Here is a 288,358-nt window from a genome sequence, read left to right as displayed (position 1 = left end):
TTAAACCCAAATGGACTCAACATAGATTTTGAACTGAAACCTTTTCTCAAGGACTGAGACAATCCTCTAAAGATATAAAACGTCATCTAACAAAAACAAGAATAAATTGTAATCACCACCAACATATTAATTTTACATATATATCTATCACTTTTATATATGTATTTATTATTCATTATATTTTAAATAATTAATTTTTTATTCAAAAAAAATTTTTTATTCATAATTTTTTCATCACAATTTTCCATTCAAAAAAATTTATTCATACTTTTTTGTTTATCCATAAAAAATAAATAAAATATATTGTATTCATAAATTTTTGTGGTTATAATAAATAACTATACAAATGCACAGGTCACTTTAGTATATTTTTAAAACATATATCAAGTAATTAATAAAGAACAAGATCGATATCGGCGGTATACTTATGTTATTTGTAAGTCTAAATGTTATCATGTCTTTGTCAAATTAAATTCATTGAGGTAACTGCACTAGTAGATTATTATCATAATTGATTGAATCACTCACATTGAATTGATATAATTCTAACGAAATAACTACTCATGGAATACTTGGCTACACTGCTAAATATCAAAGACATTGATTAGAACGAATTAACTATTCCTGGAATACCTTGCTGAACTGTTAAACAGCAAAGGCAATGATGAAATTAAGCAGGAGATTCATTCCATCAAGGAATAATTTATTCAATGGACAACAAACGCACATTGAGGAAATAAAGCAATTATCCAAGACGGCAATGTCAATTAAGGACGGACCGCATCTAAGATAAAAAGCAGCCCGCAATACAATCGACCATCTCGACTATCCTGACGAAGCCTGGACAGGCGAAACGCGTAGATCGTAGAGAGCACGGACCATCGCTGAGCCCGCAAGTCCTCACCGAACACCGGACACCGTAAACGGGGAGCCCAGGACCAAGGAGGAGGACGACGCGGTAAGCGAACGTCTAAGTCTGCCGGCAGACTAAAATCATTTGTATTTGCGGAGCAGCAAGTAAAACTTTGATCTGTCATTTGACTAATGCGGGACACATCATCTGAACCCGCACATCAATAGACTGCTACTTTGTATGATATAAAACCAAACCAACAAAAAGTGACATTTGAAAAGAGGAAACATTCCACAATACAGGGGAGTAGAGTAAACCGCTACAAAGTGTATCAACTCCCTCTGAATTAGAAACAGTTTCCACAAATATATGTGTCTTAATGTTTGTTTGTGTATGTGTATTGTCCATATCTGTGAAAATTTGCACTTTTATAAGTAAATACATTCTTGTGATCACAAGTGGAAAAAACATTTTTTAATACTATCTTTTATCTGCCAAAGTGCTTATAATTTGTGTTAACAATAAAAAGAATATATTTATAAAAATCTGTCTATAACAAAAGTCCTTATTGGGTTTATACAAAGTGAAGCGCTGGAAACTTTTTCTCGTTCTCATAGTGCATATATCGTTTTGGGGAAGGAGTACCCCTGACAATCCCATATTTCCAATAGCAGCTACTTTGTATCCAATATATAGAAAGAGTTGAGCGCAGCTTGCCACCATCCAAACTTTGAAGTTCACAGAGTAGCAAAAGAACCCCAGCAGGTTAAACGACTGACTCCAGTCTTACTGCTAGGTCTGGATTGGCAGAGTGTAGTACCAAATCCCCAGGCCTATTTGCAGTAAGCAACAACAAATACAAAGCTACACAGTACTGGCTAACTTTCAGGAACTGACTAACCAACAAAGATTCTGCAGCATCTGCTTAACCTGAGAAGAGGCCTTATAAAGCAGGTGCTGTCCACGCCCCACTCAGACCTCACAGACTGTGAGCACAAAAACCAGCACCGGATCCCCTGCCGTGTACAGAGCCTGTAACCACTGCACAGCAAAAGACCCGAACCGGAGTATCAGCTGCGCTCAGGTTACACCGCTAGTACTTGTCTCCCGGTTGCCATGACGACGTGGCAGCACAGGGCAGGAGACCCTAACAGTACCCCCCCTCTGACGAGGGGTCAAAGAACCCCTACCACCAGGTTTATCGGGGAACTGCGAGAAGAAAGAGCGTATCAGTCTGGGGGCATGAAGTTCACAACTGCGCACCCACGACCGCTCCTCCGGGCCATACCCCTTCCAGTGCACCAAAAATGACAGCCAACCCCGAACCATCTTGGAGTCAAGAATCCTTTCAACAACAAACTCCTTCTGGCCACGTATCAGAAGAGGAGAAGGTCTTCCACTGGAAGAAGGATTACTAATCGCCCGTTTTAAAAGGGAACAATGAAATGTTTTATTGATACCTAAAGAACGGGGCAGGTCTAACTGAAATGCCACCGGATTGATTACCCTGGTGATCTTATAAGGGCCGATGAACCGGGGGCCTAACTTATGAGATGGCTGTCTCAACTTCAAATTCTTGGTAGACAACCAGACGAAGTCTCCTAATTTGAAGCTGCAGGGTCTTTTCCGCTTATCAAAAACCCTTTTGGTCACTAATGACACAGACACAAGGGCTTTCTTCACTTTCCTCCAAATACCTCTAAGGACAGAAACCACAGAGGAACCACCAGGCGTGGAGTCCAGGGGGTCAAAAGAATTGGCCTTAGGATGATGCCCATACACACAAAGGAAGGGAGAGATCCCTGTAGCAGAGCGAGCCGCGTTGTTATAGGCAAACTCCGCCATGGACAGATGAGCAACCCAGTCAGTCTGACACTTGGAGACATAACACCTGAGGAACTGCTCCAAGGACTGGTTCACCCTTTCAGTCTGCCCATTAGACTGCGGATGGTAGCCTGACGACAAGCTGACAGAAATCTGGAGATCGGAACAAAATGCCCTCCAGAATTTGGCCACAAACTGGGATCCGCGGTCAGAGACCACATCAAGTGGCAACCCGTGGAGACGCACAACATGCAGCATAAATAATTCAGACAGGCGTCTGGCCGATGGCAGCCCAACCAGTGGAACGAAGTGCGCCATCTTCGAAAACCTGTCAACGACAACCCAGATGGCTGTCATCCCCGAGGATTTGGGCAAGTCCACCACAAAATCCATTGAAATGTGGGTCCATGGCTTAGATGGGATAGAGAGTGGATGTAATGGGCCAACAGGAACCCCTCTAGGAGTCTTATTTCGGGCACAGATGTCACATGCCCGAACCCACTGATCCACATCCTTAGCCACTGAGGGCCACCACACCGCCCTAGATAGCAACTCCCGAGTTCTGGCAATACCCGGGTGACCTGCCGACTTCTTGGCATGGAATTCCAGGAACACTCGCTGTCTTAACCTAGGAGGCACAAACAAAAGACCTACCGGGAGGTCTGGAGGAGCCTGCTCCTGTGCTCTAAGGACTAATGACAAGAGGTCCTGGGTAATGCCCACTTTAATACATGATGGGGACACAATGGGCAACGGCTCCTTGGTGGTCTCCTGGATTGGAGCAAAACTCTGCGAGAGCGCATCAGCCTTGATGTTTTTTGACTCAGGGCGATATGTTATCAAAAAATTAAAGCGAGCAAAAAACAAAGCCCATCGTGCCTGCCTGGCATTGAGACGCTTCGCTGACTCTAAATATGCCAGATTCTTATGGTCGGTGAGAATTGAGACCACAAACTTAGCCCCCTCAAGCCAGTGTCTCCACTCCTCGAGTGCATCCTTAATAGCCAACAATTCCCGGTTACCCACGTCATAATTCATCTCGGCAGGCGAAAATTTACGGGAAAAGTAAGCACAGGGATGAAGGCGATTATCAGACACTCCCATCTGAGAGAGCACTGCCCCAATACCCATCTCAGAGGCATCCACCTCCACCACAAAAGGACGCTCTGGATCTGGGTGTCGCAGCACCTTGGCTGAGACAAATGCCCTTTTGAGACGGGCAAAAGCCGCTTTAGCCTCACAAGACCAGTGAGCAACATCTGCCCCTTTCTTAGTGAGTGCCACCAAGGGCGCCACTATAGACGAAAATCCAGCGATAAATCGTCTATAAAAATTCGCAAAGCCCAGGAAACGCTGAAGCGCCTTCAAACTAGTGGGCTGCACCCAATCCAGGACTGCCTGTACCTTGGAACCCTCCATTTGGAAACCTTCTGGGGAGATAATATATCCTAGAAATGCGATTTGCTGAACTTAATTTTCGCACTTCTCAAGCTTTGCCCCAAGCCGGTGGTCTCTGAGTTTCTGGAGGACTAAGCGTACATGCTTCCGATGTTCCTCCAGGGAATTGGAGAAGATTAGAATGTCATCTAAGTATACAACTAAGAATCTATCCAAATATTCCCTGAGCACATCGTTCATGAAATCCTGGAAGACTGCCGGGGCATTACAGAGCCCAAAAGGCATCACCAAATATTCATAATGCCCTGAGTGGGTATTAAAGGCAGTCTTCCATTCATCCCCCTCTCTTATTCGGATTAGATTGTACGCCCGCGTAGGTCAATCTTAGAAAAAATGGTGGCAGTACGAAGCTGGTCAAACAAGACCGAAATGAGAGGCAGTGGGCATGAGTTTTTAATCGTGATACGGTTCAATTCCCTGAAGTCGATGCAGGGTCGCAACGAACCGTCCTTTTTACCCACGAAGAAGAACCCCGACCCAACTGGAGACTGTAAAGGTCTGATAAATCCCTTAGCCAAGTTCTCCTGAATGTACTCTGCCATAGCCTGAGTCTCAGGACGTGACAGGGAGTACAACCTGCTCTTGGGAAGCTTAGCATTTGGCAACAAATCAATGGCACAGTCATAGGGGCGATGGGGAGGTAGTACCTCTGCAACTTTTTTGTAGAACACGTCCGCAAAATCTGCATAACACCCTGGCAATCCTGGCAAACTTAGCTGCGAGAGCCTGACTGGAAGGCTCAAGCAACTCCTGAAACAATCAGTACCCCAACTAAGAATCTCCCCAGAGACCCAGTCAAATTGAGGATTGTGGGCCCTTAACCAGGGTAACCCCAACACCAATGGGGCAAAAGTACAGACAGTCACATAAAAGGACAATTTTTCAGAGTGTGTGGCTCCAATAAACAAAGAAATATGGCTAGTGCAAGAGGTAATTTTACCTTGGGATAATGGTTCCCCGTTTAACCCACAAATCTCAATTTACGATGCCAAGGGTACTAAGGGAACAGAGTGTTTCAGGGCGAATTGGCGGTCCATAAAAACCCCGTCGGCCCCACTGTCCACAAAGGCCTCAGTCTTGACAGTTTGACCGAGGATCTTCAAGGTCACCGGAATGATAAGAGTCTTCTTGGGAAATTCTGACTTCTGGCCTGACAGGATATTTCCCATCACCCTCAGGCCCTGAAGTTTTCCGACTTTTCTGGGCATGATACTACCACATGACCTTTATTCCCACAGTACAAACACAACCCCTGCTGTCTCCTCCGCGTCTTCTCACGCGAGGAGAGGCGGGTAGCCCCAATCTGCATAGGCTCCTCGGAAAATTCCTCAGAGTCTGAGGTTCCCTTGGGAAAGAAGGAAACCTCGGTCTCCCTTTCAAGCCTACGCTCTCTCAGCCGCCTATCCACCCGGATGGATAACTGCATGAGCTGATCCAAACTATCAGGCAAGGGATATTGTACCAGTTGGTCTTTTATCTGGTTAGAAAGACCTCTTCGGTACTGGTGTCTCAGGGCTGGGTCATTCCACTGGGTTTCATGGGCCAACCTCCGAAACTCCGTACAGTAAACCTCAACTGGCCTTCGCCCTTGCTTAAGGATAGAAATCTGAGCCTCGGCTGAGGCCGTATTGTCAGGGTCATCATACAACATGCCCAGTGCCGTAAAAAAAGCATCAACACTTTTAAGCGACGGACAGTCAGGCTGCAACCCATATGCCCAGACCTGTGGGTCTCCTTGTAGCAAGGAAATCACTATGCCCACCCGCTGAATCTCCGACCCTGAAGACTGAGGCCTAAGCCGGAAGTACAGCTTGCAGCTCTCCTTGAAACAAAAGAACTGCGAGCGATCTCCAGAAAAACGATTTACTTTCGGCTCCTTAACCCCTGAAGGTGCTGCTGCTGCGGGAGTTCCGCCAGTGGCCTGGGAGGTGTGCATTTTAATGGACAAATCATTAAATTGTCGAGTCAGGACCTGCACCTGATCGACCACCTGTTGCAACGTATTTTGAGGGGTATGCTCCATATTCCCACAAAATTTCAACAGGAGTATTAGGCTGCTGAATATGTTATGCACACCAGTGCCTGCAGGAATGTACTGGTGTCTGAACTGTTATGCACACCAGTGCCTGCAGGAATGTACTGGTGTCTGAACGGATAGGGATGCAAAACAAATGAACTCACAGACAGACTGGGGAATATGACATTACGTACACAGAAGGTGATAGGGTAACAAAATAAACACAAAGTGAACAGAGAAGCCCAGAGGCTAAGAAACTGGGTGTCTCCCTATTATTAGGAATGCTCAGATGAAAAAAGCAAGATGTTGTGTTTTAATACGTAGAGAACCCGAAATGCTGTTGCTAAGGGCAACAGCAAAACCCTAAAGGGTTACCAACGGGTGTGGCAGTAAACTCCTTGGTCAGAGATGGAATGATAGACACAAGGAGAGTCTCCACAATCCTAATCTTCACTTGCAGTGCACAGGTTCAGCTTACTGCCACTAAACTGAATACCTGAACACCTTGCACAGTGAGACAGGATTTAGGCAGGCAGTCTGAGAATACAGCCGCAAACCTGCTAAGTTCACAGAGTAGCAAAAGAACCCCAGCAGGTTAAACGACTGACTCCAGTCTTACTGCTAGGTCTGGATTGGCAGAGTGTAGTACCAAATCCCCAGGCCTATTTGCAGTAAGCAACAACAAATACAAAGCTACACAGTACTGGCTAACTTTCAGGAACTGACTAACCAACAAAGATTCTGCAGCATCTGCTTAACCTGAGAAGAGGCCTTATAAAGCAGGTGCTGTCCACGCCCCACTCAGACCTCACAGACTGTGAGCACAAAAACCAGCACCGGATCTCCTGCCGTGCACAGAGCCTGTAACCACTGCACAGCAAAAGACCCGAACCGGAGTATCAGCTGCGCTCAGGTTACTCCGCTAGCACTTGTCTCCCGGTTGCCATGACGACGTGGCAGCACAGGGCAGGAGACCCTAACAGTCGTCAAGTATACTATCCATCCATACCTGCGCTGCATTTTACATGTGCGCAGTATATATAGTTGGAGGACAGTGCAGAATTTTGCTGACCACCAGTAAATATATATAGCAGTACGGTACAGTAGTCCACCGCTCTACCTCTGTCGTCAAGTATACTATCCATCCATACCTGTGCTGCATTTTAGTTGTGTGCAGTATATATAGTAGGAGGACAGTGCAGAATTTTGCAGACCACCAGTATATATATAGCAGTACGGTACAGTAGTCCACTGCTCTACCTACCTCTGTGTCGTCAAGTATACTATCCATCCATACCTGTGCTGCATTTTAGTTGTGCGCAGTATATATAGTAGGAGGACAGTGCAGAATTTTTATGACCACCAGTACATATATATAGCAGTACGGTACAGTAGTCCACTGCTCTACCTCTGTGTCGTCAAGTTTACTATCCATCCATTCCTGTGCTGCATTTTAGTTGTGTGCAGTATATATAGTAGGAGCACAGTGCAGAATTTTGCTAACCACCAGTATATATATAGCAGTACGGTACAGTAGGCCATTGCTATTGATATATTACTGGCATATAATTCCACACAATAAAAAAATGGAGAACAAAAATGTGGAGGGTTAAATAGGGAAAGATCAAGATCCACTTCCACCTCGTGCTGAAGCTGCTGCCACTAGTCATGGCCGAGACGATGAAATGCCATCAACGTCGTCTGTAAAGGCCGATGCCCAATGTCATAGTAGAGAGCATGTAAAATCAAAAAACAAAAGTTCAGTAAAATGACCCAAAAATCAAAATTAAAAGCTTCTGATGAGAAGCGTAAACTTGCCAATATGCCATTTACGACACGGAGTGGCAAGGAACAGCTGAGGTCCAGGCCTATGTTCATGGCTAGTGGTTCAGATTCACATGAGGATGGAAGCACTCATCCTCTCACTAGAAAAATGAAAAGACTTAAGCTGGCAAAAGCACAACAAAGAACTGTGCGTTCTTCTAAATCACAAATCCCCAAGGAGAGTCCAATTGTGTCGGTTGCGATGCCTGACCTTCCCAACACTGGACGGGAAGAGGTGGCACTTTCCACCATTTGCACGTACCCTGCAAGTGCTGAAAGGATCACCCGCAGTCCAGTTCCTGATAGTCAAATTGAAGATGTCACTGTTGAAGTACACCAGGATGAGGATATGGGTGTTGCTAGTGCTGAGGAGGAAATTGACAAGGAAGATTCTGATGGTGAGGTGGTTTGTTTAAGTCAGGCACCTGGGGAGACACCTGTTCTCCGTGGGACGAATATGGCCATTGACATGCCTGTTCAAACTACAAAAAAAATCACCTCGTCGGTGTGGAATTATTTTAACAGAAATGCGGACAACATTTTTCAAGCCGTATGTTGCCTTTGTCAAGCTGTAATAAGTAGGCATAAGGACGTTAACCACCTAGGAACATCCTCCTTATACGTCACCTGGAGCGCATTCATCAGAAGTCATTGACAAGTTCAAAAACTTTGGGTGACAGCGGAAGCAGTCCACTGACAACTAAATCCCTTCCTCTTGTAACCAAGCTCCTGCAAACCACACCACCAACTCCCTCAGTGTCAATTTCCTCCTTAGACAGGTAAGCCAATAGTCCTGCAGGCCATGTCACTGGCAAGTCTGACGAGTCCTCTCCTGCCTGGGATTCCTCCGATGCATCCTTGAGTGTAACGCCTACTGCTGCTGGCGCTGCTGTTGTTGCTGCTGGGAGTCGATCGTCATCCCAGAGGGGAAGTCGGAAGACCACTTGTACTACTTCCAGTAAGCAATTGACTGTCCAACAGTCCTTTGCGAGGAAGATGAAATATCACAGCAGTCATCCTGCTGCAAAGCAGATAACTCAGGCCTTTGCAGCCTGGGTGGTGTTAAACGTGTGTCCGGTATCCACCGTTAATTCACAGGGAATTAGACAATTTATTGAGTTTGTGTGTCCCCGGTACCAAATCCCATTTAGGTTCCACTTCTCTAGGCAGGCGATACTGATAATGTACACAGACCTCAGAAAAAGAGTCACCAGTATCCAAAAAAATACAGTTGTACCCAATGTCCACTTAACCACGGACATATGGACAAGTGGAGCAGGGCAGACTCAGGACTATATGACTGTGACAGCCCACTGGGTAGATGTATTGCCTCCCGCAGCAAGAACAGCAGCGGCAGCACCAGTAGCAGCATCTTGAAAACGCCAACTCGTTCCAAGGCAGGCTACGCTTTGTATCACCGCTTTCCATAAGAGGCACACCGCTGACAACCTCTTACGGAAACTGAGGAACATCATCGCAGAATGGCTTACCCCAATTGGACTCTCCTGGGGATTTGTGACATCGGACAACGCCACCAATATTGTGCGTGCATAACATGTGGGCAAATTCCAGCACGTCCCATTTTTTGCACATACATTGAATTTGGTGGTGCAGAATTATTTAAAAAATGACATGGACGTGCAAAAGATGCTGTCGGTGGCCCGAAGAATTGCGGGCCACTTCCGGCATTCAGCCACCGCGTGCCGAAGACTGGAGCACCAGCAAACACTCCTGAACCTGCCCCGCCATCATCTGAAGCAAGAGGTGGTAACGAGGTGGAATTCAACCCTCTATATGCTTCAGAGGATGGAGGAGCAGCAAAAGGCCATTCAAGCCTATACAGCTACCTACGTCATAGGCAAAGGAGGGGAAATGCACCTGACTCAAGCGCAGTGGAGAATGATTTCAACGTTGTGCAAGGTTCTGCAACCCTTCAAACTTGCCACACGTGAAGTCAGTTCAGACACTGCCAGCCTGAGTCAGGTCATTCCCCTCATCAGGCTTTTGCAGAAGAAGCTGGAGAGATTGAAGGAGGAGCTAAAACGAAGCGATTCCGCTAGGCATGTGGGACTTGTGGATGGAGCCCTTAATTAGCTTAACCAGGATTCACGGGTGGTCAATCTGTTGAAATCAGAGCACTACATTTTGACCACCGTGCTCGATCCTAGATTTAAAACCTACGTTGTATCTCTCTTTCCGGCAGACACACGTCTGCAGAGGTTCAAAGACCTGCTGGTGAGACACTTTTCAAGTCAAGCGGAACATGACCCGTCAACAGCTCCTCCTTCACATTCTCCCGCAACTGGGGCTGCGATGAAAAGGCTAAGATTTCCGAGCCCACCCGCTGGCGGTGATGCAGGGCAGTCTGGAGCGAGTGCTGACATCTGGTCCGGACTGAAGGACCTGCCAACGATTACTGACATGTCGTCTACTGTCACTGCATATGATTCTGTCACCATTGAAAGAATGGTGGAGGATTATATGAGTGACCGCATACAAGTAGGCACGTCAGACAGTCCGTACGTATATTGGCATGAAAAAGAGGCAATTTGGAGGCCCTTGCATAAATTGGCTTTATTTTACCTAAGTTGCCCCCCCCTCTAGTGTGTACTCCGAAAGAGTGTTTAGTGCAGCCGCTCACCTTGTCAGCAATCAGCATACAAGGTTACTTCCAGAAAATGTGGACAAGATGATGTTCATCAAAATGAATTATAATCAATTCCTCCGTGGAGACATTTACCAGCAATTGCCTCCAGAAAGTACACAGGGACCTGAGATGGTGGATTCCAGTGCGGACAAATTAATAATCTGTGAGGAGGGGGATGTACACAGTGAAAGGGATGAGGAATCGGACGATGAGGAGAAGGTGGACATCTTGCCTCTGTAGAGCCAGTTTGTGCAAGGAGAGATTGATTGCTTCTTTTTTGGTGGGGGCCCAAACCAAAAAGTCATTTCAGTCACAGTCGTGTGGCAGACCCTGTCGCTGAAATGATGGGTTTGTTAAAGTGTGCATGTCCTGTTTATACAACATAAGGGTGGTTGGGAGGGCCCAAGGACAATTCCATCTTGCACCACTTTTTTCTTTCATTTATCTTTGCATCATGTGCTGTTTGGGGACTATTTTTTGAAGTGCCATCCTGTCTGACACTGCAGTGCCACTCCTAGATGGGCCAGTTGTTTGTTTCGGCCACTTGGGTCGCTTAGTGACCTAGGTGCACCTCTTTTTTTCTTTGCATCATGTGCTGTTTGGGGACTATTTTTTAAATTTGCCATCCTGTCTGACACTGCAGTGCCACTCCTAGATGGGCCAGGTGTTTGTGTCTGCCACTTGGGTTGCTTAGCTTAGTCATCCAGCGACCTCGGTGCAAATTTTAGGACTAAATATAATAATGTGAGGTGTTCAGAATAGACTGGAAATGAGTGGAAATTATGGTTATTGAGGTTAATAATACTATGGGATCAAAATGACCCCCAAAGTCTATGATTTAAGCTGTTTTTGAGGGGTTTTTGCAAAAAAAACACCCGAATCTGACAAAAAATGTTTAGGGAGGTTTTGCCAAAACGCGTCCGAATCCAAAACATGGCCGCGGAAGCGAATCCAAAACCAAAACACAAAACCCGAAAAATTTCCGGTGCACATCACTAGTTAAGATGCTTATAAATAAACACCAATATGCTTGGCAGGATGTTCATTTTACTTGGATCCACCAAGAAGAGCATAAGAATGTTCTTTAATACTTCCATCTTGTCCACAGTATGTTTGGTGTCCAAGGGGTTTATGTGAAGGGCCTATGATGAGGCGTTTCAACAGAAATTGTTGGAACTCCTCGTCATAGGCTCTATTGTTGCCTTCAGTTGCAGGGAATTGGAGGTCTGGTTGGATGTCATGCAGCCAACCAGGCCTTCAACTCATAGTTGGAATGTTCATCATGGACAGAGACCGTTTCATCCTTCCTGTGCGGTGCCTGTTGTTGGGGATTATTATGTCTTTATCAACAATCGTCGTAATTTCTCTAACGTCCTAAAGGATGCTGGGGTCTATTTAGTACCATGGGCTATAGACACTTAAGGCACTTTAAGACTTTTTTACAGTGTGAACTGGCTCCTCCCTCTATGCCCCTCCTCCAGACCTCAGTTTAGAAAATGTGCCCTGTGAGACTGGACGCACGCTAGTGGAGCTCTACAGAGTTCTACTGGAAAAGACTTTATTAGGTTTTTTAACAGCTTCCCTGCTTTGTGGGACTTAGGGGAGGAAGTAGGAACCAATTTCTCATTAAGTTTCATGGCTCTGCTTCTGCTGACAGGACACCATTAGCTCCTGAGGGGTACTGAACATAGCCCAAGCCTGGCTAGCGCTCACTCCCACAGCACTGCCGCCACCCCCTAACACAGCCAGAAATCAGAAGAGTGGTGAGTATATCACCGGAGACCTACAAGAGAGGGGCCCACCAGTCATCGTTGGCGGCAAAAAGGTACAGCGCAGCGGCGGGACGCTGCACGAGCATGCATCTCAAAGCACACAGCCCTTCACAACACAGGGTGTAGGGCGCGGAGGGGGGCGCCCTGAGCTGCATGGAAAATCCTTACTCACTGGCAAAACGGTAAATACATGTATAGCCTCTGATTTACAAACCCCAGCCAGTATAAAAATAATTGTTGCTGAGGCAGGAGGGCGGGGCTTCTCCTCAGACTTGCCAGACACTTACTCAGCGCCATTTTCTCCTGCAGATCACAGAGAGAAGCTGACAGACACTGTTTCCTCCTCATAACAACGCTGAAACAAGTACCAGGGTGTTATAGGGGGGGGGGGGGTTTATTACATTAGGTGAGCGTGCCTAATATTGAAATAAAGCGCTGAAGGTTTTGTATAATAAATACATACACAATTCTCTTCATATAGGAAGCAGTGTGTGAGCTGGCAAATCTCTCTGCGTTTCTCTGACAGATTTTAGTGTGGGTCTGTCACCGATAGCTCCCCTGTATGATTGTGGTGTGAAAGTGTATGTTTGAAATTGTGACATGTCAGACAATGGAGAGAGCTCTTCCCCTGAGGAAGCCATTTTAGATACGCAGGAGTGTAATGTGGTGGCCCTTCCCTCACAGAAGGAGGCCAGAGTGGGTGAGAAAATTACAAAGTAATATGTCAAAGCTTTCTAGAAAATTCTCTAAATCTGAACAACAGACAAAATACTGGAGAAAGTCAGTGGAGGATGTACTATTTGCTGATCCCTCCACGTCATCCACACGGGACCCCTCAAGTTTTCAAAAAAGGTCACTTGCGCAGATTATGCAAGGTGACACAGACACAGATTCCGACACGGGTGTCGACACTGGGGATTTGAGAGGGGTGGACCCCAAGTTAGCAAACAGCATTCAATGTATGATAATTGCTATTAGGGAGGTGTTAGAGATTACAGAAACAATACCTGAACCTGAGGAAAAGGCTTATTTTAATTTAAATAAGCAACCGGTGATAACTTTTCCTCCTTCAAAGGAAATGAATACATAAACATCCTAGTGATATTTGGTGGACACCTTTCATTCAAAGTAACCCTTTGTTAACTCTAAAACCAGGAAATAAAGACACGGAGACTTGATTTTGGCAGAAAAATTGCTAGCTATTTATTTGACCCTAACCATAGCAAACCTGTAATTGAAAACTTTGTTAATATGCCGAATCAGCTGGCATAATGGTGGCAGAAAAAAGAACGGCTCTATTAAACTATCGCTAACCGAAAAATGGTAAAATCACCAAACATCCTACACACTATCACGATCGGTAATAGGTGTCAACTCAACCCCCACAGTGACTTCCCACCGCTGACGGGTGCCCTGCCGCTGCCTCCCGGATGGGTGGTCGAGCGGCCAATAAGTCGATGGAGGTGAGTGCACCTAAACCATATAACTCTGAAAATTACTACCTCTAAACAATACAACTACAAACTGCCGTTCTTTTCCGCCAAAAGCGAAAGACTCCATCCCAGAGTCCTCGCACCGCCACCATAACCTACCCTAACTCCTGCAACACAAGGAACAGATCCTCCAGGAAAAACATCATCCCCTCATTGGATAGATGTACCCCATCAGGCCGAAAAAGGTGACTGTCTCGGAACCGAATCCTAGGGTGGCGAACTACTTTGCCTCCGTGGGACAGCACCCACTTCGCCACCGCCCCATTCACCTTCTTCCTGGCCTCATCCATTACGCGACCGTCCTCCACACCTCTCCAACTCAACCTTGGCACCATCAAGGAAAATACCAGTACACAATCGGTCCAAGCTGCGGCCACCCTTGCCAGATCCAGTATCATGGCCCACCGTAGCTCCAAAGAAGTCCCCTTCCCTAGGTCGTTGCCACCTAAATGGACAACCAGAACCTTGGGAACTCCATGCTTGCTGGCCTGACTGACTAGTCTACCTTTCAGATCTTCCGACATCATTCCTCGCCAACCAAGCCATGACTGACCTCCAGGAAACCTCTGAGACCTATCAGAGGACAAGAACTTTGCAGCCCAAAAAACATACGAGTGGCCCACCACCCAAACGGGCAAGTCATCAGCAAACCAACCTGAAGAGGAGGAAAAAGGGGTAAAATTGGTTACTAAAATCTACGCCATTGTTTGTAAATGTTAACCTGAAGGATCTGCCAAAAAGAAAAAAAATTTTTGCTTCCAAATATTGCAGCAGTCACGGCCTAGCCGATCTCACGAGCTTCTAGCCAATTTGAAGCAGAAACATGAACACACGAAGGGAAAGGTAAAATGAACAAAAGAAAATAAACGGGGGGGGAAGGGGGGGGGATATAAACAGGGATAAAACATGTAAGAACTCAGCTGGAGGTGAAAGCGTAAAACCTGCTGAGGGACTTTGATTAGAACAGATTAGCCGAATTGAAGATCAGAATTCAGTCCGTCAAGTCAGGCAAAAATCGCAAAATAACTCCAGACCCCCGCTGCCGACTCACGCCAGCAGCGGCGAGTGGCTAATCCCTGAGTAGGATACACAAACGGGTAAACGGACCAACGTACAGCACTATAACACGCTAAAACAGCACAACAAGATCTTAACACTTTAACTTAAAACATACGTCGCGCGAGCAAAAATCTCAAACGACGGGGCGAATATATCGCTTGTAACAAGACGACTTCCATCGCCCCACCGCCTGGATTTCCGCCCTTGAAAAACCCGCCGCCGCAGCCGTCGTCGCAGCTCCTATGCGGAAGGAGTGTGTTCCGAAATCGGAGGGTGAAAGGCCCAAGCTCGTCAGACAGCGACCCAGCATCCAACGAAATTGATACTTTGTCACTGGCAGCCCGTTGTAGTGCAGCAACCACGACCCTCGACAGTCGGGCCTTACTGCCGCATATTGCACTGCCAACCGTACTGGGCATATGCTCTCCTCAAGTGACGGAACCAGTGTGACCCATCGACCTCTCCCCACCTGGTCCGTCTTAGAGCGTCGCAATCTGCAAAGCAAGGACCCCTCACCCACCACTACATCCCCGACGAGCATGCGCGAATCTGCTCGCTTAGAAGGCGCTACCAATTCCGAAATCCTAAAGGCTCCGTGGTAAGCCATGGAGAACGCCACTCTAAAAAGCAGCGATTCAAACATGGACGACGCGATAGCTCCGACCGCCCCAATGACGCCCGGCATTAAGGCCGCATCAATGGGCCGCCTCCTGTCAGGCGGCGTCGGCGCCACCCGCGCCCATCCTTTCATCGCCTTCAGCAGAATACCACTTCTCGTAACGTCGGGAACACCCTTAATTTTGCTGAAGAACGAGATGCCTGCCAAGTACCGGGATACCACAGCTCTGGACCTACCCGAAACATAAAGCTGCCAAATAAAAGAAAGCATCATCCGATGCCCGCTCTTACCTTGTTGATTCCGTCCTCGAGCAAATTCCTCCCACTCGTTCCAAGCTTGGTCCTAAGCCTTAAGCGTGGATGGCGCGACCGATCGCAGTGCTAGACCTTCCAGTCCGGCCCGATAACCTGCCAAACATAACCGGGACAATGAAAACCCTGCTCGTCAGCCTCGGGAGCCAACAAGCAAAACCTGTCCCACTGCCCCCGTGACAACGCGTCAGCGATACCATTCTCCAGCCCCGGCACGTGTTGCGCGCGAAACCACACGTTCTTGCGTAGGCATGTCAATAGCAACTGCCCTAGCACCCGTAGAACCACCAGCGACTTTGCCCTTTGGTTGTTAATCGCGTGCACCACGCCCAGATTGTCGCATCTAAACAGGATGCTGCGATGTGCCAGCCTCTCGCCCCAGATCTCCAGCGCAACCATGATGGGAAAAAGCTCAAGGAGCAAAAGGTCCTTCGTCAGACCCGCACGATGCCAATCCGCCGGCCATGAGGCCGCGCACCAAGATCCCTCCAGATAGCAACCGAATCCGGAGGCACCCGCTGCGTCGGTGAACAGCGGCAGTCTAGCGCTGTCGACCTTTGGGGCCTGCCATATACACACCCCGTTGAAATCCTCCAGGAACGAGGCCCATACAGCCAGATCCCGTTTTATCTCAGCGGACAAACGTACGAAATGGTGTGGTCTGGCGCACCCCGCGGTCGCCCTTTCTAGCTTCCGGCAGAAAACCCTGCCCATCGGGATAACCCGACAAGCAAAGTTCAACATGCCCAGCAAGGATTGCGCCTGTCGCAGCTTAACCTTGCGCGACCCCACGAACCGGCAAATGGCGTCGCGGAGCTTTGCCACTTTGTCTACAGGCAGCCGGCATAATCCCGCCACCGTGTCAATCTCGATGCCAAGAAATGACAGGCAAGAAACCGGCCCCTCAGTTTTATCTACGGCTACTGGGACTCCGAAGTGGCAAAACAAAGCTCGAATGCTGAAAAGCAAATCGCCACATCGCGGTGAATTCGCTGGTCCCGTACAGAGGAAGTCATCGAGGTAATGGGCGACCCCGTGACCTCCCGACGAAGACTCCACGCACCAATGCAGGAAGATGCTAAAACGTTCGAAATACGAGCATGACACGGAACATCCCATCGGCAAACATTTGTCGATGAAATATTCCGTCCCAATCCGGAAACCCATAAAGCGGAACGAGTCCGGATGCAGCGGCAGCAACCGAAAAGCGGACTCCACATCGATCTTTGCCATGAGGGCCCCAGCGCCGTAGCTGCGGACCAGCTCCAGCGCCTCGTCGAACGACTGATACACCACCGAGCAATGAGCCGGAGGTATTGCGTCGTTGACCGACGCCCCCGCCGGGTAAGAAAGATGTTGGATAAGCCGAAAAGAGCCTGGAGTCTTTTTGGGAACCACCCCCACCGGGGAGATGACTAGGCCTTCCACCGGGGGTGATGAAAACGGCCCCTCCATCCTGCCCAGCCTGACCTCTTTGTCAACCTTTTCCCGTAGCACCAAAGGCAAGGCTCGAGCAGACTGGAGGTTCCTCTGGGCCCGTACCGTAACCTCGCTCGCAACGGGCAAGCGAAAACCAAAACGAAAACCTGAAAACAAAAACGAGGCATCAGCCCTATTCGGATACCAATCCAACCATCTGCCCATAGTATCCAAATTAATTGGCGTTGGCGCCCTGAGGAGCGCTCCCGCCGGGGGCCGATCTTGGGTAAGTTTGTTTACCCCGGGGACCTTATCGACTACCCTTGAAGCAGGAGGAGGCCGAGTGGGAACCGCCACAATGCAGGCACGCGTGTCGAAACCGACACTGCTTGCCGTAGGAACATGTCGCGTTGTTAAACGCTAAACATTTTCCTCTCACCGCGGGCTGCCCCCCTGCCCGGACGGCCGACCTACCTGGCTTGGCCGATCCGCCGTCCGCGCCGGGCACGTGGGCGGATGACCCTGCGCGGTGCCCGTCTGCCCCCGCGCTCCGGGGCTCCTTACCCTGCTGTGAGGCCCGAGTGACCTTGAGCCAGACTTCTACGTCCTTAAACCCGAAGTCCATAACGTGCAACCCGTCCTGCTTCTCCCGGAACTCCTCATCGTATCTACGCCATTCGGTGCCCGACGACGTGCGCTGCATATCATGCACGAGATGCAGGTACCGAATGACATTCATGTGCTCCTCTGGCCTATCCTCAAGGTAACAAGCCGCGAAGACCCAAAACCCGGCCGGCCAGTTATCGAAGGTACGGAATGCCTCGGCCCCGACGCCCTTCTTAGCACCTGCCGCCTTGAAGTCTTTCTTAGCGTCTTTTGTCAAGACGAAAACATCTACGTAGTCCCCCCTGCGAATATTTCTGCGGCAGCTGTCCCTTAGCCCCCACATAACTGCAGTATACTCGCAGCGGACCACGCCAGGCAGGTCGCGTCGCCTCTTGGCCCTGCGAGAGTCCCCGCTAAGCCGCCTTCGCCTCTCCCGCTGCCCCGCCGCCTTCTTGGCGAATTTAGTCGCTCATTTCTTCGCCCTAGTCGTGCTACTGACTTCGGACGCTGGCGATGACAGGGAAGAAGAGGAGGAAGAAGAGGAGGAAGAGCTGTGCGAACTCGAACGCGTGCGAGAACCCGACCTCGACTGCTCCACCTCACCTGAAGCCGTAGACTGTTCGGACCCGGAATCCTCTGGCGTGACGTACGCGACATCCTCATCCTCCGATGCCGACACCCCCGCATCTTCATGATCATCTGCGGGAAAAAGAGGGGGAGAGGACCCGGACAACAGCAGTGGCGCGCGCCTAGCCCCTCTGGGGGCAGGCGTCCCTGATAACCGTCCTCGCTCACCCTGCCCGGGCTGCTGATGGAGCTGCGCCGCGGCCACTCCCAGCTCACGACATGCGCGTGCCACCCGCTGGGTGGCTGATATGTTACGTGTCCCAGATCCGCCCGCCACCTCCCCGGAACCGTCATTGAGCTCCGGGGCTGCGGCCAGCGCCCCCAGCGCCGCCACGACCGTGGCCAGGGCAGACGCCAGCGTACCGGGAGGGTTGGTGCCACCCCGAGACACTGCGCCGTCCCCTAAGTGATGCCGGGCCGGCGGCGACCCGCGCCGAGCCGCCCGGCTCCCAGGAATTGCCACCGCAGACCCCCCTGCCCCGCGGCCAGGTCGGCCCGGTGGGGAAAGGCCCGAGCCGCTGTGATACTGCGACCCGGATTCCCATCCGGAACCACGCCGCACATGGCCCCCGGGGATTGTGTCTGCAACCCGCACGTCCCCCCCGCTGGTGCCCATTCCCCGCTGAGCGGAGCGGGCTCCGCCAGCAGGGTTGGCCCCGCGCCGGGAGAAACTATCCGCCCGACGCCCTGTGCCTGCTGTCCTAATCTCCCTTGCCCCTCCAGAACCTGGTTGATCCCTGCCAGGCTCCCTCCCCCCCCGATCCACGCCGGATTCCGACTGTAGTGGAGAGGGCTGGGGGGACACGGAGGACCGCGGCGCCGCTGCGCGCACACGTGCGCGAGCGCCGCCGCCGCCGCACGCAGGCACGCGCGCAGGCCGAGCGCGCGTCCCATCGCTTCCGGCCTGGGCGCCCTCAGCTGAGGTCTCCTCCGGCGATGCCTCGCGAGGCCTTGTGACAGGCCTCGCGAGGCTCACCACGTGGACCCGCCCAGTACTCTCCCCCCGCCTGAGGCCTCTATCTGGCCCCGGCAAGCGGGAGGCGACGGGAGCCACGTCAGAAGCTCCGGATGTGCGCCCGGCGCGGCGCGCCTGCGCGCGCCCGCGGGCACCCGGAGACAAACCATCCCCGGCCAAGCCCGGAGGCGAGGGCTGCTGCCCGTCCCTCTCCAGGCGGCCAGACCGCCTAACCGCCCCTGAAAACCGTCCGTGCCCGCCTGCTCAGGCTGGCCCGACCACCGGCGACACCGTGGTCCGCGCCCTACGTCCCGCACCCCTGGAACTCGGTAAGGCCCCAGGGGACGGGACGCCGTCCTCAGGGCCAGACACCCCGTCCCCGGGACAAGCCCCACCGCCCGATGAGCGGTGACGGGCCGGGGTCCCAGCAGACCGGCGTGGGCGATTGGAAGCCATAGTGGGGAGGCTTTAAAACTATAACACAATCTCACAATTGAAAGGGGGAAAATTCTACACAGCAGCACTCACCCCAAGGCAAATTCACCAGCAAAGAGACCACAAAATGGCCTAGCCTGTCCTATATATATTAACCCTCCCCTTTTCCTAAGGGCTGTACTTCCTCACAGCTGGGTCCACCCCTCACAAGATGTTTAACTCATTCCTTTCCTATGCAGTCAATTCTCTCTCCTTCTTTGAAAAATCCAAGTCTAACCTAGAAAAGAAATTTCATATTCCTAGAAGAATACATTTAGCGTACCCCTTTCCTGAAGAAGACAGGAAAAGGTGGGAGTCACCCCCCATGGTAGACACCTCAGTTTCTAGGTTGTCTAAGAAAATAATTTTACCTGCCCCAGGGTCGGCTTCATTAAAGGAGCCTGCTGACCGTAAGTTAGAGATGACCTTAAAATCCCTTTATATGGCTACCGGAAAGTTACTCGGGCCCACCATTGCTTGTGCATGGGTAGGTAACGCTATTGAAAAATGGTCAGACAACTTACTAGCAAATATAGACACAGTTGATAAGGATGATATGGTCTTAACTCTTGGTCACATAAAGGATTCTGCAGGATACTTGGTGGAAGCTATGAAGGATATTGGTTTATTAGGATCAAAATCCTCAGCTATGGCAATTTCAGCTCGCAGAGCACTGTGGATTCGCCAATGGAATGCAGATGCAGAATCAAAAATGAATATTGAAGCGCTCCCCTACAAGGGTGAGGCGCTATTTGGGGACCAGCTGGATGCTATGATTTCAACGACTACCTCAGGTAAATCAGCATTTCTTCCTTATGCAGCGGCACCTGCAACATATCATTCACATCCGATGCAGTCCTTCCGGCCCAACAAACAAAAAAAGCCAAAGGTACACCCTTCTTCGCAGGAAGAGGGCGGGGAAGAGGTAGGAAACCTACAACAGCATCAGGATTGCAGGAGCAGAAGTCAGCCGCTGCTCCTGCTAAAACCACTGCATGACGCTGAGGCTCCCCTAAGGGAGTCCGCTCAGGTGGGGGCGCGTTTAAAACTCTTCAGCCAGATCTGGGTACAATCAGATCTGGATCCTTGGATACTACAAATAGTATCCCAAGGTTACAAGTTAGAGTTTCAAGATCTCCCCCCATGCCGATTTTTCAAATCAGCCTTACCAGTTTCTGTTCAAGATAGAAGAAATATAACGGAAGCAATGCAGAAATTATGTCAGGACGAGGTAATTACCTTAGTCCCTTGGCTACAACAGGACAAAGGGTTTTATTCAAGCCTGTTTGTGGTGCCGAAGCCGGACTGCTCGGTCAGACCGATTTTAAACCTAAAATCATTCAATCTTTACCTAAAAAGGTTCAAATTCAAGATGGAGTCCCTGAGAGCAGTAATCTCCAGCTTGGAGGAGAAGGAATTTATGGTGTCGGTGGACATCAAGGATGCTTACTTGCATGTTCCCATTTACCCTCCACATCAAGCATACCTGAGGTTTGCGTTTCAGGACTGCCACTACCAGTTCTAGACATTGCCATTCGGGCTCTCCACAACACCGAGAGTATTCACCAAGGTGATGGCAGAGATGATGGTTCTCCTTCGCAAGAAAGGAGTCAACATAATTCCTTACCTGGATGATCTCCTGATAAAAGCGAGATCCAGGGAGACGTTAGTGCAGAACATTGCACTATCCCTGACGATGCTTCAACAGCACAGTTGGATCATAAACTTTCCAAAATCACAGTTGGAACCGACGATGAGATTATCATTTCTGGGAATGATACTGGACACCGAGGTACAGAAAGTATCTTTACTGGTGGAAAAGGCTCTCAAAATCCAGAAGATGGTCAAACAAATTTTTAAACCAGCACGTGTGTCGATTCTTCAGTGCACCCGCCTGCTGGGGAAGATGGTAGTATCCTACGAGGTTGTACAGTATGGCCGATTCCATGCCAGGGTGTTCCAGTGGGATCTACTGGACAAGTGGTCCGGATCGCATCTACACATGCACCAGAGGATACTCCTGTCGGCAAAAGCCAGAATCTCACTCCTGTGGTGGCTACGCAGTTCTCACCTCCTAGAGGGACGCAGGTTCGGGATTCAAGCCTGGATCCTAGTGACCATGGATGCAAGTCTCCGAGGTTGGGGAGCAGTCACGCAAGGGTAAACCTTCCAAGGAAGATGGTCAAGTCAAGAAACACTTCTTCACATAAATATTCTGTAGTTGAGAGACGTTTACAACAGCCTTCTACAAGCGGTGCATCTTCTTCAAGATCGTCCCATACAGATCCAATCAGACAATGTAACAGCAGTGGCTTACATAAACCATCAGGGCGGAACGAAAAGCAGAGCAGCAATGGCAGAGGTGACAAAAATACTCCTCTGGGCAGAAAGACATGCAAGAGCTCTGTCAGCAGTCTTCGTTCCGGGAGTGGACAACTGGGAAGCGGACTTCCTCAGCAGACACGATCTCCATCCAGGAGAATGGGGCCTCCACCAAAAAGTCTTTGCAGAGGTAGCAAGTCATTGGGGTATTCCTCAAGTAGACATGATGGCATATCATCTCAACAAGAAGCTTCAGAAATATTGTTCCAGGTCGAGAGACCCACAAGCAATAGCAGTAGTTGCACTGGTGACCCAGTGGGAGTTCCAGTCGGTGTACTGTATGTGTTCCCTCCACTTCCACTAATACCAAAAATTCTCAAGATCATAAGAAGAGAAAAAGTTCTGGCGATCCTCACTGGCTAAGGAGGGCTTGGTATCCAGATCTTCAGGAGTTACTGATAGAAGATCCTCGGCCTCTTCCTCTTCGCGAGGACCTGCTTCAGCAGGGGCCGTTTGTTTATCAAGACTTACAGCGGCTACGCTTGACGGCATGGCTGTTGAGCGCCAGATCCTAGCCCAAAAGGGTATTCCCAACAAAGTCATTCCCACACTTATTCAGGCCAGGAAAGGAGTAACGTCTAGACATTAGTTACCATCGTATTTGGAGAAAATATGTATCTTGGTATGAATCCAAGAATCTCCAACGGTAGAGTTTCAATTAGGACGTCTTCCCCTATTTCTACAGGCTGGTGTGAATGCAGGCTTAAGATTGGGATCTATCAAGGTCCAAATTTCGACCATGTCCATTTTCTTTCAGAAACAGTTGGCTTCCCTTCCTGAGGTTCAGATGTTCGTGAAGGGGGTTCTACGCATCCAACTACCATTTGTGCCTCCTACGCCACCATGGGATCTTAACGTGATGTTGCAGTTCCTTCAATCGGATTGGCTTGAACCTCTGCATGAGGTTGAGTTAAAGTTTCTCACTTGGAAAGTGGTCATGCTGTTGGCCTTGGCATCCGCAAGGCAGGTGTCTGAGTTAGGGGCCTTGTCTCACAAGAGCCCTTATTTGATCTTTCATGAAGATAGGGCTGAACTAAGAACGCGTCAGCAATTTCTTCCAAAGGTTGTCTCTTTTCCATATGAACCAACCTATTGTGGTGCCAGTCAGTGGCGGATCCAGGGGGGGGGGGGGCACTCGGGCCCGTGCCCCCCCTGTCATTTCTGGCCTCCGTCCCATTCTCCCCCGGCGCCGCACAGGGAGATGACGGGCGCCCGCTGAGATTGTGTTACCAGCGGGCGCCCGTCTCCCTGCACAGCGGCAGCCGGAGGCAGGAGCTCAGTACTGAGCTCCGGCTTCCGGCGCTGTCACTGTGCGCTATGGGAGAGACGTCAGTCATGACGTCTCTCTCATAGTGCTGCTGAGTGACTGAGGAGCGGACGCCCGGGGAGAAGGAGGACTTCAGCGGCGAGGGAACGGGGCTCGGTAAGTATGTTTTTTATTTCCTTAATGCAGCGGGGGCATCTCCTGTGGGCAAACTACGGGGGACATTACTACTGGGGGGGCATCAACAAGGGGCATTACTACTGGGGGGGGGAACTACTGGGGGCATTATAACTGGGGGGCATCTACTGGGGGCATCACTACTGAGGGGTCGTCTATTGGGGGCAGCTACTGGGGGACATTTTTACTGGGGGCCATCTACTGGGGTATTACTACAGGGGGGTCATCTATTGGGGCAAACTCGTAGGGGGCATTATTACTGGGGGGTCATCTATTGGGGCAGCTACTGGGGCATTATTACTGGAGGGCATCTACTGAGGGCATTACTACTGGGGGGTCATCTATTGGGGGCAGCTACTGGGGCATTATTACTGGGGGGCATCTACTAGGGGCATTACTACTGGGGGGGTCATCTATTGGGGGCAGCTACTGGGGGACATTTTTACTGGGGGGCATCTACTGGGGGCATTATTACTGGGGGGCATCTACTGGGGCATTACTACTGGGAGGTCATCTATTGGGGGCAAACTCATAAGGGGCATTACTACTGGAGGCAAACTACTGGAGGACATTATTACTGGGGAGCATCTACTGGGGGCCAACTACAAAGGTGCCAACTACTGGCGGCGTAACTACAGGGGCATTACTACTGGCGGCTTAACTACAGGGGCATTACTACTTGGGGGGCTAAACTACAGGGGGGCCAAACTACTGGGGGCTTAACTACAGGGGCCAAACTACTGGGGATAACTACAGGGGCCAAACTACTGGGGGCATTACTACTGAAGGCTAAGCTACAAGGGGGCATACCTACAGGGACTAAACTACAATGGGGCAAACTACAGGGGGGCATTACTACCGGTGGCTAAACTACTGGGGGCATTACCACTGGGAGGCTAAACTAAAGGGGGGGGGGGTAAACTACTGGGGTCATGACTGCAGGGGAATTACCACTGGGGGCATAATGACTGGGGGCATTACTACAGGCAACATTACTACTGGCGGCAATACGGGCATTGCAAAAGGGGCACCACTACTTGGGGGTCTATATAAGGGGCACTACCAGTACAGTGGACATTGCATAATGAGCGCTACAACTGTGGGCATTGTATAAGAAGCGCCACCTCACATGCACCGAAGCCGCACGCAAATGTACTTGCCCCTTCCATGGTGCCCCCCCTATCATTTTCTTCTGGATCCGCCCCTGGTGCCAGTGGCTACTGACACCACAGCTGTTTCAAAGTCCTTGGATGTGGTCAAAGCTTTGAAGACTTATGTCACGAGAACAGCTCGTATAAGGAAAACAGAAGCATTGTTTATCCTGTATGATCCCAAGAAGATTGAGTATCCTGCTTCTAAGCAGACGATTGCACGCTGGATCAGATGTACTATTCAGCATGCTCATTCCATGGCAGGATTGCCGATACCGAGTTCGGAAAAGGTCCACTCTACGAGGAAAGTGGGTTCTTCCTGGGCGGCTGCACGGGGTGTCTCGGCTTTACAGCTTTGCCGAGCAGCTACTTGGTCAGGGGCAAACACGTTTGCAAAGTTTTACAAGTTTGACATCTTGGCTGCTGACGACCTTAAATTTGGTCAGTCAGTTCTGCAGGAACATCCGCACTCTCCCGCCCGTACTGGGAGCTTTGGTACATCCCCATGGTACTAAATGGACCCCAGCATCCTCTAGGACGTTAGAGAAAATGGGATTTTAATATACCTGCCGGTAAATCCTTTTCTCGTAGTCCGTAGAGGATGCTGGGTGCCCGCCCAGTGCTCCTTTTTTCCTGCATTATATTTTTTCTTCTTACACAATTATCACGTGCTAAGTTGTTTTTCAGCAGTTGCTGTAAAGTTATTCATGCTCGTTGGCATGTTTTGAGTTGTATGCCATGTGCGGAATGGTGTGAGCTGGTGTGAATCTCACCACTAGCTTAAAGTAATTCCATCTCTCGAGGTTTGTCCGTCTCCTCGGGCACAGCTCCTATACTGAGGTCTGGAGGAGGGGCATAGAGGGAGGAGCCAGTTCACACTGTAAAAAAGTCTTAAAGTGCCAAAGGCTCCTGTGGACCTGTCTATACCCCATGGTACTAAATGGACCCCAGCATCCTCTATGGACTACGAGAAAAGGATTTGCCGGTAGGTATATTCAAATCCTATTTTCTGCAATCTGTAATTTTTTTGACACCTCTGTTTGCGATGCTGGGGGAACCAACCTGCAAACAGTGGCGAATTTCCCATTAGGCACGTGAGGCACTTGGATGCTAGGGGCAGCACTTGTTTGGAGGCAGCACTTGGATGCTTGTGATGGTACTGTCAGCCCAAAAAGTACCACTAACTGCTAAATATTTCCAGTAGAGATGAGCAGGTATGAATTCTGTGGAATCCAATCTGCTCTGAACACCAGGAATCCGAGTCCACCCAAGCCGAGGCTCGGGTGTTCCCATTAGACTCGGATCCCACTTCAAGGCTGAACGTCATCCTCCCAGAATCATATTCTTGTGAAAGTTGGCTTCTATATAAGGTGCTGTGGCTCTGCGTCATTTCACAGATACACACATTCCTGTAAGCTGCGCGGAGTCTGCTCTATTGGCTGTGTGCTGTGTACAAACTTACAAGTGCCTCTGCTATAGAAGGCACACTGCTGTGTATTGTGCTATACTCTGCTGTATTGTGCTGCGTCCAGACTCATTAGTGGCTGTGCATAGGGGGCACACTGCATGTTGCTATGTGCTGCACTATACTCTGCTGTATTGGGCTGATTCCAGACTCAGTGGCTGTGCAGTATAGTGACTGTGTATAGGGGCATGCTGCACCCTGCTGTGTGCTGCTCTATACTCTGCTGTATTGTGCTGTGTCCAGATTCATAAGTAGCTGTACAGTATAATGACAGTGTATTGGGGGCACACTGCACGCTGTTGTGTGCTGCGCTATATTCTGCTGTATTGGGCTGTGTCCAGTCTCACAAGTGGCTGTGATCTGTATAGTGACTGTGTATAAGGGCACACTAATGTATGTTCACATGCATCAATAATAAGCCCTGTGATTCACGCAGTTTCAACAGAGCTGCAAGTACAAAAAAATGTAAATATATATATATATATATATATATATATATTTGTACACATCTGCACTCTTCCACAATTCCTCATAAGCGGTGCTTCCCTTAAGTCTGTTCCAAATTGGTCCAGGAAAAACAAATTTTGTAGAAAAAGGGCACTCAAAGCTGCATAAACAATTTACTTTTATTTTTACTCCGAGAGGGCACTGTAAAAACATCTTAAAGTGGTAAAGGCTCAGAAATAGCATCCAAAAATAGACAAACCCACTTTAGCACCTTTGGTGCCTCAGACAAAACTTCAATAATACATGTATAGGAAGGAATAATGGTCACTTATCAGTCCGTCGACCTCGGTCAGTAAATGACCGTTTGAGACCACAGTATCATGTAGTGATTAGCGGGTTCGGTTCCTCGGGATCAGAACCCACCGAACTTCACCATTTTTTACACGGGTCCGAGCAAACTCGGATCCTCCCGCCTTGCTCGGTTAACCCGAGCGCGCCCGAACGTCATCATCCCGCGGTCGGATTCTCGCGAGATTTGTATTCTATATAAGGAGCCGCGCGTCGCCGCCATTTTTCACTCGTGCATTGGAGATGATCGTGAGAGGACATGGCTGGCGTTCTCTCAGTTTCTGTGTTCAGTGTGCTGCAAATATCTGTGCTCAGTGTGCTGCAAATATCTGTGCTCAGTGTGCTGCAAATATTAGTGATGAGCACCGGAAATTTTTCGGGTTTTGTGTTTTGGTTTTGGGTTCGGTTCCGCGGCCGTGTTTTGGGTTCGAACGCGTTTTGGCAAAACCTCACCGATTTTTTTTTGTCGGATTCGGGTGTGTTTTGGATTCGGGTGTTTTTTTCAAAAAACCCTAAAAAACAGCTTAAATCATAGAATTTGGGGGTCATTTTGATCGCAAAGTATTATTAACCTCAATAACCATAATTTCCACTCATTTTCAGTCTATTCTGAACACCTCACACCTCACAATATTATTTTTAGTCCTAAAATTTGCACCGAGGTCGCTGGATGGCTAAGCTAAGCGACCCAAGTGGCCGACACAAACATCTGGCCCATCTAGGAGTGGCACTGCAGTGTCACGCAGGATGGCCCTTCCAAAAAACACTCCCCAAACAGCACATGACGCAAAGAAAAAAAGGGTCGCAATGAGGTAGCTGTGTGAGTAAGCTAAGCGACCCTAGTGGCCGACACAAACACCTGGCCCATCTAGGAGTGGCACTGCAGTGTCACGCAGGATGGCCCTTCCAAAAAACACCCCCCAAACAGCACATGACGCAAAGAAAAATGAAAGAAAAAAGAGGTGCAAGATGGAATTGTCCTTGGGCCCTCCCACCCACCCTTATGTTGTATAAACAGGACATGCACACTTTAACCAACCCATCATTTCAGTGACAGGGTCTGCCACACGACTGTGACTGAAATGACGGGTTGGTTTGGACCCCCACCAAAAAAGAAGCAATTAATCTCTCCTTGCACAAACTGGCTCTACAGAGGCAAGATGTCCACCTCATCATCATCCTCCGATATATCACCGTGTACATCCTCCTCCTCACAGATTATCAATTCGTCCCCACTGGAATCCACCATCTCAGCTCCCTGTGTACTACTTTGTGGAGGCAATTGCTGCTGGTCAATGTCTCCACGGAGGAATTGATTATAATTCATTTTAATGAACATCATCTTCTCCACATTTTCTGGATGTAACCTCGTACGCCGATTGCTGACAAGGTGAGCGGCGGCACTAAACACTCTTTCGGAGTACACACTTGTGGGAGGGCAACTTAGGTAGAATAAAGCCAGTTTGTGCAAGGGCCTCCAAATTGCCTCTTTTTCCTGCCAGTATAAGTACGGACTGTCTGACGTGCCTACTTGGATGCGGTCACTCATATAATCCTCCACCATTCCTTCAATGGGGAGAGAATCATATGCAGTGACAGTAGACGACATGTCCGTAATCGTTGTCAGGTCCTTCAGTCCGGACCAGATGTCAGCATCAGCAGTCGCTCCAGACTGCCCTGCATCACCGCCAGCGGGTGGGCTCGGAATTCTGAGCCTTTTCCTCGCACCCCCAGTTGCGGGAGAATGTGAAGGAGGAGATGTTGACAGGTCGCGTTCCGCTTGACTTGACAATTTTGTCACCAGCAGTTCTTTGAACCCCAGCAGACTTGTGTCTGCCGGAAAGAGAGATCCAAGGTAGGTTTTAAATCTAGGATCGAGCACGGTGGCCAAAATGTAGTGCTCTGATTTCAACAGATTGACCACCCGTGAATCCTTGTTAAGTGAATTAAGGGCTCCATCCACAAGTCCCACATGCCTAGCGGAATCGCTCCCTTTTAGCTCCTCCTTCAATGTCTCCAGCTTCTTTTGCAAAAGCCTGATGAGGGGAATGACCTGACTCAGGCTGGCAGTGTCAGAACTGACTTCACGTGTGGCAAGTTCAAAAGGTTGCAGAACCTTGCACAACGTTGAAATCATTCTCCACTGCGCTTGAGACAGGTGCATTCCACCTCCTATATCGTGCTCAGTTGTATAGGCTTGAATGGCCTTTTGCTGCTCCTCCAACCTCTGAAGCATATAGAGGGTTGAATTCCACCTCGTTACCACTTCTTGCTTCAGATGATGGCAGGGCAGGTTCAGGCGTTTTTGGTGGTGCTCCAGTCTTCTGTACGTGGTGCCTGTACGCCGAAAGTGTCCCGCAATTCTTCTGGCCACCGACAGCATCTCTTGCACGCCCCTCTCGTTTTTTAAATAATTCTGCACCACCAAATTCAAGGTATGTGCAAAACATGGGACGTGCTGGAATTTGCCCATATTTAATGCACACACAATATTGCTGGCGTTGTTCGATGCCACAAATCCACAGGAGAGTCCAATTGGGGTAAGCCATTCCGCGATGATCTTCCTCAGTTGCCGTAAGAGGTTTTTAGCTGTGTGCGTATTCTGGAAAGAGGTGATACAAAGCGTAGCCTGCCTAGGAAAGAGTTGGCGTTTGCGAGATGCTGCTACTGGTGCCGCCGCTGCTGTTCTTGCGGCGGGAGTCCATACATCTACCCAGTGGGCTGTCACAGTCATATAGTCCTGAGCCTTCCCTGCTCCACTTGTCCACATGTCCGTGGTTAAGTGGACATTGGGTACAACTGCATTTTTTAGGACACTGGTGAGTCTTTTTCTGAGGTCTGTGTACATTTTCGGTATCGCCTGCCTAGAGAAATGGAACCTAGATGGTATTTGGTACCGGGGACACAGTACCTCCAACAAGTCTCTAGTTGCCTCTGCAGTAATGATGGATACCGGAACCACGTTTCTCACCGCCCAGGATGCCAAGGCCTCAGTTATCCGCTTTGCAGCAGGATGACTGCTGTGATATTTCATCTTCCTCGCAAAGGACTGTTGGACAGTCAATTGCTTGGTGGAAGTAGTAAAAGTGGGCTTACGAGTACGACTTCCCCTCTGGGATGACCATCGACTCCCAGCAGCAACAACAGCAGCGCCAGCAGCAGTAGGCGTTACACGCAAGGATGCATCGGAGGAATCCCAGGCAGGAGAGGACTCGTCAGAATTGCCAGTGGCAGTGACATGGCCTGCAGGACTATTGGCATTCCTGGGGAAGGAGGAAATTGACACTGAGGGAGTTGGTGGGGTGGTTTGCGTGAGCTTGGTTACAAGAGGAAGGGATTTACTGGTCAGTGGACTGCTTCCGCTGTCGCCCAAAGTTTTTGAACTTGTCACTGACTTATGATGAATGCGCTGCAGGTGACGTATAAGGGAGGATGTTCCGAGGTGGTTAACGTCCTTACCCCTACTTATTACAGCTTGACAAAGGCAACACACGGCTTGACAAATGTTGTCCGCATTTCTGTTGAAATACTTCCACACCGAAGAGCTGATTTTTTTGGTATTTTCACCAGGCATGTCAATGGCCCTATTCCTCCCACGGACAACAGGTGTCTCCCCGGGTGCCTGACTTAAACAAACCACCTCACCATCAGAATCCTCCTGGTAAATTTCCTCCCCAGCGCCAGCAACACCCATATCCTCCTCATCCTGGTGTACTTCAACACTGATATCTTCAATCTGACTATCAGGAACTGGACTGCGGGTGCTCCTTCCAGCACTTGCAGGGGGCGTGCAAATGGTGGAAGGCGCATGCTCTTCACGTCCAGTGTTGGGAAGGTCAGGCATCGCAAACGACACAATTGGACTCTCCTTGTGGATTTGTGATTTCGAAGAACGCACAGTTCTTTGCTGTGCTTTTGCCAGCTTGAGTCTTTTCATTTTTCTAGCGAGAGGCTGAGTGCTTCCATCCTCATGTGAAGCTGAACCACTAGCCATGAACATAGGCCAGGGCCTCAGCCGTTCCTTGCCACTCCGTGTGGTAAATGGCATATTGGCAAGTTTACGCTTCTCCTCCGACAATTTTATTTTAGATTTTTGAGTCCTTTTTTTACTGATATTTGGTGTTTTGGATCTTACATGCTCTGTACTATGACATTGGGCATCGTACTTGGCAGACGACGTTGCTGGCATTTCATCGTCTCGGCCATGACTAGTGGCAGCAGCTTCAGCACGAGGTGGAAGTCGATCTTGATCTTTCCCTATTTTTGGAACCTCAACATTTTTGTTCTCCATATTTTAATAGGCACAACTAAAAGGCACCTCAGGTAAACAATGGAGATGCATGGATACTAGTATACTTATGGATGACGAGCGACTGCCGACACAGAGGTAGCTACAGCTGTGGACTACCGTACCGTGTCTGCTGCTAATATAGACTGGATGATAATGAGATAAAATTAAAATATATATATATATCACACTAGTACTGCAGCCGGACAGGTATATATTATGTAATGACGGACCTGCTGGACACTGTCTGTCAGCACTGCAGACTCCTAAAGTAAGCTACTAGTACCAAGAAGATAGAAAAAAAAAAAAACCACGGGTAGGTGGTATACAATTATGGATGGACGAGCGACTGCCGACACAGAGGTAGCTACAGCCGTGGACTACCGTACTGTGTCTGCTGCTAATATAGACTGGATGATAATGAGATAAAATTAAAATATATATATATATCACACTAGTACTGCAGCCGGACAGGTATATATTATGTAATGACGGACCTGCTGGACACTGTCTGTCAGCACTGCAGACTCCTAAAGTAAGCTACTAGTATCAAGAAGATAGAAAAAAAAAAACCACGGGTAGGTGGTATACAATTATGGATGGACGAGCGACTGCCGACACAGAGGTATCTACAGCCGTGGACTACCGTACTGTGTCTGCTGCTAATATAGACTGGATGATAATGAGATAAAATTAAAATATATATATATATATCACACTAGTACTGCAGCCGGACAGGTATATATTATGTAATGACGGACCTGCTGGACACTGTCTGTCAGCACTGCAGACTCCTAAAGTAAGCTACTAGTATCAAGAAGATAGAAAAAAAAAACCACGGGTAGGTGCCGTGGTATACAATTATGGATGGACGAGCGACTGCCGACACAGAGGTAGCTACAGCCGTGGACTACCGTACTGTGTCTGCTGCTAATATAGACTGGATGATAATGAGATAAAATTAAAATATATATATATATCACACTAGTACTGCAGCCGGACAGGTATATATTATGTAATGATGGACCTGCTGGACACTGTCTGTCAGCACTGCAGACTCCTAAAGTAAGCTACTAGTATCAAGAAGATAGAAAAAAAAAAACCACGGGTAGGTGGTATACAATTATGGATGGACGAGCGACTGCCGACACAGAGGTAGCTACAGCCGTGGACTACCGTACTGTGTCTGCTGCTAATATAGACTGGATAATAATGAGATAAAATTAAAATATATATATATATCACACTAGTACTGCAGCCGGACAGGTATATATTATGTAATGACGGACCTGCTGGACACTGTCTGTCAGCACTGCAGACTCCTAAAGTAAGCTACTAGTATCAAGAAGATAGAAAAAAAAAAAAACCACGGGTAGGTGGTATACAATTATGGATGGACGAGCGACTGCCAACACAGAGGTAGCTACAGCCGTGGACTACTGTACTCTGTCTGCTGCTAATATAGACTGGATGATAATGAGATAAAATTAAAATATATATATATATATCACACTAGTACTGCAGCCGGACAGGTATATATTATGTAATGACGGACCTGCTGGACACTGTCTGTCAGCACTGCAGACTCCTAAAGTAAGCTACTAGTATCAAGAAGATAGAAAAAAAAAAAACCACGGGTAGGTGGTATACAATTATGGATGGACGAGCGACTGCCGACACAGAGGTAGCTACAGCCGTGGACTACCGTACTGTGTCTGCTGCTAATATAGACTGGATGATAATGAGATAAAATTAAAATATATATATATATATCACACTAGTACTGCAGCATGACAGGTATATATTATGTAATGACGGACCTGCTGGACACTGTCTGCAGAATGCGTTTATAAAAACACCACACGACGAGTGTTTAACTTTTTCAGGCAGACAATCACAATATACTGGTGGTCAGCAGACAATCACAATATACTGGTGGTCAGTGGTCACTGGTCAGTCACACTGGCAGTGGCACTCTGGCAGCAAAAGTGTGCACTGTACTTAAAATATGTACTCCTGCTATAACTGCTCCCCAGTCTCCCCCACAATTAAGCTGTGTGAGCAGTGAGCACTCAGCACAGTCAGATAATGATATACAGTATTACATATGATGCAGCACACTGGGCTGAGCACAGATATGGTATGTGACTGTGTCACACTGTCTGTGTATCGTTTTTTTTCAGGCAGAGAACGGATTAATTAAACTGGTGGTGGTCACTGGTCACTGGTCACACTATCAGCAAGTAGTACTCCGTCCTAAGCAGACAATCACAATATACTGGTGGTCAGTGTGGTCACTGGTCAGTCACACTGGCAGTGTGGCACTCTGGCAGCAAAAGTGTGCACTGTACTTAAAATATATTATTTATGTACTCCTGCTCTAACTGCTCCCCAGTCTCCCCCACAATTAAGCTGTGTGATCAGTGAGCACTCAGCACAGTCAGATATACAGTATTACATATGATGATGCAGCACACTGAGGCTGAGCACAGATATGGTATGTGACTGTGTCACACTGTGTATCGTTTTTTTTCAGGCAGAGAACGGATTAATTAAACTGGTGGTCACTGGTCACTGGTCACACTATCAGCAAGTAGTACTCCGTCCTAAGCAGACAATCACAATATACTGGTGGTCAGTGTGGTCACTGGTCAGTCACACTGGCAGTGTGGCAATCTGGCTGCAAAAGTGTGCACTGTACTTAAAATATATTATTTATGTACTCCTGCTCTAACTGCTCCCCAGTCTCCCCCACAATTAAGCTGTGTGAGCAGTGAGCACTCAGCACAGTCAGATATACAGTATTACATATGATGATGCAGCACACTGAGGCTGAGCACAGATATGGTATGTGACTGTGTCACACTGTGTATCGTTTTTTTCAGGCAGAGAACGGATTAATTAAACTGGTGGTCAATGGTCACTGGTCACACTATCAGCAAGTAGTAGTACTCCAGTCCTAATATGCTCCCCAAAATTAGTAAATAGTGTCTCTAACTCTCTACTCTCTTCTCTATAAACGGAGAGGACGCCAGCCACGTCCTCTCCCTATCAATCTTAATGCACGTGTGAAAATGGCGGCGACGCGCGGCTCCTTATATAGAATCCGAGTCTCGCGATAGAATACGAGCCTCGCGAGAATCCGACAGCGGGATGATGACGTTCGGGCGCGCTCGGGTTAGCCGAGCAAGGCGGGAAGATCCGAGTCTACCTCGGATCCGTGTAAAAAGGCTGAAGTTCGGGGGGGTTCGGATTCCGAGGAACCGAACCCGCTCATCACTAGCAAATATCTGTGCTCATGTGCTGCAAATATCTACGTTCTCTGCCTGAAAAACGCTCCATATCTGTGCTCAGTGTGCTGCAAATATCTGTGCTCAGTGTGCTAATAGCTTTATTGTGGGGACTGGAGACCACCAGTATTATATAGTAGGAGGACAGTGCAGAGTTTTGCTGACCAGTGACCACCAGTATTATACGTTCTCTGCCTAAAAAACGCTCCATATCTGTGCTGCATTGTACTATATAGTAGGAGGACAGTGCAGAATTTTGCTGACCACCAGTATATATATAGCAGTACGGTACTGTAGTCCACTGCTCTACCTTCCTCTGTGTCGTCAAGTATACTATCCATCCATACCTGTGGTGCATTTAAATTTTTGTGCACAGTATATATATAGTAGTAGGACAGTGCATAATTTTGCTGACCACCAGTATATAATATATAGCAGTACGGTACAGTAGTCCACTGCTCTACCTACCTCTGTGTCGTCAAGTATACTATCCATCCATACCTGTGGTGCATTTAAATTTTTGTGCACAGTATATATATAGTAGTAGGACAGTGCATAATTTTGCTGACCACCAGTATATAATATATAGCAGTACGGTACAGTAGGCCACTGCTCTACCTACCTCTGTGTCGTCAATTATACTATCCATCCATACCTGTGGTGCATTTAAGTTTTTGTGCACAGTATATATATAGTAGCAGGACAGTGCATAATTTTGCTGACCACCAGTATATAATATATAGCAGTACGGTACAGTAGGCCACTGCTCTACCTACCTCTGTGTCGTCAAGTATACTATCCATCCATACCTGTGGTGCATTTAAATTTTTGTGCACAGTATATATATAGTAGTAGGACAGTGCATAATTTTGCTGACCACCAGTATATAATATATAGCAGTACGGTACAGTAGGCCACTGCTCTACCTACCTCTGTGTCGTCAAGTATACTATCCATCCATACCTGTGGTGCATTTAAGTTTTTGTGCGCAGTATATATATAGTAGTAGGGCAGTGCATAATTTTGCTGACCACCAGTATATAATATATAGCAGTATGGTACAGTAGGCCACTGCTCTACCTACCTCTGTGTCGTCAAGTATACTATCCATCCATACCTGCGGTGCATTTTAGTTTTTGTGCACAGTATATGCAGTATATAGTAGTAGGACAGTGCATAATTTTGCTGACCACCAGTATATAATATATAGCAGTACGGTACAGTAGGCCACTGCTCTACCTACCTCTGTGTCATCAAGTATACTATCCATCCATACCTGTGGTGCATTTAAGTTTTTGTGCACAGTATATATATAGTAGTAGGACAGTGCATAATTTTGCTGACCACCAGTATATAATATATAGCAGTACGGTACAGTAGGCCACTGCTCTACCTACCTCTGTGTCGTCAATTATACTATCCATCCATACCTGTGGTGCATTTAAGTTTTTGTGCACAGTATATATATAGTAGTAGGACAGTGCATAATTTTGCTGACCACCAGTATATAATATATAGCAGTACGGTACAGTAGGCCACTGCTCTACCTACCTCTGTGTCGTCAAGTATACTATCCATCCATACCTGTGGTGCATTTAAGTTTTTGTGCACAGTATATATATAGTAGTAGGACAGTGCATAATTTTGCTGACCACCAGTATATAATATATAGCAGTACGGTACAGTAGGCCACTGCTCTACCTACCTCTGTGTCGTCAATTATACTATCCATCCATACCTGTGGTGCATTTAAGTTTTTGTGCACAGTATATATATAGTAGTAGGACAGTGCATAATTTTGCTGACCACCAGTATATAATATATAGCAGTACGGTACAGTAGGCCACTGCTCTACCTACCTCTGTGTCGTCAAGTATACTATCCATCCATACCTGTGGTGCATTTAAGTTTTTGTGCGCAGTATATATATAGTAGTAGGGCAGTGCATAATTTTGCTGACCACCAGTATATAATATATAGCAGTACGGTACAGTAGGCCACTGCTCTACCTACCTCTGTGTCGTCAAGTATACTATCCATCCATACCTGCGGTGCATTTAAGTTTTTGTGCACAGTATATGCAGTATATAGTAGTAGGACAGTGCATAATTTTGCTGACCACCAGTATATAATATATAGCAGTACGGTACAGTAGGCAACTGCTCTACCTACCTCTGTGTCGTCAAGTATACTATCCATCCATACCTGCGGTGCATTTAAGTTTTTGTGCACAGTATATGCAGTATATAGTAGTAGGACAGTGCATAATTTTGCTGACCACCAGTATATAATATATAGCAGTACGGTACAGTAGTCCACTGCTCTACCTACCTCTGTGTCGTCAAGTATACTATCCATCCATACCTGTGGTGCATTTAAGTTTTTGTGCGCAGTACATATATATATATAATAGTAGGACAGTGCATAATTTTGCTGACCACCAGTATATAATATATAGCAGTACGGTACAGTAGGCCACTGCTCTACCTACCTCTGTGTCGTCAAGTATACTACAAAAGTTCAGTAAAATGACCCAAAAATCTAAATTAAAAGCATCTGATGAGAAGCGTAAACTTGCCAATATGCCATTTACGACACAGAGTGGCAAGGAACGGCTGAGGCCCTGGCCTATGTTCATGGCTAGTGGTTCAGATTCACATGAGGATGGAAACACTCATCCTCTCGCTATAAAACTGCAGTGCCACTCCTAGATGAGCCAGGTATTTGTGTCGGCCACTTGGGTCGCTTAGCTTAGTCACACAGTTACCTCATTGCGCCTCTTTTTTTCTTTGCATCATGTGCTGTTTGGGGACAATTTTTTTAATCTGCCATCCTGTCTGACACTGCAGTGCCACTCCTAGATGGGCCAAGTGTTTGTGTCGGCCACTTGGGTCGCTTAGCTAAGTCACACAGCTACCTCATTGCGCCTCTTTTTTTCTTTGCATCATGTGCTGTTTGGGGACAATTTTTTTAATCTGCCATCCTGTCTGACACTGCAGTGCCACTCCTAAATGGGCCAGGTGTTTGTGTCGGCCACTTGGATCGCTTAGCTTAGTCACACAGCTACCTCATTACGCCTCTTTTTTTCTTTGCATCATGTGCTGTTTGGGGACAATTTTTTTAATCTGCCATCCTGTCTGACACTGCAGTGCCACTCCTAGATGGGCCAGGTGTTTGTGTCGGCCACTTGGGTCGCTTAGCTAAGTCGCCTCTTTATTTCTTTGCATCATGTGCTGTTTGGGGACAATTTTTTTAATCTGCCCAGGGCCGGTGCTAGGGTGTTCGGCGCCCTCCTGCAAAATATAAATTTGCGCCCTCCCATACTTTACATGCAGGGCCGGAGGGTTACCATGGCCTCTTGGGCCCCTGAGCTGCAGGAGATCCGTGTAAGCCTATGGATGTGAACTCTCTGCCCATACACACCCTGTGCAGCGCTAGTTACGGCCTTACACACAGACAGTGCCGTAACTAGACATTTTAGCGCTGTGTGCAAGAGAGGGCATCGGCGGCCTCCCTGTATGTAGAACAGGGGCACTGCGTGCCACAGGGGCGCGCCAAAAAATTAGGGGCGTGGCTTCATGGGGAAGGGGTGTGGCCACAAAATAACACCAATACATATTACATATTATTGTAGTCTCCATTATTCAAACTACGCCGCACAGCAGCGCCACTACACCAGGTAGAGCCCCTTTTACACATTACGGCGGACAGATTTCCCTTTTTACACATTACGGCAGACAGCGCCCCCCTTTTTACACGTTAAGGCAGACAGCATCCCCCTTTTTACACATTACGGCGGACAGAGTCCCCTTCTTACACATTACGGTAGACAGCATCCCCTTTTTCCACATTACGGCAGACAGCATCCCCCTTTTTACACATTACGGCGGACAGAGTCCCCTTCTTACACATTACGGTAGACAGCATCCCCTTTTTCCACATTACGGCAAACAGCGTCCCCTTTTTACACATTACGGCAGACAGCATCCCCCTTTTTACACATTACGGCGGACAGAGTCCCCTTCTTACACATTACGGTAGACAGCATCCCCTTTTTCCACATTACGGCAGACAGCGTCCCCTTTTTACACATTACGGCAGACAGCATCCCCTTTTTACTTATTATGGCAGACAGTGTCCCCTTTTTACACATTACGGCAGACAGAGTCCCTTTTTACACATTACGGCAGACAGTGTCCCCTTTTTACACATTACGGCAGACAGCGTCCCCTTCTTACACACTACAGCAGACAGGGCCCCCTTTTTACATATTACGGCAGACAGCGTCCCCCTTTTTACACATTACGGCGGACAGTGTCCCTTTTTTACACATTACGGCAGACAGTGTCCCCCTTATTACACATTACGGCAAACAGCATCCCCCTTATTACACATTACGGCAGACAGCGTCCCCTTTTTACACATGATGGCTCTGCATACAGATACACACATACCACATACATAAATACAGAATATACATAAATACAGACACACACACACACACACACACACACACACACACACACACACACACACACACACACACACTTCCTCTCTCACTCTTTTCACATCCACCTACCACAGTTGTGCTGGCCAGATCTTCAATAGCATGATCCTGTGTAGCTCCGCCCCCTTGGTCCGTGTATCTCTGCCCCTTTTCGGCCGAACGATCACTGACACTCCTCTCCCTGTCACAGGGGAGAGAGGAGAAGGCTTCATGCTGCCAGCGCTGCTGCGGCTGCCTGTCAGTGTGACAGGGCAGGCGCAGCAGCAGCAGCAGGGGGGGACAGGACGGCGCTTCAGCTGGGATGCAGAGCAGTGAAGGCGCCTCTCCTGCCTGGCGCCTACCTGCACTGCATCCATTTGCTGAGCGAGTAGCGCCGGGCCTGAATCTGCCATCCTGTCTGACACTGCAGTTCCACTCCTAGATGGGCCAGGTGTTTGTGTCGGCCACTTGGGTCGCTTAGCTTAGTCACATAGCTACCTCATTGCGCCTCTTTTTTTCTTTGGATCATGTGCTGTTTGGGGACAATTTTTTTAATCTGCCATCCTGTCTGACACTGCAGTGCCACTCCTAGATGGGCCAGGTGTTTGTGTCGGCCACTTAGGTCGCTTAGCTAAGTCACACAGCTACCTCATTGCGCATCTTTTTTTCTTTGGATCATGTGCTGTTTGGGGACAATTTTTTTAATCTGCCATCCTATCTGACACTGCAGTGCCACTTCTAGATGGGCCAGGTGTTTGTGACGGCCATTTGGGTCGCTTAGCTTAGCCATCCAGCGACCTTGGTGCACCTCTTTTTTTACTTTGCATCCAGCGACCTCGGTGCACATTTTAGGACTAAAAATAATATTGTGAGGTGTTCAGTGTTCAGAATAGACTGGAAACAGTGGCGTAACTACTGCCCCCGCAGTCCTCGCGGTGGCTTGGGGGCGAGGGGCTGCGGGGGCGCCACTGATTACAGCAGACTGACATGCGGACGAGCGCCCGCATGTCAGTCTGCTTTCTCCTTCTCGCCGCCGCTTGTTGGAGGGACACGGACGGCACAGCGTGTGCCTCTCCTGTGTCCCTCCTGCATCATCTCCGGCGGCCGCGGGTCTAATAGGGGAAAGTGCCGTCCGTGAGCTCTAATTGGCTCACGGACGGCACTTCCCCCTATTAGACCCGCGGCCGCCGGAGATGATGCAGCAGGAGGGACACAGGAGAGGCGATCTGTGCCCTCCGTGTCCCTCCAATAAGCGGCGGCGGCGACGGCGGCACTGGGGGGAATATCTGGCACTGGGGGGGGGATGTCTGGCACTGGGGCATATATGGCACTGGGGGGGAGATGTCTGGCACTGGGGCATATATGGCACTGGGGGGGAGATGTCTGGCACTAGGGGGGATATCTGGCACTGGGGCATATATGGCACTGGGGGGGATGTCTGGCACTGGGGGGGATATCTGGCACTGGGGCATATATGGCACTGGGGGGGGGATGTGTGACACTGGGGGGGATGTCTGGCACTAAGGGGGATATCTGGCACTGGGGGCATATGTGGCACTGGGGGGGAATATATGGCACTGGCGGCATATCTGGCACGGGGGGAATATCTGGCACTGGGGGCATATGTGGCACTGGGGGGGAATATCTGGCACTGGGGGCATATGTGGCACTGGGGGGGTATATGTGTACCTGGCACATGGGGGGGGGCTATATTTGGCACCGGGGGCATGTGAGTACCTGGCACCGTGGGGGAATATCTGGCACTGGGGTCATATGTGGCACTGGGAGCACAGCCCTAGCAACAAGGACTACCTCCTAGCAACGAGCATGACACCCAGTGCATGAAACACCTGACAACGAGCATGACACCCAGTGCATGAAACACCTGGCAACGAGCATGACACCCAGTGCATGAAACCCCTGACAACGAGAAGGTAATTGAAAAGTAATTAGAAGCCTTACTGTAGGACTTAATGTGTAATGGGCATTACGGTGTGTGGCATAATGTATCACGGACATTGCGGTGTGTGTCATAATGTGTCACAGGCATTACGGTGTATGGTATACTATATCGCGGGCATTGTGATATGTGGTATAATGTCTCAGGGTCATTGCAGTGTGTGGCATAATGTATCACGGACATTGCGGTGTGTGTCATAATGTGTCAGGCATTACGGTGTGTGGTATACTATATCACGGGCATTGTGGTATGTGGTATAATGTCTCAGGGTCATTGCAGTGTGGCATAATACATAACGGGCATTGCGGTGTGTGGCATAGGGTATAACGGGCAGGGCATTGCGGTATGTGTCACAGGCATTACGGTGTATGGTATACTATATCACGGGCATTGTGGTATAATGTCTCAAGGTCATTGCGGTGTGTGTCATAATGTGTCACAGGCATTGTATGTGCTATAATGTATCAGGGGCATTGCAGTGTATAGCATAATGTATAACGGGCATTGCGATTCCTGTCATAATGTGTCGGGGGCATTACGGTGTGTGGCATAATGTGTCACAGGCATTACGGTGTGTGGCATAATGTGTCACAGGCATTACGGTGTGTGGCATAATGTGTCGGGGGCATTATGGTGTGTGGCATAATGTGTCATGTGCATTATTGTGTGTGGAATAATGTCTAAGGGCCATTGCAGTATGTGGCATAATGTATACTGGGCATTACTATAAGGAGGAAAATTGACAAATAATGTAAGGGGCATGAATCAGGATTATTTTTCTTTCCTGTGGTGGCCAACGTCTGGGCGTGCAGGTTGCAAAACTGGGGTATAAGGTAGTCTTTTCCTGCAATACCACGCCCCTTTATGAGAAACCACGCCCATTCCAACAAAACCACGCCCCTTTTTTTGCAGCGCGCGCATATTTATCCCTTTCTTGCTCCCAATTATGCGGCGGGTGGGGGTGGGGGCGCCAAAGAATTTTTTGGCTTGGGGGAGAAAAATTTCTAGTTACGCCACTGACTGGAAATGAGTGGAAATTATGGTTATTGAGGTTAATAATACTATGGGATCAAAATGACCCCCAAATTCTATGATTTAAGCTGTTTTTGAGGGTTTTTTGTAAAAAAACACCCGAATCCAAAACACACCCGAATCCGACAAAAAAATTTCAGGGAGGTTTTGCCAAACGCGTCCGAATCCAAAACACGGCCGCGGAACCGAGTCCAAAACCAAAACACAAAACCCGAAAAATTTCCAGTGCACATCACTAGTATCATGTCACTTTCACCTTCCACTCACAGGAGCCAACTGAGAGAAGTTCAACAAGCACCACTTTTAAATGCTCAATAATACATACCTAGCAGCAAACAGCTGTGCTGACCCATCATCATATCACCTGCAGCGTGCGTTTCACCGCACAAGCTCACAAGCTCAACTAATACAGGAAGTGATATGCATTCCACTCAGGGCCGGTGTAAGGTTTCTCGACGCCCTAGGCAAAACTTCAGCCTGCTGCGCCCCCCCTCCCCCCCCCCAAGGGGTGAGATGCAGGGGTAGGTGTTGTGACCAGCGGCCACATAACTACATCCCGTGCTTGCTGTTTCTCCAATACCTTGTGTGCATATATATTTCCGAACAATGTCTCATTCAGAGCAGACACGGCACTCCAGGTCTTTCATATAAGCAGATTAAATAGCCACAACAGCAAAGCATGTATACATATCCAGGGTTGCAAGTTCAGGAGTGTATTTCATGTGTGGCATAAAGCAGCAGTAACATCAGCACAAGCATAATCACAATGCAGCATTTCAGGCCACAGCGGGAGCCTTCATCAGGCTTTGCAAGTGCTCAGATAAGACAAACATGAACATAACACACAACATGAATCTCACCTAAATAGCATCCCCATGCCGGCATTCAGTTCCATGGTCCGGCGCGGAGCTTCCGGTCTCCCGAAGGCGCAGTACAGTGACATCATCAAAAAGCGTCGGTAACCATAGCAACCCAGCCGCACATGACGCACCTACGTCGCCACAAGGCTGGCGACCGGACAGGGGGACACTGTGATAAAACATAAAATCCCATGAGATAATAGACCCCATGAAAAAAAACATATATTAAACATGGATGTTTTATATATATGTTTTTTTGTGGGGTCTATTTAGGTGAGATTCATGTTGTGTGTTATGTTCATGTTTGTCTTATTTGAGCACTTGCAAAGCCTGACGAAGGGTCCCACTGTGGCCCAAAATGCTGCATTGTGATTATGCTTGTGCTGATGTTACTACTGCTTTATGCCACACATGAAATACACTCCTGAACTTGCAACCCTGGATATGTATGTATACATGCTTTGCTGTTTTGGCTATTAAATCTGCTTATATGAAAGACCTGATTACTTGACAAAGGCACAAAGGCAGTTGCAATATTCTTTAAGTGCCGGACTTTCTTGAGACTGTATATATATATATATATATATATATATAATGGAAGAACAATGGCGGCACTCTGGAGACTTTGTTCAAAGAGGTGAAAAAATCAGTGCAGTTTAATCAACGTTTCGGGGGTACTGGCCCCCGTCTTCAGGATACACTCACAAAGTGACTTTGTGAGTGTATCCTGTAGACGGGGGCCAGTACCCCCGAAACGTTGATTAAACTGCACTGATTTTTTCACCTCTTTGAACAAAGTCTCCAGAGTGCCGCCATTGTTCTTCCATTATACTTATGCTGACTGCTGTGTCTGCAAGGAGGGCACCGGAGCAGGAGCCTTGCTCAGCCTGTCCAGAGGGGAGTGCCAGATTTGTTTGTTCTTTATATATATATATATATATATATAAAATAAATGAAAGACAGTATAATAAAAGGCTAATGCCGCTCCTCACCTGTTTGGGGGGGGGATTCAAGTGTTTTGCGCGCTGGCAGACACTATATGGCGCCTGACTGAGCAGTTCAAGTGTTGCTACGTCCGGGCGTGCACAGCCACTTATATTACTGCTATGATGTTCCGTCATTTTGACGGGCTGGTAACTAGTGTGTGTGTGTGTGTGTGTATATATAAACAGATAGGCGGCACTCACGGACTTTTCAAAGCCAAAGAACAGACGTGACTCTGCCCTTGGTGCTTAACGTTTCGGTTGCTTCTGATGACGGTTGAAATAAACCGAAACGTTAAGCGCTAAGGGCAGAGTCACGTCTGTTCTTTGGCTTTGAAAAGTCCGTGAGTGCCGCCTATCTGTTTGTATATACCGCATGTGGATGCTTTGGATGGCACCAGGCTTGCTGCATCTAATTTGAGTGCCTTGAGTGCTGAATATCATCCATGTGTGTGTGTGTGTATATATATATATATATATATATATATACTCTATACCTCCGGCACTCAGACTGTCTGCGACGGGAGCTGTCCTGTAAGTAAATGTAATCTCTTTCCCCCTTCCAGCATCCCAGCACCTCCAGCCCTTATATATTTAAGGATGCACCTTCAGCCATGCCCTTTACTGTATAGATTTAATAATCCCACCCCTTAAGTATTTCCCCCCTCTCCCCTAAATGAAGCTCTCACTTACCCAAAGAGCCACTGGTCCTTAATCCTGGCGTGTCTGGTGGTGCAGGTTATACACAGTGAGTGATTGCAGCCTGTGTCGCGATCATGAAGGGTAGGGCGGGGGAAGGAAGGAGGGGGGCTATAATATTCATGATGCAATTGCGGGGGGGAAGGGAGGGGTGTTATCGTGGAGAGGGGGTGTAACATGTGGGGTGAGATCGCGGGAGTCTGTGGTGCGGGGCGGCAATACGTGGATCGTTTTCGTGGAGAGGAGGTAGAAGCACTGTAACAATAGCCGGCAGGACGCTGCTTACTCTGGGCTGGATGTACTAACCTCCGCCACTTTTCTCTGCACTCTGACACTCCCCGCTCCGCTGCCCACCGCTCCCCTGTCTGCTTTCTCATCCCCTTCTTCTTCTGCTTGCACCAAACAGCCAGGGGGAGCGCAGCGATGAGAGAATACAGTGGCCGCGGCGGTGAGCATAGAGCCGCTGCCGATGGGTTACATTCACACTGACAGCGCTGCACAGATACCACGGCCGCCCAACTGTTATCAGCCGCCAGCGCTGTCATTGTGATTGTAACCCATGGGCAGAGGCTCTAATACTCTATGCACATAGAGTAAGCAGCGTCCTGACGGCTATAGTTACAGTGCTTCTAACAACTGTCTTCTCCTCTCCACGGTAACGCTCCACATATTGCAAGGGAAAAGGAAAAGAAGGGAAGCATCCATCGGCAGCGTGACCGCCCTCTAGTGGCTGCCGCCCATAGGCAGCTGCCTAAAGCTGCCTAGTGGTGGCGCCGGCCCTGATTCCACTCGAGCTGTACTTCTGGGAATATGCGTTTCACCCAATACACGTCACTTCCGGTGACGTGCTATAGCATTATCCGGGTTTGTATGTTTCCGCGGTGATCGCCATGGTTACCTCCAATGTCCAGTGATGCAATGTCACTCATATTTATGTCTCCAAGATCATGCACAGGATCACTTTACTTGTTTATATATATATACTATATATACAGTATTGCCGCTGGCACGGGTGAAAGGCTACCACCCACACTCCATAGCCCGGCACATATCCTGCCTATGCAGCCTCCAAGATCAATGTAAACATGTTATTAATAAACAGCCTGATAGATTAATATATCCGGAACGCAACACCACTGTGAAAAGAGGTCTGAAGTCAGTTCACATTTACTCCAGTATTTCATGGCTACCAAATTTTTAATTTAGAACATATATCAATGTTGGCACTTGCTGATATCTGCCCTCAGCTGCACACTCCGCTGACGTATTTTAAAATGCCAAGTGCAAAAAAATAATTAATAACTAGAGATGAGCGGGTTCGGTTCTCAGAGAACCAAACACCCCCGAACTTCACTACCCGAGCCCGGGTCCAAGTCAAGCTCGGGTTTTCCTGTCTGACTCGGAAACCAGAAAGAGGCAAAACTTCATCATCCCGCTGTCGGATTCTCCCGGGGTTTGGATTCCATATAAGAAACCGTGCGTCCCCGCCATTTTCACTCCGGCATTGGAGAGTGTAGAGAGAGGACGTGTCTCTGTCCTCAGTGTCCTGCATCAGTTCAGTGTTAGTGTCTTGTGCTGCATCAGTCCAGTCACAGTGGTTGTGTCCTCTGCTGCCATATGTCCAGTGCTGCTATATAAGTCCAGTCCATTGCAGTGGTGCTGTGTTGTCCTGCATCAGTACAGTGGTGGTGTCCCTGTGCTGCTGTATATGTCCAGTGGTACTGCCGTATATGTCCAGTTATACTGCCGTATATGTCCATTAATACTGCCATATATGTCCATTGATACTGCCGTATATGTCTAGCGGTATTGCCGCATAATTCCAGTGATCCTGCCGTATAAATCCAGTGATCCTGCCATATAATTCCAGTGATCCTGCCGTATAAATCCAGTGATCCTGCCGTATAATTCCAGTGATCCTGCCGTATAATTCCAGTGGTACTGGAGTATAAGTCCAGTCCGGTGATACTGCCGTATAGGTCCATTGATACTGTCGTATATGTCCATTGATACTGCCGTATATGTCCAGCGGTACTGCCATATATTTCCAGTGATCCTGCCGTATAATTCCAGTGATCCTGCTAAATATATGTCCAGTGATCCTGCCGTATAAGTCCAGTGATCCTGCCGTGTAATTCCAGTGATACTGGCGTATATTTCCAGTGATACTGCCGTATATGTCCAGTGGTACTGCCATATAATTCCAGTGACACTGCCGTATTTATATATATATAAATATATATATATATATATATATATATATATACTGTATATATATATATATATATATACATACACGCAAAAAAGAAAACCACAGCACTCGCCACTCCACCCAAAAAGCGGGGTACAGCAATGCACTAACCACTCAAAGGGTGGGTTGCATGTAACACAGCACTCACCATCCCAAAAGAGGGGTGCACTTACCACTCACAGGGTGGGGTGCATGTAGCCCATGACCACATCACTCAAATACATACAAACAGAAAACCCAGCACTCACCAATGTAAGCTCACCTATCCTCAACAATTCAATAAATAAATGATGGGGGTTTAGTTAGTGGATTGGCCAATGCACGGAAGCCTGCAAACCGCTCGCCAAGGTACCCCACCTTCAAGCAGGTCCTACACTATCACAGAGTCTTAAAACCTGACTACTTCACTGCTGTTTCTCATGCACCCCTTTGTGGACTCTATTATCCTGAACCTGTCTCAGCTGTTCCTTAGCAATCTATCTAAGCCAATGTAAGGTGACTAGTGTACCTTTAAAAGCCATAAAGTCTGTGGCAGGTGCACCTTAAATCTAGCAGGCAGATGATGTGTGTAACAGCAACATGCCACCTTACAGGTGTGCTGGAGTAATAGGGACAGGTCTGTTGGAGTAATAGGAACAGCACCTTATGTGGGGATCCAGAAGAGTCACATCCCAGAGACCTTTCTGCCAGTTACTGCAGCATGGGTATGGGTCATTTGGTCGACCACACTTCGGTCGATAGTCATTAGGTCGACCACTATTGGTCGACATGCATTATGTCGGCGGGGTCACTAGGTCGACGTGGTCATTAGGTCAACATGAACAAGGTCGACAAGATAAAAGGTCGACATGAGTTTTTGACTTTTTTGGTGTTGTTTTCTTCATAAAGTGACGAGGAACCTCAATTGGTGCACCATGTCCCCTTGCATAGCTCGCTTCGTTCGCCCTGTTTCGAGCAAGGTTACCATTCCCAATTGTAGTCCATGTGGATTGTAAAGTATGAAAAAGTAAAAAAAATAAAAAAAGTGAAAAACTCATGTCGACCTTTTTCCATGTCCACCTTGTTCATGTCAACCTAATGACCATGTCGACCTAATGCATGTCGACCAATAGTGGTCAACCTAATGATTGTCAACCTAAGTGCTATCGACCAAATGACATTATCCCCTGCAGCATAAGGTTACAGCCCTGCTCCAGGCTCACACCAGGCTGCTCCAGACTCTGGAAATGATTATTCGCCCTTATTTATCAAGTACCTACATATTAAGCAGTGTTGTGCATGGCTGGGGCTTGTGATATATGTAAGTTACACATCAGGACGTGAATAAAGATGGTAATCAAACACGAGAATTGATACAAAATCCCCCCCAGAGTGAATATAGTAAACTAAATACTCTGTAAACCAGTAATTAACAATCATGTGTCTGCACCGATGTGTCGGCTATTCCAGAAGTCTAGTGGTGTTCTCAGAGTATATTGTAACATCTCTATAGATAAGGTGAAAATCTGCAATTTGGAGTAGCCATAAGCTGAGCTATGGAGAGCATAGGTGCCGAGGGTGGAGAATGAGTTGCGCACACCAACAGCAGCTCAGTCTCTCCTGCCCCCCCCCCCCAGGTACTCACCCACTTTATCCTGACTTTTGTGCCTTAACATCACCCACCACCTCCTGACCTTTCTCTCCCTCTGGCCTAACGTCACCACGACCCTCTTCTTACGTAAATAAGGGGCTCCACTGGTGTGATATAACGTTAATACGGGGCTCTACTGCATGGTATAATGTGAATAAGGTTGCACCACTGTGCGGCATAATTTTAATTGGGGGAACTATTGAGTGGTCATGACCCTTCCCCCCTAGACAACGCTCCTTTTCTGGGGGAGCATATAACTATTCAAAACATGCAGAAGTAGGAAGGCACTGTCCGCCTACTTCTGTGACATCACAAGTTGGAGAGAAGTTGGCTGGTCTGCTGGTCTGATGAAAAGTTGGTTAGATGTGTGGAGCACTGATGAAAAGTTGGTTAAATGTGTGGAGCACTGTTTTAGTTGGACAGAAAAGTTGGATGGTTGGAGGTTTGGAGAGTTGGAGGAAAGTTGGTCTGAAGTTGGTCTGATGTATGGCTAGCATAAGTGTGTCCATGTAAAAAGATGTGTTTCGCCCTTTTGAGTGCCTTTCTTATCAGGCCTGGTGCATAGCCCCTCTCCTCAAACCTGGCTGCCATTTCACACAATTGAATTTCAGCCAAGTCTCTTTGGGTATTATTCTGCATGACAAAAGGAATTGTGAGATAGGTAGTCCATTTTTAAGTGATTTAGGGTGTTGACTAGTACTGTACAGTAAAGTGTTTCTCTCTGTACTCTTACGGAACATGGTTGACCCCAATGTTCCATTCATTTCGAATACTGATACAGCAAGAAATTCTATTTGGTTTGTCTGCACATTACACGTAAACCTTATGGGACTAATCAGTTCATTAAGTTCCCTGACCATGTCTAGAAAACTGTCACGAAAGCCACCCCACAAAATAAAAATGTCATCTATAAATCTATAATAGTGCAGAATGCTGGGACCGAATCTGGGGTAGATGGAGGTATTTTCATACTGCGTCATAAATATGTTCGCGTACACCGGTGCCAAATTAGAACCCATCACGGTCCCAGCATTCTGCACATAAAAAGAGTCAGAAAATGGTTGTTGGTGAGAATCACCTCAATCATCTCACATACAAAGTCAATGGGAGGACCAAGAAACTCAAAATCTTGTAATGCCTCACGTAGAGCCGCAACCCCCTGTTCATGGGGTATAACGGTGTATAAGGATGAAACATCCATAGTGGCAAACAGAAATTCTGAAGGTAATGTTGTTATCTGAGTGAGTTTGATCGAAAAATCACCTGTATCACGTATATAGCTTGTGCTACTAGTATTAACCACTAAGAGCTGTAGCAGAAAATCAACGTATTTAGCTAGAGGTTGTAAAACTGTATTTTCAGCTGATACTATTGGTCGGCCCGGAGGCCTGTCAAGGGATTTATGAATTTTAGGAATGCCATAAAACACAGGCATGACCGGATGGTCCACTGTCAATTGATCATCCAAGTAACCCCTTGACAGGCCCCGAGATAACAAAAGATTGACTTTAGTTTTTATCTCATATATCGGATTGTATGTTTTTCTAGTGTAAATGACTGCATCACTCAATTGGGTTCTGATGTCCTCATCATAGTATTGGTAATCCAAGATTACCACTGCTATGCCCTTGTCTGCTGTACGTACAACAATCTCTTTGTTATTCTGTAATGTTTTAATCACTGCTCTTTGTTCCAAACTGATATTATGATAATGATTGAGGGTTGTGGAAGATGAAATATAATCCTCCTTCACCATCCTCAAGAATGTCTTTATACTAGGGTTGGCAGAAGGGGGATCAAAGTCACTGGGTTTCTTAATACAGAATTTGTTACCTGTCGTGCTGGATGCTACTGTGTCTTTATAAAACTCTCTGAGCTCTTACTTGCGGCCTATCCTGTACATATCGTCTTGAAAATCAAACTCATCACATTTAAAAGTTGGTACAAATGACAGTCCTAGTGACAATACCGATTCCTCAGCTAAAGTCAAATTACGTTTAAATAGATTAAATACATTATTCATCATACTCTGCCCCTTCCACGCCCCCGCCACGGGCGCCTCTTCTGCCTTTGCTGCCACCAATACCCGTCGGATCCTGTGTGGCCCCTAAAAAAGTCTGTCCACCAGGGAGCAATAGGTCACTATTTTCTGCCTCAGAGGAGGAGTATGATGAATCCACCGAAAATGGTGCCTTACGTCAATTAGCTAAATGACGTTGCCTGAGGGTTCTAATGACCTCTCCTGTTAACCATCTATCCATCTATAGACAGTGTGACTACGGTAATCATTCTGGACCATCTCTAATATATATATATATATATATATATATATATAATATACATATATATATATATATATGAAAAAACAGAAAAAAGGAAGGCACATGTGTGAGTTAAGTATAGATTCTTTACTATTAAAAAGTGCAGCTCACGTACATCAAAGTAAAATAATACCAGCTCTCGTCTAAAAGACCCCGGCACGAATGCATCCGGATCGCACCCAGCAGTGCTTCAGACAGGAAAACTCCAGTGGCTCTCATCCACCTGCGCTGCGTCCAAGCAACAGGATCCCAGTGTGTGCGTTTGCTCGTTCAGCGTTCAGTGTGAGCGTCCTGACCGGTTTCGTCAAGATTGACTTTGTCAAGGGGTGTGGCCAAACGGAGTTTCCGTGTGATATTTATAGCACATCCATTTAACTGAATATTTCAATAAAAATAATCTTTATCACATTCTAATACGCTTATTTCTTCACTTATTACATCTCCATCAATAAAACATATACATTTAGTAACAATTAATCCCTATAAAAACTGAGGGTAAAACTGAAATCATCAGACACCAGTTTTCTTAGTATCCATTAGATAATTAGACCAGCTGTTCTTTGTCTCACAAAGAAACAAAGCACCTTACTCCTTTGAATGTATCGCAAATATAACAGTGGTCTTTTTAGATGTTATTTGTTAGACAATTATTATTTACTCTTACCCATGAGCACATTTATTTAACGTCTATTTATTTCAGTCCTTATCCTCAGTTATAACATATATAATTTTAAAAAACACTATTAATACAAAATACATATACATAAATATGACAATATATAAACACAAAAGATACAGTCACAGTTTTTTCAGAGATATATATCCCCACTTAATTTCTATAGTACCAATAGTTGTACTTTAATGCACATAATGAAAAAAAAAATATATATATACATAGTAGAAAAAATATATATGTATAAAAAATAATAAAAAGAATAATAATAATAAAGAATGAAAAATGAAGTAGACATTGAATATTGCACCATGTTGCGCGTCTAACCACGCACCCTATCGATGTCACAAAGGGGTGAATCACCCAACATACAGAGTGGCATCAGTGTGCATGATCACCCGCGCTCCACTAGTGCAAAAAAGGAACAATGTCAAAAGTTTCACTGAGCCCATTTGGACTCAATGTTTTAAGTTTATGGATCCAGTATGTTTCTCTTCTCCCTAATTTCTTAAAAAGATCTCCACCTCTATCATCTGGCACTACATGTTTTATGGGTTTAAAAGAAAAATTATTTAGATTCCCACCTCCACATTCTACGAAATGACGAGGTACACTATGATTGGTTAATTTATTACTTATGCTCCTCATATGCTCAAGAATTCTGATTTTTAGTGCTCTTTTTGTTCTTCCTATATAACTCGCCCCACAACTACATTCCAGCTGATATATAACATGAGTAGTCTTACAATTAGCAAAGCCTTTTTATTTTCCATGATTCTGTTCGTTCTCTATTCCACATCACTTTCCTATCTTTACTCATGTATTTACATATTTTGCAATGGCTGCAAGGTGCACATCCATTCAGACCTTTCAACCAATTGTTATCCTCCTCCTTACGTAAATTACTCGGGGCCAAAACTGCCTTTAATGTTTTTGCCCGCTTAAATATCACTTTAGGTTTATTGGAAAGTATTTTATTCAGAACAGGATCTAGCATTAGGACATCCCAATGCTTATATAAAATATTCTCAATTTGTTTATTCCTAGTGTTAAAGTTTGTTACAAAAGGGACCATTTCTTTATTTTTTACATCATTTTTGTCTTTATTTCTATATTTCAAGAGCATCTTTCTATCTAGCATATCTGCTTTACGTTTACATTTTTGAATTATCTCAGTGGGGTATTTTTTCTCAGTAAATCTATCTATATATACTGCCGCTTGTTTCTCATAAATATCTTCTTCTCCACAATTTCTTTTTAATCTCAGAAACTGTGAATACGGAATATTCCGCAACCAGTTTCTTGAATGACAACTATCAAAATGTATATAGCTGTTGCTATCAACTTTTTTAATGTGAGTATATGTGTTAATTTTCTTCCCAGGGGTCCATTCACCAACATCAAGAACCAGATCCAAAAATTCAATTTTTACATCCTGATAATTTGAAGTAAATCTGAGGTTACTATCATTAATGTTAATATATGACATAAATTTCTCAAAGTGTAGTCGGTCTCCTCTCCATACTATTAATATGTTGTCTACATATCTGTGAAGCACTGCTGGGTGCGATCCGGAGGCATTAGTGCGGGGGTCTTTTAGACGGGAGCTGGTATTATTTTACTTTGATGTACGTGAGCCTTCCCTTTTTAATAGTAAAGAACCTATACTTAACTCACACATGCGCCTTCCTTTTTTCTGTTTTTTCACATGTATCCAGCTGGTGGATCGGCTTTCAGGAATTGGCAGCATTTACATCAATAAAAGGACTAATTATGTTCTATACGAACTGAACTGAGAGGAATATCCTATGCGCAGTTAAAAATTGTGGTGAGATATATATATATATATTCCTGCTTTACCTTATTGGATCTTGCCATAGATCGCAGAGGGCACCGCAGCAAGTACTCCCATATACCCAACTGAGTGCCGAACATGTCCATTGTCTATATATATAAATATATATATATATATATATATATATATATATTATTGCTTGTACTGTTTGGTGTGCTTTGTTCACATGCATTAAGAAGCCCTGTGATCTACACAGTTTTAGCAGAGCTGTAAGTTAAAAAATAAAATAAAAAAATTAACATGTTGCTTATACTTGTACCATTTGGTGCGCTTTGTTTTTGTGTATTAACAATAAACCCTGTGACCCACACAGTTTTAACGGAGTAGCAAATTAAAAAATACAAATAATATATCTATTGCTTATACTCGTACTGACACATGCTCCTGACGAAGGTGTGGGAGGATCCACACAAACGCGTTGAGCCCTCAACTGAGATTTAACAGCACTTTCGGACACCACCTGTATTCAATACCTTATCCGGACCAGCTCTAAAAGTTCACAGAGAAACATCTTGATTCCAAGTCACAGTAGGTTACCTGTACCATGCAAAATCCATCTGCTATTGGATTGTACGGACTGCATACCTCAGACTGGAGTAATCACCTCGGACTTGCTGGGTAATATACTGGAAACTTTGAACTCTGCTAATATTTGGTTTTGTATACATCAGGTGTGTTCCGAAATATTGAGGTTATTTACAGAACCACTATCCTAAATGAGGAGCCAGATTCATTCTGCTTAAATGGACCAGTCCTAATAGAGACTGCCAATTTTTAAAACTTCTTATGTGGACATTTATAGTTACACATCATCAATTTATGTTTTAATATTGTAATAAATGTATTACTGTTTTTAATAGAACCACGGTGCATGTATTCATTCTTGACCGAAACCCACTAGCGCCACCTTTTTTCATTGATAATCTATTTAGGGGACTAACACACTCCTTGGAGGTAACTGGTAGCTGCACTGTGACAGCCTCCATTTTCTTCTAATAATAAGCACTGTGGTCCACGCAATTTTAATGGAGCAGCAAGTAAAAAAAAATATATATATATATAGACTACATAGATAGATTAACAAAGCGCACCAAACAGTACAAGTACAAGATATATAATATACAGTAATAAAGATTTGAGAGGCACTCCCCGGACTACTGAAATAAATCACACAGCCACCATAGCTTGCTCTCAACAGTTCAGGTACACTTTAATAGCACCTTTCGTCAGGATAAAGACAGGATAAAAAACTAGGAAATCACATTGTATGATTTTTAAACAATTTATTTGTATATTCTTGCGGAAAATAAATATTTGGACAATCAAAAAGTTTAACTCAATACTTTGTAATATAACCTCGGTTAGCAATTACAGAGGTCCATCGTTTCCTGTAGTTCTTGACCAGGTTTGCACACACTGTAGCAGGTATTTTGGCCTACTCTTCCATGCAGATCTTCTCTAGATCTGTCATGTTTTGGGGCTGTCGCCGGGCAACACAGACTTTCAACGCCCTCCACAGGTTTTATATTGGGTTGAGGTCTGGAGACTGTCTAGGCCAGTCCAGGACCTTGAAATGCTTCTTACAGAGCCACTCCTTAGTTGCCCGGGCGGTGTGTTTGGGGTCATTGTCATGCTGGAAGACCGAGCCACGTTCCATCTTCAATGCTCTTACTAAGGGAAGGAGGTTTTTGCCCAAAATCTCACGATACATGGCCCCATTCATATTTTCCTTGATACGGATCAGTCATCCTGTCCCCTTTGCAGAAAAGCAGCCCCAAAGCATGATGTTTCCACCCACGTGCTCCACAGTGGGTATGGTGTTCTTGGGATGCCATTCATCATTCTTCTCCCTCCAAACACAGTGAGTGGAGTTTATACCAAAAAGTTTAATTTTTACTCTCATCTGACCACATTACATTCTCCCAATCCTCCTCTGGATCATCCAGATGGTCACTGGCAAACATTAGACGGGCCTGGATATGTTCTGGCTTAAGCAGAGGAACCTTTTGGGCACTGCAGGATTTTAATCCATGACAACGTAGTGTGTTACTAATAGTAACCTTTGTGACTGTGGTCCCAGCTCTCTTGAGGTCATTGACCAGGTCACCCCATGTACAGTAGTTCTGGGCTGATTCCTCACCGTTCTCAAGATCATTGATACCCCACGAGGTGAGATCTTGCATGGAGCCCCAGGTCGAGTGAGATTGTCAGTGATCTTCCATTTTTTTATAATTGCGCCAACAGTTGATCTCTTCTCACCAAGCTGCTTGCTTATTGTCGAGTAGCTCATCCCAGCCTTGTGCAGCTCTACAATTTTGTCCCTGATGTCCTTAGACAGCTCTATGGTCTTGGCCATGGTGGAGAGGTAGCAGTCTGACTGTTTGAGGGTGTGGACAGGTGTCTTTTATACAGATAACCAGTTCAAAAAGGTGCCATTAATACAGGTAACGAGTGGAGGATGGAAGAGCTTCTTAAAGAAGAAGTAACAGGTCTGTGAGAGCCACAAATCTTGCTGCTTGGTAGGTGTCCAAATATTTATTTTCCACAAGAATATACAAGTAAATTGTTTAAAAATCATACAATGTGATTTCCTGTGTTTTTTTTTTCAGATTCTGTCTCTCACAGTTGAAGTGTACCTATGATAGAAATTAAAGACCTCTCTCATCTTTTTAAGTGGGTCAACTTGCACAATCTGTGGCTGTCCAAAAACTTTTTAGCCCCACTGTATGTGTGTGTATGTATATATATATATATATATATATATATATATATAATTAGAGAAGAGCGGGTTCGGTTCTCAGAGAACCAAACCCCCTGAACTTTGCCTTCCGAGTCCGGATCCGAGCCATGCTCGGATTTCCCATCTTGACTCCAAAACCCGAACATGGCAAAACGTCATCATCCCACTGTCGGATTCTCGCGGGATTTGGATTCCATATAAGGAGCCACGCGTTGCGGCTATTTTCACTCCAGTCTCGGAGAGTGTAGTGAGAAGACATGTCTCCATCCTCAGTGTTTGTGTGAGGGCGAGAAAGTGGCGTGGCGAGTCTACTTACTGCTGTCTTGTGCTGCTCAGTCCAGTCCAGTGTAGTCAGTGTATTATGCTGCATCAGTACAGCCAGTCACAGTGTTGGTGTCCTCTGCTGCTATATGTCCCCAGTGCTGCTGGCTGCTTTATAAGTCCCTTGCATTTTAGCTGTGTTGTCTTGCATCAGACCAGGGGTAGTGTCTTGTGCAGCATCAGTCCAGTGACCAGTCACAGTGGTGGTGTCCTCTGCTGCCATATATCCAGTGTAGCTGTATAAGTCCCTTTTAGTGCTGCTGTGTTGTCCTGCATTAGACCAGGGGAAGTGTCTTGTGCAGCATCAGTCCAGTGACCAGTCACAGTGGTGGTATCCTCTGCTGACATATTTCCTGTGATATTGCCGTATAATTCCAGTGATACTGGCGTATAATTCCTGTGACACTGCCGTATAATTCTCTGTATTCTGGCGTATAATTCCTGTGACATTGCCATATAATTCTCTGTATACTGGCGTACAATTCCTGTGACATTGCCGTATAATTCTCGGAATACTGGCGTATAATTCCTGTGACAATGCCGTATAATTCTCTGAACGCTGGCGTATTGTTCCTGTGACATTGCCGTATAATTCCTGTGATATTGCCATATAATTCCTGTGATATTGCCATATAATTCTCAGAATACTGGCGTATAATTCCTGTGACATTGCCGTATAATTCCTGTGATATTGCCGTATAATTCTCAGAATACTGGCGTATAATTCCTGTGACATTGCCGTATCATTCTTGGAATACTGTCATATAATTCCTGTGATATTGCCGTATAATTCCTTTGATATTGCCGTATAATTCTCGGAATACTGGCGTATAATTCCTGTGACATTGCCGTATAATTCTCGGAATACTGGCGTATAATTCCTGTGATGTTTCCGTATAATTCCTGTCTTATTGCCGTATAATTCTCGGAATACTGGCGTATAATTCCTGTGATATTGCCGTATAATTCTCGGAATACTGGCGTATAATTCCTCTGATATTGCCGTATAATTCTCGGAATACTGGCGTATAATTCCTCTGATATTGCCGTATAATTCTCAGAATACTAGCGTATAATTCCTGTGACATTGCCGTATAATTCTCGGAATACTGGCGTATAATTCCTGTGACATTGCCGTATAATTCTCTGAACGCTGGCGTATAATTCCTGTGATATTGACGTATAATTCTCAGAATACTGGCGTATAATTCCTGTGATATTGCTGTATAATTCTCGGAATACTGGCGTATAATTCCTGTGACATTGCCGTATAATTCCTGTGATATTGCCGTGTAATTCCTGTGATATTGCCGTATAATTCTCGGAATACTGGCGTATAATTCCTGCGATACTGCCATATAATTCCCGTGATACTGGTGTATAATTCCTGTGATACTGGCGTATAATTCCTGTGATATTGTCATATAATTCTCGGAATACTGGCGTATAATTCCAGTTATCCTGCCGTTTAATTCCATATAAATCCATATAATTCCGTATAAATCCATTCCAGTGGTGCTGCCATATAAGTTCAGTGGTGCTGTCCTGTGCTGTATATTATTTACTCCAAATAAAGGAGTTATTAATATTTAATACAAATAATTTTTACAGGGTTTGCCCTGTGAGGTGTAGGGGTACGCTCTCTTGTGCCGCATATTGTGTTATATAACTCCAGAAAAATAATGGAGAACAAACATTTTGAGGAGTTAATAAGGAAAGATCAAGAACCACTTCCTCCTAGTGCTGAAGCTGCTGCCACTAGCCATGACATAGACGATTAAATGCCATCAACGTCGTCTGCCAAGGCCGATGCCCAATGTGATAGTACAGAGCATGTAAAATCAAAAAAGCCAAAGTTCAGTAAAAAGAACCAAAAAAATAAATTTAAATCGTCTGAGGAGAAACGTAAACTTGCCAATATGCCATTTACGACACGGAGTGGCAAGGAACGGCTGAGGCCCTGGCCTATGTTCATGGCTAGTGGTTCAGATTCACATGATGATGGAAGCCCTTATCATCCCGCTAGAAAAATTAAAAGAGTTAAGCTGGAAAGAGCACAGAAAAGAACTGTGCGCTCTGAGATGGTATCACAAATCCCCAAGGAGAGTCCAATTGTGTCGGCAGTTGCGATCCCTGACCTTCTCAACACTGGATGGGAAGAGGTGGCTCCTTCCACCCATTTGCACGCCCCCTGCAAGTGCTGGAAGGAGCAACCACAGTCCACTTCCTGATATTCAAATTGAAGATGTCACTGTTGAAGTACACCAGGATGAGGATATGGGTGTTGCTGGTGCTGAGGAGGAAGTTGACAATGAGGATTCTGATGGTGATGTGGTTTGTTTAAGTCAGGCACCGGGGAAGACACCTGTTGTCCTTGGGACGAAGAAGCCCATTGTGATGCCTGGGCAAACTACCAAAAAAGCCACCTCTTCTGTGTGGAATTATTTCTCCTCAAATCCGGAAAACAGGTGTCAAGCCATCTGTTGCCTCTGTCAATCTGTAATAAGTAGGGGTAAGGATGTTAACCACCTAGGAACAACCTCCCTTATATGCCACCTGCTGTGCATTCATCAGAAGTCACTGTCAAGTTCAGAAACTTTGGGTAAGAGCGTAAGCAGTCCACTGACACCTAAATCCCTTCTTCCTCCTGTACCCAAGCTCCTGCAAGCCAAACCACCAACTCCCTCAATGTCAACTTCCTCAGTCAGGAACATCCATAGTCCTGCAGGCCATGTCACTGTCAAGACTGAGGAGTCCTCTCCTAACCGGGGTTCCTCCATTTGATCCTTGAGTGGTACACCTGCTGTTGCTGCCGCTGCTGTTGTTGCTGCTGGGAGTTGATCGTCATCCCAGAGGGGAAGTCGGAAGACCACTTTTACTACTTCCAGTAAGCAATTGACTGTCCAACAGTCCTTTGTGAAGTAGATGAAATATGACAGCAGTCATTCTTTTGCAAAGAAGATAACTGAGGCCTTGACAGCTATGTTGGTGTTAGAGGTGCATCCGGTATCCACGATTAGTTCAGAGTCACTTAAAGATTTGTTTGAGTTACTGTGTCCTCTGTATCAATTCCCATCTAGGTTCAACTTCTCTAGGCAGGCGATACCGAGAATGTATACAGACCTCAGAAAAAGAGTCACCAGTGTCATAAAAAATGTGGTTGTATCCAGTGTCCACTTAACCACGGACATGTCGACAAGTGGAACAGGGCAGACTAAGGACTATATGACTGTAACAGCCCATTGGGTAGATGTGTGGCCTCCCGCAGTGGCACCAGTAGCAGCATCTTGCAAACGCCAACTCATTCCTAGGCGGGCTATGCTATGTATCACCGCTTTCCATAAGAGGCACACAGCTATCAACCTCTTATGGAAACTGAGGAACATCATCGCAGAATGGCTTACCCCAATTGGACTCTCCTGGGGATTTATGATATCAGACAATGTCACCAATATTGTGCGTACATTACAACTGGGCAAATTCCAGCACGTCCCATGTTTTGCACATACAATAATTTGGTGGTACAGAATTTTTTGAAAAATGAGAGGGGTGTGCAGGAGATGCTATCGGTGGCACAAAAAATTGTGGGCCACTTTCGGCATTCTGCCACTGCGTGCCGAAGACTGGAGCACCAGCAAACACTCCTGAACCTTCTCCGCCATCAACTGAAGCAAGAGGTGGTAACGAGGTGGAATTCAACACTCTATATGCTTCAGAGGATGGAGGAGCAGCAAAAGGCCATTCAAGCCTATAGATCCACCTATGATATAGGCAAAGGAGGGGTAATGCACCTGACTCAAGCACAGTGGAGAAAGTTTTCCGTCTTGTGCAAGGTTCTCCAACCCTTCGAACTTGCCACACGTGAAGTCAGTTCAGACACTGCCAGCTTGAGTCAGGTCATTCCCCTCATCAGGCTTTTGCAGAAGCAGCTGGATAAATTGAAGGAGGAGCTAAGACAGAGCAATTCTGCAAAGTATGTGGGACTTGTGGATGGAGCCCTTCATTCGCTTTGCCAGGATTCAAGAGTGGTCAATCTGTTGAAATCAGAGCACTACATTTTGGCCACTGTGCTCGATCCTAGGTTTAAAGCCTACGTTGTATCTCTCTTTCCAGCAGACACAAGTGTGCAGAGGTGCAAAGACCTTCTGGTCAGTAAAGTGTCAACTCAAGTGGAACGTGACCCGTCAACAGCTCCTCCTTCAATTTCTCCTGCCACTGGGGCTGCAAGGAAAAGGATAAGATCTCCTAGCCCACCCGCTGGCAGTGATGATGGGCAGTCAGGAGCAAAAGCTGACATCTGGTCTGGACTGAAGGACCTGCCAACGATTACTGACATGTCTACTGTCACTGCATATGATTCTGTAACCATTGAAAGAATGGTGGAGGATTATATGAGTGACAGCATTCAAGTAGGCATGTCAGACAGTCCGTACGTATACTGGCAGGAAAAGAGGCAATTTGGAGGCCCTTGCACAAACTAGCTTTATTTTACCTAAGTTGCCCCCCCTCCAGTGTGTACTCCGAAAGAGTGTTTAGTGCAGCTGGTAACCTTGTCAGCAATTGGCGTAGGAGGTTACTTCCACAAAATGTCGAGAAGATGATGTTCATCAAAATGAATTATAAAGTCTTCCGGTAAGACCTTTACCAGCAATTGCCTCCAGAACGTACACAGGAACCTGTGATGGTGGATTCCAGTGGGGACGATTTAATACTCATTGAGGAGGATGTACATAGTGAAAGGGGTGAGGAATCGGAGGATGATGATGAGGTGGACATCTTGCCTCTGTAGAGCCAGTTTGTGCAAGGAGAGATTGATTGCTTTTTTTTTGTTGGGGGCCCAAACAAACCAGTAATTTCAGCCACAGTTGTGTGGCAGACCCTGTCGCTGAAATGATTGGTTTGTTAAAGTGTGCATGTCTTGTTTATACAACATAAGGGTGGGTGGGAGGGCCCAAGGACAATTCCATCTTGCACCTCTTTTTCTTCTTTGCATCATGTGCTGTTTGGGGACTAGTTTTTTAAGTGCCATCCTGTCTGTAACTGCAGTGCCACTCCTAGATGGGCCAGGTGTTTGTGCCGCACACTTGTGTCGCATAGCTTGGTCATACAGCCACCTCGGTGCAACTTTTAGGCCTAAAAACACTATTGTGAGGTGTGAGGTGTTCAGAATAGACTGGAAATGAGTGGAAATGATTGTTATTGAGGTTAATGATACTGTAGGAGCAAAATTACCACCAAATTCTGTGATTTTAGCTGTTTTTATGTTTTTGTTTTTTTAAAGTCATCCAGATCCAAAAACAAAACACGAAAGGGTGGTTTTGGCAAAACCAAGCCAAAACCAGAACACGAAAATGGAATTAGAACCAAAACACAAAACATGAAAAGTGCCACCCGCACAATATATATATAGCTTGTGCTTGTACTGTTTGGTGCGCTTTGTTCCGACAACATCAATTACTAAAGCCGATGCTCAAAGGCATAGCGAGTCTAAGTCAGGACATACTGTATAAAATAAAAAACCCAATATACACTGTTAAAGAAAAAGACACCTCTTTTGCCTCTCATGACGATGCAAGACCTTTTCACTCAGAGTCTAGAAGAGGTGTAAAAAAAAATGAAAACCACTAAGGCAGTAGAACAAACTGTGCGTTCACAAACAGAAATGTCACAAATCCCAGAGGAGAGTCTAAGTGTGTCCTTGAGTTCTATGTGTGAGTCTGACCTTTCTGATACTGTGCTAGCAGAGAAGCCACCTTCCACCATTTCTGCTCCCTCTGCAAATGTGGGGATGAGCGGTATAGCTGTGGAATTGCAAAAGTATGAGAGGGATATTTGTGTAGCTGACGCTGGTCCTAATGAGGATGTTGAGGATGTTTGTGTAAGTCAGGCACCAGTGGAAGCAGCTCTTGGCCATTATAAGAAAATGGCCATTGTCATGACTAGGCATAGGGCCAACAATTCCACCTCTTGTGTGTGGAATTATTTTTATCTAAACCCTGACAACATTTGTCAAGCTATCTGTAGCCTTTATGCGACCACAGTAAGTACAGGTGCTGTAGTGACATTAAGCATCTAGGAACCTCAACCCTGTTATGTCATTTGCAGTGAGCTCATGAAAAGTTTTTGATAACATCAAAAACTGTTGCTAAAAAAAATAACAAGCAGTTCAACATCAGCTAGCTTTCTTCTCTCAACTAGATTCTAGCACCTGCAATCTCCACTGCTAACACCTTCACCCTCAATATCCTCAGTAATCATCAGAGGTAGTCCTGCATACAATTTATTAAGGCTAGGTGACTCCTCCCCATTCTAGGATTCCTCAGAAGAATGTTTGAGCACTAGGCCTGCTGCTGCTGATGGGGGTGGTTCTTCATCCCAGAAGGGGACCAAGAAGACTAGAAGTAGTATTGTAAAAAATCAATTGACTGTGAAACAATCCTTTGCAAGGGGAAGTAAGTATGACAGCTCTCACCCAGTGATATCACTGACGCCATAACAGCTATGCTAGTATTACATCTGCATCCAATATCCACCATTAATGCGGTGGGTTTTAAACAGTCAATTAAGGTCCTGTGTACCCAGTGCTAAATTCCATAGCGGTTCCATTTTAGTTGAAAAGCCATTCCTTGGCTGTACCAAGATGTTAAAAATAATGTTATTATTGGCCTACAAAATGCCATTGTACCCAATGTTCACTTAACCACAGATATGTGGACAAGCGGTAGGGGGCAAACTAAAGATTACATGACTGTGACAGCCCATTGTGTGGGTGAATTGCCTTCAGCAGCAGCAGAAGCAGTACCTAACAAACAATGCCAGCTTATTCAGAGGGAGGCTACTCTGTGTATCACCGTATTCAATAAGAGGCATACCGCTGACAACCACTTAGAAAAACTAGAAAACATGGCTTACCCCACTTGGACTCTCATCAAGATTTGTGATATCTGATAACGCCACAAATATCGTAAAAGCGTTACACCTGGGTGATTTCCAACACATCCCCCAGAAACAGGGCTTACCCCATTTGGACTCTCCTCAGGATTTGTGATCTCTGATAATGCCACAAATATCATGAAAGCATTACAGCTGTTTTGCTCACACGACCATCTTAGTGGTACATGGCTTTTAGAAAAATTACAGGGGCATGCAGGTGATGCTGTCTATGGCCCCGAAAAATGTTTGGACATTTTCGGCATTCATAAACAGCATGAAGGAGATTGCAGCACCTGCAAGAACAGCATGATTTGCCCTGCAATCATCTGAAGCAAGAGGTGGTAACAAGGTGGAACTCCACCCTTTATATGCTTCAGCGGATGGAGGAACAGCAAAAATCCATTCATAGCTATACAACAAGCCATGACATTGGTAGTGGAGGGGGAATGTACCTTAGCCCAGTACGGTGGAAAATACTTTCTGTCTTGTGCAAGGTGCTGAAACCCTTTAAAGTAGCCACCTGTGAAGTGAGTGCTGACACTGCTATCTTGAGTAAGGTAATTCCCCTAATTAGGCTTTTGGAAAATCAGCTGGAGCAATTGAAGGAGGAGATTAAATAAAGTGAATCCGCAAAATATGCCGGACTTGTAGATCAAGTCCTTTACTCACTTCGCCAGTACCCACGAGTTGCCAATATCTTGAAATCTGATCACTACATGTTAGCAAACGTGCTTGATCCTAGGTTTAAGTTGTATTCTCCGTCTCTCTTTCCGACTGATCCAGATCTTACGAGCTCCTGGTGAGCAAGTTGGCAGCTCAAGTGACACATGGCACTACGACATTTACTCACGATCACCATCCAAAGAATGGTGGAAGATTGTTTTCATGACACTGTACAAATAATACACGTCACAGAATCCCTTTGAGTACTGGAAGGAAAAAAGGCAATTTATATGCTCTTTTACAAACTCGCTTTGCAGTACTTAAGCTTCCCACCCTCCAGTGTGTACTCGGAGTGAGTTTCAGCACAGCTGGGAACCTTGTGAGCGAACGGCATAGGAGACTACTTCCTCAAAATGTGGAAAAGATGATGTTCATCAAAATGAACTGGAAATTCCACGAGGAAGGCCTTTCCCAGCAATTACCTCAAAGTACAGAGACTTCTGTAATGGTGGATTCCAGCTCTCGCCAAGCTGCGGGCTTGATGGCAACCGCAGGTTCTATTGCCACTCTATGGGTGTTGTGGACACCCTCGAGTGGGAATAGTCCCTGCTAGTCGGCATGCCGACTGTCGGGATTCTCAGGGAGTGGGATGTATGGGGAGGTGTTGTGACCAGTGGGCTCCTGACTGCCGATCACATAACTACATCCCTTCTCAGGGAATCTTTGCTTTTTCAGTGGCCATTCGCTATGGCATTTCGAATGAGTGATGTATTGGCATCATCCAAGACTGCTGAGTTGGCTTTGCTAAGGAGGGACATTTTAATTAGTGGAGGTACTCCAAGACCGACTAATTGGGTTGAGGGTTCTGACTTTCCCTACCTGCCCACTCAGATACCCAGATCTGCCCAGTGGTCCTTGCACACACTTTTGTTATGTTTTCCTGATGTGTGAGTCCACCATAAGTTGATTCTATGGGAGGGTTGTTCACTAGCAAATGTTTTTGGTTTTTCATAGTTACAGTAGTTTACCAGCTGTTCTTTATTTTCCTGCGATCTCTGCATTTCTGTTCTCATATAGAATGTAAATCTCATTTACTGGTCCATTATAGTGTGCTGGGGTCATTCTGTGTTGTTTTTTTCTTGTCTAGATTAGCCCTTCCTTTGGAAGCACCTGTAATGGACTAATAAATAGATTTTCACTATTCACCATACTCCTGTTCCTACACCTTGAGGTAGATGTATGAAGGGTCAATATGGGGGGGAAGAGGTATCACTGTGCAGGTGCTTTCTGCCTGTCTATATCGACGCTGATATCTAAAAGATAGCACGCCAATAGGCAGTGGCACTGCCACTCTCCATTCCGACACCTGCAGCTATCGATTTCGACAGCTGCAGGTTTTTTTGTTGTAAGCCAATTAACCCATTATCTTTTTGGATTGTGGAGGAAACCCACACAAGCACGGGGAAAATATACAAACTCCACACTGTGAGGCAGTAATGCTAACCATTACACCATCCATGATGCCCAATGGATGGTGTAATTGTTTGCTCTCAGTGACTGCTGCCCAATGGGTAGTGTAATTGTTTGCACCTACTGACTGATTTATAAAGTTTATTGGAATGTAAGGCTTTATAATTCATCATTTTTGAGGTTTGCTATTTTCAATGTGCAAGACAGTGGGTTCATCAAACTTGAAAAACAACAAGCAATAATGTATTTCAACACTTGCCTGGCATGGTCGCATCAGATGCGACCATGCCTGCAAGTGCTTTATCTGACTGGTTGCACAGGATGCGACCAGTCAGATAAACTGTGTTATCAGCGGCAGGGAAGGAAAACTTCCCTCCGCTGCTGCTGTCAGAGGGACCGGAAGGTCCCTCTGCCTCCCTGCACTCTCTCCTACTGATTGCTGTGCTGCCGATCACTGCTGATCGGTCAGCACGGCAGGACCCCCCCTTCTGCGGCTGCAGACAATAGCAGCAGCTGGGGAGTGTAAATTAACCCTCCCAAGCCACCCCCAGATCCCCCCTGTATACCTGGAGGCTGTCCCGGCTTTCAAAATGAAAGCCGCGATGGTCGCGATGTTTCCCATGGTCCTGATGTTCCAGATCGATGTTTCGATGTTTGAATAAAATATTTTTTTAAATATGAAATAAATATATATATATATATATATATATATATATATTTAACTAAAATCATTTTGGATAGGGTTAAATTCATGTTCTTTACCTAATTGACTCATAAAAAACCTGACAATTTCGGAGCGGTTTTTGGCAAAATAAATCGTTAGTTAAGTGGTTAAGTGACTAATGTTTTTTGCCATTATTCACAAATACTGTATGTAGTTTTAATATCTTTTGCTTTCTTTTAGGCCGATTTAGGGTTGCACACCTTCTCAGACATAATTATCCAGCTTCAACCTGGCTCAGACCCAGAGCACTGGTTGAAGCCAAGGTTAAGCCTTTCACACATAGGTGACAACTTGGGTTATTCATGGGTCATTACCCTTCACACCATACCCGGGTCTTCTAGTGACCCAGATCTCCCGGCATTTATTGGGCGCTTCGAGATGATCTCAGCTCCAAGTGCTTCTTTTCCCAGTCAATCAATTTCTTTTAGGTGTTACCCGGGTCATCAAGATCCAGGTCGCACCTTTCAGACCTAAGCCGAGTTGTCTATGTGGGTTACAACTAGTGATGTGCACCAGAGATTTTTCGGGTTTTGGTTTTGGATTCGGTTCCGCGGCCGTGTTTTGGATTCGGACGCGTTTTAGCAAAACCTCCCTTAAAATTTTTTGTCGGATTCGGGAGTTTTTTTTCAAAAACCCCTCAAAAACAGCTTAAATCATAGAATTTGGGGGTAATTTTGATCCCATAGTATTATTAACCTCAATAACCATAATTTCCACTCATTTCCAGTCTATTCTGAACACCTCACAATATTATTTTTAGTCCTAAAATTTGCACCGAGGTCGCTGGATGACTAAGCTAAGTGACCCAAGTGGCCGGCACAAACACCTGGCCCATCTAGGAGTGGCACTGCAGTGTCAGACAGGATGGCACTTAAAAGAATTGGCCCCACACAGCACATGATGCAAAGAAAAGAGAAAAAGAGGTCACTGTGGTCGCTGGATGGCTAAGCTAAGCGACACAAACACCTCAATATCACAGGAATCATTCGTTCTAATCAATGGTATTATTGGTCCAAATCACTGGAAGAAAATGACAAAATCACAGGAATTATTCGTTCTAATCAATGGTATTATTGGTCCAAATCACTGGAAGAAAATGACAAAATCACAGGAATTAAATGGCAGTAATGTCGGGAATTATATCAAATGGCAGTACCACTGGACATATACGGAAGTGTCAAACAGGATGGCACTTAAAAAAATAGTCCCCAAACAGCACATGATGCAAAGAAAAGAGAAAAAGAGGTGCACTGTGGTCGCTGGATGGCTAAACTAAGCGACACAAACACCTCAATATCACAGGAATTATTCGTTCTAATCAATGGTATTATTGGTCCAAATCACTGGAAGAAAATTACAAAATCACAAGAATTATTCGTTCTAATCAATGGTATTATTGTTCCAAATCACTGGAAGAAAATGACAAAATCACAGGAATTATTTGTTCTAATCAATGGTATTATTGGTCCAAATCATTGGAAGAAAATGACAATATCACAGGAATTATTCGTTCTAATCAATGGTATTATTGGTCCAAATCACTGGAAGAAAATGACAAAATCACTAGAATTAAATGGCAGTAATGTCGGAAATTATATCAAATGGCAGTACCACTGGACATATACGGAAGTGTCAGACAGGATGGCACTTAAAAAAATAGTCCCCAAACAGCACATGATGCAAAGAAAAGAGAAAAAGAAGTGCACTGTGGTCGCTGGATGGCTAAGCTAAGCGACACAAACACCTCAATATCACAGGAATTATTTGTTCTAATAAATGGTATTATTGGTCCAAATCACTGGAAGAAAATGACAAAATCACAGGAATTATTTGTTCTAATCAATGGTATTATTGGTCCAAATCACTGGAAGAAAATGTCAAAATCACTGGAATTATTTGGTGAGATCACTGTAATTAATAATTATAAATCACTGATATTAATTGGTAAAATCTCGCTATCGCCTGCCTAGTGAAGTGGAATCTAGATGGGATTTTGTACCGGGGACACAATAACTTCATCAATTGTCTAAATCCCAATGCACTAATGGCGGAAAACGGGTGCACGTCTAACAGTGCACTGATTATACTGAGAACTGATTATACTGATGATACTTTGGAGAACTGACACTGGACTATTGTACTGTAGTATACTGGTCACCCCAATGCAGCACTGACACTGAGCACAGATATTGAGCACTGATCAGGAGAATAGAAGTGACACAGAGCAGCAAGATACAGCAATGGCCTACTGTACTGTACTACTATATACTGGTGGTCACCACAATGCAGCACTGTACTACTATATACTGGTGGTCACCACAATGCAGCACAGATATTGAGCACTGATCAGGAGAATAGAAGTGACACAGAGCAGCAAGATACAGCAATGGCCTACTGTACTGTACTAAAATATACTGGTGGTCACCACAATGAAGCACTGTACTACTATATACTGGTCACAACAATGCAGCAGATATTGAGCACTGATCAGGAGAATAGAACTGAGCCTGACACGGAGCTGCAAGATACAGCAATGGACTACTGTACTGTACTACTATATACTGGTGGTCACCACAATGCAGCACTGTACTACTATATATACTGGTCACAACAATGCAGCAGATATTGAGCACTGATCAGGAGAATAGAACTGAGTCTGACACGGAGCTGCAAGATACAGCAATGGACTACTGTACTGTACTACTTAATACTGGTGGTCACCACAATGCAGCACTGTACTACTATATATACTGGTCACAACAATGCAGCAGATGTTGAGCACTGATCAGGAGAATAGAACTGAGTCTGACACGGAGCTGCAAGATACAGCAATGGACTACTGTACTGTACTACTATATACTGGTGGTCACCACAATGCAGCACTGTACTACTATATACTGGTCACAACAATGCAGCAGATATTGAGCACTGATCAGTATACTAGAACTGAGTCTGATACGGAGCTGCAAGATACAGCAATGGCCTACTGTACTGTACTAAAATATACTGGTGGTCACCACAATGCAGCACACTGAGCAGAGATATTGAGCTTTTCAGGCAGAGAACGTAGCCACGTCCTCTCCGCTCAATCGACAATGCATGAGTGAAAATGGCGGCGATGCGTGGCTCTTTATATGGAATCCGAATCTCGCGAGAATCCGACAGCGGGATGATGACGTTTTCCCCCGTTCGGTTTTGCGTGTTAGGCGGGAAGAACCGAGGCTGCCTCGGACCCGTATAAACCACATGAAGTTCAGGGGGTTCTAATCTCGACAAACCGAACCCGCTCATCTCTAGTTACAACAAGTTCCGGGAAAAACCCTGCTAGGAAGCAGGGTCATGGACCCAGGTCTCTTAACCCTTTCAGACATAAGCCGGATACTGGTTGAGGCACATTCACGTATTACTGTACATGCTTGGAAATAATTGCAGATCTCCTCCTTTATTTAGATTAGCGACGTTTGCTCAACTCTGAATATCCTGTAATTCCATCTAGCTTCATATGATACACTTTGGATACTTCGATTTTGTGTAAACACCCAGTTGCTGTACAGTTACACCCACTCAGCTGCGTCTGTTCTCCAAGTTGCGTATGATCTGCTACAGAGCATGCACAATTTGAATGAAAAAAATTATAAATTGTAGACAATTAACATAAAAGGCAAAATATTATGAAATACCTCCCACTTGCTAATCAATATGGAGCATGACATGTAAATGGTTAATTTACATGGACAAGGGAGACAGAGAAAAATATATAGAACTACAGTCCTGTGCAGTGCAAGTGAGAAGCAGCTAGAGCAGGGGCATGACTTTGGACAGAAGGCTATCATTTAGAGGTCTTTGCTGAGTACATAGCAGTGCTCCCAGTTTATAAGCCACACATATGTGGCCACAATTCAAAATACACTACACAGCAGGATCCCTGGTGAAATACAGGTTTTTATTATTATTATTATTATTATTATTATTATTATTTATTATTACTATTTTATAGCTATTATCTTTTATTTATATGACACTATAAGGGTTCTGTAGCACTGTACATAGGGGTTAAAACATAAGGGGTGGAAGCCATCTCTCCTATCAGAAACAATGGGTGCTGAGAGAAGGGGGCAGGTATAATGCACAAGGGCCGCTCCAGCCTATTAAAAAGAGCAGGAACACCCCCAACATGTTATGTTTTTACCCTTTTTCACCAGTGTCGGCTGCACAGCAACTGTGGCTGGAACACTGACAGTCCTAGTGTAGCGTGGCCATGTTCTAACACAGTGGCTACGTCCCCACTCTTCATACTGTGGCTCAATATTTCTAGTGGTGGACTTGTCAGAACCGCAATTAGATTATAAAAACTACGGTGTAAAATGGCCAGTATACCCCTTATTACAAAGTATCCACAGGACTAGGATTTACTGTATCTCAAAATATCTGGAGGGTGTTCTAACTTTAATTTAAAAAATGTATATGATTTTTTATTGGATTTGGTTTTAAATGTAATTGTTAACTGCGATAATTAACATACTTGTTCAGTTTCTCAGCATAGTATATAGCTAGCATACTGTATCTCACAAGTAGATAATAAGATGAGGATTTGGATCATCACTACTTGCTGGATACCCAATCCCCCTTCACGTGCCATAACAAACAACCCTTCACTGCTCTACACCCACTGGTAGTAGCAGGTACTGTACATGTCTCTCCCATTCACAGCTGCTCTGCATAAATACATGAGCATACATGCTTACTACACATGAGCAAAGTATCCAAACTGAATCGTTGACAGCAAGTTAACTGTTGATAGACACAAGGCCGTCTTAATGGTATGCTTTTAATTTGCCAGCTGTCGGGATCCCAGCGGTCAAGATACCGACGCCGGAATCCCGACAGCCGGCATCTCAGTGCAACAGGACTACTCCCACTCATGGTTGTCCATAACTCCCATAGAGTGGGAACAGATCCTGTGGTGAGCGCAGCGAGCCACCAAGCCCGCCACGTGGCACACATAGCGAGCCTGCAAGGGGACTGTTTGCACTCGCCTTGCTGCCGGAATTCTGGCAGCCGGGATGCCACTGTTGAGATACTGACAGACGGCATCCCATCTGCAACAAAATCATACTGATTCCATGTTAACAGCGTTAACCCCTACCAACCAATTCACGTGAATAAACTAACATAATAACTTACCCCTCCTGCAGTCCCGTGTTATCACTTTGCATGCTTCCTTACTGTGAATGGCTGTAAGCACTCTGAGTAGGGTATACTGTAACACCTGCCATCCACCAATCAGCATGCTGACAGCCATTCACTGTCTGGCTGAAGGCTGGGAGGCAGGTAGAGAATGATGGACTCTGATTGGTGGACATCTCCAGCCATCTACCAATTAGCATGTTGACGGATACCTGGCCACGCTATGTAATCCGGGCAGCATTCTCTACTTACCTCCTAAGAAGCTATGTGGGCACAGGCCCCCAGCTCGGCACACCCCTTCTCTAAGGCCCCTAGAATTGTGGGGCACTGGTCAGCTGCCCACTGAGCCCACACATTAAGATGTTCCTGGATAGACATCATAACCTATGCTGCTGTATAGCTTTTTATTAGGAATCATATACACAGTAAATAGACAACGTATATCTTTACAAATAGTAGAGATGAGCAGCGGGCATTTTTCGTGTTTTGTGTTTTAGTTTTGGATTCGGGTCCACGGTCGTGTTTTGGATTCGGACGCGTTTTGGCAAAACCATCCTTTCAGGTTTTGGATTCGGATGTGTTTTGAATTCGGGTGATTTTTTAAAACAGCAAAAATCATAGAATTTGGGGGTAATTTTGATCCTATAGTATTATTAACCTCAATAACAATAATTTCCACTCATTTCCAGTCTATTCTGAACACTGAACACCTCACAATATTATTTTTAGTCTTAAAATTTGCACCGAGGTTGCAAAGAAAATAAGAGGTGCACCAAGGTCGCTGGATGGCTAAGCTAAGCGACACAAACACCTCAATATCACAGGAATTATTTGTTCTAATCAATGGTATTATTTATTGGTCCAAATCACTGGAAGAAAATGACAAAATCACTAGAATTACAAGCCAGACTCACGGGAATTATATCAAATGGCAGTACCACTGGACATATAAGGAAGTGTCAGACAGGATGGCACTTTTAAAAAAATAGTCCCCAAACAGCACATGATGCCAAGAAGTGGCTGTCCCATATGTACCAAGAAGTAAGAGGGCAATGAGGTAGCTCTATGACTAAGCTAAGCGACAAAAGTGTGCGGCACAAACACCTGGCCCTTCTAGGAGTAGCACTGCAGTGTCTGATAGGATGGCACTTTTAAAAAACTTTTTTTTTATATGACAGGGACAAACCCACTGTCCTAACAATTGGCAGGGCTGATTAAACAAACAGCCAGGGGGAAACTCCTGAATCCAGTTTATAACCCTGGGTAATAATTTTTATTACCCGCAATATATCACTAAGGCTCCCCTGTAGTGATGTAGACGAGATCCCCCCCCTCAGTGGACCCGCACATGGGAGTCCTTCCGCGTCATGCTGTGGACGCTAAGGGAGTAGAATCCAACCTCTGAACCCGTGCACCTGTAGCGGGTGCAGACTTTCTGCTCTTTCTATGGCCTAGCCTCATGCAGAAGTAGGCCCTCACAAATTTTCTCGATCTGGCAGCCCAAGGGGACTGCATCAGAGAAGCAGAGTTACGTCTTCTCACAGGTGGTGCTGCAGAAGGAAGCAAAGCTGACTTACCCGAAGTAGCCTTTGTATTCAGAGTGTCCCTAAGCGGTGTCTTACCTGCGAAGGGGAGGTACCTCTTGGATTCGGCGTCTGCATTCCATTGGTGGATCCAGAGACCTCTGCGAGCCACTACTGCCATGGAGGATGCTCTATAATTCATCAGCCCATTGTCCCTCATGGCTTTCACCATGACTTTAGACGAATCCTTTATGTGACCTAGAATCAAGACAACATCATCCCTATGTATTGTATCAAGGTCTTCTAGTAAATTGTCTGACCATTTTAACATAGCCCTAGCTACCCAAGTGCATGCAATAGTGGGCCTAAGGGCGGCTCCAGTAGCCGTGTAAACGGATTTTAGAGTTGTCTCTATCTTATGATCATTCGGCTCCTTTAACGAGGCCGAGCCTGGTACAGGTAATGTAATTACCCCTGATGGCCTGGACACCGAAATGTCCATTATGGGAGGAATCTCCCATCTCCTTCTATCCTCCTCAGGAAAGGGATATGTCTTAAGCACTTTATTGGGGATGTGAAAAACCTCTTCTGGGTTTACCAGGATCTTTCAAATAGGGTATTCAACTCTTCCGAAACCGGGAATGTCACTAATGATTTTGCAGTTAGCATACAAGAATTTTCCTCTATTTGTATAGGTATTTCTAACACATGCCTAATGGCATTGATAAATTGCTGAATTTTATATTCCAATCTATCATAGTGCCCCCCTCTAACTTCTGTGTCGATCCCTGTGTCGGCATCGATGTCCACGTTGGCCTGCAAGACCTGTGTATCAGGAGCTGAGGGGGTCATAGATGAAATGGACTGAGCCATAACTTGAGCATTCTTCATAGCTTTTTTCCAGCAACCAAATAGAGTATGACCTAATGAACTCTGAGGAATCTTATTTCCTAGGCTATGCAGCCATACTGTCTCCATCCTAATGGGATGAAACCACTCAAGGCAATCCTGAGTACCTGGTACAGACTCCTCTGAGGAAGACACCTCCACAACCTCCAAAACATTTCTTTTTCATCCACTAGGGGTCACTGGAGTACTCTTGGGATATGGACGGCTTCCACCGGAAGAAGGCACTGAATAAATTAATTTTGAGACTACTCCTCCCCTCCATATCCTGCAGCACTTCAGTGTTTTTTCTGTGCTCGACACAGTTAGAAGGCATAGTGGAGCTCGTCCACAAAGTATTGGAATTTTTTCTAAGTTTTTTTTTTTCTTCAATTTCCACGTCCTTTCCCCCCTTCTAACAGGCGTGGGTCAGGGACAGTGGAAGCGGCTGAGTAGCCGTGAGTGTCGGACCTCTCTGTAAAGAGCTCCCTCACTCCACTTGCAGGCTGCCTGCAGGAAAGCTGGACGGAGCTTGGATGAAAGCCCCGTCATAGACTTTTGTCACGGTCCAGGTATGTTGGGTTGGGGCGGTCAGCGCTTGCTGCCGCTCCACTGTTGGGGATTGTTGGGTACTCACGCTGCCCGGAGCGCGTGTACATGGGCCGCTTCACGGTCCATGCGGCGCGCTCTCACTCTCCGGCTCCCAGCATCCTAAGAGACCGCTGTTCCCTGCGCAGCAGCAGCGCTGCTTGGCTACACAGACACGCCGCTATGCTGTGTGTGGCGGGCGGGAGCACGTGTGCATAGGCCGCTCCACGGCTCTATGCAGCACGCTCTCTGCTTCCGCCATCCGCCCGCAGCAGCCGAGGAGTTCCGTTGTCCGGGGTCTACAGGACAGGCCGCTCACACGGCCCTTTGCAAAACTTCCACAGGCCCAGACCCGGTGCTGTACACAGAGGTCGTGGGAGTGGGGGGAGACTTTAACAGTATTTGGCAGTGTCAAGCTTTTAGGAAAGACTTGGTGCTTAGTATGTTTAATGTTCTCCTGTCTGTTCCAGGTTTCCTATTTTACATCTCGGCTAAGAGTGGTACTAGGGGAATTTTGGGGTCAGTTTTCGTATTGCTGGCAGGCACTGCACTTGCCTAGATATATACCAGGAACTTTGGTGTTATTACTGAGTCGTGCAGTCTGTCTGTGTGGAGTTTGTATTGTCTGTCTTCATAATGAGTAAGACACCAGCAAAATCTAAGAAACATTTGTCATGTCATGTCTGTAAGAGTGTGTTGCCTGATGGATCCACCACATGTACAGCATGTGTTGTTAATACAGCCATAAATACGATTTCCATTCCAGAAGTAAAGCCAGCATCTCAGGACCCTCCATGGGCTTTACTTGCAGATGTATTAGTTGGTTTACAATCAGTGCTGGCCGCCTCTCGTGAAGAAAGAGAGGCGGCAAGATCTGAGTTTAAGATGAGACCATTTGAGTTACCTGGGAAGTCTCAAACTGGTCATAAGTCCACCTTGAGTGGAAAAGATAAGTTTCCTTTTCCTACTAATTTTCCTGTCTCTGGGATACTAGATCTCACTGAACAGGAGTATGAGGAGGGCGAAATAGAACAACAGTCAGAAGGTGACGACTTTGACAGCCCAGGTATTGACAATCTCATCAGAGCAGTTCGTCAGTCGCTGGAGTTTACGGAAACTGAGGAGCCACTGACGAATGATGAAGTAGTCTTTACTAAACGACAGAGATCTCCGATGTGTTTCCCTATCTCGGAATCTCTTAATAAAATGTTACTGGAGTCACGGAAAAATCCGGACAAACGGTTTTCTATTCCTCGTAGATTTAAATCGAGTTACCCGTTTCCAGAGGCCATGACAGCTACATGGGAGAACCCACCATTGGTGGATTCATCCGTATCTAAACTTACGAGGAAGTTAACCATACCAGTACCAACTGCTACTACGCTTAAAGACCCTGCAGATCGTAAAATAGAGGCTATGCTAAGGTCCATGTATACAGCAACTGGAGTGCTGTTAAGACCTGGGTTGGTTGGCATTTGGGTTACTAAAGCTTTAATGGTATGGATAAAAGAGCTCAAATCGGCTCTGCAAGAGGATCATCTTATACTTCTCGCGGATCAAATCTGGGAAGCTGCTGAATATCTATGTACAGCTTCTACTGACGTCTGTCAGCTTACTTCTCGCCTGTCCTCATCGCTAGTCACAGTACGACGAGCACTTTGGCTGCGTTCGTGGCAGGCGGAGACGGAGGTTAAAAAAGGTATAGAGGCATTGCCTTATGATGGCGAGAAACTTTTTGGTCCTGAATTGGACAAATGGATTTCTGAGGCTACTGGAGGGAAGTCTGTTTTTCTTCCATCGCCTACAACTATACCTAAACGGAAATATTCTGGTCCGGCGTTCAAATCCTTTAGAACTCAGCCCTTTCGTGGGCAGGGAGGAGCAGTCACGCCGGGCAGAAGAGGTCGGGGACGTAGTGCCCGACAATCCAATGCACGTCGTCAAGACACCAAGACCACTAACAAACCAGTGGCATGACGGGCTCCCAGCCCATCTCGGATCTCCAATTGTGGGAGCACGCCTTCAGAGCTTTCAGGGGGCGTGGCTGCAGACGTCCACAGATGGGTGGATCCGCAATTTAATATTAGAGGGTTACAAAATAGAGTTCGATTATCTTCCGACAGGAAGATTTTTCACGACAGGACTGCCTGTGTCGGACGACAAGAAAGCAGTTCTGCAGGTTGCCATTCAGTCTCTGCTGAATGCTGCAGTGATAATTCCGGTCCCTGTGCAGGAACAGGGGCAGGGTTATTATTCCAGTCTGTTTCTGGTACCAAAACCAGATGGCTCAGTCAGGCCAATATTGAACCTAAAAGGTCTCAATCATTACATCACTTACCACAGATTCAAGATGGAATCTCTCAGGTCAGTAATTGCAGGGTTAGAGCCACAGGAATTCATGATTGCACTAGATCTCAAGGATGCGTATTTGCACATTCCGATCTGGCCACCTCACCAGAGTTTCTTAAGGTTTGCGATAAGGCGAGACCATTACCAATTTCAGGCTCTACCGTTTGGCCTCTCATCAGCGCCTCGGGTATTCACCAAGGTAATGTCTGTGATGACAGCTCATCTCAGGTCCCTAGGGGTAATAATTGTTCCGTATTTAGACGATCTACTCATAAAGGCTCCGTCTCAACAATTGCTTCTCCAACATGCCTTACTAACGTACAATGTACTAGTTCAGCACGGTTGGATAGTCAGTTTAAAGAAATCACATCTAATTCCGTGTCAACGACTTCAATTCCTAGGGATGATTCTCGATACAGTAAAACAAAGGGTTTTCCTGCCACAACAGAAAGTACAGGGCATTCGTCATCTGGTGCAATTAGTGCTCAAGCCACGCACAGTCTCAGTACATTTGTGCATTCGCCTTTTAGGCACAATGGTGGCGGCTTTCGAAGCACTTCAGTTCGGAAGATTTCACTCACGTCCGTTTCAACTGGAGGTGTTAGCACAGTGGTCGGGATCACATCTGCAGCTGCACCACAGGGTGAGGTTGTCACCACAAGTCAGGGTGTCTCTTCTCTGGTGGTTAAAAATACACAATCTATCTGCAGGGAGACGATTCGGCGTCGCGAATTGGATAATTCTGACAACAGACGCAAGTCTCAGAGGTTGGGGAGCTGTAGTTCAGAGTTATCGGCTCCAGGGCCTCTGGGCGGATCACGAAAGATCGCTATCCATAAATGTTCTGGAACTCAGGGCGATTTACAATGCTCTAAGACAAGCGGTGTACATGTTTCGTTTTCAGACTGTTCAGGTGCAGTCAGACAACGCGACGGCAGTCGCATACATAAACAAACAAGGAGGAACGAGAAGCCGCATGGCTATGCGGGAAGTAGCTCGGATCCTCAGATGGGCCGAATATCACCAGGTGATATTATCGGCAGTGTTCATTCCTGGAGTGGACAACTGGGAGGCAGATTTTCTCAGTCGTCGGGATTTTCATCCAGGAGAGTGGGCATTAAATCCAGAAGTATTTCAGATGTTGATCCAGAAGTGGGGTTACCCTCAGGTGGATCTAATGGCATCCCGCCACAATCATCAGGTGTCAAGATATGTGTCCAGAACAAGAGATCCAGGGGCAGTGGCGGTGGATGCTCTCACAGCCACGTGGCCATACAGCCTTGTGTATCTGTTTCCACCGTTTCCGCTGCTCCCGTTGGTGCTAAAACGGATCAAGAGAGGGTTCGTCACAGTCATTCTAATAGCGCCTCATTGGCCTCGGAGGGCTTGGTTCTCGGATCTCCTCGGGTTACTCGTAGACGATCCGTGGCCACTCCCACTACGTCCGGACCTGTTACAACAGGGTCCGTTCCTTTACCCCGATTTAGCGCGGCTGCGTTTGACGGGGTGGCTGTTGAAAAGGCCATCTTAAGGAAAGAGGGCATTCCTGAGTCTGTTATACCAACCATGGTACGAGCTAGGAAGCCGGTTACGGCAGCTCATTATTATAGAATTTGGCGTACTTATATAGGTTGGTGTGAAGCTCGGAAATTTCCGACATCGTCTTTTAAATTATCCCGTCTTTTGTTATTTTTACAAATGGGGTTAGATGGAGGACTACGTCTTTCCACACTAAAGGTGCAGGTATCTGCGTTGTCAATTTATTTTCAAAAGAAATTGGCCTCGTTGCAGTCAATACATACGTTTCTACAGGGTGTAAAGAGGATACAGCCTCCTTTCATTCCACCTACAGCACCATGGGACTTGAATCTGGTTTTAGATTTCTTACAGTCCGATTACTTTGAACCCTTACAACAAGTGGATATTAAATTTCTCACTTGGAAAACGATTTTTCTTTTAGCCTTAGCTTCGGCTAAGCGTGTTTCAGATTTGGGTGCCTTGTCATGCAAGTCACCGTATTTAATTTTTCATGATGACAGAGCGGAACTTCGGACGAATCCCGTTTTTCTACCAAAGGTAGTGTCGTCTTTTCACATCAATCAACCAATAGTAGTTCCTGTGTTAACAGGAGATTCTGGAACGTTGGATGTGGTTCGCGCATTGCGCATCTATGTTTCCCGAACGTCTACTGTGCGTAAGACAGATACGTTGTTTGTTCTCTATGACGCAGCTAAGAGGGGTTGGCCAGCCTCTAAGCAGACCTTATCCAGATGGATCAAACTGACTATACGTCAGGCTTACCTTTATGCTAGGTTACAGCCACCTACTTCAGTAACAGCTCATTCCACACGTTCTGTGGGGACGTCATGGGCAGCGAGTCGTGGGGCTTCTACGACACAGCTTTGCCGTGCGGCTACTTGGTCGTCAGTGCACACGTTTGTGCGCTTTTACAAGTTTGATACGTTCGCGGCATCAGCATCTAGCTTTGGCCGTTTAGTGTTACAAGTGCCAAACAGCTCTCCCGCCACGGAGGAGACTTTGGTACATCCCAAGAGTACTCCAGTGACCCCTAGTGGATGAAAAAGAAAATAGGATTTTGGTACTTACCAGGTAAATCCTTTTCTTTGAATCCATAGGGGGCACTGGACGCCCACCCAGAGCAGTTTACCTGTTTTAGGAGTCCAGTGGTTCTTATGGTAACACACTTTCACGACTGGTTTAAATTTAACAAGGGTTAATCAGTTATGGTGTCAACTGTTTAGTTGTCTGTTACGTTGTGTCAACTTTATTGTTGTCTGTGAGACTATATGTAATTCTCCTTTTGTCAATCTCTCTATCGATCCTGTTCGGCTCAGTAAAAAACACTGAAGTGCTGCAGGATATGGAGGGGAGGAGTAGTCTCAAAATTAATTTATTCAGTGCCTTCTTCCGGTGGAAGCCGTCCATATCCCAAGAGTACTCCAGTGCCCTCTATGGATTCAAAGAAAAGGATTTACCTGGTAAGTACCAAAATCCTATTTTTGTTCTGACATGACAATGACCAGTGATACTGAGTACTGATGATACTACTGAGCAGTGATACTGAGCACTGATGATACTACTGAGCAGTGATACTGAGAACTGACACTGAGCAGCACGATGCAGCACAAGACACTGAGCACTGACCAGTGATACTGAGCACTGATGATACTACTGAGCAGTGATACTGACTACTGATGATACTACTGAGAACTGACACTGAGCAGCACGATGCAGCCAGGGCCGGTGCAAGGTTTCTCAACGCCCTAGGCAAAACTTCGGCCTGCTGCGCCCCCCCCCCCCCCCCCAACCACACACCGAGTTTTAGTACTGTACATACAGAAAATGCGGTAGAACACAGAAAACAGGTTTTTACTGCATCTTCCTTTTAGTACATCCCGTCAAGCATGCTGACTCTAATGGGCCCTACACACTGGTCGATATCTCAGAACGATATTGTTCAGATAAGAACACTATATCATTCATATCGTTTAGTATGGAGGCACCGACGATGAAAGATGTGCCTCCCCGCAGTCGTTCATCGTTGGTTTTAATAGTTTTTCAATGCAAGCCAATTTGAATGATATCGATCATCGTTCAAATCGCACTAATCGTCCAGTGTGTAGGGCTTATTAGTGGGAACTTCAGGACAGGTTGCTGCTGTAATGCTGCTGGTGCTCTACCCCGGGTGCTCAAGAACCGCTAGACAAGGGCTGGATTAAGCCTTTGGGGGGCCCAGGGCACTTAAGTCAGCATACCTCCGCCGGGACACCGGCAGCGAAATGTCGTCAGGTGAGCGCAAGAAGACCCTTGTGGGCTCGTTGTGCTCGCCACAGGTTCTATCTACACTAGTGGGAATAGTCCCTGCTAGTCGGCATGCCGACTGTTGGGATTCTCAAGGGGCGGGATGTAGGGGGAACTGTTTTGACCGGTCACATAACTACATCCCATGCCTGCTGTTTCTCTAATCCCATGTGTGTGTGTGTGTGTATATATGTATATATATATATATATATATATATATATATATTATAATAAAAGGCTAACGCTGCTCCTCACCTGTTTGGGGGGGGGGGGGTGTCAGTGTTTTTTCGTGCTGGCAGACACTATATGGCGCCCGACCAAGCAGTACAGGTGTTGCTCCGTCCAGGTGTGCACAGCCACTGGCTCTGACATTACTGTTATGATGTTCTGTCATTTTGATGGCCTGGTAACTAGTGTATTTTATATATATATATATATATATATATATAATGTCATCTCTTTCCCCCTTCCAGCACCTCCATCCCTTATATATTTAAAGATGCACCCTCACCCCCGCCCTTTGCTGTATAGATTAAATAATCCCCCCACACCTTAAGTATTTCCCAACCCTCTCACCCCCACCCTTTATATATTAAATGAAGCTCTCACCTACCCAATGAGCCCCCGGTCCTTAATCCTGCTATATTTGGTGATGCAGTAGGAGGGACCCGACCCCTTGATCGCCCTATGTGTTGCGATCATGAAGGGTAGGGTGGGAGGGTCCGCAGGGGCAAACACAGGATTTCTAAGAAGGGGTTTCCAGATAAATGCTATACATTTAAAGAATATATATATATATATATATATATATACACACACACACACACACATCAGTGCCGTAACTAGACATTTTAGCACTGTGTGCAAGAAACGGCATCAGCGCCCCCCTTCCTTAACGAAAACCGGTGGCAGTGCGCGTCGTACGCGCACGCAAAAAATATAGGGGCGTGGCTTTACGGGAAAGGGGTGTGGTCACAAAATAATTCCAATTCATATAATGGTGCACAGTAGTCCCCATTATTCAAATTACGCCGCACAGTAGCACCACTACACCAGGTAGAGCCCCTTTTACACCTTATGGCAGACAGCGTCCCCTTTTTACACATTACGGCGGACAGTGTCCTCTTTTTACACATTACGGCAGACAGCGTCCCCTTTTTTACACATTACGGCAGACAGCGTCCCCTGTTTACACATTGTGGCAGACAGAGTCCCCCTTTTACACGTTACGGCAGACAGCACCTCCTGTTTTACAAATTACGGCAGAGAGCGTCACCTTTTTTACACTTTACGGCAGACAGCGTCCACCTTTTACATATTACGGCAGACAGCATCCCCTTTTACACATTATGGCAGGCAGAGTCCCCGTTTAACACAGTATGGCAGGCAGATTCACCCTTACACCCCCCCTCCCGTCCTAGTGTAGTGTAGTGTTGTGAAGTGTACTGTGGTGTAGTGTAGTGTAGTGTAATATAGTGTAGCATAGTGTAGTGTAGTGTAGTGTAGTCACTTACGTGCTGTTGTGGGTGGGCGGCGGCGGCTTTACTGGGACACAGGCGGGTGGGTGGCGGCTTCAGCAGCAGGAGTCTTGTGGGCGGCAGCGGCTTCCGAATTGCAGGGGAGGGGGGCCGGGCTGCCGCTGGGCCATTGAGAAAGCTGCCTGTCGCACAGACGCTGAAGCGGCTTGAAAACTTCCTCTGAACTTGAAGCCGCGGCTTCAAGTTCAGAGGAAGTTGTGGAACACAGGTGGGCGGGTGGCGGTGGCTTCAGCGGGACATGGTTGTGTCTAGGCGGTGGGCGGCGGCTTCAGAGGGACATGGGCGGCTCCGCCGTCAGCGGGACACAGGCGGCGCCGCCTTCAGCAGTCTGGGCTCGAAGCTAGCAGGTGTGATGCCCGATGGTGTGCCCTCAGTGCATTTGTGGGCAAGGCACCATTGGCACACACCTAGTTACGGCTCTGATATACATCAGACTGCACCCCCCTCCCTCCCGCATTCAATGCAATTCAGCAACCAGATGACACTCCATGGGTGTAAAAAAAAAAAAAAAACAGAAAAACAGTGGCTGTATCATTTTCTATAAGAGTATGTGTGTAATATATATATATATATATATATAAATATAGTCAATGTCCGGCACTCCACTGAACAATGTATACTGCGCCCGGTGCCCTCACAGCCAAAATAGAAGCAAGAAATATAGTAATACCCAGCGGCACTCACAGCGTTGAAGAAACTGGTAAATAAACGGCCAGACTCCGTGTCAGTCAATCAACGTTTCAATTTCATTTAGAATTGTCGTCAGGATACAAACAAACATAAAAATCTCACCTTATATCCCCCACCGCTGTGTGCACGTCTCCCGCCCGCTGCGGCGCCAGTCCAGGACGCCGGAGCTGAGCGCGATTGAATGACGTCAGAGCAGAGCGCCCAGACGCTCTGCAACCCATCACCATGGTAACAATAATAAACATATCACCGTGCTGAAAATGATTAACAAAGAGAAAAGCAGCTATTGAACTTCATACTATATGGTTACAGATATAGATATCGAAAAATCATTAATCACAGTTAGTGAACTATATATGAAGCAATCTCACGGTTTCATAAAGATTAAAAACCATAATCATCAAATAAGACCGTATGAAGCACATAATTAGCATGCAAATAGCAGAACCTGTACGTTTCTAGCCACTAATACAACAGTTGCATAGCTTCAGTATATGTATAAATGTGGGTATGCAAAACAAGCATGCATACATTTAATTAAAGCATGATAAGGGAAGTTTCTCATTTATATATATATTACACACATACTTACTGTATATTTCTATACATAAACACACCATACACACACACACTCGCATATAAATACATACACATAAAGTAAGGTCACACTTAAACATTTGGAGGAGCTTGGAGTCCTTCTGACAAACTTATGCTGCATAACAGGGCAGACTAGCTGCCTCTTCCTGGAGCTCAGTGCAGCCGTGTACCTGCCTATCCTGTCGCTGCCGAGTTCCTGCTGCTACCAACATTGCTGGGTGCCAAGTGTCCGCCGTTGCCGACTGCCCGCTGCTCCCGCCTCTGCTGAGTTCCTGCTGCAGCTCCCCTCCGCCCTCTATACATTGCACACGCTGCAACTTTGATCCTGGCAGCGGCAGTCACTCTCAGTGTGACTGTGTAAGGCTGCCTTCGTCCACCAAAAACCCCCAAACTTGTCCCATCAGCGGAGGTCCCTGCATGTGCCGGGGGTGGGGGGGGGGGGAGAGGGGGGGGGGGGCTGGGCTGTAATATTCATGATATGCAATCGCGGGGTCAGGGCGGGGGGGGAGGTGTAAAGCGCAGGGTGAGATCGCGGACGTCTGTGGAGAAGACAGTTAGAACAACTGTAACCTGCTTACTCTAAGTGCATAGAGTATTGAAGCCGCTGCCAATGGGTTACATTCACACTGACAGTGCAGCAGGGATGTCGCGGCCGCCTATCTGTTACGGCAGCGGCTTCAATACTCTATGCACTTAGAGTAAGCAGGTTACAGTTGTTCTAACTGTCTTCTCCACAGACGTCCGCGATCTCACCCTGCGCTTTACACCTCCCCCCCGCCCTGACCCCGCGATTGCATATCATGAATGCTGCCGGCTATGGTTACAGAGTTGTTGTAGCAACAGTCTCCTGCTCCTCTCCACGGTAACGCTCCACATGACAAGAAGCCAAGCATTCATCGGCAGCATGAGCTGCCGCCCTCCAGTGGTCTGCGCCCATAGGCAGCTGCCTAAAGCTGCCTAGTGGTGGCGCCGGCCCTGGATGCAGCACAATACACTGTACTAGTATTAGTAATGTATTACTGAGCAGCACGATGCAGCAGAAGACAATGAGCAGTGATACTGAGCACTGATGATACTACTGAAAACTGACACTGAGCAGCACGATGCAGCACAAGACACTGTACTAGTATTAGCGAGCAGCACAAAAGCACTCTGGAATTGTCACCCCCCAGATACCACTGTGACTGGAATGATGATGACCGATGCTCAGTCACAGGACACTACTACTACACAGGGCCGTAACTAGGTGTGTGCGAGCGGTGCCTCGCACACAGCGCAGAACCGTGGGGAGCGGCACCGTAAGTACCCCATTTCCTCTCCTACTGTCCATCCTGCTTTCAAGTTCGTACTTACAGAACTGTACCGCCCCACCAACTCCCTGTGCCACCTCCTTCTCATCTTCTCTATGACCCGACAGCTCATGGCATATACATCCGGAATTTCTCCTGCACTGCCTGCGGATACTGAACACAGTAGCTCAGCCATGATCCATCTAGTGCAAAGGAGAGATAAGGTTTGCCCTTACCTCCCAAGGCTCCCATCAGTACTTCAACTTTGGGCTGAGAGAGATCATCCACACAGCCTCCTCCACTGTCTAGCTCTGACAGCTACAGTAAATTCCTCAGCAGCCTCAGAGCTGCGGATCCCTAGAGACGGCACAGTTGTTCACTAGCATTCAGCAGCTAATTACGTTGCAGACCCATACAAGTGTAGTTCCCCAGTACTAGTACTGGTCCCTGGGGAGCTCTATAGTAACAGGCACAGCACACATGGAGGAAGAGGGGTTAGAGAGCGTTATGCTCAGTTGCAAATCCTACCAATTTAACCTTTCCAGTGCACTTTATGCTGACTGAAACATGCATTCCAATGTTTGATGGTTCTTCATTTTTTAAGGTATTTAAGGTTCAATTGAGCTGCTATAGACTGTAAACTACGTTTAATAACATTTTGCTTACTATGCTAACATCGACTGGATGAATAACGATGGAGCTGTAGTAGGTGCAGCGCCCAGTGACTTGTTGGAGGTAGGCAGCGCTTTATTCTTTTGGTGGCATGCAGATCATAGGTGTGCGGACAGGCACCCCCTTATCCAGAGCTGGTGCCAATCGGTAAACGCAGGCTGGAGGCATCGTATCCTCTGCTGCATCGGCTAATGCTACCTAATGCTATCTAATGCTATAGGGTAGCAGACCTCCGCGAGGTTGGAGGAAAGCAGAGCTGTCGCTCTATTGGATGGAGACGTAGAATAAACAGATGTGCCCAGTACAAGGAGTAAGAGGAATCTCCCCCTCCCTAGATCTGGCGGAAGTGGGCAGTCATCAGTAGTAGGGACCAGAATCAAGCACTCATTCAATCAGATTGGCGCGCAGAAGAAAACATCACTTTGAGAAGCCTGGCTAATTAATCCAAAGTGAGGACAGCAACAGCACCACCACTCCCTCTCATCCTTACCCTCTCACTCTCATCAACCCTCCCCTCACCTGCATCAATGGGAGGATCAAGATAAAAGAGGTGAGCTTGCCAGAAATGACTTTTTTTGAAGCTTTGTTAGGGGCACTCAGCTCTCTCTCTCTCCCTCCCTCTGTAAAAGGGGACTCTGCTGCTGTAATGTGTAAAAAGGGGACTTTGCAGCCATAATGTGTAAATGGGGGACTCTGTCTGACTCTGCCATAATGTGTAAAAGGGGACTCTGCTGCTGTAATTTGTAAAAAGGGGGACTCTGCCTGACGTAATGTGTAAAAAGGGGACTCTGCTGCCGTAATGTGTAAAAGGGGGACTCTGCCTGCCTAATGTGTAATTTGAATAATGGAGACTACTTTACAGCGTAATGTGAATTTTTATTATTTTGTCGCCACACCCCTTTCCCATGAAGCCACACCCCCATATTTTTGTCACACTGGCTCTATTTTAAATAAGGAGGGGGGCGCCAATGCGGTTTCTTGCACACAGAGCTAAAATGTCTAGGTACGGCACTGCTACCACAGCACCCTCCAGCAGCAAGATACTGAGCACTGATACTGAGAACTGACACTGAGAGAACATAGCCATGTCCTCTCTGTATTCTCTACAATGCCCAAGTGAAAATGGCGGCGACACGCGGCTCTTTATATGGAATCCGAATCTCGCGAGGGATGATGACGTTTTTCCTCGTTTGGGTTTTCCGAGTCAGGCGGGAATAACTGAGCCGGGCTCGGAACCGTGTTTGACACGTGGAGTTCGGTAGGGTTCAGTTCTCGGCAAACTTAACCCGCTCATCTCTAACAAATAGCAAGTCTATAACAGGACACTGAAATATCATTTTCACTAACCAACATCCAAATCAAACATGGCTTCCCCTGTACTCTGCCATGTCCCACTGCTGTTTTCTTGTATTAACCACTGTAGACAGTGTGTAAAACATAAATATTCATTTCTACCTATACTATAAGATTTCACTGTCAGAACGGATGGAACAGAATAAATTCAATTAGCTAATTTCTTGAATTTTCTGTTCACTATCTCATGTTTTCACACTGTGACTACAACATCTGCCTGCACACCTGTCAGATCAGGGGCGATGTAAAAGAGGAGAGGGCCTGTGTGCAGGCTCCATGCAGGTCCCCTTCTCTCGGGCAACGCAGTAAACTCTTGCTTTGTACTAAGGTCTAATGCGCATGCGCAGGTCTCCTGGAACATGGCACCCGCCCTATGTACTCAGAGACTCTTTACTGCACATGCGTAAATCCATGAAAATGGCTGCTGCGCCAATTTACCCATGATTTCTGTTTTCAGCACCAGCTGTTGCAGGACTCCAGAGAAGTCAATTTAATTATATGGATGCAGGGTATGTGGTGTGCACCCCCCATACCCAGGGGCCTGTGAGCACCGGGGTAACATAGTAACATAGTATCTGAGGTTGAAAAAAGACAATTGTCCATCGAGTTCAACCTATTTGTGGTGTCCTATGCATGATGATTTGACTAAAATTTCTGACTGATGCTGCTGTCAGCCATTGCATTTTATCCCTATTTATAGTAACTATAATGCATGACTATGCACCATACCCCTGGATATCCTTATCCATTAGGAATTTATCTAACCCATTCTTAAAGGTGTTGACAGATTCCGCCATTACAACTCCCTCAGGCAGGGAATTCCAAACACGTATTGTCCTTACCGTGAAAAAGCCTTTACGCCGTATTGTGCGGAATCTCCTCTCCTCTAACCTGAGCGAGTGTCCACGAGTCCTCTGTGTTGATCTAACCAAAAACAGGTCCCGCGCAAGCTCTGTGTTTTGTCCCCTTATATATTTGTAGATGTTGATCATATCCCCTCTTAGTCTCCGCTTTTCCAATGTAAACATGCCTAGTCTTTCAAGCCTTTCCTTGTATTCCATCGTCTCCATGCCCTTAATTAGTTTGGTTGCCCTCCTCTGTACCTTTTCAAGCTCCAGGATATCCTTTTTGTAGTACGGTGCCCAGAATTGTACACAGTATTCAAGGTGTGGCCTCACTAGTGATTTATATAACGGGAGTATAATACTCTCGTCCCTAGCATCAATACCCCGTTTTATGCATGCTAATATCTTATTAGCCTTCTTTGCTGCAGTCCTACTTTGGGTACTACTGCTTAGTTTGCTATCTATGAGGACACCTAAGTCCTTTTCCAGTACAGAATCCCCTAATTTTACCCCATTTAGTAGGTAGGTGTAATTTTTGTTCTTGTTACCACAGTGCATTACCTTACACTTGTCTGTGTTGAAGCGCATTCTCCATTTGGCTGCCCATGCTTCTAATTTAACTAAGTCGTTCTGAAGAGACTCGGTATCCTCCTCTGTATTTATAGCCTTACACAATTTGGTATCATCTGCAAAAATTGACACCATGCTCTCTAGACCTTCTGTTAGGTCGTTAATGAAAATATTGAACAATAGCGGCCCTAATACTGAGCCTTGCGGCACACCACTTAGCACTTCAGTCCAAAATGAAAAAGATCCATTAACCACAACGCGCTGCTCCCTATTATCTAACCAGTTTTTGACCCAAGTGCATATTGTGCTTCCTAGCCCTGATTCTTGTAGCTTGTAGATAAGTCTCATGTGTGGTACAGTATCGAACACTTTGACACAGTCTAAAAAGATTACATCCACGTCTTTACCCTGATCTAGGTTTGCGCTTACTGTTTCATAAAAGCCAAGTAAGTTGGTTTGACAGGATCTGTCCTTCATAAACCCATGTTGATTCCTTTTAATGACCTTATTGACTTCAAGGAACTTCTGAATACTATCTCTTAGAATACCTTCCAATACTTTCCCCACTATAGATGTAAGACTAACTGGTCTATAATTACCTGGTTCAGCTTTACTTCCCTTTTTAAATATAGGCACTACTTCCGCTATATGCCAGTCTTTGGGAACCATACCTGATATAACTGAATCCTTAAAGATCAAAGATAGCGGTTTTGCCAGTTCAGAGTGAAGCTCCATTAGAACCCTTGGGTGAATACCATCGGGCCCATGTGATTTATTAATCTTTAAATGTTTTAATCGGTCACAGACTACTTCCTCGCTTAAATAAGTACCTATCAGTGGGATATTCTCATTATTGAGATTGTGTGTCAGTCCCTGAAATGGGTCTTCTCTAGTGAATTGGGTCCCTGGGTCCTGAATTTTGCATCTTATTTGCATCATAGTTGCTTATAGATTATGTAACCCGTAATATCATATAACCATATTATTTGGATTATACAGACACATACAGGCAAAAATATATTGTTAAATATATACAGTATATCTATGTATACAGTACTGTGCAAAAGTTTTAGGGCCAAATTTGCTGCTGCGATCAGATCTGAATTAGGCCCTTAGGCAGGTGAGGGGAAAATTATGCAAAGTAAGACTGCTTTCAAAAATAGAAGTGTTAATAGTTTATTTTTTATCAACTAACAAAATGCAAAGTGAATGAACAGAAGAGAAACCTAAATCAAATCAATATTTGATGTAACCATCCTTTTGCCTTCAAAACAGCATCAATTCTTCTAGGTACACTTCAACACAGCTTTTGAAGGAACTGGGCAGGGAGGTTGTTCCAAACATCCTGGAGAACTAACCACAGATCTTCTGTGGATGTAGACTTGTTCAAATCATTCTGTTTCTTCATGTAATCCCAGACAGACTTGATGATGTTGAAATCAGGGCTCTGTTGGGACCATATCATCAATTCCAGGTCTCCTTGTTCTTCTTTACACTGAAGATAGTTCTTAATTAAATTGGCTGTATGTTTGGGGTCGTTGTCCTGCTGCAAATAAATTTGGAGCCAATTAAATGCCTCCCTGATGGTACTGCATGATGGATAAGTACCTGCCTGTATTTCTCAGTATTGAAGCACAAAGAAACGGGCAACGTTGAGGACCGTAGATGCAGTGATCGGCCAAGGAAACTAAGTACATCAGATGAAAGACACATCATACACCTCAGTCCTTTCACATATGGACGCACGGATGTACACCAGGGAAGGGCTTTGTAGCAGCATTAGAACAAAGTCACAGGTGCAACTGCAGCAAAATGTTATGCACACCAGTGCCTGCAGGAATGTACTGGTGTTTAAACTGTTATGCACACCAGTGCCTGCAGGAATGTACTGGTGTCTGAACAGAGAGGGATGCAAAACAAATGAACTCACAGACAGACTGGGAAATATGACATAACGTACACAGAAGGTGATAGGGTAACAAAACCAACACAGAGTGAACAGAGAAGCCCAGAGGCTAAGAAACTGGGTGTCTCCCTAGTATTAGAAATGCTCAGATGGAAAAAGCAAGATGTTGTGTTTTAATACGTAGAGAACCCGAAATGCTGTTGCTAAGGGCAACAGCAAAACCCTAAAGGGTTACCAACGGGTGTGGCAGTAAACTCCTTGGTCAGAGATGGAATAATAGACACAAGGAGAGTCTCCACAATCCTAATTCTCACTTGCAGGGCCCAGGTTCAGCTTACTGCCACTAAACTGACACATGGACGCCCTGCACAGTGAGAGAGGATTAAGCAGGCAGGTCTGAAAGTACAGCCACAAACCTGCTGGGTTCACAGAGTAGCAAAAGAACCCCAGCAGGTTAAACGACTGACTCCAGTCTTACTGCTAGGTCTGGATTGGCAGAGTGTAGTACCAAATCCCCAGGCCTATTTGCAGTAAGCAACAACAAATACAAAGCTACACAGTACTGGCTAACTTTCAGGAACTGACTAACCAACAAAGATTCAGCAGCATCTGCTTAACCTGAGAAGAGGCCTTATAAAGCAGGTGCTGTCCACGCCCCCCTCAGACCTCACAGACTGTGAGCACAAAAACCAGCACCGGATCCCCTGCCTGTAACCACTGCACAGCAAAAGACCCGAACCGGAGTATCAGCTGCGCTCAGGTTACTCCGCTAGCACTTGTCTCCCGGTTGCCATGAAGACGTGGCAGCACAGGGCAGGAGACCCTAACAGTACCCCCCCTCTGACGAGGGGTCAAAGAACCCCTACCACCGGGTTTATCGGGGAACTGCGAGAAGAAAGAGCGTATCAGTCTGGGGGCATGAAGATCACAACTGCGCACCCACGACCGCTCCTCCGGGCCATACCTCTTCCAGTGCACCAAAAATGACAGCCGACCCCGAACCATCTTGGAGTCAAGAATCCTTTCAACAACAAACTCCCTCTGGCCACGTATCAGAAGAGGGGAAGGTCTTCCTCTGGAAGAAGGATTACTAATCGCCCGTTTTAAAAGGGAACAATGAAATGTTTTATTGATACCCAAAGAACGGGGCAGATCTAACTGAAATGACACCGGATTGATAACCCTGGTGATCTTATAAGGGCCGATGAACCGGGGGCCTAACTTAAGAGATGGCTGTCTCAACTTCAAATTCTTGGTAGACAACCAGACGAAGTCTCCTAATTTGAAGCTGCAGGGTCTTTTCCGCTTATACATAGTAACATAGTAACATAGTATCTGAGGTTGAAAAAAGACAATTGTCCATCGAGTTCAACCTATTTGTGGTGTCCTATGCATGATGATTTGACTAAAATTTCTGACTGATGCTGCTGTCAGCCATTGCATTTTATCCCTATTTATAGTAACTATAATGCATGACTATGCACCATACCCCTGGATATCCTTATCCAATAGGAATTTATCTAACCCATTCTTAAAGGTGTTGACAGATTCCGCCATTACAACTCCCTCGGGCAGGGAATTCCAAACACGTATTGTCCTTACCGTGAAAAAGCCTTTACGCCGTATTGTGCGGAATCTCCTCTCCTCTAACCTGAGCGAGTGTCCACGAGTCCTCTGTGTTGATCTAACCAAAAACAGGTCCCGCGCAAGCTCTGTGCATTGTCCCCTTATATATTTGTAGATGTTGATCATATCCCCTCTTAGTCTCCGCTTTTCCAATGTAAACATGCCTAGTCTTTCAAGCCTTTCCTTGTATTCCATCGTCTCCATGCCCTTAATTAGTTTGGTCGCCCTCCTCTGTACCTTTTCAAGCTCCAGGATATCCTTTTTGTAGTACGGTGACCAGAACTGTACACAGTATTCAAGGTGTGGCCTCACTAGTGATTTATATAACGGGAGTATAATAATCTCGTCCCTAGCATCAATACCCCGTTTTATGCATGCTAATATCTTATTAGCCTTCTTTGCTGCAGTCCTACTTTGGGTACTACTGCTTAGCTTGCTATCTATGAGGACACCTAAGTCCTTTTCCAGTACAGAATCCCCTAATTTTACCCCATTTAGTAGGTAGGTGTAATTTTTGTTCTTGTTACCACAGTGCATTACCTTACACTTGTCTGTGTTGAAGCGCATTCTCCATTTGGCTGCCCATGCTTCTAATTTAACTAAGTCGTTCTGAAGAGACTCGGCATCCTCCTCTGTATTTATAGCCTTACACAATTTGGTATCATCTGCAAAAATTGACACCATGCTCTCTAGACCTTCTGTTAGGTCGTTAATGAAAATATTGAACAATAGCGGTCCTAATACTGAGCCTTGCGGCACACCACTTAGCACTTCAGTCCAAGTTGAAAAAGATCCATTAACCACAACGCGCTGCTTCCTATTATCTAACCAGTTTTTGACCCAAGTGCATATTGTGCTTCCTAGCCCTGATTCTTGTATATAAGTCTCATGTGTGGTACAGTATCAAACGCTTTGGCAAAGTCTAAAAAGATTACATCCACGTCTTTACCCTGATCTAGGTTTGCGCTTACTGTTTCATAAAAGCCAAGTAAGTTGGTTTGACAGGATCTGTCCTTCATAAACCCATGTTGATTCCTTTTAATGACCTTATTGGTTTCAAGGAACTTCTGAATACTATCTCTTAGAATACCTTCCAATACTTTCCCCACTATAGATGTAAGACTAACTGGTCTATAATTACCTGGTTCAGCTTTACTTCCCTTTTTGAATATAGGCACTACTTCCGCTATACGCCAGTCTTTGGGAACCATACCTGATATAACTGAATCCTCAAAGATCAAAGATAGCGGTTTTGCCAGTTCAGAGTGAAGCTCCATTAGAACCTTTGGATGAATACCATCGGGCCCTGGTGATTTATTAATCTTTAAATGTTTTAATCGGTCACAGACTACTTCCTCGCTTAAATAAGTACCTATCAGTGTGATATTGTCATTATTGAGATTGTGTGTCAGTCCCTGAATTGGGTCCTCTCTAGTGAATACTGTTGAAAAAAACTCATTTAGTGTGTCCGCTATGTCATTATCATTTTTGCTTAAGACTCCCAACTTGTCTTTCAAGGGGCCTATACTCTCCTTTTTTAATCTCTTGCTATTAATGTATTTAAAGAATTTTTTGGGATTCGCTTTGCTTTCCTTTGCTACTAGTTTTTCAGTTTCTACTTTAGCCGCTCTTATTTCCTTTTTGCAATTTTTGTTACATTCCTTATAGTGCTGAAATGACTCTGCTTCCCCGTCAGATTTGTATTTTTTAAATGCTCGCCTTTTCTTGCCCATAAGTTCCTTAATCTTTTTGTTAAGCCATATCGGTTTATGATTTTTATTCCCTTTTTTGCTACTCATAGGAATATATTTGAGTGTATTTTTAGCTAGCAGGAATTTTAGTACCTCCCATTTTTCCGTAGTATTTTTTCCTAAAAACAAACCTTCCCATTCAATATCCCTGAAAAATACCCTCATCTTTTCAAAATTTGCTTTGCTAAAGTTTAAAGTCCTAGTTGAGCCAGTATAGGGCTGTTTGTAGAAACTGACATTGAATGTGACCATATTGTGGTCGCTGTTTCCTATGGGTTCCCCTACTATAATACCCGATACCAAATCCTGATTGTTTGTTAATACCAGGTCTAAGATTGCATTGTACCTAGTTGGTTCCTCAATTAGTTGGACTAGGTAGTTATCATTTAGTGTGTTTAAAAACATACTGCCCCTAGCAGTATCACATGAATCGTTTTTCCAGTTTATCTCTGGATAGTTAAAATCTCCCATCACTACTATGTCTCCTACTCCTGCTGCTTTTTCAATTTGCTTTAGTAACAATTCATCATCAGATGCGTTGATACCAGGCGGCCTATAGCATACACCCAATACTAACTTTTTTGTTCCTTTTTCCCCGCATGCAATTTCTACCCATAATGTCTCAACAGTGTCTACAGTCCCCTCCTGAATATCTTCCCATATATTAGGTTTTAAAAATGGCTTTACGTACAGACACACCCCTCCACCCTTTTTATTTAGTCTGTCTCTCCTAAACAGTGTATAGCCCTCTAGATTGACTGTCCAATCATGAGATTCATCCCACCAAGTTTCAGTAATGCCTATAATATCATACTGTTTGCTTGCTGCAAGTATTTCTAGTTCACCCTTTTTACCAGTAATGCTTCTGGCGTTTACATACATACAACTAAGATAAGTATTTTCCCTTGCGTTAGGGACATCTTTCACCTTATGTGGCAAGGATGACCTGTAATCGTCATTGGTTAGTGCTTTGGTAAAATCCCTTTTAGTACCCATGTTAGTAACCTTACTGCCTGCTCTTACCCTCCCCCCAACTTCTCCCCCATTTCGTTTACTACCACCATCCCCACTATTCTCACTGCATGACCCGTAGTTTCTAGCTAAACCCTCCCCCCAGGCTCCTAGTTTAAAATCTCCTCTTTTCCACTTATCAAAAACCCTTTTGGTCACTAATGACACAGACACAAGGGCTTTCTTCACTTTCCTCCAAATACCTCTAAGGACCGAAACGACAGAGGAACCACCAGGCGTGGAGTCCAGGGGGTCAAAAGAATTGGCCTTAGGATGATGCCCATACACACAAAGGAAGGGAGAGATCCCTGTAGCAGAGTGAGCCGCGTTGTTATAGGCAAACTCCGCCATTGACAGATGAGCAACCCAGTCAGTCTGACACTTGGAGACATAACACCTGAGGAACTGCTCCAAGGACTGGTTCACCCTTTCAGTCTGCCCATTAGACTGCGGATGGTAGCCTGACGACAAGCTGACAGTAATCTGGAGATCGGAACAAAATGCCCTCCAGAATTTGGCCACAAACTGGGATCCGCGGTCAGAGACCACATCAAGTGGCAACCCGTGGAGACGCACAACATGCAGCATAAATAATTCAGACAGGCGTCTGGCCGATGGCAGCCCAACCAGTGGAACGAAGTGCGCCATCTTCGAAAACCTGTCAACGACAACCCAGATGGCTGTCATCCCCGAGGATTTGGGCAAGTCCACAACAAAATCCATTGAAATGTGGGTCCATGGCTTAGATGGAATAGAGAGTGGATGTAATGGGCCAACAGGAACCCCTCTAGGAGTCTTATTTCGGGCACAGATGTCACATGCCCGAACCCACTGATCCACATCCTTAGCCACCGAGGGCCACCACACCGCCCTAGATAGCAACTCCCGAGTTCTGGCAATACCCGGGTGACCTGCCGACTTCTTGGCATGGAATTCCAGGAACACTCGCTGTCTTAACCTAGGAGGCACAAACAAAAGACCTACCGGAAGGTCTGGAGGAGCCTGCTCCTGTGCTCTAAGGACTAATGACAAGAGGTCCTGGGTAATGCCCACTTTAATACATGATGGGGACACAATGGGCAACGGCTCCTCGGTGGTCTCCTGGATTGGAGCAAAACTCCGCGAGAGCGCATCAGCCTTGATGTTTTTTGACCCAGGGCGATATGTTATCAAAAAATTAAAGCGAGCAAAAAACAAAGCCCATCGTGCCTGCCTGGCATTGAGACGCTTCGCTGACTCTAAATATGCCAAATTCTTATGGTCGGTGAGAATTGAGACCACAAACTTAGCCCCCTCAAGCCAGTGTCTCCACTCCTCGAGTGCATCCTTAATAGCCAACAATTCCCGGTTACCCACGTCATAATTCATCTCGGCAGGCGAAAATTTACGGGAAAAGTAAGCACAGGGATGAAGGCGATTATCAGACACCCCCATCTGAGAGAGCACTGCCCCAATACCTATCTCAGAGGCATCCACTTCCACCACAAAAGGACGCTCTGGATCTGGGTGTCGCAGCACCTTGGCCGAGACAAATGCCCTTTTTAGACGGGCAAAAGCCGCTTTGGCCTCACGAGACCAGTGAGCAACATCCGCCCCTTTCTTAGTGAGTGCCACCAAGGGCACCACTATAGACGAAAATCCAACGATAAATCGTCTATAAAAATTTGCAAAGCCCAGGAAACGCTGAAGCGCCTTCAAACTAGTGGGCTGCACCCAATCCAGGACTGCCTGTACCTTGGAACCCTCCATTTGGAAACCTTCTGGGGAGATAATATATCCTAGAAATGCGATTTGCTGAACTTCAAATTCGCACTTCTCCAGCTTCGCCCCAAGCCGGTGGTCTCTGAGTTTCTGGAGGACTAAGCGTACATGCTTCCGATGTTCCTCCAGGGAATGGGAGAAGATTAGGATGTCATCTAAGTATACAACTAAGAATCTATCCAAATATTCCCTGAGCACATCGTTCATGAAATCCTGGAAGACTGCCGGGGCATTACAGAGCCCAAAAGGCATCACCAAATATTCATAATGCCCTGAGTGGGTATTAAAGGCAGTCTTCCATTCATCCCCCTCTCTTATTCGGATTAGATTGTACGCACCGCGTAGGTCAATCTTAGAAAAAATGGTGGCAGTACGAAGCTGGTCAAACAAGACCGAAATGAGAGGCAGTGGGTATGAGTTTTTAATCGTGATACGGTTCAATTCCCTGAAGTCGATGCAGGGTCGCAATGAACCGTCCTTTTTACCCACGAAGAAGAACCCCGACCCAACTGGAGACTGTGAAGGTCTGATAAATCCCTTAGCCAAGTTCTCCTGAATGTACTCTGCCATAGCCTGAGTCTCAGGACGTGACAGGGAGTACAACCTGCTCTTGGGAAGCTTAGCATTCGGCAACAAATCAATGGCACAGTCATAGGGGCGATGGGGAGGTAGTACCTCTGCAACTTTTTTGGAGAACACGTCCGCAAAATCTGCATAACACCCTGGCAATCCTGGCAAACTTAGCTGCGAGAGCCTGACTGGAAGGCTCAAGCAACTCCTGAAACAATCAGTACCCCAACTAAGAATCTCCCCAGAGACCCAGTCAAATTGAGGATTGTGGGCCCTTAACCAGGGTAACCCCAACACCAATGGAGCAAAAGTACAGACAGTCACATAAAAGGACAATTTTTCAGAGTGTGTGGCTCCAATAAACAAAGAAATCTGGCTAGTGCAAGAGGTAATTTTACCCTGGGATAATGGTTCCCCGTTTAACCCACAAATCTCAATTTCCGACGCCAAGGGTACTAAGGAAACAGAGTGTTTCAGGGCGAATTGGCGGTCCATAAAAACCCCGTCGGCCCCACTGTCCACAAAGGCCTCAGTCTTGACAGTTTGACCGAGGATCTTCAAGGTCACCGGAATGATAAAAGTCTTCTTGGGAAATTCTGACTTCTGGCCTGACAGGATATTTCCCATCACCCTCAGGCCCTGAAGTTTTCCGGCTTTTCTGGGCATGATACTACCACATGACCCTTATTCCCACAGTACAAACACAACCCCTGCTGTCTCCTCCGCGTCTTCTCACGCGAGGAGAGGCGAGTAGCCCCAATCTGCATAGGCTCCTCGGAAAATTCCTCAGAGTCTGAGGTTCCCTTGGGAAAGAAGGAAACCTCGGTCTCCCTTTCAAGCCTACGCTCTCTCAGCCGTCTATCCACCCGGATGGATAACTGCATGAGCTGATCCAAGCTATCAGGCAAGGGATATTGTACCAGTTGGTCTTTTATCTGGTTAGAAAGACCTCTTCGGTACTGGTGTCTCAGGGCTGGGTCATTCCACTGGGTATCATGGGCCAACATCCGAAACTCCGTACAGTAAACCTCAACTGGCCTTCGCCCTTGCTTAAGGATCGAAATCTGAGCCTCGGCTGAGGCCGTCTTGTCAGGGTCATCATACAACATGCCCAGTGCCGTAAAAAAAGCATCAACACTTTTAAGCGACGGACAGTCAGGCTGCAACCCATATGCCCAGACCTGTGGGTCTCCTTGTAGCAAGGAAATCACTATGCCCACCCGCTGAATCTCTGACCCAGAAGACTGAGGCCTAAGCTGGAAATATAACTTGCAGCTCTCCTTGAAACAAAAGAACTGCGAGCGATCTCCAGAAAAACGATCCGGAAGATTTACTTTCGGCTCCTTAACCCCTGAAGGTGCTGCTGCTGCGGGAGCTCCGCCAGCAGCCTGGGAGGTGTGCATTTTAATGGACAAATCATTAAATTGACGAGTCAGGACCTGCACCTGATCGACCACCTGTTGCAACGTATTTTGAGGGGTATGCTCCATATTCCCACAAAATTTCAACAGGAGTATTGGGCTGCTGAATATGTTGTGCACACCAGTGCCTGCAGGAATGTACTGGTGTTTAAACTGTTATGCACACCAGTGCCTGCAGGAATGTACTGGTGTCTGAACAGAGAGGGATGCAAAACAAATGAACTCACAGACAGACTGGGAAATATGACATAACGTACACAGAAGGTGATAGGGTAACAAAACCAACACAGAGTGAACAGAGAAGCCCAGAGGCTAAGAAACTGGGTGTCTCCCTAGTATTAGAAATGCTCAGATGGAAGAAGCAAGATGTTGTGTTTTAATACGTAGAGAACCCGAAATGCTGTTGCTAAGGGCAACAGCAAAACCCTAAAGAGTTACCAACGGGTGTGGCAGTAAACTCCTTGGTCAGAGATGAAATAATAGACACAAGGAGAGTCTCCACAATCCTAATTCTCACTTGCAGGGCCCAGGTTCAGCTTACTGCCACTAAACTGACACATGGACGCCCTGCACAGTGAGAGAGGATTAAGCAGGCAAGTCTGAAAGTACAGCCACAAACCTGCTGGGTTCACAGAATAGCAAAAGAACCTCAGCAGGCTAAACGACTGACTCCAGTCTTACTGCTAGGTCTGGATTGGCAGAGTGTAGTACCAAATCACCAGGCCTATTTGCAGTAAGCAATAACAAATACAAAGCTACACAGTACTGGCTAACTTTCAGGAACTGACTAACCAACAAAGATTCAGCAGCATCTGCTTAACCTGAGAAGAGGCCTTATAAAGCAGGTGCTGTCCACGCCCCCCTCAGACCTCACAGACTGTGAGCACAAAAACCAGCACCGGATCCCCTGCCTGTAACCACTGCACAGCAAAAGACCCGAACCGGAGTATCAGCTGCGCTCAGGTTACTCCGCTAGCACTTGTCTCCCGGTTGCCATGACGACGTGGCAGCACAGGGCAGGAGACCCTAACACAAAAGATACAAACATCCAAAGCAGAATCAGGCGTATGGGGGAGTATCCCACCCCCGTGGAGTGACCACTTCACCTCAACAGACCCTGCTCCCATTGGGGCTACATCCAGAAATTTCCTGGGCTTGTTTGAAACCCCAATCCGCCCCTCAGGACAGTCCAGGAAGTGCAGCAAGGAGTAGTGAGAGACCCAGAGACCAATTAAGTCTGGTGGAAGGATCAGGGAGAGCAGACTGTCCCTGGGATGAGGTATGAGGAAACAAAAGGCATGATACATAGTGTTGCCTAGCTCTCCATTCATCATTGAAATACTGTACTACAACAGGAAAATTAGAGCAGCTAACACAGGGAGGCATCTCTTCACTCAGGGGCGTAAGTTTGTACCAGATGTCCGGAGGCAAGATAAATATTGGTGCCCCCCATCGCTATATATAGATAAATATTTCTATATGTATATATATATATATATATATATATATATATATATAAAACATATATGTGTATATGGGGTGTTCTGAAAAAAAGTGTGTGTGTGTGTGTGTGTGTGTATATATATATATATATATATATATATACATTTCCTTGTCATTTATTTTAAAACACACCTTTCTTACTTTCTTAGCAGTCATACCCAGGATTAGAACCCATGACCTGTGAGGAAGATAGATGCTAGATAGATGATAGATAGCTTAAGCATGTCAGCCATTTTGTTAAGTAGCAGCCATGATGTAGTGAAGTAGAAGTATGCTTTGCTGAGTTAATCATAATAATGCTGACATTTCATAGTTAGTACATTCTGTGCGAAGCAAGGTCATAGCTATAGTCTTGAAAAACATGTTATTAGACAGTCTCTGTGTGTTTAGACTTCTCCTGAAGTTCATGAAGTGGGGTGACAGCCTGAAAGGAGTTATGAGAAGAGATGCATTATTGTTTTGAAATATGACGTGTATCAAGTGTTCATGCAAGTAGCTTTTTCTCTATATAATGTCATGCTAAATAAAGTGAAGGCAGTCTCATATTGCTGGACATAACTGACGTGTGGTGTCGGCTTCCTGGGATTCCCAATCGATTGGTAAACAAAGGGTAACAACAGACAATTGAAGGAAATTGATAAGAGGAGGCTTATCTCCAACAGTTACATGGGGGCTATTGTTCCGGGATCGATGAGCTTATCAATATCTGATAACGATGCGGCTGTTGGATGTGTGTGCAACTGCTGACATACCCGGGTAAGTAATCTGAAGCTTGATCATTGTATATATCAACCGGATTACTTTGTCAGTACTTGTATATACATTCATCTGGTCTGTTCATCTGATTAGGTAAGCAATAATCGATTATTTGGACCCAATTGTCTGTCTGTTTGATAAACATTCATTATTTGTCTGTGTACGCTGATAAAGATGATAAATTTTAGCTTCACTGTTGCAAGGGAAAAACTTTGTTTTATTTTAAAGTTCTAAGTTTCAGTTTCACATTTGCAAGGGGAAAAAAATTGTGGTTTTATTTTTAGATAACGTGTCATAACTGCAAATGTTCGGAATTTGTGTGGTGTAACCCTGCTATTGAGTCAGAATATTGTGATTTTAAAGGTATATTTGCAAAATAGTGATTTCAGTTTTGTAAGGAACCTAAGACAGGTTTTGCAACAGTTGTGGGGTGTCATGTTGATAAGGTTGTGATAGAAAAAAGTATTGGTGATAAATTTCTGTATTGTCTTGATAAATTAACTGTTAATTATATACTCCTAGGTTCCAGAGCTATAGTTGGTGAAGGAAATCCTTCTGACTATAAACAACGTTTAACCAGATGGCATAGACTTAGCTTAAGGCATTTAAAAACATACTCAGTCTTTGCAGTCCAGTACAGCCAGAGTGTGTGTGTCTTTTAATGTAAGGAATCTGCAGTCAAGATTTAACATACAAGGTGTGGTAATAGTGGTATCAGTTTTTCATAGAAAAGTGCACTAGCTGATATATTGCAGTATATTGTCTACGCTTGTCCATCTATTAATCACTTGTCACCAGAATTTATTTGTCTGTTCAAAGAGTTTAACATTATTAGAAGTAGAGGTTAAAGCCATTATTGACAAAGGTAACTTATGCATATGACTCAGTGATTTGAGAAGTCTTTGTAAACTAGATAAAGTCAAGTCAGTAATGACAGAATTTTGGGTTTGTTGTGTCAGAGGATTAAAAGATCCAAGTGGTTTGCTTCATTTTTGTCCTGCATTGCTGATGAATATATAAAACACTTAAATAAGAAGTGTGGTGTTTAAGAGCAGGCAAGTCTCTTAAACTGAGGTATTTTCCTAAGAAAACACTTAATTGAACTAAGTGTGATGTTTAGAATAAGTTTTCTAAACTGAGAGTTCCCTAGAAAACACTTATTATTTATTAAGTGTGATGCTTGAAAGAGTAAAATCTTTTAAGCCGAGGTATATACTGACTTTTGTTGTTTTTGATACTGCGCAGTACAAGGTGCAGTCCCGAAGGATTTCGCAAAGTGAATTGATCAATCACGCGAAGGGACCGCATAATGAGCCCCTGTCAGTACTAGGGAAGGAAAAATAAGCACAATTTGTGTAAGGGGCAAACTTCCTAGAGGAAGGGAAGTATTTACTAATGAGGGAGATTTAAAGCGAACAACAAACACTGGATCGATAAACAAGGTTTTACTGACACTGTTAAGAATTTGACAAACTGTTTCAGGGGCATAAGGTTTAATACATCACCTGTATGAATAAGTAGTTAAAAGCGTATACACATGTCGACAGAAGACGTATGCTCAGAATGTTTGTGTGTGGCATTTATAGAAAAGAGAGGGCAAGGTGCTTTCATATTGAGAGCCATTTAGTTCTGTGCAGAAACAGGAGTGTGGAGGAACACTACGGACGCAATAGAAAGTGTTTATATATTGATGGGATGTCACTTTATTCCAAAACCAAGTGATATCGGTAGAGAGTGGCTGAGTTTTCTTGCTAGTTCAGGAAATCGAGCACATAGCTGCATATCCTACGATCCTTTAGGTCCAGGATATTGATACTTGGAAAAGTACCTAAGTGTTAAATGTTAAAATACTTAATGGTTTGGTTGTATCCAACCTCCAGAATTATTATGTCATCCACAAGAACAGTGGATCCAAATTGTTCCCTGGTTTATACAAAAGTATCAGGATGGAAATGTAGAAATAGAGATTGTCAAAATTGTAATGTCCCTAGGTCTGAAAAATGCGGACCTGATAAGTCTGGCATACTGCCCACAGCACGTACTGCTAGAAGCGGTAATGAGGGAGAGTTAAGGGTTACTCCCTATAAGCAAGGCTCCTGGAAATGTGAATGTTCTCAGACCAAGTTATGCATAGCAATACATCTTCTAGATTGCAATAGCAAAGAGAAAGGAACCACTACAGCCCGTCTATGTTGTAAATCCCTCAGGGAAACCACAAATGCTGATTCTGTATGACCAAAGTACTGTGTAAATCCCAAATATTACAAAATCTGAACAATAGATAATTGATATATCAAAGTTTTATCGTAGTAGTAAGATAGTAACATTATCAAGTATAATCTGTTGTTCTATGTGCTCTGTAAATATACAGACTGAGGATGGGAAATAATGTAACAATTCACATGTTAGTTCTATGTGACTAATGACATGCGGATGTACAAATGTTTATGACTACGGAATATGGATAAGATAATATAATATATATATATCATAAGAAGTAAAGAAAAATTGCATTAGAAAAACAATTGTCATAACTCCTCTCAGGCATTTTTATTCCTTAAGGTCTTAGAATGTTTTAAAGATAATTAGAAAGCAGTAAGTTTTATAGAACATGCTACTGTAAAGTTGATTAATGGGTGACTATGCATAATTATGCAGATTTATATATATTTTTCCATAAAGTCATTTTTTCACATATGCAATGTGTATTTTAGTTTTGGGTTAGAGAATAATTCTCAGCTGTCAGGTAGCTGAAGGTTAGTAAGCATAGTGCTCATTATTACAGTGCTTTATTATTATTATTTAAAATACTAAAAGTTTTGTGATGCAGTTTTTGATACAGGTGGAAAAACGAGTTAGACATGGCAGCTCCAAACATATTGATTGAGAACATTACATACCATGGTGTCAGTCAAATATGTTGGGAATCGTAAACAACCAGATATGAGGGAATAGAATCCTGCTGCATTCTTTTAGTAAATACGTGTATGATGTATGATATATATGTGTATATATATATATATTAGAGATGAGCGCCGGAAATTTTTCGGGTTTTGTGTTTTGGTTTTGGGTTCGGTTCCGCGGCCGTGTTTTGGGTTCGACCGCGTTTTGGCAAAACCTCACCGAATTTTTTTTGTCGGATTCGGGTGTGTTTTGGATTCGGGTGTTTTTTTCAAAAAACCCTAAAAAACAGCTTAAATCATAGAATTTGGGGGTGATTTTGATCCCAAAGTATTATTAACCTCAAAAAACATAATTTACACTCATTTTCAGCCTATTCTGAACACATCACACCTCACAATATTATTTTTAGTCCTAAAATTTGCACCGAGGTCGCTGTGTGAGTAAGATAAGCGACCCTAGTGGCCGACACAAACACCGGGCCCATCTAGGAGTGGCACTGCAGTGTCACGCAGGATGTCCCTTCCAAAAAACCCTCCCCAAACAGCACATGACGCAAAGAAAAAAAGAGGCGCAATGAGGTAGCTGTGTGAGTAAGATTAGCGACCCTAGTGGCCGACACAAACACCGGGCCCATCTAGGAGTGGCACTGCAGTGTCACGCAGGATGTCCCTTCCAAAAAACCCTCCCCAAACAGCACATGACGCAAAGAAAAAAAGAGGCGCAATGAGGTAGCTGACTGTGTGAGAAAGATAAGCGACCCTAGTGGCCGACACAAACACCGGGCCCATCTAGGAGTGGCACTGCAGTGTCACGCAGGATGTCCCTTCCAAAAAACCCTCCCCAAACAGCACATGACGCAAAGAAAAAAAGAGGCGCAATGAGGTAGCTGACTGTGTGAGAAAGATAAGCGACCCTAGTGGCCGACACAAACACCGGGCCCATCTAGGAGTGGCACTGCAGTGTCACGCAGGATGTCCCTTCCAAAAAACCCTCCCCAAACAGCACATGACGCAAAGAAAAAAAGAGGCGCAATGAGGTAGCTGTGTGAGTAAGATTAGCGACCCTAGTGGCCGACACAAACACCGGGCCCATCTAGGAGTGGCACTGCAGTGTAACGCAGGATGGCCCTTCCAAAAAACCCTCCCCAAACAGCACATGACGCAAAGAAAAAAAGAGGCGCAATGAGGTAGCTGACTGTGTGAGTAAGATTAGCGACCCTAGTGGTCGACACAAACACCGGGCACATCTAGGAGTGGCACTGCAGTGTCACGCAGGATGTCCCTTCCAAAAAACCCTCCCCAAACAGCACATGACGCAAAGAAAAAAAGAGGCGCAATGAGGTAGCTGTGTGAGTAAGATTAGCGACCCTAGTGGCCGACACAAACACCGGGCCCATCTAGGAGTGGCACTGCAGTGTCACGCAGGATGTCCCTTCCAAAAAACCCTCCCCAAACAGCACACGACGCAAAGAAAAAAAGAGGCGCAATGAGGTAGCTGTGTGAGTAAGATTAGCGACCCTAGTGGCCGACACAAACACCGGGCCCATCTAGGAGTGGCACTGCAGTGTCACGCAGGATGGCCCTTCCAAAAAACCCTCCCCAAACAGCACATGACGCAAAGAAAAAAAGAGGCGCAATGAGGTAGCTGACTGTGTGAGTAAGATTAGCGACCCTAGTGGCCGACACAAACACCGGGCACATCTAGGAGTGGCACTGCAGTGTCACGCAGGATGTCCCTTCCAAAAAACCCTCCCCAAACAGCACATGACGCAAAGAAAAAAAGAGGCGCAATGAGGTAGCTGTGTGAGTAAGATTAGCGACCCTAGTGGCCGACACAAACACCGGGCCCATCTAGGAGTGGCACTGCAGTGTCACGCAGGATGTCCCTTCCAAAAAACCCTCCCCAATCAGCACATGATGCAAAGAAAAAGAAAAGAAAAAAGAGGTGCAAGATGGAATTATCCTTGGGCCCTCCCACCCACCCTTATGTTGTATAAACAAAACAGGACATGCACACTTTAACCAACCCATCATTTCAGTGACAGGGTCTGCCACACGACTGTGACTGATATGACGGGTTGGTTTGGACCCCCCCCAAAAAAGAAGCAATTAATCTCTCCTTGCACAAACTGGCTCTACAGAGGCAAGATGTCCACCTCATCTTCACCCTCCGATATATCACCGTGTACATCCCCCTCCTCACAGATTATCAATTCGTCCCCACTGGAATCCACCATCTCAGCTCCCTGTGTACTTTGTGGAGGCAATTGCTGCTGGTCAATGTCTCCGCGGAGGAATTGATTATAATTCATTTTAATGAACATCATCTTCTCCACATTTTCTGGATGTAACCTCGTACGCCGATTGCTGACAAGGTGAGCGGCGGCACTAAACACTCTTTCGGAGTACACACTTGTGGGAGGGCAACTTAGGTAGAATAAAGCCAGTTTGTGCAAGGGCCTCCAAATTGCCTCTTTTTCCTGCCAGTATAAGTACGGACTGTGTGACGTGCCTACTTGGATGCGGTCACTCATATAATCCTCCACCATTCTATCAATGTTGAGAGAATCATATGCAGTGACAGTAGACGACATGTCCGTAATCGTTGTCAGGTCCTTCAGTCCGGACCAGATGTCAGCATCAGCAGTCGCTCCAGACTGCCCTGCATCACCGCCAGCGGGTGGGCTCGGAATTCTGAGCCTTTTCCTCGCACCCCCAGTTGCGGGAGAATGTGAAGGAGGAGATGTTGACAGGTCGCGTTCCGCTTGACTTGACAATTTTGTCACCAGCAGGTCTTTCAACCCCAGCAGACCTGTGTCTGCCGGAAAGAGAGATCCAAGGTAGGCTTTAAATCTAGGATCGAGCACGGTGGCCAAAATGTAGTGCTCTGATTTCAACAGATTGACCACCCGTGAATCCTTGTTAAGCGAATTAAGGGCTGCATCCACAAGTCCCACATGCCTAGCGGAATCGCTCCGTGTTAGCTCCTTCTTCAATGCCTCCAGCTTCTTCTGCAAAAGCCTGATGAGGGGAATGACCTGACTCAGGCTGGCAGTGTCTGAACTGACTTCACGTGTGGCAAGTTCAAAGGGCATCAGAACCTTGCACAACGTTGAAATCATTCTCCACTGCACTTGAGACAGGTGCATTCCACCTACTATATCGTGCTCAATTGTATAGGCTTGAATGGCCTTTTGCTGCTCCTCCAACCTCTGAAGCATATAGAGGGTTGAATTCCACCTCGTTACCACTTCTTGCTTCAGATGATGGCAGGGCAGGTTCAGTAGTTTTTGGTGGTGCTCCAGTTTTCTGTACGTGGTGCCTGTACGCCGAAAGTGTCCCGCAATTCTTCTGGCCACCGACAGCATCTCTTGCACGCCCCTGTCGTTTTTTAAAAAATTCTGCACCACCAAATTCAAGGTATGTGCAAAACATGGGACGTGCTGGAATTGGCCCAGATTTAATGCACACACAATATTGCTGGCGTTGTCCGATGCCACAAATCCACAGGAGAGTCCAATTGGGGTAAGCCATTCCGCGATGATCTTCCTCAGTTGCCGTAAGAGGTTTTCAGCTGTGTGCGTATTCTGGAAAGCGGTGATACAAAGCGTAGCCTGCCTAGGAAAGAGTTGGCGTTTGCGAGATGCTGCTACTGGTGCCTCCGCTGCTGTTCTTGCGGCGGGAGTCCATACATCTACCCAGTGGGCTGTCACAGTCATATAGTCCTGACCCTGCCCTGCTCCACTTGTCCACATGTCCGTGGTTAAGTGGACATTGGGTACAGCTGCATTTTTTAGGACACTGGTGACTCTTTTTCTGAGGTCTGTGTACATTTTCGGTATCGCCTGCCTAGAGAAATGGAACCTAGATGGTATTTGGTACCGGGGACACAGTACCTCCAACAAGTCTCTAGTTGGCTCTGCAGTAATGATGGATACCGGAACCACGTTTCTCACCACCCAGGATGCCAAGGCCTCAGTTATCCGCTTTGCAGTAGGATGACTGCTGTGATATTTCATCTTCCTCGCAAAGGACTGTTGAACAGTCAATTGCTTACTGGAAGTAGTACAAGTGGGCTTACGACTTCCCCTCTGGGATGACCATCGACTCCCAGCGGCAACAACAGCAGCGCCAGCAGCAGTAGGCGTTACACGCAAGGATGCATCGGAGGAATCCCAGGCAGGAGAGGACTCGTCAGACTTGCCAGTGACATGGCCTGCAGGACTATTGGCATTCCTGGGGAAGGAGGAAATTGACACTGAGGGAGTTGGTGGGGTGGTTTGCGTGAGCTTGGTTACAAGAGGAAGGGATTTACTGGTCAGTGGACTGCTTCCGCTGTCACCCAAAGTTTTTGAACTTGTCACTGACTTATTATGAATGCGCTGCAGGTGACGTATAAGGGAGGATGTTCCAAGGTGGTTAACGTCCTTACCCCTACTTATTACAGCTTGACAAAGGGAACACACGGCTTGACACCTGTTGTCCGCATTTCTGGTGAAATACCTCCACACCGAAGAGCTGATTTTTTTGGTATTTTCACCTGGCATGTCAACGGCCATATTCCTCCCACGGACAACAGGTGTCTCCCCGGGTGCCTGACTTAAACAAACCACCTCACCATCAGAATCCTCCTGGTCAATTTCCTCCCCAGCGCCAGCAACACCCATATCCTCCTCATCCTGGTGTACTTCAACACTGACATCTTCAATCTGACTATCAGGAACTGGACTGCGGGTGCTCCTTCCAGCACTTGCAGGGGGCGTGCAAATGGTGGAAGGCGCATGCTCTTCACGTCCAGTGTTGGGAAGGTCAGGCATCGCAAACGACACAATTGGACTCTCCTTGTGGATTTGGGATTTCAAAGAACGCACAGTTCTTTGCGGTGCTTTTGCCAGCTTGAGTCTTTTCAGTTTTCTAGCGAGAGGCTGAGTGCTTCCATCCTCATGTGAAGCTGAACCACTAGCCATGAACATAGGCCAGGGCCTCAGCCGTTCCTTGCCACTCCGTGTGGTAAATGGCATATTGGCAAGTTTACGCTTCTCCTCCGACAATTTTATTTTAGGTTTTGGAGTCCTTTTTTTTCTGATATTTGGTGTTTTGGATTTGACATGCTCTGTACTATGACATTGGGCATCGGCCTTGGCAGACGACGTTGCTGGCATTTCATCGTCTCGGCCATGACTAGTGGCAGCAGCTTCAGCACGAGGTGGAAGTGGATCTTGATCTTTCCCTAATTTTGGAACCTCAACTTTTTTGTTCTCCATATTTTATAGGCAGAACTAAAAGGCACCTCAGGTAAACAATGGAGATGGATGGATTGGATACTAGTATACAATTATGGACGGACTGCCACGGTTAGGTGGTATAAAAAAACCACGGTTAGGTGGTATATATTATAATAATAATACAATTATGGATGGACGGACTGCCTGCCGACTGCCGACACAGAGGTAGCCACAGCCGTGAACTACCGCACTGTACACTGGTTGATAAAGAGATAGTAGTATACTCGTAACAACTAGTATGACACTATGACGACGGTATAAAGAATGAAAAAAAAACCACGGTTAGGTGGTATATATTATAATAATAATACAATTATGGATGGACGGACTGCCTGCCGACTGCCGACACAGAGGTAGCCACAGCCGTGAACTACCGCACTGTACACTGGTTGATAAAGAGATAGTAGTATACTCGTAACAACTAGTATGACACTATGACGACGGTATAAAGAATGGAAAAAAAACCACGGTTAGGTGGTATATATTATAATAATAATACAATTATGGATGGACGGACTGCCTGCCGACTGCCGACACAGAGGTAGCCACAGCCGTGAACTACCGCACTGTACACTGGTTGATAAAGAGATAGTAGTATACTCGTAACAACTAGTATGACACTATGACGACGGTATAAAGAATGAAAAAAAAACCACGGTTAGGTGGTATATATTATAATAATAATACAATTATGGATGGACGGACTGCCTGCCGACTGCCGACACAGAGGTAGCCACAGCCGTGAACTACCGCACTGTACACTGGTTGATAAAGAGATAGTAGTATACTCGTAACAACTAGTATGACACTATGACGACGGTATAAAGAATGAAAAAAAAACCACGGTTAGGTGGTATATATTATAATAATAATACAATTATGGATGGACGGACTGCCTGCCGACTGCCGACACAGAGGTAGCCACAGCCGTGAACTACCGCACTGTACACTGGTTGATAAAGAGATAGTAGTATACTCGTAACAACTAGTATGACACTATGACGACGGTATAAAGAATGAAAAAAAAACCACGGTTAGGTGGTATATATTATAATAATAATACAATTATGGATGGACGGACTGCCTGCCGACTGCCGACACAGAGGTAGCCACAGCCGTGAACTACCGCACTGTACACTGGTTGATAAAGAGATAGTAGTATACTCGTAACAACTAGTATGACACTATGACGGTATAAAGAATGAAAAAAAAACCACGGTTAGGTGGTATATATTATAATAATAATACAATTATGGATGGACGGACTGCCTGCCGACTGCCGACACAGAGGTAGCCACAGCCGTGAACTACCGCACTGTACACTGGTTGATAAAGAGATAGTAGTATACTCGTAACAACTAGTATGACACTATGACGACGGTATAAAGAAAGAAAAAAAAATACCACGGTTAGGTGGTATATATTGTAATACAATTATGGATGGACGGACTGCCTGCCGAGTTCCGACTGCCGACACAGAGGTAGCCACAGCCGTGAACTACCGCACTGTACTGTGTCTGCTGCTAATATAGACTGGTTGATAAAGAGATAGTATACAATACATACAACAATATACTACTATACTGGTGGTCAGGCACTGGTCACCACTAGTCACACTGGCAGTGGCACTCCTGCAGCAAAAGTGTGCACTGTTTAATTTTAAATTAATATAATATTATGTACTCCTGGGGGCTCCTGCTATAACAACCTGCAGTGCTCCCCAGTCTCCCCCACAATTATTATAAGCTTTGCCTTTTATACATTGATGTGCAGCACACTGGGCTGAGCTGAGTGCACACAGACTGAGTCACACTGTGTGACTGGCTGCTGCTGTGTATCGTTTTTTTTCAGGCAGAGAACGGATATAGCAGAGAACGGATATATTAAAATAAATAAAAGTTAACTAACAACAACTGCACTGGTCACTGTGGTAAACTCTGTCTGACTCTGCACAATCTCTCTCTCTCTTCTAATCTAATTTCTAATGGAGAGGACGCCAGCCACGTCCTCTCCCTATCAATCTCAATGCACGTGTGAAAATGGCGGCGACGCGCGGCTCCTTATATAGAATCCGAGTCTCGCGAGAATCCGACAGCGTCATGATGACGTTCGGGCGCGCTCGGGTTAACCGAGCAAGGCGGGAGGATCCGAGTCTGCTCGGACCCGTGAAAAAAACATGAAGTTCGTGCGGGTTCGGTTTCAGAGAAACCGAACCCGCTCATCTCTAATATATATATATATATACCCTGTTAAGTAAATTTAGAACAGGTTTTAAAAGCACGGCAACAGGTTTCTTATCAGCCATGTGTTAGGCAGCACACACAAGATTATAGAATATGAGGGTGTGCAACTCCTGTGTCGGCAACAGTGTACTCAGTCACCACTGGCAGTTCGATAAAAGTGACTTTACCCACAGAAGGCACAAGGGTTTCAAGAGCTGTTTTTATGCACAACCAGATTCCTCTACATTTACTTACAGATCAGGCCATTGCACCGACTGGATTGGGAGGTTAAGCCCTACCCCTGCAAGAAAGCAAAGATGTAACCTGAAATACAAGCTGCTATACAAGTCTCTCTCTCACAGGAAAAGTAAGACAAAGAGGAACAACAACTCCCAGCATGAACATCATTATGTTGAACACCAGCCTGGGTGGACTTGGACTAAGAAGATGACATGCCAGCAGCAGTGGGAAAGAATATGCAAGTAAAGAAAGGACAAAGTATGAAGAATAATGGATGAATCATAAAGAGAGGTGATTGGAAAAAGAAAAGTTGAGAAGCAATATGAAGGTCGCATGACAGTTTGGAGACTAAAGGAAGTCTGCTTTAAGAAGGACAAAGAAAGACATCTGACAAGTGGTCAGTACTACATGGCAAGATTACAGAGATGATGCCATGATTTAAAGCAACAGAAGCTCCGAGGTTTAAAGCAAATAATAAGGAACAAGACAGAAAAAAGTCCCAGAAGACAAATGATGCTCCTTCTGCCAGTATGAAGTACAAGCTTCTTCAGGTACTCCCCAGTGAACATAATGTCTCCAGAGGAAACAGCAGAAGGTATGATTACAGTCACCTTGTCCACTGGAGAAATACGTTTGTGTCTAATGAATACTGGAGCCAGCAGCCAGCACACGCAGAAGAAAGCAGAGGGAGATACCACAAGAACTGATGATATCAGAAATACTTAAAAGGACAATAGATGCAAGAACTACAGTCACTAATACCAGTCCAGTTCTTGACCTCGGAGTACATGTCCAGTGACTTTGCTGGAGCACAATGTACTGAAGCTTATCCAAGGAGAATACAGTACACACCAGCAGAAGTTGAACTTTCCAGCAACTTATCAAAGGAAAGAACAAAAAGCCATTAAGAAGCAAGTTAGAACAGAAGTTCAGTATTGGCTCATTCCCGCAGTACCAGTTGTAGAAGAAAGTAAGCAATACTACTGGACCAGGATACCCCATGGAGGGGCTATATCACCAAGTGATTTATCCAGAAGACACAACTAATATAGAATGTGAATGAACTGCTGATTGCCACCACTACAAAAAGAAGTACCAAGAAGGGGCAGTGTCCTTAATGAAGTTTCTGGAAGAACAAGACTGCAGAGCCTCAGAAGGAGAAATTGCAGCTAGCCAAGCAAGAGGTAATCTTCCTAGGACACTCAAGGTACCCGACATCTAACAAAAGTGAGAAGGAAAAGATTTATACTGCAAGCTAAGATGCCAACTAGTGTCAAGCAAGTCAGATGATCATTCCTGGGCCTAGTAGGACACTACAGAACACGGATACCTCTAGCACCAGTCTACATGCAAGCATTGTATGACAACACTGAAAGGGAGGAAGGCCCGCATCCTACATACAGCAACAGATGAATGAAGCAATTAAACAATTGGAAACAGCAGTTGCCTCATCTCAAGCCCTAGAACTACCTGACTATTAAAGAAAGAGGCCATACATAGAAGTCCTTACGCAAAATCATGGACTGAGGTGAAGACCAGTGGCCTACAACTCAAGCAAGCTTGACAGCAGTTCTCAAGGAGTACCTACCGGCATCAGAGCAGTGATAGCAGCAACAGTCCTAGAAGAGTACAAGAGCACAGACACAGTGTTGAATTAACAGTCCCAGAAGAGGACAAGAGCACAGGCATAGTGCTGAATCATGAACTTATTATCCAGGTACCACATGCAGGTACAGAGAAGCTTCAACAAGCAAGAACCAAACACCTGTCAGCGGCAAGGCTGACCATGTATGAAGTAGCACTGACAAGTAACCATCAGAAGATGTATTACCCTCAACTCAGCAACCCTTTTCCAGCATTAATCAATAAAGGTGTTGAATCTCAAGATTCAAAAGGAGGGAAAAACAGATTATCTACTGATGAATGGGAAAGCAAGAAGTTGATGATAAGGACCAGGAAGGTGGTCCAGAAGAGCAAGATACAGACAGATCATCATGGATGCATGACCAGAGGGATGGTTTAGAAGAGGAAGAGAATAATTCTAGCAATCAAAAATTTTCCTTTTCCTTGTGTGGCGTTAATGAAACAAGAACCTCAACTTGCCATATGTTACATGCACAGCCCTACCTAATGCTCAGCAAGAGCTATATGTGGATGGATCAAGGTACCATGAGGATAGAATTCCTTATACAGGAGTAAGTGACCACTGAACATGGAGTTGTGGATTCAGGATCCTTACCATCTCAGTACAAGAGTGTGGGCCAGATATGGAAAAGCAGAGGCTTCAAGAAGGCAAGTGGCAAAGACATACAACATGCTTCACTGATCAGACACCAGTTCAGAGCTCTGCAAGGGCCACAGAAAAGGTTGCAATAATGAAGATCCAGGCACATGCAAGAAATGACACTCCTGATACAAGAAGCAACAATCTGTCAAGATGCTGAAGCCAAGAGGGCAGCAAGATGCCCCCAGCAGGAAAGGCAAGTCTATCCAGTAACCATTACAGTGCCAGACTAGATACGCTGATTGAATTTCAGAACCAAGCAGGAGAGAGTAAGTAGCCTGTGGATAAAGAAAGCAACCAAACAACCAACCAGTAAAGGGCTACACCACACAGACAGAAGTAACAGAAAGAAGCAAGGCCTCAAATGACTGATCTACAGGATTTGAAGAAATTTCAGGAACAAGCAGGTCCTGAAGAAAAAGCAGCATAGCAAAGAAGAAGAGCCAGACAAGAAGACGACACTGGCTTATGAAAATTAGAAGAGAAGTTATACTTACCCAGAAGCTTATATCCACGTATGTGTTAAGTCAGCCATGGACTCACACACCTGGGAGAGGATCAAATGGAAAATTTAGTTAATGGAAGATGGATAGCTCAAGGATGTTATCCAGCCGCAACCAAGTTTGTACAAGCCTACTGGAAATGTCCAATCCAGGACAGAAGGTCAAGTTAATCCTTGGAGCAATCCCCAAAAAGTTATTTTCCATTTCAAAGACTGCAAATTGACTATATCTAACTGCCAAAGATGTATTGGTAGCTACAGTCATTTTCAGTTATTTGCCAATGGAAAAAGCCACAGCAAAATCAATAGCTAGAAAATTAGTTTCAGAAGATATTTGCAGATAGCTGTATTTATTTCATTAAAGAAATAATGTAGTACATAAGGTATGATTTGGGAATACAACAGGCATTCCATGTATCCCCCACAAGTTAGTGGGTGTGTCACAGAAACCACCAGGGGATGCTAAAGGGTTCATTTTTAGTACTGGTTAATAGTAAAACCATATTCAGTAAAATCATAGGTTATTCACCTTATGAAATATTGTTTGATAGCATACCTAAGATAAAATGTTATTATCCGTAAGGGTTACAGCATACATATGGTAATTTGACTGCATATGTTAAAAAAGTCTTACTGAAGAAACTGACACTTCTGTATTTTCTAGTTTGCCTTTCTCCCAGATTCAGGAGCAAATCTGAATCCCCACAAACTTTAACCAGGAGATCGGGTGTATCTGGAAAGACGCGTGAAAGAGTCATTTGATCCCAGATTTGATGGTCCATATCGAGTGTTGCTGACCACGCCCACTTCTGTGTCAATTAAGGAAAGAGAGACTTGGGTTCCACTGCAATTTTGCTCAAGTTAAGTTTGAACAATGGAATACACAAACATACAAAGGCTAATTGGGCCTAAACTAGACAGACCACTATGGGTCATTATATTGGGAACTTCAGTAGTCATTGTTGTCATAATATACTCTATATCTCTCATAGGAGAGGACAGGGACTAGCATGTCCGCCAATCCAAAGTTACATACCAGTGTTTAGTATATAAGTATATACTTTTTATATATGTAGTATGTGCTTCTTATATATATATAGTATATAAGAAGTGTGTTTTCACACTAGAGCTTGTGTTAAGTCAAGTTAAAGTAAAGATCATGAAATCTCTAGAAGTTCAAAGATACTAGTTAATTAAGAAATGCTGGGCTCACATGGGCCCACATCTGGAAAAGGAGAGGAATGGACATCTGTCCCCACTACATATAAGCGTATAAAAGGTTTTAATTTGTTTAAAGCAAATACATACTACTAAAATAGTGTAATATTTTTTAGAATATGTATGAAGAGAACTTCAAGAATGTGTTGTATATGTATTACTAATAAAACAAATGGTGCGCAAGAAGTGGTTTAGAGAAATGTTCTGCTCAAACCCAGCTAATTGATTTAGCAGGATCAAAGAGTAGATTGTTGGAATAGTGATGTTTTTATTAAAAATTGTTGGCTTAGCAATTTGCATATATCTGTATTTTAAGATGCTATTTTGTTTCCTTTCCTTTCAGCTTGAAAGAAATCTGTAAACTCAAAGATGTGAATCCTCCGAGTGTTAACAAAACTACAGAAGAGCTTGGCAAGAAGGAGCAGTGAACAGTCTACCTTAATGGATATGATGTGAACGGTTCTTTACCTTCCGTGGGATAGAGTGACAAGCACGATCCTATGGGAAGATAGCCTTTAGCACCATTATAGCTAGACTGTTTGCTTAGTCTTTTTAGGCAGAGTTTATGTGATGCCTTGTAGCTCAACTGTAATGTCATATTGTTATCAGCAGTAATGTCATTTTATTATGAAAGGAGGGACTGAGGAAGATAGATGCTAGATAGATGATAGATAGCTTAAGCATGTCAGCCATTTTGTTAAGTAGCAGCCATGATGTAGTGAAGTAGAAGTATGCTTTGCTGAGTTAATCATAATAATGCTGACATTTCATAGTTAGTACATTCTGTGCGAAGCAAGGTCGTAGCTATAGTCTTGAAAAACATGTTATTAGACAGTCTCTGTGTGTTTAGACTTCTCCTGAAGGACATGAAGTGGGGTGACAGCCTGAGAGGAGTTATGAGAAGAGATGCATTATTGTTTTGAAATATGACGTGTATCAAGTGTTCATTCAAGTAGCTTTTTCTCTATATAATGTCATGCTAAATAAAGTGAAGGCAGTCTCATTTTGCTGGACATAACTGACGTGTGGTGTCGGCTTCCTGGGATTCCCAATCGATTGGTAAACAAAGGGTAACAACAGACAATTGAAGGAAATTGATAAGAGGAGGCTTATCTCCAACACCTGTGTTATACTGAAGGAAAACACCTTACTGATAGAGATATTTGCTCCTGCTTGGCAAGCCTGCACATTCTAACTATATGAAGCTAGAATTGTCAGTTCAAAACCATTGCAGCTAGGCAGATCCATGTAGCGTGCAGCCACACACTACACAGATCTGCTCAGTCACTCACAATGCTGATTATTTCTCCGACAATTATTTTATAAATGTCAAACCCAGATTTCGATTCTATTTCCTATTACACTGGAAACAGGCACCTTACTGATGGAGCAATTTACTCCTGCTTTGCAAACCTGCAGATTCCAACTATATGAAGTTACTTGTAATTTTCAGGGAAATAACTTCAGTTAGAATTCTCACGCTTCTTATGATGGAGCAAATAGATCATCAGTAAGGTGTAATAGGTCATGGGTTTAATCCTGGGTATGATACTTGTAAAATGTACATCTATAATAAAGAGTGTGTGACTTGTAAAGTGCAGGGAGGAAGAGATAGTAGTTGCTATCAAGTAACTTAATTGAATGGTGTTGCTGAACACACGGAACGGGAGGAGAGATGCCCCCTACAGAGCAGGAGCCCGGTGGCAGCTGACTCCGTTGCCTCCCAGAGTTACGCCTCTGTCTTCACTACAACAGCAGTAAACCCCTGCATTGCTTTATCCAGTGTTATCAGAAAGCTGCAGCCTATAGTTAGCTCAGTGATTTATGTGAGAGGATTACTATTGACAAACAGACCATCCATATTTGAGGGATGTAGTCAGGTCACTGTTAGTCGGGATGCCGGCGGTCAGCATACAGATGCCAGGATTCCAGCTGCAAGGATGCCAGCAGGGGACACAGGGCTATTCTCACTCGTGGGTGTTCACGACACTCTTCTGGTGGCCGGGATCCCAGCATCGGTATGCTGACCACCGGGATCCCTAATGCTGGTCACCCGACCCCAACCCATATTTGAGTATAAGAATATTTATAAGGGATCTAGCCCATGGGAGAAGCAGCTGGTTCTCAGAACTACTCCTGCAGCCCTGAATGTTTGCCCTGTAACTTGTTGATCGTCATAGTGATGTAGACGATTACATGCAACTGCAGGTGCTTCAATTGAAAAGGAAAATTGTTGTTGATAAGGAGTATACATGGTAAACACAGTCTCACCTGCGCCACATCACGTTAGAATCTCTGCCTCTATTAGTTTCCTCTGCAGAGCAGTCACTATAAGTTGGGGTCCGTTGCATAACTTTGGCAGAGTCAAGTTCCACAGAAGCATGATTGGAACACCAACTTACAGTGCACAGAGTGTCAAGCATCTGGTTTTTCCTAGAGATGAGCGGGTTCGGTTCCCTGAGAACCGAACCTGCCCGAATTTCACTACCCGAGCCCAGATCTGAGTCAAGCTCGGGTTTTCCCACCTGACTCTGAAACCAGAACGAGGCAAAACATCATCATCCCGCTGTCTGATTCTCGCAGGGTTTGGACTCCATATAAGGAGCCGCACGTCGCCGCCATTTTCACTCCGGCATTGGAGAGTGTAAAGAGAGGATGTGTCTCCGTCCTCAGTGTCCTGCATCAGTTCAGTGGTAGTGTCTTGTGCTACATCAGTCCAGTCACAGTGGTGGTGTCCTCTGCTGCCATATGTCCAGTGCTGCTGTATAAGTCCAGTCCAGTGGTGCTGTGTTGTGCTGCATCAGTTCAGTGGTGGTGTATTGTGCTGCATCAGTCCAGTCACAGTGGTGGTGTCCTCTGCTGCCATATGTCCAGTGCTGCTGTATAAGTCCAGTCCATTGCAGTGGTGCTATGTTGTCTTGCATAAGTACAGTGGTAGTGTCTTGTGCTACATCAGTTCAGTCACAGTGGTGGTGTCCTCTGCTGCCATATGTCCAGTGCTGCTGTATAAGTCCAGTCCAGTGGTGCTGTGTTGTGCTGCATCAGTTCAGTGGTGGTGTATTGTGCTGCATCAGTCCAGTCACAGTGGTGGTGTCCTCTGCTGCCATATGTCCAGTGCTGCTGTATAAGTCCAGTCCATTGCAGTGGTGCTATGTTGTCTTGCATAAGTACAGTGGTAGTGTCTTGTGCTACATCAGTTCAGTCACAGTGGTGGTGTCCTCTGCTGCCATATGTCCAGTGCTGCTGTATAAATTCAGTCCATTGCAGTGGTGCTATGTTATCCTGCATCAGTCCAGTGGTGGTGTCCCTATACTGCTGTATATGTCCAGTGGTACTGCCATATATGTCCAGTGATACTGCCATATATGTCCATTGATACTGCATTATATGTCCAGCGGTACTGCCATATAAATCCAGTGGTACTGCCGTATAATTCCAGTGATCCTGCCGTATAATATCAGTGGTACTGGCGTATAAATCCAGTGATTCTGCCGTATAATTCCAGTGGTAGTGGCGTATAAGTCCAGTCCAGTGATACTGCCGTATATGTCCAGTGGTACTGCCGTATAAGTCCAGTGGTACTGCCGTATAATTCCAGTGATCCTGCAGTATAATTCCAGTGGTACTGGCGTATAAATCCAGTGATCCTGCCATATAATTCCAGTGGTACTAGCATATAAGTCCAGTCCAGTGATACTGCCGTATATGTCCAGTGGTACTGCCGTATAAGTCCAGTGGTACTGCCGTATAATTCCAGTGGTACTGGCGTATAAATCTAGTGATCTTGCCATATAATTCCAGTGGTACTGGTGTATAAATCCAGTCCAGTGATACTGCCGTATATGTCCAGTGGTACTGCCGTATATGTCCAGTGGTACTGCCGTATATGTCCAGTGGTACTGCCTTATAAGTCCAGTGGTACTGCCGTATAAGTCCAGTGGTACTGGCGTATAAGTCCAGTCCAGTGATACTGCCGTATATGTCCAGTGGTACTACTGTATAAGTCCACTGGTACTACCGTATAATTCCAGTGGTACTGGCGTATAAGTTCAGTGATCCTGCCGTATAATTCCAGTGGTACTGGCGTATAAATCCAGTGATCTTGCCATATAATTCCAGTGGTACTCGTGTATAAATCCAGTCCAGTGATACTGCCGTATATGTCCAGTGGTACTGCCGTATAAGTCCAGTCCAGAGATACTGCCGTATAGGTCCAGTGGTACTACTGTATAAGTCCAATGGTACTGCCGTATAATTCCAGTGGTACTGGCATATAAGTTCAGTGATCCTGCCGTATAATTCCAGGGGTACTGGCGTATAAATCCAGTCCAGTGATACTGCCGTATAAGTCCAGTGGTACTGCCGTATAAGTCCAGTGGTACTACCGTATAATTCCAGTGGTACTGGCGTATAAATCCAGTGATACTGCCGTATAATTCCAGTGGTACTGCCGTATAAGTCCAGTCCAGTGGTGCTGCCATATGATTTCAGTGGTGCTGCCCTGTGCTGTATATTATTTACTCCAAATAAAGGGGTTATTAATATTTAAGCCAAATAATTTTCACAAGGTTTGCCGTGTGTGGTGTAGAGGTACGCTCTCCTGTTAGGATATTGTTATATAACTCCAGAAAAGTGATGGAGAACAAAAATTTGGAAGATAAAATAGGAAAAGATCAAGAACCACTTCCTCCTAGTGGTGAAGCTGCTGCCACTAGTCATGACATAGATGATGAAATGCCATCAACGTTGTCTGCCAAGGCCGATACCCAATGCGATAGTAGAGGGCATGTAAAATCCAAAAAGACAAAGTTCAGTAAAAAGACCCAAAAAAAGAAATGTTAATGGTCTGAAAAAACGTAAACTTGCCAATATGCCATTTACGACACGGAGAAGTGGCAAGGAACGGCTAAGGCCCTGGCCTATGTTCATGACTAGTGGTTCAGCTTCACATGACGATGGAAGCCCTCATCCTCCCACTAGAAAAAGGAGAATAGTTAAGCTGGAAAAGGTACAGCAAGGAACTGTGCGTTCTTAGATGGTGTTACAAATCCCCAAGGAGAGTCCAAGTGTGTCGGCGGTTGCGATGCCTGACCTTCCCAACACTGGACAGGAAGAGGTGGCTCCTTCCATCATTTGCACGCCCTCTGCAAGTGCTAGAAGGAGCACCCACAGTCCAGTTCCTGATATTCAAATTGAAGATGTCACTGTTGAATTACACGAGGATGTGGGTGTTGCTGGCGCTGAGGAGGAAGTTGACGATGAGGATTCTGATGGTGAGGTGGTTTGATTAAATCAGGCACCGGGGCAGAAAGCTGTTGTTCGTGGGATGAATAATCCCATTGTTATGCCTGGGCAAAATACCAAAAAAGCCACCTCTTCAATGTGGAATTATTTCTCCACAAATCCGGACAACAGTTGTCAAGACGTGTGTTGCCTCTGTCAATCCGTACTAAGTAGGGGTAAGGATTTTAACCACCTAGAAACATCCTCCCTTATACGACACCTGCTGCGCATTCATCAGAAGTCATTGTCAAGTTCAGAAACTTTGGCTAAGAGCGTAAGCAGTCCACTAACACCTAAATCCCTTCTTCCTCTTGTACCCAAGCTCCTGCAAGCCACAACACCAACTCCCTCAATGTCAACTTCCTCCTCAGTCAGGAACGTCAGTAGTCCTGCAGGCCATGTCACTGGCAAGACTGAGGAGTCCTCTCCTAACCGCGATTCCTCCGGAGGATCCTTGAGTGGTACGCCTACTGCTGCTGTTGTTGCTGCTGGGAGTCAATCGTCATCCCAGAGGGGAATGACCACTTGTACTACTTCAAGTAAGCAATTGACTGTTCAGCAGTCCTTTACGAGGAAGATGAAATATGACAGCAGTCATCCTGTTGCAAAGCGGATAACTGTGGCCTTGACAGCTATGTTGGTGTTAGATGTGCGTCTGGTATCCACCATTAGTTCAGTAGGACTTAGAGAATTGATGGCGGTAGTGTGTCCCTGGTACCAAATCCCATCTAGATTCCACTTCACTTGGCAGGCGATACCGAGAATGTACAGAGACGTCAGAAAAAGTGTCCTCAGTGTCCTGAAAAATGCAGTTGTACCCACTGTCCACTTAACCATGGATATGTGGACAAGTGGAACAGGGCAGACTAAGGACTATATGACTGTGACAGCCCACTGGGTAGATGTATTACCTCCCGCAGCAACAACAGCAGCTGCACCAGTAGCAGCATCTCGCAATTGCCAACTCATTTCTAGGCAGGCTACGCTGTGTATCACCGCTTTCCGTAAGAGGCACACCACTGACAACTTCTTAAGGAAACTGAGGGACATCATCGCACAATGGCTTACCCCACTTAGACTCTCCTGGGGATTTGTGATATCGGACAACGCCACCAATATTGTGCATGCATTACATGTGGGCATATTCCAGCACGTCCCATGTTTTGCACATACAATTAATTTGGTGGTGCAGAATTTTTTGAAAAATGACAGGGGCGTGCAAGAGATGCTATCAGCGGCCCAAAGAATTGTGGGCCACTTTCGACATTTAGCCACCACGTGCCGAAGACTGGAGCGCCAGCAAACACTCCTGAACCTGCCCTGCTATCACCTAAAGCAAGAGGTGGTAACGAGGTGGAATTCAACACTCTGTATGCTTCAGAGGATGGTGGAGCAGCAAAAGGCTATTCAAGCCTATACATCCACCTACGATATAGGCAAAGGAGGGAGAATGCACCTGACTCAAGCGCAGTGGAGAATGATTTCAACGTTGTGCAAGGTTCTGCAACCCTTTGAACTTGCCACACGTGAAGTCAGTTCAGACACTGCCAGCCTGTGTCAGGTCATTACCCTCATCAGGCTTTTGAAGAAGCAGCTGGAGAGATTGAAGGAGCTAAAACGGAGTGATTCCGCTAAGTATGTGGGACTTGTGGATGGAGCCCTTCATTCGCTTTGACAGGATTCAAGGGTGGTCAATCTGTTGAAATCAGAGCACTACATTTTGGCCACCGTACTCGATCCTAGGTTTAAAGCCTACGTTGTATCTCTCTTTCCGGCAGACACAAGTCTACAGAGGTTCAATGACCTGCTGGTGAGAAAACTGTCAACTAAAGCGGAATGTGACCCATCAACAGCTCCTCCTTCATTTTCTGCCGCAACTGGAGCTGCCAGCAAAAGGATAAAATTTCCAAAGCCACCCGCTAGCGGTGATGCAGGGCAGTCAGGAGTGAGTGCTGACATCTGCTCTGTAGTGAAGGACCTGCCAACGATTACTGACATGTCTACTGTCACTGCATATGATTCTGTCACCATTGAAAGAATGGTGGAGGATTATATGAGTTACAGCATCCAAGTAGGCATATCAGACAGTCCGTATGTATACTGGCATGAAAAAGAGGCAATTTGGATGCCCTTGCACAAACTGGCTTTATTTTACCTAAGTTGCCCCCTCCTCCAGTGTGTACTCCGAAAGAGTGTTTAGTGCAGCCGGTAACCTTGTCAGCGATCGGCGTAGGAGGTTACTTCCACAAAATGTGGAGAAAATGATGTTCATCAAAATGAATTATAAATTCCTCCAGGAAGACCTTGACCAGCAATTGCCTCCAGAAAGTACTTGTGATGGTGGATTCCAGTGGGGACGAATTAATACTCTGTGAGGAGGAGGATATACACACTGAAAGGGGTGAGGAATCGGAGGATGAGGTCGACATTTTGCCTCTGTAGAGCCAGTTTGTGCAAGGAGAGATTGATTTCTTCTTTTTTGGTGGGGGCCCAAAGAAACCACTCATTTCAGCCACAGTCGTGTGTCACACCCTGTCTCTGAAATTATTGGTTTGTTTAAGTGTGCATGTCCTGTTTATACAACATAAGGGTGGGAGGGTCCAAGGACAATTCCATCTTCCACCTCGTTTTCTTCTTTGCATCATGTGCTGTTAGGGGACTAGTTTTTTTAAAGTGCCATCCTGTCTTACAGTGCCGTACAAGTCCAGGAGTACTGTCTTATAAGTCCAGACCAGTGGCACTGTCTTGCGCTGCCATAAGTCCAGTGGTGGTGTCCTGTGCTGTATATTTTTTACTCCAAATAAAAGGGTTATATACATTGCTTATATTATTATCCAAATTATTTTTACAGGGTTTGCCCTGTGTGGTGTAGGGGTACGCTCAGCTGTGCTGCATATTATTATAATAGCTCAAAATAAAAGGGTTATTATTATCCAAATTAATTTTACAGGCTTTGCCGTATGTGTAGTTTAGGGGTACGCTCTCTTGTGCCAACAATATTCTGCGTGTATTACATCTGGGCAAATTCCAGCACATCCCATGTTGTTTGTGCCACACAATTGTGTTGCTTTGCTTAGTCATACAGCTACCTCATTGCACATCTTTTTCTTCTTTGCATGATGTGCTGTTTGGGGCCTAGTTTTTTTTAAATGCCATCCTGTTTGCCACTGCAGTGCCATTCCTAGATGGGCCAGGTGTTTGTGCCGCATACTTGTGTTGCTTAGCTTAGTCATACAGCTATCTCATTGCACATCTTTTTCTTCTTTTCTGGGGCCTAGCTATTTTAAGTGCCATCGTTTCTACCACTGCAGTGCGACTCCTAGATGGGCCAGGTGTTTGTGCCGCACTCTTGTGACGCTTAGCTTAGCTTAGCCTAGCCATCCAGCTACCTCATTGCACCTCTTTTTCTTCTTTGCATCATGTGCTGTTTGGGGCCTATTTTTTAAATCTGCCATCCTGTTTGACACTGCAGTACCACTCCTAGATGGACCAGATGTTTGTGTCGCACACTTGTGTCGCTTAGCTTAGTCATACAGCAACCTCGGTGCAACCTTTTGGCTTAAAAACAATATTGTGAGGTGTGAGATGTTCAGAATAGACTGGAAATGAATGGAAATGAATGTTATTGAGGTTAATAATACCGTAGGATCAAAATTACCCCCAAATTCTGTGATTTTTGCTGTTTTTATGGTTTTTAAAAAAATCATCCAGAAAAATACGAGCAGGGATCCAGATCCAAAACCAAAACACAAAACACGAAAAGTGCCCGCCGCACATCTCTAGTTTTTCCTTTATTGCTTCTCTCCCTGATGTCACATCGAGATCATACATGCCTCAGTTTCTTTCTAGGTCACTAAGTTCTACATTAGTGAAAACTAGGGGTGTAGTATGGTATGGCGGCGCTCGGGCTCCCGGCGACCAGCATACCGGCGCCGGGAGCCCGACCGCCGGCATACCGACAGCGTGGAGAGCGCAAAGGAGCCCCTTGCGGGCTCGCTGCGCTCGCCACGCTACGGGCACGGTGGAGCGCTACGCGCGCCACACTATTTTATTCTCCCTCCAGCGGGGTCGTGGACCCCCACGAGGGAGAATAGTTGTCGGTATGCCGGGTGTCGGGATTCTGGCGCCGGTATACTGTCGGGATTCCGACATTCGGCATACAGAAGACCACCCAAAACTAGAGATGTGCGGCGGGCACTTTTCGTGTCTTGTTTTTGGTTTTGGATCTGGATCGTCACTTGTGTTTTGAATCTGGATTAGTTTTGCCAAAACCACCCTTTTGGGTTTTGGTTTTGGATCTGGATTATTTTTGAGAAAAACACAAAAACAGCTAAAGTCACATAATTTGGGGTAAGTTTCATCCTATGGTATTGTTAACCTCAATAACATACATTTCCACTCATTTCCAGTCTATTCTGAACACCTCACACCTCACAATATTGTTTTTAGGCCAAAAGATTGCACCGAGGTAGCTGGATGACTTTGCTAAGCGACACAAGTGTGCGGCACAAACACCTGGCCATCTAGGAGTGTCACTGCAGTAGCAAACAGGATGGCACTAAAAAAAACTAGGCCCCAAACAGCACATCATGCAAAGAAGAAAACGAGGTGCAATGAGGTAGCTGGATAACTAAGCTAAGCGACACAAGTGTGTGGCACAGACACCTGGCCTATCTAGGAGTGGCACTGCAGTTGCAGACAAGATGGCACTATTCAATAACTAGTCCCCAAACAGCACATGATGCAAAGAAGAAAAAGAGGTGCAATTAGGTAGCTGGATGGCCGAGCTAAGCGACACAAACACCTGGCCCATCTAGGAGTGGCACTGCAGTAGCAAACAGGATGGCACTAAAAAAAACTAGGCCCCAAACAGCACATCATGCAAAGGAAAAAAAAGAGGTGCACCGAGGTCACTGGGTGACTAAGCTAAACGACACATGTGTGCGGCACAAACACCTGGCCCATCTAGGAGTGGCAGTGCAGTGTCAGATAGGATGGCAGATTTAAAAAATAGGCCCCAGACAGCACATCATGCAAAGTAGAAAAAGTGGTGCAATGAGGTAGCTGGATGACTTTGCTAAGCGACACAAGTGTGCGGCACAAACACCTGGCCCATCTAGGAGTGTCACGCAGTGGCTGAATTTAGAAAGTGGCCCGCAATTTTTCGGGCAGCTGACAGCACCTCCTGCAGCCCCTGTCATTTTAAAAAAAATTCTGCACCACCAAATTAATTGTATGTGCAAAACATGGGACATGCTGGAATTTGGCCAGATGTAATACACGCATAATATTGGTGGACTTATACGGCAGTACCCCTGAACTTATACGGCTGCACCACTGGACTGGACTTATACGGCAGTACCACTGGACTTATACGGCAGTACCCCTGAACTTATACGTCAGTACCACTGGACTTATACGACAGTACCCCTGAACTTATACGGCTGCACCACTGGACTGGACTTATATGGCAGTACCCCTGGACATACGGCAGTACCGCTGGACTTATACGGCAGTACCACTGGACTTATACAGCAGTACCCCTGAACTTATACGGCTGCACCACTGGACTGGACTTATATGGCAGTACCCCTGGACATACGGCAGTACCACTGGACTTATACAGCAGTACCACTGGAATTATACAGCAGTACCCCTGAACTTATACGGCAGTACCCCTGGACTTATATGGCAGTTTCCCTGAACTAATAAGGCTGCACCACTTGACTGGACTTATACAGCAGTACCCCTGGATTTATACGGCAGTACCACTGGACTTATATGGCAGTACCCCTGGACTTATATGGCAGTACCACTGGACTTATATGGCAGTACCCCTGGACTTAAACGGCAGAACTACTGGACTTATATGGCAGTACTCCTGGACTTATACGGCAGTACCCCTGAACTTATATGGCTGCACCACTGGACTGAACTTATACGGCAGTATCTCTGGACTTATAAGGCAGTACCCCTGGACTTATACAGCAGTACCACTGGACTTATACGGCAGTACCCCAGAACTTATACGGCAGTACCTCTGAACTAATGCAGCAGTACCAATGGACTTATACGGCAGTACCCGTGAACTTATATGGCAGTGCTACTTGACCTATATGGCAGTACTCCTGAATTTATACGGCTGCATCACTGGACTGGATCTATACAGCAGTTTCCCTGGACTTATACGGCAGTACCCCTGGACTTATACAGCAGTACCACTGGACATATACGACAGTACCCCTGAACTTATACGGCAGTACCCCTGTACTTATACGGCAGTACCACTGGACTTATACGGCATTACCCCTGAACTTATTCAGCAGTATCACTGGACTTATATGGCAGTCCCCCTGAAATTATATGCCTGCACCACTGGACTGGACTTATACGGTAGTACCCCTGGACTTATAGGGCAGTACCACTGGACTTATATGGCAGTACCCCATATCTTATATGGCAGTACCACTGGATTCATATGGCAGTACCCCATAACTTATACAGAAATACCCCTGGACTTATACGGCAGTACCCCTGAACTTATATGGCTGCACCACTGGAGTGGACTTATACGGCAGTACCCCTGGACTTATACAACAGTACCCCTGGAGTTATACGGCACTACCCCATAACTTATATGGCAGTACCCCTGGACTTATACGGCAGTACCACTGGACTTATACGGCAGTACCCCTGAACTTATACGGCAGTATTCCTGAACTTATATGGCTGCACTACTGGACTGGACGTATACGGCAGTACTCCTGGACTTATACGGCAGTACCCCTGGAATTATATGGCAGTACCACTTATACGGCAGTATCACTGGACTTATATGGCAGTACCCCTGTACTTATATGGCAGTATCCCATGACTTATACGGCAGTACCACTGGACTTATATGGCAGTACCACTGGAATTATATGGCAGTACCCCTGAATTTATATGGCAATACCACTAGACTTATACGGCAGTACCTCTGAACTTATACGGCAGTACCCCTGGACCTTTACAACAATTCCCCCTGACTTATACAGCAGTACCCTTGGACCTTTACGCTAATACCCCTGGACTTATACTACTGCACTACCGGACTGAACTTATACAGCAGTACCCCTGGACTTATACTGCAGTACCCCTGTACCTTTACGGCAATACCCCTGGACTTATATGGCTGCACCACTGGACCGGACTTATACGGCAGTATCCCGGGACTTATACGCCAGTACCCCTGGAGTTATACAGCAGTACCCCAGGACTTATATGGCAGTACCCCTGAACTTATACGACAATACCCCTGGACTTATACGGCAGTACCCCTGAACTTATACGGATGCACCACTGGAGTGGACTTATATGGCAGTACCCCTGGATTTATACAGCAGTGACCCTGGACTTATACGGCAGTACCCCTGAACTTATATGGCTGCACCACTGGACTGAACTTATATAGCAGTACCCCTGGACTTATACGGCAGCACCACTGGACTTATGGCAGCACAAGATACCACCTCTGGACTAATGCAACACATCACAGCACCACTGCACTGGACTTATACAGCATCACCACTGGACTTAAACGGAAATACCCCTGGACTTATACGGCAGTACTTCTGAACTTATACGGATGCACCACTGGAGTGGACTTATATGGCAGTACTCCTGGATTTATATGGCAGTACCCCTGTACTTATATGGCAGTACCCCTGAATTTATATGGCTGCACCACTGGACTGAACTTATACAGCAGAACCCCTGGACTTATATGGCAGTATCCCTGGATGTATACGGCAGCACCACTGGACTTATGGCAGCACAAGACACCACCACTGGACTTCTGGCAGCACAGGACACCATCACTGGACTGATGGAGCACAAGACAGTACAAATCCTCTTGCTACAGTGCAGTGAAGATGGCTGCGACGCGCGGCTCCTTATACGAAATCCAAAACCAGCGAGAATCCGACAGCGGGGTGATGATGTTTTGCCTCATTCTGGTTTCCGAGTCTGGTGGGAAAACCCAAGCCATGCTCAGATCCAGGCTTGGGATGTGATGTTCTGTAGGGTTCGGTTCTCAGGGAACCGAACCCGCTCATCCCTAGTGAAAACGTGATCCAAATTCATCCAGTAGTTTGTGTGTGATGCCAGAACTTTCTTTTGTCTTCATAGTCTCTAGAAGTATATTTCTCCCCCCAAAAATTGCTACTGTATGTACAGTCACAACCCTTACAGTTTTATTATATGTATAAATATGCTAATCTAACCGGAACATTTCTTTTCAGTTTGAAAAGAGTGGAGCAGTATAATAAAACACTTAAAAGTATGTGTGTATTTCTCTGGGTGAATACCGATATTGCAAAGCTATATATAAAACAAGTACAATTTATTCATTAAAGAAATTGCAACGCTTCCCCACTCACTGGAAGGGTAGAAAGTAATTGAGACTTTGGTGGATGCACTAAGAGGAAAGAGGTAAAGGATAAAGGTTTAAATAATTGGTGTAGCGATACAGGGAAAGTGTTGACCCCCCTGCTACATGTACTAGGTGCTTCAGATTTCTATTTTTGTAGCAAAGGAACTTGTATAAATTAAAATTCTAAACAATACATAACACGATGCATGGCATGGATCACACATATCGGACCTACATCTTTTACTTTTTTAACATAATTAACTACAGTTAAGTCACTCTGTGGAATTTAAAAACAATATTTATAGAAAATTCAGTATGGTGGTGGAACATCCAGCCTACCCCATGTATTGAAGGTGAGCACGGCAAGATGGGCACTGCACTAGTACTTCTTTCCCTGCCAACTGAAGCCAACACATTCAAGACACAAGTGTATGTGTGTGTGTATGTGTGTGTGTGTGTGTGGTTGTTGAGCAGGGTGGGTTCAGGGACCAGAATTTGGAGGCAGGATAAACTTAGAAAAAGCCCTCCCATAAAAAAATCACCCGATAGGCACAAAACTGCTTAGCAACTAGAAAGAGAAACTGTACCCCTTACAGTTAAACTGACTCTGTCCTAGGAGTTTCAGATATGTAGAAGTACCTCTGTTGTTCTTCTAAATATTAAAAATAACAATATATTACCAAGATTGTGCAAACATCAGCCCTCTTAGGACCCAAAGAGTTTTGCCAGTCCTCAAAACTATGGGGGCAATTCAGACCTGATCGCTGTTGTGCATTTTCGCACAGCGGGCGATCAGGTCTGAACTACGTATGCGTATGCAACGCAATGCACAGGCGCAATGGACCACAGCAACGGGGATCACCGGTCAGCGACGGGATGGTGCGAAAAATCCTATTGCAAGGGCGTTCGCATGGAGATTGACAGGAAGAGGGCATTTGTGGGTGGCAACTGACCATTTTCAAGGAGTGTCTGGAAAAACGCAGGCGTGTCTAAGCGTTGGAAGGGACAATCTGGTCCCGGACCAGTCAAATCTGGTCCTGGACAAGCTGAAGGGATCACAGCAGCTGAGTAAGTCCTGGACTGCGCAGAGACTGAACAAAATCAGTTTGTGCAGCTCTGCTACACAAGCGATCGCACACTTACACAGCAAAAATACACTCCCCCTGTAGGTGGTGACTATCTGATCCCAGGACTGCAAAATTTGCTTTCTGGCGATCGGGTCTGTATTACCCCCTATGTTCATATAAAATAGGAGCAGGTCCCAGAATGGCGTTAGTAGGTTTCACATAGGGTGCAAAAAAAGAAAAAAAAAAGAAAATGGTGCATATAGTAGTGGTTCAATGGATACAGAAAGGAAAGTCAGTTTCTTACTCTGTGAGTATAGTTATCCAATCAAATCCCAGGATTTATGAAAAAGTCACTCTCTTTTCCCTCATATAGGCCCTTATTCCGAGTTGTTCACTCGTCATTTTTCATCGCATTGCAGCGATTTTCCACAAACTGCGCGTGCGCAATGTTCGCACTGCGGCTGCGCCAAGTAAATTTGCTATGCAGTTAGGTATTTTACTCACGGCATTACAAGGTTTTTTCTTTGTTCTGGTGATCGTAATGTGATTGACAGGAAGTGGGTGTTTCTGGGCGGAAACTGGCCGTTTTATGGGAGTGTGTGAAAAAACGCTGCCGTTTCTGGGAAAAACGCGGGAGTGGCTGGAGAAACGGGGGAGTGTCTGGGCGAGCGCTGGGTGTGTTTGTGACTTTAAACCAGGAACGAAACTGACTGAACTGATCGCAGTGGCAGAGTAAGTGTCGTGCTACTCAGAAACTGCTTAGAAATTTCTATTCGCCGACACGTGTGTTGCGGTTTGTTCCCAAAACATGTTTTTTTGCTCCTATTTTAGCACTGGTGCATCCCTGCACATGCTGGAGGTACTTTTTGGCGTGTTTGGGCTGACTTTGAGCGTGTCGGTATCTGCCATGTGGCCGACATGGGTGTCGTTTGTTTCCAAAACATGTTTTTTTGCTCCTAATTTAGCACTGGTTGACCTCCAGCATGTGCAGGGATGCTTGTACGGGGTTTTGGCTTGTTTGGCTGAGGTTTTTTCAATTTTTCAAATTTTTTTTGTTTTTGTTGTGTTTGGTCCTGCTTGAGCACTGGGGTCCCAACAGCATGACGTGTGGTTGCATGTAATTATGTAATGTGTGTTTAAATTTGTGAAAATAATTTTTCTTTTTACAACAGAGATGTCCAGGGACAAGCGGCCCCGATCCCCCCCTTCCTCCCACCCCTCAGAAGAATTTTCCCTGCACAGCAATGAGGAGTGGGAGCCGACCCAGGAGGAGAATACGACCGACCAGGCATGCAGTGACCAGCCGCGGTCGTCAAGGGACCAAAGGGAGAAGCAAAAGAAAAAGAAAAGGCCTAGACAGGTAAATACTGTCAACACCTGCAGACACAATAGCATCCAACTTGACACACCCTAGTTTGCGCACTGCCATGCACACCTACAGGTATCTTTGCGCACTGCCAGGGATACTGACACACTCACAGGTACATACCGATCTAATTAAATGCATGTTTTTTTTTATCCCTAAAGGCAAGAAGCCAGCCAGAGGATCAGTCGGAGGAGGAAGCCTCTGGTGAAGACGCAGGACAGAAGAAACCGCGTGGACCCAGATACACTGAGGCGGAAAACTGTGCCCTAGTGGATGGCGTCGATAGGTCCTACGACGTTCTGTATGGACCAAGGGCACAGAGCACAGCAACTAAGACCAAGCGAAACATCTGGGATGCCATCGTGAGACAAGTCACTGCAGTATCTGGAAACCGCCGGAGCACCAGAAACTGCATGAAGCGGTACAGTGATTGCCGCAGACAGACCAAGAAGAAGATGGGGATTCAGCGCCGACATGAGACAGCTACGGGAGGTGGTCCGGCTCTCAATCTGAAGTGGCTACCCTGGGAGAATGTTATTAAAAGGCGCATGAACCCTGTTATGGTCCAAGGAGTTCGTGGAGGTGTGGACTCCAGCCGTCCTGCTGGCTTTCCCGAGGAGGAAGAACCTCCCAGAAGACAGAAGACGGCGGGAGACAAGCAGTCCAAAAGGAGGCCTGATGGTAAGAATACATTCAGATGAGCTGTACTAAATCTTTTTTTTATTTTTTTATTTGCTAATGTGTTTGTTCTTTTTCCCCAGACACGCCTGCCCGGAGGACATCACCTGCGCGCGGACCATCACCTGCGCAGCAAGCATCAGCAGCGCGCAGATCATCACCTGCGCGCCACACATCGTCAGCGCGCAGAAAGTCACCTGCGCGCCAGACGTCATCAGCGTGCAGAAAGTCACCTGCGTGCCACACATCGTCAGCGCACAGAAAGTCACCTGCGCGCCAGACGTCATCAGCGTGCAGAAAGTCACCTGCGCGCCAGACGTCATCAGCGTGCAGAAAGTCACCTGCGCGCCAGACATCATCAGCGCGCAGACCATCACCTGCGCGCCAGACATCAGCGCACAGAACGTCACCTGCGCGCCAGACACCGTCAGCGTCCACACCACCAGCTGGGCGCCAAACTTCATCTCCTGCGCGCAGGCCATCACCAGCTCGTCATCTCTCCAGGAGCTCTGGGACTGTGACCGAAGAGCCTCAACAAGACACTACCCTTGTGGACCCATCACCTGAACTGTTTGAGTCAACAGGGTTAACGGACAAGACTTTTCTTGGGTTTGAAGACAGCCGTGCAGACAAATCCAGCCATACCCTTGAAAAGTTTACAGAATTGAGGACAAGTGAAGCTCCTGGAGCAGCGGCACCACCGGATGGAGAAGGTTTTTATTTTTGGGGGTTTAATTTTTTGGGGGGAGGGGGGGTCGCCATTTTTGTATAGTTTATTAACTTTATTAAAATTTTTTCTTCTTTTGCAAACAGAGGTGCCACGGACTAGCAGCGGACTTGCGTCGGGGATTGGTCCCTTCTTCAGGCCGGATCTCCTACAGGATTTGTCGGACGAGAAGGTGGAAGTGCAGCAGCCCGCTGTTTCTACATCCCTGTGTGAGTAATTATCAAATTGTGAGCCTTCAAACAAATGTATGAATGTGTATACTAATTTCTAATTTTCTTTTCAGCTTCACAAATGCAATTGGTGGCAGACGTACAGCAAGGGCAGGATCCCTCAAATATTCAGAGGGTAAACACCCTGGCAGCAGAGATGAATGTCAGCCAGGATAGTTTTCGGGTTGTCATTGGAACCAGACTGGACGCCATTGAGAAGACAATGGATAAGATGGCAAACGGTTTGGTTGCCATGCAAAAGGCTCTTACCGACAGCACGGCAGAAACGCAAAAGACCAGACGAGAAGATCACAGGGAGACTATGGACATCCTTCACGTTCTGGCCACATCCATCAACCGGCTGGTGGATAACATATCATGCCTGGCACACAGCGTTGACAACATGTCGGAGAGCCAACGACATTCAGCATCCAGCCACCAGATCATCGCAACAACGCTACAGATGATCTATGATAAGCTCCCAGAGCCAGCTCAACAACACGCTGGTGAACCACCACATCCGCCACCACAAGCCACACTGACGCCTCCTGCCCTTGCTCCACCACGATCCTGGTATGGACGGTCACTGCTGTACCAAGGATATACAGGGATGTACCCCACCTACCAGATGCCTCCACCACCAACACCGGCCGCATCATCTACACCCGCACGGCCACTGAGGCCAAGTCAACGCACTCCACAGCCGCCCAGGGCATCGACGCCCCATCCGGAGGAAGAAGAGGATCCGGACGGACAACCACCATAAGCCCGGTCGTATTGTTTTATTATTTACTCTTATGTTTTCATGTTTCCCTTTCTCCCCCTCCCATTAGTTTTTTTTTCTTCTTAATATTGTTTTATATTTGTGTTGGGCTCCCCCACCCCCGACCGGATACTACCAAGGAGCTTTATGTCTAGGCATACATGCGCGGGCATGTATGCGGGCGTGTGTGGTAACTGATGAAAGCTCCTTGTGGTTACATGTATGATGGGCCAAAGAGCTATTCTGATACCACTTTTTTTTTTTTTACCAAAAAACTCCTTTTTGTATTGGTGTACAATAGGCTTTCACTGTTGTGTGAATTTACTATTCACTAGTGCTTATTTTTGGCTTATTCATAGGATTGGGTGGAAAATTGAAGTGGACGGCGTAGTTCGTGTTGTGCGTACCAAGGTGAGTAAAGCCATGTTTCAATGTATATATTCAAGAAACTTTGGACCGCCTGCCCTTGTGGAACCACACAGCCCATCAATGGGTCATGCTGGGCTGTGTGGTTCCACAAGTGCAGGCGTGTCAAAGTGCTGACCACTGACACCACTCTGCCACTTTGGAACGCCTGCCCTTGTGGAACCACACAGCCCAGCAATGGGTCATGCTGGGCTGTGTGGTTCCACAAGTGTAGGCGTATCAAAGTGCTGACCACTGACACCACTATTCCACTTTGGACCGCCTGCCCTTGTGGAACCACACAGCCCAGCAATGGGTCATGCTGGGCTGTGTGGTTCCACAAGTGCAGGCGTGTCAAAGTGCTGACCACTGACACCACTCTGACACTTTGGACTGCCTGCCCTTGGGGAACAACACAGTCCAGCAATGGGTCATGCTGGGCTGTGTGGTTCCACAAGTGCAGGCGTGTCAAACTGCTGACCACTGACACCACTCTGCCACTATGGACCGCCTGACCTTGGGGAACAACACAGTCCAGCAATGGGTCATGCTGGGCTGTGTGGTTCCACAAGTGCAGGCGTGTCAAAGTGCTGACCACTGACACCACTCTGCCCTTTGGACCGCCTGACCTTGGGGAACAACACAGTCCAGCAATGGGTCATGCTGGGCTGTGTGGTTCCACAAGTGCAGGCGTGTCAAAGTGCTGACCACTGACACCACTCTGCCACTTTGGACCGCCTGCCCTTGGGGAACAACACAGTCTAGCAATTAGAGATGAGCGGGTTCGGTTTCTCTGAATCCGAACCCGCCAGAACTTCATGTTTTTTTTCACGGATCCGAGCGACTCGGATCTTCCCGCCTTGCTCGGTTAACCCGAGCGCGCCCGAACGTCATCATGACGCTGTCGGATTCTCGCGAGGCTCGGATTCTATCGCGAGACTCGGATTCTATATAAGGAGCCGCGCGTCGCCGCCATTTTCACACGTGCATTGAGATTGATAGGGAGAGGACGTGGCTGGCGTCCTCTCCGTTTAGAATTAGAATAGATTAGAGAGACACTTGATTTACTAATTTTGGGGAGCATTAGGAGTACTCAGTAGTGTACAGTGCAGAGTTTTGCTGATAGTGACCAGTGACCACCACTTTTATTTATAATCCGTTCTCTGCCTGAAAAAAGCGATACACAGCACACAGTGACTCAGTCACATACCATATCTGTGTGCACTGCTCAGGCCAGTGTGCTGCATCATCTATTATCTATATATAATATTATATATATCTGTCTGACTGCTCAGCTCACACAGCTTATAATTGTGGGGGAGACTGGGGAGCACTACAGCAGTGCCAGTTATAGGTTATAGCAGGAGCCAGGAGTACATAATATAATCCGTTCTCTGCCTGAAAAAAGCGATACACAGCACACAGTGACTCAGTCACATACCATATCTGTGTGCACTGCTCAGGCTCAGGCCAGTGTGCTGCATCATCTATTATCTATATATAATATTATATATATCTGTCTGACTGCTCAGCTCACACAGCTTATAATTGTGGGGGAGACTGGGGAGCACTACTGCAGTGCCAGTTATAGGTTATAGCAGGAGCCAGGAGTACATAATATATTATATAGTGAGTGACCACCAGACACACAGTGCAGTTTATTTAATATATCCGTTCTCTGCCTGAAAAAAGCGATACACACAGTGACTCAGTCAGTCACATACCATATCTGTGTGCACTGCTCAGGCTCAGGCCAGTGTGCTGCATCATCTATATATATTATATATCTGTCTGACTGCTCAGCTCACACAGCTTATAATTGTGGGGGAGACTGGGGAGCACTACTGCAGTGCCAGTTATAGGTTATAGCAGGAGCCAGGAGTACATAATATTATATTAAAATTAAACAGTGCACACTTTTGCTGCAGGAGTGCCACTGCCAGTGTGACTAGTGACCAGTGACCTGACCACCAGTATATAATATTAGTAGTATACTATCTCTTTATCAACCAGTCTATATTAGCAGCAGACACAGTACAGTGCGGTAGTTCACGGCTGTGGCTACCTCTGTGTCGGCACTCGGCAGCCCGTCCATAATTGTATATACCAGTGACCTAACCGTGGTTTTTTTTTCTTTCTTTATACATACATACTAGTTACGAGTATACTATCTCTTTATCAACCAGTCTATATATTAGCAGCAGACACAGTACAGTGCGGTAGTTCACGGCTGTGGCTACCTCTGTGTCGGCACTCGGCAGCCCGTCCATAATTGTATATACCACCTAACCGTGGTTTTTCTTTCTTTCTTTATACATACATACTAGTTACGAGTATACTATCTCTTTATCAACCAGTCTATATATTAGCAGCAGACACAGTACAGTGCGGTAGTTCACGGCTGTGGCTACCTCTGTGTCGGCACTCGGCAGCCCGTCCATAATTGTATATACCACCTAACCGTGGTTTTTTTTTCTTTCTTTATACATACATACTAGTTACGAGTATACTATCTCTTTATCAACCAGTCTATATATTAGCAGCAGACACAGTACAGTGCGGTAGTTCACGGCTGTGGCTACCTCTGTGTCGGCACTCGGCAGCCCGTCCATAATTGTATATACCACCTAACCGTGGTTTTTTTTTCTTTCTTTATACATACATACTAGTTACGAGTATACTATCTCTTTATCAACCAGTCTATATATTAGCAGCAGACACAGTACAGTGCGGTAGTTCACGGCTGTGGCTACCTCTGTGTCGGCACTCGGCAGCCCGTCCATAATTGTATATACCACCTAACCGTGGTTTTTTTTTCTTTCTTTATACATACATACTAGTTACGAGTATACTATCTCTTTATCAACCAGTCTATATATTAGCAGCAGACACAGTACAGTGCGGTAGTTCACGGCTGTGGCTACCTCTGTGTCGGCACTTGGCAGCCCGTCCATAATTGTATATACCACCTAACCGTGGTTTTTTTTTCTTTCTTTATACATACATACTAGTTACGAGTATACTATCTCTTTATCAACCAGTCTATATATTAGCAGCAGACACAGTACAGTGCGGTAGTTCACGGCTGTGGCTACCTCTGTGTCGGCACTCGGCAGCCCGTCCATAATTGTATACAAGTATCCAATCCATCCATCTCCATTGTTTACCTGAGGTGCCTTTTAGTTGTGCCTATTAAAATATGGAGAACAAAAATGTTGAGGTTCCAAAATTAGGGAAAGATCAAGATCCACTTCCACCTCGTGCTGAAGCTGCTGCCACTAGTCATGGCCGAGACGATGAAATGCCAGCAACGTCGTCTGCCAAGGCCGATGCCCAATGGCATAGTACAGAGCATGTCAAAACCAAAACACCAAATATCAGTAAAAAAAGGACTCCAAAACCTAAAATAAAATTGTCGGAGGAGAAGCGTAAACTTGCCAATATGCCATTTACCACACGGAGTGGCAAGGAACGGCTGAGGCCCTGGCCTATGTTCATGGCTAGTGGTTCAGCTTCACATGAGGATGGAAGCACTCAGCCTCTCGCTAGAAAACTGAAAAGACTCAAGCTGGCAAAAGCACCGCAAAGAACTGTGCGTTCTTTGAAATCCCAAATCCACAAGGAGAGTCCAATTGTGTCGGTTGCGATGCCTGACCTTCCCAACACTGGACGTGAAGAGCATGCGCCTTCCACCATTTGCACGCCCCCTGCAAGTGCTGGAAGGAGCACCCGCAGTCCAGTTCCTGATAGTCAGATTGAAGATGTCAGTGTTGAAGTACACCAGGATGAGGAGGATATGGGTGTTGCTGGCGCTGGGGAGGAAATTGACCAGGAGGATTCTGATGGTGAGGTGGTTTGTTTAAGTCAGGCACCCGGGGAGACACCTGTTGTCCGTGGGAGGAATATGGCCGTTGACATGCCAGGTGAAAATACCAAAAAAATCAGCTCTTCGGTGTGGAGGTATTTCACCAGAAATGCGGACAACAGGTGTCAAGCCGTGTGTTCCCTTTGTCAAGCTGTAATAAGTAGGGGTAAGGACGTTAACCACCTTGGAACATCCTCCCTTATACGTCACCTGCAGCGCATTCATAATAAGTCAGTGACAAGTTCAAAAACTTTGGGTGACAGCGGAAGCAGTCCACTGACCAGTAAATCCCTTCCTCTTGTAACCAAGCTCACGCAAACCACCCCACCAACTCCCTCAGTGTCAATTTCCTCCTTCCCCAGGAATGCCAATAGTCCTGCAGGCCATGTCACTGGCAAGTCTGACGAGTCCTCTCCTGCCTGGGATTCCTCCGATGCATCCTTGCGTGTAACGCCTACTGCTGCTGGCGCTGCTGTTGTTGCCGCTGGGAGTCGATGGTCATCCCAGAGGGGAAGTCGTAAGCCCACTTGTACTACTTCCAGTAAGCAATTGACTGTTCAACAGTCCTTTGCGAGGAAGATGAAATATCACAGCAGTCATCCTACTGCAAAGCGGATAACTGAGTCCTTGACAACTATGTTGGTGTTAGACGTGCGTCCGGTATCCGCCGTTAGTTCACAGGGAACTAGACAATTTATTGAGGCAGTGTGCCCCCGTTACCAAATACCATCTAGGTTCCACTTCTCTAGGCAGGCGATACCGAGAATGTACACGGACGTCAGAAAAAGACTCACCAGTGTCCTAAAAAATGCAGTTGTACCCAATGTCCACTTAACCACGGACATGTGGACAAGTGGAGCAGGGCAGGGTCAGGACTATATGACTGTGACAGCCCACTGGGTAGATGTATGGACTCCCGCCGCAAGAACAGCAGCGGCGGCACCAGTAGCAGCATCTCGCAAACGCCAACTCTTTCCTAGGCAGGCTACGCTTTGTATCACCGCTTTCCAGAATACGCACACAGCTGAAAACCTCTTACGGCAACTGAGGAAGATCATCGCGGAATGGCTTACCCCAATTGGACTCTCCTGTGGATTTGTGGCATCGGACAACGCCAGCAATATTGTGTGTGCATTAAATATGGGCAAATTCCAGCACGTCCCAAGTTTTGCACATACCTTGAATTTGGTGGTGCAGAATTTTTTAAAAAACGACAGGGGCGTGCAAGAGATGCTGTCGGTGGCCAGAAAAATTGCGGGACACTTTCGGCGTACAGGCACCACGTACAGAAGACTGGAGCACCACCAAAAACTACTGAACCTGCCCTGCCATCATCTGAAGCAAGAAGTGGTAACGAGGTGGAATTCAACCCTCTATATGCTTCAGAGGTTGGAGGAGCAGCAAAAGGCCATTCAAGCCTATACAATTGAGCACGATATAGTAGGTGGAATGCACCTGTCTCAAGGGCAGTGGAGAATGATTTCAACGTTGTGCAAGGTTCTGATGCCCTTTGAACTTGCCACACGTGAAGTCAGTTCAGACACTGCCAGCCTGAGTCAGGTCATTCCCCTCATCAGGCTTTTGCAGAAGAAGCTGGAGGCATTGAAGAAGGAGCTAAAAGGGAGCGATTCCGCTAGGCATGTGGGACTTGTGGATGCAGCCCTTAATTCGCTTAACAAGGATTCACGGGTGGTCAATCTGTTGAAATCAGAGCACTACATTTTGGCCACCGTGCTCGATCCTAGATTTAAAGCCTACCTTGGATCTCTCTTTCCGGCAGACACAGGTCTGCTGGGGTTGAAAGACCTGCTGGTGACAAAATTGTCAAGTCAAGCGGAACGCGACCTGTCAACATCTCCTCCTTCACATTCTCCCGCAACTGGGGGTGCGAGGAAAAGGCTCAGAATTCCGAGCCCACCCGCTGGCGGTGATGCAGGGCAGTCTGGAGCGACTGCTGATGCTGACATCTGGTCCGGACTGAAGGACCTGACAACGATTACGGACATGTCGTCTACTGTCACTGCATATGATTCTCTCAACATTGATAGAATGGTGGAGGATTATATGAGTGACCGCATCCAAGTAGGCACGTCACACAGTCCGTACTTATACTGGCAGGAAAAAGAGGCAATTTGGAGGCCCTTGCACAAACTGGCTTTATTCTACCTAAGTTGCCCTCCCACAAGTGTGTACTCCGAAAGAGTGTTTAGTGCCGCCGCTCACCTTGTCAGCAATCGGCGTACGAGGTTACATCCAGAAAATGTGGAGAAGATGATGTTCATTAAAATGAATTATAATCAATTCCTCCGCGGAGACATTGACCAGCAGCAATTGCCTCCACAAAGTACACAGGGAGCTGAGATGGTGGATTCCAGTGGGGACGAATTGATAATCTGTGAGGAGGGGGATGTACACGGTGATATATCGGAGGGTGAAGATGAGGTGGACATCTTGCCTCTGTAGAGCCAGTTTGTGCAAGGAGAGATTAATTGCTTCTTTTTTGGGGGGGGTCCAAACCAACCCGTCATATCAGTCACAGTCGTGTGGCAGACCCTGTCACTGAAATGATGGGTTGGTTAAAGTGTGCATGTCCTGTTTTGTTTATACAACATAAGGGTGGGTGGGAGGGCCCAAGGACAATTCCATCTTGCACCTCTTTTTTCTTTTCTTTTTCTTTGCATCATGTGCTGATTGGGGAGGGTTTTTTGGAAGGGACATCCTGCGTGACACTGCAGTGCCACTCCTAGATGGGCCCGGTGTTTGTGTCGGCCACTAGGGTCGCTAATCTTACTCACACAGTCAGCTACCTCATTGCGCCTCTTTTTTTCTTTGCGTCATGTGCTGTTTGGGGAGGGTTTTTTGGAAGGGACATCCTGCGTGACACTGCAGTGCCACTCCTAGATGGGCCCGGTATTTGTGTCGGCCACTAGGGTCGCTAATCTTACTCACACAGTCAGCTACCTCATTGCGCCTCTTTTTTTCTTTGCGTCATGTGCTGTTTGGGGAGGGTTTTTTGGAAGGGACATCCTGCGTGACACTGCAGTGCCACTCCTAGATGGGCCCGGTGTTTGTGTCGGCCACTAGGGTCGCTAATCTTACTCACACAGTCAGCTACCTCATTGCGCCTCTTTTTTTCTTTGCGTCATGTGCTGTTTGGGGAGGGTTTTTTGGAAGGGACATCCTGCGTGACACTGCAGTGCCACTCCTAGATGGGCCCGGTGTTTGTGTCGGCCACTAGGGTCGCTAATCTTACTCACACAGCTACCTCATTGCGCCTCTTTTTTTCTTTGCGTCATGTGCTGTTTGGGGAGGGTTTTTTGGAAGGGCCATCCTGCGTGACACTGCAGTGCCACTCCTAGATGGGCCCGGTGTTTGTGTCGGCCACTAGGGTCGCTAATCTTACTCACACAGCTACCTCATTGCGCCTCTTTTTTTCTTTGCGTCATGTGCTGTTTGGGGAGGGTTTTTTGGAAGGGACATCCTGCGTGACACTGCAGTGCCACTCCTAGATGGGCCCGGTGTTTGTGTCGGCCACAAGGGTCGCTAATCTTACTCACACAGTCAGCTACCTCATTGCGCCTCTTTTTTTCTTTGCGTCATGTGCTGTTTGGGGAGGGTTTTTTGGAAGGGCCATCCTGCGTGACACTGCAGTGCCACTCCTAGATGGGCCCGGTGTTTGTGTCGGCCACTAGGGTCGCTAATCTTACTCACACAGCTACCTCATTGCGCCTCTTTTTTTCTTTGCGTCATGTGCTGTTTGGGGAGGGTTTTTTGGAAGGGCCATCCTGCGTGACACTGCAGTGCCACTCCTAGATGGGCCCGGTGTTTGTGTCGGCCACTAGGGTCGCTAATCTTACTCACACAGCTACCTCATTGCGCCTCTTTTTTTCTTTGCGTCATGTGCTGTTTGGGGAGGGTTTTTTGGAAGGGACATCCTGCGTGACGCTGCAGTGCCACTCCTAGATGGGCCCGGTGTTTGTGTCGGCCACTAGGGTCGCTTATCTTACTCACACAGCGACCTCGGTGCAAATTTTAGGACTAAAAATAATATTGTGAGGTGTGAGGTATTCAGAATAGACTGAAAATGAGTGTAAATTATGGTTTTTGAGGTTAATAATACTTTGGGATCAAAATGACCCTCAAATTCTATGATTTAAGCTGTTTTTTAGTGTTTTTGGAAAAAAACACCCGAATCCAAAACACACCCGAATCCGACAAAAAAAATTCGGTGAGGTTTTGCCAAAACGCGTTCGAACCCAAAACACGGCCGCGGAACCGAACCCAAAACCAAAACACAAAACCCGAAAAATTTCAGGCGCTCATCTCTACTAGCAATGGGTCATGCTGGACTGTGTGGTTCCACAAATGTTCTTGGGAAAGGAATGAACATGACATCATTAGTGTCTTTACTTAATATGGAATTTCTTTTTTTCCCCACAGATCTCTACACAAGAAAAGAATGTAAAGAAGAACAAACACTACTTTTTTTGTTTTTATTTCAATTTATTTTTTAATCCAAAAATAAATACAATTTTAATTATTCAATAAATTTTTAAAATGAGACGTTTTGTGTGGTTTTTCTTTAAATTATTAGTTGATAAAATGTAAAATATGGCATTTCAGAGATGCAGTGGTATTGTGGTAGGTCGCCCATGGTACAGCAGGGGAACTGTCTTGTCCCTTGACATCCACGCTGGTTCATGTACCTTGGGAAGGATACTCCGCAAGACCAGTGGAAGAGAATAGTATGAGGTTCCAGGTAATTGTGTCATCCAAAGACAAGGTACAAGCAGGTTACATCGGCCTTTGTCCCAAAATGCAACCCTCCAGCACTTGAGAAACCAGACATCCAAACATTCCCCGAAACAGCGTAAGCGTGGCAGTGTCAGGGCATGATTGGATGTGCAGTTTTACAAATGCTGGAGGGCTGCACTTTGGACATGCCGGGGTTACTTGGTCAAGAGGGAGTTTTGGGCAATACATCTCACCTGAGGGGGGGTGTCTGCTACATGGCGGAGGTTCAGGTCCACATCACAAGTAGTTCACCCATGGTACATATGGGGAACAGTCGTGTCCCTTCACATCCACGCAACTTGGGAAGGATACTCCGCAAAACCTGTGGAAGAGAATAGTATGAGCTTCCAGGTATTTGTGTCATCCAAAGACAAGGTACAAGCAGGTTACATCGGCCTTTGTCCCAAATGCAACCCTCCGGCACTTGAGAAACTAGACATCCAAACATTCCCTGAAAGTGCGTAAGCATTGCAATGTCAGGGCATGATTGGATGTGCAGTTTTACAAATGCCGGAGGGCTGCACTTTGGACATGCCGGGGTTACTTGGTCAAGAGGGAGTTTTGGGCAATACATCTCACCTGAGGGGGGGTGTCTGCTACATTGCGGAGGTTCAGGTCCACATCACAAGTAGGTCGCCCATGGTACAGCAGGGGAACTGTCCGGTCCCTTCATCCACGCTGGTTCCTGCACCTTGGGAAGGATACTCCGCAAGACCTGTGGAAGAGAATAGTATGGTGTCATCCAAAGACAAGGTACAAGCAACACTTGGAAACAAGCAGGTTACATCGGCCTTTGTCCCAAATGCAACCCTCCGGCACTTGAGAAACTACACATCCAAGCATGCCCTGACACAGCGTAAGCATTGCTGTGTCAGGGCATGATTGGATATGCAGTTTTGCAAATGCCGGAGGGCCGCAGTTGGGACATGCCTGACTTATTTAGACAAGAGGGAGTTTTGGGCAATACATCTCACCTGAGGGGGGGGGGTGTCTGCAACATGGCGGAGGTTCAAGTCCACATCACAAGTAGGTCGCCCATGGTACAGCAGGGGACCTGTCCGGTCCCTTCAAATCCAGGCTGATTCCTGCAAATCGGGAAGGATTCTCCACGAGACCTGCGGAAGAGAATAAGGAGGTAATTTGAGAGTGTTTCCTCCACCCTGGGAAAGAACAGAAGGTTCCAGCAACACTGCGCATATACACAATGGTTACTCAGACAAGATGGAGTTTTGACCAATACATCTCACCTGAAAGAGTGACTCTAACATGGCGGTGGTTCAGGTCCACATCACAAGTAGGACGTCCATGGTAGAGTGGGGTAAACTGGTCTAATACTGGAGTGGCTTTGCAGAAGTGTATCCTGGGTAAAACTGTTGAATCATGGGTACATTACCCTCAGCAGAGTGAAGAAAAAATTATTCTTTTTAAAAATCTATTAAAAAATACTTGTGGGTCAAAAATTGACAAACCAAGTAGATAATCCCCTCTAATATAAATAGATATGCTATTAGCAACAAAAAAAACACACAAAAAAAACATGTTTTTACATTTTTTTATTAGATTCCGCCAGCAAAGTGAGGCGGAATGAAATTGACGAAATTGCTGTCGAAAAGCACTGTCGTCGAATCGACATTCTTCAATTGAATATACTTTTGTCAAAAAGCCGCATTTTGACCATTGCAGACATGTCGAATTTTGAAAATGTCGATTTGCAAAAAGTCGAATCTGAAACGGCAGGTATTTTGACGAAAAGTACTGTATTGCATTGTCGAATCCAATTCGACATGTTTTTTTGTCGAAAATGCCCCGTTTTTCGACTTACGCGGCAATTCGACCGCAATTGCATATACCCCTATGTATTTACATGCCTGACACCTGGAACAAACGCTACTATTTTACAGCTGGACGATTGGAGAGCAAAAATATTCAACCTGTATAAACATCAAGTTCTTTATTACTGTTCTGTAAATCATACATGACAGGAAGGTGGATTATAATGGTGGGAGGCAACATGACCAGAGACAAGAGAGCTGGAAACACAGCGGAGGTTGACAGCTAAAGACAGGCTGAAGAATGCTTGGAAGATTGGAGGCCAGAGCAAAGTCTTGTACCAGGGACTACACAACAGGAAATATGAATGAAAGATGTTTACTATATATGGCATCATAAAACAGGAATAGATCAAAACGCAAGAGAGGAAATTACAACACCGTTCTAGGGAACATGCAGAATATAACAGCTATTTGTGGTGGTTTTTAAAAATGTAACTTTTTTTTTAACTTAACTTTCTAATGTTATAATTCCAAAAAGTAATTTCCGAAATAATAATCATATGAAATCCAGAGTCAAGCAAACATTGCTAGGCAGAAAGTAAGCTGTAAATCCAGAAAATCCAACAGCATTGCAGGAAGAATTCAGGATATTGGTGGTCATTCCGAGTTGTTTGCTTGCTAGCTGCTTTTAGCAGCATTGCACATGCTAGGCCGCCGCCCTCTGGGCGTGTATCTTAGCTTAGCAAAATAGCGAACAAAAGATTAGCAGAACTGCTACTAAATAATTTCCTGCAGTTTTTGAGTAGCTCCAGACCTACTCCTAGACTGCGATCATCTCAGTCCGTTTAGTTCCTGGTTTGACGTCACAAACACGCCCTGCGTTCGACCATCCACTTCTGCGTTTTTTCTGGCACGCCTGCGTTTTTTTTAGCACACTCCCTGAAAACGGCCAGTTTCCGCCCAGAAACACCCACTTCCTGTCAATCACACTACGATCACTCGAGTGATGAAAAAACATCGCTCGACCTTGTGCAAATCTACAAAGTTTTGTGTGAAAGTACTTAGCGCATGCGCATAGCGTACCATGCACATTTTTGCCGTTTTTTTTTACTTAATCGCTGCACTGCGAAAATCGGCAGGGAGCGAACAACTCAGAATGACCACCATTGACCAAGAAAAAGCCAAGGAGATACATACGTACTATAGCACACTAAACACAGGGTTGGACTGGCCCACAGGGGTAAAGGGGAAACCACCAGTGGGCCCCACTGCCTGCCTCCCCCCTCCTCCTCTAGGGATCAGGTTCCAGACTGTGCACCTGAATTATACAGTATACATATGTTATCTTATAATGAACAGGACTATGGTGCAGAGGCGTATCTAGCACGGGGCGAGTAGGGCACGTGCCCTGGGCGCCATGGCAGCCCCAACAGAGGGGGGCGCCACCGGCACCTGCACGGCCCACTCGCCCCATGCTTCATGGATTCCGCCGGCGCTACCCGCGGCGCTTTCCCTGTCTCCCCGGCTGCTGTGCCTGTCACAATAGAAAGGCAGCGGCAGCCAGGAGCCTCCCCCTACTCCCCCCTGCAAAGTGACTGTGTACGCGATCGCGTGCGCGATCGTGACCGTGGAGGTGCGCGCATGCGCGTGCGCGACCTCGGGGGGGGGGGGGGGGCGTGCGGCCCCTGAACAGCAGTGAGTGAGTGCAGGTGAGCGGGAAGGGGGTGCGGGACATTTTGTATGTGTGTGTGTTAAGTGTGTGTGTGTTAATTGTGTGTGTGTCGGACAGTGTGCGTGTGTGTTGTGTGTGGGACAGTGCGTGTGTGTTAATTGTGTGTGTGTGGGACAGTGTGAGTGTGTTAATTGTGTGTGTGGGACAGTTTGAGTGTGTGTAAATTGTGTGTGTGTGTGTGTGTGGGACAGTGTGCGTGTGTTAATTGTGTTTGTGTGGGACAGTGTGTGTGTGTTAATTGTGTGTGTGTGTGACAGTGTGAGTGTGTTAATTGTGTGTGTGGGACAGTGCGTGTTTGTTAATTGTGTGTGTGTGTGTGTGTGTGTGTGTGTGACAGTGTGAGTGTGTTAATTGTGTGTGTGGGACAGTTTTGAGTGCGTGTTAATTGTGTGTGTGTGGGACAGTGTGCGTGTGTGTTAATTGTGTATGTGTGGGACAGTGTGAGTGTGTTAATTGTGTGTGTGTGGGACAGTGTGAGTGTGTTAATTGTGTGTGTGTGGGACAGTTTGAGTGTGTGTTAATTGTGTGTGTGTGGGACAGTGTGCGTGTGTGTTAATTGTGTGTGTGTGGGACAGTGTGCGTGTGTATTAATTGTGTGTGTGTGGGACAGTGTGCGTGTGTGTTAATTGTGTGTGTGTGGGACAGTGTGCGTGTGTTAAGTGTGTGTGTGTGTGTGTGTGGGACAGTGTGAGTGTGTTAATTGTGTGTGTGTGGGACAGTGCGTGTTTGTTAATTGTGTGTGTGGGACAGTGTGCGTGTGTGTTATTTGTGTGTGTGGGACAGTGTGCATGTGTGTTATTTGTGTGTGTGGGACAGTGTGCGTGTGTTAATTGTGTGTGTGTGTTAATTGTCCCGGCGGTTATTGGCGTCTGTAGTGTGCGCCCCGTCCTCCTCCGCTGCCGCTGACAGGAGCGGCGGTGTGCGGCTCTCCCCCTCCTCCGCCGGCTCCGTCCTCCCGTCGTGGCCCTGCAGTGTGTGCCGGTCTCCCCAGCAGCAGCAGCAGCAGGTTAGTCTCTCTCTCTCTCTCTCTCTCTCTCTCCTCCTGTGGATTGCAGTTTGTAAGTATCATTTTAATTTTTACAGGTACCCCTATTGAATTCTACTGGACAAGTGGACGTGACCGGCGTGGGATGTAGGTAAGTAATCTGTCTCTTATTTTTACAGGTACCCCTATTGGATTCTACTGGACAAGTGGACGTGACCGGCGTGGGATGTAGGTAAGTAATCTGTCTCTCATTTTTACAGGTACCCCTATTGGATTCCCCTGGACAAGTGGACATGACCGGCGTGGGATGTAGGTAAGTAATCTGTCTCTCATTTTTACAGATTCCCCTACTGGATTCTACTGGACAAGAGGACGTGACCAGCGTGGGATGTAGGTAAGTAATCTGTCTCTCATTTTTACAGGTACCCCTATTGAATTCTACTGGACAAGTGGACGTGACCAGCGTGGGATGTAGGTAAGTAATCTGTCTCTCATTTTTACAGGTACCCCTATTGGATTCTACTGGACAAGTGGACGTGACCGGCGTGGGATGTAGGTAAGTGATCTGTCTCTCATTTTTACAGATTCCCCTACTGGATTCTACTGGACAAGTGGACGTGACCAGCGTGGGATGTAGGTAAGTAATCTGTCTCTCATTTTTACAGATTCCCCTACTGGATTCTACTGGACAAGTGGACGTGACCAGCGTGGGATGTAGGTAAGTAATCTGTCTCTCATTTTTACAGGTACCCCTATTGAATTCTACTGGACAAGTGGACGTGACCAGCGTGGGATGTAGGTAAGTAATCTGTCTCTCATTTTTACAGGTACCCCTATTGGATTCTACTGGACAAGTGGACGTGATCGGCGTGGGATGTAGGTAAGAAATCTCTCTCTCATTTTCACAGGTACCCCTATTGGATTCTACTGGACAAGTGGACGTGACCGGCGTGGGATGTAGGTAAGTAATCTGTCTCTCATTTTTACAGGTACCCCTATTGAATTCTACTGGACAAGTGGACGTGACCGGCGTGGGATGTAGGTAAGTAATCTGTCTCTTATTTTTACAGGTACCCCTATTGGATTCTATTGGACAAGTGGACGTGACCGGCGTGGGATGTAGGTAAGTAATCTGTCTCTCATTTTTACAGGTACCCCTATTGGATTCTACTGGACAAGTGGACATGACCGGCGTGGGATGTAGGTAAGTAATCTGTCTCTCATTTTTACAGATTCCCCTACTGGATTCTACTGGACAAGTGGACGTGACCAGCGTGGGATGTAGGTAAGTAATCTTTCTCTCATTTTTACAGGTACCCCTATTGAATTCTACTGGACAAGTGGACGTGACCAGCGTGGGATGTAGGTAAGTAATCTGTCTCTCATTTTTACAGGTACCCCTATTGGATTCTACTGGACAAGTGGACGTGATCGGCGTGGGATGTAGGTAAGTAATCTCTCTCTCATTTTCGCAGGTACCCCTATTGGATTCTACTGGACAAGTGGACGTGACCGGCGTGGGATGTAGGTAAGTGATCTGTCTCTCATTTTTACAGATTCCCCTACTGGATTCTACTGGACAAGTGGACGTGACCAGCGTGGGATGTAGGTAAGTAATCTGTCTCTCATTTTTACAGATTCCCCTACTGGATTCTACTGGACAAGTGGACGTGACCAGCGTGGGATGTAGGTAAGTAATCTGTCTCTCATTTTTACAGGTACCCCTATTGAATTCTACTGGACAAGTGGACGTGACCAGCGTGGGATGTAGGTAAGTAATCTGTCTCTCATTTTTACAGGTACCCCTATTGGATTCTACTGGACAAGTGGACGTGATCGGCGTGGGATGTAGGTAAGTAATCTCTCTCTCATTTTCACAGGTACCCCTATTGGATTCTACTGGACAAGTGGACGTGACCGGCGTGGGATGTAGGTAAGTAATCTGTCTCTCATTTTTACAGATTCCCCTACTGGATTCTACTGGACAAGTGGACGTGACCAGCGTGGGATGTAGGTAAGTAATCTGTCTCTCATTTTTACAGGTACCCCTATTGAATTCTACTGGACAAGTGGACGTGACCAGCGTGGGATGTAGGTAAGTAATCTGTCTCTCATTTTTACAGGTACCCCTATTGGATTCTACTGGACAAGTGGACGTGATCGGCGTGGGATGTAGGTAAGTAATCTGTCTCTCATTTTTACAGGTACCCCTATTGGATTCTACTGGACAAGTGGACGTGACCGGCGTGGGATGTAGGTAAGTAATCTGTCTCTCATTTTTACAGATTCCCCTACTGGATTCTACTGGACAAGTGGACATGACCAGCGTGGGATGTAGGTAAGTAATCTGTCTCTCATTTTTACAGCTACCCCTATTGGATTCTACTGGACAAGTGGACGTGACCGGCGTGGGATATAGGTAAGTATGTGTGAGTGTGTCAGTGTGCTTTAATAAATTTTTACTGTCACGGTGTGTGAGTTGTGTTTTTATTTGGGTATTTTTTCTGTTGTAGAACTACAGGTACCGGCGGGCCCGTTATTTCCCTGCATGTTGGTACTTGAGGTTCTCCAAGTACCAGCAAGCGGGGGAGGCTTTCTGGGCCTTGTAGTTCCACAACAAAAAACAATATTCTTTTTATACTTACATGGCTATCAGCCTCCCATCCACAGCCCACGGATGGGGGGGACAGCCTCGGGCTTCACCCCTGGCCCTTGGGTGCCTGGAGGGGGGGTGACCCCTTGATTTAAGGGGTCCCCACTCCTCCAGGGAACCCCGGCCAGTGGTGACTAGTTGGGGGGGTAATGCCACGGCCGCAGGGACCTACATAAATGTGTCCCCCGGCTGTGGCATTATGTCCCTGGCTAGTGGAGCCCGGTGCTGGTTTTAAAAATACGGGGGGACCCCTACATCTTTTGTCCCCGTATTTTTGGAACCAGGACCGGACTAAGAGCCCGATGCTGGTTGTCTAAATACGGGGAACCCCTGTCCAATTTTTTCCCAGTATTTAAACAACCAGGACCGGCTCAAAGAGCCCGAGGCTGGTTATACTTAGGAGGGGGACCTCACGCAGTTTTTTTTACATTTTTAACCCATTCAGACCCTTCTCCATTAAGTTAATGGAAACCCTGGACAACAAAATTGCATTCCTGTCCTCCTCCCACTCCCTTCCCAGTCCCAAACACTGATTATTATTTTTTTCTATAAAAATGTACAATATATCACAAGTATGATGAGCAGGCATGCAGCGGGCATTGGCGACTTTGGACTGAGTTGCAAATTAGTGGCGGAGGGCTGGGTCAGTTGATGGTGGGCGAGTTTGTAAGCCATTGGTGGTGGCAGCGGGCATCGGCTCAGAGGCAGTGGCGGGCATTGGCTCGGTGGCGGTAGGGGTCATCGTCAGGATTCGGCGGACATTATGGCTGTAGTGCCTCACCGCACGCCATTGACCTCACCGCACGCCACTGGTGTGTGGGACAGTGTGCGTGTGTGTTAATTGTGTGTGTGGGACAGTGTGAGTGTGTGTTAATTGTGTGTGTGTGGAACAGTGTCAGTGTGTGTAAATTTTTGCAGTCCAGTGTGTGTGTGGGGGAGAGGAAAGTATGAGAATGTGTGTGTGTAGTCTGAGTGGGTGTGTGTAGGATTTGAGGGTGGCCAGTCTGTGTGTGTGTAATCAGTGTGTGTGGGATGTACTAATGGCCATTTACTGAAGAGAGATATGTATTAAACCACGGGCACTGAGATGCCCTTCTCACTCACCATCCAGCTGGGTGGGCGAGCCGGGCGGGTGGAAAGCCAGCAGCAGAGGCAGCATGCCGGATATCAGCAGCCGAGGGTGGGGGCTGTAATGCACATGCGGAGCCCAAAGCCGGAGATCAGCAGCATGCTGACCGGCAATAAGCAGCTTCTGCTTCCGCGTTCAACATGCTGCTGATCTCCGGCTTTGGGCTACGCAGGGTTCGGGGGATGGGTGTCCTCTGCCGGTGTACTGCAGCTCCGGGGGTGCGGGCTCCGGAGGCTTTCAGCACTGTTGAATATCCAGCTGCCTCAAGTATGTACAGCCCGCACCCTCTGCTGCTGATATCCGGCATGCTGCTGCTGGCTGTCCCCCCGCCCGGCTCGGCCACACAGCTGTATGGTGAGAAGGGCATCTCAGTTCCTGAGGTTTAACACATATGCCTCAGAAAATGGCCTCTGCGGTAAACGATACTAATGCTTACCGTGACAGTAACAGCGGGGAGGAAGGCGCACATCGGGATCCTGCAGCATGAAACAAGAACCCCTTCGGAGCGCAGCAGACCACACTGAAAAGGGTGCATACCCGGTGCGGTGCTCTGCATCCCGGGTGGTGCCGAAGATGTGGAGTGTCGGAGGTGGCAGAAGCGCCGCAGCTTGGGGTGAGAAACCGCTGCAGCCCTTCCGCTGCTAAACTCTGCAATTAGTCTATTAAGGGGGTGGGCTCCCCTCATCATAGTGCCCCACAGGCCATGTTAATTCTGGGTGTAGGATCCCCTAACTCTATAATGGGAATTTTGGCTCATATCATGTGCTGTAACGTGAATTTTGGCTAATACCGTGTGCTATAATGTGAATTTCGGCTCATACTATGTGGGGTAATGTGAATTTTGGCTCATTCCGTGTGCTGTAATGTGAATTTCGGCTCATACCGTGTGCTGTTATGTGAATTTCGGCTCATACCATGTGGGGAAATGTGAATTTTGGCTCATACCATGTGGAGTAATGTGAATTTTGGCTCATACCATGTGCTATAATGTGAATTTCGGCTCATACCATGTGCTATAATGTGAATTTTGGCTCATACCATGTGGGGTAATGTGAATTTCGGCTCATACTGTGTGCTATAATGTGAATTTCGGCTCATGCCGTGTGGGGCAATGTGAATTTCGGCTCATACTGTGTGCTATAATGTGAATTTCGGCTCATACCGTGTGCTATAATGTGAAAGGGGCACCAGTACTAGATAGTTTAAGGGGTCCTACTACACTGAAGGACACGCTCCTTTTGAGTGACCACGCCCCTTTTCCGGAGAGCGCGCGCCGAAGGCGCGCGCATAATTGCTATCTGCACTCTTTCATTCCACTTTCAAAAATTCTACTTCGACCACTGCACCTACATACACATACATACACACCCTGACATCTTTATATGCAGTGACACCGGTGGCGTCTGCACATACTTTCCTTTTGTATTTTTTTTTTATTATCATTTTATTAATTTATTATTTTTATTAAGAAAAAAATATTATTATTTTTTTTTTTTTGGGGGGGGGGCGCCATTATTGATCTTGCCCTGGGCTCCAAAAACCCTAGTTACGCCTCTGCTATGGTGTATTCTTTACAGTTCATTGCCAATATTTATCTGGTACATTGTCATGCACGCACTAGCAGTATTTATATATTTATCAAGGGGCCCAGCCTATGTACTCTCTAATTGTTAGGCAAACCTATGTAGGGGCTGGCCCCACCCCCTCTGGAGACTGGCCACACCCCTAAACATGGGCCCCTACCGCTGCATTCCCCGGTGGGCCCTTCATGCCCCAGTCCGACACTGACTAAACAGAAGGATCTTGCAAGGAGTGTCAAACTCATCCAGTGCAGGACTGGCTGCAGAGGTACTGAAAGGGATTTTACTCCCATCCTTCTAAAATGCACACTATGGTAAGCCTCACAGAATGCTGACAGGGAAGTCCACAGAGGGGGTCAAGCCCCCCAAAAAAGTCCCGCACTTGGTGATGGGAGCAAGGAATGGGCCTGAGTCTCAGTCACATGCAAGATACATGATTTTTTTGTAGTATGTACCGTAGTGAACATAGGCCTCTTTGTGCATGTAGTGGCCATGCAGCCAGGGTTACACCATATTCCGAGTTGTGCATATACCCAAGGGATTCCAACTGTAGTTACATTTCTTGCACCTACTGTAGCACAGTGTAGGTGTAAGTACTACTAATAATAATGACAGCTGCTCATACAGTACAGACGAATCATCACATTAAACTTCCATTAGTGGCCAGCTTTAGGAATCTTGGTGGCTTTCAATGCTAATTAGAATAAGGCTCAATGAGTGTAGATGAGAGACATACTGGGGGATATTTTCTGGTAGCAAGTTCATGACTAATGCAAGCTATAGTAGGTGCTCTCATATTCCTTATTTTATGTCCAAAAATATTTGCAACATGAAATATTAAAATGACATTCAAAAAAAATGGAGAGAGCTATTTTCTTTAGATATGACTATTTTTACAGGAGACACATAGCCTTGTTCCCTTAAAAGGGACTGTTTTTTCTTCAGCCCTCCCTGGCAGTTTGTATAGTGACTTCATACAGGAATTCTCATTTCCGCACATGTGCAGCCACATTAGGACTGATGTTTCCTATGTTTCACTGAAGTCATAAATTAGGATGCACCAAGAGTATATTAGCAGCAAATGATAAAAGTAAAAAAATATGAAAGGGAGATTATAAAGTAGTCTCAGACTGTGATATTATAATATTGCTGAAATTTCCAGCCAGACCGACAAATCGATAAGAAGGGTTGCACAGTGTGTGTTTCTGTTACAAATTCGGAATGTGGACGTGCCGCTTGGTATGCAGAAGGTGGACAATGAGGACAACTGCGCAAATGAAATTTGTTGCACCAGTGTGTCTCCTGTGAAGACAATGTCAAGTCACTGCAGGTTATTCTATATAAATTTAACAGATTAAAAGTGACTCAAAAAGTTATTTCAATTAAAAGTCGTATTCTATTAAACAAAGTCACATTTTAACAATGTGAAAGATTACAATTACGCCAGTGAGGTACAGTCTAATTTCAATTAACTAAAAAATCTATATTTCTTAGACTTGGTATAAGCTTAAAGTATACTAAAGGAACTGTGACAACACAATATTGTAGCAGACAAATGCATTTTATTGCCTTTGCTTTTGGCTTCCCAACATCACATGACCATTCTGCATCTCAGAATTACATGCGGATGGCATTCGGAGAGCATGCGCTAAGTACAAATGTGTGGAGAGAGGAACTTCTGTTCCCTGCTATTCCTCTGATCTCCATTATTGCAGGGAACAGCTGCAGCAGAGGGACAGAAGATCAATCAGTCTGACACCTGATCCGCTGCGCTGTGCATGATTGGGAGAGGGAGTACCACTGGGAAGAATCTGTTGTCACCTCAATGCTGCTGGAGGTGGGGGGAGGAAATAATGCTACATGACATACGCCAAGGGTGGAGCTAGACACCACCTAGGTGTATTTTTTCACTAAAATAGTATTAGAAATAGATGTTCTTGACCTAATTAAATCATTAAAAATTTCTAGTGGTGTTTTTGTAAAACAAATAATTGTCACTTAGGGGTCTATTTACTAAGCCTTGGATGGAGATAAAGTGAATGGAGATAAAGCACCAGCTTTAACTGTCATTTGTCAAACACAGCCTGTAAGATGGCAGTTATGAGCTGATTGGCTGGTACTTTATTTATCTCCATCAGAGGCTTAGTAAATAGACCCCTTAAATGGTTAAAAACAGAAGTGTTAGTTGTGCTGTTTGCATTCTTCCTTGTTCCTCACCTTAAGAAAATTATTTTTTGCATTTGGAATCTGAAAGATATGCTAAAACTTAATTTGGGTAACTGCATGGTGTGATTGTCTGCCCACACCTTGTCTCATTATTTGTTCTATATAAGACTATTGTTAATCAAGCCTGCATATGGTAGTATGCTTATCAAGTCTAGTAATTTGAACTTTTACTAAAAACAAGGTAGCCTACAGCTACTGGGGCTGCCACAAAGTCAGCCATCTTCGAGAAGCAATCAAAATCCTTGGACAGTATGACAGACAAGAAACCTACCTGGTTCCAAGGGGTGGGCCAGTCCAAAACTGTGTATATCCTAAAGTAAGCATTGGGTGGTGAGGGAAAAGTAAGTGTAATTGGGGGAAGATAGAATAAGGGCTCGCCGGTTATTAATATGGTCAAATTCTTTCATATGTATAATCAGAATCTTGGTGTTGACTTGTGAAGATCAGCTAGTAGTTTTCCTATATTTACCTAGACATTGGTCTAGAACTGCATTAAAATCTTTGCCTTTCAACAACAAACGCCTATGCTCAAGTCCTGCTGGAAAATGAAGTCAGCATCTCCATAAAGCTTGTCTGCTGAAGGAAGCATGAAGTGCTCTAAAATGTCCTGGTAGACGGCTGCGTTGACTCTGGACTTAATAAAGCAAAGTGAACCAACACCAGCAGATGGCATGGTTCCCCAAATCAACACAGACTGTGGAAACTTCACACTGGACTTCAAGCATCTTGGATTGTGTGCCTCTCCATTCTTCCTCCATACTCTGGGACCTTGGTTTCCAAATGAGATGCAAAATTTGCTCTCATCAGAAAAGAGGACTTTGGACCACTGAGCAACAGACCAGTTCTTTTTTTCTTTAGCCCAGGTAAGACTCTTCTGACGTTGTTGTTCAGGAGTGGCTTAACAAGAGGAATACGGAGATGCTGACTTCATTTCCCAGCAGGACTTGGTACCCGCCCACACTGCCAAAAGTACCAAAACCTGGTTCAATGACTGTGGGATTACTGTGCTGGATTGGCCAGCAAACTCGCCTGACCTGCTATTTAAGCATCGTGGTCTTCCATAACACCTCATCAGTGCCACAGGCTGATAGAATCCATGCCACGCCGCATTGAGGCAGTAATTCATGCAAAAGGAACCGAAACCAAGTACTGAGTACATATGCATGGTTATACTTTTCAGAGGGACGACATTTCTGTATTTAAAATCCTTTTTTTATTGCTTTTGTGTAATATTCTAATTTTCTGGGATTTTGGATTTGGGGTTTTCCTAAACTGTAAGCAACAATTAGCAAAATGATAACAAATAAAGGCTTGAAATTTCTCACTTTGCATGTAATGAGTCTATATTAGAGATGAGCGGATTCGGTTTTACTCGGTTTTACTCGGTTCTCAAAACCGAATCTTATTGGCTATCCAAAACACGTGACATCCGTGAGCCAATAAGATTCGGTTTTGAGAACCGAGTAAAACCGAGTAAAACCGAATCCGCTCATCTCTAGTCTATATAATATATTAGTTTCACCTTTTAAGTTGAATTACTGAAATAAATGAACTTTTGCACGATTTTCTAATTTTCTGAGTTTCACCTGTACAGTAATCACTCTTATTGTGATATGAAAAAGTCTAGGAGCATCATCAGTGCAGTTGTAAAGCAGTAGGTCACACAATCTCACAGATCAGGACCACTCAGCGTGGAAGTGCGCAGTTTGTAAAAATGGTCAATCTGTAAACTATAACGAAGATAATACACCAGACTGGTTGCTAAAGCATGTGGTAACTTCATATTAGATTATTGTTTTCTAAGAGTGTCCCATTAAATTGGTTTCAATTGGTAAGTAAAGTGAATATGAAATTTAATGCCAAAAATTATTCATATTACCAAGATGCTAGGGACATTAAAGCCAAAGAGAAGGTACAGTAGTCAGGCATACCAAAAATGAATCAAATAAATTCTTGTTCCCTTTATTTGCGTCTTAGTTCCTGTAAAAAAATGAAGTAACTCCTTCCTTTCTCTTGTGTTGAAATGTTTTCTTTTTATGTGCAAAACAGTATGTACAGTGTTACTTCTGTATATCAAATCTGAAAAGTAACAGCTATTTTATGTTTGAATTATTACAGCATTTTCAATTCTATTGAAAGCTATTGTCAAATTAATTCCATACTCTTATTCCAACACTAGATGGCAGTGCTGCAGCTTGAGTGCGAGACCTGCCATTTGTACAGTATTTGAAGTATTACAGTTAATATTGTCCGTAGAAAATAAATGTAATCATTTGTAGCCAGTTAAAATAAAAGTGAAAAATATTCTAAAATGTTTATCATATTAAGCAAAGGACAAATATAGTTCACTGCAAGGAATTATACAAAAAAATGTATAGAACTTTTCTCGGTCTACTCTACAAAGTTCACTCTAAATAACATCAATTTCCAATCTATACTCACACAACCCTCTGACCTAGACCGACATTGCTGTGTGACTGGATCGTATAGCCCAGTGGTCTCCAACCTTAATTGAGGTGTGAGCTACTATCGGAAAATAAAACCTCTGAAGGAGCTCCCCCCTCTCCCCAATGCACGTGCGTGCCTGCAAAAGTGGGTGTGGCCTCACAAAAGTGGGTGTGGCCTCACAACTACAAGTAATGCCCCCCCCTCGTAGTGCCAGATACACAAATAATGCCCCTCAGCAGTGCCAGATACACAAATAATGCCCCCCAGCAGTGCCAGATACACAAATAATGCCTCCCAGCAGTACCAGATACACAAATAATGCCCCCTAGCAGTGCCAGAAACAATGCCCCCACCAGAGTGCCAGATACAATTCCCTCCGCAGCACCAGATAAAATGCCCCCCCACAGTGTCTGATACAGTGCCCCACACAGTGCTAACCCTTGCTGGCTTCTTCTACTGCCGCCGATGCTGCTCCTCCTGTATGAGGGTCGGAAGGGGAGGAGAGCGCAGCGCGTGCCTCTTCTGTAAAGTCTGGAGAGTGGCTGCGGTGAGGGTGACAGAGTCTCCGGCGGCAGGCATTTAAAATATGGTGCCAGTAAGTGAGACAATCAAAACTCGCGGTCCGGCAGCCAATCAGGTGCTGCCACTGCCGGTCCATGAGCTCTGATTGGCTGATGGCCGGCACCATATTCAAAATGAAGGGAGGAGGAGTGCTGGTAACTGGCCAAGCCTGTGCGCTCTGTGAGCTACCGAAAATACTACGGCGAGCTACCGGTAGCTCGCGAGCTACGGGTTGGAGATCACTGGTATAGCCCAACAATAACTTTTTACCCTGGCATTCTGGCTAAACCATAGTGACAAAACGTCCCGTTTACACAGAGGTAATCCCATTTTTTTTTTATTGTTTCACCCATCCCAGTGGTTTGCCATTTTGCTCCGTTACAATTTTATTGAATTTTTTTTAAATTTTATTAGATTTACAACAAGAAAAGTAATTTTTCTCAACCAGTGGTACATGTACTATGATCGGGAGGTAAGCCAAGCCCGTCCCCAGCCAGATGCTTCCAATGAGATTAATGAGGAGAATGTTACTATATCTATAATATCTTCTGCGGCCCCCTGTGAATACATTTGGGTTACTTCATTTGTGCCCATAAAGCTGGGATATCCTACAAATATTATTTGTTAAATATGCCGCATACGTTTTCCACTTTTGTCTTTTTTTTCCTGGTCATAGGGAAATGTGATCCTTGAAATGCCTTGAAATCGGATAAAACTATCTTTTCGGCTTTTAATTTGTTTTCTGTTGTTACTGTATTTTTGTTAGCTGTCATGTTATATACTCACATATAAGGGGGCGGAGGGGGGGGGGCACCTTTGACTACACACCTTAATTCCAAACATAATGAGAGGTGCTATCATGCTGAAACTTGTAGTACTACACAGAAAAGAAATGCAGATGCATACTATAGTTCAACTTCTAAGCAGGGGCATAACTAGAGCTTTGTGGGCCCTGTAGCAAAATCTTGAAAGGGCACCCCCACCATTGGCACCAAAAGTAAAAAAAAAAACAACACACATTGGCTCCCACATGAAAAAAACATACCCAGCACTGCAGGCTCAGTCCCTTAGCACCCCACTGTGATGCAGTACAAGCCATTACATGCTGGATAAAGCTGGGTACTAACTAAACGATATGCCGCTTCGATACGCAGGATCAGACGCATATCGCTCAGAATGGAGCATATCAAGCAGTGCAAATGCTTGGAATGTGCGCTCCCACAGTCACTAGCGATGGACGCTAGACTTGATGTGCTGCACATCAAATTAGCAATCTTTATGCTAATGAAGTATGAAACATGGTTGTCCCGCCCTTCATTAAGATCGCTGGAGTGTGTACAGGAAACCTGGGCTGATGGGCATTTGTTCCGATGTTGGAATGAATGCCTGTCGCACCAGTGTGCTCCCAGCTTAACTGCTGCTCAGCCTCTCAGCACCGCACAGCCATAGATGGTGTAGTCAGGGTTGGACTGGCCCACAGGAGTACCTGGGAAACCCCCGGTGGGCCCCACTGCCTGTGGGCCCACATCCTCCTCTAGGGATCAGGTTTCAGACTGTCCACTTTAATTCTAAATTATACATAATATCTACAGTGCATTGCAGTTATTAATCTGGTACATTATCATGCATGAACTAGCAGTATTTACTATATATTTATCATGGGGCCAATACCATGGTCGGCCAAGCCTCTGCGGCAGCTGCCCACACACCTAAGCATGGGCCTCTACCACTGCATTCCCCCGGTGGGCCCTCCATGCCCCCAGTCTGGCACTGGGTGTAACTCTCCCTAAGGTAGGATTAGGCAGAGTTAGTACAGGAACCTGCCTCTTTAGCCACTTGCCTGGCTTGGTCGCATCAGGTGAGGCCACACCAGGCTAGGCTTTCCCTGACATGGTTGCATTTGATGCGATCAGTCAGAAGCGCCCACTGTGCGGCTCCTGGCCCCACTGCACCCATGGCTTCGGCTCTACTCCAGTGTGTCCTGATAAGAGCTGGCCACAGTTATCAGGAATTCGCTGACGCCCCCCCCGGCAAGAATGACTGAAATACCATAAGGAGCGGGCCCGTGGCTCCAGTGTGTCCGGACAGCCCAGGCTCCCTCCTGCCAATCATCAGGTTAAGAACATCAGCCAGCTGCAGCTCTGTCCTCTCACCCTATCTCGATCACTGTGACCAGCAGTGATCGGGAACCCAGCTCCCTCCTGCCGGCTACCGGCATCAGTTCATATTTTTATAGTAAATAGGTATGTCATCGGTAGGGAAGAATAATGTAAGGACAAGTTTAGCTGATTCTTTTACACTGATCAGGAGATGCGGACAAACAGGGATTTATCCTATGGTCTAAATAGCCAGTCAAGTAAGTAGATCATATTTTGTTAAAGTTACAGCCTGAGTCTCCCACATCTGAAAATCCGATATTCGATTTAAAGAGCAGCCCGCGGCTCCAGTGTGTCCGGACAGCCAAGTCTCCTTCCTGCCAGCCATCGGGTTAAGAACAGCAGCCAGCCACAGCTCTGCCCTCTCACCCTTTCCTGATCACTGTGACCAGCAGTAATTGGGAACCCAGCTCCCTCCCGCCGGCTACCGGCATCAGGTCACATCTAAGCAGCCAGCTGCAGATCTGCCCACTCACCTGGGTTGGCTGCGGCTATACTGTCCATAATACATGAAGGCAGACAGGTAGGCGGATGGGCGGGTAGACGGGTGGGCTGGGGGTGGAATGTTGCTGCCTTCATCCCATAGGAAGAGATGGCTCTGCCAACTGTGCCCTCTCTGGCCACCAATGCATGCGTGCCTGGGTGCAGGGGGAGCTGCGGGCTCTGGAAGCAGCTTGGGCCCCATAGCAGCTGGATCCCCTGCACCCATAGTAGTTACGCCACTGATTCTAAGCACTGCTTACCAGAATAATTCTAATAAACTCTGCAATTTAACATAGAGCAAAATTGAGGTGCTTAGCATAATTTATGGCTAAAAATATATGGACCCACCAACTGTGACCAGGTAACCTCATCTGGTGGGCCCCTAACACTAACATGCATGTCCAGGGCATGGGACCCCCCAAGTCAGCACAGGCCAACCGCTCCAAGACATCACACTAGTGAGTGATCAAAATGTTAGTAAGCGCTCTTTTTTTCTTTTCTCTATGTTATATGCAGTATTTATCAAGGCATTTTTGGTACAAATGTTGACAGGGAAAATAAACATGTAGAAACCAGGATATCTGAAAATAGGAAAATGGACACACTGGTCAGCTAATCCAGTTTCTTCTTCCGCTGAACTTGATCTGCAGGTTTCCTCCTGCTGTATTATTACCCTCCATTGCCCCATGTGTTCTCTCCTCCATCCTTCAGCTCTATCTCCTGCTCTTTCCCTTCTTAATCTTTCTTTTCTCTGCCACACCTCCATCTTGCCCCCTTATTGTTTGCTTTCTCCTTCCCTCCCCCACTCATCCTCCTATACTCCCCAGCTAATACTCTCTGTTGACTGTAACCCCCTTCTATCCTTCCTCCCACCTAACTCTCCATTTTCTCCCTAAACACCCCTGATTCTGTCCCCCTTCTCAATTCAGCCTGATTTCATCCACATCCTTTCCTGCATTTTTAAAGTCATTGACAGAGCTGCTTAGACCAATCACTGCAGCCGCAGCTCCAGGACAGCAGCCAATTATCAAAACCTGCAGATGAGCACCGGCCAATGAGATCAAGTTCACAATGTAGACCCAAACTAATTGGCTGATTCTTGTCTGCCAGCTTCTATTGATTGGCCCTATCTCAGTGCATCTGTAACATAACACAATTTTTTTTTAGTGGAATCCTGATCCCTCTCTGGCACACCTCACTGATGCATTTGCTGCCGACGGCCGTAAGTGCAGAGACGTCTAACCCGGAAGCAGAGTGATGGTGTAAGCCAGGGGTGGGGAACCTTTTTTCTACCAAGGGCCATTTGGATATTTAGAAAATCTTTCGGGGGCCATAAAAAAACTATCAACTTAAAAACTACCCTGTCCCCCAGTAGTTATGCCCCTTCGTGGTACTGAGTGGGCACGCATGTGCCAAAAAATGTGTGTGGCCAATTATAATGGGACATGATAGACATATGCTCCCAATAGTGCAGTGCCAGATACACATATGCCAGTGCAGTGCCAGATACACAAATGCCACCACAGTGCCAGATACACAAATGCCCCCACAGTGCCAGATACACAAATGCCCCACAGTGCCAGATACACAAATCCCCCACAGTGCCAGATACACAAATGCCCCCAGCAGTGCCATATATGCCCCCACAGTGCCAGATACACAAATGCCCCCACAGTGCCAGATATACAAATGCCCCACAGTACCAGATACATATATACCCCACAGTGCCAGAAACACAAATGCCCCCACAGTGCCAGATACACAAATGCCCAACAGTGCCAGATACACAAATCCCCCACAGTGCCAGATACACAAATGCCCCCAGCAGTGCCATATATGCCCCCACAGTGCCAGATACACAAATGCCCCCAGCAGTGCCATATATGCCCCCACAGTGCCAGATACACAAATGCCCCCACAGTGCCAGATACACAAATGCCCCCACAGTGCCAGATACACATATACCCCACAGTGCCAGATACACATATACCCCACAGTGCCAGATACACAAATACCCCCACAGTGCCAGATACACAAATGCCCAACAGTGCCAGATACACAAATCCCCCACAGTGCCAGATACACAAATGCCCCCAGCAGTGCCATATATGCTTGCAATAGAATGTTTTAATTCTGCAAAGTGACGGGCCACTGGCTGCTACGATTTTTTATCGCTTGCCAGTGCAGCCCTAATAGCAGACCTATGCATCGCCATGCGGTCTTTAAATCTTCCCTGGGTCTTTCCTATATACGAAAGACCACAGGGGCAGATTATTTTATAAACCACATAACTAGAATTACAGGTAAGATGGTGACGTATTGTGAATTTTTTACCTGTGTGGGGATGGTAAAAAGAATCCCCCGGTATTAGGAAACTACAAGTTGTACAACCGCATTTGAAACAACCAAAGCTTTTCTTAGAAAGAAAATGTGTTGGTTTATCCTGGTCACAATTGCCTATGTCTGCATGTACTAATAGATCTCTAAGGTTTTGTCCACGTGTATAACATGGCATAGGGTCCGCATCTTTAAATGGTAATTGTGGATCTGATTTGATAACATGCCAATTATCCTTAATAATCGAGTTTACCTCTCTTGATTGTGTATTAAACCGATTGACTATGGGTATCTTTTTGCTTCTCTCTTTAATTTTTCTTAAATGTATATGGAGCTTATACATGTTGGATAGATGTCCTGTTACATTATTATAAGCATGATTGTATTTTTTAGAACCGTTGTTACATGTTTACTTGTTGCTATGGTGATGGGAGTCACTTGAGAATGAGGTCATCAAGGTCCGCCGGAAAGAAGGAGGGTTTAACTCGGCTCCAGGTGCGGCATGAATCACGGGTGTATAGGTATATAAGGTATGTAATTTGCTTTTTTGAACTTTATAAACCTGACGATAGTGCTTGCGAGCACTGAAACGTTGTTTAAATTCAACTGGTTTCCAGAGTCTTTGTTTCAGCAAGCTGAGTGCCGCACGGAGGTAAATATATTATTGTACAAGCAGTACATGTGAGGGCACCAGCGCAGCAGTTTTATTTATCGAGGAGTGCCGGACCTATGCTTATTTATATATATATATATATATATATATATATATATATAAATAAGCATAGGTCCGGCACTGTGTATATATACACAGAACAGTCCTTACCAAACATCGGCACTCAGAGACTGGAACAGGATAAATATAAAAAGAGAGTGTACTTTAATGTGTCGCATCACATAAAAAAAAAAGCATCCAATGTTTCGGGGCACTGACACCCCTTTGTCAAGGTGAGTAAAACAGAGACTGTCTGTTTTACTCACCTTGACAAAGGGGCATCAGCGCCCCGAAACATTGGATGCCCTTTTTTTATGTCATGTGACACATTAAAGTACACTCTCTTTTTATATTTATCATGTTCCAGTCTCTAAATGCCGCTGTTTGATAAAGAATGTTCTGTAAATAATTCTACTCCGTAAGGCACCAGAGCATTTTATATTTATGGATGGGTGAGTACCGATCCATTTCTAAACTATATATATATATATCTATCTATATCTATATATATCTATATATATATATCTATATATATATATATATATATATATATATATACGATTCTAAATGGAACGGCACTCAGAGGCTTTTTTTATGCAATAAACGTGTATTAAAAGTTCAATAATACATCAATGCAGTATATCAACGTTTCGGTGCCGACACGCACCGTCGTCAGGATATGATGTATAGTACAAACATAGAAAGACAAACACATACAACCTGTACACCTTAACTCACCCTCCTAAATACCTGTGTGATCACCATTCACCTGAGCTCCGGGCGTTGATATACTGCATTGATGTATTATTGAACTTTTAATACACGTTTATTGCATAAAAAAAGCCTCTGAGTGCCGTTCCATTTAGAATCGTATACCAGCAGTGCACACTGCTTTTGGATCAGGACACCGGGGTAATTGGATCTTTTATTGAGTGCCGGACCCAATCGACCTATATATATATATATATATATATATTAGAGATGAGCGGGTTCGGTTCCTCGGGATCCGAACCCCCCCAAACTTCACCTATTTTACACGGTTCCGAGGCAGCCTCGGATCTTCCCACCTTGCTCGGTTAACCAGAACGCGCCCAAACGTCATTAACCTGCTGTCGGATTCTCGCGAGATTCGTATTCTATACACAGAAACCCGGATGTTTCTCGTGCGGCAACTGCACGACGTGCAGGTCATTGATGGTTGGACCGACTTTCAATCATCCCCACACTGGGACCACCATCAAGATCAGATTTCATCTACATTGCAGAATGGATCATGTCATCTATATACTGAAATGTCCATGTGGGTTCCTTTATGTTGGGTTGACTATGCGGAATTTTAGAGACCGGATGGCCAACCACCGGTCTTCTATACATACCGCTTTAAACAGTGGAACCTCTGATAAACCTGTCGCACGACACTTTCTAGAGGCTAAGCACCAAGTAGCAAGTCTAAAGTGTATGTTGATTGATTGGGTTCCCCCTCTGTCGACTGGAGGCAATCGAGTGGGGCAGCTTAAACGGAGGGAATGTTATTGGATCAATGAATTGGACACAGTAGCCCCCAGGGGGCTCAATGAATATAATCCATTAAGTGTTTGTCTATAAGTCTCTGACCAGTTTATCAATGGTATATCTTCAACACATGTCCAATGCACCCCTCGATTGGTGTCAGTATATAATGTATAGATACCGATATGCTTGCTGTATAGGTTTGTTCACTATATAGCCAGCTTGTCTTTTTAATTGTAAATGTTTTATATATGTTTTTTTGTTTTTTTTGTTTATGTTTTTGTATTGTTATTGCTGCTGCCTCCTCCTGGGTCCCCTATAACAATTTTTGACCCTTTTTCATATGTTGTTCAACAGTTGATTCTTTGAGGAACCATATACATATATATATATTTCTTGAGGGATGATCTCATCTTTTGATATAAAACATCACTTTGTCTCTAAATATATTAGATCATTTTTCCATCCTCTATTTATGTTAGCAGCGTGCGTTCCACCGGCTTCGGCCGCTAGAACGCACGAGACTTCCTGTTTCTGGCCCCCGGCGTGTGTGGATCTATTCGGTCCCTCCGGCCGTGGGGTTGATGCGGATGTGTCTGTTTGGTGGCGGGGGGACTGTGCTCGTGGTGCGGGGACTTTGTCCCTTTGCGGGTGTTGTGCGCTGTGTGTTCGCTGGGGTGTTTGCAGCGTGCGTTCCACCAGGCCTGGCGGTTGGAACGCATGACACTTCCTGTTTCCGGTCCCCCGGCGCATGTAGCGCTATTTTGTGTATTCCCTCTGTTGTACTGTGAATATTAATGCGCATACACAGGCATACTGATTGCTTATTTGGCCTTTTGTGCTGGTGGTAAACGGTTAATCAAGTGGAATAAAGGTTTGGATAATTATTCAGGTGACTTTTTGAGTTGATACTTCCGGGTCAAGGGGTATTTAAATCCCCTGCTTAGATGCAGTTGGTGCATGCAGCCCTGGTTTGTGCAGTGTTCCACATGATTCTGTGAGTAACTATGTTGGGTTTGTCCCACTGATTAAGTTTGATGTTTGTATAATCCTATAATCTTATTTATTGTTTGTAGCTATGGATTTGATGTGGGAGAACGCTTAACCCAGGGGCTGCCCTATGTGTATCCTCTTGGACCTATAGGTATTTATTGATCGTTGATTATGGCTTTTTTTATATATATTTCTATGCCTCAGATGCACATTGTTTAAACAGAGTATATGTGTAATCACAGTGGCTGAATGTCCTTTTTGAGATCCTGCAGCTGTTGACCCTGAGTGGGAGAATGCCTTATCCAGGTGTAGTCTTGTGCACACCTTTCCAGACCCATAGGTATTTATGTGGTAACAAGGTTTGATATATACATTTGATTCTGATATACGTTTATAATAGAGATATCCTTTGATTACAGCAGTGGTTTGGTTGCAGAGCTGTGATTATATGGATATTCTCCACACTTGGTATACAGCAGTTCAGACTAGTGATGTGCACCGGACATTTTTCGGGTTTTGTGTTTTGGTTTTGGGTTCAGTTCCGCGGCCGTGTTTTGGATTTGGACGCGTTTTGGCAAAACCTCCCTCAAAATTTATTGTCGGATTCGGGTGTGTTTTGGATTTGTTTTGTTTTTTTACAAAAAACCCTCAAAAACAGCTTAAATCATATAATTTGGGCGTCATTTTGATCCCATAGTATTATTAACCTCAATAACCATAATTTACACTCATTTTCAGTCTATTCTGAACACCTCACACCTCACAATATTATTTTTAGTCCTAAAATTTGCACCGAGGTCGCTGGATGGCTAAGCTAAGCGACACAAGTGGCCGACACAAACACCTGGCCCATCTAGGAGTGGCACTGCAGTGTCAGTCAGGATGGCACTTCAAAAAAATTGTCCCCAAACAGCACATGATGCAAAGAAAAAAAGAGGCGCAATGAGGTAGCTGTGTGACTAAGCTAAGCGACCCAAGTGGCCGACACAAACACCTGGCCCATATAGGAGTGGCATTGCAGTGTAAGACAGGATGGCACTTCAAAAAAATAGTCCCCAAACAGCACATGATGCATAGAAAAATGAAAGAAAAAAGAGGTGCAAGATGGAATTGTCCTTGGACCCTCTCACCCACACTTATGTTGTATAAACAGGACATGCACACTTTTACGAACCCATCATTTCAGCGACAGGGTCTGCCACACGACTGTGACTGAAATGACTGGTTGGTTTGGGCCCCCACCAAAAAAAGAAGCAATCAATCTCTCCTTGCACAACCTGGCTCTACAGAGGCAAGATGTCCACCTCATCATCATCCTTCGATTCCTCACCCCTTTCACTGTGTACATCCCCCTCCTCACAGATTATTAATTCGTCCCCACTGGAATCCACCATCTCAGGTCCCTGTGTACTTTCTGGAGGCAATTGCTGCTGGTGAATGTTTCCACGGAGGAATTGATTATAATTCATTTTGATGAACATCATCTTCTCCACATTTTCTGGAAGTAACCTCGTACGCCGATTGCTGACAAGGTGAGCGGCTGCACTAAACACTCTTTCAGAGTACACACTGGAGGGAGGGCAACTTAGGTAGAATAAAGCCAGTTTGTGCAAGGGCCTCCAAATTGCCTCTTTTTCCTGCCAGTATACGTACGGACTGTCTGACGTGCTTACTTGGATGCGGTCACTCATATAATCCTCCACCATTCTTTCAATGGTGAGAGAATCATATGCAGTGACAGTAGACGACATGTCAGTAATCGTTGGCAAGTCCTTCAGCCCGGACCAGTTGTCAGCACTCGCTCCAGACTGCCCTGCATCACCGCCAGCGGGTGGGCTCGGAATTCTTAGCCTTTTCCTCGCACCCCCAGTTGCGGGAGAATGTGAAGGAGGAGATGTTGACGGGTCACGTTCCGCTTGACTTGACAATTTTCTCACCAGCAGGTCTTTGAACCTCTGCAGCCTTGTGTCTGCCGTAAAGGGAGATACAACGTAGGTTTTAAATCTAGGATCGAGCACGGTGGCCAAAATGTAGTGCTCTGATTTCAACAGATTGACCACCCGTGAATCCTGGTTAAGCGAATTAAGGGCTCCATCCACAAGTCCCACATGCCTAGCGGAATCGCTCTGTTTTAGCTCCTCCTTCAATGTCTCCAGCTTCTTCTGCAAAAGCCTGATGAGGGGAATGACCTGACTCAGGCTGGCAGTGTCTGAACTGACTTCACGTGTGGCAAGTTCAAAGGGTTGCAGAACCTTGCACAACGTTGAAATCATTCTCCACTGCGCTTGAGTCAGGTGCATTCCCCCTCCTTTGCCTATATCGTAGGCAGATGTATAGGCTTGAATGGCCTTTTGCTGCTCCTCCATCCTCTGAAGCATATAGAGGGTTGAATTCCACCTCGTTACCACCTCTTGCTTCAGATGATGGCAGGGCAGGTTCAGGAATGTTTGGTGGTGCTCCAGTCTTCGGCACGCGGTGGCTGAATGCCGAAAGTGGCCCGCAATTCTTTGGGCCACCGACAGCATCTCTTGCACGCCCCTGTCGTTTTTTAAATAATTCTGCACCACCAAATTCAATGTATGTGCAAAACATGGGACGTGCTGGAATTTGCCAAGATGTAATGCACGCACAATATTGCTGGCATTGTCCGATGTCACAAATCCCCAGGAGAGTCCAATTAGGGTAAGCCATTCTGCGATGATCTTCCTCAGTTTCCGTAAGAGGTTGTCAGCTGTGTGCCTCTTCTGGAAAGCGGTGATACAAAGCGTAGCCTGCCTAGGAACGAGTTGGCGTTTGCGAGATGCTGCTACTGGTGCCACCGCTGCTGTTCTTGCTGCGGGAGGCAATACATCTACCCAGTGAGCTGTCACAGTCATATAGTCCTGAGTCTGCCCTGCTCCACTTGTCCACATGTCCGTGGTTAAGTGGACATTGGGTACAACTGCATTTTTTAGGGCACTGGTGACTCTTTTTCTGAAGTCTGTGTACATTTTCGGTATCGCCTGCCTAGAGAAATGGAACCTAGATGGTATTTGGTACCGGGGACACAGTACCTCAATCAAGTCTCTAGTTGCCTCTGAATTAACGGTGGATACCGGAACCACGTTTCTCACCACCCAGGCTGCCAAGGCCTGAGTTATCTGCTTTGCAGCAGGATGACTGCTGTGATATTTCATCTTCCTCGCAAAGGACTGTTGGACAGTCAATTGCTTACTGGAAGTAGTACAAGTGGTCTTCCGACTTCCCCTCTTGGATGCCGATCGACTCCCAGCAGCAACAACAGCAGCGCCAGCAGCAGTAGGCGTTACACTCAAGGATGCATCGGAGGAATCCCGAGCAGGAGAGGACTCGTCAGACTTGCCAGTAAAATGGCCTGCAGGACTATTGGCTTTCCTGGGTAAGGAGGAAATTGACACTGAGGGAGTTGGTGGTGTGGTTTGCAGGAGCTTGGTTACAAGAGGAAGGGATTTAGTGGTCAGTGGACTGCTTCCGCTGTCATCCAAAGTTTTTGAACTTGTCACTGACTTATGATGAATGCGCTGCAGGTGACGTATAAGGGAGGATGTTCCGAGGTGGTTAATGTCCTTACCCCTACTTATTACAGCTTGACAAAGGCAACACACGGCTTGACACCTGTTGTCCGCATTTGTGTTGAAATAATTCCACACCGAAGAGGTGATTTTTTTTGTATTTTGACCAGGCATGTCAATGGCCATATTCGTCCACTGACAACAGGTGTCTCCCCGGGTGCCTGACTTAAACAAACCACCTCACCATCAGAATCCTCGTCAATTTCCTCCCCAGCGCCAGCAACACCCATATCCTCATCCTGGTGTACTTCATGTTAGGCGCCGAGGGTCCGCTCGTCAGTGCGGCCCGGCGCCTAGCAACTAGGGACGCCGCATGCGGACAGCCGCCGGCTCCCTAGCAACGCTAGACGCCGGGCGCACGGAGCCGCACAGACCCTAGCAACGGGGACGCCACTGTCGGACCGCGTTCCCCGTTGCTGGGTCTAAGTTAATCACCTCACTGGTTCCTGGCCGTGCAGCATGCAGCTGCACGGCATGTTGTAATTAGCCCTGTCTGGCTCCTGATTGGAGGGCTCCCATTTAAAGGCACTCTCAGGACTTCTCACAGACGCCGGTAATAGCTTCCTGTTTGCTGTGTCAGTTGCAGAGAGTTTTCCAGTCCTGTTCTATCCGGTCGTTCCTGTCCTCAGTGATCCAGTACTCGGAAGTTGTCATCTTTTCCTGGAGTCCAGACCGAGCACCTTTAACATCCTGTGGTGTTCGTGAGTCGCGGCGTAGCCGTGTGTTGCGGCTTGACCGCTTACTATTTATTATTTGGTTATATTGTGTTTCGGAGCTTTTTGCGGAGGATTCCGCTCCCACAAATCCACTCTGGTATCCAGCAGTGCTGGATAGGAGTAACGGATTAGTGGATTTTTGGTTGTCCTTTTCCCTGGCGGTTTGTCCGCACATACTTCTGGTTTAAGTTAGTTAGCTTGTAGCCCCTGGCCTGGTTGCTTAGTCAGAGGGCCCCTTGTTATCACCCTGTCTCGGATTTCCCTTTGTCTCCCATTAAGACCTGAGGGAGCATCGGAGTTGGGCAGACATAATCCGCCCTTCAAATGCGGCTGCCATGGGCTCAAGCAACCATAGTCTCGCAGGGGATTTCTGATTACACGGGCGAGACAACGGAGTTAGGGCGCCAGGGGTTACTAGGCTTTCCCGCTCCCGTAACCAGCATTTCCTTCCAGTACTCTGGCCTCTGTCATAAGATCTCCTCTGGTCAGAAGTACTGGAATCATAACATTATTACCGGCCAGACCAAAACTTAAAATTAAACAGGGTTTGATTTTTTCCCTTATTCAGTTTAGAAGATTTGTCGGCCTCATGAATCCCACTGGTTTAGGGCCAAATCCTGGCCAGCTTCTAGTTAGCCAGATTCAAGAACTTACTCAGATGGTTCAGGATCTTTCCCTTCGGGTGAGGTCACAGGAAGATCTTTTACGGACTTCCCCGAGGGTCGTTCCTGAACCGAAAATGCATTTGCCTGACCGTTTTTCTGGTGATAGGAAGCAGTTTTTTAATTTTAAAGAGTCTTGTAAACTTTATTTTCGTTTAAGACCAGTCTCCTCAGGTACGGAATCTCAGCGGGTCGGAATTATTATTTCTTTACTTCAGGGGGATCCCCAGACCTGGGTTTTTGGTTTAAGAACAGAGGATCCGGCATTGTTGTCTGTAGACGCCTTTCTGGGGTCTTTAGGGCTATTGTATGATGACCCTGATAGAGAGGCATCCGCCGAGAGTCAGTTACGTGCTCTCAGACAGGGTAGGAATCCCGCAGAGATTTATTGTACGGAGTTTCGCCGTTGGTCGAACGACTGTGGATGGAATGACCCAGCCCTGCGCAGTCAGTTTCGCCTCGGCTTATCTGAGTCTATAAAAGACAGTCTCCTTCAGTATCCCACTCCTGAGACTCTCGATAAACTCATGGAGCTTTCTATTAAGATTGATCGTCGTCTCAGAGAGCGGAGGGCTGAAAAAGGAGCACCTGTCGGGTCTACCCCTTGTGTTTTTTCCATTCCTGTGGACATAGAGGAGCCCATGCAGATGGGTCTCTCCAAGCTGTCTCCTGAAGAAAGGACCAGAAGGCAAAATTCTGGTCTTTGTTTGTACTGTGGGGGTAAAGGACATTTTGCCCGTAATTGTCCGAGCAAGTCGGGAAACGCCTCGACCAAGTGAATTGTGAGGGGGTTCACTTTGGTCTGCAGCTTATCTCCTCGAATAATTCCCTGTTAGTCCCAGCTAAAGTTTCCTTTGGCAGCCTCTGTTCTTCGGTGTCGGCTTTCGTTGACAGTGGAGCTGCAGGGAACTTTATGTACTTAACGTGGGCCAAGGCCTTAGGTATTCCTCAGTTAACCTTGGGTAGGCATATCACCATGCATGGTTTAGATGGGAGTCCCTTATCCAATGGGGTTATTTCTCTCTGTACACCCCCTGTTCTACTTTCGGTAGGAGCTCTTCATTCCGAAAAAATTGAATTTTTTCTTACCCATTGCCCAGCAGTTCCAGTGGTTCTGGGTCACCCTTGGCTGGCCTTTCATAATCCCATCATTGATTGGCAGTCGGGGGAGATCTCACAATGGGGTACCATCTGTAATAAGGAATGTATTACGCTTCCCCTCAGAATTGCTGCTGTCATTCCCGCACCCATTCCTGTGGAATACCAGGATTTTGTTGATGTATTTTCCAAGGGCAATGCGGACATTCTGCCTCCCCATCGGCCTTATGATTGTGCTATTGAGCTAATTCCTGGTGCCACATTGCCAAAGGGAAGGTTATATGCATTGTCCGGACCAGAAACTGTGGCCATGAATGAGTATGTTAAAGAGAGCCTAGGGAAAGGATTTATCAGGCCATCTAAATCCCCTTTAAGTGCAGGCTTCTTCTTTGTGAAGAAGAAAGATGGATCACTCAGACCCTGCATTGACTTTAGAGCCTTGAATAAGATCTCAGTAAAAAATACTTACCCTTTGCCGCTGATTTCTGTCCTCTTTGATCAGCTACGTTCGGCTGTGATTTTTTCTAAGATTGACCTGAGAGGAGCGTATAACCTCATCCGAATCAAGTCAGGAGATGAGTGGAAAACGGCATTCAGTACTCAATCGGGTCACTACGAGTATCTGGTTATGCCATTCGGCCTGTCTAACGCTCCGGCAGTTTTCCAGGATCTCATTAACGATGTGCTCCGTGATTTTCTTGGAAGATTCGTAGTCGTCTACTTAGACGATATCTTGATCTATTCTGACTCTATTGAACAACATGTTACCCAGGTGCGTCAGGTTCTTCAAAAATTACGTGAAAATCACCTATATGCCAAGCTGGAGAAGTGTGAATTTCATGTCACGGAGGTATCCTTTTTAGGGTACATTATTTCCCCTCGGGGATTCTGTATGGAACCAAAGAAGCTCCAAGCCATCCTTAGTTGGGCGCAACCCACCAACTTAAAAGCAATTCAGCGCTTTTTAGGGTTTGCGAATTATTATAGAAGATTTATTCATTCTTTCTCCGACCTGGTTGCTCCCATTGTGGCACTGACTAAGAAGGGAGCGGATCCAACCAACTGGTCACGTGAAGCTGAAGTATCTTTTCAGGCCTTGAAACAAGCCTTCATCTCAGCCCCAGTCCTCAGACATCCCAACCCAGAATTGCCTTTCATTGTTGAGGTTGATGCCACGGAGGTTGGAGTAGGGGCTATCCTGTCTCAGAAGGATCCGGACTCTCTAGAATTACATCCTTGTGCCTTTATGTCCAGGAAATTCTCTTCTGCTGAATCCAACTACGATGTTGGTAACCGGGAATTACTGGCTATTAAATGGGCTTTCGAGGAGTGGAGGCATTGGCTTGAGGGAGCAACACATACCATTTCAGTTTTGACTGATCACAAAAATCTTCAGTACATCGAATCAGCTAAACGGCTGAATGCCCGGCAGGCTCGTTGGGCTTTATTTTTTACTCGTTTCAAGTTTTTTATCACCTTCAGGCCAGGTTCCAAGAATACCAAGGCGGATGCCCTGTCACGCAGTTTTCTTCCAGTTCATGATAACAGTCCTGTTACTCCCATACTTCCGTCTTCAGTCATTCGGGCAGGTCTCACACAAGATTTATTCACCCAGTTAAAGCAGCTTCAACATCAAGCTCCTGGAAATACTCCTGCTGGTCGTCTTTATGTCCCTGAGTTTTTGAGAGCAACTGTTTTGACTGAGTTTCATGATAGCAAAGTTGCCGGGCATCCGGGGATCTCTAAGACTTTGGAATTAGTCTCCCGCTCAGTATGGTGGCCTGGTCTTTCCAAAGACATTAAGGAGTTTGTTTTTTCTTGTCAAGTCTGTGCACAGCATAAAGTTCCCCGTTCCTTGCCTATCGGTCAACTTATGCCCTTAAATGTTCCTCTCAGGCCATGGTCTCATATTTCCATGGATTTTGTGGTAGACCTCCCTCTGTCAGCCGGATGCCGAGTCATATGGGTAGTAGTGGACCGTTTTAGCAAGATGGCCCATTTCATTGCTCTTCCCCGACTGCCATCTGCCCAGGGATTGGCAGTTTTGTTCCTCCGCCATGTTTTCAGACTCCATGGATTACCCACTGATATTGTTTCTGATCGGGGTCCACAATTCATTGCACAATTTTGGAAGTCTTTTTGTGCCTCATTAAAGATGAAATTGTCTTTAACGTCCGGCTACCATCCCCAATCCAACGGGCAGACTGAGCGAGTTAATCAATCATTAAAACAGTATTTGCGTTTGTACTCGGCCAAACTCCAAAATGATTGGTCCGAGTTTCTTCCTTTGGCGGAGTTTGCTTACAACAATGCCTGTCATTCCTCCACCAATGTGTCTCCATTTTTTACAGTTTTCGGTTTTCACCCCAGGGCTAATTCCTTTTTTCAACATTCCTCTGTCTCCTCGCTGACCTTGACCTCTCATCTCAGACTCATTTGGAGAAAAGTGCACCTTGCTCTCAGAAAAGCGGCATTTCGGGAGAAAAATTTTTCTGACAGGCTCCGGCGGCCTTGCACTTTTAAAGTAGGAGATAGGGTATGGTTGTCGACTCGCAACATTAAACTTCGACAAACCTCAGCCAGATTGGGCCCCAAATTTATTGGACCATTTCATATTATAAAAAAAATCAATCCAGTTGCTTTCCGGTTACGTTTACCAAGAACTCTCCGGATCGGAAATACGTTCCATTGCTCCTTGTTGAAACCATACGTTTCTTCCAGTAGATTTCCTCGAAAGGTCTCTCAGGGGAAATCACCAGTAGATGTACAGGGTCAGCAGGAGTTCTTGGTGGAGAAGGTTCTCGATTCCAAGTTGTCCCGGGGTCGGCTTTATTTTCTGGTACATTGGAGAGGTTATGGTCCAGAAGAAAGGTCTTGGGTCCTGGATAAGGATCTCCATGCCCCGAGGCTCAAGAGGGCATTTTTTCGAGAATTTCCTCAGAAACCTGGCCTTAGGGGTTCCTTGACCCCTCCTCAAGGTGGGGGTACTGTTAGGCGCCGAGGGTCCGCTCGTCAGTGCGGCCCGGCGCCTAGCAACTAGGGACGCCGCATGCGGACAGCCGCCGGCTCCCTAGCAACGCTAGATGCCGGGCGCACGGAGCCGCACAGACCCTAGCAACGGGGACGCCACTGTCGGACCGCGTTCCCCGTTGCTGGGTCTAAGTTAATCACCTCACTGGTTCCTGGCCGTGCAGCATGCAGCTGCACGGCATGTTGTAATTAGCCCTGTCTGGCTCCTGATTGGAGGGCTCCCATTTAAAGGCACTCTCAGGACTTCTCACAGACGCCGGTAATAGCTTCCTGTTTGCTGTGTCAGTTGCAGAGAGTTTTCCAGTCCTGTTCTATCCGGTCGTTCCTGTCCTCAGTGATCCAGTACTCGGAAGTTGTCATCTTTTCCTGGAGTCCAGACCGAGCACCTTTAACATCCTGTGGTGTTCGTGAGTCGCGGCGTAGCCGTGTGTTGCGGCTTGACAGCTTACTATTTATTATTTGGTTATATTGTGTTTCGGAGCTTTTTGCGGAGGATTCCGCTCCCACAAATCCACTCTGGTATCCAGCGGTGCTGGATAGGAGTAACGGATTAGTGGATTTTTGGTTGTCCTTTTCCCTGGCGGTTTGTCCGCACATACTTCTGGTTTAAGTTAGTTAGCTTGTAGCCCCTGGCCTGGTTGCTTAGTCAGAGGGCCCCTTGTTATCACCCTGTCTCGGATTTCCCTTTGTCTCCCATTAAGACCTGAGGGGGCATCGAAGTTGGGCAGACATAATCCGCCCTTCAAACGCGGCTGCCATGGGCTCAAGCAACCATAGTCTCGCAGGGGATTTCTGATTACACGGGCGAGACAACGGAGTTAGGGCGCCAGGGGTTACTAGGCTTTCCCGCTCCCGTAACCAGCATTTCCTTCCAGTACTCTGGCCTCTGTCATAAGATCTCCTCTGGTCAGAAGTACTGGAATCATAACACTTCAACAGTGACATCTTCAATTTGACAATCAGGAACTGGACTGCGGGTGCTCCTTCCAGCACTTGCAGGTGGCGTGCAAATGGTGGAAGGCGCAAGCTCTTCCCGTCCAGTGTAGGGAAGGTCAGGCATCGCAACCGACACAATTGGACTCTCCTTGGGGATGTGTGATTTAGAAGAACGCACAGTTCTTTGCTGTGCTTTTGCCAGCTTAAGTCTTTTCATTTTTTTAGTGAGAGGATGAGTGCTTCCATCCTCATGTGAATCTGAACCACTAGCCATGAACATAGGCCAGGGCCTCAGCCGTTCCTTGCCACTCCGTGTCGTAAATGGCATATTGGCAAATTTACGCTTCTCATCAGACGCTTTCAATTTAGATTTTTGGGTCATTTTACTGAACTTTTGTTTTTTGGATTTTACATGCTCTCTACTATGACATTGGGCATCGGCCTTGGCAGACGACGTTGATGGCATTTCATCGTCTCGGCCATGACTAGTGGCAGCAGCTTCAGCACGAGGTGGAAGTGGATCTTGATCTTTCCCTATTTTAACCTCCACATTTTTGTTCTCCATTTTTTGAATGTGTGGAATTATATGCCAGTATCAATGCAATGGCCTACTACTATATATACTGCGCACAACTGAAATGCACCACAGGTATAGAATGTAGATGGATAGTATACTTGATGACACAGAGGTAGGTACAGCAGACGCCTACCGTACCGTACTGCTATATATACTGGTGGTCACTGTCAGCAAACTGCAAAACTAAAATGCACCACCGGTATAGAATCTAGATGGATAGTATACTTGACAACACAGAGTTAGGTACAGCAGTGGCCTACCGTACCGTACTGCTATATATACTGGTGGTCACTGTGTCCGCAAACTGCACAACTGAAATGCACAACAGGTATAGAATCTAGATGGATAGTATACTTGACGACACAGAGGTAGGTACAGCAGTGGCCTACCGTACCGTACTGCTATATATACTGGTGGTCACTGTCAGCAAACTGCAAAACTAAAATGCACCACAGGTATAGAATCTAGATGGATAGTATACTTGACGACACAGAGGTAGGTACAGCAGTGGCCTACCGTACCGTACTGCTATATATACTGGTGGTCACTGTCAGCAAACTGCAAAACTAAAATGCACCACAGGTATAGAATCTAGATGGATAGTATACTTGACGACACAGAGGTAGGTACAGCAGTGGCCTTCCGTACCGTACAGCTATATATACTGGTGGTCACTGTGTCAACAAACTGCACAACTGAAATGCACCACAGGTATAGAATGTAGATGGATAGTATACTTGATGACACAGAGGTAGGTACAGCAGTGGCCTTCCGTACCGTACTGCTATATATACTGGTGGTCACTGTGTCAGCAAACTGCAAAACTAAAATGCACCACAGGTATAGAATCTAGATGGATAGTATACTTGACGACACAGAGGTAGGTACAGCAGTGGCCTACCGTACCGTACTGCTATATATACTGGTGGTCACTGTCAGCAAACTGCAAAACTAAAATGCACCACAGGTATAGAATCTAGATGGATAGTATACTTGACGACACAGAGGTAGGTACAGCAGTGGCCTTCCGTACCGTACTGCTATATATACTGGTGGTCACTGTGTCAGCAAACTGCAAAACTAAAATGCACCACAGGTATAGAATGTAGATGGATAGTATACTTGACGACACAGTGGTAGGTACAGCAGTGGCCTTCCATACCGTACTGCTATATATACTGGTGGTCACTGTGTCAGCAACTGCAAAACTAAAATGCACCACAGGTATAGAATGTAGATGGATAGTATACATGACGACACAGAGGTAGGTACAGCAGTGGCCTACTGTACCGTAATGCTATATATTATATACTGGTGGTCAGCAAACTGTGCAAAACTGAAATGCACCACAGGTATGGATGGATAGTATACTTGACGACACAGAGGTAGGTACAGCAGTGGCCTACTGTACCGTAATGCTATATATTATATACTGGTGGTCAGCAAACTGTGCAAAACTGAAATGCACCACAGGTATGGATGGATAGTATACTTGACGACACAGAGGTAGGTACAGCAGTGGCCTTCTGTACCGTACTCCTATATATTGTATACTGGTGGTCAGCAAAATTATGCACTGTACTCCTACTATATACTGTCTACAATGCAGCACAGATATGGAGTGTTTTTCAGGCAGACAACGTATACTGGTGGTCACTGGTCAGCAAAACTCTGCACTGTACTCCTCCTATATAATATTATACTGGTGGTCCCCAGTCCCCACAATAAAGCAGCACACTGAGCACAGATATGGAGTGTTTTTCAGGCAGACAACGTATACTGGTGGTCACTGTCAGCAAAACTCTGCACTGTACTCCTGCTATATAATACAGCTGCTCCCCAGTCCCCACAATTAAGCAGTGTGAGCACAGATATATGCAGCACACTGAGCACAGATAAGGAGCGTTTTTTTCATGCAGAGAACGGATAAAACTGGTGGTCACTGATCAGCAAAACTCTGCACTGTACTCCTCCTATATTAATATACAGCTGCTCCCCAGTCCCCACAATTAAGCAATAAGTAAAGCAAGCACAAATATTTGCATCAACAATACACGGAGAGGACGCCAGCCACGTCCTCTCCCTAACATTTCCAATGCACGAGTGAAAATGGCGGCGACGCGCGGCTGCTTATATAGAATCCCAATCTCGCGAGAATCCGACAGCGGGATGATGACGTTCGGGCGCGCTCGGGTTAACCGAGCCATACGGGAGAATCAGAGTATGCCTCGGACCTGTGTAAAAAGGGGGAAGTTCGGGGGGGTTCGGTTTCCGAGAAACCGAACCCGCTCATCACTAGTTCAGACATGCAGCCTCATTGGAATGTGCTGATAGAGGTGAGGAGGGGTAGGCCTTGCATGCATTTTAAGACCAGTGGTGAACACAGGGTGTTATTGTATTCCTCCTTGTAGTCTCACTACTCTGCCACCTGTTTTTGGTATATGAGTTCCTTTTTTCTAAATCTGGTATTATGTAGTAGTTTATGTTGATACAAGCATTGTCGCTAATATTGTTATATATTGGGACCTGGGAGGCTCAGTCATGTTAATGTTAGTGATGAGCGGGTTCGAACCCCCCCGAACTTCACCCTTTTTAGACGGGTCCGAGCCATACTCGGATTCTCCCGTATGGCTCGGTTAACCGCCCGAACGTCATCATCCCGCTGTCGGATTCTCGCGAGATTCGGATTCTATATAAGCAGCCGCGCGTCGCCGCCATTTTCACACGTGCATTGAGATTGATAGGGAGAGGACGTGGCTGGCGTCCTCTCCGTTTATATAGTTATATAGTATATACTACACAGTTGATCTGATTGCTTAGCTTATTGTGGGGAGGATTGGGGAGCAGCTGTTAGGAGGAGTACAGTGCAGAGTTTTGCTAATAGTGACCACCAGTTTTTTATCCGTTCTCTGCCTGAAAAAAACGCTCCATGCCATATCTGTGCTCAGTGTGCTGCATGATATATCTGTGCTGAGTGCTCACACTGCTTAATTGTGGGGACTGGGGAGCAGCTATAGCATGAGTACAGTGCACAGTTTTGCTGACAGTGACCACCAGTATACGTTTGTCTGCCTGAAAAACACTCCTGTGGTGTCTTTATTTTTTATACTATAAACGCAGTCTGCTGACAGTGTCCACCAGGTCCATTATACTGTATATAGCAGTACGGTAGGCCACTGCTGTACCTACCTCTGTGTCGTCACTCGTCGTCCATAAGTATACTATCCATCCATCTACATTGTATACCTGTGGTGTCTTTTTTTTCTCTATACTATAAACGCAGTCTGCTGACAGTGTCCACCAGGTCCATTATACTGTATATAGCAGTACGGTAGGCCACTGCTGTACCTACCTCTGTGTCGTCACTCATCGTCCATAAGTATACTATCCACCCATCTACATTGTATACCTGTGGTGTCTTTTTTTTTTATACTATAAACGCAGTCTGCTGACAGTGTCCACCAGGTCCATTGTACTGTATATAGCAGTACGGTAGGCCACTGCTGTACCTACCTCTGTGTTGTCACTCGTCGTCCATAAGTATACTATCCATCCATCTACATTGTATACCTGTGGTGTCTTTTTTTTTTTATACTATAAACGCAGTCTGCTGACAGTGTCCACCAGGTCCATTACACTGTATATAGCAGTACGGTAGGCCACAGTTGTACCTACCTCTGTGTCGTCACTCGTCGTCCATAAGTATACTATCCATCCATCTACATTGTATACATGTGGTGTCTTTTTTTCTTTATACTATAAACGCAGTCTGCTGACAGTGTCCACCAGGTCCATTATACTGTATATAGCAGTACGGTAGGCCACTGCTGTACCTACCTCTGTGTCATCACTCGTCATCCATAAGTATACTATCCATCCATCTACATTGTATACCTGTGGTGTCTTTTTTTTTTTTTTATACTATAAACGCAGTCTACTGACAGTGTCCACCAGGTCCATTATACTGTATATAGCAGTACGGTAGGCCACTGCTGTACCTACCTCTGTGTCGTCACTCGTTGTCCATAAGTATACTATCCATCCATCTACATTGTATACCTGTGGTGTCTTTTTTTTTTTTTTTTTTATACTATAAACGCAGTCTGCTGACAGTGTCCACCAGGTCCATTATACTGTATATAGCAGTACGGTAGGCCACTGCTGTACCTACCTTTGTGTCGTCACTCGTCGTCCATAAGTATACTATCCATCCATCTACATTGTATACCTGTGGTGTCTTTTTTTTATACTATAAACGCAGTCTGCTGACAGTGTCCACCAGGTCCATTATACTGTATATAGCAGTACGGTAGGCCACTGCTGTACCTACCTCTGTGTCGTCACTCATCATCCATAAGTATACTATCCATCCATCCATCTACATTGTATACCTGTGGTGTCTTTTTTTTTATACTATAAACGCAGTCTGCTGACAGTGTCCACCAGGTCCATTATACTGTATATAGCAGTACGGTAGGCCACTGCTGTACCTACCTCTGTGTCGTCACTCGTCGTCCATAAGTATACTATCCATCCATCTACATTGTATACCTGTGGTGTCTTTTTTTTTATACTATAAACGCAGTCTGCTGACAGTGTCCACCAGGTCCATTATACTGTATATAGCAGTACGGTAGGCCGACATACTTACGAGCCCCGTTCCCGCTTCCAGGCCGCTGCAGTCCTCCTCCTCCCTGGGCGTCCGCTCCTCAGTCAGCACTATGAGAGAGACGTCATGACTGACGTATCTCCCATAGCGCACGGCGCACAGTGACAGCGCCGGAAGCCGGAGCTCAGTACTGAGCTCCTGCCTCCGGCTGCCGCTGTGCAGGGAGACGGGCGCCCGCTGGTAACACAATCTGAGCGGGCGCCCGTCATCTCCCTGTGTGGCGCCGGGGGGGGCAGAAGGCCACAAATGACAGGGGGGCACGTGCCCGATTGCCCCCCCCCCCCTTCTGGATCCGCCACTGTCTATACTGCTTGTCAGGACACATGTGTCACAGTTACACTGCTCTGTACTGATATACAGTAATATTATATATACTTTTCTATAGCTTCTATACTGCTTGTCAGGACACATGGGTCACAGTTACACCGCTCTGTCTGTACTGATATATACAATAATATATATACTCTTCTATACTGCTTGTCAGGACACATGTGTCACAGTTACACCGCTCTGTACTGATATATACAATAATATATATACTTTTCTATAGCTTCTATACTGCTTGTCAGGACACATGTGTCACAGTTACACCGCTCTGTACTGATCTATACAATAATATATATACTTTTCTATAGCTTCTAGTATTACAGCGCAGCATTTTGGTGACTAACAGTATATAGTTGTACAGTAGGCCATTGCTGTATCTTGCAGCTCTGTGTCACTGCAAGTATCCATCCATTCCATTTTCTTCCAGTGATTTGGACCAATAATACCATTGATTAGAACGAATAATTCCAGTGATTTTGTCATTTTCTACCAGTGATTTGGACCAATAATATCATTGGTTAGAACAAATAATTCCAGTGATTTTGTCATTTTCTTCCAGTGATTTGGACCAATAATACCATTGATTAGAACAAATAATTCCAGTGATTTTGTCATTTTCTTCCAGTGATTTGGACCAATAATACCATTGATTAGAACAAATAATTCCAGTGATTTTGTCATTTTCTTCCAGTGATTTGGACCAATAATACAATTGATTAGAACGAATAATTCCAGTGATTTTGTCATTTTCTTCCAGTGATTTTGACCTATTTTAGGTATTCTCAAATTAACCACTTCCTTCTGCTTTACTTTCTGTGGCTCCATTCCGGAAATCACGAGGAGAGATCTGAAGGAACCTGGGAGGATCGGTGAAAGATACCTTGATGTGTTTATCTACACTTTCCCTGATGTAAGCACACATGTGAGCATCTCCCCGTTTCTTGTACTGATAATAGTGACAGGAAAAGAAACCTTTATGAGAATTTTCTCTAGGGCTTTATGAACATTGTGAGCACACAGTTGACTGTTTACCACAAGGGTGACCCCATAAGAACTTTAAGAAACGAGCACTACCCATATGGAGGAAGATTGAGGATTCTCTCTATGATATATATATCCAACCGGGCTATGATATAGGAACTGAGATCTTCCTTTCTTTTCTTTTTATTCTCTCTCATGATTTGAACCTACGGAGACGGCATGAGAATCTTTCCTCGATAGAAAGCTTCAGGAAAATCACCCGGAATCATATGAGAACTTATTATTGATATTATTTACGACATTTTTGATGTATGGAGCGCTACTGAAAGTGTGTACCAAAAATCTTTTTTGTATGTCTAATCCCCTGGAGTGTAATAGGTGATATACTCTTGTCCACATTTACTATAGCTGCTCCTAGGGCGCAGGGATTTTCTCTAATTCCATTTTTTGTCCATATTAACATTTGCGCTAGTGTTTTCACTATATAAAGTACAGAATATGAAAAATACAAAGAATATGTTAGAAGTATCTTCTTTGTGTTATTCCAATTATTTTTATAGTCAAAACTCTGGAGTAAAAAGTAGAGATGTGCACTTGAAATTTTTCGGGTTTTGTGTTTTGGTTTTGGGTTCGGTTCCGCGGCCGTGTTTTGGGTTCGACCGCGTTTTGGCAAAACCTCACCGAATTTTTTTTGTCGGATTCGGGTGTGTTTTGGATTCGGGTGTTTTTTTCAAAAAACACTAAAAAACAGCTTAAATCATAGAATTTGGGGGTCATTTTGATCCCAAAGTATTATTAACCTCAAAAACCATAATTTCCACTCATTTTCAGTCTATTCTGAATACCTCACACCTCACAATATTATTTTTAGTCCTACAATTTGCACCGAGGTCGCTGGATGACTAAGCTAAGCGACCCTAGTGGCCGACACAAACACCTGGCCCATCTAGGAGTGGCACTGCAGTGTCACGCAGGATGGCCCTTCCAAAAAACCCTCCCCAAACAGCACATGACGCAAAGAAAAAAAGAGGCGCAATGAGGTAGCTGTGTGAGTAAGATAAGCGACCCTAGTGGCCGACACAAACACCTGGCCCATCTAGGAGTGGCACTGCAGTGTCACGCAGGATGGCCCTTCCAAAAAACCCTCCCCAAACAGCACATGACGCAAAGAAAAAAAGAGGCGCAATGAGGTAGCTGTGTGAGTAAGATAAGCGACCCTAGTGGCCGACACAAACACCTGGCGCATCTAGGAGTGGCACTGCAGTGTCACGCAGGATGTCCCTTCCAAAAAACCCTCCCCAAACAGCACATGACGCAAAGAAAAAAAGAGGCGCAATGAGGTAGCTGTGTGAGTAAGATAAGCGACCCTAGTGGCCGACACAAACACCGGGCCCATCTAGGAGTGGCACTGCAGTGTCACGCAGGATGGCCCTTCCAAAAAATACTCCCCAAACAGCACATGACGCAAAGAAAAAAAGAGGCGCAATGAGGTAGCTGTGTGAGTAAGATAAGCGACCCTAGTGGCCGACACAAACACCTGGCCCATCTAGGAGTGGCACTGCAGTGTCACGCAGGATGTCCCTTCCAAAAAACCCTCCCCAAACAGCACATGACGCAAAGAAAAAAAGAGGCGCAATGAGGTAGCTGTGTGAGTAAGATAAGCGACCCTAGTGGCCGACACAAACACCGGGCCCATCTAGGAGTGTCACTGCAGTGTCACGCAGGATGTCCCTTCCAAAAAACCCTCCCCAAACAGCACATGACGCAAAGAAAAAAAGAGGCGCAATGAGGTAGCTGTGTGAGTAAGATAAGCGACCCTAGTGGCCGACACAAACACCTGGCCCATCTAGGAGTGGCACTGCAGTGTCACGCAGGATGGCCCTTCCAAAAAACCCTCCCCAAAAAGCACATGACGCAAAGAAAAAAAGAGGCGCAATGAGGTAGCTGTGTGAGTAAGATAAGCGACCCTAGTGGCCGACACAAACACCGGGCCCATCTAGGAGTGGCACTGCAGTGTCACGCAGGATGGCCCTTCCAAAAAATACTCCCCAAACAGCACATGACGCAAAGAAAAATTAAAGAAAAAAGAGGTGCAAGATGGAATTGTCCTTGGGCCCTCCCACCCACCCTTATGTTGTATAAACAGGACATGCACACTTTAACCAACCCATCATTTCAGTGACAGGGTCTGCCACACGACTGTGACTGAAATGACGGGTTGGTTTGGACCCCCACCAAAAAAGAAGCAATTAATCTCTCCTTGCACAAACTGGCTCTACAGAGGCAAGATGTCCACCTCATCATCATCCTCCGATATATCACCGTGTACATCCCCCTCCTCACAGATTATCAATTCGTCCCCACTGGAATCCACCATCTCAGCTCCCTGTGTACTTTGTGGAGGCAATTGCTGCTGGTCAATGTCTCCACGGAGGAATTGATTATAATTCATTTTAATGAACATCATCTTCTCCACATTTTCTGGATGTAACCTCGTACGCCGATTGCTGACAAGGTGAGCGGTGGCACTAAACACTCTTTCGGAGTACACACTTGTGGGAGGTGTCAAAGTCAGAAAAATGTCTCAATGCACGTTGCCATATTTGCACCGCACACTGGTCCGCGCTGCGCGTGCGTACGCTCTCCCGTGGAGGCGCATACCCGCAATAGCGTGCACTCGCAGGCGCGGTATGCGTATTTACGGTAGAGTTTATGTGGTCGTAGCGTGCGACTCATTCGTTACATATTTTCACAATTAATGTAGTTTATAGATCATGGTCCCTTTGATAGATTCTGAAAGTTTGGTTAAAATACAATGTCCCAGAGCTGAGGAATCCCTCTTTATATCGTACGAAGGGTCTAACAGGAATCATACAGCAGTGTTTGGTACCCATCGGAAGAGTATTTAATTAGCAATATTCCGGTGTTGGTTTGGAGCGTATTAATCGCTCGTGCGAATAGTTATGGACATAAGAAGTTTATGTCCATTCCTATTATTTACACATACTCAGGTATGCGGCGGGAAACCCAGTTTCCCACCCACCTGAGCTGTTGGAAATCGTCACAGCCCACCTGTATGAATCACCCTATGACCTTTTGTTATGATGCAGGGCCGAATTCCTTCGGCCAATGGACAATGGGATTGTAGGACCAGGAGATTGCATTGTGTGTGGGGCATAAATAGGCAGGCCGACCACATCCAGCTCTCACTCTCTCATCAACGGTTATCTGCTGATAGCCGGGAGCTGGATATCGAGGCGCAGGCGATCATACCCTTTGTGCGTAAGTTTCTCTCCGTAATCATTGTCTTTCTGTGAGCCAATTTCTCTCTCTCTCTCTCTATCTCTCTCTCTCCTCTTTTCTCTTATATCTCCCATAGTATTATAGTATTGTATTGTATTTCATTTAGGTCAGAGTAGTATTGTCTTTTTGTATTTATTGTTTAGTTCTGTGGTTAGGAAGTCTCTGTTATATTGTAGTGTATCATTTGTACTGTTATCCCCTTTTACAAGTATATTAGATATAATACAGTTGATAGGCTTTGGAACCTAAACCAGTATCTGTGTATTTCCTATAGTGTTAAGTGTTCACTTGAGCGTCGGTGACGCTCAAGCAGCTTTGTAGTTAGTCAGGTTACACAAGGTTGCATTTACACCCTGTACTCACATTAAGGTATTCAGTGTATTTCATTGGTATAAGGTTTTAACATAAAGGTACAGTGTTGCGAGCGTCTGCATCGCTGGTGACCTCCTCGTGGTCTCGAGCGTACGCTACGCTACAGCGAATCATTCCCCTAGACATAGCCAATAACGTGTCCTGTGATCACTGGGCCGTGAGCGAACGTGACGCTTGAGCGTCTCGCCTACGGCTGAGCGATCGCTACGCCAATAGCGTACCATTACGGTACTTCTTAAGTAAACAGCGTACAGTGTTCTTAGCTTCATAAAGGGTTGTTTATACGACAAGGAATTTAGCATTGTCAATTGGAGGCTCGTCCTATACTTCTCACATCTGCACTAGGTAGATCAGCAGACATTATCCCCCAGCAAAGGGTGGGAGATTGTCTCATAGTGCTGGCGGGATAAGCGTCTGCTTCGCTTAGATAAAGAGTGCTGAAGGAATCCGGGAACCGGAAGTAAGAACAAAACGCTTGTGTCTTTTAAAACTGTTTTATTTCTCTTCTGTCTTGCGTATACACGCACGCATACACATATCTGCATTTCTTTTTCAATTTCGTATATCACTATTCCTGTTTGCCAATTTTTATAGTTGATAGAAAGTGCAAAAAGAGATTTGCTGTTATTTCATAGTAGAGGTAATAGTTAAAGTATAGACCAACACACGGCTTGTCTGGGAGATAAGACAGTCAGTGTGGTGTGCGGTAGATGATCAGGGATCATTTACATTGATAAAAGTATATATTGTGTTACGGTGGATCCTTTGCATTGCGTACACGTGTCGCTAACAAAGACTAGCGTACGCAATCCAAAAGGCAGACGCACGCAGCGTTCATTACGCAACGTAGCGTCCGGTTACGCCCACGTAGCTCAAGTCACGAAAAGTTGAATTAGCGCAAAGCGATAATTAGCGCAAAAGCGATAAGTAACGCACAGCGGTAGATAACGCGACGCGGTAAATAACGCAAATCTATTTTTGGAAAAATCTGAAATTTAGTTTAACAGATCCTGCTCCTAATTGGTAACACTTTTGGCCTAAAGACAATTTCTGCGCAGAAATAGATATAGAAACAAAGTGTACATGTGTTGAGTGAGTGTGTTTTGTATACAAAAGTTTATATAACTTTAAGGTGGAACCAAAAGGAAAGCCGGGTACTCGTCAAGGGACATACGTGTAAGTGACATATACGGTGGCTAGGGAGGCATCCCTGGTTAAATAATATTTGAGCATTAGAGTATAGCGGACCATAAGGTAACAAGACCAGGAGGTCATAAGGTAACAAGACCAGGAGGTCATAAGGTAACAGACCAGGAGGTCATAAGGTAACAGACCAGGAGGTCATAAGGTAACAGGTAAAATAGACAAAGAGGTCCGCTATAAAAGTCCAGTGGCACAACGCCTGGGGTGTTGGTGCAGAACCCATATAGGCCATAAGCTCTTGCTGAAGGAATCGCGGCCGGAAACATCGATTCCATTGATCTTTCAGTACATGACAAGTAGTGCTCGTGTACTGAACGATTGGACCGCACGTAATTGTGTGCAGTAGTTAGTAATCTGACCTAATACCATTAGAGTAAAGTGGTCACAAACGCTATTTGTACATTCTGACGTGATTTGTGTAATTTTTTATTTTTGGAAGGGAAGTTCGCTGGTCACTCAGGAACTATCCAACAACCGATACTTGCTGGGGAACGCGCCCCAGTAAATAAAGGTTCACAGGGGCCCTGGGTTGGGTACCGCAGCTCTGGATACAGTGATTGCAGTACTGGCCAAAGTGGGCGAGAAGTAAGTGGGGTACTTGATAAACCACCACCGCCGGCCTGCCCAAGGACATCTTGGTTTGTTTGTAAGGGTTCGCTGAAAACCTTGAGATAAAGATCCAAGGAGGAATAAGCAACGCCTGCAGATTATGGGGGCCATTTGTTCCGGTAGGGGGCGATCAACCTCGGTTCGGGTTGATTCAGAGAACCGACCAGTTGGGTCGGCACGATATGTAATGTGTGAAAAATACGGTAGTCACACAGAGGTTTTATGTGATGAATGGGAGAGAATGACTGTACAAGACAGGGACAAATTCCCAAGAATAGGTAGCTTCAGTCCAGAAGTGTTACAAAATTTAAGGAGGAGGATATGTCTCGTAAAATCAACAAAGAGACGAATTCAACATCATGATTGTTTACAGTTATGGCACCAGGAAGGTGAGATACAGAGAGGTTTGGCTCTGGCGGCAGGATCTGGGGCAGTCAGGAAGTTGATTGCCACAGCTCCTCCTCCACCATACATTGCAGGAGAGAAGTTGATTGCGGAGAGAAACGCACTGGGTTGTAAAACACAAACTCTTAGTAACACTGTAAATGTTAATGATGTTAACCAAATAACTCATGCAAGTATTAACCCGTGCAAGTTGTACCCTGTTTTGAACCTTCCTCAGGAGTGTGATCAAGAAGACGATTCAGCAACAATTTCAGCTCTCTCTCTTGCAGCCACCATAGCAGAGACCACAGTAGGCACAGCGACACCCACGAGATTAGTGAAAGCCCCTAGCGGAGGGATAGGTGAGGTCGTGTCAACGGGTAAGTACGGCACCATGCACTACACTGAAACAATTGTACCACAACAAGTTGTAGAATCTACACAGGAAGAGGCTGTTAGAATTGCTCCTGTAAGGGTAATAGCAGTTCCCAATGGAAAAACAGATGTGTCTGGAGCCACTCCCATAAGGAACATTGCCATGTACACTCCATTTTCCCGAATGGAATTAAGAACAATAGTGTCCGAATTTCCTGACCCCAGGAAGGATTTAGTTGCTAGCCAAAAATACATCAGGGATTTAGGTAACACTGTAGAACCCAACAACAAGGATTGGCAGATACTGCTAAGAGCTTGTTTACCTTCCAATGTTGATGCAACTCAGTTTTTAGCTGATTGTGCATTGGATAAAGATGTACCGCTTACAGACGTGTACAACAAGGATAATGTAAAAAGGATAAATTTACAGCTAAAAGAGTATTTCCCAGCCGTTGTTAAATGGAATAAAATATTTTCCATTAAGCAAAAGGAGTCCGAAACGGCAATAGAATATTTTCACCGGGCACTATTAGAAATGGCAAAGTACACTGGTATAGAAGACATTAAGATCAACCCAAACCATCGAGAAGTAGCAGTATCTGTACTGATGGATGGTTTAAAGGAAACATTAAAGACTAGGGTTCAGACCACGCAACCATGCTGGCGAGGTCTGTCAGTGTCCGGCTTGAGAGAGGCTGCTATTGATCACGACAGAAACATCACTAGGCACAGAGAGTCGCAAAGTGATAAGTTGATGTCCGTAAGTATACAGGCGCTGACCACAAGGCAGCCTGCGTATGTACCACCGAATCCTGTGGGTAAGGCAAGTGTAATAACATGTTTTTCTTGTAACAGACCGGGACACTTTGCACGAGAATGTAGAACAAAGAATGTACAAAGATCTTTTCAACCCCCTAGACAACAACACAACACACGACATTGGGAGCAGGGTCCACAGAGGCGGAGTTTTGAGCCACATACAGGGGAAACAAAAAGATATCCCCCGAACAGAGATTGGCATGCCTCTGGTAGTTCCCAGCTAACTCCCCCACAAGTAGTTGCTGCCAATGGGATTCAGGGAGGTCAGCATACCCAATAGGGGTGTGGCCATACCTGTAATCTGCAGCCAGTTAAGTTGATTGCCAGTCTTGGAAGCGAACCAGAGATTGCAATCAATGTAGCTGGTAAAACTTTAAACTTTCTTGTAGACACAGGGGCGGCCAAGTCAGTGATAAATTCGACAGTGGGCATGAGAACCACTGGTAGGACAATTCCAGCCATGGGAGTAACATGAGTAGTCCAGCACTACCCTGTTAGCAAACCAGCCGAGATTACAATAGGGCCTTTGCAAACCAAGCATTCCTTTTTGCTGGCTGCATCTGCACCAACTAATCTCCTGGGTAGAGACTTACTATGTAAAATGGGTTGCGTCATTTATTGTACTCCTGAAGGTGTATTCTTGGACATCCCTGAGAATCACGCTCAGGAAGTACGAGACATGTTAGACTCCCCATCAAAATTAATGTCACATTCCATTATGACAAATAGGAATCCATCCCAAGTAGAAGAGATGACATCTCAGATACCAGAGTCGCTTTGGACAAAAGATGGACAGGACACTGGATTAATGGCAAACGTAGCTCCAGTAGTTGTACAAGTAAAAGATGGTAGGATAGCTCCAAAAATCCCACAGTATCCTCTGAAGCCAGAGGTGGAGTTAGGAGTTTTTCCCGTAATAGAGCGCTTGCTACAACAGGGCATTCTAGTAAGAACGTCCAGCACAGCAAATAGTCCCATCTTCCCTGTTAAAAAGAGTGGGGGGAGGGGTTACAGGCTAGTGCAGGATCTAAGGGGGATTAACAAAATAGTTGAGAGTCAGTTCCCCGTAGTGCCTAATCCAGCTGTCATCCTAATGCAAATTCCTCCCACTGCCAAATTTTTCACTGTTATTGACCTCTGCTCCGCTTTCTTTTCGGTACCTCTGCACCCTGACAGCCAATATTTGTTTGCATTCACATACAGAGGAGTCCAATACACGTGGACTCGGTTACCCCAAGGTTTCATAGATAGTCCAAGTATATTTTCTCAGGCTTTGCATGATTGTTTACAGTCTTTCCAACCGGAAAGTGGATCAGTGTTGATACAGTACGTGGATGATCTACTACTGTGTTCTGATTCATTGGAAGCATCCCTGAAGGATACGAAACAGCTCCTGTTTCATCTTTCAGACACAGGTCACAAGGTTTCCAAAAACAAGTTGCAATTATGCCAAGCTAAGGTAAAATATTTGGGACACTGTCTAACACAAGGACTGAGACACCTGACCGCTGATAGAATCCAAGCCATTAGAGACATGACACTGCCACAAACCCAGCAACAGATCAGGACGTTTTTAGGAATGTGTGGGTATTGCCGTAATTGGATCCCAGGGTTTTCCATATTGGCGCTACCTTTGCAGGAAATGGTCTCTTCAAACAAACCTGATCGGATTTCGCATACAGACGAATCTGAAACAGCATTTGAGAGACTCAAACAGTGCCTAACGCAGGCACCAGCACTAGGTATGCCAGACTATGGGAAACCCTTTGAACTATACGGAACAGAAAGTGCTGGGTGCGCAGCAGGTGTACTAACACAAAAACACGGTGATGCCAGCAGGCCAGTTGCATATTACAGCGCTCAGCTAGACACGGTAGCGCGATCCCTCCCCACATGCTTGCGTAGCGTTGCGGCGATAGCATTGCTAGTGACGAAAAGCGAAGATGTCGTGCTAGGCCACAATCTCACAATCCATACACCGCATGCGGTATCTGCCTTATTGAATTCTGCCCAAACCAGACACGTCTCATCAGCAAGGTTTACAAGATGGGAATTGGCATTAATGGCCCCAGTAAACATCACCATAAGGAGATGCAGTGCATTAAATCCTGCAACATTTCTCCCAGGTGTGCCTGGTCAGACACAAAGGGTGGAAGGTGAGAGTGATGGGGAAGGAGGATTTAATGCAAAGGAAGATACACATGATTGTATGGAATATTTGACCCAAAATTTTACCGCAAGGCCTGACATCAGTGACAATCCACTAGAAGATGCAGAACTCACGTTCTACACGGACGGTAGTTGTCACAGACAGTCAGACTCGGGAAACTTGTGTACTGGATACGCAGTCGTAGATGACCAAGACACCATAGAAGCGGAACCGCTAGGCCCACCTCACTCAGCCCAGGTTGCTGAACTGGTCGCCCTAACCAGAGCATGTGAATTGGCTAAGGGTAAGTCTGCCAATATCTACACCGATTCTAGATACGCGTTCGGGGTAGTACATGATTTCGGAGCGCTATGGCGTCTCAGAAATTTCATGACGGCAGCTGGTACACCGATAGCGCATGCAGCTCACATAAAAAGGCTTCTAACAGCGATACAGGAACCCGACAGAGTGGCTGTTATCAAATGTAAAGCACATACATATAGCCAAGACCCAGTATCCCTTGGTAACAGCCGAGCAGACGAAGCCGCAAAGCTTGCAGCTGCTACCCCCACACGGACAGACACCCCACAGTTGATGGTATTTAATACCATCAACACACAGAAGTTGTGTGAGATGCAGAATTTGTGTTCCACACAGGAAAGAGCAGTCTGGAAGGCAAAGGGATATGGCCAGGAGTCCTCAGGGCTCTGGACGGATGGACATGGTAAACCAGTGGCCCCCAGGGCATACCTTCCATGTCTGGCTGAAGCAGCTCACGGGCTGACTCATCTAGGCAAGGAGGGGATGTGCAAATTGGTAAGAGCATACTGGTGCGCCCCAGGATTCTCCTCTCATGCGGGTAAAAGAGCAATGTCATGCCTTACCTGTCTGAGAAAGAATATTGGAAAAGCAATACCTACAGAACCATCCCATATCCCACCTGCCGGCGGCCCTTTTCAAGTAATACAAATTGACTTCATTCAATTACCCCCATGTAGAAATTTGAAATATGTACTTGTCTGTATAGATGTTTTCTCGAATTGGGTCGAAGCTTTTCCAGCAGCTACAAATACCGCTATGTTTACAGCTAAGAAAATTGTGCAGGAATTTGTATGTAGATATGGTATCCCTAGAATCATTGAAAGTGATAGGGGTACCCATTTTACAGGTGATGTCTTTCAAGGAATGTGTAAGTTGATGGGAATTGATAGCAAGCTGCACACTCCGTACCGTCCACAGGCGAGTGCGAAGGTCGAAAGAGTGAACAGCACTATTAAAAATAAATTGAGTAAAGTAATGGCAGAGACAGGATTGACGTGGCCAGAAGCTTTACCCATTGTTTTGTATAGCATCAGAACCACTCCCAGGTCCCCTCTTAATCTGTCTCCTTTTGAAATTCTGTTTGGTCGACAACCGCATGTCATGATTAACCCTCAGGATGATTTGAAATGTAACAATGAAGTAACTGTAAAGTACTTGATTAACATGAGTAAACAGTTGAGGAATCAAAATGATAATCTGAAATTGGTGATTCCTGATTTACCAGGTAGTAATTGTCATGACATTGAACCTGGGGATTATGTAATGATACGAAATTTTCTACGCTCAGGTTGTCTTATTGATAGATGGGAAGGACCATACCAGGTCTTATTGACCAGCACCACAGCATTGAAGGTTGCTGAGAGAGAGACTTGGGTCCATTCATCCCACTGCAAGAAGGTTGCTGATCCCGAGAAGTCCCGTGACAAGGAACAGACGGTAGAGGTTGTATCACTGGAGTGTCTGTTCCAGGAGGACTGAGGCGGCACCTGAGCCTTGAAGATCGAAAGCAGCTGTCGACTCCCCTCTCCCTTTTATTGTTTTTCTCCACTTCCCATCCCCTCTCCCTTAAAATTTCTTTTTCCCCCTTCTCATTCTTCTCTATTTCCTCCTCAAAGATGGACTTGCCCCAAGAGACTGTGATCCGGATTTTGATGTTAACCATGATGTTGACCAGAGCAGTCTGTTCCGGCGAGAGTACCATAGAGGTCGAGAGAGGTTCTGGAATGGGTTCCGATTATGATGATGGAGGCGTAGTTTTCCAAGATCAACCAAACCAACAAGCAAAGGCGAGTATCAGAAAACGATCCGATAGAAGAAATTGTGATGGATTGTTAGCTGAAGAAAATTGTATCTGTAGGCTCTGTGATAATCTGGTTGAAGATGGATGCATAAAGAAATGCCAATCTAGTTTTAATATCCATATGGACCGGCATCCATTGAGTGACTATCACTCTCTAGTGGGTAACGTGTTAAACCAAACAGATTGTTGGGTATGCTCTCAAGTACCTCAGGGTCACAGTAAATCAGGGCTAGTACCATTTCCTTTAACGTTAGGGGAGGTACTTGAGCTAAGTGGTGGGAGACCGGTGGACCGGAGGTTTAACATCTCCAGCCCTCCTAGTTTGAAGCTCCACCAATACCATGTGGATAGGTCCCTCATATGTTTTAATATCTCCAATCCCAGAAAACCGGGAAATTGGGAAGTGTCATGGAGCAACCTTACCATGACCTTTTCACACAGAGCAGATAGAATGCCTACAGATACAGAGCTCGTACGCCACATAGCCAGTAGAGGAAAATCTTTCCGATATCGATATACCCTAGGAAATAGGATTACTAGAGTTGGAGAGGTATCACCAGGATACTGTGCACATATCGTACAAACCGATACGTGCATTAGGCAGATGGAAGAATTAGGGTCAGGAGATTTCACCTGGAAGGTTTGTAACATGGTCATGTCCTTCTCCGTCCCATATGTTCTCCCCGATGATGCATATTTCATATGCGGGAGAAAGGCGTACAAGTGGCTTGCCCCAAACTCTGAAGGATTGTGTTATATTGGAAAAGTATTGCCTGAAGTGATGACTGTTACACATGACAAAATGAAGGACATACACCGTGGTGCCCAAGCTCCTTATACTCACACTCATTACGAGCACCGAGTTAAAAGACAACTGTCAGAAAGGTTAGAGCATCCGGCCTCTGATCTTATCCATGAATCCACCGGGATTCAGGTTCTGGTAGCGTTAGATTTCACTCGCACCGCTCGAGGTGTGATGAATTATAGATACATTTCCGCACTCGCCAATTTGTTAGATAATATCACTGAAATGTATGATGACACGTTTAGATACACTGGAAGAGAACTTCAAGCTTACAAAACAGAACTAGTTCAGCATAGGATGGTTCTTAATTATCTTACAGCAGTAACAGGCGGATATTGTGTTACATTGGCAACACAGTACGGCATAAAGTGTTGCACGTATATCACAAATAGCACCGAGGATCCGGTGGAGGTCATAGACCAAAAGATGGACGATATTCTGCAATTAAAGTGGGAATTTCGTCGAAAACACAATCTCACCCTTGCTGCTGTAGGTAATGAGCTGACTAGTTGGGTGTCATGGTTGAACCCGCGAAATTGGTTCTCCGGTTTAGGAGACTGGGCTCAAGGAGTCATAATGGATGTTGGAAAGTTTCTCCTATGTATCTTGGGTGTTGTTATATCGATTGGATTGATATTTAGATGCGGGCAGGCTTTAATGAGGTGCAAACAAAGTACAAAAGTGATGAGCTTGAGGAGTGAGGAAACTGTAATTAACCTGGATTTGATTTATGACCCAATGATAGAAACCAGAATGTGATGAAAATGCGATTATACGGTCCGTTTCTTTCACCTGTTTTTCTGCTTTTCTCCAAGATACAAAGACCCCCTTGGACGAGGAAGCTGACGAGACGAGATGTATACAGACAACGGATTGACCAAAGAAGAAGATTTGACAACTTTAAATATGGACACTTGATGAACTTTGCCATGGATCCCCAGTTTCCCTAGTATTTTTAAACTCACGCTAGCCCAACATTTTTTGTAAATCTGATGGCTCAGACAAAGCTATTTGCTCATGCCCAAGGAGCAATACAGCGCAAAGAAGACGACTCTCAACAGATACCGAACACAACCTCAACGACAGATGTACATTTCCCTGACATAGAATATCATTGCATTTTTCGTAAGTGTTCTTTATCTTCATCTCTACAACCCCCAGGTAACGACACACATAGACGATAGGGAATACAGGCACAGATAGCAGCAACCACATACCTCCCCCATTCATGTATCATCAACTAAAATGTGCATCCCCATTTTGTTACAACCACAGCCGAAATGAGCTCGGTAGAGTTTGACAGCCCATCCACAGACCTGTACCACAGGACAAGAAGGAATTCAAATGTATACTTCGCAATACCTCGAAGCTTGATTTACCACACGTACGGCACGATGATACATGACCCTCCAAACATGGACTCATACACACATGCTTCTACTTTCTCACTAGGTCATACCCTTTTCACACCTACTCCTCTCTTCTTCCTTACCCCACCATGGAAATCAATTAACCCCTGACTTACATTTTTCTCCTTAAATGTTTTGTGGCAGTTATTATTGACTGCCAAAGGGTGGACTGTCAAAGTCAGAAAAATGTCTCAATGCACGTTGCCATATTTGCACCGCACACTGGTCCGCGCTGCGCGTGCGTACGCTCTCCCGTGGAGGCGCATACCCGCAATAGCGTGCACTCGCAGGCGCGGTATGCGTATTTACGGTAGAGTTTATGTGGTCGTAGCGTGCGACTCATTCGTTACATATTTTCACAATTAATGTAGTTTATAGATCATGGTCCCTTTGATAGATTCTGAAAGTTTGGTTAAAATACAATGTCCCAGAGCTGAGGAATCCCTCTTTATATCGTACGAAGGGTCTAACAGGAATCATACAGCAGTGTTTGGTACCCATCGGAAGAGTATTTAATTAGCAATATTCCGGTGTTGGTTTGGAGCGTATTAATCGCTCGTGCGAATAGTTATGGACATAAGAAGTTTATGTCCATTCCTATTATTTACACATACTCAGGTATGCGGCGGGAAACCCAGTTTCCCACCCACCTGAGCTGTTGGAAATCGTCACAGCCCACCTGTATGAATCACCCTATGACCTTTTGTTATGATGCAGGGCCGAATTCCTTCGGCCAATGGACAATGGGATTGTAGGACCAGGAGATTGCATTGTGTGTGGGGCATAAATAGGCAGGCCGACCACATCCAGCTCTCACTCTCTCATCAACGGTTATCTGCTGATAGCCGGGAGCTGGATATCGAGGCGCAGGCGATCATACCCTTTGTGCGTAAGTTTCTCTCCGTAATCATTGTCTTTCTGTGAGCCAATTTCTCTCTCTCTCTCTCTATCTCTCTCTCTCCTCTTTTCTCTTATATCTCCCATAGTATTATAGTATTGTATTGTATTTCATTTAGGTCAGAGTAGTATTGTCTTTTTGTATTTATTGTTTAGTTCTGTGGTTAGGAAGTCTCTGTTATATTGTAGTGTATCATTTGTACTGTTATCCCCTTTTACAAGTATATTAGATATAATACAGTTGATAGGCTTTGGAACCTAAACCAGTATCTGTGTATTTCCTATAGTGTTAAGTGTTCACTTGAGCGTCGGTGACGCTCAAGCAGCTTTGTAGTTAGTCAGGTTACACAAGGTTGCATTTACACCCTGTACTCACATTAAGGTATTCAGTGTATTTCATTGGTATAAGGTTTTAACATAAAGGTACAGTGTTGCGAGCGTCTGCATCGCTGGTGACCTCCTCGTGGTCTCGAGCGTATGCTACGCTACAGCGAATCATTCCCCTAGACATAGCCAATAACGTGTCCTGTGATCACTGGGCCGTGAGCGAACGTGACGCTTGAGCGTCTCGCCTACGGCTGAGCGATCGCTACGCCAATAGCGTACCATTACGGTACTTCTTAAGTAAACAGCGTACAGTGTTCTTAGCTTCATAAAGGGTTGTTTATACGACAAGGAATTTAGCATTGTCAGAGGGCAACTTAGGTAGAATAAAGCCAGTTTGTGCAAGGGCCTCCAAATTGTCTCTTTTTCCTGCCAGTATAAGTACGGACTGTGTGACGTGCCTACTTGGATGCGGTCACTCATATAATCCTCCACCATTCTTTCAATGGTGAGAGAATCATATGCAGTGACAGTAGACGACATGTCCGTAATCGTTGTCAGGTCCTTCAGTCCGGACCAGATGTCAGCATCAGCAGTCGCTCCAGACTGCCCTGCATCACCGCCAGCGGGTGGGCTCGGAATTCTGAGCCTTTTCCTCGCACCCCCAGTTGCGGGAGAATGTGAAGGAGGAGATGTTGACAGGTCGCGTTCCGCTTGACTTGACAATTTTCTCACCAGCAGGTCTTTGAACCCCAGCAGACTTGTGTCTGCCGGAAAGAGAGATCCAAGGTAGGCTTTAAATCTAGGATCGAGCATGGTGGCCAAAATGTAGTGCTCTGATTTCAACAGATTGACCACCCGTGAATCCTTGTTAAGCGAATTAAGGGCTACATCCACAAGTCCCACATGCCTAGCGGAATCGCTCCGTGTTAGCTCCTCCTTCAATGTCTCCAGCTTCTTCTGCAAAAGTCTGATGAGGGGAATGACCTGACTCAGGCTGGCAGTGTCTGAACTGACTTCACGTGTGGCAAGTTCAAAGGGCATCAGAACCTTGCACAATGTTGAAATCATTCTCCACTGCGCTTGAGACAGGTGCATTCCACCTCCTATATCGTGCTGAATTGTATAGGCTTGAATGGCCTTTTGCTGCTCCTCCAACCTCTGAAGCATATAGAGGGTTGAATTCCACCTCGTTACCACTTCTTGCTTCAGATGATGGCAGGGCAGGTTCAGTTGTTTTTGGTGGTGCTCCAGTCTTCTGTACGTGGTGCCTGTACGCCGAAAGTGTCCCGCAATTCTTCTGGCCACCGACAGCATCTCTTGCACACCCCTGTCGTTTTTTAAAAAATTCTGCACCACCAAATTCAAGGTATGTGCAAAACATGGGACGTGCTGGAATTTGCCCAGATTTAATGCACACACAATTTTGCTGGCATTGTCCGATGCCACAAATCCACAGGAGAGTCCAATTGGGGTAAGCCATTCCGCGATGATCTTCCTCAGTTGCCGTAAGAGGTTTTCAGCTGTGTGCGTATTCTGGAAAGCGGTGATACAAAGCGTAGCCTGCCTAGGAAAGAGTTGGCGTTTGCGAGATGCTGCTACTGGTGCCGCCGCTGCTGTTCTTGTGGCGGGAGTCCATACATCTACCCAGTGGGCTGTCACAGTCATATAGTCCTGACCCTGCCCTGCTCCACTTGTCCACATGTCCGTGGTTAAGTGGACATTGGGTACAACTGCATTTTTTAGGACACTGGTGAGTCTTTTTCTGACGTCCGTGTACATTCTCGGTATCGCCTGCCTAGAGAAGTGGAACCTAGATGGTATTTGGTAACGGGGGCACACTACCTCAAGAAATTGTCTAGTTCCCTGTGAACTAACGGCGGATACCGGACGCACGTCTAACACCAACATAGTTGTCAAGGCCTCAGTTATCCGCTTTGCAGCAGGATGACTGCTGTGATATTTCATCTTCCTCGCAAAGGACTGTTGGACAGTCAATTGCTTACTGGAAGTAGTACAAGTGGGCTTACGACTTCCCCTCTGGGATGACGATCGACTCCCAGCAGCAACAACAGCAGCGCCAGCAGCAGTAGGCATTACACTCAAGGATGCATCGGAGGAATCCCAGGCAGGAGAGGACTCGTCAGAATTGCCAGTGACATGGCCTGCAGGACTATTGGCATTCCTGGGTAAGGAGGAAATTGACACTGAGGGAGTTGGTGGGGTGGTTTGCGTGAGCTTGGTTACAAGAGGAAGGGATTTACAGGTCATGGGACTGCTTCCGCTGTCACCCAAAGTTTTTGAACTTGTCACTGACTTATTATGAATGCGCTGCAGGTGACGTATAAGGGAGGATGTTCCGAGGTGGTTAACGTCCTTACCCCTACTTATTACAGCTTGACAAAGGCAACACACGGCTTGACACCTGTTGTCCGCATTTCTGTTGAAATACTTCCACACCGAAGAGCTGATTTTTTTGGTATTTTCACCAGGCATGTCAATGGCCATATTCCTCCCACGGACAACAGGTGTCTCCCCGGGTGCCTGACTTAAACAAACCACCTCACCATCAGAATCCTCCTGGTCAATTTCCTCCCCAGCACCAGCAACACCCATATCCTCCTCATCCTGGTGTACTTCAACACTGACATCTTCAATCTGACTATCAGGAACTGGACTGCGGGTGCTCCTTCCAGCACTTGCAGGGGGCGTGCAAATGGTGGAAGGCGCATGCTCTTCACGTCCAGTGTTGGGAAGGTCAGGCATCGCAACCGACACAATTGGAGTCGGACTCTCCTTGTGGATTTGGGATTTCGAAGAACGCACAGTTCTTTGCGGTGCTACTGCTTTTGCCATCTTGAGTCTTTTCATTTTTCTAGCGAGAGGCTGAGTGCTTCCATCCTCATGTGAAGCTGAACCACTAGCCATGAACATAGGCCAGGGCCTCAGCCGTTCCTTGCAACTCCGTGTGGTAAATGGCATATTGGCAAGTTTACGCTTCTCCTCCGACAATTTTATTTTAGGTTTTGGAGTCCTTTTTTTACTGATATTTGGTGTTTTGGATTTTACATGCTCTGTACTATGACATTGGGCATCGGCCTTGGCAGACGACGTTGCTGGCATTTCATCGTCTCGGCCATGACTAGTGGCAGCAGCTTCAGCACGAGGTGGAAGTGGATCTTGATCTTTCCCTAATTTTGGAACCTCAACATTTTTGTTCTCCATATTTTAATAGGCACAACTAAAAGGCACCTCAGGTAAACAATGGAGATGGATGGATACTAGTATACTTATGGATGGACTGCCGAGTGCCGACACAGAGGTAGCTACAGCCGTGGACTACCGTACTCTGTCTGCTGATAATATAGACTGGATGATAATGAGATGAAATCAATATATATGTATATATAATATCACTAGTACTGCAGCCGGACAGGTATATATATTTATTATGTAATGACTGATGACGGACCTGCTGGACACTGTCAGCTCAGCAGCACCGCAGACTGCTACAGTAAGCTACTACAGTAGTATGTATAAAGAAGAAAGAAAAAAAAAACCACGGGTAGGTGGTATACAATTATGGATGGACTGCCGAGTGCCGACACAGAGATAGCTACAGCCGTGGACTACCGTACTGTGTCTGCTGATAATATAAACTGGATGATACTGAGATGAAATCAATATATATGTATATATAATATCACTAGTACTGCAGCCGGACAGGTATATATATTTATTATGTAATGACTGATGACGGACCTGCTGGACACTGTCAGCTCAGCAGCACCGCAGACTGCTACAGTAAGCTACTATAGTAGTATGTATAAAGAAGAAAGAGAAAAAAAAAACCACGGGTAGGTGGTATACAATTATGGATGGACTGCCGAGTGCCGACACAGAGGTAGCTACAGCCGTGGACTACCGTACTGTGTCTGCTGATAATATAGACTGGATGATAATGAGATGAAATCAATATATATGTATATATAATATCACTAGTACTGCAGCCGGACAGGTATATATATTTATTATGTAATGACTGATGACGGACCTGCTGGACGCTGTCAGCTCAGCAGCACCGCAGACTGCTACAGTAAGGTACTATAGTAGTATGTATAAAGAAGAAAGAAAATAAAAAACCACGGGTAGGTGGTATACAATTATGGATGGACTGCCGAGTGCCGACACAGAGGTAGCTACAGCCGTGGACTACCGTACTGTGTCTGCTGATAATATAGACTGGATGATAATGAGATGAAATCAATATATATGTATATATAATATCACTAGTACTGCAGCCGGACAGGTATATATATTTATTATGTAATGACTGATGACGGACCTGCTGGACACTGTCAGCTCAGCAGCACCGCAGACTGCTACAGTAAGCTACTATAGTAGTATGTATAAAGAAGAAAGAAAAAAAAAAAACCACGGGTAGGTGGTATACAATTATGGATGGACTGCCGAGTGCCGACACAGAGGTAGCTACAGCCGTGGACTAACGTACTGTGTCTGCTGATAATATAGACTGGATGATAATGAGATGAAATCAATATATATGTATATATAATATCACTAGTACTGCAGCCGGACAGGTATATATATTTATTATGTAATGACTGATGACGGACCTGCTGGACACTGTCAGCTCAGCAGCACCGCAGACTGCTACAGTAAGCTACTATAGTAGTATGTATAAAGAAGAAAGAAAAAAAAAACCACGGGTAGGTGGTATACAATTATGGATGGACTGCCGAGTGCCGACACAGAGGTAGCTACAGCCGTGGACTACCGTACTGTGTCTGCTGATAATATAGACTGGATGATAATGAGATGAAATCAATATATATGTATATATAATATCACTAGTACTGCAGCCGGACAGGTATATATATTTATTATGTAATGACTGATGACGGACCTGCTGGACACTGTCAGCTCAGCAGCACCGCAGACTGCTACAGTAAGCTACTATAGTAGTATGTATAAAGAAGAAAGAAAAAAAAAAAACCACGGGTAGGTGGTATACAATTATGGATGGACTGCCGAGTGCCGACACAGAGGTAGCTACAGCCGTGGACTACCGTACTGTGTCTGCTGATAATATAGACTGGATGATAATGAGATGAAATCAATATATATGTATATATAATATCACTAGTACTGCAGCCGGACAGGTATATATATTTATTATGTAATGACTGATGACGGACCTGCTGGACACTGTCAGCTCAGCAGCACCGCAGACTGCTACAGTAAGCTACTATAGTAGTATGTATAAAGAAGAAAGAAAAAAAAAAAAACACGGGTAGGTGGTATACAATTATGGATGGACTGCCGAGTGCCGACACAGAGGTAGCTACAGCCGTGGACTACCGTACTGTGTCTGCTGATAATATAGACTGGATGATAATGAGATGAAATCAATATATATGTATATATAATATCACTAGTACTGCAGCCGGACAGGTATATATATTTATTATGTAATGACTGATGACGGACCTGCTGGACACTGTCAGCTCAGCAGCACCGCAGACTGCTACAGTAAGCTACTATAGTAGTATGTATAAAGAAGAAAGAAAAAAAAAACCACGGGTAGGTGGTATACAATTATGGATGGACTGCCGAGTGCCGACACAGAGGTAGCTACAGCCGTGGACTACCGTACTGTGTCTGCTGATAATATAGACTGGATGATAATGAGATGAAATCAATATATATGTATATATAATATCACTAGTACTGCAGCCGGACAGGTATATATATTTATTATGTAATGACTGATGACGGACCTGCTGGACACTGTCAGCTCAGCAGCACTGCAGACTGCTACAGTAAGCTACTATAGTAGTATGTATAAAGAAGAAAAAAAAAACACCACGGGTAGGTGGTATACAATTATGGATGGACTGCCGAGTGCCGACACAGAGGTAGCTACAGCCGTGGACTACCGTACTGTGTCTGCTGATAATATAGACTGGATGATGAGATGAAATCAATATATATGTATATATAATATCACTAGTACTGCAGCCGGACAGGTATATATATTTATTATGTAATGACTGATGACGGACCTGCTGGACACTGTCAGCTCAGCAGCACCGCAGACTGCTACAGTAAGCTACTATAGTAGTATGTATAAAGAAGAAAGAAAAAAAAAAACACGGGTAGGTGGTATACAATTATGGATGGACTGCCGAGTGCCGACACAGAGGTAGCTACAGCCGTGGACTACCGTACTGTGTCTGCTGATAATATAGACTGGATGATAATGAGATGAAATCAATATATATGTATATATAATATCACTAGTACTGCAGCCGGACAGGTATATATATTTATTATGTAATGACTGATGACGGACCTGCTGGACACTGTCAGCTCAGCAGCACCGCAGACTGCTACAGTAAGCTACTATAGTAGTATGTATAAAGAAGAAAGAAAAAAAAAACCACGGGTAGGTGGTATACAATTATGGATGGACTGCCGAGTGCCGACACAGAGGTAGCTACAGCCGTGGACTACCATACTGTGTCTGCTGATAATATAGACTGGATGATAATGAGATGAAATCAATATATATGTATATATAATATCACTAGTACTGCAGCCGGACAGGTATATATATTTATTATGTAATGACTGATGACGGACCTGCTGGACACTGTCAGCTCAGCAGCACCACAGACTGCTACAGTAAGCTACTATAGTAGTATGTATAAAGAAGAAAGAAAAAAAAAACACGGGTAGGTGGTATACAATTATGGATGGACTGCCGAGTGCCGACACAGAGGTAGCTACAGCCGTGGACTACCGTACTGTGTCTGCTGATAATATAGACTGGATGATAATGAGATGAAATCAATATATATGTATATATAATATCACTAGTACTGCAGCCGGACAGGTATATATATTTATTATGTAATGACTGATGACGGACCTGCTGGACACTGTCAGCTCAGCAGCACCGCAGACTGCTACAGTAAGCTACTATAGTAGTATGTATAAAGAAGAAAGAAAAAAAAAAAACACGGGTAGGTGGTATACAATTATGGATGGACTGCCGAGTGCCGACACAGAGGTAGCTACAGCCGTGGACTAACGTACTGTGTCTGCTGATTATATAGACTGGATGATAATGAGATGAAATCAATATATATATATATATAATTATATAATATCACTAGTACTGCAGCCGGACATGTATATATTTATTATGTAATGACTGATGACGGACCTGCTGGACACTGTCAGCTCAGCAGCACCGCAGACTGCTACAGTAAGCTACTATAGTAGTATGTATAAAGAAGAAAGAAAAAGAAAAAAAACACGTGTAGGTGCTAGGTGGTATACAATATTATATATATATATTATATACAATTATATATATATATATATATATATATATATATATTAAACTCATAAACTGGTGGTGATTATTAAACTGGTGGTCAGGTCACTGGTCACACTATCAGCAACTTGCAAGTAGTACTCCTGAGTCCTAAGCAGACAATCACAATATATATTATACTGGTGGTCAGTGTGGTCACAAACAATGGCAGTGTGGCACTCTGGCAGCAAAGGTGTGCACTGTACGTTATATGTACTCCTGAGTCCTGAGTCCTGCTCTCAGACTCTAACTGCTCCCCACTGTCAGTGTCTCCCCCACAAGTCAGATAATACAGTCACACTATCTCTATCACTTCAGCAAGTACTAGTAGTAGTAGTACTCCTCCTAATGCTCCCCAAAATTACTACTGTGTCTCTCTCTGTCTCACTCTCTTCTCGAATCTCTATAAACGGAGAGGACGCCAGCCACGTCCTCTCCCTATGAATCTCAATGCACGTGTGAAAATGGCGGCGACGCGCGGCTCCTTATATAGAATCCGAGTCTCGCGATAGAATCCGAGCCTCGCGAGAATCCGACAGCGTGATGATGACGTTCGGGCGCGCTCGGGTTAACCGAGCAAGGCGGGAAGATCCGAGTCGCTCGGTCCCGTGTAAAAAAAACTGAAGTTCGGGCGGGTTCGGATTCCGAGGAACCGAACCCGCTCATCTCTAGTAAAAAGTCTATAGCAGGTGAGGCAGTGCAGGGTGAAACTGCATTCTATCAGTTCTAATAGGAGGCAGAACCAGTTCCGCCTCTGCCCACCCACCTTGCCTAGTCACAGCAACTAGTAAGGATCATAGGGAGATTCAGCAGTGAGCACGTCAAACTTCTCTATGGCTGCCCTGCCTCTGCCCACCCGCAGTATCTAATTATAGGCAGCTGCTGCTGTCTAATTATGAAGTACACACACATTCGCTACTGGCCACACTTGGCATGCTGCCCTGCCTCCGTCAACCTTGTTGTGGGCAGTTACTGCTGGATAATGAAGGTCTCTCAGAGTATGAGTCCTTCATTATCTGGCAGCACAGCAGCTGCCAATAGGATCCTGTACTTTGTGGCTGGACAAGGTGGGCGGAGGCAGGGCAACACACCGAGTGTGGCCAGACTGACACTGACTGAGTTTCTCTCGGAGTGAAGGCTCAGGCTGGCTTCCATAGGGCTAGGCTATAGCTGTCTAGCTGTCTACCAATATCAATAGATGCAGTGGGTTGCTGGCACTACGGAGACACAGCGATTGACTTGGCTGCCCATCCTGGCTCTGTCTGCTCCAGTTCCTCTCCTCTGGCAGCAGGAATGAGACTGCACAGTGACATCATGGCGTGTTTGTTTCTCCTGCCACCTGCTGGTAAGAAATGTGCAGACTTGCAACTACACACTGGAGTTATTTTTATGTGGGCATTATGTGTACAAGCGGCATTACTGCTGTTGGCATTGTGTGTAAGGGGCACTACTTTTGTAGATATTATGTGTGAGGGTCACTATGGGCATTGTGTGTTTAAGCGGCAATACTACTGTGGTCGTTATTTGTAAGGGGTACTACTACTGTGGGCTTTATGTGTAAGGGGCATTGTGTGTGTAAGCGTTAATACTACTGTGGGTGTTATGTGTAAGAGGCATTTCTGTGGGCATTGTGTGTGTAAGCGGCAATACAACTATGGGACTTTTGTGTGTAAGGGGTACTGTGTGCCGTACAATGTGACTAAGATTGTGCTACTGTGAGGCGTTATTTAAATTAAGGGTACTATTGTGTGACCACACCTCTTCCTTGTAGGAACACACCCCTTTTTGCAGTGCACACTTTCACTTTTTATAATGTATGAGAGGTAGGGCACAAATTTAGAGTTTGCAGGGGGGCACCGAACACCGTAGTACTGGCTGTGGCTATGCCTAATGGGGGGTGGGGGTAGAAATGAGTTCCACCACCTCTCCAGGACCACTTTAAGCCCTGGGTATAATACTAACAAGTTATCTAATTGATAAGATAGGCATGCTGGAGCGTTATTGGCAGAGTTATCTTCAGGTTAGCCCTGTACAAAGAGTGCTATCTTTTATTTTTTTTAAAGAATATATGCCAAAAAAAGAGAAATGGCAAAAAGTAACGCATTGGATAATTATTGCTATCCCTGCCAGTGAGCGTCTCATATCCGGATATCATTATTTAATGGGCACGACCAAGACACTCATCCTGAAAACCATATGAGTGGGTACTACAGATCATGTTAGAGTAAACAATGGTCTAGTAAGTCTAGTTATAAATGCGCTGCTTAATGAGGGCTAATAAATTCAATTCAAGCTGTAATACTGGTGTAATCTAATAGTCACTGCCCTGTCTTCAGCGCTGGGAGTCCCCATTCATCTGCACTGGGGGTCCCCTGCGAACAGTGCCGGTAAACCTCTGTCATCTGTGCCTAGAGACCCTGTCATCTCCGCCGGGAGTTCTCTGTTACCAGAAGATCCTCTTCCAGAAGCGCAGGAGGAGCTCATATGCCCGCTTTCTGGAGAGGTTGGCAGCCCACGTGGTGACTGCACAGTAGGCCACCTGCTCAGAGGCGTTACTCACCTACAATACACCTGATGCAGCTGCAAAGGGGCTTGGCTTTGTGGGAAGGGCTGGCTAAGTGTCCCATCCCCCGTTTTCGTCACTCCGGGGGTACGGAAGAGCCGGGCAGCTCCAGGAGACTGGTGTGTCTGTAGTGCTGGCTTCTACATGGTGACAGGAGCCAGGTTGATGCACGTAATGTTACAGTGCAGCACACGGCTCCTGTCACTGAGCAGGAGCCAACACTTTGGTGTCACCCCTCGGTGGGTGACACCCGGGTGCGGACCGCACCCCCCCTTTTGATGTCACTGCTTCTACTGCATGCCGCTTCTTCCCTTTCACTGGACGGGATGCCAGTAGGTTCACTACCCCTCAGAGACTGGTGGAACACCAGAGTGGCCTCAGGGTGCCACGGTACTCTATAATTTTGAAATGCATCCTGGTGCAAATATCTAAAACACACAAGATCCGACACTGGGAAGATGATGTTTTGCCTTGTTTTCAGATCCAAACATGGCGGGGAGATCCGGTCCGGGACTTGGATCCGCTCGTAACTGATAAATTCAGGTGCATTCGCTTTCCAGGAAATTACTGTTATTATTAAACTGTGTATTATCATCCAATACTGCTTCTTTCATAAGGTTAGCTCACTTCTGGTGTATAGTCAATTAGCTATATGAACCGTGCTGTAGCATGGTGCAAGTGTATCTTTGATAGAAAGGACATATTTTAATTAATTAAATGAACTGTATACATTAAACATTTATACTATGCATACAGTCAGACTAATGTAACTACTGTATATACATGTGTGTAACTGTAAAACCTCTGGTAATGGGGACAGATGTCTGCAGTGTCACTGTGTATTGTACACCACACTTAGGGTCTAATTCAGACCTGATCACAGCAGCAAACTCTCCATAGTGCCTGGGTCAATAACCTGTCAATGTTGCCTATTGGGATCTTGGTTAATTGGTAAACAGCAGGTACAGGGTAATGAAGGAACACAGTGGTAATACAGGGTTAACAGCAGTGGTATCAAACACAGGGTATTGCAGCTAATAAGCGTCTTACCTCAGTACTGCACATGTGTGTAGTAGAGATGAGCGGGTTCGGTTCCCTGAGAACCGAACCCTCCCTAACTTCATGCTCCGAGTCTGACTCGAGACTTCCCGCCAGACTCGGAAACCAGAACGAGGCAAAATGTCATCATCCCGCTATCGGAATTTTGCGGGTTTGGATTCCATATAAACAGCCGTGGGTTGCCGCCATTTTCACTCCGGACTTGGAGAGTGAGGGAGACAGACTTCTTTCTCTCTCTGTGGGTGGTGGCGTCGGGTGGGGTTAGTGTGTGTTCTGTAGGGGTGCTGCTGCAGTCACTGTGGTGTACCTGTGCCGTTTTAGGGGTGCTGTCCTTGCTGTCACTGGTGTTTCATGTGCTGCAGCTGTACATGGGTGTTGCTGTCCTGGCTATCACTGTGTTGTACAGGGAGCAGGGGCACTGTCCTCCTGTATGCTGGAAAATATAGGGGTACTGCTGGCCCTGTATGTTGTAAAAATTCAGGGGTACAGTTGTTAAAAATTAAAAGCACACTGCTCCTGTATGCTCTAAAATATTTGGGTGCTGCTGGCCCTGTATGTTGTAAAAATATAGTGGTGCAGTTGTTAAAAATTAAAAGCACACTGCTCTTGTATGCTGTAAAATATAGGGGTGTTGATGTTCAAATAGCATTACACTGACCCTGTATGTTGTAAATATTCAGGATTGCAGTGAAAATCAATGTACACTGGCCCTGTCTTGTATGCTGTAAAATTACAGGGGTGTTGTGAAAATACAGGGGTGCTGGCACTGTCTGTGCTTGTGATGTCTAGGACTGACCTTCACAACACTGTATGGGAAGAGGAGGCTCCTACCACCATTTGCATGCCCCCCTGAAAGTGCTGGTAGGAGCACCGCCAGTACAGTTGCTGATATTGAGATTGAGGATGTCCCTGTAGAAGTACACCAGGATGAGGAGGATATGGGTGTAGCTGGCGCTGCAGAGGAAGTTGACAATGAGGATTCTAATGGTGATGTGGTTTGTTTGAATAAGGCACCATTAGATACAGTTGTTGGCCATGGGATGAAAAAGCCCATTGTCATACCTGGGCAAAATACCAAAAAAGCCACCTCTTCAGTTTGGAATTATTTCTCCCCAATCCAGGCAACAGGTGTCAAGCCATCTGTTGCCTTTGTCAATTCATAATATGTAGGGGTAAGGACGTTCACCACCTAGGAATATCCTCCCTTATACGTCACCTGCAACGCAATCATTATAAGTCATTGTCAAGTTCAGAAACTTTGGGTAATAGCATAAGCAGTCCACTGACACTAAATAATGTAGTTTGGTTCAAATATTTTTTCTCTGTGAGGATGAGGATGTAAACACTGAAGGGGGTGGGGAGGGAATCTGAGGATGAGGAAGACATTTTGCCACTGTAGAGCCAGTTTGTGCAAGGAGAGATTAATTGCTTCTTTTTTGTTGGGTACCCAAACAAACCAATCATTTCAGCTGAAATGATTGGTTTGTTAAAGTGTGCATGTCCTGTTTATACAACATAAAGGTTGGTGGGAGGGCTCAAGGACAATTCCATCTTGCACCTCTTTTTTTCCTTTGCATTATGTGCTCTTTGGGGCCTAGTTTTTAAAACTGCCATCCTGTATGACACTGCAGTGCCACTCATAGATGGGCCAGGTGTTTGTTCCGCCCACATCTATCGCTTAGATTAGTCATCCAGCTACCTTGTTGCACCTCTTTTTTTTCTTTGCATTATGTGCTCTTTGGGGCCTAGTTTTTAAAACTGCCATCCTGTCTGACACTGCAGTGCCATTCCTAGATGGGCCAGGTGTTTTTTCTGTCCACTTGTGCTGCTTAGTTTAGTCATCCAACTACCTCGGTGCAACCTTTTGGCCTAAAAACGATATTGTGAGGTGTTCAGAATAGACTGGAAATGAGTGGAAGTGAATTTTATTGAGGTTAATAATACCGTAGGATCAAAATTTCCCATACATTCTGTGACTTTAGCTGTTTTTATGTTTTTATCAAAAATTATCCAGATCCAAAACCAAAACCCGAAAGGGTGGTTTTGGCAAAACCAATCCAGATCCAAAACACCAGTAGGTATCCAGATCCAAAACCAAAACATGAAACCTGAAAAGTGTCTACCGCATATCTCTAGTGTGTAATACTGTGACATTCCTACACTGTAAAGATGGCTGCAGTAGTACATCAGGTTGGATGTTGCACCTCCATGCAGACTCTGGTTCCTAGTGCCCGGAATGTATGCAGCATAGCAAACAGCACAGAATGCTGCTCTCGCAACAGGAACCAGGGACAATTTCAGTGTCCAGAGTGTCCTAAGAACCCTCTGGATGTGGTGCTTATGGCCTGTACTAGGGAGAAGAAGAGTGCTCCAGGCGGTGGTTTTCTAGGCTGTACGGTACCGTTCTAGACACCCTGCATGCCAATTACAGGTGCTACAGGTCAGGGACAATGCCACCTCCTTGGCCCTGAACCTTGGGTGGTGGCACCTCTAATCCATACCTAGTTACAGTCCTGGTAGTAGTAGAGATGAGCGGGTTCGGTTTCTCTGAATCCGAACCCGCCCGAACTTCATGGTTTTTTTCACGGGTCCGAGCAGACTCGGATCCTTCCGCCTTGCTCGGTTAACCCGAGCGCGCCCGAACGTCATCATGACGCTGTCGGATTCTCGCGAGACTCGGATTCTATATAAGGAGCCGCGCGTCGCCGCCATTTTCACACGTGCATTGAGATTGATAGGGAGAGGACGTGGCTGGCGTCCTCTCCATTTAGATTAGAAGAGAGAGAGAGAGAGAGAGATTGACCTGATTTACTGGAGCTTAGGAGTACTGTAGAAGTGTAGAGAGTGCAGAGTTTACTAGTGACTGACCACAGTGACCACCAGACAGTGCAGTTTTATTTAATATATCCGTTCTCTGCCTGAAAAAAACGATACACACAGTGACTCAGTCACATACCATATCTGTGTGCACTGCTCAGCCCAGTGTGCTGCATCATCTATGTATACATATCTGACTGTGCTCAGCTCACACAGCTTATAATTGTGGGGGAGACTGGGGAGCACTGCAGTGCCAGTTATAGGTTATAACAGGAGCCAGGAGTACATATTATATTAAAATTAAACAGTGCACACTTTTGCTGCAGGAGTGCCACTGCCAGTGTGACTGACCAGTGACCTGACCACACTGACCACCAGTATAGTTAGTAGTATACTATATTGTGATTGCCTGAAAAAGTTAAAAACTCGTCGTGTGACTTCACTTGTGTGGTGTTTTTTTTTTATTCTATAAAAAACTCATTCTGCTGACAGACAGTGTCCAGCAGGTCCGTCATTATATAATATATACCTGTCCGGCTGCAGTAGTGATATATATATATTTTTTATATCATTATTTATCATCCAGTCGCAGCAGACACAGTACGGTAGTTCACGGCTGTAGCTACCTCTGTGTCGGCACTCGGCAGTCCATCCATAATTGTATACCACCTACCCGTGGTTTTTTTTTCTTTCTTCTTTATACATACATACTACTACATCTCTTTATCAACCAGTCTATATTAGCAGCAGACACAGTACAGTACGGTAGTCCACGGCTGTAGCTACCTCTGTGTCGGCACTCGGCAGTCCGTCCATAATTGTATACCACCTACCCGTGGTTTTTTTTTCTTTCTTCTTTATACATACATACTACTACATCTCTTTATCAACCAGTCTATATTAGCAGCAGACACAGTACAGTACGGTAGTTCACGGCTGTAGCTACCTCTGTGTCGGCACTCGGCAGTCCGTCCATAATTGTATACCACCTACCCGTGGTTTTTTTTTTCTTTCTTCTTTATACATACATACTACTACATCTCTTTATCAACCAGTCTATATTAGCAGCAGACACAGTACAGTACGGTAGTTCACGGCTGTAGCTACCTCTGTGTCGGCACTCGGCAGTCCGTCCATAATTGTATACCACCTACCCGTGTTTTTTTTTTCTTTCTTCTTTATACATACATACTACTACATCTCTTTATCAACCAGTCTATATTAGCAGCAGACACAGTACGGTAGTCCACGGCTGTAGCTACCTCTGTGTCGGCACTCGGCAGTCTGTCCATAATTGTATACCACCTACCCGTGGTTTTTTTTTCTTTCTTCTTTATACATACATACTACTACATCTCTTTATCAACCAGTCTATATTAGCAGCAGACACAGTACAGTACGGTAGTTCATGGCTGTAGCTACCTCTGTGTCGGCACTCGGCAGTCCGTCCATAATTGTATACCACCTACCCGTGGTTTTTTTTTCTTTCATCTTTATACATACATACTACTACATCTCTTTATCAACCAGTCTATATTAGCAGCAGACACAGTACAGTACGGTAGTCCACGGCTGTAGCTACCTCTGTGTCGGCACTCGGCAGTCCGTCCATAATTGTATACTAGTATCCATCCATCTCCATTGTTTACCTGAGGTGCCTTTTAGTTGTGCCTATTAAAATATGGAGAACAAAAATGTTGAGGTTCCAAAATTAGGGAAAGATCAAGATCCACTTCCACCTCGTGCTGAAGCTGCTGCCACTAGTCATGGCCGAGACGATGAAATGCCAGCAACGTCGTCTGCCAAGGCCGATGCCCAATGTCATAGTACAGAGCATGTCAAATCCAAAACACCAAATATCAGTAAAAAAAGGACTCCAAAACCTAAAATAAAATTGTCGGAGGAGAAGCGTAAACTTGCCAATATGCCATTTACCACACGGAGTGGCAAGGAACGGCTGAGGCCCTGGCCTATGTTCATGGCTAGTGGTTCAGCTTCACATGAGGATGGAGGCACTCAGCCTCTCGCTAGAAAAATGAAAAGACTCAAGCTGGCAAAAGCAGTAGCACCGCAAAGAACTGTGCGTTCTTCGAAATCCCAAATCCACAAGGAGAGTCCAATTGTGTCGGTTGCGATGCCTGACCTTCCCAACACTGGACGTGAAGAGCATGCGCCTTCCACCATTTGCACGACCCCTGCAAGTGCTGGAAGGAGTACCCGCAGTCCAGTTCCTGATAGTCAGATTGAAGATGTCAGTGTTGAAGTACACCAGGATGAGGAGGATATGGGTGTTGCTGGCGCTGGGGAGGAAATTGACCAGGAGGATTCTGATGGTGAGGTGGTTTGTTTAAGTCAGGCACCCGGGGAGACACCTGTTGTCCGTGGGAGGAATATGGCCGTTGACATGCCTGGTGAAAATACCAAAAAAATCAGCTCTTCGGTGTGGAGGTATTTCAACAGAAATGCGGACAACAGGTGTCAAGCTGTGTGTTCCCTTTGTCAAGCTGTAATAAGTAGGGGTAAGGACGTTAACCACCTCGGAACATCCTCCCTTATACGTCACCTGCAGCGCATTCATAATAAGTCAGTGACAAGCTCAAAAACTTTGGGTGACAGCGGAAGCAGTCCACTGACCAGTAAATCCCTTCCTCTTGTAACCAAGCTCACGCAAACCACCCCACCAACTCCCTCAGTGTCAATTTCCTCCTTCCCAAGGAATGCCAATAGTCCTGCAGGCCATGTCACTGGCAATTCTGATGATTCCTCTCCTGCCTGGGATTCCTCCGATGCATCCTTGTGTGTAACGCCTACTGCTGCTGGGAGTCGATGGTCATCCCAGAGGGGAAGTCGTAAGACCACTTTTACTACTTCCACCAAGCAATTGACTGTCCAACAGTCCTTTGCGAGGAAGATGAAATATCACAGCAGTCATCCTACTGCAAAGCGGATAACTGAGGCCTTGGCATCCTGGGTGGTGAGAAACGTGGTTCCGGTATCCATCATTACTGCAGAGCCAACTAGAGACTTGTTGGAGGTACTGTGTCCCCGGTACCAAATACCATCTAGGTTCCATTTCTCTAGGCAGGCGATACCGAAAATGTACACAGACCTCAGAAAAAGAGTCACCAGTGTCCTAAAAAATGCAGCTGTACCCAATGTCCACTTAACCACGGACATGTGGACAAGTGGAGCAGGGCAGGGTCAGGACTATATGACTGTGACAGCCCACTGGGTAGATGTATGGACTCCCGCCGCAAGAACAGCAGCGGCGGCACCAGTAGCAGCATCTCGCAAACGCCAACTCTTTCCTAGGCAGGCTACGCTTTGTATCACCGCTTTCCAGAATACGCACACAGCTGAAAACCTCTTACGGCAACTGAGGAAGATCATCGCGGAATGGCTTACCCCAATTGGACTCTCCTGTGGATTTGTGGCATCGGACAACGCCAGCAATATTGTGTGTGCATTAAATATGGGCAAATTCCAGCACGTCCCATGTTTTGCACATACCTTGAATTTGGTGGTGCAGAATTTTTTTAAAAACGACAGGGGCGTGCAAGAGATGCTGTCGGTGGCCAGAAGAATTGCGGGACACTTTCGGCGTACAGGCACCACGTACAGAAGACTGGAGCACCACCAAAAACTACTGAACCTGCCCTGCCATCATCTGAAGCAAGAAGTGGTAACGAGGTGGAATTCAACCCTCTATATGCTTCAGAGGTTGGAGGAGCAGCAAAAGGCCATTCAAGCCTATACAATTGAGCACGATATAGGAGGTGGAATGCACCTGTCTCAAGCGCAGTGGAGAATGATTTCAACGTTGTGCAAGGTTCTGCTGCCCTTTGAACTTGCCACACGTGAAGTCAGTTCAGACACTGCCAGCCTGAGTCAGGTCATTCCCCTCATCAGGCTTTTGCAGAAGAAGCTGGAGACATTGAAGGAGGAGCTAACACGGAGCGATTCCGCTAGGCATGTGGGACTTGTGGATGGAGCCCTTAATTCGCTTAACAAGGATTCACGGGTGGTCAATCTGTTGAAATCAGAGCACTACATTTTGGCCACCATGCTCGATCCTAGATTTAAAGCCTACCTTGGATCTCTCTTTCCGGCAGACACAAGTCTGCTGGGGTTGAAAGACCTGCTGGTGAGAAAATTGTCAAGTCAAGCGGAACGCGACCTGTCAACATCTCCTCCTTCACATTCTCCCGCAACTGGGGGTGCGAGGAAAAGGCTCAGAATTCCGAGCCCACCCGCTGGCGGTGATGCAGGGCAGTCTGGAGCGACTGCTGATGCTGACATCTGGTCCGGACTGAAGGACCTGACAACGATTACGGACATGTCGTCTACTGTCACTGCATATGATTCTCTCACCATTGAAAGAATGGTGGAGGATTATATGAGTGACCGCATCCAAGTAGGCACGTCACACAGTCCATACTTATACTGGCAGGAAAAAGAGGCAATTTGGAGGCCCTTGCACAAACTGGCTTTATTCTACCTAAGTTGCCCTCCCACAAGTGTGTACTCCGAAAGAGTGTTTAGTGCCGCCGCTCACCTTGTCAGCAATCGGCGTACGAGGTTACATCCAGAAAATGTGGAGAAGATGATGTTCATTAAAATGAATTATAATCAATTCCTCCGCGGAGACATTGACCAGCAGCAATTGCCTCCACAAAGTACACAGGGAGCTGAGATGGTGGATTCCAGTGGGGACGAATTGATAATCTGTGAGGAGGGGGATGTACACGGTGATATATCGGAGGATGATGATGAGGTGGACATCTTGCCTCTGTAGAGCCAGTTTGTGCAAGGAGAGATTAATTGCTTCTTTTTTGGGGGGGGGTCCAAACCAACCCGTCATATCAGTCACAGTCGTGTGGCAGACCCTGTCACTGAAATGATGGGTTGGTTAAAGTGTGCATGTCCTGTTTTGTTTATACAACATAAGGGTGGGTGGGAGGGCCCAAGGACAATTCCATCTTGCACCTCTTTTTTCTTTTCTTTTTCTTTGCGTCATGTGCTGTTTGGGGAGGGTTTTTTGGAAGGGACATCCTGCGTGACACTGCAGTGCCACTCCTAAATGGGCCCGGTGTTTGTGTCGGCCACTAGGGTCGCTTATCTTACTCACACAGTCAGCTACCTCATTGCGCCTCTTTTTTTCTTTGCGTCATGTGCTGTTTGGGGAGGGTTTTTTGGAAGGGCCATCCTGCGTGACACTGCAGTGCCACTCCTAAATGGGCCCGGTGTTTGTGTCGGCCACTACGGTCGCTAATCTTACTCACACAGCTACCTCATTGCGCCTCTTTTTTTCTTTGCGTTATGTGCTGTTTGGGGAGGGTTTTTTGGAAGGGACATCCTACGTGACACTGCAGTGCCACTCCTAGATGGGCCCGGTGTTTGTGTCGGCCACTAGGGTCGCTAATCTTACTCACACAGCTACCTCATTGCGCCTCTTTTTTTCTTTGCGTCATGTGCTGTTTGGGGAGGGTTTTTTGGAAGGGACATCCTGCGTGACACTGCAGTGCCACTCCTAAATGGGCCCGGTGTTTGTGTCGGCCACTATGGTCGCTAATCTTACTCACACAGCTACCTCATTGCGCCTCTTTTTTTCTTTGCGTCATGTGCTGTTTGGGGAGGGTTTTTTGGAAGGGACATCCTGCGTGACACTGCAGTGCCACTCCTAGATGGGCCCGGTGTTTGTGTCAGCCACTAGGGTCGCTAATCTTACTCACACAGCTACCTCATTGCGCCTCTTTTTTTCTTTGCGTCATGTGCTGTTTGGGGAGGGTTTTTTGGAAGGGACATCCTGCGTGACACTGCAGTGCCACTCCTAAATGGGCCCGGTGTTTGTGTCGGCCACTACGGTCGCTAATCTTACTCACACAGCTACCTCATTGCGCCTCTTTTTTTCTTTGCGTCATGTGCTGTTTGGGGAGGGTTTTTTGGAAGGGACATCCTACGTGACACTGCAGTGCCACTCCTAGATGGGCCCGGTGTTTGTGTCGGCCACTAGGGTCGCTAATCTTACTCACACAGCTACCTCATTGCGCCTCTTTTTTTCTTTGCGTCATGTGCTGTTTGGGGAGGGTTTTTTGGAAGGGACATCCTGCGTGACACTGCAGTGCCACTCCTAAATGGGCCCGGTGTTTGTGTCGGCCACTACGGTCGCTAATCTTACTCACACAGCTACCTCATTGCGCCTCTTTTTTTCTTTGCGTCATGTGCTGTTTGGGGAGGGTTTTTTGGAAGGGACATCCTGCGTGACACTGCAGTGCCACTCCTAAATGGGCCCGGTGTTTGTGTCGGCCACTAGGGTCGCTTATCTTACTCACACAGTCAGCTACCTCATTGCGCCTCTTTTTTTCTTTGCGTCATGTGCTGTTTGGGGAGTGTTTTTTGGAAGGGCCATCCTGCGTGACACTGCAGTGCCACTCCTAGATGGGCCCGGTGTTTGTGTCGGCCACTAGGGTCGCTAATCTTACTCACACAGCTACCTCATTGCGCCTCTTTTTTTCTTTGCGTCATGTGCTGTTTGGGGAGGGTTTTTTGGAAGGGACATCCTGCGTGACACTGCAGTGCCACTCATAGATGGGCCAGGTGTTTGTGTCGGCCACTAGGGTCGCTTAGCTTAGTCATCCAGCGACCTCGGTGCAAATTTTAGGACTAAAAATAATATTGTGAGGTGTGAGGTATTCAGAATAGACTGAAAATGAGTGGAAATTATGGTTTTTGAGGTTAATAATAATATGGGATCAAAATGACCCCCAAATTCTATGATTTAAGCTGTTTTTTAGGGTTTTTTGAAAAAAACACCCGAATCCAAAACACACCCGAATCCGACAAAAAAAATTCGGTGAGGTTTTGCCAAAACGCGGTCGAACCCAAAACACGGCCGCGGAACCGAACCCAAAACCAAAACACAAAACCCGAAAAATTTCAGGCGCTCATCACTAGGTAGTAGTACTGTAATTAATATGAGCATCGGTAAGATAGTGATACATCCATCATGATTAGTAATGTCTGTTACTGTGGGGGTCATTCTGAGTTGATCGCTAGCTGCATTTGTTTGCAGCGCAGCGATCAGGCTAAAAAACGTCAGTTCTGCGCATGCGTATGCGGCGCAATGCACACGCGCGACGTATGGGCACAACGAACGATGTCGTTTTGCACAGGGTCTAGCGATGCATTTCAGTCGCACTGCTTGCCGCAGAGTGATTGACATGAAGTGGGCGTTTCTGGGTGGCAGCTGACTGTTTTCAGGGAGTGTGTGGAAAAACGCAGGCGTGCCAGGGAAAACACAGGCATGGCTGGGCGAACGCTGTGCGGGTTTGTGACATCAAATCCGGAACTGAATAGTCTGAAGTGAGGTTTTGAGCTACTCTGAATCTACACAAACATTTTTTGTAGCCGCTCTGCGATACAACCGTTCGCACTTCTGCTAAGCTAATATACACTCCCAGTGGGCGGCGGCATAGCATTTGCATGGCTGCTAAAAACTGTTAGCGAGTGATCAACTCTGAATGACCCCCTGTGTCCAATCAGTAGTGATGACAATGAAAATTCCTTCCCTTCACCATAGTAAAACTATAAAGTTCTAAAATGAAAAGAGATTACAGTAGGCTGTTTTGTATCTGCACTGTGGGTAGTGCTGCACTGCAATTAATCTACTGTAGTAGTTAAATTATGAGGTAAATATAGGTACTAACACCCTTTCCATGTATAGAGTTGATGCTAAAACTCAATATGACAGCTGTAAATTACTTTGTCCTTTCACATCTTTTCTCTTTGATGCTGTAACGACAATGAGGTTTTAAGGCTCTGTGGTAGGTCACAGCTGGTAATACAAGAGTTTATCCACTGTACACAATAAGGGTCTTGTGTCCCCCTAGTGCTGGCACTGCCGGAAGTCTGAATGAGCAATATGAAACCAGAATTAGTTTACCATTTAATGGAAATTAATTAACACCCAAACACATAAAGGTTCTAGCTGCAGGAAAGGATTGTCACTAATTGTCAGTGACCCTTCAGCTTGAATTACACTCTGCCACCCCGAGAGTGTTTGACGGATGTTGTTTTTTTTCTGATAATTTCAAAGCTGTTAACTAGAAGGAACACAGTTGTCCTTGTGTTGTCTCTGGGGAACTCCACTGTATTTTGATTAAAGTTCAGATTTGCCATAGTTAATTATCTGTAGTAGTATGTTTGGAAACCTTATTTTATTTAATGTGTTAATTAAAGAATTGTATGTTCATTGAAGCTCCAAGATTCCCCTATGCTCCCTCATCTGTTGCATGTATTTGCGCAGCTACACAGAATCAGCAGTGCAGTCAGCAGGATGCCTGTGTGATGGAAAAGTGTTTTCCATCTGCATTAGACTAGGTAAATGAACAGGTACATTTTGATGGTGAGCTGGTCCACTGTAGCATGTCGGTCGGTCCTCACGCACTTTAGTAACCAACGTTCACCTCTCACATCAATGGGAAGTGTTGCGCCGCTGTACCCACTACGGTTATTCGCAATGGTGCCATTTGTTCAGTCATGATACACCTTCACCACCACAGCACGCGAACAGTTCACAAACTGTGCTGTTTCAGAAATACTGCTACCCTTGGCTCGAAAGCCGATAATCATCCACTTTTGCAACTCAGATAAATCGCCCCTTTTACCCATGACAGCAATGAGTGAATCGTGTGCAGACGGTCTATCGCACACCATATATACCCAGCAAACCAGTGCACGACATGTCACGTACTTCATGGGTTACGCGCTGCCGGCATCAAATGTAGGAGGTGGTCATAATAATGTGACTCGACCATTGGGGTCATAATTTGTGGTCATAATTTGAACCACTGGCTAAAAGGAGGGGGGTTTCCGGGCAAATGGAAACCCCTCTGCGTTTGCCTATGCAGGCTGTCCCTGTTTATCACAAAAAGAAACAGAGAAGGATTGGACTTGAAGTGGCGCACTTAAACATTAAATTAATACATAAATTATAACTTTTATTAGAGTATATTTGTTAAAAAGACCTGTAGCTGTGAAATATTAAAACCAAAAACATATAAATTGACAAAACAAAGTGTGATATGTGTGAATAAAAACACACACTGTGCTAACTGTGTAGTGCTACACATATATAATATATTATAGGTACTATGACCCTTGAATCAAATTATATGTGTTGTTAGGCTGAGTGCCCAATGGCGCTTTGAAGTCACTGATCAGTTGTACGAGATAGGCTTACTGAGGGTACTGTAAAGTGCAATATTCCAATAGAAAGCTCCCCCTCAGTTTGGGCGCTGTGACCCCTCACTTATGTGCAATCATATGCTTGTACAGCTATGAGTCAGTGTTTATCCTCACTAGTGATCTCAATGTAATTAGCTGTTCTCAATCAGTTTACAGCAGGTAATATCTGAAGTCAGTATCACTTTAAGTGAATAATCTATTTGGGCGCTATGACCCCTCACTTATATGCATTCATATGCTTATACAGCTATGAATCCGTGTTTCTCCTCACTAGTGATCTCAATGTAATTGGCTGTTCATTAATCAATTTACAGCAGGTAATACCTGAAGTCAGTGTCACTTTAAGTGAATGATAATTGATGTTCACTTATATGCTTATACAGCTATAGATCAGTGCTTCTCCCCACTAGTGATCTCAATATAATTAGCTGTTCTCAGTCGATTTACAGCAGCTAATTAATAAAGTCAATATCACTTTAAGTGAGTAATCACAATGTTCATTAGTGATATTGTTAATGAGAGACACTGTAATGTCCAAGAATGCATATAAACTGACAGTTTTCCACAATATTCACTACTATTATAGTGGAATATAGATCATAGCTGTAAGGCACAGGGTTTAGTAAGCTGTTTGAATATTGCACTAATGCCATACACTGGAACACTCCATCAGCTGTTAATAGCAGTATATCCTAACTAGCTGTTTTGTAATTATCAGCTGTGTGATGGAAACCTATAGATCAAATAAACAGCATTTAACCTGAGTAGCACATAAACATTGCTAGATAATTGTTCAATACTTGTAAAGTAACAAGCAGTGCTGTAGAGATGTCTCAGCTGCTACATTAAGCAGTGTATCTTAATCTTGCTACAATGTTGCTAGTACATGCAGCTTGCTGAGTCATATGTGGTTAAATAATCCTCTCAGTGCAGGAAAGCTTGTGAGCTCCATAAGTGTCATGAGGCTTCACAAATCACAATAGCCAGCTCAGCTTTAGTATAGATCTCGCTCTATTCCTAACAACACAATACATTTAGCACATTGTTAATATACACAGCAGCACAGTGTGACTCGCCGACACGTGTTTCACAGTTAAGTTTTTTCATGTCCCTGTTTATCACCTTATTACTGTAATACATGTATATAAACACATAAAGACTATCGTCCAAGTCACAAGTAAAACTATTTTAGTATACGAATTAGTGGTAGATTAAATTAGATTCTACACACATAGGGGGTAATTCAGAGTTGATCGCAGCAGCAAATTTGTTAGCAGTTGGGCAAAACCGTGTGCACAGCAGGGGGGGCAGATATAACGTGCAAAGAGAGTTAGATTTGGGTGTGGTGTGTTGAAACTGAAATCTAAATTGCAGCGTAAAAATAAAGCAGCCAGTATTTACCCTGCACAGAAACAATATAACCCACCCAAATCTAAGTCTCTCTGCAAATGTTATATCTGTTTCACCTGCAGTGCACATGGGGGGTCATTCCGAGTTGATCGCTCGCTAGATAGTTTTAGCAGTCGTGCAAATGCTATGCCGCCGCCCACTCTGGAGTGTATTTTAGCTTAGCAGAAGTGCGAACGCGTGTGCTGCCGAGCTCTGCAAAAACAGTTTGTGCAGTTTCTGAGTAGCTCTGAGCCTACTCAGCGCTTGCAATCACTTCAGCCTATTCGTGTCCGGATTTGACATCATACACCCGCCCAGCGAACACCCAGCCACGCCTGCGTTTTTTCAGCCACGCCTGCGTTTTTGCAAACACTCCCCGAAAAATGGTCAGTTGACACCCAGGAACGCCCCCTTTCCTGTCAATCTTCTAGCAGCCACCAGTGCGAAGGAAAACTTTGCTAGAACCTGAGCACAACTACAAAGAGCTTTGTACCCGTATGTCGTGCGTGCGCATTGCGGGGCATACGCATGCGCAGAAATGGCATTTTTTCACCTGATCACTGCGCTGCGAAAATCAACAGCGAGCGATCAACTCGGAATGACCCCTCATGGTTTTGCCCACTGCTCACAAATTTGCTGCTGCGATCAACTCTGATAGTGCATGGGTGCGGTGGTCATTGGGGTTCGGGAACTGTATGGTTGATGGCCAGAGGACAGCATAGCATAAGTGGTGGCTAAAATTGTACAGCCAAGTCTTGTCCTTTTATCCCAGTCCTTAATATAAACAAAACTGAAGAACAGATGCAACATTGGTAATCAGGAGAGAATAAACCACTTTAATACGTTGTAAAACTTTCTCTATTTTCTGCATCAGAACAGGAATAATAATGATACAATTAGAATATTACTTACAAGGCTCATTAATATACACTGCAAATGTTATGATTATATAAAAAGGTCACTCGCAAGACACATGTTCTTATACATGTCATAAAATTTTATGTGACCATAAAAATAAAAAAATGCATAACCTACAAATGGTCATATTGAATAATGCAGCCATGAAGAAAATGCAGCTGCGAGGCTAATCTTCCTCGCCAGACGTTCTTCGTCTGCTGATCTGCTCTGTCAGTCCCTCCATTGGTTACCGGTATTCTACCGTGTCAAATATAAAATACTTTTACTTACATACAAGGCTATTACCCAAACTGCACCATCATACATCTCCTCACTCATCTCAAAATATCTCCCTACCAGACCCCTCCGCTCTGCACAAGATCTGCGTCTCTCATCCAGATGTATTACCTGTTCCCACTCAAAATTACAGGACTTTACCCGGGCTTCACCCACTCTGTGGAATGCCCTCCCACGCACAATAAGACTCTCCACTAGTCTCCAAACCTTTAAATGTTCCCTGAAAACTCATCTCTTCAGACAAGCCTACCAAATTCCTGACCCACACACATAACCTTCAATGCTTCCCTATCCAGTTACATTCCCTCTGCACAGTCCCCATAACCTCACATTTTGTCTTCCAACATTGCTGGGTGATCATATCATACAACCCACTAAGAACCTAGCAATCTGGGGAAACATTATGTAACAGGTTGCATCTATCCTTGTGTATCAATGCCTATTTCCCTATAGATTGTAAGCTTGCGAGCAGGGCCTTCCTACCGCTATGTCTGTCTTTGCCCTGTTTTTTTCTATAACTGTTGTTCTAATTGTAAAGCGCAACGGAATATGCTACGCTATATAAGAAACTGCGAATAAATAAATAATAAATAAATGAAGAGGTTTATTTGTACAAAGACTGTAGATACCTGTACATATAATATATCATTTGTACAGTGTATAACACCAATAGCAAATGGTGTGGCTACATTCTTTGTCATAATCTACAGTAATACCTGGAGTAGATGCAGTGTATGTATGAATAACCTGACAGTGTTTACTGAGACCAGGGGGTAAACTTACTACAGTTCAGTTTTGGGAAACACTCTATGAATCTTCAAAATCGATTGAAATCGATTCCTTTTGAAGTTTCTAAACATTTTGAAAAATCCCTTATTTGCTTAAAATCGATTTTGCATTTGATTTTAAAATCAAATCGATGTGAATGTATGTTTGGAAGGGATTTTGAGTTGCATTTATGAAATCCCTTCTTAAATCGAACCTCAAATCCCCAATGAAATCCCCAGCAAAATCAAGTGTAAAATCAAATAAAACTTCCTCATTGCTTTAGTGATGTGCACCGGACATTTTTGGGGTTTTTATGTTTTGGTTCTGGATTCGGTTCCGCGACCGTGTTTTGGATTCGGACGCGTTTTGGCAAAACCTCACCGAAAATTTTTTTGTCGGATTCAGGTGTGTTTTGGATTCGGGTGTTTTTTTCAAAAAACCCTAAAAAACAGCTTAAATCATAGAATTCGGGGGTCATTTTGATCCCATAGTATTATTAACCTCAATTACCATAATTTCCACTCATTTCCAGTCTATTCTGAACACCTCACAATATTATTTTTAGTCCTACAATTTGCACCAAGGTCGCTGGATGACTAAGCTAAGCGACCCAAGTGGCCGACACAAACACCTGGCCCATCTAGGAGTGGCACTGCAGTGTCAGACAGGATGGCCGATTTAAAAAATAGTCCCCAAACAGCACATGATGCAAAGAAAAAAAGAGGCGCACCAAGGTGGCTGTGTGACTAAGCTAAGCGACACAAGTGGCCGACACAAACACCTGGCCCATCTAGGAGTGGCACTGCAGTGTCAATCAAGACAGGATGGCACTTCCAAAAAATTGTCCCCAAACAACACATGATGCAAAGAAAAAAAGAGGCGCACCAAGGTGGCTGTTTGACTAAGCTAAGCGACACAAGTGGCCGACACAAACACCTGGCCCATCTAGGAGTGGCACTGCAGTGTCAATCAAGACAGGATGGCCCTTCCAAAAAATTGTCCCCAAACAGCACATGATGCAAAGAAAAAAAGAGGCGCACCAAGATCGCTGTGTGACTAAGCTAAGCGACACAAGTGGCCGACACAAACACCTGGCCCATCTAGGAGTGGCACTGCAGTGTCAGGCAGGATGGCACTTCCAAAAAATTGTCCCCAAACAGCCCATGATGCAAAGAAAAAAAGAGGCGCACCAAGGTGGCTTTGTGACTAAGCTAAGCGACACAAGTGTCCGACACAAACACCTGCCCCATCTAGGAGTGGCACTGCAGTGTCAATCAAGACAGGATGGCACTTCCAAAAAATTGTCCCCAAACAGCACATGATGCAAAGAAAAATGAAAGACAAAAGAGGTGCAAGATGGAATTGTTCTTGGGCCCTCCCACCCACCCTTATGTTGTATAAACAGGACATGCACACTTTAACGAACACATCATTTTAGCGACAGGGTCTGCCACACGACTGTGACTGAAATGACTGGTTGGTTTGTGCCCCCACCAAAAAAGAAGCAATCAATCTCTCCTTGCACAAACTGGCTCTACAGAGGCAAGATGTCCACCTCATCATCATCCTCCGATTCCTCACCCCTTTCACTGTGTACATCCCCCTCCTCACAGATTATTAATTCGTCCCCACTGGAATCCACCATCTCAGGTCCCCGTGCACTTTCTGGAGGCAATTGCTGCTGGTGAATGTCTCCACGGAGGAATTGATTATAATTCATTTTGATAAATATCATCTTCTCCACATTTTCTGGAAGTAACCTCGTTCGCCGATTGCTGACAAGGTGAGCGGCTGCACTAAACACTCTTTCGGAGTACACACTGGAGGGAGGGCAACTTAGGTAGAATAAAGCCAGTTTGTGCAAGGGCATCCAAATTGCCTCTTTTTCCTGCCAGTATACGTACGGACTGTCTGACGTGCCTACTTGGATGCGGTCACTCATATAATCCTCCACCATTCTTTCCATGGTGAGAGAATCATATGCAGTGACAGTAGACGACATGTCAGTAATCATTGGCAGGTCCTTCAGTCCGGACCAGATGTCAGCACTCGCTCCAGACTGCCATGCATCACCGCCAGCGGGTGGGCTAGGAATTCTTAGCCTTTTCCTCGCACCCCCAGTTGCGGGAGAATGTGAAGGAGGAGATGTTGACGGGTCACGTTCCGCTTGACTTGACAATTTTCTCACCAGCAGGTCTTTGAACCTCTGCAGACTTGTGTCTGCCGGAAAGAGAGATACAACGTAGGTTTTAAATCTAGGATCGAGCACAGTGGCCAAAATGTAGTGCTCTGATTTCAACAGATTGACCACCCGTGAATCCTGGTTAAGCGAATTAAGGGCTCCATCCACAAGTCCCACATGCCTAGCGGAATCGCTCTGTTTTAGCTTCTCCTTCAATGTCTCCAGCTTCTTCTGCAAAAGCCTGATGAGGGGAATGACCTGACTCAGGCTGGCAGTGTCTGAACTGACTTCACGTGTGGCAAGTTCAAAGGGTTGCAGAACCTTGCACAACGTTGAAATCATTCTCCACTGCACTTGAGTCAGGTGCATTCCCCCTCCTTTGCCTATATCGTGGGCAGATGTATAGGCTTGAATGGCCTTTTGCTGCTCCTCCATCCTCTGAAGCATATAGAGGGTTGAATTCCACCTCGTTACCACCTCTTGCTTCTGATGATGGCAGGGCAGGTTCAGGAATGTTTGGTGGTGCTCCAGTCTTCTGTACGCGGTGCCTGAATGCCGAAAGTGGCCCGCAATTCTTCGGGCCACCGACAGCATCTCTTACACGCCCCTGTCGTTTTTTAAATAATTCTGCACCACCAAATTCAATGTATTTGCAAAACATGGGACGTGCTGGAATTTGCCCAGATGTAATGCACGCACTATATTGCTGGCGTTGTCCAATGTCACAAATCCCCAGGAGAGTCCAATTGGGGTAAGCCATTCTGCGATGTTCTTCCTCAGTTGCCGTAAGAGGTTGTCAGCTGTGTGCTTATTCTGGAAAGCGGTGATACAAAGCGTAGCCTGCCTACGAACGAGTTGGCGTTTGCGAGATGCTGCTACTGGTGCCGCCGCTGCTGTTCTTGCTGCGGGAGGCAATACATCTACCCAGTGGGCTGTCACAGTCATATAGTCCTGAGTCTGCCCTGCTCCACTTGTCCACATGTCCGTGGTTAAGTGGACATTGGGTACAACTGCATTTTTTAGGACACTGGTGAGTCTTTTTCTGAGGTCTGTGTACATTTTCGGTATCGCCTGCCTAGAGAAATGGAACCTAGATGGTATTTGGTACCGGGGACACAGTACCTCAATCAAGTCTATAGTTGCCTCTGAATTAACGATGAATACCGGAACCACGTTTCTCACCGCCCAGGCTGCCAAGGCCTGAGTTATCTGCTTTGCAGCAGGATGACTGCTGTGATATTTCATCTTCCTCGCAAAGGACTGTTGGACAGTCAATTGCTTACTGGAAGTAGTACAAGTGGTCTTCCGACTTCCCCTCTTGGATGACGATCGACTCCCAGCAGCAACAACAGCAGCAGTAGGCGTTACACTCAAGGATGCATCGGAGGAATCCCAGGCAGGAGAGGACTCGTCAGACTTGACAGTGACATGGCCTGCAGGACTATTGGCTTTCCTGGGTAAGGAGGAAATTGACACTGAGGGAGTTGGTGGTGTGGTTTGCAGGAGCTTGGTTACAAGAGGAAGGGATTTAGTGGTCAGTGGACTGCTTCCGCTGTCACCCAAAGTTTTTGAACTTGTCACTGACTTATGATGAATGCGCTGCAGGTGACGTATAAGGGAGGATGTTCCGAGGTGGTTAACGTCCTTACCCCTACTTATTACAGCTTGACAAAGGCAACACACGGCTTGACACCTGTTGTCCGCATTTGTGTTGAAATAATTCCACACCGAAGAGCTGATTTTTTTGTATTTTGACCAGGCATGTCAATGGCCATATTCCTCCCATGGACAACAGGTGTCTCCCCGGGTGCCTGACTTAAACAAACCACCTCACCATCAGAATCCTCCTTGTCAATTTCCTCCCCAGCGCCAGCAACACCCATATCCTCATCCTGGTGTACTTCAACAGTGACATCTTCAATTTAACTATCAGGAACTGGACTGCGGGTGCTCCTTCCAGCACTTGCAGGGGGCGTGCAAATGGTGGAAGGCGCAAGCTCTTCCCGTCCAGTGTTGGGAAGGTCAGGCATCGCAACCGACACAATTGGACTCTCCTTGGGGATTTGTGATTTTGAAGAACGCACAGTTCTTTGCTGTGCGTTTGCCAGCTTAAGTCTTTTCTTTTTTCTAGCGAGAGGATGAGTGCTTCCATCCTCATGTGAAGCTGAATCACAAGCCATGAACATAGGCCAGGGCCTCAGCCGTTCCTTGCCACTCCGTGTCGTAAATGGCATATTGGCAAGTTTACGCTTCTCCTCAGACGCTTTTAATTTTGATTTTTGGGTCATTTTACTGAACTTTTGTGTTTTGGATTTTACATGCTCTCTACTATGACATTGGGCATCGACCTTGGCAGACGACGTTGATGGCATTTCATCGTCTCGGCCATGACTAGTGGCAGCAGCTTCAGCACGAGGTGGAAGTGGATCTTGATCTTTCCCTTTAAACTCCACATTTTTGTTCTCCACTTTTTAATGTGTGGAATTATATGCCAGTATCAATAGCAATGGCCTACTACTATATTTACTGCGCAAAACTAAAATGCACCACAGGTATAGAATGTAGATCGATAGTATACTTAATGGATGACGAGTGACGACACAGAAGTAGGTACAGCAGTGGCCTACCGTACTGCTATATATAGTATACTGGTGGACACTGTCAGCAAACTGCAAAACTAAAATGCACCACAGGTATAGAATGTAGATGGATAGTATACTTAATGGATGACGAGTTACGACACAGAGGTAGGTACAGCAGTGGCCTACCGTACTGCTATATATAGTATACTGGTGGACACTGTGTCAGCAAACTGCAAAACTAAAATGCACCACAGGTATAGAATGTAGATGGATAGTATACTTAATGGATGACGACACAGAGGTAGGTACAGCAGTGGCCTACCGTACTGCTATATATAGTATACTGGTGGACACTGTCAGCAAACTGCAAAACTAAAATGCACCACAGGTATAGAATGTAAATGGATAGTATACTTAATGGATGACGACACAGAGGTAGGTACAGCAGTGGCCTACCGTACTGCTATATATAGTATACTGGTGGACACTGTCAGCAAACTGCAAAACTAAAATGCACCACAGGTATAGAATGTAGATGGATAGTATACTTAATGGATGACGACACAGAGGTAGGTACAGCAGTGGCCTACCGTACTGCTATATATAGTATACTGGTGGACACTGTGTCAGCAAACTGCAAAACTAAAATGCACCACAGGTTTAGAATGTAGATGGATAGTATACTTAATGGATGATGAGTGACGACACAGAGGTAGGTACAGCAGTGGCCTACCGTACTGCTATATATAGTATACTGGTGGACACTGTGTCAGCAAACTGCAAAACTAAAATGCACCACAGGTATAGAATGTAGATGGATAGTATACTTAATGGATGACGACACCGAGGTAGGTACAGCAGTGGCCTACCGTACTGCTATAAGTATATATAGTATACTGGTGGACACTGTCAGCAAACTGCAAAACTAAAATGCACCACAGGTATAGAATGTAGATGGATAGTATACTTATTGGATGACGAGTGACGACACAGAGGTAGGTACAGCAGTGGCCTACCGTACTGCTATATATAATATACTGGTGGACACTGTGTCAGCAAACTGCAAAACTAAAATGCACCACAGGTATAGAATGTAGATGGATAGTATACTTAATGGATGACGAGTGACGACACAGAGGTAGGTACAGCAGTGGCCTACCGTACTGCTATATATAGTATACTGGTGGACACTGTGTCAGCAAACTGCAAAACTAAAATGCACCACAGGTATAGAATGTAGATGGATAGTATACTTAATGGATGACGAGTGACGACACAGAGGTAGGTACAGCAGTGGCCTACCGGACTACTATATATGGTATACTGGTGGACACTGTGTCAGCAAACTGCAAAACTAAAATGCACCACAGGTATAGAATGTAGATGGATAGTATACTTAATGGATGACGACACAGAGGTAGGTACAGCAGTGCACTCTGCACTGTACTCCTCCTATATAATATTAATTATACTGGTGGTCCCCAGTCCCCACAATAAAGCAGCACACTGAGCACAGATATGGAGTGTTTTTCAGGCAGACAACATATACTGGTGGTCACTGTCAGCAAAACTCTGCACTGTACTCCTGCTATAGCTGCTCCCCAGTCCCCACAATTAAGCAGTGTGAGCACTCAGCATAGATATATTATGCTGCACACTGAGCACAGATATTGTATGGAGCGTTTTTTTCAGGCAGAGAACGGATAAAAACTGGTGGTCACTTATCAGCAAAACTCTGCACTGTACTCCTCCTAACAGCTGCTACCCAATCCTCCCCACAATTAAGCAATAAACCAATCAACTTCTACAATAAACAGAGAGGACGTCAGCCACGTCCTCTCCCTATCATCTCCAATGCACGAGTGAAAATGGCGGCGACGCGCGGCTGCTTATATAGAATCCGAATCTCGCGAGAATCCGACAGCGGGATGATGACGTCCGTGCGCGCTCGGGTTAGCCGAGCAAGGCGGGAAGGTTCTAACCTGCCTCGGACCCGTGTAAAAAAGGTGAAGTTCGGGGGGGTTCAGTTTCCGAGAAACCGAACCCGCTCATCACTACATTGCTTCCTATTAATCCAAATGTATCACATGCACACTAATTAAAGGGGACGCTCTCTCTTTACACTGTTTTATACATGAAAACATAACTGATTATTTCAATTTTGTGTTTTTTTTATTTTTTAAAAACAAACAGATGATATAGTTGGGAATAAGATTCCTCCTAATCTGCCTTCCTGCCTGCCTTCAACTTTGTGTTCACAGTTTTTGATCAAAAAACCTCTGCCTGCTCCCTGTTTATTGCATAATTTGGGGAAGTGGGGTTTTTTTTTGCGCAATTATGCAATAGATGGCAGCAAAGCACAATGTTGGACATTTTTGCAAAATGATATAATAATATGCCTTTTGGAAAAAAGCATTTTTTAACCCAAAGAAGCATTCTGTCATGGATTGGGTGTCTATATGTGCCTCTTTATACTTATGCTGAGCATGAGTTTGTGGATTTGACAGTGGAGTCAGAAGCCAAGAGCAACAGCCATAGCCTAAATAACCTTTTTTGGTGAAAGGGGAACAAATTAGAATATCGTAACATATACTATTAGTTGCTTTATTAGCACGTACTGGTATCTTACACAACAAGCATCCCTCTGGCATTTGTCCCAATAGTTTTTTTAGCAGACAGGGTTAAATTGCTGAGGATGTAAGCATCATTCATTGAATCCAGATAGCCCGTAACTCATAATTTAAAATTTCTATATATTTGCCAGCCATATTGCCCAATATTGTGCTCTGGTGCTAACTATTGCACATTGGGGGTCATTCTGACCCATTCGCTCGCTGCGTTTTAATGCAGCAAAGTGAACGGGTCCCTACTGCGCATGCGCTGGCACCATAGTGCGCCGGCGCATGCCAGACGGCCGAAGGCCATAGCAGGGAAACGATCACCTCTGCTTGATTGACAGGCAGAGGCGGACGCTGGGCAGGAGGGGGCGGAACGGCGGCGTTTGGCCGCCGTTTTGTGGGTTGGTCCGGCCAACGCATTTAGCTGTGCTAAATTTAGCACAGCTACGATCAACTTGGAATGACCTCCATTGATGGAATAAGTATGATATCTATAAGTATAAATATGTGCACTATTCAATTGATCTGCTAATGGTGCTCTGATATCTCCTCCAGGGTTATCTCAGTCAAGTGGTGATTTGCATTATGTAGGTAGGTGCACAACGTACCATAACCTTGGGCATCCATTATTGCTACTTTTACACTGCCCTACATGCTGTTGGGTACTTCAAAAGTCACCACTATCATTTTCCTACCATTAGAATGGTTTTAGAAGCCAAAATCGAATGTCTAACTTCATTCTAAACAGTTGGGGACTTGAGGTTCGATTTGGAGTTCAATTTACAGTTCCATTTCAGATCAAACTTTTGTAAATGAGGGGATTTTATGTTGGTCTATGGGAAAAACATTGATGTTTTTCAGAAATTCGATTTCTATTTGGATGTGAGTTGAATCTGCCTTTAGGATGGATCCGAAATTCGATTTGGTCTTTAGTAAATCTGCTCAACCCAAATCGAATGGAAATCGAATTGAAACAGAATGTCAAATCCCTTGAATCATCAAAACTGAACTTTAGTAAATATACCCCCTGTAGTTATAAAGGGCACTTATTGTACCAACAACGGTATCCCGGAAACCAGGATGCTGGCAGCGGGGCGAGCGCTAGTAAGCAATATACAGTTGATTTCAAATCAAACTTTTGTAAATAAGGAGATTTCATGTTGGTCTATGGGAAAACATTGATGTTTTCAGAAATTCGATTTCTATCGGGATGTGAGTTGAATCTGCCTTTAGAATGGATCTGAAATTCGATTTGGTCTTTAGTAAATCTGTTCAACCCAAATCGAATGGAAATTGAATTGAAACAGAATACCAAATCCCTTGAATCACCAAAATCGAACTTTAGTAAATATACCTCCCGTAGTTCTAAGGGGCTCTTTTTGAATAGAGCATTCTCTACAGAGCAAGCCTGTGCAATTACTACCTGGGTTGGGGGTCAGCACTTGATCCAACTCCTGTATCCGCAGAGCGGGACCGTAGCTCACACTGAGCAGCTGCAAAGGCTTCTCATCCACCTCGTCCAGGTCCAGAGCTCTACGCCATTGTAACATGTCAGCTGGTGTCCTGCGCCTACACTGCTGCAGTTCTGTGTCCGGGCTCTGCTACATGCCTGGTTTCACAGCACAGACAGATGGCCTTGCGGTGTCCTGTATACATTTTGAAATGGCGTCCGAATACAAAACCAGCGAGATCCCATGCCGGGAAGATGACATTTTGTCTCATTTTTGGATACGAACATGGCAGGAAGACCTGAGCCATGACTTGGATCCAGTCGGAATAAGTAAGTTCAGGTGAGTTCAGTTTCCCGGAAACCAAACCTGCTCATTTCTAGTGCAAAGACATTTATTTTTTCTGAAGGGCAAATACTGGCTGCTTTTGCATGGAGCCCACAAATACTTGGCAGCTTTATGTTTACACTGAAATTTAAATCTGAGCTTGCGCACACCCCTCTCACAGCTACTGTATATCTCTGTGCACCTTAAAAATGCGCGCCCCCCCCCCCCTCTCCCAGTGCAACATGGTTTTACCAAGGAGCAAAGTTACTTGCTCTTTTATTGCTGTGTCCCAACCCATAATCAGTCTGGGTTGGGATAAAGTGCATCAGGATCTAGCCATGTGGCATAGTAATGTACCAAATCCCGCAATATATTGCTAGGTTTTCAAATAACAGCAGACTAGCAGACTGTGGGCCTTATCGCATATTTAGCCCAGTGCGCACATGCAGGACCCGTTCTGTGCGTGCCCGGGCCTGGAAATGTGATTCCATTGTAGTGATGCCAACCCCTGTGCCTGAATGACAGACAAAGGCATTGGCGGGTCAGCAATACAGCATTGCGGGGGCGTGTCGATGGAAACATGGGTGGGTCTTGGGTGTTTTCGGGGCGGCCGCTGTAAGAAAAAACATGGCCATGGTGCGCCTGCCTTCGCAGCCAGGTGGCTACCCTTATTTTGCCGGGCTGGCAGCAATTATCATGCTGGGCGGCCTTACCCAGTGTTGGGCGACCCCAGCATGCGAGTGCTAGCAGTTGCGGTTTTGCTAATTTAGCAAAACTGCAACTGAAGCTGAATAATAATGATACAATTAGAATATTACTTACAAGGCTCACAAATATACAGTGCAAATGTTATAACTATATAAAAAGGTCACAAGACACATGTTCTTATACATGTCATAAAATTTTATGTGACCATAAAAATTAAAAATGGATAACCTTCAAGTGGTCATATTGAATACTGCAGCCATGAAGAGATTTATTTGTACAAAGACTATAGATACCTGTACATACAATATATAATTTGTACAGTATATAACACCAATAGCAAATGGTGTGGCTACATTCTTTGTCATAATCTACAGTAATACCTGGAGTAGATGCAGTGTATGTATGAATAACCTGATAGTGCTTGCTGAGACCAGGGGGTATACTTACTAAAGTTCGTTTTTGGGAAACACTCTATGAATCTTCAAAATCGATTGAAATCGATTCCTTTTGGAGCTTCTAAACATTTTGAAAAATCCCTTAGTTGCTTAAAATCGATTTTGCATTCGATTTTAAAATCAAGTCGATGTGGATGTATGTTTGGAAGGGATTTTGAGTTACATTTATGAAATCCCTTCTTAAATCGAACCTCAAATCCCCATTGAAATCCCCAGCAAAATCAAATGTAAAATCAAATAAAACTTCCTCATTGCTTCCTATTGATCCAAATGTATCACATGCACACTAATTAAAGGGGACGCTCTCTCTTTACACTGTTTTATACATGAAAACATAACTGATGATTTCAATTTTGTGTTTTTTATTTTTATTTTTTTAAAACAAACAGATGATATAGTTGGGAATAAGATTCCTCCTAATCTGCCTTCCTGCCTGCCTTCAACTTTTTGTGTTCACAGTTTTTGATCAAAAAACCTCTGCCTGCTCCCTGTTTATTGCATAATTTGGGGAAGTGGTTTTTTTTTTGCGCGATTATGCAATAGATGGCAGCAAAGCACAATGTTGGACATTTTTGCAAAATAATATAATAATATGCCTTTTGGAAAAAAGCATTTTTTAACCCAAAGAAGCATTCTGTCATGGATTGGGTGTCTATATGTGCCTCTTTATACTTATGCTGAGCATGAGTTTGTGGATTTGACAGTGGAGTCAGAAGCCAAGAGCAACAGCCATAGCCTAAATAACCTTTTTTGGTGAAAGGGGAACAAATTAGAATATCGTAACATATACTATTAGTTGCTTTATTAGCACGTACTAGTATCTTACACAACAACCATCCCTCTGGCATTTGTCCCAATAGTTTTTTTAGCAGACAGGGTTAAATTGCTGAGGATGTAAGCATCATTCGTTGAATCAAGATAGCCCGTAACTCATGATTTAAAATTTCTATATATTTGCCAGCCATATTGCCCAATATTGTGCTCTGGTGCTAACTATTGCACATTGGGGGTCATTCTGACCCATTCGCTCGCTGCGTTTTAATGCAGCAGAGTGAACGGGTCCATGATGCGCATGCGCCGGCACCATAGTGCGCCGGCGCATGCCAGACGGCCAAAGGCCATAACAGGGATACGATCACCTCTGCTTGATTGACAGGCAGAGGCAGACGCTGGGCAGGAGGGGGCGGAACGGCGGCGTTTGGCCGTCGTTTCGTGGGTTTGGTCCGGCCAACGCATTTAGCTGTGCTAAATTTAGCACAGCTACGATCAACTTGGAATGACCTCCATTGATGGAATAAGTATGATATCTATAAGTATAAATATGTGCACTATATTCAATTGATCTGCTAATGGTGCTCTGATATCTCCTCCAGGGTTATCTCAGTCAAGTGGTGATTTGCATTATGTAGGTAGGTGCACAACATACCATAACCTTGGGCATCCATCATTGCTACTTCTACACTGCCCTACGTGCTGTTGGGTACTTCAAATGTCACCACTATCATTTTCCTACCATTAGAATGGTTTTAGAAGCCAAAATCGAATGTCTAACATCATTCTAAACAGTTGGGGATTTGAGGTTCGATTTGGAGATCAATTTACAGTTCCATTTCAGATCAAACTTTTGTAAATGAGGGGATTTTATGTTGGTCTATGGGAAAAACATTGATGTTTTTCAGAAATTTGATTTCTATTTGGATGTGAGTTGAATCTGCCTTTAGAATGGATCCGAAATTCGATTTGGTCTTTAGTTAATCTGCTCAACCCAAATCGAATGGAAATCGAATGGAAACAGAATGTCAAATCCCTTGAATCATCAAAACTGAACTTTAGTAAATATACCCCCTGTAGTTATAAAGGGCACTTCTTGTACAAACAGCGGTATCCCGAAAAACCAGGATGCTGGCAGCGGGGCGAGCGCTAGTAAGCGATTTACAGTTGATTTCAAATCAAACTTTTGTAAATAAGGAGATTTCATGTTGGTCTATGGGAAAACATTGATGTTTTCAGGAATTTGATTTCTGTTGGGATGTGAGTTGAATCTGCCTTTAGAATGGATCTTAAATTCGATTTGGTCTTCAGTAAATCTGTTCAACCCAAATCGAATGGAAATTGAATTTAAACAGAATGCCAAATCCCTTGAATCACCAAAATCCAACTTTAGTAAATATACCTCCCATAGTTCTAAGGGGCTCTTTTTGTATAGAGCATTTTCTACAGAGCAAGCCTGTGCAATCACTACCTGGGTTGGGGGTCAGCACTTGATCCAACTCCTGTATCCGCAGAGCGGGACCGTAGCTCACACTGAGCAGCTGCAAAGGCTTCTCATCCACCTCGTCCAGGTCCAGAGCTCTACGCCATTGTAACATGTCAGCTGGTGTCCTGCTCCTACACTGCTGCAGTTCTGTGTCCGGGCTCTGCTACATGCCTGGTTTCACAGCACAGACAGATGGCCTTGCGGTGTCCTGTATACATTTTGAAATGGCGCCCGAATACAAAAACAGCGAGATCCCATGCCGGGAAGATGACATTATGTCTCATTTTTGGATACGAACATGGCAGGAAGACCTGAGCCATGTCTTGGATCCAGTCGGAATAAGTAAGTTCAGGTGAGTTCAGTTTCCTGGAAACCAAACCTGCTCATTTCTAGTGCAAAGACATTTATTTTTTCTGAAGGGCAAATACTGGCTGCTTTTGCATGGAGCCCACAAATACTTGGCAGCTTTATGTTTACACTAAAATTTAAATCTGAGCTTGCGCACACCCCTCTCACAGCTACTGTATATCTGTGCACCTTAAATTTGCCTGGGTTGGGACAAAGTGCATCACGATCTAGCCATGTGGCATAGTAATGTACCAAATCCAGCAATATATTTCTAAGTTTTCAAAGAACAGCAGACTAGCAGACTGTGGGCCTTATCGCATATTCAGCCCAGTGCGCACATGCAGGACCCATTCTGTGCGTGCTCGGGCCTGGCAATGTGATTGCATTGTAGTGATGCCAACCCCTGTGCCTGATTGACAGACAGAGGCATTCGCGGGTCAGCAATGCAGCATTGCGGGGGGGTGTCGATGGAAACGTGGGTTGGTCTGAGGTGTTTTCGGGGCGGCCGCTGTGAGAAAAAACATGGCTGTGTTGCGCCTGCCTTCGCAACCAGGTGGCTACCCTTATTTTGCCGGGCTGGCAGCAATTATCATGCTGGGCGGCCTTACCCTGTGCTGGGCGACCCCAGTATGCGAGTGCTAGCAGTTGCGGTTTTGCTAAATTAGCAAAACTGCAACTGAACCTGAATAAGGTCCCGTATCCATTTTCAACTCAAACGGCCCAGCTGTTCTACAATGACCCTCTTGTACTCATATTAATTTGATTGCTATTGTTTTGCTAAGTGTTCATTTGTTTGGTGACATTTTTTCCTGATTGTGTTGTTTGGTAATAATGTATTATCTATTCAACCGATTTCAACCACAGCTGCTGCAGTTATTATTTCTGTGAAAATTAGCTGTTTTTATAGACAGGATATTTGGGGTGAAGTTGGTTTATTATGTTATACTTCATCTGCTGCAATATTTAGTTGAGCAAACAATGATTTTTAATAGTGATGAGCGGGTTCGGTTCCTCGGAATCCGAACCCGCCCGAACTTCAGGTTTTTTTACACGGGGCCGAGCGACTCGGATCTTCCCGCCTTGCTCGGTTAACCCGAGCGCGCCCGAACGTCATCATCCCGCTGTCGGATTCTCGCGAGGCTCGGATTCTATCGCGAGACTCGGATTCTATATAAGGAGCCGCGCGTCGCCGCCATTTTCACACGTGCATTGAGATTCATAGGGAGAGGATGTGGCTGGCGTCCTCTCCGTTTAGACTAGAGTACTAGAGAGAGACACAAATTTTGGGGAGCATATTATTAGGAGGAGTACTACTTGCTGCTGATAGTGTGACCAGTGACCACCAGTTTAATTAATCCGTTCTCTGCCTGAAAAAAACGATACACAGTGTGACATAGTCACATACCATATCTGTGCTCAGCCCAGTGTGCTGCATCATATGTAATACTGTATATCATTATCTGACTGTGCTGAGTGCTCACTGCTCACACAGCTTAATTGTGGGGGAGACTGGGGAGCAGTTATAGCAGGAGTACATATTTTAAGTACAGTGCACACTTTTGCTGCCAGAGTGCCACTGCCAGTGTGACTGACCAGTGACCACTGACCACCAGTATTGTGATTGTCTGCTGACCACCAGTATATTGTGATTGTCTGCCTGAAAAAGTTAAACACTCGTCGTGTGGTGTTTTTATAAACGCATTCTGCAGACAGTGTCCAGCAGGTCCGTCATTACATAATATATACCTGTCCGGCTGCAGTACTAGTGTGATATATATATATATATTTTAATTTTATCTCATTATCATCCAGTCTATATTAGCAGCAGACACAGTACGGTAGTCCACGGCTGTAGCTACCTCTGTGTCGGCAGTCGCTCATCCATCCATAATTGTATACCACCTACCCGTGTTTTTTTTTTCTTTTCTATATTCTTGATACTAGTAGCTTACTTTAGGAGTCTGCAGTGCTGACAGACAGTGTCCAGCAGGTCCGTCATTACATAATATATACCTGTCCGGCTGCAGTACTAGTGTGATATATATATATATATATATTTTTTAATTTTATCTCATTATCATCCAGTCTATATTAGCAGCAGACACAGTACGGTAGTCCACGGCTGTAGCTACCTCTGTGTCGGCAGTCGCTCGTCCATCCATAATTGTATACCACCTACCCGTGTTTTTTTTTTTCTATCTTCTTGATACTAGTAGCTTACTTTAGGAGTCTGCAGTGCTGAGTCTGACAGACAGTGTCCAGCAGGTCCATCATTACATAATATATACCTGTCCGGCTGCAGTACTAGTGTGATATATATATATATTTTAATTTTATCTCATTATCATCCAGTCTATATTAGCAGCAGACACAGTACGGTAGTCCACGGCTGTAGATACCTCTGTGTCGGCAGTCGCTCGTCCATCCATAATTGTATACCACCTACCCGTGGTTTTTTTTTTTCTATCTTCTTGATACTAGTAGCTTACTTTAGGAGTCTGCAGTGCTGAGTCTGACAGACAGTGTCCAGCAGGTCCGTCATTACATAATATATACCTGTCCGGCTGCAGTACTAGTGTGATATATATATATATTTTAATTTTATCTCATTATCATCCAGTCTATATTAGCAGCAGACACAGTACGGTAGTCCACGGCTGTAGCTACCTCTGTGTCGGCAGTCGCTCGTCCATCTATAATTGTATACCACCTACCCGTGGTTTTTTTTTTTTTTATCTTCTTGATACTAGTAGCTTACTTTAGGAGTCTGCAGTGCTGAGTCTGACAGACAGTGTCCAGCAGGTCCGTCATTACATAATATATACCTGTCCGGCTGCAGTACTAGTGTGATATATATATATATTTTAATTTTATCTCATTATCATCCAGTCTATATTAGCAGCAGACACAGTACGGTAGTCCACGGCTGTAGCTACCTCTGTGTCGGCAGTCGCTCGTCCATCTATAATTGTATACCACCTACCCGTGGTTTTTTTTTTTTTTATCTTCTTGATACTAGTAGCTTACTTTAGGAGTCTGCAGTGCTGAGTCTGACAGACAGTGTCCAGCAGGTCCGTCATTACATAATATATACCTGTCCGGCTGCAGTACTAGTGTGATATATATATATATATTTTAATTTTATCTCATTATCATCCAGTCTATATTAGCAGCAGACACAGTACGGTAGTCCACGGCTGTAGCTACCTCTGTGTCGGCAGTCGCTCGTCCATCTATAATTGTATACCACCTACCCGTGGTTTTTTTTTTTTTAATCTTCTTGATACTAGTAGCTTACTTTAGGAGTCTGCAGTGCTGAGTCTGACAGACAGTGTCCAGCAGGTCCGTCATTACATAATATATACCTGTCCGGCTGCAGTACTAGTGTGATATATATATATATATTTTAATTTTATCTCATTATCATCCAGTCTATATTAGCAGCAGACACAGTACGGTAGTCCACGGCTGTAGCTACCTCTGTGTCGGCAGTCGCTCGTCCATCCATAATTGTATACCACCTACCCGTGGTTTTTTTTTTTCTATCTTCTTGATACTAGTAGCTTACTTTAGGAGTCTGCAGTGCTGAGTCTGACAGACAGTGTCCAGCAGGTCCGTCATTACATAATATATACCTGTCCGGCTGCAGTACTAGTGTGATATATATATATATATTTTAATTTTATCTCATTATCATCCAGTCTATATTAGCAGCAGACACAGTACGGTAGTCCACGGCTGTAGCTACCTCTGTGTCGGCAGTCGCTCGTCATCCATAAGTATACTAGTATCCATCCATCTCCATTGTTTACCTGAGGTGCCTTTTAGTTGTGCATATTAAAATATGGAGAACAAAAATATTGAGGTTCCAAAAATAGGGAAAGATCAAGATCGACTTCCACCTCGTGCTGAAGCTGCTGCCACTAGTCATGGCCGAGACGATGAAATGCCACTCAAGCTGGCAAAAGCACAGCAAAGAACTGTGCGTTCTTCGAAATCCCAAATCCACAAGGAGAGTCCAATTGTGTCGGTTGCGATGCCTGACCTTCCCAACACTGGACGTGAAGAGCATGCGCCTTCCACCATTTGCACGCCCCCTGCAAGTGCTGGAAGGAGCACCCGCAGTCCAGTTCCTGATAGTCAGATTGAAGATGTCAGTGTTGAAGTACACCATGATGAGGAGGATATGGGTGTTGCAGGCGCTGGGGAGGAAATTGACAAGGAGGATTCTGATGGTGAGGTGGTTTGTTTAAGTCAGGTACCCGGGGAGACACCTGTTGTCCGTGGGAGGAATATGGCCATTGACATGCCTGGTGAAAATACCAAAAAAATCAGCTCTTACGGTGTGGAAGTATTTCAACAGAAATGCGGACAACATTTGTCAAGCCATGTGTTGCCTTTGTCAAGCTGTAATAAGTAGGGGTAAGGACGTTAACCACCTCGGAACATCCTCCCTTATACGTCACCTGCAGCGCATTCATAATAAGTCAGTGACAAGTTCAAAAACTTTGGGCGACAGCGGAAGCAGTCCACTGACCAGTAAATCCCTTCCTCTTGTAACCAAGCTCACGCAAACCACCCCACCAACTCCCTCAGTGTCAATTTCCTCCTTCCCCAGGAATGCCAATAGTCCTGCAGGCCATGTCACTGGCAATTCTGACGAGTCCTCTCCTGCCTGGGATTCCTCCGATGCATCCTTGCGTGTAACGCCTACTGCTGCTGGCGCTGCTGTTGTTGCTGCTGGGAGTCGATGGTCATCCCAGAGGGGAAGTCGTAAGACCACTTTTACTACTTCCACCAAGCAATTGACTGTCCAACAGTCCTTTGCGAGGAAGATGAAATATCACAGCAGTCATCCTGCTGCAAAGCGGATAACTGAGGCCTTGGCATCCTGGGTGGTGAGAAATGTGGTTCCGGTATCCATCATTACTGCAGAGCCAACTAGAGACTTGTTGGAGGTACTCTGTCCCCGGTACCAAATACCATCTAGGTTCCATTTCTCTAGGCAGGCGATACCGAAAATGTACACAGACCTCAGAAAAAGAGTCACCAGTGTCCTAAAAAATGCAGCTGTACCCAATGTCCACTTAACCACGGACATGTGGACAAGTGGAGCAGGGCAGGGTCAGGACTATATGACTGTGACAGCCCACTGGGTAGATGTATGGACTCCCGCCGCAAGAACAGCAGCGGCGGCACCAGTAGCAGCATCTCGCAAACGCCAACTCTTTCCTAGGCAGGCTACGCTTTGTATCACCGGTTTCCAGAATACGCACACAGCTGAAAACCTCTTACGGCAACTGAGGAAGATCATCGCGGAATGGCTTACCCCAATTGGACTCTCCTGTGGATTTGTGGCATCGGACAACGCCAGCAATATTGTGTGTGCATTAAATATGGGCAAATTCCAGCACGTCCCATGTTTTGCACATACCTTGAATTTGGTGGTGCAGTATTATTTTAAAAATGAGAGGGGCGTGCAAGAGATGCTGTCGGTGGCCAGAAGAATTGCGGGACACTTTCGGCGTACAGGCACCACGTACAGAAGACTGGAGCACCACCAAAAACGCCTGAACCTGCCCTGCCATCATCTGAAGCAAGAAGTGGTAACGAGGTGGAATTCAACCCTATATATGCTTCAGAGGTTGGAGGAGCAGCAAAAGGCCATTCAAGCCTATACAATTGAGCACGATATAGGAGGTGGAATGCACCTGTCTCAAGCGCAGTGGAGAATGATTTCAACGTTGTGCAAGGTTTTGCTGCCCTTTGAACTTGCCACACGTGAAGTCAGTTCAGACACTGCCAGCCTGAGTCAGGTCATTCCCCTCATCAGGCTTTTGCAGAAGAAGCTGGAGACATTGAAGGAGGAGCTAACACAGAGCGATTCCGCTAGGCATGTGGGACTTGTGGATGGAGCCCTTAATTCGCTTAACAAGGATTCACGGGTGGTCAATCTGTTGAAATCAGAGCACTACATTTTGGCCACCGTGCTCGATCCTAGATTTAAAACCTACCTTTGATCTCTCTTTCCGGCACACACAAGTCTGCTGGGGTTCAAAGACCTGCTGGTGAGAAAATTGTCAAGTCAAGCGGAACGCGACCTGTCAACATCTCCTCCTTCACATTCTCCCGCAACTGGGGGTGCGAGGAAAAGGCTCAGAATTCCGAGCCCACCCGCTGGCGGTGATGCAGGGCAGTCTGGAGCGACTGCTGATGCCGATATCTGGTCCGGACTGAAGGACCTGCCAACGATTACGGCCATGTCGTCTACTGGCACTGCATATGATTCTCTCCCCATTGAAAGAATGGTGGAGGATTATATGAGTGACCGCATCCAAGTAGGCACGTCAGACAGTCCGTACTTATACTGGCAGGAAAAAGAGGCAATTTGGAGGCCCTTGCACAAACTGGCTTTATTCTACCTAAGTTGCCCTCCCACAAGTGTGTACTCCGAAAGAGTGTTTAGTGCCGCCGCTCACCTTGTCAGCAATCGGCGTACGAGGTTACTTCCAGAAAATGTGGAGAAGATGATGTTCATTAAAATGAATTATAATCAATTCCTCCGTGGAGACATTGACCAGCAGCAATTGCCTCCACAAAGTACACAGGGAGCTGAGATGGTGGATTCCAGTGGGGACGAATTGATAATCTGTGAGGAGCGGGATGTACACGGTGATATATCGGAGGATGATGATGAGGTGGACATCTTGCCTCTGTAGAGCCAGTTTGTGCAAGGAGAGATTAATTGCTTCTTTTTCGGTGGGGGTCCAAACCAACCCGTCATTTCAGTCACAGTCGTTTGGCAGACCCTGTCACTGAAATGATGGGTTGGTTAAAGTGTGCATGTCCTGTTTATACAACATAAGGGTGGGTGGGAGGGCCCAAGGACAATTCCATCTTGCACCTCTTTTTTCTTTCATTTTTCTTTGCGTCATGTGCTGTTTGGGGAGTGTTTTTTGGAAGGGCCATCCTGCGTGACACTGCAGTGCCACTCCTAGATGGGCCAGGTGTTTGTGTCGGCCACTAGGGTCGCTTAGCTTACTCACACAGCTACCTCATTGCGCCTCTTTTTTTCTTTGCGTCATGTGCTGTTTGGGGAGTATTTTTTGGAAGGGCCATCCTGCGTGACACTGCAGTGCCACTCCTAGATGGGCCAGGTGTTTGTGTCGGCCACTAGGGTCGCTTAGCTTACTCACACAGCTACCTCATTGCGCCTCTTTTTTTCTTTGCGTCATGTGCTGTTTGGGGAGTGTTTTTTGGAAGGGCCATCCTGCGTGACACTGCAGTGCCACTCCTAGATGGGCCAGGTGTTTGTGTCGGCCACTAGGGTCGCTTAGCTTACTCACACAGCTACCTCATTGCGCCTCTTTTTTTCTTTGCGTCATGTGCTGTTTGGGGAGTGTTTTTTGGAAGGGCCATCCTGCGTGACACTGCAGTGCCACTCCTAGATGGGCCAGGTGTTTGTGTCGGCCACTAGGGTCGCTTAGCTTACTCACACAGCTATCTCATTGCGCCTCTTTTTTTCTTTGCGTCATGTGCTGTTTGGGGAGTGTTTTTTGAAAGGGCCATCCTGCGTGACACTGCAGTGCCACTCCTAGATGGGCCAGGTGTTTGTGTCGGCCACTAGGGTCGCTTAGCTTAGTCATCCAGCGACCTCGGTTCAAATTTTCGGACTAAAAATAATATTGTAAGATGTGAGGTGTTCAGAATAGACTGAAAATGAGTGGAAATTATGGTTTTTGAGGTTAATAATACTTTGGGATCAAAATGACCCCCAAATTCTATGATTTAAGCTGTTTTTTAGGGTTTTTTGAAAAAAACACCCAAATCCAAAACACACCCGAATCCGACAAAAAAAATTCGGTGAGGTTTTGCCAAAACGCGGTCGAACCGAAAACACGGCCGCGGAACCGAACCCAAAACCAAAACACAAAACCCGAAAAATTTCAAGTGCACATCTCTAATTTTTAAAACTCTGCCTGAACTGAAACAACAGTATAAACAAGCTACAGTATATGCACTGAAAATGTGACACAGAGAAGCAGAGATTAGTATTGGTCCACGGGGGAAAGAGATAGAGAGAGTGCTCCTTCCTAAATACCGTACATTGGGGGCTATTCACAGCATGCCTATAAAACTATTTACACCTCCCTGCAACCATAGGCATGCTTCTAGTTTTCGGAGGAATCTCCTGCAAGGGCAGCGATTGTTCACCCAGTAGGTTTCTAGTCAAACTCAGAACAATGTACGGTACACAACTAGTACAATTCAGAAATGAGGTCTCCAATAATTATTCAGTATTTTATTTTTGATCTACACAATATAAGCAAAAGATAGTTACAGTGATAGTGAATCTTCAGGTGGTGGAGTACAGTTTGGTGTTAATCATTGCTGTCAGTAACTATCTTTGCACTTCAGTTACAATTCCACTACCATCTCTGAATGGTAGGTCGACATGGATTAGGTTAACAGTCAATAATGGAGGTTGAACCATGGATCCATAATGCTCTGAATTCATGCACAGACAGTAACTCATTAGATGGGAATGTCATTTTTCTATGGTAAGCTTGGCGGTTAAATCTAGCCACCAGACCACAAGTGCACCACCTGCCGATACAGTATGTGAATGTATGTGGTATTGCTTTAATGTAGAGCGGGCAGGAGGTTGCATCACTGCCTTCCACTTGTTATTCATGAAATGTCTCTGCAGACATCATTCAGCAAGTTGCAGATGACTTTACAACTTCATGAGACTTTACAACTTCATCTGGTGCAATTACTAGTCTAAGGCAATTCCTGTATGCCGGTCTCTTCTCTGTCCATAAATTGTTCGATCATGTTACTCTAACATTTAAAAAGAATTTATGCATCATCAATAGCAACATAAATTTACTTTTGTTGATGCTGATACATTTTCTATATGGGTGTAAGCAGTGGCGTAGCCAGAACTTTGTGGGCCCCATAGCAACATATTGAAGGGGCTCCTGTCCCAGTGCTTCTAGAGAGGCATCTTATATAGCGCAGCATATTCTGTTGTGCTTTACAATTGAACAACAGTGACATCACAAAACTGGGTAATAATAACAGACAGACATAGAGGTAGGAAGGCCCTGCTCGCAAGCTTACAATCTATAGGGAAATAGGCATTGATACACAAGGATAAGTGCATAATTATTGCACTTAATGCATAATGACCGAGCCTGATTGCAGAGTTTCTTGGTAGACTGTAAGATATATGTAGTCACACAGCAATGTTGACCAGAGGTCAGGAGGATATCAAATTGAAGAAAAATAAAATACTGTATGTTAGGATGTGTGGAATGTACAGAGGGGATGTAATAAGATATGAATAGTCATAAAAGGTTATGTGGGCAGTTATGGAATTTGATAAGCTTGCCTGAAGAGTTTGATGACTAGAGGAGAGTCTTATTGTGCGTGGTAGGGCATTCCACAGAGTGGGTGCAGCCTGAAGGAAGTCCTGCAATCGTGAATGGGAGCAAGTAATGAGTGTGGATGAGAGATGTAGATCTTGTGCAGAGCGGAGAAGTTTAATTGGGAGATATTTTGAGATAAACGTAGAGATGTATTTTGGTGTAGTTTGGTTAATAGCCTTATATGTAAGCAAAAGTATTTTATATTGAATATGGTAGAATACAGGCAGCCAATGGAGGGACTGACAGAGCATGTCTAGCGAGTAAGATCAGCCTCACAGCTACAATCTCTATGGATTGTAGTGGTGAGAGTCTCCAGTAAGGAGACTATTGCAATATGCTTGTTATGCCCCATAGTAGTGCCTTAGATTATTTTGTGAACTATAGTAGTGCCCTAATGTGTCATATTGCCCGAAATCACATTATGGCATACAGTGTCCCCAAGTTAATATTATGCCCTCCATTTCATATTATGCCACACTATAGCGCCTCCACTTCATATTGTGCCACATTACAGTTCATATTACAGTATGTAACATTATAATGCCCTCCAGTTCATTTTATATCACATTACAATGAGCAGGTCCAGGGGCATAATTGGATAAACTGTAGTCCCCAAGGCAAAAGTTTTTAAATGCCCTCATGTGTCTACCAGTGGTGAAAAATGAATATAACACAGGTAGCTGTGACAGGGAAGGTGGCCCATCTCAGCTCCATGGCAGCTGCTCTTCCTGCACCTATGGTATGTATGCAGGGCCGTTTCTAGCCAATTTGGCTCCCAGTGCGAGATTTAAAAATGCGCCCCCCACCCATTCACATAAGAAAAAATGCACCCCCCCATAGATATAAAGAGGTAGGGGGCGTGACCTCGTTAAAATTGGCGTGGCTTTGTTAAGATGGGTGTGGCCTCATCTGATCTCATTATCATGGCCACCACACGATAAAAAAAAAAAGTCCTCATTTTACACATTACAGCAGGCACGCGACCCCATTTTACACAGCACGGCAGGCAAGTGTCCCCATTTTACACAGCACGGTAGGCAAGTGTCCCCATTTTACACAGCACGGTAGGCAAGTGTCCCCATTTTACACATTGCGGCAGGCACGTGCCCCCATTTTACACATTGCGGCAGGAAAATGTCCCCATTTTACACATTGCGGCAGGCACGTGCCTCCATTTTACACAGTACGGCAGGCAAGTGTTCACATTTTACACATTGCGGCAGGAAAGTGTCCCCATTTTCCACATTGCGGCAGGAAAGTGTCCCCATTTTACACATTGCGGCAGGAAAGTGTCCCCATTTTACACATTGCGGCAGGCACGTGCCCCCATTTTACACATTGCGACAAGCAAGTGTTCACATTTTACACATTGCGGCAGGAAAGTGTCCCCATTTTACACATTGCAGCAGGAAAGTGTCCCCATTTTACACATTGCGGCAGGAAAGTGTCCCCATTTTACACATTGCGGCAGGCACGTGCCCCCATTTTACACAGCATGGCAGGCAAGTGTCCCCATTTTACACATTGCGGCAGGCACGTGCCCCCATTTTACACATTGCGACAGGCAAGTGTCCCCATTTTACACATTGCGGCAGGCACGTGCCCCCATTTTACACATTCCGGCAGGCAAGTGTCCCCATTTTACACATTACGGCAGGCACGTGCCCCCATTTTACACATTCCGGCAGGCAAGTGTCCCCATTTTACACATTCCGGCAGACAGGTGTCTCCCGGCAAGGGGGCATGACCTCGTTAAAATGGGCGTGGCTTTGTTAAGATGGGTGTGGCCTCATCTGAGCTCATCATCACGGCAACCACACGATAAAAAAAAAAGTCTTCATTTTAAACATTACAGAGGCACGCGACCCCATTTTACACAGCACGGCAGGCAAGTGTCCCCATTTTACACAGCAAGGCAGGCAAGTGTCCCCATTTTACACATTGCGGCAGGCACGTGCCCCCATTTTACACATTGCGGAAGGAAAGTGTCCCCATTTTACACATTGAGGCAGGCACGTGCCCCCATTTTACACAGTACGGCAGGCAAGTGTTCACATTTTACATATTGCGGCAGGAAAGTGTCCCCATTTTACACATTGTGGCAGGCACGTGCCCCCATTTTACACAGCATGGCAGGCAAGTGTCCCCATTTTACACATTGCGGCAGGCACGTGCCCCCATTTTACACATTGCGGCAGGCAAGTGTCCCCATTTTACACATTACGGCAGGCACGTGCCCCCATTTTACACATTCCGGCAGGCAGGTGTCCCCATTTTACACATTACGGCAGGCAAGTGTCCCCATTTTACACATTCCGGCAGACAGGTGTCCCCATTTTACACATTCCGGCAGACAAGTGTCCCTGTTTTACACATTCCGGCAGGCAAGTGTCCCCATTTTACACATTCCGGCAGGCAAGTGTCCCTGTTTTACACATTCCGGCAGGCAAGTGTCCCCATTTTACACATTCCGGCAGGCAAGTGTCCCCATTTTACACATTCCGGCAGACAGGTGTCTCCCGGCAAGGGGGCATGACCTCGTTAAAATGGGCGTGGCTTTGTTAAGATGGGTGTGGCCTCATCTGAGCTCATCATCACGGCCACCACACGATAAATAAAAAAGTCCTAATTTTACACATTACAGCAGGCACGCGACCCCATTTTACACAGCACGGCAGGCAAGTGTCCCCATTTTACACAGCACGGTAGGCAAGTGTCCCCATTTAACACAGCACGGTAGGCATGTGTCCCCATTTCACACATTGCGGCAGGCACGTGCCCCCATTTTACACATTGCGGCAGGAAAGTGTCCCCATTTTACACATTGCGGCAGGCACGTGCCTCCATTTTACACAGTACGGCAGGCAAGTGTTCACATTTTACACATTGCGGCAGGAAAGTGTCCCCATTTTACAGATTGCGGCAGGAAAGTGTCCCCATTTTACACATTGCGGCAGGAAAGTGTCCCCATTTTACACATTGCGGCAGGCACGTGCCCCCATTTTACACAGTACGGCAGGCAAGTGTTCACATTTTAAACATTGCGGCAGGAAAGTGTCCCCATTTTACACATTGCGGCAGGCACGTTCCCCCATTTTACACATTCCGGCAGGCAAGTGTCCCCATTTTACACATTAAGGCAGGCACATGCCCCCATTTTACACATTGCGGCAGGCAAGTGTCCCCATTTTACACATTACGGCAGGCAAGTGTCCCCATTTTACACATTCCGACAGACAGGTGTCCCCATTTTACACATTCCGGCAGACAAGTGTCCCTGTTTTACACATTCTTGCAGGCAAGTGTCCCCATTTTACACATTCCGGCAGGCAAGTGTCCCCATTTTACACATTCCGGCAGACAGGTGTCTCCCGGCAAGGGGCCATGACCTCGTTAAAATGGGCCTTATTAAGATGGGTGTGGCCTCATCTGAGCTCATCATCACGGCCACCACACGATAAAAAAAAAAGTCCTAATTTTACACATTACAGCAGGCACGCGACCCCATTTTACACAGCACGGCAGGCAAGTGTCCCCATTTTACACAGCACGGTAGGCAAGTGTCCCCATTTTACACATTGCGGCAGGCACGTGCCCCCATTTTACACATTGCGGCAGGAAAGTGTCCCCATTTTGCACATTGCGGCAGGAAAGTGCCCCCATTTTACACATTGCGGCAGGCACGTGCCTCCATTTTACACAGTACGACAGGCAAGTGTTCAAATTTTACACATTGCAGCAGGAAAGTGTCCCCATTTTACACATTGCGGCAGGAAAGTGTCCCCATTTTACACATTGCGGCAGGCACGTGCCCCCATTTCCCCCATTTTACACAGTACGGCCGGCAAGTGTTCACATTTTACACATTGCGGCAGGAAAGTGTCCCCATTTTACACATTGCGGCAGGAAAGTGTCCCCATTTTACACATTGCGGCAGGAAAGTGTCCCCATTTTACACATTGCGGCAGGCACGTGCCCCCATTTTACACAGTACGGCAGGCAAGTGTTCACATTTTACACATTGCGGCAGGCACGTGCCCCCATTTTACACAGTACGGCAGGCAAGTGTTCACATTTTACACATTGCGGCAGGAAAGTGTCCCCATTTTACACATTGCGGCAGGCACGTGCCCCCATTTTACACAGCATGGCAGGCAAGTGTCCCCATTTTACACATTGCGGCAGGCACGTGCCCCCATTTTACACATTGCGACAGGCAAGTGTCCCCATTTTACACATTGCGGCAGGCACGTGCCCCCATTTTACACATTCCGGCAGGCAAGTGTCCCCATTTTACACATTACGGCAGGCACGTGCCCCCATTTTACACATTCCGGCAGGCAAGTGTCCCCATTTTACACATTCCGGCAGACAGGTGTCTCCCGGCAAGGGGGCATGACCTCGTTAAAATGGGCGTGGATTTGTTAAGATGGGTGTGGCCTCATCTGAGCTCATCATCACGGCAACCACACGATAAAAAAAAAAGTTTTCATTTTAAACATTACAGAGGCACGCGACCCCATTTTACACAGCAAGGCAGGCAAGTGTCCCCATTTTACACATTGCGGCAGGCACGTGCCCCCATTTTACACATTGCGGAAGGAAAGTGTCCCCATTTTACACATTGAGGCAGGCACGTGCCCCCATTTTACACAGTACGGCAGGCAAGTGTTCACATTTTACACATTGCGGCAGGCAAGTGTCCCCATTTTACACATTACGGCAGGCACGTGCCCCCATTTTACACATTCCGGCAGGCAGGTGTCCCCATTTTACACATTACGGCAGGCAAGTGTCCCCATTTTACACATTCCGGCAGACAGGTGTCCCCATTTTACACATTCCGGCAGACAAGTGTCCCTGTTTTACACATTCCGGCAGGCAAGTGTCCCCATTTTACACATTGCGGCAGGCAAGTGTCCCTGTTTTACACATTCCGGCAGGCAAGTGTCCCCATTTTACACATTCCGGCAGGCAAGTGTCCCCATTTTACACATTCCGGCAGACAGGTGTCTCCCGGCAAGGGGGCATGACCTCGTTAAAATGGGCGTGGCTTTGTTAAGATGGGTGTGGCCTCATCTGAGCTCATCATCACGGCCACCACACGATAAATAAAAAAGTCCTAATTTTACACATTACAGCAGGCACGCGACCCCATTTTACACAGCACGGCAGGCAAGTGTCCCCATTTTACACAGCACTGTAGGCAAGTGTCCCCATTTTACACAGCACGGTAGGCATGTGTCCCCATTTCACACATTACGGCAGGCACGTGCCCCCATTTTACACATTGCGGCAGGAAAGTGTCCCCATTTTACACATTGCGGCAGGCACGTGCCTCCATTTTACACAGTACGGCAGGCAAGTGTTCACATTTTACACATTGCGGCAGGAAAGTGTCCCCATTTTACACATTGCGGCAGGAAAGTGTCCCCATTTTACACATTGCGGCAGGAAAGTGTCCCCATTTTACACATTGCGGCAGGCACGTGCCCCCATTTTACACAGTACGGCAGGCAAGTGTTCACATTTTAAACATTGCGGCAGGAAAGTGTCCCCATTTTACACATTGCGGCAGGCACGTTCCCCCATTTTACACATTCCGGCAGGCAAGTGTCCCCATTTTACACATTAAGGCAGGCACATGCCCCCATTTTACACATTGCGGCAGGCAAGTGTCCCCATTTTACACATTACGGCAGGCAAGTGTCCCCATTTTACACATTCCGACAGACAGGTGTCCCCATTTTACACATTCCGGCAGACAAGTGTCCCTGTTTTACACATTCTTGCAGGCAAGTGTCCCCATTTTACACATTCCGGCAGGCAAGTGTCCCCATTTTACACATTCCGGCAGACAGGTGTCTCCCGGCAAGGGGCCATGACCTCGTTAAAATGGGCCTTATTAAGATGGGTGTGGCCTCATCTGAGCTCATCATCACGGCCACCACACGATAAAAAAAAAAAGTCCTCATTTTACACATTACAGCAGGCACGCGACCCCATTTTACACAGCACGGCAGGCAAGTGTCCCCATTTTACACAGCACGGTAGGCAAGTGTCCCCATTTTACACATTGCGGCAGGCACGTGCCCCCATTTTACACATTGCGGCAGGAAAGTGTCCCCATTTTGCACATTGCGGCAGGCACGTGCCTCCATTTTACACAGTACGACAGGCAAGTGTTCACATTTTACACATTGCAGCAGGAAAGTGTCCCCATTTTACACATTGCGGCAGGAAAGTGTCCCCATTTTACACATTGCGGCAGGAAAGTGTCCCCATTTTACACATTGCGGCAGGCACGTGCCCCCATTTCCCCCATTTTACACAGTACGGCCGGCAAGTGTTCACATTTTACACATTGCGGCAGGAAAGTGTCCCCATTTTACACATTGCGGCAGGAAAGTGTCCCCATTTTACACATTGCGGCAGGCACGTGCCCCCATTTTACACAATACGGCAGGCAAGTGTTCACATTTTACACATTGCGGCAGGAAAGTGTCCCCATTTTACACATTGCGGCAGGCACGTGCCCCCATTTTACACAGCATGGCAGGCAAGTGTCCCCATTTTACACATTGCGGCAGGCACGTGCCCCCATTTTACACATTGCGACAGGCAAGTGTCCCCATTTTACACATTGCGGCAGGCACGTGCCCCCATTTTACACATTCCGGCAGGCAAGTGTCCCCATTTTACACATTACGGCAGGCACGTGCCCCCATTTTACACATTCCGGCAGGCAAGTGTCCCCATTTTACACATTCCGGCAGACAGTTGTCTCCCGGCAAGGGGGCATGACCTCGTTAAAATGGGCGTGGCTTTGTTAAGATGGGTGAGGCCTCATCTGAGCTCATCATCACGGCAACCACACGATAAAAAAAAAAGTCTTCATTTTAAACATTACAGAGGCACGCGACCCCATTTTACACAGCACGGCAGGCAAGTGTCCCCATTTTACACAGCAAGGCAGGCAAGTGTCCCCATTTTACACATTGCGGCAGGCACGTGCCCCCATTTTACACATTGCGGCAGGCACGTGTCCCCATTTTACACATTGCGGCAGGCACGTGCCCCCATTTTACACATTGCGGCAGGCACGTGCCCCCATTTTACACATTGCGGAAGGAAAGTGTCCCCATTTTACACATTGAGGCAGGCACGTGCCCCCATTTTACACAGTACGGCAGGCAAGTGTTCACATTTTACACATTGCGGCAGGAAAGTGTCCCCATTTTACACATTGTGGCAGGCACGTGCCCCCATTTTACACAGCATGGCAGGCAAGTGTCCCCATTTTACACATTGCGGCAGGCACGTGCCCCCATTTTACACATTGCGGCAGGCAAGTGTCCCCATTTTACACATTACGGCAGGCACGTGCCCCCATTTTACACATTCCGGCAGGCAGGTGTCCCCATTTTACACATTACGGCAGGCAAGTGTCCCCATTTTACACATTCCGGCAGACAGGTGTCCCCATTTTACACATTCCGGCAGACAAGTGTCCCTGTTTTACACATTCCGGCAGGCAAGTGTCCCCATTTTACACATTCCGGCAGGCAAGTGTCCCTGTTTTACACATTCCGGCAGGCAAGTGTCCCCATTTTACACATTCCGGCAGGCAAGTGTCTCCCGGCAAGGGGCCATGACCTCGTTAAAATGGGCCTTATTAAGATGGGTGTGTCCTCATCTGAGCTCATCATCACGGCCACCACACAATAAAAAAAAAAAGTCCTCATTTTACACATTACAGCAGGCACGCGACCCCATTTTACACAGCACGGCAGGCAAGTGTCCCCATTTTACACAGCACGGTAGGCAAGTGTCCCCATTTTACACATTGCGGCAGGCACGTGCCCCCATTTTACACATTGCGGCAGGAAAGTGTCCCCATTTTGCACATTGCGGCAGGCACGTGCCTCCATTTTACACAGTACGACAGGCAAGTGTTCACATTTTACACATTGCAGCAGGAAAGTGTCCCCATTTTACACATTGCGGCAGGAAAGTGTCCCCATTTTACACATTGCGGCAGGAAAGTGTCCCCATTTTACACATTGCGGCAGGCACGTGCCCCCATTTCCCCCATTTTACACAGTACGGCCGGCAAGTGTTCACATTTTACACATTGCGGCAGGAAAGTGTCCCCATTTTACACATTGCGGCAGGAAAGTGTCCCCATTTTACACATTGCAGCAGGAAAGTGTCCCCATTTTACACATTGCGGCAGGCACGTGCCACCATTTTACACAGTACGGCAGGCAAGTGTCCCCATTTTACACATTGCGGCAGGCACGTGCCCCCCCATTTTACACAGCATGGCAGGCAAGTGTCCCCATTTTACACATTGCGGCAGGCACGTGCCCTCATTTTACACATTGCGGCAGGCAAGAGTCCCCATTTTACACATTGCGGCAGGCAAGTGTCCCCATTTTACACATTGCGGCAGGCACGTGCCCCCATTTTACACATTCCGACAGGCAAGTGTCCCCATTTTACACATTACGGCAGGCACGTGCCCCCATTTTACACATTCCGGCAGGCAAGTGTCCCCATTTTACACATTCCGGCAGGCAAGTGTACCCATTTTACACATTCCGGCAGACAGGTGTCCCCATTTTACACATTCCGGCAGACAAGTGTCCCTGTTTTACACATTCTGGCAGGCAAGTGTCCCCATTTTACACATTCCGGCAGGCAAGTGTCCCCATTTTACACATTCCGGCAGGCAAGTGTACCCATTTTACACATTCCGGCAGACAGGTGTCCCCATTTTACACATTCCGGCAGACAAGTGTCCCTGTTTTACACATTCTGGCAGGCAAGTGTCCCCATTTTACACATTCCGGCAGGCAAGTGTCCCCATTTTACACATTCCGGCAGACAGGTGTCTCCCGGCAAGGGGGCATGACCTCGTTAAAATGGGCGTGACTTTGTTAAGATGGGTGTGGCCTCATCTGAGCTCATTATCACGGCCACCACACGATGAAAATAAAAAGTCCTCATTTTACACATTACAGCAGGCACGCGACCCCATTTTACACAGCACGGCAGGCAAGTGTCCCCATTTTACACAGCACGGTAGGCAAGTGTCCCCATTTTACACAGCATGGTAGGCAAGTGTACCCATTGTACACATTGCGCCAGGAAAGTGTCCCCATTTTACACATTGCGGCAGGCACGTGCCTCCATTTTACACAGTACGGCAGGCAAGTGTTCACATTTTACACATTGCGCCTGGAAAGTGTCCCCATTTTACACATTGCGGCAGGAAAGTGTCCCCATTTTACACATTGCGGCAGGAAAGTGTCCCCATTTTACACATTGCGGCAGGAAAGTGTCCCCATTTTACACATTGCGGCAGGCACGTGCCCCCATTTTACACAGTACGGCAGGCAAGTGTTCACATTTTACACATTGCGGCAGGAAAGTGTCCCCATTTTACACATTGCGGCAGGAAAGTGTCCCCATTTTACACATTGCGGCAGGAAAGTGTCCCCATTTGACACATTGCGGCAGGCACGTGCCCCCATTTTACACAGTATGGCAGGCAAGTGTTCACATTTTAAACATTGCGGCAGGAAAGTGTCCCCATTTTACACATTGCGGCAGACACGTGCCCCCATTTTACACAGCATGGCAGGCAAGTGTCCCCATTTTACACATTGCGGCAGGCACGTGCCCCCATTTTACACATTGCGGCAGGCAAGTGTCCCCATCTTACACATTACGGCAAGCAAGTGTCCCCATTTTACACATTCCGGCAGACAGGTGTCCCCATTTTACACATTCCGGCAGACAGGTGTCCCCATTTTACACATTCCGGCAGACAAGTGTCCCTGTTTTACACATTCTGGCAGGCAAGTGTCCCCATTTTACACATTCCGGCAGACAGGTGTCTCCCGGGAAGGGGGCATGTCCTCCTTAAAATGGGCGTGGCTTTGTTAAGATGGGTGTGGCCTCATCTGAGCTCATCATCACGGCCACCACACGATAAAAAAAAAAGTCCTCATTTTACACATTACAGCAGGCACGCGACCCCATTTTACACAGCACGGCAGGCAAGTGTCCCCATTTTACACAGCACGGTAGGCAAGTGTCCCCATTTTACACAGCACGGTAGGAAAGTGTCCCCATTTTACACAGCACGGTAGGCAAGTGTCCCCATTTTACACCTTGCCGCAGGCACGTGCCTCCATTTTCCACATTCCGGCAGGCAAGTGTCCCCATTTTACACATTACGGCAGGCACGTGCCCCCATTTTACACATTCCGGCAGGCCAGTGTCCCCATTTTACACATTACGGCAGGCAAGTGTCCCCATTTTACACATTCCGGCAGACAAGTGTCCCCATTTTACACATTCCGGCAGGCACGTGCCCCTATTTTACACATTCCGGCAGACAAGTGTCCCCATTTTACACATTCCGGCAGGCAAGTGTCCCCATTTTACACATTCCGGCAGGAAAGTGTCCCCATTTTACACATTGCGGCAGGAAAGTGTCCCCATTTGACACATTGCGACAGGCACGTGCCCCCATTTTACACAGTATGGCAGGCAAGTGTTCACATTTTACACATTGCGGCAGGAAAGTGTCCCCATTTTACACATTGCGGCAGACACGTGCCCCCATTTTACACAGCATGGCAGGCAAGTGTCCCCATTTTACACATTGCGGCAGGCACGTGCCCCCATTTTACACATTGCGGCAAGCAAGTGTTCACATTTTACACATTGCGGCAGGAAAGTGTCCCCATTTTACACATTGCAGCAGGAAAGTGTCCCCATTTTACACATTGCGGCAGGAAAGTGTCCCCATTTTACACATTGCGGCAGGCACGTGCCCCCATTTTACACAGTACGGCAGGCAAGTGTTCACATTTTACACATTGCGGCAGGAAAGTGTCCCCATTTTACACATTGCGGCAGGCACGTGCCCCCATTTTACACAGCATGGCAGGCAAGTGTCCCCATTTTACACATTGCGGCAGGCACGTGCCCCCATTTTACACATTGCGACAGGCAAGTGTCCCCATTTTACACAGTACAACAGGCAAGTGTCCCCATTTTACACATTACGGCAGGCACGTGCCCCCATTTTACACATTCCGGCAGGCAAGTGTCCCCATTTTACACATTCCGGCAGACAGGTGTCTCCCGGCAAGGGGGCATGACCTCGTTAAAATGGGCGTGGCTTTGTTAAGATGGGTGTGGCCTCATCTGAGCTCATCATCACGGCAACCACACGATAAAAAAAAAAGTCTTCATTTTAAACATTACAGAGGCACGCGACCCCATTTTACACAGCACGGCAGGCAAGTGTCCCCATTTTACACAGCAAGGCAGGCAAGTGTCCCCATTTTACACATTGCGGCAGGCACGTGCCCCCATTTTACACATTGCGGAAGGAAAGTGTCCCCATTTTACACATTGAGGCAGGCACGTGCCCCCATTTTACACAGTACGGCAGGCAAGTGTTCACATTTTACACATTGCGGCAGGAAAGTGTCCCCATTTTACACATTGTGGCAGGCACGTGCCCCCATTTTACACAGCATGGCAGGCAAGTGTCCCCATTTTACACATTGCGGCAGGCACGTGCCCCCATTCTACACATTGCGGCAGGCAAGTGTCCCCATTTTACACATTACGGCAGGCACGTGCCCCCATTTTACACATTCCGGCAGGCAGGTGTCCCCATTTTACACATTACGGCAGGCAAGTGTCCCCATTTTACACATTCCGGCAGACAAGTGTCCCTGTTTTACACATTCCGGCAGGCAAGTGTCCCCATTTTACACATTTCGGCAGGCAAGTGTCCCTGTTTTACACATTCCGGCAGGCAAGTGTCCCCATTTTACACATTCCGGCAGGCAAGTGTCCCCATTTTACACATTCCGGCAGACAGGTGTCTCCCGGCAAGGGGGCATGACCTTGTTAAAATGGGCGTGGCTTTGTTAAGATGGGTGTGGCCTCATCTGAGCTCATCATCACGGCCACCACACGATAAATAAAAAAGTCCTAATTTTACACATTACAGCAGGCACGCGACCCCATTTTACACAGCACGGCAGGCAAGTGTCCCCATTTTACACAGCACGGTAGGCAAGTGTCCCCATTTTACACAGCACGGTAGGCATGTGTCCCCATTTCACACATTGCGGCAGGATCGTGCCCCCATTTTACACATTGCGGCAGGAAAGTGTCCCCATTTTACACATTGCGGCAGGCACGTGCCTCCATTTTACACAGTACGGCAGGCAAGTGTTCACATTTTACACATTGCGGCAGGAAAGTGTCCCCATTTTACACATTGCGGCAGGAAAGTGTCCCCATTTTACACATTGCGGCAGGAAAGTGTCCCCATTTTACACATTGCGGCAGGCACGTGCCCCCATTTTACACAGTACGGCAGGCAAGTGTTCACATTTTAAACATTGCGGCAGGAAAGTGTCCCCATTTTACACATTGCGGCAGGCACGTTCCCCCATTTTACACATTCCGGCAGGCAAGTGTCCCCATTTTACACATTAAGGCAGGCACATGCCCCCATTTTACACATTGCGGCAGGCAAGTGTCCCCATTTTACACATTACGGCAGGCAAGTGTCCCCATTTTACACATTCCGACAGACAGGTGTCCCCATTTTACACATTCCGGCAGACAAGTGTCCCTGTTTTACACATTCTTGCATTCAAGTGTCCCCATTTTACACATTCCGGCAAGCAAGTGTCCCCATTTTACACATTCCGGCAGACAGGTGTCTCCCGGCAAGGGGCCATGACCTCGTTAAAATGGGCCTTATTAAGATGGGTGTGGCCTCATCTGAGCTCATCATCACGGCCACCACACGATAAAAAAAAAAAGTCCTCATTTTACACATTACAGCAGGCACGCGACCCCATTTTACACAGCACGGCAGGCAAGTGTCCCCATTTTACACAGCACGGTAGGCAAGTGTCCCCATTTTACACATTGCGGCAGGCACGTGCCCCCATTTTACACATTGCGGCAGGAAAGTGTCCCCATTTTGCACATTGCGGCAGGCACGTGCCTCCATTTTACACAGTACGACAGGCAAGTGTTCACATTTTACACATTGCAGCAGGAAAGTGTCCCCATTTTACACATTGCGGCAGGAAAGTGTCCCCATTTTACACATTGCGGCAGGAAAGTGTCCCCATTTTACACATTGCGGCAGGAAAGTGTCCCCATTTTACACATTGCGGCAGGCACGTGCCCCCATTTTACACAGTACGGCAGGCAAGTGTTCACATTTTACACATTGCGGCAGGAATGTGTCCCCATTTTACACATTGCGGCAGGCACGTGCCCCCCCATTTTACACAGCATGGCAGGCAAGTGTCCCCATTTTACACATTGCGGCAGGCACGTGCCCTCATTTTACACATTGCGGCAGGCAAGAGTCCCCATTTTACACATTGCGGCAGGCAAGTGTCCCCATTTTACACATTGCGGCAGGCACGTGCCCCCATTTTACACATTCCGACAGGCAAGTGTCCCCATTTTACACATTACGGCAGGCACGTGCCCCCATTTTACACATTCCGGCAGGCAAGTGTCCCCATTTTACACATTCCGGCAGGCAAGTGTACCCATTTTACACATTCCGGCAGACAGGTGTCCCCATTTTACACATTCCGGCAGGCAAGTGTACCCATTTTACACATTCCGGCAGACAGGTGTCCCCATTTTACACATTCCGGCAGACAAGTGTCCCTGTTTTACACATTCTGGCAGGCAAGTGTCCCCATTTTACACATTCCGGCAGGCAAGTGTCCCCATTTTACACATTCCGGCAGACAGGTGTCTCCCGGCAAGGGGGCATGACCTCGTTAAAATGGGCGTGACTTTGTTAAGATGGGTGTGGCCTCATCTGAGCTCATTATCACGGCCACCACACGATGAAAATAAAAAGTCCTCATTTTACACATTACAGCAGGCACGCGACCCCATTTTACACAGCACGGCAGGCAAGTGTCCCCATTTTACACAGCACGGTAGGCAAGTGTCCCCATTTTACACAGCATGGTAGGCAAGTGTCCCCATTGTACACATTGCGCCAGGAAAGTGTCCCCATTTTACACATTGCGGCAGGAAAGTGTCCCCATTTTACACATTGCGGCAGGAAAGTGTCCCCATTTTACACATTGCGGCAGGAAAGTGTCCCCATTTTACACATTGCGGCAGGAAAGTGTCCCCATTTTACACATTGCGGCAGGCACGTGCCCCCATTTTACACAGTACGGCAGGCAAGTGTTCACATTTTACACATTGCGGCAGGAAAGTGTCCCCATTTTACACATTGCGGCAGGAAAGTGTCCCCATTTTACACATTGCGGCAGGAAAGTGTCCCCATTTGACACATTGCGGCAGGCACGTGCCCCCATTTTACACAGTATGGCAGGCAAGTGTTCACATTTTACACATTGCGGCAGGAAAGTGTCCCCATTTTACACATTGCGGCAGACACGTGCCCCCATTTTACACAGCATGGCAGGCAAGTGTCCCCATTTTACACATTGCGGCAGGCACGTGCCCCCATTGTACACATTGCGGCAGGCAAGTGTCCCCATTTTACACATTACGGCAAGCAAGTGTCCCCATTTTACACATTCCGGCAGACAGGTGTCCCCATTTTACACATTCCGGCAGACAGGTGTCCCCATTTTACACATTCCGGCAGACAAGTGTCCCTGTTTTACACATTCTGGCAGGCAAGTGTCCCCATTTTACACATTCCGGCAGACAGGTGTCTCCCGGGAAGGGGGCATGTCCTCCTTAAAATGGGCGTGGCTTTGTTAAGATGGGTGTGGCCTCATCTGAGCTCATCATCACGGCCACCACACGATAAAAAAAAAAGTCCTCATTTTACACATTACAGCAGGCACGCGACCCCATTTTACACAGCACGGCAGGCAAGTGTCCCCATTTTACACAGCACGGTAGGCAAGTGTCCCCATTTTACACAGCACGGTAGGAAAGTGTCCCCATTTTACACAGCACGGTAGGCAAGTGTCCCCATTTTACACCTTGCCGCAGGTACGTGCCTCCATTTTCCACATTCCGGCAGGCAAGTGTCCCCATTTTACACATTACGGCAGGCACGTGCCCCCATTTTACACATTCCGGCAGGCCAGTGTCCCCATTTTACACATTACGGCAGGCAAGTGTCCCCATTTTACACATTCCGGCAGACAAGTGTCCCTATTTTACACATTCCGGCAGGCAAGTGTCCCCATTTTACACATTCCGGCAGACAAGTGTCCCCATTTTACACATTCCGGCAGGCAAGTGTCCCCATTTTACACATTCCGGCAGACCGGTGTCCCCATTTTACACATTCCGGCAGACAAGTGTCCCTATTTTACACATTCTGGCAGACAAATGTCCCCATTTTACACAGTACGGCAGGTAGTGGTGGGGGGAGGGAGAGAGAGAGAGAGGGAGAGGGGCTGACTTACATTTGAAACGGTTCTTCCCGCTCTTCAGCCGCCTCTCCCTCGTCTGCGCAGCGCTGGCCGTCTTGGCTCCCCCTTCTCCCTCCTCCCGAGTGCCCAGCTCGGGGGGCAGGGTTTCGCGGAATGACGCGATTGCGTCGTGACGTCACGACGCAAACGCGTCATTCCGCGAAATCCCGCCCCCCGAGCTGGGCACTCGGGAGGAGGGAGAAGGGGGAGCACGGCTCGCCCGCCGCAAGAAACGGCACTGTATGTATGCCTTGCACATGAGGGTGTATGGGTATGTTTTGTGTTTCCTCGATATGTTCTTTCCAGCTATTGTTTCTATGACACAAATCTTACTTAATTTATGAAGTTTACATCAGTGTAGATAGAAACACAGAAACATAGAATTTGACGGCAGATAACCATTTGGCTCATCTACAGTAGTCTGCCCTTTTTGGGTCAGGATATTAGGGTTACAGTATAATTAGGGTTAGGGGTTTGGTTAGGTTATTAGTGTTAGGGTATTAGGGTCAGGATTGGATTAAAGGTGAGGGTTGGGGTTATTAGTGTTATTAGGATTAAAGATGAAGATATTAGTGTTAGGGGTTAGGATAAGGAGTGGTCTCCCCAGTCAGCCCCCATTCTGTATCTTCAGTTGAGTGTATTTGGTACACAGCTTCACTCCATTATGGCTTTTGATTAAAAACAAAGATCATTTAAAAAGTACCCACTTAGCAGAAAGATTTATTCTATGAAAAGACTATACGCAGTACTTAGATATACAGGTGCTAGTACTCAGAGATAGAGGTGCCGGTACTCAGAGATACAGGTGCGGCATTCATAGAAAAAGGTGCCAGTACTCAGAGATAGAGGTGCCCGTACTCAGAGATAGAGGTGCCGGTACTCAGAGATAAAGGTGCTGGCACTCAGAGATACAGGTGCTGGCACTCAGAGATACAGGTGCTGGCACTCAGAGGTACAGGTGCTGGCACTCAGAGATGCAGGTGCCAGCACTCAGAGATAAAGGTGACAGTACTCAGATATAGAGGTGTCAGTAATCAGTGATAGAGGTGCTGGTACTCAGAGATAGAGGCGCTGAAACTCAGAGATAGAGGTGCTGGTACTCAGAGATAGAGGTGCTGGTACTCAGAGATAAAGGTGCCAGTACTCAGAGATAGAGGTGCCAGTACTCAGAGATAGAGGTGACAGTACTCAAAGATACAGTTGCCGGAACTCAGAGATAAAGGTGCCAGTACTCAGAGATAGTGGTGCTGGTACTCAAAGATAAAGATGCCAGTACTCAGAGATAGAGGTGCTGGTACTCAGAGATAAAGGTGCCAGTACTCAGAGATAGAGGTGACAGTACTCAAAGATACAGGTGCCGGTACTCAGAGATAAAGGTGCTGGTACTCAGATTGAGGTGCTGGTACTCAGAGATACAGGTCCTGGTACTCAGAGATAGAGGTACCCGTACTCAGAGATAGAGGTGCCCGTACTCAGAGATAGAGGTGCCCGTACTCAGAGATACAGGTCCCGGTACTTAGAGATAGAGGTGCCAGTACTCATAGATAGAGGTGCTGGTTCTCAGAGATACAGGTGCTGGCACTCAGAGATACAGGTGCCAGCACTCAGAGATAAAGGTGCCAGTACTCAGATATAGAGGTGTCAGTAATCAGTGATAGAGGTGCTGGTACTCGGAGATAGAGGTGCTGGTACTCAGAGATAAAGGTGCTAGTACTCAGAGATAGAGGTGCTGGTACTCAGAGATAAAGGTGCCAGTACTCAGAGATAGAGGAGATAGTACTCAAAGATACAGTTGCCGGCACTCAGAGATAAAGGTGCCAGTACTCAGAGATAGTGGTGCTGGTACTCAGAGATAAAGGTGCCAGTACTCAGAGATAGAGGTGCTGGTACTCAGATTGAGGTGCTGGTACTCAGAGATACAGGTCCTGGTACTCAGAGAGAGATATACCCGTACTCAGAGATAGAGGTGCCCGTACTCAGAGATAGAGGTGCTGGTACTCAGATTGAGGTGCTGGTACTCAGAGATACAGGTCCTGGTACTCAGAGATAGAGGTACCCGTACTCAGAGATAGAGGTGCCCGTACTCAGAGATAGAGGTGCCCGTACTCAGAGATACAGGTGCCGGTACTCAGAGATAGAGGTGCCGGTACTCAGAGATAGAGGTGCCGGTACTCAGATGTGCAGGTGCCGGCACTCAGAGATAAAGGTGCCAGTACTCAAAGATACAGGTGCTAGTACTCAGAGATAGAGGTGCTGGTACTCAGATAGAGGTGCTGGTACTCAGATTGAGGTGCTGATACTCAGAGATAGAGGTGCCGGTACGCAGAGATACAGGTGCCGGCACTCAGAGATACAGGTCCTGGTACTCAGAGATAAAGGTGCCAGTACTCAGAGATAGAGGTGCTGGACTCAGAGATAGAGGTGCCGGACTCAGAGATAGAGGTGCCGGCACTCAGAGATAGAGGTGCCGGTACTCAGAGATACAGGTGCCGGCACTCAGAGATACAGGTGCCGGTACTCAGAGATAAAGGTGCCAGTACTCAGAGATAGAGGTGCTGGGACTCAGAGATAGAGGTGCCGGCACTTAGAGATAGAGGAGCCGGCACTCAGAGATAGAGGTGCCGGCACTCAGAGATAAAGGTACTGGTACTCAGAGATAGAAGTGTCGGTACTCAGAGATAGAGGTGCCGGTACTCAGAGATACAGGTGCCAGTACTCAGAGATATAGGTGCGAGTACTCAGAAATAGAGGTGCACTCGGGGATAAAGGTGCTGGTACTCAGAGATAGAGGAGCCAGTACACAGAGATACAGGTGCCGGTTCTCAGAGATAGAGGTGCCAGTACTCAGAATTAGAGGTGCACTCGGGGATAAAGGTACTGGTACTTAGAGATAGAGGTGCTGGTCCTCAGAGATAGAGGTGCTGTTACTCAGGGATAGAGGTGCCAATGGAGTAACTAGAAATTTTTCTCCCCTAAGCCAAAAAATTGTCTGGCACCCATAACCCCCCCCCCCTCAACTGCCATTAGGAAAGTAGAGAACTTGTGTGCGCCTTCCGCTTGTGTCCCCCAAAAGGGGTGTTGCCTCATTAAAATGCGTGTGGTTTCGCTGCAAGGGGTGTGGCATTGCAGGAAAAGACTACCGTATACCCCAGTTTTGCAACCTGCAGGCACAGACATTGGCCACCACAGGAAAAAAAAATATTCCTGATTCATGCACTTACATTATTTTCCATTTTTCCTCCTTATTGTAATGCCCCTTACATATTATGCCACACACCGCAATGGCCCTTGAACATTATGCCACACACCGTAATGCCTATTACACAATATGCCACACACTATAATGCCTGTGACACATTATGCCACACACTGCAATGCCTGTTATACATTATGCCACACACTGTGATCCATTATTATGCCACACACCACAATGCCCAGAGACATTATACTACATACCACAGTGCCCGTGATACAGTATACCACACACCGTAATGTCTGTGATATATTATGTCACACACCGCAATGCCCATTATATATAATGCCACACACCGCAATGTCCGTGATACATTATGTCACACACCACAATGCCCATTGCACATTATGCCCCACAGTAAGGATTCTAATTACTTTTAAATTACCTGCTCGTTGTCGGGGTTTCATGCTCTTGGTTCCATGCTCGTTGCCAGGGGTTTTCATGCTCTGGATGTCATGCTCATTGCCAGGGGTTTTCATGCTCTGAGTGTCATGCTCATTGCCAGGGGGTAATGCTTGTTGTCAGGGGTTTCATGCACTGGGTGTCATGTTCGTTGCCAGGGATTTCATGCACTGGGTGTCATACTCGTTGCCAAGGGGTAATGCTCGTTGCCAAGGGTTTCAAGCACTGGGTGTGTAATGCTCATTGCCAAGGGGTTTTCATGCTCATTGCCAAGGGTGTAAGGCTGCTGTGGCCGGCAGCGCTTCCCAGCGCTATGCGCTCCCGGGTCTGACAGAGCTTCACGGTTCTGTCAGATGCTAGAGGTCAAGTATGACGTATAGCATCTGTCTCCTCCATGGCGGTGGCCATTTTGGGAGGGAAATTTAACAGATTGACATGCAGATGGCTAGTCCGCATGTCAATCTGCCTGAATCAGCGACTCTAAGCCTCTGCATTAGCTGGGGCAGGGGGGTAGTTACACCACCGGGCAGGGCCATCTTAATGTATAGGCACACTAGGCAGCTACCCAGGCCCCTCCACCCCACCCCCCACCCCTTTTGGCTTGTGCTTCCTGAACTTTTGGGAGGCAGACAGAGAATGCTGTTCAGCCACTCTGCTTGCATATTACACACAATCAGAGGAGCCAGGCAGAATTCTCTACCTGTCTTGCAGTCTGCAGCCAGACAGTGAATAACTGTCAGCATAAGGATTTGTGGATGGTTGGAGCTATCTACCAGTCAGAGCACTGACAGCCAAATTTGGCTGCCAAATTTGAAATAAGGTAAAATATTTTTATATCTTACCAGACACAGTATATGGGGTTATTTTATAAAAAATAAAAGAACCCACAAAATTGTCTATCACATACCGATGGCGCCTCCGTTTTTCAGGCTCTTTGTGTGACTAGGCGCGCCCACCTGGACGCACCTAGGTGGTCATTCCGAGTTGATCGCTCGCTAGCAGTTTTTTGCAGTCGTGCAAACACTAGGCCGCCGCCCACTGGGAGTGTATTTTAGCTTAGCAGAAGTGCGAACAAATGTATTGCAGAGCGGCTACAAAGTTTTTTTGTGCAGTTTCAGAGTAGCTCAAAACCTACTCAGCGCTTGCAATCACTTCAGACTCGGCGTTCGCCCAGCCACGCCTGCATTTTTCCTGGCACGCCTGCGTTTTTCCGAACACTCCCTGAAAACGGTCAGTTGCCACCCAGAAATGCCCACTTCATGTCAATCACACTGCGGCCACCAGTGCGACTGAAATGCTTCGCTAGACCATGTGCAAAATTACATCGTTCGTTGTGCCCGTACGACGCGCGTGCGTATTGCAACGCATACACATGCGCAGAACTGCCATTTTTTAGCCTGATCGCTGCGCTGCGAACAAATGCAGCTAGCGATCAACTCGGAATGACCACCCTAGTCACTGTGAGCGTCTCTGTCTTGACCGGATGGAGACGATCCCCATTCACTTTAATAGAGAGCATCACTGTCCACGCGCCCGGACAGAGATGCTCTGAATGGGAGGCAGCTCGTGCACTCCCGGTGTGCCTAGGCGGATGGATCGCCAAGTCACGCCGGGACTCGGAGTGCACGTGTGCGCCTCAGCTAGGTAAGATAACGGAGGCTCCATCTGTATAGGATATTACACTGCTTTTAAAACTGTCCCCATCTGCATTGTGCTATTTGTCTGATGAAGAAAGAATGTAGGTTAAAAACAATTAGTTAGCAAGCTTGCAATAGACATAGTTATTATTATTATCCTTTATTTATATGGCGCCACAAGGGATCCGTAGCATCCAATTACAGAGTACATAAACAAATAATCAAAACAGGAAAACAGTGACTTACAGTTGAAGACAAAGGACAAGTACAGGGTAAATAAACATTACCGCATAAGCAGATGACACTGACATAAGTATCAGGGTGGCAGAAAATCATGGGATTTGGTGCAGTCGAAGATTATTAAAGTAAGTAAAGGATAAGCATATGAGGGTCCTACTCGTGAGAGCTTACATTCTAAAGGGGCGGGGCAGACAGACAGGGGTGACACAGATGGGGTAGACAATGTGGAATAGAGGGTTAGGATGAGATTGGGCTGGGTTTGGTGAAGAAGTGGGTCTTGACTGAGGTTTGAAGTTTTGTAGAGAGGGGGAGAGTGTGAGGGGGAGAGGTAGGGAATTCCAGAGAAAAGGAGCAGCACATGAAAAATCTTGCAGGTAGGAGTGGGAGGAAGTAAGCAGTAGGCAGGAGAGTTGGCGAGCATTAGCAGAGCGAAGAGGACAGGTGGGAGTGTAATGGGAGATAAGGTCAGAGATGTAAATGGCAGAGGAGTGGGTGAGGGCTTTGTAGGCGAGTGTGAGAAGCTTGAATTGGATTCTGAAAGGGAAGGGAAACCAGTGAAGTGCTTGTAGGAGAGGGGAGGTGGCGTTTGGTGAGGAAGATGAGCCGGGCTGCAGCATTGAGGATATACAGTATTAGTGTGGAGAGAGGCATTTGTCAGGGATGCCAGAGAGGAGGAAATTACAGTAGTCTAGTCTGGAGATGACCAGTGAGTGGATAACACTGATTATTTTGTAACTCGCTCTCCATATATACCCAGTATACACTAACCACAAATGCAGTGCTGAAAGTAGTGTGGTATGGGGTGGTACGGAGTACCATTAAGAAATATGGTGGTGGTACTCAGTACCACCAGCCCACCACTGGGGCATAATTTATAAGGGGCATTTTTGTGTGTGGGACATAAAATGGTGTCAGTGGCATAACTGTGTGTGGCATAATATGTAAAAGGCATTACGGTGTGTGGTATAATATGTAATGCATTACAGTGTGTGGCATAATGTGTAATGGGTGTTACGGTGTCTAACATAATGTGTAATGGACATTACAGTGTGTGGCATAATGTGTAGTAAGCATTACGGTGTTTGGCATAATGTGTAAGGGGCAATGCGGTGTGTGGCATAATGTGGCAATGCCCCTCCCTTGTCATGTAGCCACTCCCCTAGTTTTGTGTGACCATGCCCCCTCATGACATGTGACCACGCCCATTTTTTTTACTATCAGTACCACTAAGAAAAAAATTATATTTGCATCACTGCACAAATGTAGTATTTGTGTGATGAAGTGTAAGGGGATTTTTAACATTTCTCTTTTTTCACAGTTGCTTCAACATACTGTAGATGAAGTGGCAGACCTAAGCAGTGATACAGAGTCACCATAAAGGCACTTTCTCACTTAAGCAGGAAGAGCAAGTGGGGAAACCGGCCACACAGTATGTGTGTAGGGTTTTGTAACTGTTATGTTGCTATTGGCACCTTTCCATAACCTTTATAGTGGTTCTATATGGGGTTTGTTTTGTTCAGTCATTGTTGCTCAATTTAGGCCTAACATGTGTGCCAATGTCAGCTTCCAAATACTGTCATTTATTTTCCCTTCTCTAATATGAGTTGTACATTATATAATGCTTCTAATGATTCAGGCTGATATACCCTAACGTAATGATCCACACTGCAGCAGAGGTATCCTGAAAACCCCTCACTATGGAGAATAGGTGCCCCAAGGTGGGCTATTATTCCTTGCTTGTTCTAATTGAGATGGGTTGCATTCTGGCAAATCCCAGCCACTGCACTGTAAGAGAGAGCGGTGTGTGTATGTACAGTATGTGTATATTAGTGATGAGAGGGTTCGGTTCCTCAGAATCCGTAGCCCCCCAAACTTCACCAATTTTACAGGGTTCTGAGGCAGACTCGGATCCTCCCGCCTTGCTCGGTTAACCCGAGCACGCCCGTACGTTATCATCCCGCTGTCGGATTCTCACGAGATTCGTATTCTATATAAGGAGCAGCGCGTCGCCGCCATTTTCACTCGTGCATTGGAGATGATAGGGAGAGGACGTGCAGCGTTCTCTCAGTTGTGTTCAGTGTACTGCAAATATCTGTGCTCAGTGTGCTGCAAATATCTGTGCTCAGTGTGCTTGCAAATATCTGTGCTCAGTGTGCTGAAAATATCTACATTCTCTGCCTGAAAAACGCTCCATATTTGTGCTGCATTGTAGTATATAGTAGGAGGACAGTGCAGAATTTTGCTGACCAGTGACCACGAGTATTATATCAGTACGGTACAGTAGTCCACTGCTCTACCTACCTCTGTGTCGTCAAGTATACTATCCATCCATACCTGTGGTGCATTTTAGTTGTGCGCAGTATATATAGTAGGAGGACAGTGCATAATTTTGATGACCACCAGTATATAATATATAGCAGTACGGTACAGTAGTCCACTGCTCTACCTACCTCTGCGTCGTCGAGTATACTATCCATCCATACCTGTGGTGCATTTAAGTTGTGCGCAGTATATATAGTAGGAGGACAGTGCATAATTTTGCTGACCACAAGTATATAATATATAGCAGTACGGTACAGTAGTCCACTGCTCTACCTACCTCTGTGTCGTCAAGTATACTATCCATCCATACCTGTGGTGCATTTAAGTTGTGCGCAGTATATATAGTAGGAGGACAGTGCATAATTTTGTTGACCACCAGTATATAATATATAGCAGTACGGTACAGTAGGCCATTGCTATTGATATATTACTGGCATATAATTCCACACATTAAAAAATGGAGAACAAAAATGTGGAGGGTAAAATAGGGAAAGATCAAGGTCCACTTCCACCTCGTGCTGAAGCTGCTGCCACTAGTCATGGCCGAGACGATGAAATGCCATCAACATCGTCTGCCAAGGCCGATGCCCAATGTCATAGTAGAGAGCATGTAAAATCCAAAAAACAAAAGTTCAGTAAAATGACCCAAAAATCAAAATTAAAAGCATCTGATGAGAAGTGTAAACTTGCCAATATGCCATTTACGACACGGAGTGGCAAGGAACGGCTGAGGCCCTGGCCTATGTTCATGGCTAGTGGTTCAGATTCACATGAGGATGGAAGCACTCATCCTCTCGCTAGAAAAATGAAAAGACTTAAGCTGGCAAAAGCACAGCAAAGAACTGTGCATTCTTCTAAATCACAAATCCCCAAGGAGAGTCCAATTGTGTCGGTTGCGATGCCTGACCTTCCCAACACTGGACGGGAAGAGGTGGCGCCCCCTGCAAGTGCTGGAAGGAGCACCCTCAGTCCAGTTCCTGATAGTCAAATTGAAGATGTCACTGTTGAAGTACACCAGGATGAGGATATGGGTGTTGCTGGCGCTGAGGAGGAAATTGACAAGGAGGATTCTGCTGGTGAGGTGGTTTGTTTAAGTCAGGCACCCGGGGAGACACCTGTTGTCCATGGGACGAATATGGCCATTGAAATGCCTGGTCAAATTATAAAAAAAAAAATCACCTCTTCAGTGTGGAATTATTTTAACAGAAATGCGGACAACGGGTGTCAAGCCATGTGTCGCCTTTGTCAAGCTGTAATACTGTAAGTAGGGGTAAGGACGTTAACCACCTCGGAACATCCTCCCTTATACGTCACCTGGAGCGCATTCATCAGAAGTCATTGACAAGTTCAAAAACTTTGGGTGACAGCGGAAGCAGTCCACTGCCAACTAAATCCCTTCCTCTTGTACCCAAGCTCCTGCAAACCACACCATCAACTCCCTCAGTGTCAATTTCCTCCTTAGACAGGAATGCCAATAGTCCTGCAGGCCATGTCACTGTCAAGTCTGATGAGTCCTCTTCTGCCTGGGATTCCTCCGATGCATCCTTGAGTGTAACGCCTACTGCTGCTGGCGCTGCTGTTGTTGCTGCTGGGAGTCGATCGTCATCCCAGAGGGGAAGTCGGAAGACCACTTGTACTACTTCCAGTAAGCAATTGACTGTCCAACAGTCCTTTGCGAGGAAAATGAAATATCACAGCAGTCATCCTGCTGTAAAGCGGATAACTCAGGCCTTGGCAGCCTGGGCGGTGTTAAACGTGTTTCCGGTATACACCGTTAATTCACAGGAAACTAGAGAATTGCTTGAGGTACTGTGTCCCCGGTACCAAATACCATCTAGGTTCCATTTCTCTAGGCAGGCGATACCGAGAATGTACACAGACCTCAGAAAAAGAGTCACCAGTGTCCTAAAAAATGCAGTTGTACCCAATGACCACTTAACCACGGACATGTGGCCAAGTGGAGCAGGGCAGACTCAGGACTATATGACTGTGACAGCCCACTGGGTAGATGTATTGCCTCCCGCAGCAAGAACAGCAGCGGCGGCACCAGTAGCAGCATCTCGCAAACAGCAACTCGTTCCTAGGCAGGCTACGCTTTGTATCAGCGCTTTCCATAAGAGGCACACAGCTGACAACCTCTTACGGAAACTGAGGAACATCATCGCAGAATGGCTTACCACAATTGGACTCTCCTGGGGATTTGTGACATCGGACAACGCCAGCAATATTGTGAGTGCATTACATCTGGGCAAATTCCAGCACGTCCCATGTTTTGCACATACCTTGAATTTGATGGTGCAGAATTATTTAAAAAACTACAGGGGCGTACAAGAGATGCTGTCGGTGGCCCGAAGAATAGCGGGCCACTTTCGGCATTCAGCCACCGCATGCCGAAGACTGGAGCACCAGCAAACACTCCTGAACCTGGCCTGCCATCATCTGAAGCAAGAGGTGGTAACGAGGTGGAATTCAACCCGCTATATGCTTCAGAGGATGGAGGAGCAGCAAAAGGCCATTAAAGCCTAAACAGCTACCTACGATATAGGCAAAGGAGGGGGAATGCACCTGACTCAAGCGCAGTGGAGAATGATTTCAACGTTGGGCAAGGTTCTGCAACCCTTTGAACTTGCCACACGTGAAGTCAGTTCAAACACTGCCAGCCTGAGTCAGGTCATTCCCCTCATCAGGCTATTGCAGAAGAAGCTGGAGAGATTAAAGGAGGAGCCAAAACAGAGCGATTCTGCTAGGCATGTGGGACTTGTGGATGGAGCCCTTAATTCGCTTAACCAGGATTCACGGGTGGTCAATCTGTTGAAATTAGAGCACTACATTTTGGCCACCATGCTCGATCCTAGAGTTAAAACCTACGTTGTATCTCTCTTTCCGGCAGACACAAGTCTGCAGAGGTTCAAAGACCTGCTGGTGAGAAAATTGTCAAGTCAAGCGGAACGTGACCCGTCAACAGCTCCTCCTTCACATTCTACCGCAACTGGGGCTGCGAGGAAAAGGCTAAGAATTTCCAAGCCCACCCACTGGCGGTGATGCAGGGCAGTCTGGAGCGAGTGCTGACATCTGGTCCGGACTGAAGGACCTGCCAACGATTACTGACATGTCGTCTACTGTCACTGCATATGATTCTGTCACCATTGAAAGAATGGTGGAGGATTATATGAGTGACCGCATCCAAGTAGGCACGTCAGACAGTCTGTACGTATACTGGCAGGAAAAAGAGGCAATTTGGAGGCCCTTGCAGAAACTGGCTTTATTCTACCTAAGTTGCCCTCCCTCCAGTGTGTACTCCGAAAGAGTGTTTAGTGCAGCCGCTCACCTTGTCAGCAATCGGCATACGAGGTTACTTCCAGAAAATGTGGAGAAGATGATGTTCATCAAAATGAATTATAATCAATTCCTCCATGAAGACATTCACCTGCAATTGCCTCCAGAAAGTACACAGGGACCTGAGATGGTGGATTCCAGTGGGGACAAATTAATCATCTGTGAGGAGGGGGATGTACACAGTGAAAGGGGTGAGGAATCGGAAGATGAGGAGGAGGTGGACATCTTGCCTCTGTAGAGCCAGTTTGTGCAAGGAGAGATTGATTGCTTCTTTTTTGGTGGGGGCCCAAACCAACCAGTCATTTCAGTCACAGTCGTGTGGCAGACCCTGTCGCTGAAATGATGGGTTTGTTAAAGTGTGCATGTCCTGTTTATACAACATAAGGGTGGGTGGGAGGGCCCAAGGACAATTCCATCTTGCACCTGTTTTTTCTTTCATTTTTCTTTGCATCATGTGCTGTTTGGGGACTATTTTTTGAAGTGCCATCCTGTCTGACACTGCAGTGCCACTCCTAGATGGTCCAGGTGTTTGTGTCGGCCACTTGGGCCGCTTAGTTTAGCCATCCAGCGTCCTTGGTGCACCTCTTTTTTTTCTTTGCATCATGTGCTGTTTGGGGACTATTTTTTGGAGTGCCATCCTGTCTGACACTGCAGTGCCACTCCTAGATGGGCCAGGTGTTTGTGTCGGCCACTTGGGTCGCTTAGCTTAGTCATCCAGCGACCTCGGTGCAAATTTTAGGACTAAAAATAATATTGTGAGGTGTTAGGTGTTCAGAATAGACTGGAAATGAGTGGATATTATGGTTATTGAGGTTAATAATACTATGGGATCAAAATGACCCCCAAATTCTATGATTTAAGCTGTTTTTGAGGGTTTTTTGTAAAAAAACCCACCCGAATCCAAAACACACCCGAATCCGACAAAAAAATTTCAGGGAGGTTTTGCCAAAACGCGTCCGAATCCAAAACACGGCCACGGAACCGAATCCAAAACCAAAACACAAAACCTGAAAAATTTCCGGTGCACATCACTAGTGTATATATATATTTATATATTTACTGTGTATATATATATATATATATATATATATACACACACACACACACACACACACACACACATACAGGCTGTGTATGGTGCACTATTTCATGTCGAGTACAAGAAAATTAATACAGCAAGTTTTTTTCTTTTAAAGAAACATCTGAATAGTATATGTGCAGGAATAGAAAAGTGATGAGTAAAAATTTCCAGTGCAGAGACCTCCGATATTCTGCCTTTAATATTTAGTATATTTAAATTTAGTTATATCTATACTGTACATGCAGCAGTGATATTGTTATTATTAGTGATGAGCGGGTTCGTATCCTCGGAATCCGACCCGCCCGAACTTCACCTTTTTTTTACACGGGTCAGAGCGACTCGGATCCTTCCGCCTTGCTCGGTTAACCCGAGAGCGCCCGAACGTCATCATCTCGCTGTCAGATTCTCACGAGACTCGGATTCTATATAAGGAGCCGCGCGTCGCCGCCATTTTCACACGTGCATTGAGATTGATAGGGAGAGGACGTGGCTGGCGTCCTCTCCGTTATAGTAGAACACAGAGTGACTTAGTTAGTTATAATTGTGGGGAGGATTGGGGACGGGGAGCAGCTGTTAGGGAGTACAGTGCAGGGTTTTGATTATACCACCAGTGAGTTTAATCCTTTGTTTCTCTGCCTGAAAAAAACGCTCCGACCACCATATCTGTGCTCACTCAGTGTGCTGCACTGCTGCATGATATATCTGTGCTGAGTGCACTGCTCTGCTCACACTGCCTAATTGTGGGGACTGGGGAGCAGTTATAGCAAGAGTACAGTGCACAGTTTTGCTGACAGTGACCACCAACCAGTCCAGTATACGTTTGTCTGCCTGAAAAACACTCCTGTGTTTTTTTTTTTTTTTCATACTAGTTTAGCAGTCTGCTGACAGTGTCCACCAGGTCCGTTATACAGTATATTATATATATAAGCAGCAGTACGGTAGGCCACGGCTGTACCTACCTCTGTGTCGTCAGTGCACTCGTCGTCCATAAGTAATATAATACTACACTATCCATCCATCTACATTGTATACCTATGGTGTTTTTTTTTTCTTCATACTAGTTTAGCAGTCTGCTGACACTGTCCACCAGGTCCGTTATACAGTATATTATATATATAAGCAGCAGTACGGTAGGCCTCGGCTGTACCTACCTCTGTGTCGTCAGTGCACTCGTCGTCCATAAGTAATATAATACTATACTATCCATCCATCTACATTGTAATTATACCTGTGTTGTTGTTTTTTTCCTTCATCCTAGTTTAGCAGTCTGCTGACAGTGTCCACCAGGTCCGTTATACAGTATATTATATATATAAGCAGCAGTACGGTAGGCCACGGCTGTACATACCTCTGTGTCGTCACTCGTCGTCCATAAGTAATATAATACTATACTATCCATCCATCTACATTGTATACCTGTGGTGTTTTTTTTTTTCTTCATACTAGTTTAGCAGTCTGCTGACAGTGTCCACCAGGTCCGTTATACAGTATATTATATATATAAGCAGCAGTACGGTAGGCCACGGCTGTACCTACCTCTGTGTCGTCAGTGCACTCGTCGTCCATAAGTAATATAATACTATACTATCCATCCATCTACATTGTATACCTGTGTTGTTGTTTTTTTCTTCATCCTAGTTTAGCAGTCTGCTGACAGTGTCCACCAGGTCCGTTATACAGTATATTATATATATAAGCAGCAGTACGGTAGGCCACGGCTGTACCTACCTCTGTGTCGTCACTCGTCGTCCATAAGTAATATAATACTGTACTATCCATCCATCTACATTGTATACCTGTGGTGGTTTTTTTTTTCTTTCTTCATACTAGTTTAGCAGTCTGCTGACAGTGTCCACCAGGTCCGTTATACAGTATATTATATATATATAAGCAGCAGTACGGTAGGCCACGGCTGTACCTACCTCTGTGTCGTCACTCGTCGTCCATAAGTAATATAATACTATACTATCCATCTATCTACATTGTATATCTGTGGTGGCTTTTAGTTGTGCGCAAAATATGGAGAACAAAAATGTGGAGGTTAAAAAAATAGGGAAAGATCAAGATCCACTTTCACCTCGTGCTGAAGCTGCTGCCACTAGTCATGGCCGAGACGATGAAATGCCATCAACGTCGTCTGCCAAGGCCGATGCCCAATGTCATAGTACAGAGCATGTAAAATCCAAAACACAAAAGATCAGTAAAAAAATTACCCAAAAATCAAAATTAAAAGCGTCTGAGGAGAAGCGTAAACTTGCCAATATGCCATTTACGACACGGAGTGGAAAGGAACGGCTGAGGCCCTGGCCTATGTTCATGGCTAGTGGTTCAGCTTCACATGAGGATGGAAGCACTCATCCTCTCGCTAGAAAAATGAAAAGACTTGCGGCAAAAGCACAGCAAAGAACTGTGCGTTCTTCGAAATCACAAATCCCAAAGGAGAGTCCAATTGTGTCGGTTGCGATGCCTGACCTTCCCAACACTGGACGGGAAGAGCTTGCGCCTTCCACCATTTGCACGCCCCCTGCAAGTGTTGAAAGGAGCACCCGCAGTCCAGTTCCTGATAGTGAAATTGAAGATGTCAGTGTTGAAGTACACCAGGATGAGGATATGGGTGTTGCTGGCGCTGGGGAGGAAATTGACAAGGAGGATTCTGATGGTGAGGTGGTTTGTTTAAGTCAGGCACCCGGGGAGACACCTGTTGTCCGTGGGAGGAATATGGCCATTGACGTGCCTGGTGAAAATACCAAAAAAATCAGCTCTTCAGTGTGGAAGTATTTCAACAGAAATGCGGACAACAGGTGTCAAGCCGTGTGTTGCCTTTGTCAAGCTGTAATAAGTAGGGGTAAGGACGTTAACCACCTCGGAACATCCTCCCTTATACGTCACCTGCAGCACATTCATAATAAGTCAGTGACAAGTTCAAAAACTTTGGGCGACAGCGGAAGCAGTCCACTGACCAGTAAATCCCTTCCTCTTGTAACCAAACCACACCACCAACTCCCTCAGTGTCAATTTCCTCCTTACCCAGGAAAGCCAATAGTCCTGCAGGCCATGTCACTGGCAAGTCTGATGAGTCCTCTCCTGCCTGGGATTCCTCCGATGCATCCTTGAGTGTAACGCCTACTGCTGCTGGTGCTGCTGTTGTTGCTGCTGGGAGTCGATCGTCATCCCAGAGGGGAAGTCGGAAGACCACTTGTAATACTTCCAGTAAGCAATTGACTGTCCAACAGTCCTTTGCAAGGAAGATGAAATATCACAGCAGTCATCCTGTTGCAAAGCGGATTACTGAGGCCTTGACAACTATGTTGGTGTTAGACGTGCGTCCGGTATCCGCCATTAGTTCACAGGGAACTAGACAATTTCTTGAGGTAGTGTGCCCCCGTTACCAAATACCATCTAGGTTCCACTTCTCTAGGCAGGCGATACCGAGAATGTACACGGACGTCAGAAAAAGACTCACCAGTGTCCTAAAAAATGCAGTTGTACCCAATGTCCACTTAACCACGGACATGTGGACAAGTGGAGCAGGGCAGACTCAGGACTACATGACTGTGACAGCCCACTGGGTAGATGTATTGCCTCCCGCTGCAAGAACAGCAGCGGCGGCACCAGTAGCAGCATCTCGCAAACACCAACTCGTTCCTAGGCAGGCTACGCTTTGTATCACCGCTTTCCAGAATAGGCACACAGCTGAAAACCTCTTACGGCAACTGAGGAAGATCATCGCAGAATGGCTTACCCCAATTGGACTCTCCTGGGGATTTGTGACATCGGACAACGCCAGCAATATTGTGAGTGCATTACATCTGGGCAAATTCCAGCAAGTCCCATGTTTTGCACATACCTTGAATTTGGTGGTGCAGAATTATTTAAAAAACGACAGGGGCGTGCAAGAGATGCTGTCGGTGGCCAGAAGAATTGCGGGCCACTTTCGGCGTACAGGCACCGCGTACAGAAGACTGGAGCACCACCAAAAACACCTGAACCTGCCCTGCCATCATCTGAAGCAAGAGGTGGTAACGAGGTGGAATTCAACCCTCTATATGCTTCAGAGGATGGAGGAGCAGCAAAAGGCCATTCAAGCCTATACATCTGGCCATGATATAGGCAAAGGAGGTGGAATGCACCTGTCTCAAGTGCAGTGGAGAATTATTTCAACGTTGTGCAAGGTTCTGCAACCTTTTGAACTTGCCACACGTGAAGTCAGTTCAGACACTGCCAGCCTGAGTCAGGTCATTCCCCTCATCAGGCTTTTGCAGAAGAAGCTGGAGGCATTGAAGGAGGAGCTAAAACAGAGCGATTCCGCTAGGCATGTGGGACTTGTGGATGGAGCCCTTCATTTGCTTGACCAGGATTCACGTGTGGTCAATCTGTTGAAATCAGAGCACTACATTTTGGCCACCGTGCTCGATCCTAGATTTAAAACCTACCTTGGATCTCTCTTTACGGCAGACACAAGTCTGCAGAGGTTCAAAGACCTACTGGTGACAAAATTGTCAAGTCAAGCGGAACGCGACCCGTCAACATATCCTCCTTCACATTCTCCCGCAACTGGGGGTGCGAGGAAAAGGCTCAGAATTCCGAGCCCACCCGCTGGCGGTGATGCAGGGCAGTCTGGAGCGACTGCTGATGCTGACATCTGGTCCGGACTGAAGGACCTGCCAACGATTACTGACAAGTCGTCTACTGTCACTGCATATGATTCTCTCACCATTGAAAGAATGGTGGAGGATTATATGAGTGACCGCATCCAAGTAGGCACGTCAGACAGTCCGTACGTATACTGGCAGGAAAAAGAGGCAATTTGGAGGCCCTTGCACAAACTGGCTTTATTCTACCTAAGTTGCCCTCCCTCCAGTGTGTACTCCGAAAGAGTGTTTAGTGCCGCCGCTCACCTTGTCAGCAATCGGCGTACGAGGTTACTTCCAGAAAATGTGGAGAAGATGATGTTCATTAAAATGAATTATAATCAATTCCTCCATGGAGACATTCACCAGCAGCAATTGCCTCCAGAAAGTACACGGGGACCTGAGTTGGTGGATTCCAGTGGGGACGAATTAATAATCTGTGCGGAGGGGGATGTACACAGTGAAAGGGGTGATGAATCGGACGATGATGATGAGGTGGACATCTTGCCTCCGTAGAGCCAGTTTGTGCAAGGAGAGATTGATTGCTTCTTTTTTGGTGGGGGCCCAAACCAACCAGTAATTTCAGTCACAGTCGTGTGGCAGACCCTGTAGTTGAAATGATGGGTTCATTAAAGTGTGCATGTCCTGTTTTTACAACATAAGGGTGGGTGGGAGGGCCCAAGGACAATTCCATCTTGCACCTCTTTTTTCTTTCATTTTTCTTTGCGTCATGTGCTGTTTGTGGAGTATTTTTTTGAAGGGCCATCCTGCGTGACACTGCAGTGCCACTCCTAGATGGGCCAGGTGTTTGTGTCGGCCACTAGGGTCGCTTAGCTTAGTCACACAGCTACCTCATTGCGCCTCTTTTTTTCTTTGCGTCATGTGCTGTTTGGGGGGTATTTTTTTGAAGGGCCATCCTGCGTGACACTGCAGTGACACTCCTAGATGGGCCAGGTGTTTGTGTCGGCCACTAGGGTCGCTTAGCTTAGCCATCCAGCGACCTCGGTGCAAATTTTAGGACTAAAAATAATATTGTGAGATGTGAGGTGTTCAGAATAGACTGAAAATTAGTGGAAATTATGGTTATTGAGGTTAATAATACTATGGGATTATTATTATTATTATTATTATTATTACATTTTATTTATAGGGCGCCACAAGTGTTTCGCAGCGCCGTACAAAGGACAGTACAGGGAGACAAAACTTACCATAACAGTAAATAAATGACAAAAATGGAGTGCAGGTAACAAAGAGCAACACAATTCTCAAAACATAATACAGCTTAAATGCAAGTAGCGAAGGAGTAATCATTGTACTACTTGGGGCTGGCGGCCATAAATAGAGATGAGCCTTAACCAGCAGGACAGAAAGCAGGTAAAGATGGTCGCTGAGTGAAATGTGTCAAGAAGAGGGTTTAGACAAGAGGAAAGAGGGCCCTGCTATTAAGAGCTAACAATCTAGTGGGGAGGGGCAACAGACAGATGACATGAGGTGCAAGCAGGTAGAAGCCTGATGGTGGTATGCGAGCAAAGCAGAGATGTCCAAGGCATGGGGCAGGGGGATGGAGGAGCAGCCTAAGGACTAGGTTATGCATTGGAGGGGTACGCTTTGATGAATAGGTAGGTTTTCAATGCCCGTTTGAAGCTTTGCAAGGTCGGGGAGAGTCTAATGGAGCGGGGGAGCGCATTCCACTGAAGGGGTGCAGCACGGGCAAAATCCTGAACTCGTGCATGGGAAGCAGTGACCAAGGCAGAGGAGAGGCGACGGTCATCAGCCGACCGTAGTGGGCGGGAGGGAGTATGAAGGGAGAGGAGGTTGGAGATGTAGGGAGCAGTGGAATTAGAGATGGCCTTGTATGTGAGGGTGAGGAGTTTGAAGAGGATTCTGTGGGGGAATGGGAGCCAGTGTAGATTTTGTTGAAGGGGAGTGGCAGAAGTGGAGCGGCGGGAGAGGAAGATGAGCCTAGCTGCAGAGTTGAGGACAGATTGGAGGGGAGCGATGTGGGAGCAAGTGAAGCCAGTGAGGAGCACATTGCAGTAGTCAAGTCGTGAGATGACCAGTGAGTGGATGATAAGTTTAGTTGCACTCTGGGAGAGAAATGGCCTGATGCGAGCAATGTTGCGTAGCTGGAACCGACAAGATTGCGCCAGAGCTTGGATGTAGGGTGCAAAGGAGAGGGAGGAGTCAAGAGTGACGCCCAGGCAGCGGAGTTGGGGAACGGGGGAGATGATAGTGTTGTCAACAGTGATAGAGATGTTTGTAGGGGGTGTTGCTCTGGCTGGGGGAAAGATAATAAGTTCAGTTTTATCCATGTTGAGCTTCAGAGAGCGCTCAGACATCCAGGAGGAGATGGCAGAGAGGCAGCTGGAGACCTGAGAGAGGACAGAGGGGGACAGATCAGGAGAGGAGAGGTAGAGTTGTGTGTCATCAGCATAGAGGTGGTATTGAAGTCCAAAGGAGTTAATGAGCGCACCCAGGGAAGAGGTGTAGAGGGAGAACAGAAGGGGGCCTAGGACAGAACCCTGAGGGACATCAACAGGAAGGATGGAAGGGTGTGAGGTGGTTCCGGAGGCAGACACAGAGAAGGAGCGGTTAGTGAGGTATGAGGTAAACCAGTCAAGGACGGTGCTAGAGAGGCCAACATTTTGGAGTGTGCGGAGGAGGAGAGGGTGATCCACGGTGTCAAAGGCAGCAGAGAGGTCCAGAAGGATGAGCAAAGAGAAGTGGCCCTTGGATTTGGCCGAAAGCAGGTCACTGGTGACTTTCACCAGGGCAGTCTCGGTGGAGTGGAGTGGGCGAAAGCCAGATTGTAGTGGATCAAGGATAGAGTGGTCAGAGAGGTAGCTTGTGAGACGGCTGTAGACCAGTCGTTCAAGTAGTTTGGAGGCGAAAGGGAGAAGAGAGATGGGGCGGTAGCTAGTGAGTGATGAAGGGTCGAGGTTGGCTTTTTTGAGAATAGGGGACACCAGAGCATGTTTGAATGGTGAGGGAAAGATGCCAGTAGAGAGCGATAGGTTAAAGAGGTGAGCAAGGTGGGAGCATGCAGAGGGGGGGAGGGAGCGGAGAAGACGGGAGGGGAGGGGGTCCAAGTGGCAGGTTGTGGGGGGAGAGGATAAGATGAGGGAGTGGACTTCCTTGTCTGAGGTGGGACGGAAGCAGGACAGAGTGGGATAGATGGACGGGAGGGATGGTGGGAGCAGGGGGGCAGCAGAGGGGTGACGGGAGGAGATGTCATTTTGAATATCCTCAATTTTGGAGATGAAGAAGGAGGCAAAGTCAGTGGGAGTGAGGGAAGAGGGGAGGGGAGGAGGAGGGGGGCGAAGGAGAGTGTTGAAAGTTTCAAAGAGTCGGCGTGGACTGGAGGACTGAGAAGAGAGTGTTTGGAAAAAGGATTGCTTGGCGAGAGAAAGAGCAGAGCTATAGGAAGAGAGGATAAACTTGAAATGGAGAAAGTCCGCCAGAGAGTGGGATCTCCTCCAGGAGCGTTCTGCAGACCGTGAGCATTTTTGTAGGAATCGTGTGAGTTTGGTGTGCCAGGGTTGGGGTTTGGAGCGGCGGAGGGGGACAGATGAGAGGGGGGCCACAGAGTCAAGAGCAGCAGTAAGGGAAGAGTTATAGAAGGAGGCTGCCTGGTTGAGACAAGTCATAGTGGAAAGAGGAGAGAGGAAGGTCTCGAGGGAGGATATGATAGTGGGGTTGAGGGACCCGAGATTGCGTCTGGTGATGGTGGGTCTGGGTGTGGAGCAGAGAGGGGAAGATGAGAGGGTGAAAGAAAGCAGATGGTGGTCAGAGAGAGGGAAGGAAGAGTTAGAGAAATTAGAGAGATCACATCGGTGGGTGAAGACAAGGTCGAGGGAGTGGCCGAGATTGTGAGTAGGGGTGGAGGACCATTGAGAAAGTTCAAAGGAGGTGGAAAGAGCAAGAAGGTTAGAGGAAGCTGCATTAGTGATATCGATAGGGATGTTAAAGTCACCGAGGATGATAGAGGGGAGGTCGGAGGAGAGAAAGTGGGGAAGCCAGGCAGCAAAGTTGTCAAGGAAAGGTGTACAGCGGCCAGGGGGGCGGTAGATCACTGCCACATGGAGGTGAATGGGGTAGAAGAGGCGGATAGTGTGGACCTCAAAGGTGGAGAAGGTGAGGGAGGGCTCAGGTGGGATGACACGAAAGGTGCAGTTAGGAGAGAGAAGGATGCCCACGCCTCCACCCTGGCGGCCATCAGGTCTGTCCGTGTGGGTGAAGGAGAGGCCTCCGTAGGAGAGGGCAGCAGGGGAGGTGGTGTCAGAGGAGGAGAGCCAGGTTTCAGTGATGGCGAGAAGGTTAAAAGAGTGGGAGATGAAGAGGTCGTGGATAGTTGGCAGCTTGTTGCAGATTGATCTAGTATTCCAGAGTGCACAGGAGAAGGGAAGGGAGGGGACGGGGGAAATGGGGATCAGGTTGGCTGGGTTCTGAATGCGTGTGGGTAGTCTGGAAATTTGGGTGGTGGGTGATCTAGCAGTGAGGATTGGTATGGGACAGGATCGAGGAGCCATAATTCCTGCTCAGTAGTGTTGTTCTGAGGAAAAGTATTGAATGGAGTGGCTGTAATAAAGAAATAACAATAAGAATAAGAAGGGGGATGTAGTCAAAGCAGAGACAGTGGAGACCAGTTTTTTTGTAAATAATGGAGGGAATGGAAACACAGAGAATGTTACACAGTGGTTGAAGAGAGTATAAATGAGGAGCAGAAAGCAATGTGTGAGAGCAGTATGGCTGTTACTTAAGCAGACAGGGAGTTCAGTGTCCAGGCTGTGTGGATTGCAGGCATTGTTGGTACTGGATTAGGTTACTCTCTGTAGGCTGTTGATTGCAGGTGTGGAAGATAGTCTGCTGTCCTTCTGTTCTTCTCCTGTTCATCTCCGATTATCTCCAAGGTCATATCGCCATACTTAACACTAATATACTTCACAGCTAAGATGCTACACAGCCAGAGGCTAATACAGCCACTATGTACTGATTAAATAAAGATACAGTCTAGATTGCTACCAGCACCCACCCACTGAGACCCCACCCACAACAAAATGACCCCCAAATTCTATGATTTAAGCTGTTTTTTAGGGTTTTTTGAAAAAAAAATCCCGAATCCAAAACACAACCGAATCCGACAAAAAAAATTCGGTGAGGTTTTGCCAAAACGCGTCCGAACCCAAAACACGGCCGCGGAACCGAACCCAAAACCAAAACACAAAACCCGAAAAATTTCAGGTGCACATCACTAGACTTATTATACTAGGTAATCTACACTGTCAATTTGTATATTATAAGCTATATTGTATTCTAGGATGAAACTTTATTGCAGCTTTGAAATAGTTGGTAACTGCTATCTTAGTGTTTGTTTTAGTTGAGTTTTATGGCATGCTCTGTAAACGGGGGTGGGATGTTAGGCCTTGATTGCAATTACTAGACACACATGGGCACTTGCCATTCATAAGGAAAGATGCTTGGATGAACAACAGCCGGCTGAACAGGGCTTTATAAGAAGGGCTGTTTAAAAGGGTTAAGAAAATATTACAACTTACCCAGGACTTACCAGGACGAAAACAGACGGAAACATCCCACCGACAAAACAGAAAAACATCCTCCTTTCCTTTCATTCCCAATCATCTGTGCATTTCAGCGTACAGTATGTATATATTTTACCAACTACAATCCGCATGACCTCTAAGAACAAAATGCAACCAATTTTGTATAAAACTATTTACATTGTGATTTACATGTGATTGTACATACCTGTTTGTCACTTTGCTCTATCATGCACAGCTAACATAGGGGGTCATTCCGAGTTGTTCGCTCGCAAGCTGCTTTTAGCAGCTTTGCACACGCTAAGCCGCCGCCTACTGGGAGTGAATCTTAGCTTATCAAAATTGCGAATGAAAGATTAGCAGAATTGCGAATAGACACTTCTTAGCAGTTTCTGAGTAGCTCCAGACTTACTCGGCATCTGCGATCAGTTCAGTCAGTTTCGTTCCTGGTTTGACGTCACAAACACACCCAGCGTTCGCCCAGACACTCCTCCGTTTCTCCAGCCACTCCCGCATTTTTCCCAGAAACGGTAGCGTTTTTCCGCACACACCCATAAAACGGCCAGCTTCCGCCCAGAAACACCCACTTCCTGTCAATCACACAACGATCACCAGAACGAAGAAAAAACCTCGTAATGCCGTGAGTAACATTCCTAACTGCATAGCAAATTTACTTGGCGCAGTCGCACTGCGGACATTGCGCATGCGCATTAGCGACTAATCGCTCCGTTGCGAGAAAAAAATAACGAGCGAACAACTCGGAATGACCCCCCCATACAGCGGAACAACACCAGTAAATAGGCACCTGCACTTTTAACTTGAACAAGTGAAACCTTACACTCTCAGCCTAGATAACACTGGTTTCATGATCATCTCAAACGAACTATATTCCACAAATTGATTTTCTGCATTGCTCTTCATGGAGTATTCATAAAGACCATTGCATCATTCAGTCTCCCAGCAACTCAGCCCTCTGTACATGTTGCCCCCTCAATTCTACACTCCCCACTTATTAGCACTCATGAGCTTTTTACTTCCCTATACTCATTGACAATAACATCTACAACCTCTCACCATAAAAAACTTTCACAAACCTCTGACAACCACATTTATCTCTCTCTTCTGCTTCTGATAGCTGGTGACATTTCACCAAATCCAGGACCCAGCCACTTGCATCGCTCACATTCACCTGATTCACAGCAACATAGAAATCCAGCTAACCTCATAAACATCACATGTCTTCCATCACCCTCCAGATCACTAAAATGTGCCTTATGGAATGCACCCTCTGTTTGTAAGAAATTAACATCCATCCATGACCTCTTCATATCCAACAACATCAATCTGCTGGCTATAACAGAAACCTGGCTCACACAATCTGACACAGCCTCCCCTGCAGCACTGGCACATGGTGGTCTCCACTTTACACACACCTCCAGACCCGATAAACATAAAGTATTTCAATATTGCTATTGATTGTCCAAAATCTGCTGCGCACGCCTCCAAATTACTCTCTCTAACCTCCTCTCTTGGCCTCTCCCAATGGACTGACTCCTCTACTCATCAGACGGGCCACTGCCTTGATCTAGTATTCACCAGACTATGCTCCATCTCTGAACTCACTAACACTCCTTTCCCCCTCTCAGATCACAACCTTATCACCTGCATGCTCTCCTCTGTTAATTCAAACCCTGTGTTGCTGAAATCCTCCAATCTTCCTCAAACCCGCAGAAATATTAACACAATTAATCTTCAAGAACTTTCCACTTCACTCCAACAACTGCTTTCACCTATTTCTGCATTCACCTCTCCTGAGATGGCTGTATCACACCTTAATGAGACTCTAGAACTAGCCCTTGATGAAGTGGCTCCAGCTACCCATCACACTCCACGTAGGCCTAGATGTCAACCATGGCACTCCAAATTAACAAGACAACTACAAAAACTCACACGAAAACTTGAACGTCAGTGGCGTAAATCTCGGATTTCAAGTGACTTCCTCACATATAAGACTGTCTACCATTCTTATAAAAATGCTCTGGACACTGCCAAACAAACATATTTCCAAACTCTTATCTCTGCTTAAGCCTCTAACCCCAAACGACTCTTTAATACATTTAAATCACTTCTGAATCCTCCCGCACCTACCCCACCAGCCACTATCAAGGCACAGGATCTTGCTTCCTACTTCAAGGAGAAGATTGATAAGATCCGAGATGAAATGGTATGCTCTTCGGCAGCCAGTGACCTGCTCCTTTCTTTACCTGAACCCTCTGGCACTCTTTCTTCATTTGATCCCACAAATGAAGATGAAGTATCATCACTCTTCTCATCCTGCTTCTCTACTACCTCTCCTCTTGATCCTTTACCCTCACAAATAAGTAAAGCTCTGTCTCTGGTGCTCATCCCTACCTTAACTAACATCTGTAATCTCTCTCTCTCTCTACTGGTATTTTTCCTTCGCTCTTCAAGCATGCAGTGATTACTCCCATTTAAAAACAAACTAAATTCTGACCCTAATGCTCTCTCAAACTACCGCCCTATCTCTCAGCTCCCTTGTCTCTCTAAGCTACTTGAGAGACTTGCCTACACTCGACTCACGCACTTTCTTAACTCATACACTTTGTTGGACCCACTTCAGTCAGGCTTCCGTTCCCAACATTCCACAGAGACAGCACTGACTAAAGTGGTTAATGATTTGGTCACTACGAAGTCTAAAGGCCACTACTCACTACTTATTCTTCTAGATCTATCTGCTGCATTTGACACTGTAGACCACTCTCTTCTCATACAGACACTACAATCCTTAGGTCTTAAAGACACAGCCCTTTCTTGGTTCCTATCGTACCTATCTAATCGCTCCTTCAGTGTTCGCTTCTCTGAATCTACCTCCTCTTCGATACCTCTTTCAGTTGGAGTACCGCAAGGCTCAGTCTTGGGTCCTCTGCTTTTCTCTATCTATACCTAATCTCTTGGTAAACTAATCAGCTCTTTTGGTTTTCAGTATCATCTGTACGCAGATGATACTCAAATCTACCTATCCTCCCCTGACTTGTCCCTATCTGTACTGGACCATGTCACTGAATGCCTTTCTGCCATTTCATCCTGGATGACATCTCACCACCTCAAACTGAATATTTCAAAGACAGAGTTAATTATATTTCCACCAGCCAATAGTAGGTACCAACCTGATATCTCTATCACTGTTGAAAACTCGACTATCTACCCTACCCCACAAGCTCGCTGCCTAGGTGTCATCCTCGACTCTGATCTGTCCTTTGTTCCCCACATTCAATCTATCTCAAGATTATGTTACATGCATCTAAAAAACATATCCAAAATACGACCATACCTTACACAAGACACTGCTAAAACTCTAATCCACGCTCTCATTATCTCTCGCATTGATTATTGCAATAGTCTCCTAACTGGTCTTCCCAAAACGAGACTCTCACCACTACAATCCATTCTGAATGCAGCGGCGAGGCTTATCTTCCTCGCTAGACGTTCATCGTCTGCAGATCCACTCTGTCAGTCCCTCCATTGGTTACCTGTACTCTACCGCATTCAGTATAAAATACTTTTACTCACACACAAGGCCATTAACCAAACTACACCAACATATATCACTTCGCTTATCACAAAATATCTCCCAACCCGACCTCTTCGCTCTTCACAAGACCTGCGTCTCTCATCCACACTCCTTACTCGCTCCCACTCACGACTGCAGGACTTTCATCGGGCTGCACACACTCTGTGGAATGCCCTACCACACACAATAAGACTCTCCTCTAGTCTCCAAACCTTCAAGCGTTCCCTGAAAACTCACCTCTTTAGGCAAGCGTATCAAATTCCAGAACCGCCCACATAACTTTCATAAACCTTCCTATCAAATTGCATCCACTCTGTACAGTCCACACATATCCTCACGTCTTCTCATTCTATGCAATAGATGGGCATATGTACACAAGGAAAGGTGCTATTTCCCTTAGATTGTAAGCTTGCGAGCAGGGCCTTCCTACCTCTATGACTGTTATCACCCAGTTTGTTATTGTTATTTCAAATTGTAAAGCGCAACGGAATTTGCTGCGCTTTATAAGAAACTGTTTATAAATAAATAAATAAATAAAATATCTATATGGTAGACACATATAGCCAGC

The 288,358-nt window shown here is 46.0% G+C and overlaps 1 protein-coding gene and 1 long non-coding RNA gene across 2 annotated transcripts; both read left to right on the top strand.

Moving 5' to 3' along the window:
* The first annotated feature begins 52,434 nt into the window (after nucleotides 1-52,434).
* LOC134911251 (uncharacterized) lies at nucleotides 52,435-166,536 on the top strand. The gene is made up of 4 exons (XR_010176427.1): nucleotides 52,435-52,444; nucleotides 166,168-166,235; nucleotides 166,327-166,424; nucleotides 166,504-166,536. It is a non-coding gene; the product is annotated as an uncharacterized LOC134911251 (long non-coding RNA).
* LOC134911249 (putative uncharacterized protein DDB_G0294196) lies at nucleotides 132,887-134,149 on the top strand. The gene is made up of 2 exons (XM_063919547.1): nucleotides 132,887-132,981; nucleotides 133,056-134,149. The coding sequence occupies exon 2, from the start codon at nucleotides 133,064-133,066 to the stop codon at nucleotides 133,745-133,747; it is 684 nt and encodes a 227-aa protein (XP_063775617.1). The 5' UTR covers nucleotides 132,887-132,981; nucleotides 133,056-133,063; the 3' UTR covers nucleotides 133,748-134,149.
* Nucleotides 166,537-288,358: the final 121,822 nt, after the last annotated feature.

This window comes from Pseudophryne corroboree, chromosome 4, assembly GCF_028390025.1.
Source record: "Pseudophryne corroboree isolate aPseCor3 chromosome 4, aPseCor3.hap2, whole genome shotgun sequence".
NCBI lineage: Eukaryota > Metazoa > Chordata > Amphibia > Anura > Myobatrachidae > Pseudophryne > Pseudophryne corroboree.
Note: the sequence above shows the minus strand (reverse complement) of the source record. Positions and strands in the feature narration are given on the sequence as shown.

Bases quoted from the DNA above. Each gene is read 5' to 3' on its own strand.
- LOC134911249 (XM_063919547.1), top strand. From the start codon at position 133,064: ATGCAATTGGTGGCAGACGTACAGCAAGGGCAGGATCCCTCAAATATT.